This window comes from Chiloscyllium plagiosum, unplaced genomic scaffold (assembly GCF_037043375.1).
Source record: "Chiloscyllium plagiosum isolate Xiang-an unplaced genomic scaffold, Cpla_swu_hap1 HiC_scaffold_2, whole genome shotgun sequence".
NCBI classification, from domain to species: Eukaryota; Metazoa; Chordata; class Chondrichthyes; order Orectolobiformes; family Hemiscylliidae; genus Chiloscyllium; species Chiloscyllium plagiosum.
Window position 1 is genome coordinate 159,621,366 of NW_028270140.1, and position 259,584 is coordinate 159,880,949.

Sequence of the window (259,584 nt, forward strand, 5' to 3'; positions counted from 1 at the left end):
CACCAATACAACTGCTCCTCAGACCATGTCCACCCACACCAATAGAACTGCTGGTGAAACCTTGTCCACCCACACCAATACAACAGCTCCTGAAACCATGTTCACACAGACCAATACAACTGCTCCAGAGATCAGGTCCATACACACCAATACAATTGCTCGTGAAACCATGTCAACCCACACCATTACAACTGCTCCTCAGTCCATGTCCATCCACACCAATAGAACTGCTTCTAAAATCATGTCCATCCACACCAATAGAACTGCTCCTGAAACCATATTCACCCAGACCAATACAACAGCTTCTGAATTCAGGTCCACAAAAACCAATCAAACTGTTCCTGAAATCATGTTCATCCAGACCAATATAACTACCCCTGAAACTATGTCCAACCATGACATTATAACTGTTCGTGAAACCATGCCCAGACACATAGATTCAACAGCTCCTGAAATCAGATCCATCCCCACCAATACAAATATCCCTGAAACCATGACCATCCACACCAATACAACTGCTCCTCAAACTGTGTCCCCCCACATCAATATAACTGCCCCGGAAACCATGTCCATCCACATCAATACAACTGTTCCTGAAACCGTGTCCCCCCATGTCAATACAACTGCTCCTGAGAACACACACACCCAGACCAATAAAACAGGTCCTGAAACTATGTCCTCACACACCAATACAACTGCTCCTGAAACCATGTCCACACACACCTATACAACTGCTCCTGAGAACACACCCACCCAGACCAATAAAACAGGTCCTGAAACTATGTCCTCACACACTGATACAACTGCTCCTGAAACCATGTCCACCCACATCAATACAACTGCTCCTGAGAACACACCCACCCAGATCAATAAAACAGGTCCTGAAACTATGTCTTCACACACTAATACAACTGCTCCTGAAACCATGTCCATCCACATCAATACAACAGCACCTGAAACAATGTCCATCCACACCAATACAATGGCACCCAAAACTATATCCATCCACACCAATACAAGTGCTCCTGAAACCATGTCCATCCACACCAATACAACTGTTCCTGAATCCATGTCCACCCACACCAATACAACTGTTCCTGAGACTATGTCCACCTATACCAATACAACTGCTCCTGAGAACACATCCACCCAGACCAACAAAACAGGTCCTGAAACTATGTCCACACAAACCAATCCAACTGTTCCTGAATCCATGACCATCCACACCAATACAACTGCCCCTGAAACCATGTTAATCCACACCAATGTAACTGCTCCTGAAACCACGTTCACCCAGACCAATACAACAGCTCCTGAAATCAGGTCCTTATACACCAATACAACTGCTCGTGAAACTATGTCCACCCACATCAATACAACTGCTCTGGAAACCATGTCCATCCACACCAATACAACTGCTCCTGAAACCATGTCTACCCACACCAATACAACTGTTCCTGAATCCATTTCCATCCACACCAATACAACTGCTCCTGAAACCATGTTCACACAGACCAATGCAACAGCTCCGGAGATCAGGTCCATACACACCAATACAACTGCTCCTGAAACCATGTCCACCCAGAACAATATAACTATTCCTGAAAACATGTTCATCCACACCAATACAACTGCTCCTCAGACCATGTCCACCCATACCAATAGAACTGCTGGTGAAACCTTGTCCACCCACACCAATACAACTGCTCCTGAAACCATGTTCACACAGACCAATACAACTGCTCCAGCGATCAGGTCCATACACACCAATACAATTGCTCGTGAAATCATGTCCACCCACACCAATACAACTGCTCCTCAGTCTATGTCCATCCACACCAATAGAACTGCTCCTGAAACCATATTCACCCAGACCAATACAACAGCTTCTGAATTCAGGTCCACAAAAACCAATCAAACTGTTCCTGAAATCATGTTCATCCAGACCAATATAACTACCCCTGAAACTATGTCCAACCATGACATTATAACTGTTCATGAAACCATGCCCAGACACATAGATTCAACAGCTCCTGAAATCAGATCCATCCCCACCAATACAAATATCCCTGAAACCATGACCATTCACACCAATACAACTGCTCCTGAGAACACACCCACCCAGACCAATAAAACAGGTCCTGAAACTATGTCTTCACTCACTAATACAACTGCTCCTGACACCATGTCCACCCACACCAATACAACTGTTCCTGAAACCATGCCCATCCACACCAATAAAACTACTCCTGAAACTATGACCATCCACACCAATACAACTGCTCCTGAAACTATGTCCATCCACATCAATACAACGACACCTGAAACAATGTCCATCCACACCAATACAATGGCACCCGAAATTATATCCATCCACACCAATACAAATGCTCCTGAAACCATGACCATCCACACCAATACAACTGTTTCTGAATCCGTGTCCACCCACACCAATACAACTGTTCCTGAGACCATGTCCACCCACACCAATACAACTGCTCCTGAGAACACATCCAACCAGACCAACAAAACAGGTCCTGAAACTATGTCCACACAAACCAATCCAACTGTTCCTGAATCCATGACCATCCACACCAATACAACTGCTCCTGAAACCATGTCCACCCACATCAATACAATTGCTCCTGAAACCATGTCCATCCACACCAATACAACTGCCCCTGAAACCATGTTAATCCACACCAATGTAACTGCTCCTGAAACCACGTTCACCCAGACCAATACAACTGCTCCTGAAATCAGGTCCTTATACACCAATACAACTGCTCGTGAAACTATGTCCACCCACATCAATACAACTGCTCTGGAAACCATGTCCATCCACACCAATACAACTGCTCCTGAAACCATGTCTACCCACACCAATACAACTGTTCCTGAAACCATTTCCATCCACACCAATACAACTGCTCCTGAAACCATGTTCACACAGACCAATGCAACATCTCCGGAGAACAGGTCCATACACACCAATACAACTGCTCCTGAAACCATGTCCACCCAGAACAATATAACTATTCCTGAAAACATGTCCATCCACACCAATACAACTGCTCCTCAGACCATGTCCACCCACACCAATAGAACTGCTGGTGAAACCATGTCCACCCACACCAATACAACTGCTCCTCAGACCATGTCCATCCACACCAATAGAACTGCTCCTAAAATCATGTCCATCCACACCAATAGAACTGCTCCTGAAACTATATTCACCCAGACCAATACAACAGCTTCTGAATTCAGGTCCACAAAAACCAATCAAACTGTTCCTGAAATCATGTTCATCCAGACCAATATAACTACCCCTGAAACTATGTCCAACCATGACATTATAACTGTTCGTGAAACCATGCCCAGACACATAGATTCAACAGCTCCTGAAATCAGATCCATCCCCACCAATACAAATATCCCTGAAACCATGACCATCCACACCAATACAACTGCTCCTCAAACTGTGTCCCCCCACATCAATATAACTGCCCCGGAAACCATGTCCATCCACATCAATACAACTGTTCCTGAAACCGTGTCCCCCCATGTCAATACAACTGCTCCTGAGAACACACACACCCAGACCAATAAAACAGGTCCTGAAACTATGTCCTCACACACCAATACAACTGCTCCTGACACCATATCCACCCACACCAATACAACTGTTCCTGAAACCATGTCCACCCACATCAATACAACTGCTCCTGAGAACACACCCACCCAGACCAATAAAACAGCACCTGAAACTATGTTTTCACACACTAATACAACTGCTCCTGAAACCATGTCCATGCACACCAATACAACTGCTCCTGAAACCATGTCCATCCACATCAATACAACAGCACCTGAAACAATGTCCATCCACACCAATACAATGGCACCCGAAACTATATCCATCCACACCAATACAAGTGCTCCTGAAACCATGTCCATCCACACCAATACAACTGTTCCTGAATCCATGTCCACCCACACCAATACAACTGTTCCTGAGACCATGTCCACTCACATCAATACAACTGCTCCTGAAACCATGTCCATCTACACCAATAGAACTACTCCTGAAACCATGTTCACCCAGACTAATACAACAGCTGCTGAAATCAGGTCCTTACACACCAATACAAATGCTCATGAAACCATGCCCACCCACATCAATGCAACTGCTCCTGAAACCATGACCACCCACACCAATACAACTGCTCCTGAAACCATGACCATCCACACCAATACAACTGCTCCTGAAACCATGTCCACCCACACCAATGCAACTGCTCATGAAACCATGTCCACCCACATCAATGTAACTGCTCCTGAAACCATGTCCATCAACAGCAATACAACTGTTCTTGAAACCATGACCATCCACACCAATACAACTGCTCCTGAAACCATGTTCATCCACACCAATACAACTGCTCCTGAAACCATGTCTATCCTCAGCAATACAACTGCTCGTGAAACCATGTCCACCCAGAACAATACAACTGTTCCTGAAACCCTGTCCACCCACACCAATACAACTGCTCCTCAGACCATGTCCACCTACACCAATAGAACTGCTCCTGAAACCATATTCACCGAGACCAATACAACAGCTTCTGAATTCAGGACCACATACACCAATCAAACTGCTCCTGAAACCATGTTCATGCAGAACAATACAACTACTCCTGAAACGATGTCCAACCAAAACAGTACAACTGTTCGTGAAACCATGTCCACCCACATAGATTCAACAGCTCCTGAAATCAGATCCATCCCCACCAATACAAATATTATCGAAACCAAGACCATCCACACCAATACAACTCCTGAAACCATTTCCATCCACACCAATAGAACTGCTCCTGAAACCATATTCACCCAGACCAATACAACAGCTTCTGAATTCAAGTCCATATACACCAATCAAACTGCTCCTGAAACCATGTCCACCCAGAACATTATAACTGTACCGACCCGCATAGATTCAACAGCTCCTAAAATCAGATCCATCCCCACCAATACAATTATTCCTGAAGCTATGACCATCCACACCAACACAACTGCTCCTGAAACCATGTCCATCCACACCAATGCAATTGTTCCTGAAACCATGTCCACCCACACCAATACAACTTCTCCTGAAACCATGTCCATTCACACTAATGCAACTGCTCCAGAAACCATGTCCACCCAGAACAATATAACTGTTCCTGAAACCATGTCCGCCCACACTAGTACAACTGCTCCTCAGACCATGTCCACCAACATCAATGCAACTGCTCCTGAAACCATGTCCACCCAGACCAATGCAACTGCCCCTGAAACGATGTCCATCCACACCAATACAACTGCTCCTGAGAACACACCCACCCAGACCAATAAAACAGGTCCTGAAACTATGTCCTCACACACCAATACTACTGCTCCTGAAACCATGTCCACCCACATCAATACAACTGCTCCTGAAACCATGTCCATCCACACCAATACAACTGCCCCTGAAACCATGTTAATCCACACCAATGTAACTGCTCCTGAAACCATGTCCACTCACACCAATACAACTGCTCCTGAAATCATGCCCACCCACATCAATACAACTGCTCCTGAAACCATGTCCATCTACACCAATAGAACTGCTCCTGAAACCATGGTCACCCAGACTAATACAACAGCTGCTGAAATCAGGTCCTTACACACCAATACAAATGCTCATGAAACCATGTCCACCCACATCAATGCAACTGCTCCTGAAACCATGTCCATCCACACCAATAAAACTACTCCTGAAACCATGACCATCCACACCAATACAACTGCTCCTGAAACCATGACCATCCACACCAATACAACTTCTCCTGAAACCATGTCCACCCACACCAATACAACTGCTCGTGAAACCATGTCCACCCACATCAATATAACTGCTCCTGAAACCATGTCCACTCACACCAATAGAACTGCTCCTGAGACCATGTTCATCCACACCAATACAACTGCTCGTGAAACCATGTCCATCCACAGCAATACAACTGCTCCTAAAACCATGTCCATCCACAGCAATACAACTGCTCCTGAAACAATGTCCATCCACACCAATACAACTGCTCCTCAGACCATGTCCAACTACACCAATAGAACTGCTCCTGAAACCATATTGACCCAGACCAATACAACAGCTTCTGAATTCAGGACCACATACACCAATCAAACTGCTCCTGAAACCATGTTCATGCAGAACAATACAACTACTCCTGAAACGATGTCCAACCAAAACATTACAACTGTTCGTGAAACCATGTCCACCCACATAGATTCAACAGCTCCTGAAATCAGATCCATCCCCACCAATACAAATATTCCCGAAACCAAGACCATCCACACCAATACAACTCCTGAAACCATGTCCATCCACACCAATAGAACTGCTCCTGAGACCATGTCCACCCAGGCCAACACAACAGGTCCTGAAACCATGTCCACCCACACCAATACAACTGCACCTGAAACGATGTCCATCCACACCAATACAACTGCTCCTGAAACCATGTCCATCTACACCAATACAACTGCACCTGAGACCATGTCCACCCAGACCAATACATCTGCACCTGAAACCATGTCCACCCACACCAATACAACTGCACCTGAAACTATGTCCATCCACACCAATACAACTGCTCCTGAAACCATGTCCATCTACACCAATACAACTGCACCTGAGACCATGTCCACCCAGACCAATACAACTGCACCTGAAACGATGTCCATTCACACCAATACAACTGTTCCTGAAACCATGTCCATCTACATCAATACAACTGCACCTGAAACGATGTCCATCCACGCCAATACAACTGTTCCTGAAACCATGACCATCCACACCAATACAACTTCTCCTGAAACCATGGCCACTCACACCAATACAACTGCTCCTCAGATCATGTTCTTCCACACCAATAGAACTGCTCCTGAAACCATATTCACCCAGACCAATACAACAGCTTCTGAATTCAAGTCCACATACACCAATCCAACTGCTCCTGAAACTATGTCCACCCAGAACATTATAACTGTATCGACCCGCATAGATTCAACAGCTCCTGAAATCAGATCCATCCCCACCAATACAATTATTCCTGAACCTATGACCACCCACACCAATACAACTGTTCCTGAAACCATGTCCATCCACACCAATGCAATTGTTCCTGAAACCATGTCCACCCACACCAATACAAGTGCTCCTGAAACCATGTCCATCCACACCAACACAACTGTTCCTGAATCCGTGTCCACCCACACCAATACAACTGTTCCTGAGACCTTGTCCACCCAGACGAATGCAACAGGTCCTGAAACCATGTCCACCCACACCAATACAACAGCCCCTGAAACAATGTCCATCCACACCAATATAACTGTTCCTGAAACCATGTCCACCCACATCAATACAACGGCACCTGAAACGATGTCCATCCACACCAATACAATAGCACCCAAGACCATATCCATCCACACCAATACAAGTGCTCCTGAAACCATGTCCATCCACACCAATACAACTGTTCCTGAATCCATGTCCATCCACACCAATACAACTGCTCCTGAAACCATGTCCATCCACACCAATACAACTGCTCCTGAAACCATGTCCATCCACACCAATAGAATTGCTCCTGAAACCGTGTCCATACACACCAATCTAACTGCTCCTGAAACCATATCCATCCACACCAATGCAATTGCTCCTGAAACCGTGTCCATACACACCAATCTAACTGCTCCTGAAACCATGTCCATCCACACCAATACAATTGCTTCTGAAACCATGTTCCCACAGACCAATACAACTGCTCCTGAAACCATGTCCACCCAGAACAATATAACTGTTCCTGAAAACATGTCCATCCACACCAATACAACTGCTCCTCAGACCATGTCCATCCACACCAAAGCAACTGTTCCTGAAACCATGCTTACCCAGACTAATGCAACAGCTTTTGACGCCATGTCTGCCAACACCAATCCAACCGCTCCTGAAACCATGTTCATCCTGACTGGAACGACAGCTCCTGAAAGCATGTCGGCCAACACTGATAAAATGGCTCCTGAAATCAGGTCCACCCACAGCAATACAACAGCTCCTGAAGCCATGTCCACCCACACCAATACAACTACTCCTGAAAAGATGTCCACTAACACTGACGTAATGACTCCTGAAACCATGTCCACCCACACTAATACAACTGCTCCTGAAACCATGTCCACCCGCACTGATAACACTGCTCCTGAAACCATGTTCACTCATACCAGTACAAGTGCTCAGAAAAGCATGGCTTACGTCACCAAAACAATTGCTCTTGAGACTTTAAGCACCCTTTCAAAATCTGCACCCCATGAAACTGTCATCACCAACATCAATAGAACAGCTCCTGAAATTAGGGGCACTTCCACCAATTCAAGTATTTCAGGTGTTATTTCTGCCCACACAAATATAACAGTTCTTGAAACCATCACTAATTACTCAAACATAACCAGTTCTCAAACTATTAACAAGACAAATGCAACCACTTCAGGAACTACAGTCAATGATTCTATTCCTGACCCCCTTAAAAATTACACTGGTGTACCTTTGGTTGAGACTAATGAAAGCAGTACACAAACAAAGTCTCTAGGAACTATTGTTAATGAATCCAATATGAGCTCTGAAGTGATGATGGTCAGTAACAACGAATTAGTAATCCTTGAAACAAAAGAGCCAAATATTAGTATACCGAAGTCAGAATATACTGGAAAGACTGCAGATATAGCTGCTTCAGAAACAATATTCAACCTCAGCAATACAACCACCTTTGGCCATATAGGAAGCAACATCAGTGTGAGTATTTCCATAACCATGAACGATACTATCTATTCAAATATTCTTCAAACTAGAGGCACACATTTCAACATATCCACTTCTGAATTAATGGTTAATGTATCAGCTTCAAACCTTTCTGGAACTAGAGGCATAAACAATTCTACAGCTGCTCCTGAACATGTGAGCATTTATTCTAATATAGTTCCTACTGGAATTATGGACAATGACACTAGCAAAATGATTCGTGGAATTAGAAGCATCAAGAAAAATGCAACTACTGAGATTACAGATAACGACAGTGACTCAACCATTCATGAAACTAAAATCATTGAACCTGATTCAGCAATTCCAGAAACTCTAAACATTGACTCTAATAAGTCCACTCCTGAAACTATGGGTGCCACAATAAGTACAAGTGTTGTCAAGACTATGCCTGCAAGGACCCATGTAACCACAGATGAGATAAAGAGTATTATCACCAGTAGATTCAAACCTGACACAATGATCAACCAAACAAATACAGTCACTCTTCAGAATTGGGTCACCGAGACCAGTATAGCTGCTATGGAAATTATCGACACCAAAATCAATATTACCACATTACCCACTCTAACTAATGAAACCACTTATGACAGTATGATACCACACATCAATTCAGCTGCCCCTGGAACTATGGCTACTCAGGTCAATATAGCTGTTCCTGAAGATATGGTCATCCACACTAATGCAATCACACCTGAGACTATCAAAGCCCATACCAGTGCAACCATTCCTAAAGTTATGGTTTTCCATTCAAATATAACCACTTGGGCAACAATAGTCAATAACACCAATACAATCACTCAAATAATGGTCAACAACACAGATGCAAGCAGTCTTGAAATTAAAGAGACCAACACAAGTATAACCACCCCTGAAAATACTGACAAGGTGACCAATAGCAACATCAGTATAGGTGCTCCTGAGACAATGCCATCCCACATAAATAGGAATACCTCTGAAATTATGGCTACATTCATAAATACAACTGCCAATAAAAACATGGGTGATGACACAAAGGCTGTTGTTCCTGATGTTGTAGAGAATAATGTCAAAGCAACTATTAGTGAGGCTCTGGGCAATGACACTACTTTAACACCTTCTGAGAACCAGAACAATGATACTCATCTACCTGCTGCTGGAAATGCAGGCATTGACATCAACATAATGGTTTGGATTCCTGGGAACAACCACAGAGACATCAACACAAGTACAACTATCCTTGAAGCCATCAGCAGTGATATCAATACAACCATTCTTGAGAACAACTGTACAAATAGCAATAATTGCACTCTTGAACCTAGTGGCATAGACTCCAATACACTCACTCTTGAAACTGAGACAGACACTAAGTCAACCATTTCCAAGACTGTGAGAAATGATACCAACCCAACCAACCCAAAAGACTGGAAAGCTGAGAACAATACAACTGTTCAAAGCCAGGGGCGCAACACAAATATTACCATGATAAAAATAATGGATAATGACACCAATCCAATTCAAACTGAGCCTAGGAGCACCTACACCAATGCAACTACTGCTGATACTCAACTGACCAACAAGGACACAACTGCCCTTGAGGTAGTGGGCTCAACCAACAATGCAACAACAGCTGAAACCTTGGGCACCAAGACCAGTGTTGGCAATACAATCAGTCTTGAGACAGTGGGGAATGATACCAGCAAAATTGCAAATAAATTCATGAACAATATCAACAATAAGACTACAGCTATAATTACAGGCAATGACATTGACTCAGTCGCTCCAGAGACTATAGGTAAAAGTAGTAATATGAACATTTCTTATCCTGTGGTTATCAATACTAATGTAACTGTTCCTGAAACTAAGAGTAATGGCAATGGTTTACTTGCCCTTGAGACCGTGGACAACTCTACCACTCTAGAAACTATTGACATGGATTCATCTGCTCATCTATCTGGAGTCACAATGCTTGCTCCTGAAAGTGCAGTCACCAATACAACTCCAAAAGATGCCGGCATTAAATTAATCACAAGTGAGCATGCAAATGCCAACACTTCTGTCAATGAGACCCTTTCAAGTCCTGCAGTTCCTTCAAGCAATTCATCTATTTCAAGATTCTCTATTTTGTTTATAAGTGAAAGAAAACAAGGGGTTTCAAACATGGGAATATCTTCTGAGGGTCCAAATTCATCCAATGAATTGACTGGAGATGTAAGTCTGTGCTGGATGCACTTTGTGATCGTCATTACCATATTTTATTTACTTTATAGTAGTAATCTCAAAATATTGTAATTAGAGGCTTAGTTAATGTAAACTGAAATAGGATTTGTATTGTTGACTAAGTTACTAAGGATGTGGAATGTATATATGAGACTGAGGAGGAACTAAATATGTCCCTGCAGAAGATCAAATTTAAGGAAGTAATATGTATGTGAGTAAAAGTGTTCAAAATTATGAGGGGCGTGGAAGAGTAGATATGAAGACATTTTGTCACAGCCCATTTGGTAAAATGTACTAATAGTGCAGGCCCAGTACTCCCATATTAGTTACTAAAATTAAATATTTAATCAAATTACTCAAGTTCTGTAACTCACCTGACTGACAATCATGTTAATAGAAAACACTGACCAGGTTTCTGCACAGAACGAAAAAACTGCTCATTACAAATAACTCAGGTCTGAACACAGACAAACAAATGAAACTTATCATTTATGACTGTTTAACTTTTACTTGATACCTTCTAAAACCCTTGCATATAGGTACAGATAGATAGTCAAATAAAAAATAGGTGTTATAATTGGATAATAAAATATTGACAGAACACAATTCAAAAGCATCAGTCCACATAATGCCATGAGATATCACATAATCATCCAGCATTGAAACAGGCCCTTCAAACCACCATGTTTATTCCGACCAACAAAAATCAAACTACACTAATCCCTTGGTTCACAACGTACTATGCCTTGGCATTGTTAGTCCTTGTCCAGATGTTTCATAAATATTGTGAGAGTACCTGTCTCCACCACCCTCTCAGGCAGCAAGTTCCATATTTCTACCACCCTCTGGGGGAAAGTATTTTTCTCAGATCTCCTCTAAACCACTAACTCCCTATCTTGAACTATGCCCTCTGGCCTTAGATATATCTGCCATGGGGAAAACAGTGACATGATCTACTCTCAATATGCCTCTCATATTTTTATGTACCTCAATCAGATCTCCCCTTAGCATCCTCTGCTCTAGAGAAAACAAACCCAGCCTGCTCAGTCTCTTGTTGTAAATTAGATATTCCATTCCAGGCAACATCCTTGGTGAATCTCCTGTGCACCATCTCCAGTGCAATCTTCCAATAGTGTAGCAACCAGAACTGCACACAGTATTCCACCTATGGCTTAAACAATGATATATTAGGTTGTGACAAGACTTCCCTGCTCCTGCCTTTCTCTATGCCCTACCTAATTGCGCTGACACTTTGGACTCAAACACCATGGTCCCTTTGTTCCTCAGCACTCCCTAAGGACCTACCATTCATTGTGTACAACCGTTCTTTATTAGGCCTCCCAAATCATCTCACACTTATTAGGATTAAATTCCTTCTGCCATTGCTCTGTGCAATTTACCAGTTAATCAATATCAGACCATCCCTCTCACTATCAACATCATCTCCAATTTTCAAGTGCATCTGCAAACTTAGTAATTATACCTTCTATATTCACATCCTAGTCGTAAATGTACACAACAAACAGCAAGGGTCCCAGTACCAATCCCTGTTGTACACCACTGGTCACAAGCTTCCTTTTACAAAAACAACCTTCCTCTCTTTGTCTTGTGTTGGTAAGCTAATTTTGGATCCCATCTGCAAATTGTCTTGGATGCCAGAGGCTTTCATCTTGTGGACCAGCCTGTCATATGAGACCTTCTCAAATACCTTACTGAAATCCATGTAAACCACATCAACAGCACTATCGTCAGCAATATATTTAATCACCTTTTCAAAAAGCTCAATTAAATTTGCCAGACAGGATCTCTCTCCAACAAGCCTGTTCTGACTATCCCTGATCAACCCCTGCCTTTTAAAATGTTGCTTAATCTTACACCACAGAATACTTCCTCCTTATTAATCTTAACATGTTCCAAAACCTCACCACCCCAACTGAAATCCCCAGCTGTAATATCTTTCTGTGCTGTGACTACAGATTAGAAATATTCATTTAAGACCTCACCTATGACCTCTGCTTCCACACATACGTTTCCCTTTTGGTCTCTAATAGGGTCCACTCTTTCCCTGGTAATCCACTTACTCTTAATATACTTATAAAAAGCCTTTGAGTTTTCCTTAGTCCTATCTGGCACAGATATTTTGTGGCCCCTCTTTACGCTCCTAAGTTTTTTTTTAAACAACCTTTTACACTCTATTCTATTGAAGGACATCCCCTGTTTTTACTGCACTGTACCTGACATGTGCTTCTTTCTTTTTCTTTATCTAATATTTTATATCTCTTAATATCCAGAGTTCCTTAGACTTGCTTCCCTTGCCCTTCACTCTTAGAGGAACATGCTGCTCTGATTACTCACGATAATACTTTTAAAAGTCTCTCAGTTCTAAATGTTGATCTAGCTGCAAGTAACTGCTGCCAATCTATGTTTGCCAAATCTGGAGTGCCACAAGGATTGATGCTGGGTCCTCTACTTTTTATCATTTACATAAATGATTTGGATGTGAGCTTAAGAGGGACAGTTAGTAAGTTTGCAGATGACTCCACAATTGGAGGTGTAATGGACAGCGAAGATCTTACATCAGGATCTTGACCAGATGGGCCAATGGGCTGAGAAGTGGCAGATGGAGTTTAATTCAGATAAATGCGAGGTGCTGCATTTTGGGAAAGCAAATCTTAGCAGGACTTATACACTTAATGGTAAGGTCCTAGGGAGTGTTGCTGAACAAAGAGACCTTGGAGTGCAGGTTCATAGCTCCTTGAAAGTGGAGTCGCAGGTAGATAGGATAGTGAAGAAGGCGTTTGGTATGCTTTCCTTTATTGGTCAGAGTATTGAGTACAGGAGTTGGGAGGTCATGTTGCGGCTGTACAGGACATTGGTTAGGCCACTGTTGGAATATTGCGTGCAATTCTGGTCTCTTTCCTATCAGAAAGATGTTGTGAAGCTTGAAAGGGTTCAGAAAAGATTTACAAGGATGTTGCCAAGGTTGGAGGATTTGAGCTATAGGGAGAGGTTGAACAGGCTGGGGCTGTTTTCCCTGGAGCATCGGAGGCTGAGGGGTGACCTTATAGAGGTTTACAAAATTATGAGGGGCATGGATAGGATAAATAGGCAAAGTCTTTTCCCTGGGGTGGGGGAGTGCAGAACTAGAGGGCCCAGGTTTAGGGTGAGAGGGGAAAGATATAAAAGAGACCTGAGGGGCAACTTTTTCACACAGAAGGTGGTCACATGTGTGGAATGAGCTGCCAGAGGAAGTGGTGGAGGCTGGTACAATTGAAACATGCAAGAGGCATTTGGATGGGTATATGAATAGGAAGGGTTTGGAGGGATATGGGTCGGGTGCAGGCAGGTGGGACTAGATTGGGTTGGGATATCTGATCGGCATGGACGGGTTGGACCGAAGCATGTCCATGCTGTACATCTCAATGACTTTATGACTCTATGATATTGAAATTGACCTTGCCCAATTTAGACACTTAATTCTACACTATCCTTATCATTTTGCATAATGACTTTGAAACTTACACCATTATTCCCAAAATGCTTGCCCATTAACACTTCAACCACTTGACTGGCTTCATCCCCCAGGATTAGTTCTAGCACTCCTGTCATTCCTGATGAAGGGCTTATGCCTGAAACGTGATTCTTCTGCTCCTCGGATGTTGCCTGACCTGCTGTGCTTTTCCAGCACCACACTCTCAACTTAGCTCTAGCACTGCCCATCTCTGATAGGACTATCTTTGTAATGGCATAAAAAGATCTCCTGGATGCACTTTTAAAACTTCCACCCCAACTAATCCTTTTACATTAAGGCCATCCCAGTTAATGTTCATAAAGTTGAAATCTTCTATAACTCTATTCCTGTCACACTTCTCCGTGATTTGCCTACATCTGCTGCTCTGTCTCCCTCTGGCTGTTGGGAGGCCTGTAGTATAATTTCAGCAAAGTCATTACCCTTATTTTGTTACTAGGTTCTACCCAGATGGCCTCACTTGAAGAACCTTCTAAGAATTCCTCCCTCATTAATGCAGCAATGGTTTCTTTAATCAATAATGGAATGTCCCAATTCTGTTACATTCCCCCTCCTATCGTGCCTTAAGCTGCTATAGCCTGTATTGTTGAGCTGCTAGTTCTACCCTCCATGTCTCAGTTATTGCAACATTTTCAAATTCCCAACAACGCTCTAAATTCATCAATATTACCAGTCAGGCTTCTTGCATTAAAATACACACAATGTAGCTTTCCAACCCTCCCATGTGCCTTTTCATACTCATGCTGTACTGTCCTAATATTCCTTCTGAATCTGACTGAAACTTGCTGCTTTACATCTGCTCCATGCTCCACCACCTTGCCAAATTAGTTTAAACCTCCCTGACAGCACAAGAAATCCTCCCAGCAAGGATATTGGACCCATTCTGATTCAATTACAACTCATCCAGCTTGTACAGGTCCTATCTCCCCCAGAAACTGTCCCAATAATCCAAAAATCTAAAGTTGTCTCTCCTACACCACCCCTTTAACCATGTACTCATCTGACCTGCTTTCCTATTCCTATACAATAGCATGTGGTACTGGAAGGAATCAGAGATTACAACCTTAGTTGTCATCTTCTTTAATCTACTACCTGACTCTCTAAATTCCAGTTGCAGGACTTCATTTCTTTTTGTATCCCTGATGTTGTACCACGACTGCAGAATGCCCTGCAGTCGCTCTGACACATCCCAGAACAGGAAGACAACATACCATTCAAGAGTCTTGTTTACAGCCACACAACCCACTTGTCCGTTCCCCTTACAGTCAAGGCCCCAACTCTAAAGCTGTTCCAGAGAGAGAAGATGTTGTCTTTTTTCAGAGTCTGCAGGCTTTCCGCCACTGTATTATTTGCACACAGGCTGCTCACCTGCCTTGCAGCCATTCAGAGAATTGTCACGCATAGCACTTCTGACCCATACAGTTGGTCCTGGATTACAAACCAGCCAATAGGCTCTTTCTGGGCAAAACTACCTGTACTCCCAGCCACAGTGCCGAGGAGCCAAGAATCCTCTCCCACTGCTTGAACAAGGCAACAGTGTAAAAGAAACCTCACAATGCGTTTCAATAACTTGCATTAAAGCTGCAACATCTCCTTCTATATTTTCTTGGATAAAGCAGCATTCTTTTTCACACTTTGGTCCTCATGAAAATAAAGAAATTATTTTCAGAAAATAAAAACAAAAAAGATGTGATCTTCACAGGTCCCACTTTTAAAAGGCTGAAGAGAAAGAGAGCATAGGTTTTAAAGTAATGTGCAAAAGAAGAGTTTTTAAAAGTCATACAGAGAATGATTGAGATCTGGAATCCACTGTCTGACAGTTTGGTGGAGGTAAGTTCAACTGAAGCTTTCCAGAGGGAAATAGATGCCTCATATGTTCAGATTCAGATCAATTTCCTTTACCTAAAACAATCCTGGTTGAAGTCTAAATAGGACTAAATTCCTGGCCTCTCTAGCCTGAGCTGTTGTTCAAAAATATCAAAGCTAATTGATTGTGGCTTCAACTCAGCATTCCTGACAACTATTTACTCTCATGATAGTTAAGAATCTGTCTACCTCTGTCTTAAAAATTATCCTGTATATTCTGTTCATCGGAATTAGAGTTCCAAAGGATCACAGCTCCCTGAGAGGGAAAAATCCTTTTCATCTCTGTCTCAAATGGAATACCTTCATTTTTAAACTGTGTTTTAGTTCAAGTCTTTGGGAAACTTTTGGAGATGAATGGAAAAGCATGACCTAATTAGGGCCAGTCAGCAGGGCTTTGTGCAGGGCAGGTCATGTCATAATAACTTGATTGAATTTTTAGAGGAAGTGACAAAGATAATTGATGAAAATAGAGCAGTGGATTTTGCCCACAAGGATTTTAGTAAGGCTTTCTGTTGCCCAATTTTACTTTTTTCTTTTCTAACCTTCGTTCTTGTCTCTGCATTGTTTCCTTCTTCCTTTCTGCCTGGACTGCCATCCTCTTGGCATTTTAAACTACCCTTCCTCTCTCTGCTCACTGCATCATGGTAGGCATGAGATCTACTATGACTTGGCTGCGTGGATTGAGAATTGGCTTGCCCATAGAAGGCAGAGGGTACTGGTGAAAGGGTGTCTTTCAAGCTGGAGGTCTGTGACTAGTTGTGTTCCACAGGGATCCATACTGGGAACTCTGCTTTTTGTGATCCTTAGAAGGTTGTCAAAGGATACAGCAGGATATAGATCAGTTGCAGAAATGATATACAGTTAATGACAGGACCTTGCTCAACACTATCCCTTTAGTGATAACAATTGAATTGAGGTCCTCACCTCCTGTCGTATTCTTAACTTCATTTTTTGGCATGTTAGGCACACTTTCCACTGTGAAGACTGACATAAAATAGTTATACAAGCCCTCGGCTGTTTCAGCTTTACCCAATATTAATTCCCTTTTCTTATCCTGCAAGGGACCTATGTCCACTTTAGCCAATCTTTTCCATTTTATATATTTATAAAATCTTTTCCCGCCTGTTTTTATATTCTGTGCTAGTTTACATTCGTAATCTATCTTTTCTTTCTTTATTGCTTGTTTCCTGGTTCTTTGTTGCTTTTCAAAGTTTTTCCAATCTTCCTGTTTCCCACAGCTCTTGGCTTTTTTGTAAGCCTGAGCTTTTAATTGGATGACTTCCTTTATTTCCTTAGTTATCCAAGGCTGACTCTTCCTATCCTTGCTATCCTTGTTTTTGACTGGAATATACTTTGAAAAATCTCTTTGAAAGTTCACCACTGTTCTTCAACCATTCCACCATATAACTTGTGTCCCTAGTATAATTTAGCCAACTCCTTCATCCCATTATAATTCCCATTGTTTAAACATAATACCCTGGTTTTAGATGATGCTATTTCATTCTCCATTTCTATCTGAAATTCAATCATTCTGTGATCACTCTTTCCCAGAGGATCCTTAACTATGAGATCATTAATTTTATTTGTCTCATTACACAGGACCAGTTCTAAGATTGCACGCTATCTTTTAGGTTTGGTAACATGCTGTTCAAGAAAATGATCACAGATGTGTTCTATGAACTCCACTTCAAGACTGCCACTACCGACTTGAGTCGACCAATTAAAGTCCTCCATGACTACTGCCATTCCATTCTTACATGCGCCATGTAGCATTATTATTGAGTGGCCCATAGACTACTCCCACCAGTGAATTTTTCCCCTTACTATACCAGATTTTCACTCAAATGGGTTCAACATTTTGCTGCTTAGATCCTATATTGTCTCTCCCTACTGCCGTAATCTCATCCTTAATTCAGGGCACAAACCCGCATCCCTTAACTTCCTACCCCTCCTTCCTAATTACCTGATACCTTTGGATATTTAATTTCCAGTCATCACCATCCTGCAACCACTTTTCTGTAATGGTATCTAAATCATAACCCTTTGTACTGATTTGCACAAGTTCAGTGACTTTGTTTGAATGCTACAGACATTCAGTCAAAGTTCCGTTATACGTATTGCCCCTTTAGAATCTAGCAATCTCTTTGTCTTTTGATTCTGTTGCCCAATTTCACCTTTTTCTTTTCTAACCTTCGCTCTCGTCTCTGCATTGTTTCCTTCTTCCTTTCTGCTGGGACTGCCATCCTATTGGCATTTTAGACTACCCTTCCTCACAATCTCTCTGCTCACTGCATCAACCTTTACACAAACTGCTGCATTTTCTGACCTGACACTCTGGTCCCACCCCTCCTGCCAATCTAGTTTAAAGCTTCCCCAACAGCTATGGCAAACCTGTCTGCAAAGATATTGGTCCCCCTTGAGTTCAGGTGTAACCCATCCCTTTTGTGCAGGTTATACCTTCCCAAGAAGAGAACCCGATGATCCACAAATCTGAAACCCAGCCCCTTGCACCAACTTTTCAGCCATGCATTTGTCTACAGTGTCTTCCTATTCTTGACCTCACTAGTGTGTGGTACAGGCAGTAACCCAGAGATTACTACCCTTGAGGTCCTTCTTTTTAGCTTCCTTCCTAACTCCCTAAATTCACTTTTTCAAGGTCCTCATCCCTTTTCCTAGCTATGTCATTGGTACGACAACTTCTGGCTGCTCTCCCTCTCCCTTTAAGAATCTGTAGACTCAATCTGAGACATCCTTGTCCCTGGCATCCGGATGGCAACATCCCATCCGTGAGTCTCATTCTCAGCCACAGAATCTCCTGTCTGTTCCTCTAAGCATTGAATCTCCTATCACTATCGCCCTCCTATTCTCCCCCCTTTCCTTCTAAGGCACTGAGACAGGCTCAGTGCCAGACACCTGGCTGCTGTGGCTTTCCCTGGTGGGTAGGAAGCATCCAAAGTGGTATACTTATTATTGAGGGAAACGGCCACAGGGATTCCCTACACTGTCTACCTATTCCCCTTCCCTCTCCTGACGGTCACCCAGCTAAGCAAAGAGTATTGGGGTAGAGGGGGAACGTAGACTTCATTACACAAACAGAATAGTCGGTTACTTAATGAATAGCAGGGCAGGCTTGAGTGGCTGAAAAACCTACTTCCTAGTTCTAGTTTGCAGTTTTGAATGTTAAAATGAACCAAGACTTGATATTAAAACTATAAACAGTTGACAACAAGATCTCCCACCATAGAATCCCTACAGTGTGGAAGCAGGCCATTTGGCCCATTGATCCTCCGTAGAGATTCCCATCCAGCCTACCCTACCCCTGAACACAGCTCATCCCTCAACACTTTGGACAGATTAGCATGGCCAGTCCACCTGACCTGCACATCTTTAGACTGTGGGAGGAAACCGGAGCATCCGGAGGAGACCCACGCAGACACAGGGAGAATGTGCAAACTCCACACAGACAGTCGACCAAAGCTTGAATTGAACTCGAGTCTCTAGTGCTCTGAGGCAGCAGTGCTAACTACTGAGCCACCATGCCACCCAAAAGGATGACCAAAAGGTTATATGTACTGACTAAAGAAGTTGAATTTCTTGTCAAGAGGAAGAAGAAGGCTTATGTTAGGATAAGATGTGAAGGCTCAGTTAGGGCACTTGAGAGTTACACGTTAGCCAGGAAAGACCTAAAGAGAGAGCAAAGAAGAGCTAGAAGGGGACATGAGAAATCATTCACAGATAGGATCTTGGAAAACCCTAAAGCTTTCTATAGGTATATCAGGATCAAAAAAATGACTAGAGAAAGATTAGGGCCAGTCAAGGACAGTAGTGGGAAGTTGTGCAGGGAGTCCAAGGAGCTAGGGGAAGCACTAAGTCAGTATTCACACTGGAAAAAGACAATGTTGTGAGGAGAATACTGAGATACTAGACGGGATTGAGGTTCACCAGGAGGACATTTTAGCAATTCTGGAAAGTGTGAAAATAGGTAAGTCCATGGACTAGTTGGGATTTATCCTAGGACTCTCTGGGAAGCCAGGGAGGAGATTTCCGAAACTTTGGCTTTGATCGTTATGTCATCATTGTCGACAGGAATAGTGCCAGAAGACTGGAGGATAGCAAATGTTGTTCCGTTGTTCAAGAAGGGGAGTAGAGACAACCCTGGTAATTATAGACCAGTGAGCCTTACTTCGGTTATGGTAAAGTGTTGGAAAAGGTTATGAGAGTTAGGATTTCTAATCATCTAGAGAGGAATAAGTTGATTAGGGACAGTCAACATGATTTTTTGAAGTGAGGGTCATGCCTCACAAACCTTATTAAGTTCTTTGCGATGGTGACTAAAACGGGTGGATGAGGGTAAAGCGGTTCATGTGGTGTTTCAGGATTTCAGTAATATTACGACATGGTATAACCCTCCTACTTAATTTAAAACCAGCAACACAGAAAAGATTTATCCCGTGCAGTAATCTGTAAAGATTGAGTGGCCAAGAACTATTTAAAGTAAAAATTTACAATTTTATTTCTTAAAGCATAACAGAGAATAATTAACTAACCACTGTTTACAATTTCTTTCTCTAACCTATCTTTTAGCTTCCCTTCCATAATATTAGTCCGATAAAACTCCCAATTAAAATTTACAAAACAACACTTCTTATCTCAAAACCAGGAAGCTGTAGGTTCTTGTCTTTGGATCTTCCTGTGTCTTCTTTTCTCCTTGTTAGGAATTACTGCGTTATAGGTTACTGATCGAAAAGGGACTTTTAAGAGAGATTTCTTTCAAGCAATCGCTTACGTGCTTGGACGTGGCAGATCTCCCCTCAACTGTTCAATTTTCCCCAGTCTTATACTCCAGAGCATCGGAATGTGTCATTGGCTTTTAAGGTGGTCAATATACACAATTCAAACTTGATTGGAGTTTGTTATGTTTCGGGTATAATTTAAACTGATTGGCTGAATTCAAATTTGTTTTTGTCTCCAAGCAACAAACTAATCGAATTGTTTGAACCAGTGTTACATTGTTACCTTTTTGAGAACATTTAGTGTTGTGTCCAATAGTTCTGTTGCTTTTAACTCACTTAAAGGAATACCCACATCTTCATCTTAAGAAAAAAATGAACTATCATAATGAAAAGATAGCCTCATTTTTTTTCTACTTTTTAAACACGTTACCCTAAGATACAGATAACTTTCATATAAGTTCACTTTAACGTCTTCCCTTATACCTGTGTATACAGACATAAAACAGTAAATAAAGACAAAGCTCATCTAAACTCACCAGTTAAATCTGCAATAACATGTCTGTGATTCCATTCTTCTAATCCGCAATATGTACGATTTTAAAAATAAAAGTCTGTAACATAAGACTCCAATGGAATAGTCTCATATTCCTATCTTTAAAAAATTCTAAGAATTTAAGCGGATTGTGGTCAGTGTATACAATCGTCTCTGACACATTGTTCGTGATATACAAATTGAAATGCTGTAAGGCCAGTACCAAACTCGATAGCTCCTTTACGATTGTGAAGTATTTCCTCTGGGGGATGTTGATCTTCTTCGAAAAGTAACCAACTGGCAGCTCAATCCAATCCTCATCTTCCTGGAGGAGTACAACTCCAACTCCAATGTCACTAGCATTGATGGTGACTTTAAAAGGTTTGAAAAGTTTGGTGTACCTAAAACTGGTTTGTGGCTAGTATTGATTTCAAATGGTCGAATGCCTCCTGGCATGGTTCTGTCCATGGAAACTTTGTGTTCTTCTTCAGCAAATCAGTTAACGATGCCACTACACTGCTGAAGTTTGGAACAAAGTTCCGATAGAATCCACTGAGTCCTAATAATTGAAGCATCTCTTTCATAGAGTCATAAAGTCATAGAGATGTACAGCATGGAAACAGACCCTTTGGTCCAACCTGTCCATGCCGACCAGATATCCCAACCCAATCTAGTCCCACCTGCCAGCACCCGGCCCATATCCCTCCAAACCCTTCCTATTCATATACCCATCCAAATGCCTCTTAAATGTTGCAATTGTACCAGCCTCCACCACTTCCTCTGGCAGCTCATTCCATACACGTACCACCCTCTGCGTGAAAAAGTTGCCCCTTAGGTCTCTTTTATATCTTTCCCCTTTCACCCTAAATCTATGCCCTCTAGCTCTGGACTCCCCGACCTCAGGGAAAAGACTTTGTCTATTTACCCTATCCATGCCCCTCATAATTTTGTAAACCTCTATAAAGTCACCCCTCAGCCTCTGACGCTCCAGGGAAAACAGCCCCAGCCTGTTCAGCCTCTCCCTGTAGCTCAAATCCTCCAACCCTGGCAACATCCTTGTAAATCTTTTCTGAACTTTTTCAAGTTTCACAACATCTTTCCGATAGGAAGGAGACCAGAATTGCACGCAATATTCCTCATTATCCTATCTACCTGCGACTCCACTTTCAAGAAGCTATGAACCTGCACTCCAAGGTCTCTTTGTTCAGCAACACTCCCTAGGACCTTACCATTAAGTGTATAAGTCCTGCTAAGATTTGCTTTCCCAAAATGCGGCACCTCGCAATTATCTGAATTAAACTCAATCTGAGACTTCTCAACCCATTGGCCCGTCTGGTCCAGATCCTGTTGTAATCTGAGGTAACCTTCTTCGCTGTCCACTAAACCTCCAATTTTAGTGTCATCTGCAAACTTACTAACTGTACCTCTTATGCTCTCATCCAGATCATTTATGTAAATGACAAAAAGTAGAGGGCCCAGCACTGATCCTTGTGGCACTCCACTGGTCACAGGCCTGCAGTCTGGAAAACAACCCTCCACCACCACCCTCTGTCTTCTACCTTTGAGCCAGTTCTGTATCCAAATGGCTCGTTCTCCCTGTATTCTGTGAGAGGTTTGTCGTGGGAATTCCTCAATGACCTACGTCATTGCATTCCGTGGGGTCAACCTTCCATGACCAATGTTATGTCCCAAAAACGTCATCTCTGCTTTTGCAAATTCTGTATTATTTAACTTTATCACCAGTTTTGCTTTTCGTAGTTGTTCAAAGAGGTCTGACAAATGTGCCAAGTGATCTTTCCAGGATTTACTAAAGATCTCTATAATGTCCAAATAGACTGCATAGTTTGTTAACCCAGCCACACCTCTGTTCATGAGTCTTTGGAATGTGGTGGGTACATGCTTCATTCCAAAGACCATCACTTTAAACTGATATAGCCCATTTGGGGTTACAAACGCAGAAATTTATTTTGCCCTCTCTGCTAAAGGTACCTACCAATAACCATGCATTAAGTCCAACTTGGTGATGTAATGGGCTTGTCCAACTTTCTCGATACAGTCCTCCAATCTAGGAATTGGATATGAGTCCAATTTTGTAAAAGCGTTGACCTTCCGATAATCCACACAGAATCTAAGAACTAAGACAATTGGCAAAATCCACTCGCTCTGGCTTGGTTCGATGATGTGCTTGTTGACCATGGCCTGCACCTCCATGTGGACCTGTCCGGCTTTGAGAGGATTAAGCCGGTAGGGGTGGTGTTTTATTGGAGCAGTATTTCCTACGTCTAATTCATGAACAATAACATTAGTCCTCCTCATCTGATTCTTTCATATGTCCTTGTACTGTAATAACAAATCTTTCAACTCTGTTCCATGCTCCTGACACAGATAACTTACTAATCTATCCCACTCCTCAAGGACTTCTTCAATTTTTAATCTATTTTGAGGCACATCAAAATCCATATCATCTGGATTTGATTCCTCACTCTGCGAGGCAGTAACTAATACCTGTTACTTCAGAACTTTCTCACTAGTGTAATACGGTTTCAACATGTTCACATGATATACCCATTCTTTTTTCTCTATCTGGCACCTTTGCTAAATAGTTCACCTGACTCAACGTTTTTCTCAATTTGATAGGGACCACTAAACCTGGCTTTGAAGGGATCTCCTATCACTGATTCCCTTGGGTAAATATCCGAATCTCAGAGCTTTTAATCTGCCACCTGCTTCATTCTACACTTGCCCTCTTTAGGTGCTGTTTAGCTAAATCACCTACTCAATTTACTCTCTCCCTCACCTCTGATACATAATCTAATTGTGAGAGCTCCAACTTAGGTTCTGTCAATCTTTCTTTAATTAATTTCAAAGGGCCTCTCACTTCATGACCAAATATTAACTCAAAGGGAGTGAACTGAGTAGATTCATTTGGGACATCTCTAATGGCAAACAATATGAATGAGATACCTTTATCTCAATCACTTGGATAATCCTGACAGTACGCCCTTAACATGGTCTTCAAGGTCTGATGCAACCCTTCTAAAGCTCCCTGGGATTCAGGATGATATGCACTGGATTTAAAGTGCTGCATACCAAAGCTGTCCATAACCTCCTTAAACAGCCGAGCAGTATAATCTGACCCTTGGGCTGACTGGATCTCTCTGGGTAGCCCATACCATGTGAAGAAAGCTACTAACACCTCTACCACCCTTTTTGCCTTGATATTCTGTAATGGAATTGCCTCTGGAAATCTGGGAGACACATCCATTATGGTTAACATGTACTGGTTCCCATTTTTAGTTCTCGGGAGGGGACCTACACAATCAATTATAACCCACGTGAAGAGTTCTTCAAATGCAGGAATTGGCATCAAAGGTGCTGGCTTTATTACCACCTGTGGCTTACCTACCATTTGGCATGTATGACACGTACAGCAAAAGTTAACCACATCCTTATGCATTGCAAGCCAATAAAAATGTTTTTGTACCCTAGCCTGTGCCTTTTGTACCCCTAGGTGACCTCCTACAGGTAGTTCATGTGCTACCTGTAACACCTCCTGTCTGTGCGCTACCAACAACACAATCTGGTGCACATCGGCCCATTTCACCTCTGCACTAACCTGCCGTGGTCTCCATTTCTGTCTGAGGATTCAACCCTCCGGAATGTTCCCTGCCTCCTTTTCAGAGTGCGCATCCACATATATATCTTTTAATATCTTGTCTTGCTGTTGCAAGTCTCTTAGCCTTTCAGGCTTCTGTCTGACCCTCTGCCCGTTCAGGTTTTTCCTGCATCATTACATCAAACAAGGTATCTGCTAACTGAACCTCAACTTCTTCATTGTTCGCTTTACTTTTCACTTTGTGCTGTGATTTATGATAGTGGGATCTGGTTACCACACAGTCTAGGAAAATACCAGGATATTTCTGTCTTAACTCCTCAGTTTCTTGGTCTTCCTTGGGCTTCTCCACAACAAGGTGTGTCACTCCCACCTTGGATCCTGCCAAATCATTCCCAAGAATAAACTGAATTCCTAGAACTGACACTCTGTCAATCTCCCAGCTACCTCTCCCCAACCCCACCACCACCCCCTCCAATTAATTTCTCAGCCCCAACCCACAAGCCTCATTCCACAAGCCTTTTCCAGCACCACACTCTCACCTCTGTCAATCACTCCCACTGTAACTTCCACAGTCTTAAGTTGCCACTCCAACCTGATCTTACATAGGGCAATGCTAATTTTTTAGGTAAAAACAATAACTGCAGATGCTGGAAACCAGATTCTGGATTAGTGATGTTGGAAGAGCACAGCAGTTCAGGCAGCATCCGAGGAGCAGTAAAATCGACGTTTTGGGCAAAAGCCCTCATCAGGAATAAAGGAAATGCAAACTTTCTGTCCATCTATCCCACAAATTACCACTCTCTCAGGTAACAGATCAGAAAGAGTGCATATTCACTCATCCCTTGCTATCAGCGACTGGTTGGATTGTGTATCTCTTACAATTATAACTTCTTGTCCTTCTCCCCCTGTTCTTTCTGAGTAAACTTTACCCACAGAGACAAATTCTTTGTAGAGATCAGGTACTAACTCCATACCCAGCCCCTGCCTAACTGCACTCTCCTGCAGCTCCTCAGCTCTTCTTGGGGCCTTCTTTACTACATTCACTAAGGCCACTGGCTTAGCTTCTTTTACCACAACTTTTCCCACAACAGCTTTCTTTAATGACCAGCACTGTATCTTTACGTGCCCCACTTTCTGCCAGTGAAAACACCTTTTCCCAGTGCCCTTCTGAAAGCACTGGCACTGTAATTGTTTGTGTCCCACTCCATTACATTTCACCTCCTGTCCACCCTCTTGGGCTTCTTTAACCTGCGTAACATCTTCCCAGTGCACTCGATTCTTGGTTTCAGAGTGTTGGATCTCCCTTTCTCTCAATTTCTATCCCTCACAGGACGAAATTCTGGCCGGAAACTTGTCTTATGCACCAACATGTACTCATCTGCTAATTCTGCTGCCCTTTTCACTTCTTGAATTTTCTGTTCATCCATATGAATTCTTACCATCTCTGGAAGTGAGTTTTAAACTCCTCCAGCAGAATAATCTCTCTTAAAGCCTCAAATGTCCTATCTATTTCCAAAGCATGCATCAAATTGTCTATGCTTAATTCTTTCGAACTCAATGTAAGCCTGACTTAGTTCCTTCTTTATGTTTCTGAACCACTATCTATATACTCTGGTACCAATTCATAAAGACTTAAATAGCCTGTTAACCTCTTCATAATCTCTTGACACCTCATCTGACAGTGCAGCAAATACCTCACTAGCTCTGCCTACCAGTTTAGTCTAAACTAGCATTACCCATAAATCCTCAGACCACTCCATCTTCCTAACCAATTTTTCAAATGAAATAAAAAAAAGCTTCAACATTTTTCTCATCAAAATGTGGCAGAATTTTGACATTTTATATATATCACTAACTTCTTTTTTAATCTCCATCCTGTTAACTTGACTTTGCTGATTAAGTTTGCAACTTCTCAAGTATAAATTCTCTCTCTCTTTCTCTCTTCTCTCTGTTACTCCCTCCCTTTCTTCCCTCTTTCTCTTTCTCATCCCTTTCCTCTCCCTCTTTGCTCAGCCAAGAACCTTCTCTCTCTCTCTCTCTTTCGTCTCTCTCTCTCTTCTCTCTCTTTCCCTTTCTCTCTTCCATGTTTGCCTTCTAACTCCATTTTCCTCAACTGTAATTTAAGTTTTTCTACCTCGACTGCACTTGTCTCTTTCTCTGACACACCTAAGTGTTTGAGTAATTCCCTTACAATTTCAGCTTTACTTTTGTCCTTGGTTAAATCCAAATCTAACCTTTTTGCTAATTCTAAAGGTATGGCCTTTTTCTTTCCTTCTCAACTTTCTTGGCAAATTTGAGAATCATCTTCAAATCCCAGAACCTCTTCAGCAATTTAAAAGCCATTTCTCTCACTTTTAATTCAATCGACTACAAGTCACTGAAATTAAACAAATTGTCTCACCTACATTTTATTTAAAGATCTAGGACACTAACCTGCAAGTTTTTAAATCTGCTGGGATTTTTCGTACCCCAAATCTATTCAAGTCTCTCTAAACCAGTTCAGACCACAGACCCGAGCATCCAAACTGTTACGATATGGGATAAGCCCTCCTGCTTAATTTAAAACTAGCAACACAGAAAAGATTTGTCCCTTGCAGTAATCTGTAACAATCAAGTGGCCAATAGCTATTTAAAGTAAAAATTGACAACTTTATTTCTTAAAGTATAACAGAGAATAATTAACTAACCACTATTTACAGTTTCTTTCTCTAACCTATCTTTTAGCTTCCCTTCCATAATATTAGTCCGATAAAACTCCCAATTAAAATTTACTAGACAAGATTCCTTATCTCAAAACCAGGCAGCTGTAGGTTCTTGTCTTCGGATCTTCTTTTGTCTTCTTTTCTCCTTGTTGGGAATTTCTGCGTTACAGGTTACTGATCAAAAAGGGACTTTTAAGAGAGTTGTTTTTCAAGGCATCTCGTACATGCTAGGATGTGGCAGATCTCCCCTCAACTGTTCAATTTTGCCCGGTCTTATACTCCACAGCATCGGAATGTGTCATTGGCTTTTAAGGTGGTCAATATACTCTATTCAAAATTGTTGGAGTTTATTATGTCTCGGGTATAATTTAAACTGAAATCAAATTTGTTTTTGTCTCCAAGCAACGAACTAATTGAATTGTTGACCCAGTATTACATTGTTACCTTTTTGAGAACACTTAGTGCTGTGTCCAGTAGTTTTGCTGCTTTTAACTCACTTAAAGGTATACCCACATCTTCATAACAGTAAGGCATTTGATAAGGTTCCCCACTGTAGGCTATTGCACAAAATACAAGAGGCATGGGATTGAGAGTGATTTAGTGGTTTGGTTCAAAAATTGGTTACCTGAAAGAAGACACAGGGTGGGGTTGATGGGAAATGTTCATCCTGGAGTTCAGTTACTAGTGGTGTACTGCAACGATCTGTTTTAGGGTCACTGCTGTTTGTTATTTTTATAAATTACTTAGATGAGGGCATAGAAGGATGGGTTAGTAAATTTGCGGATGACACTAAGGTAGGTAGAGTTGTGGATAGTGCTGAAGGTTGTTGTGGGTTACAGAGACATGGATAAGCTGCAGAGCTGGGCTGAGAGGTGACAAATGGAGTTTAATGTGGAAAAGTGTGAGGTGATTCACTCTGGAAGGAGCAGCAGGAAAAAAGAGTATTGGGCTAAAGGTGCGATTTTTGGTAGTGTAGATGAGCAAAGAGATCTCAGTGTCCATGTGCACAGATCCCTGCAAGTTGCCGCCCAGGTTGATAGGGTTGTTAAGAAGGCATACGGTGTGTTAGTTTTTATTGGTACACAGACTGAGTTTCGGAGACATGAGGTCATGCTGCAGCTGTACAAAATTCTAGTGTGGCTGCAGTTCTGGTCGCCATGTTATAGGAAGGATGTGGAAGCTTTGGAAAGGGTTCAAAGGCAATTTACGAGGATGTTACCTGGGATGAAGGGAAGGTCTTATGAGGAAAGGCTGAGGGACTTGAGGCTGTTTTCATTAGAGAGGAGAAGATTGAGAAGTGACTGAATTTTCATTCCAACGTTTATTCCACCTTTTCTTTGGAATGCTTGGTGTTCATGTATTATCTTTTTATTTCCTCTTTTTAGCTTTCCTGTGATAAATCAAAATGTCCCTTTCCCCTGAAATGCAATAAACCTGAAGTCCTCATTCATTTACCGAATGTTGGTGATCCCTGTTGCACTGTTACAACCTGTCGTAAGTATTCACTTTCTGTCCCATGTAAATGTGTTGTTACTCAAAATGTTAATGAATCTAGAAGTCCTCCGTTGGAATCACTGAAACAAAAAGGTCATAATTGTGCTACATTTTATACAAAGCATTATGCAATAGTAGCTCAGTAGATTAAAGAATAGATGAGATTGTGAATTCTTTTATTGGTGATGATACGTAGTTATGGTTAATTCTCAATCACTGATGAATGAGAAATATCAATTCCATAATTTCCTTGCAGGACAGATGATATGATATTTGATGATGTTGGCATCATGCCGACCCCAGATTCCGTGTGCCTGGATCAGAAACAAATACTCATAAAGTACGAGAGAATTATCTCTGAAAGATTGATCACACACACAGTGCATCGAAAGTGTCAATCATTTGAGTGAATTTGGGTTTTTACTTTATTTGTCTTGAGCACTCTGAATGCTACCATAAACCGTACTAATGGAAAATAGTTGTGGTTGCTCAGCATTGTGTGATTTGCAGCATAAAGACTCTCCTCTCATTTTAATGGAGCATTAAGAGGGAAAACGGGCAGAAACGACTTGGAAGTAGGACTCAAAAATGCTTCCTTGCCTGCTTGTTTTCCCTGTCCTTCCCGTTCAGTATCTTAAAACCAGTTTTATCTCTGATGATCTAATCATCTCCGCATAGGTAGAGGTGGACAGTTTGACAGCTGTCTGAGAAGGGATCTCAGTAGTCTGTCATATTTCTGCTGAACTTGACAATGTGCCACGAGAAATAAGAATAAAAGTGCATAGTTGAACTGAAGCTTTGTACATCAGTAAGTCGTATTAGATACTATTCTCCATGTGATTTATGTACCACATACATGTTGTTTATTTGCATCGCTTTCATGTCTTGGCCACCTTTTCCTGCTTGTAAGATGAGACTTAAAGCCAAGCATTAGGTGACTGTGAAGGTTATGCATTTTTTTCCTTACATAAAATGTGAGCATTGCAAACAAGGCCAAAATTTGTTGATCATCCCTAATTCTTCCCTGGTGGTGGTGCGCTGCCTTCTTGAACCTCTGAAATCCTTTTGATACAGGTAAACCCAATGTACTGTTTGGAAGGAGTTTCCAGGATGTTGACCAATTGACAGTGAGACCACATCAACGTGCTGGTAAATATTTTTCTCTTTTCTGTTGAAAAGGCATTTGTTTAAATTAGGAGAAAGTGAGGACTGCAGATGCTGGGGATCAGAGTCGAGAGTGAGGCGCTGGAAAAGCACAGCAGGTCAGGCAGCATCTGAGGTGCAGGAGAATCGAGCTTTCGGGCATAAGCTGGAAACTCCTAAACACAAACCTCAATCCTGATAAAGGGCTTATGCCTGGAATGTCAATTCTCCTGCTCCTTGGATGCCTGACCTGCTGTGCTTTTCCAGCACCACACTCTCAACTATTTGTTTAAATTGGAAGCTGGGAAATTAAGGATTTAAATTGGGTTGCTACAGTGGTATGTGAATGTATTCACTTATACATAGTAGTAAAGTTTCAGAGCAGCACTAAGCTTTATTAGCAGTGCTGAAGATTATTATCTGATAGTAATGGAGGACTCCTTCAACCTTATATATGCAAAGCCCATGCTTAGTGCGAACTCCAGGATACTTTTTGTATAACCTGGGTAATCATTTGTACAGACACTGTTGTTCATGGTAGTAACCTGAATTCGCCTTTCAGAGCTCGAGAGCAACTTTCACTACCATGGTGTTTCTTCAAGCCTGAGAATGACATAGATCGCGCATTTATAGATGTGGTCACCCCACAGCTGCGAGGAAGGAAATGGATGACCATCAATAGCCAAAAAGGAACAGGGTGGTCCGTTCAGAGGTCCCCTGCATGCATCTCACTCTACAATCAGTGTTCAGATTTGAATACCCATGGGAGTGATGGCATATTTGATGTTGCCACTCAAAACCAAAGACAAGTCCATGTTATCAAGATGACTCAGTGTAGAAGGAAGGTACAAAAAAAGACTGGAAGAGAAACAGTGCCAAATATTCAATAGTTAAGGAAACAGAAAAGGAACTTTGTTAAACAACCAGTAATCATGGTGCATGTTGAAATGACCAACACATATTGTGGTCCTGCAGTCAGAATTAGGGGAGTAAGTGAAGAAATTGACAAGCAGGACCTCAAAAGTGAAAAGCTCCTGATTAAACCCACAGGCAATTCAGTAATTAACAGAAATTGAATGAGAAAACAAATGAATGCATTGATGGATGGTGATATGGGAGGGAAGCTTTACAACACAGGGACCAGCTTGGGAAAAGTAGAAATGTGAGGTGATAGAAACAAAGAAAATTGGCTCTTCAAGCCTGCTCTGCCATTCAATATGAACATGATTGATCATCCAACTCAGTCCCCTGTCTCTGCTTTCACTCCATAACCTTTGAGCCCTTTGGTTCTAAGAACTGTATCTCACGCCTTCTTGAAATCTTTCAGTGTTTTGGCCTCAGACATTTTCAGCTACAACAAATTCCAAAGGTTCACCACTCTCAGGGTGAAGAAATTTGTCCTCATCTTAGTTTTAAATGGCCTACCTGGTTATGCTTAGACTGTGATCCCTGGTTCTGGACTCTCCAGTCATTGGGAACATCAGTCCTGCGTTGACTCTGCCTAGTCCTTTTAGAATTTTAGAATCTCCTGTCATTCTTCTAAACATCAGTGAATATTCAGGCAGCACGGTGGCTGAGTGGTTAGCACTGCTGCCTCACAGCACCAGGGACCCAGGATCATTTCCAGCCTCAGGCAACTGTCTGTGTGCAGATTGCACATTCTCCCCGTGTCTGCGTGGGTTTCCTCCGGGTGCTCTGGTTTCCTATCCCAATCCAAAGATATGCAGGTCAGGTGAATTGACCATGATAAATTGCCCATAATGATAGGTACATTATTCAGGGGTAAATACAGTGTAGGGGAATGGGTCTGGGTGGGTTAATCTTCGGAGGGTCGGTGTGGACTTGTTGGGCGTGTTTCCAAACTGTAGGGAATCCAGTTGATCCAGTCTCTCTCAGTTATGCACTTCAACATGAAGAATAGAAGATCTAAAAGTTGGAGCACAGAAATATTTGGTTATAGTTATATTTGGCACATAGGAAGATGGTTGTGGTTGCTGGAGGTCAGTCATCTCAGCTCCAGGACATCTCTGCAGGGATTCCTCAGGGTAGTATTCTAGGCCCAACAGCTGCTTCAGCAATGATCTTCACTCCATCATAAGGTCAGAAGTAGGAATGTTCGCCAATGATTGTGCAATGTTCAGCACCATTCACAACTCCTCAGCTACTGAAGCAGTCCATGTTCAAATGCAGCAAGATCAAAACAATATCCTGACCTGGGCTGATAACGAGCATGTAACATCTGTGCCACACAAATGCCAGGCTATGACAATCTTCACCACCACCCCTTGACATTCAATGATGTTACCATCATTGAATCCCCCACTATCAACAACCTGGGGGTTACCACTAACAAGAAACTCAGCTGGACTTGCCAAGTAAACACAGTGGCTACAAGAACAGGTCAGAGGCTAGGAATAGTGCAGCGAGTGGCTCACCTGATTCCTGACTCCCCCAAGCCTACTCTCCACCTACAAGGCACAAGTCAGGAATGTGATGGAATACTCCCTGCTTGCCTGGATGGGTGCAGCTCTCGAAATATTCAAGAGTGTGACATCATCCAGGACAACTTGATTGGCACCACATCCACAAGCATCCATTCCATCCTCAAGCAACACTTAGTAGCAGCACAGAGTGTACGATCTACAAAATACATTGTAGAAGGTCACCAAAGATCCTGAGATAGCACCTTCCAAACCCATGACCACTTCCATCTAGAAGGTAAAGAGCAGAAGATACGTGAGAACGCCATCAAGTTCCTCTCCAAGCTACTCATCATCTGACTTGAGAATATATCACTGTTCCTTCATTGTTGATGGGTCAAAATCCTGGAATTCCCTCCCTAACAGCACTGTGGTTCTGTCCAGTCAATAAATACTGGCCAGCCCTGATGCCCTTGTCCCATGAATGAATAAAAAAAATTAGGAGCCCTTAGGTATTAAACAGAAAAAACTAGCATATAATATCAGCAGGTAACAGGAAAGGTAAATATAATGTTATAGAACATAGAACATAGAAGAATACAGCGCAGTACAGGCCCTTCGGCCCTCGATGTTGCGCCGATCCAAGCCCACCTAACCTACACTAGCCCACTATCCTCCATATGCCTATCCAATGCCCGCTTAAATGCCCATAATGAGGGAGAGTCCACCACTGCTACAGGCATGGCATTCCATGAACTCACGATTCGCTGAGTAAAGAACCTACCCCTAACATCTGTCCTATACATACCCCCCCTTAATTTAAAGCTATGCCCTCTTGTAATAGCTGACTCCATACGAGGAAAAAGATTCTCACTGTCGACCCTATCTAAACCCCTAATCATCTTATACACCTCTATCAAGTCACCCCTAAACCTTCTTTTCTCCAATGAAAACAACCCCAAGTGCCTCAGCCTTTCCTCATACGATCTTTCTACCATACCAGGCAACATCCCGGTAAACCTCCTCTGCACCCGTTCCAGTGCCTCCACATCCTTCCTATAGTATGGTGACCAAAACTGCACACAATACTCCAGATGCGGCCGCACCAGAGTCTTATACAACTGCAACATGACCTCAGTACTCCGGAACTCAATTACTCTACCAATAAAAGCCAGTACGCCATATGCCTTCTTCACCGCACTATTTACCTGGGTGGCAACTTTCAAAGATTTGTGTACATGGACACCAAGATCCCTCTGCTCATCCACACTACCAAGTATCCGACCGTTAGCCCAGTACCCCATCTTTTTATTACTCTTACCAAAGTGAATCACCTCACACTTAGCTACATTGAACTCCATTTGCCACCTTTCTGCCCAGTTCTGCAGCTTATCTATATCCCGCTGTAACCTGCCACATCCTTCATCACTGTCAACAACTCCACCGACTTTCGTATCATCCGCAAACTTGCTCACCCAGCCTTCTAACCCCTCCTCCAGGTCATTTATAAAAATGACAAACAGCAATGGTCCCAAAACAGATCCTTGCGGAACACCGCTAGTGACGGCACTCCAAGATGAACCTTTGCCATCAACTACTACCCTCTGTCTTCTTTCAGCCAGCCAACTCCTAATCCAAACCTCCAACTCACCCTCAATGCCATACCTCCGTATTTTTTGCAGTAGTCTACCATGGGGAACCTTATCAAACGCCTTACTAAAATCCATATACACCACATCTACTGCTTTCCCCTCGTCCACCTCCTTAGTCACCTTCTCAAAGAATTCAATAAGGTTTGTGAGGCACGACCTGCCCTTCACAAAACCATGCTGACTATCCTTGATCACATTATTCCTATCCAGATGTTCATAAATCCTATCCCTTACAATTCTCTCTAAGATTTTGCCCACAACAGAAGTGAGACTCACCGGCCTATAGTTACTAGGGTTATCCCTACTCCCCTTCTTGAACAAGGGAACCACATTTGCTAGCCTCCAATCTTCTGGCACTACTCCTGTAGACAACGAGGACATAAAAATCAAAGCCAATGGCTCTGCAATCTCCTCCCTTGCTTCCCAAAGAATCCTAGGATAAATGCCATCAGGCCCAGGGGACTTATCTATTTTCACCCTTTCCAGAATTTCCAACACCTCTTCTCTACATACCTCAAAGCCATCCATTCTACTTAATTGTGACTCAGTACTCACATTGACAACAATGTCCTGTTCCTGATTGAATACTGACAAAAAGTATTCATTCAGTGTCTCCCCAATCTCTTCCGCCTCCACACGCAACTTCCCACTACTATCCTTGACTGGACCTATTCCTACCCTAGTCATTCTTTTATTCCTGACATACCTATAGAAAGCCTTAGGGCTTTCCCTAATCCTACCAACTAAGGACCTTTCATGTCCCCTCCTTGCTGCTCTTAGCTCTCTCTTCAGGTCCTTCCTGGCTACCTTATAACTCTCAATCGCCCCAATTGAACCTTCACGCCTCATCTTTACATAGGCTGTCCTCTTCCATTTAACAAGGGATTCCAATTCCTTATTAAACCACGACTCCCTCACACGACCCTTTCCTCCCTGCCTGACGGGTACATACTTATCAAGGACACTCAATAGTTGCTCCTTGAACAAGCTCCACATATCAATTACACCCTTGCCTTGAAGCTTACTTTTCCAGGCCACACATCCTAAGTCATGCCTCACAGCATCATAATTTCCCTGCCCCCATCTATAACTCTTGCCCTGTAGTACACACTTATCCCTCTCCATCACTAAAGATTGGCCTTTATTTCAAAGGGGATGGAATATTAAAAATAGAGAAGTCTTGCTAAATCTGCAGAAGCCACTAGTTTCACCACACATAGATCACTGTGAACAGTTTTGGGCCTCTTATCTAAAGAAAGATATATTTGCATTGGAAACAGTGCAAGAAGGTTCACGACGTTGATTCCAGGTATGGAGGGATTTTCTTATCGGTTAATTATTCATTCACAGGATGAGGCTGTTGTTGGCTAGGCCAGCATTCATTACCCAGCCCTAAATGTCCAGAGAGCAGTTAAGAGTCACCCACATTGCTGTGGGTCTGCAGTCACATGTAGACCAGACCAGGTGAGGATGGCGGTTTCCTTCTCTGAAAGGCATTAGTGACCCAGATGGATTCTCCTGACAATCATGATCATCATTAGACTCTTAATTCCAGGTATTTATTGAATTCAAATTCCACCATCTACCGTAGCAGGATTTGAACATTACCTGGGTTAAGGGGTACTCTGGATTAACAGCCCAACGATAATACCACTCAGCCATTGACTTCCTCCGTACTCATTGAGCCTGTACTCTTTGGCATTTAGAAGAATGAACCTTATTGAAATATATAAGATTTTTAAGGGACTTGGCAGGATAGATGTGAAGAAATTTCTTCCCCTTTTGAAAAGTTGAGGATTATAGGGCTAAATCTCAGCATAAGGGGTCACTCATTTAAAACAAAGATGAAGAGGAATTTATTCTCTCAGAACATAGGGAATCTGTGGACTTCTTTACTAGAGAGGTATTTCTTTACAGCTATGAACGATCAATATATGGTTCTGCAAATTAAAACTCTAACCCCTTTTAACAACCCAACACAAAAACAAAGGGACAAAAAAAAAATCAATTTTATGAGTGGAGGGAAAATATTCTGGGAAATATACAGTTCACTAGCACCAGTCAACATGGTTCATTGTGATGTTCCTTTTGGCTTGTTCCTTTCTGTTTTCTGACCTCCTTTCTTCAGCTTCTTTTATTTCTTCTTAGGAGGCAAAGGGTGATATGTGCACTAACTACAAAGTATCTTAGTTACTGATTAAAGGCAACAGCTTACAGCAGCTGGTTGGAAAAAATCGCTGGCTTTCTTCAAGTTTAAGATTTTCTTTATGGCACAGAGAGAGAGAGAGACAGTCACATACTCGCGCACACACCCACACACAGACACATGCACACATACACAGACACACGCTCATCTAATAATCCAAATGATTGTTCCCATATTGTTCACACTCACAAGCTGTACAGCTACTCAAAACCAATCAAAGAGTTGTCATCGGGCTAATGTCTTTCTGTACCCATGTCTAGTTACAATACCCAAGTCAATCAACTATTTGGAGCCAACTAAATTTCATGCCTTTCTCACACCCCAGTGCTGTGGCATTTACAAACTTCCTCCCCCACTGCTTGAACAAAGCAGCGGTGTAAACAACACACATAGTGAGTTTCAATCGTTTTAAGAATGCAGCAATTTTTTTTCATAGACTTCAGTTTCATGTCTTATGTCTTAAAATAGCTATTTTTCATTTTTCCACAATCAAAAATGCAGATAAGAAAATGATAGTCTTTACACTAGCACCACAGTGAGGATTTAAACTAACTCAGTAGGAACCAAGAGACAATGTCAGAGAGGAAATAACGGGGGCATAGAACACTGGGGAAGTCCGATGCATCAGAATAGGAAATTGTAAGTACGTTGGTAGTTCAAAGTAAGAGAGAAAGTAATACTTGAAGTCTGGGTTACTCTCCATGTTTGCATGTGAATGGAATGTGGTAACTAAGATTGGAGAGATAAAGAAACAAATTGCTATGTTGAATCATAATTCTAAACAGAAATCAGATTCAAAGAAGGCAGGGTTGAGTATGAAATCCTCTTCGAGATAACATATCCAGGATAGACAAGAAAGCATGAAAAGTGAGTTGGGTTGCAGGAATGATTAATGAGAACTTTGCAGTGTGTTGGAGAGAGGATCTAGGAAGGCCAATGACAGAACTAATTCAGCTAAAGCTAAGGAGGAAAACAGGGATATTCAGATTGCTCAGTATAACCTTTAGGGAATGACATACAGCATAACATTTGGAAGGAAATTACAGAGATGTAAGAATTATAAAGATGTCAAAAAGTGACATTCTAGTTATTGAACATAGATTAGGATCACCAACGGCAGAGAGAGCTAGAAGATCCTTATGTGAGTTCAGGATGTTTTTCTTCAACATATGCTTCCAGCCCAATGAGAAAGGAGTTACTGATCCTTGGCAAGGAGTTTTCCTAGTTGTCCCTTGGGAATGTGGTGGTGCACTACAGTCCATGTGCTGTCGGTTGACCCACAATGCTGTCAGAGAGGGTATTCCAGCATTTTGACACAGCAACATAGAAGGAAAGGCGATATCTTTCCAGGATGGTGAGTGACTTGTAAGACAGCATGCTGGTTGTGGTGCTGCCATATATCTGCATCCCCTTGTCCTTCTAGATGGTTGTGGGTTTTGGAAGGTGCTGTCTAAGGAGCTTTGGTGAATTTCACCAGTGCATTTTGTAATTGTTACTCTGCTGCTACTGAGTGTTGGTACTGGAAATTCCAGAATAGCTATTTATTTTGGAACCGTCATGACAGCTACTGCAGACGAGATATCCCAAGGAGTGATATCATGCTCAGGTCACCATTCTGCTGTGACTTTTATACTTTAAGAAAAGCTCTAGTTTTCTTAAAGGAAAAATAGGCAGAAGATTCTGATCATAGATCTTGCAGGAAAGCAGAGCACTCTTTCCATCCCAACTCTCAGGTCATCATGCATGATATTCAGAAGGAGGAAAATCCCACCCCTTTTGTCACGGCAGGGATTGCTGTGTTCTGTGATCTAAATTTACAGCAGCACAGGCAGCCATTTTGACATCTCCTGTGAAAAGGTAAGTATGCAAAGTTAATGTGCAGTTAGACTGCCAGGTAAGCATGTTCCTATATGGATGGGGCACAAACATACAACATACAACATTACAGTACAGTACAGGCCCTTCGGCTCGCGATGTTGAAATTAACCTGTGAAATTAATCTGATATCCATCTAACCAACACCGTTTCATTACTGTCCATATGTGTGTCCAATGCCCTTAATGTCAGTGAGTCTGCTACTGTTTCAGGCAGACCGATCCACGTCCCTACTACTCGCTGAGTAACAAAACGACCCCTAATATCTGTCCTAAATCTATCATCCCTCAATTTAAAGCTATGTTCCCTTGTGTTAGCCTTCACCATCCGAGGAAAAAGGCTCTCAATGTCCCCACCCTATCTAATCCTCTGATTATCTTATATGTCTCAATTAAGCCACCTCTCAACCTTTTTCTCTCCAACGAAAACAGCCTCAGGTCCCTCAGCCTTTCCTCATAAGACCTTCCTTCCATACCAGGCAACATCCAAGTAAATCTCCTCTGAACCCTTTCCAAAGCTTCCACATTCTTTCTACAATGTGGTGACCAGAACTGCACGCAATACTCCAGGTGCGGCCACACCAGTGTCTTGTATAGTTGAAGCAAGACCTTGTGGCTCCAAAACTCAGCCCCCCTACCAATAAACGCCAATGCACCATATGCCTTCTTAACAACCCTGTCAACCTGTTGGGGGGACGACTTACCAGGGGAAAACAGTAGGGTACAGGGCTCTGGCACAGAGTCTGTCCTGCTGCTCAGAAGGGAAAGGGGAAGAGGGCAGAGCAGTAGTCATTGGGGACTCCATAGTTAGGGGGACAGATAGGAGATTCTGTGGGGACGAGACAAACTCACGGTTGGTGTGTTGCCTCCCAGGTGCCAGGGTTCGTGATGTCTCTGATCGTGTTTTTGGGATCCTTAAGGAGGAGGGGGAGCAGCCCCAAGTCGGGGTCCACATAGGCACCAATGACATAGGTAGGAAGAGAGATGGGGATTTAAGGCAGAAATTCAGGGAGCTAGGATGGAAGCTTAGAGCTAGGACAAACAGAGTTGTTGTCTCTGGTTTATTGCCCGTGCCACGTGCTAGTGAGGCAAGGAATAGGGAGAGGGAGGAGTTGAACACGTGGTTACAGAGATGGTGTAGGAGGGAGGGTTTTGGATTCTTGGATAATTGGGGCTCTTTCTGGGGAAGGTGGGACCTCTACAAGCAGGATGGTCTTCATCTGAACCAGTGGAATACCAATATCCTGGCGGGGGGGGGGGGGGGGGGGGGATATTCGCTAAGGCTATTGGGGTGGGTTTCAACTAATCCACTAGGTAAAAACAATGACTGCAGATGCTGGAAACCAGAGTCTAGATTAGAGTGGTGCTGGAAATGCACAGCAGTTCAGGCAGCATCCAAGGAGCAGTAAAATCGACGTTTCAGGCAAAAGCCCTTCATCAGGAATACAGGCAGAGAGCCTGAGAGAGAGGAGGAAACTCATCCAGCAGGGGGATGGGAACCTGAATTGTAGTTCAAGTATAGAAAAGGTTGAGAGTAGGGAGGTCCGAAATCAAGATTCAGGGATGCAAGATGGCACTGGCAAGCAAGAAGTTGGTTTGAAGTGTGTCTACTTCAACGCTAGGAGCATCCGGAATAAGGTGGGTGAACTTGCAGCATGGGTTGGTACCTGGGACTTTGATGCTGTGGCCATTTCGGAGACATGGATAGAGCAGGGACAGGAATGGTTGTTGCAGGTTCCAGGATTTAGATGTTTCAGTAAGAACAGAGAAGATGGTAAAAGAGGGGGAGGTGTGACATTGTTGGTCAAGGACAGTATTGCAGTTGCAGAAAGGATGTTTGGGGACTCGTCAACTGAGGTAGTATGGGCTGAGGTTAGAAACAGGAAACTCCTGTTGGGAGTTTTCTATAGGCCTCCGAATAGTTCCAGAGATGTAGAGGAAAGGATAGCAAAGATGATTTTGGATAGAAGAGAGAGACAGGGTAGTTATCATGGGGGACTTCAACTTTCCAAATATTGACTGGGAACACTATAGTACGAGTACGATAGATGGGTTAGTTTTTGTCCAGTGTGTGCAGGAGAGCTTCCTGACACAGTATGTAGACAGGCCAACAAGGGGCGAAGCCACATTAGATTTGGTACTGGGTAATGAGCCCGACCAGGTGTTAGACTTGGAAGTAGGTGAGCACTTTGGTGATAGTGATCACAATTCTGTTAAGTTTACTTTAGTGATGGAAAGGGATAGGTGTATATCACTGGGCAAGAGTTACAGCTGGGGGAAAGGCAATTACGATGCGATTAGGCAAGATTTAGGAAGCATAGGATGGGGAAGGAAACTGCAGGGGATGGACACATTAGAAATTTATCCTAGGATCCTCTGGGAAGCCAGGGAGGAGATTGCCGAGCCTTTGGCATTGATCTTTAAATCGTCATTGTCCACAGGAATAGTGCCAGAAGACTGGAGGGTGGCAAATGTGATTCCCCTGTTCAAGAAGGGGAGTAGAGACAACCCTGGGAATTATACACCAGTGAGCCTTACTTCAGTTGTTGGTAGAGTGTTGGAAAAGGTTATAAGAGATAGGATTTATTATCATCGAGAAAAGAATAATTTGATTAGGGATAGTCAGCACGGTTTTGTGAAGGGTAGGTCATGCCTCACAAATCTTATTGAGTTCTCTGAGAAGGTGACCAAGCAGGTAGATGAGAGTAAACTGGTTGATGTGGTGTATATGGATTTCAGCAAGGCGTTCGATAAGGTTCCCCACAGTAGGCTATTGTACAAAATGCGGAGGAATGGGTTTGTGGGAGATAGAGCAGTTTGGATCAGTAATTGGCTTGCTGAAAGAAGACAGAGGGTGGTGGTTGATGGGAAATGTTCATCCTGGAGTCCAGTTAACAATGGTGTACCGCAAGGGTCGGTGTTGGGTCCACTGCTGTTCGTCATTTTTATAAACGACCTGGATGAGGACGTAGAAGGGTGGGGTAGTAAATTTGCAGACGATACTAAGGTCGGTGGAGTTGTGGATAGTGACGAAGGATGTTGTAGGTTACAGAGAGACATAGATAAGCTGCAGAGCTGGGCTGAGAGGTGGCAAATGGAGTTTAATGCGGACAATTGTGAGGTGATTCACTTTGGTCGGAGTAACCGGAATGCAAAGTACTGGGCTAATGGTAAGATTCTTGGTAGTGTAGATGAGCAGAGAGATCTCGGTGTCCAGGTACACAGATCCTTGAAAGTTGCCATCCAGGTTGACAGGGTTGTTAAGAAGGCATACAGTGTTTTAGCTTTTATTCATAGAGGGATCGAGTTCCGGAACCATGAGGTTATGCTACAGTGTACAAAAAACTGGTGCAGCCGCACTTGGAGTATTGTGTACAGTTCTGGTCACCGCATTATAAGAAGGATGTGGAAGCTTTGGAAAGGGCGCAGAGGAGATTTACTAGGATGTTGCCTGGTATGGAGGGAAGGTCTTCCGAGGAAAAGCTGAAGGACTTGAGGCTGTTTTCGTTAGAGAGAAGAAGGTTGAGTGGTGACTTAATAGAGACATATAAGATAATCAGAGGGTTAGATAGGGTGGACAGGGAGAGCCTTTTTCCAAGAATGGTGACGGCGAGCACGAGGGGGCATAGCTTTAAATTGAGGGGTCATAGATATAGGACATAGAACATAGAACAGTACAGCACAGAACAGGCCCTTCAACCCACGATGTTGTGTCAACCATTGATCCTCATGTATGCACCCTCAAATTTCTGTGACCATATGCATGTCCAGGAGTCTCTTAAATGTCCCCAATGACCTTGCTTCCACAACTGCTGCTGGCAATGCATTCCATGCTCTCACAACTCTCTGTGTAAAGAACCCGCCTCTGACATTCCTCCAACCAGCTTAAAACTTTGAGCCCTCGTGTTAGCGATTTCTGCCCTCGGAAATAGTCTCTGGCTATCGACTCTATCTATGCCTCTCATTATCTTGTATACCTCAACTAGGTCCCCTCTCCTCCTCCTTTTCCCCAATGAAAAATGTCCGAGCTCAGTCAACCTCTCTTCATAAGATAAGCCCTCCAGTCCAGGCAGCATCCTGGTAAACCTCCTCTGAACCCTCTCCAAAGCATCCACATCTTTCCTATAATAGGGTGACCAGAACTGGACGCAGTATTCCAAGTGCAGTCTAACCAAAGTTTTATAGAGCTGCAACAAGATCTCACGACTCTTAAACTCAATCCCCCTGTTAATGAAAGCCAAAACACCATATGCTTTCTTAACAACCCTGTCCACTTGGGTGGCCATTTTAAAGGATCTATGTACCTGCACACCAAGATCCCTCTGTTCCTCCACACTGCCAAGAATCCTATCCTTAATCCTGTACTCCGCTTTCAAATTCGACCTTCCAAAATGCATCACCTCGCATTTATCCAGATCGAACTCCATCTGCCACCTCTCAGCCCATCTCTGCATCCTGTCAATGTCCCGCTGCAGCCTACAACAGCCCTCTATACTGTCAACGACACCTCCAACCTTTGTGTCGTCTGCAAACTTGCTGACCCATCCTTCAATCCCCTCATCCAAGTCATTAATAAAAATTACAAACAGTAGAGACCCAAAGACAGAACCCTGTGGAACACCACTCACCACAGACTTCCAGGCAGAATATTTTCCTTCTACTACCACTCGCTGTCTTCTGTTGGCCAGCCAATTCTGTATCCAGACAGCTAAGTTCCCCTGTATCCCATTCCTCCTGACCTTCTGAATGAGCCTACCATGGGGAACCTTATTAAATGCCTTGTTAAAGTCCATATACACCACATCCACAACTCGACCCTCATCAACTTTTCTTGTCACATCCTCAAAGAACTCGATAAGGTTTGTGAGGCATGACCTGCCCCTCACAAAGCCGTGTTGAGTGCATTTAATCAAGCCATGCTCTTCCAGATGGTCATAAATCCTATCCCTCAGAATCCTTTCTAACACCTTGCAGACGACAGACGTGAGCCTTACTGGTCTGTAATTGCCGGGGATTTCCCTATTTCCTTTCTTGAAGAGAGGAATTACATTTGCCTCTCTCCAGTCCCCAGGTACGACTCCAGTGGAGAGCGAGAATGCAAAGATCTTCGCAAGTGGCGAAGCAATCGCATTTCTCGTTTCCCAAAGCAGCCGAGGACAAATCTGGTCCAGGCCTGGCGACTTGTCAATCTTAATGTTTGACAAAATTTTCAGCACATCAGCTTCCTCTATCTCTATCCATTCCAGCATGCACACCTGCTCTTCAAAGGTTTCATTCACTACAAAGTTCGTTTCTTTCGTAAAGACAGAAACAAAATACTCATTTAGGGTTCCCCTACCTCCTCAGACTCCACAGACAAGTTCCCAATGCTATCCCTGATCGGGCCTACACTTTCTTTGACCATTCTCTTATTCCTCATTTAAGTGTAAAATGCCTTTGTGTTCTCCCTAATCCGTTCTGCCAAGCCTTTCTCGTGCTCCCTCCTGGCTCTCCTCAGATCATTTTTGAGCTCCTTCCTCGCCTGCCTGTAATCCTCTAGAGCTGAGCTTGACCCTAGCTACCTCTACCTTATGTAAGCTACCTTCTTCCTTTTGACGAGAAGCTCCACTGCTCTCGTCATCCAAGGTTCCTTTATCTTACCACTTCCTGCCTGTCTCAGAGGGACATATTTATTCATCACTCGCAACAACTATTCCTTAAACAGTCTCCACATGTCTATAGTGCCTTTACCATGGAACAATTGCTCCCAGTCCATGCTTCCTAACTCATGTCTAATCTCATTATAGTTTCCTCTTCCCCAATTAAATATCCTCCCATTTTGCCTAATCCTCTCCTTTTCCATAGCTATGTAGAATGTGAGGCAGTTGTGGTCACTATCACCAAAATGCTCTCCCACCACAAGATCTGATACCTGCCCCAGCTCGTTTCCGAGCACCAAGTCTAGAATGGCCTCTCCCCTCGTCGGCCTGTCAACGTACTGAGTTAGGAAACCCCCCTGAACACACCTTACAAAAACAGCTCCACTCAAATCTTCTGCTCGAAGGAGGATCCAATCAATATTGGGAAAGTTAAAGTCACCCATTACAACAACCCTACTACGTCCACACTTTTCCAAAATCTGCTGACCTATGCTTTCTTCCATCTCCCTGCTGCTATTGGGGGGCCTGTAGTAAACCCCTAAAGAGGTGACTGCTCCCTTGCTGTTCCTAATTTCCACCCATACTGACTCGGTAGGCAGATCTTCCTCGACAATGGAAGCTTCTGTAGCTGTGATACCCTCTCTGATTAGTAGTGCTACACCCCCTCCTCTTTTTCCCCCCTCCCTATTCTTTTTAAATGCTCTAAACCCTGGAACATCCAGCAACCATTCCTGCCCTTGAGAAACCCATGTCTCTGTTATGGCCACAACATCATAGCACCAGGTACTGATCCATATAGGACAGATGTCAGAGGTAGTTTCTTTACTCAGAGAGTAGTAAGGGTATAGAATGCTTCGCCTGCAACAGTAGTAGATTTGCCAACTTTAAGTACATTTGAGACATCATTGGACAAGTATATGGACATACATGGAATAGTGTAGGTTAGATGGGCTTCAGATTGGTATGACAGGTCGGCGCAACATCGAGGGCCGAAGGGACTGTACTGCGCTATAATGTTCTATGTTCTATTAACCTGGGTGGCAACTTTCAGGGATTTATGCACCTGAATACCAAGATCTCTCTGTTCATCTTCACTGCCAAGACTTTTACCATTAGCCCAGTACTCTGCATTCCGTTCTGAAGTGAACTACCTCACACTTTTCCATATTAAACTCAATTTGCCACTTCTCAGCCCAGCTCTGCATCTTATCTATGTCCCTCTGTAACCCTTCAGCACTATCCACAACTCTACCTACCTTAGTATCATCCGCAAATTTACTAACCCATCCTTCTATGCCCACCTCCAGATCATTTATAAAAATGACAAACAGCAGTGTCCCCAAAACAGATCTTTGCGGCACACCACTGGTAACTGAGCTCCAGGACGAACATTTCCCACCAACCACCACCCTCTATCTTCTTTCAGCTCGCCAGTTTCTGATCCAAACCGCTAAATCACCTTCAATCCCGAAACTCCGTATTTTGTGCAATAGCCTACCCTGTGGGACCTTGTCAAATGCCTTACTGAACTCCACATACACCACATCAACCGCCTTACATTCATCCACCTGTGTTATTACCTTCTTGAAGAACTCAGTAAACCTACCCTCAACAAAACCGTGTTGACTATCCCTAATCAATTTTTTTTTCAGGAAATTCGGATTCCAGTAATGTAGGATGCAAGAAATGTGTCCAGTTCTGACAGGAAGTAGGGTTGGGTTAGGGTGTTGTGGAGAGAGGAGTTTTAGATCCTAAGGTGCTGAGCCCCAGGGGAAGGTGTGTGCTGGGTTCGGAAGCAGCAGTGAGTATCAGGTCCCTAAGGGAGGAGGGATTTGGTTGGAGAAGGGGATTGGAGGATGTAAAGACACAGAAATGGACAGCACGGAAACAGACCCTTCGATTCAACCCATCCATGCCAACCAGATATGCTAAATTAATCTAGTCTCATTTGCCAGTATTCAGTCCATATCTCTCTAAACCTTTCAATTCATGTATCTAATCAGATGCCTTTTGAATGTTGCAATTGTACCAGTCTCTACCACTTCATTTGGCAGCTCATTCCATACACACACCACTCTCTGTGTGCAAAAGTTACACCTCAGGTCCCTTTTGAATCTTTTTCCCTCTCACCTTAAACCAATGCCCTCTAGTTTTGGACTCCTTCAGCCTGGGAAAAAGACCTTGGCTATTTACCTTATCCATGCCTCTCATGATTATATAAATCTCTATAAGGTCTCTAGAGTTTTGCGAAGAAAAGGTTTAGTGCATTTGTGTGTGTGCACACGCACTAGGAGGGGGCAGGTGAGGGTGAGTGAATTAACGGCAGAGACAGAGAGTGTGGGTTTTGCTCACAGAGCTGGAGATCACTGAAACCCCAAGCCCACCCCACACACAGTTTAAATGAGATGACCATGGGATTTAAGTGATCTGGAGTGGATTTCGCCAATGGATCTCCTGGAATGGCATGATATGACCTCCTCCTGACCTAGCACAAAAGGGCTTGACCCTGAGAGTCCAGTCTAGGTAATGCTTTATCCATGCATGCAATTACCAAGGAGCGCATAAAGAGAAGCATAAAAAGTGGAAATAGAGAGAGGTGCAGAAAGAGGGTATGTGTCTGTCTGGAGGGGGCTGCAGTCAAACTCTTCACAGACACAGACAGAAAGGTGAGCGAGATAATCAATTGGAAATTGGATTGAGTACAATGAGGAGGAGAGGACTACCCTGACCGACACCTGGTGTGTGTGTGTGTGTATGTGTAAGGGAGAGAGAGAGGGAGAGGGAGATCGGGACGGTCAATGCCACCGCCTTGAATGCCTCAGCATAGCCGGAGGCCGGCTTGTCAGCTCTGTTGGGCTTCCTGATCGTGGCCAACACCCTGGTATGATCACGGTGTTGACAAGCTGGGCTCTGTAGGCTCCCCAGAACCTGTTCCTGGTGGCCCTGGCCAGCGCGGACATCCTGATGGCTGCCTTGGTCATGCCTTTCTCACTGGCCATGGAGTTAATGGGCTACTGGTACCTCGGGGCGCTTTGGTGTGATGCCTACTTGTCTTTGGATGTCCTGTTCTGCACCTCGCCCATTGTGCATCTGTGTGCCATCAGCCTGGACAGGTATGGTCCATTGTCAAGGTGGTGGAGTACAGCCTGAAGAGGACTCCCGGCAGGATCAAAGGGGCCATTGTCACTGTCTGGCTCCCCGTGGCCATTATCTCCTTCCCTCCCCTCATCTCCACCTCCCGGGTGGTGGAGCAGGACCAGCTTTGGCCCGTCTACTGCATCAGCGACGACACCTGGTACATCCCTCTGTTGTGTGACGCCTCTTTCTTTGCACCCTGCCTCACCATGCTGCTGGTGCACCTCCGCATCTACCGGGTGGCCAAGCACCGGGCCCACAGCCTGTCGGTGAAGAGAAACGCCCAGAAGATTCCTCTCAGACTGAGAAGATGGCCGCCAGCAGAGCCACCTCCCTTAAGGAGCCAGGCAATGGAGGGAGCGCTGCTCCCGGCAGCGGGCTAGCAGCAGCAGCAGGAGGAGGGGGGTGCCAGAATGGCCACTACTGCTCAGTGGCAGAGCCTGAGGACAGCTCCACCTCCAAAAACCCCATCCAAAACAGAGAGCTCCAGAAAAGACTTGAGCCTGAGCCACCAAAGCCTCTCCTGCTCCAGCAGCTGCTCCTTTGATTTGTTCTCCACCCGGTGGAGGAGTAGGGGCAGCTGCATGTCTAGGAGCAAGGCCTCCCAGGCCCGAGAGAAACACTTCACCTTTGTGCTGGCCGTGGCCATGGAGCTGCTCATCCTGTTCTGGCTGCCTTTCTTTCTCAGTTACAGCCTGTACTGGATCTGCCAGAGCTCTGTGAGGTCCCCGAGACCCTCTTCAGATTCTTTTTTTGGATTGGTTACTGCAACAGCTCCCTCAACCCCATCATCTACACCATCTTCAACCAGAACTTCAGGAGGGTGTTTCGCAAAGTCCTCTTCAAACTCAAGAAAAGGACATTTTAATTCAACCTCCCAACATCCCCCCACCTCCCCCCATCCAAACCGGCCCATTCTTTGGTTTTCAACTGTCCTTGGGTCTGAAAATGTACATAATCTATATGCTGTACATATGGATATAGGAAAATGCATATGTATCATAAAGTTGATACCTCCATATCCTACCAGATCTCACGGCTGCTGTCTCATTTGAGAGAGACGACGGGGGGGTGGTATTCTTTCTCATTCTGCCCAGCAGGAACTCCACTCTGTACACTGGCTGTAGTCAGTCCCTAATCTGAGGAGATCTTCGGAATCCCCTGTTTATTTTTACTGGTATAAGCTGAGGGTCACCCTATCTCAGTTGAGGGAGAAGTTGAGAAGGACGATCCTTCCTGGTAACCTCAGCTGCTGTGAGAATCGAAGCCATCCATCACTCTGTATTACAAACTGTGTTTTTTACATATATAGACTGAGTACATTCTCTCTCCATATATATGTACAAATACTTATATATGATGATGGTTCGATTTTATATGTATCCAACCAGCCAAACATGAAAGAGTTAAATTCTAACTAACATTTAGAGTCATAGAGATGCACAGTATGGAAACAGACCCTTCAGTCCAACCCGCCCATGATGACCAGATATCCCAACCCAATCTAGTCCCACCTGCCAGCACCCGGCCCATATCCCTCCAAACCCTTCCTATTCATATACCCATCCAAATGCCTCTTAAATGTTGCAATTGTACCAGTCTCCATCACTTCCTCTGGCAGCTCATTCCATACACGTACCACCCTCTGTGTGAAAAAGTTGCCCCTTAGGTCTCTTTTATATTTTGCCCCCCTCACCCTAAACCTATGTCCTCTCGTTCTGGACTCCCCAACGTTCCGATATTTTCTTGTGCCAATATGTTTTGCAGTTACAATATGTAATATTTAGCTTTCTTCCTTCCCCTATTCAAATTCATACCTGGCAACATGACACTGTTTAAATTGTTTAATCACCAAATATGTGAATTGATTTCATTTTTATTGTTGATCGTCATCATTGCATTCTTTGTGCAAGGTTGCACCTTCAGTAACACCTGTCCATCTGATTTGAATTCAACAATCTGTATGGGATCTGCAGTGAAAGCAAAAACCTGCAATTAAAAAAAAGACAATTCTGAGGTTCCAAGTTTGCTGTGCAGTACAATGTTAACCCAGGGTTTCTGACTAAATCTGAACGCTTAATTTTATTAATTTTTCCTATCTGTACCTCATGAATCTAAAGTAATCCCTGTAGAGTTCTTTATATTTATGCAAAGTAAGACATGTCACCATGTTGTGTTGTAATCTCTTCCCAATGGCATTTCTTCATCTACAGTATTAGGCAACAGTTGTGAGAGAAATGCTCTGATACATTTTGCAGTTTCAGCTGATGCCTGCATATTTGGCCACCCTACTGTTAAATTTGTGTTGGAACAGGCACTGTGAGCCTTGGAGCTAACACTGAGTCTCTCATTTTTAAAGAATGTACTTTTTATTCTTTAAAAATGGATAACTTCATGTGGTCCCACATTATACTTAAGAGTCATAGAGTCATAGAGATGTACAGCATGGAAACAGACCCTTCGGTCCAACCCGTCCATGCCGACCAGATATCCCAATCCAAATGTGCCATATCTTTATCCACATTAACTTATCGACATCTTGCTCCTCAGATGCTATCTGGCCTGCTGTGCTTTTCCAGCACCACGCTCTCAACTCTGATCTCCAGCATCTGCAGTTGTCACTTTCTCCTACATCTTTTCATAACTTCCTTATATCCTTCTCACAACTTATTTTTCTATCTATCTTTCTGGTGTTAGCAGATTTATACCTTTCATTACATCTTCCCAAGTCATTTATATGAAGTAAGGTCCCAGTGTCAATCCCTGTGACACTAATTTGTTACACCATGGCAACCTGGAAGTATTGCATTTATGTCTACTTTCTGCTTCTTGTTAGCCAATCAAAATTCATACCAATATGCTGTCCCATGCTCCGTGAGCTTTCATTGTCCACAATAAATGTTGATGTGGCACCTTGTCAGTAGAGTATATCTGCCAGTTCCCTTTCATCATAAGAGTCATAGAGTCAATACAGCACAGAAACAGACCCTTTGGTTCAACCAGTCCATGCCGAACATTATCCCAAACTAAACTAGTCCCACCTGCATGCTCCCGGCCCATATCCTTCCAAATCTTTCCTACTCATGTATCCATCCAACTGTCTTTTAAATGTTGCAATTGTACCCACACCCACCAGTTCCTCAGACAGTTTATTCTACATGCAAACCATCCTCATGAAAAATAATTACCTTGTAATTCATTTTTAAATCTCTCAATTTAAAAATGTGTCCCCAGTCCTGAAATTCCCCATCTTAGGGAAAAGACAACTGCCATCAACTTTATCTATACCTCTTATTATTTTATAAACTTCTATCAGGTCACCTCTCAATCTCCTACACTGCAGTGAAAAAGAATTTTGATACATTTCTCAAACACTGCTCAATGATTTCCCTTTCACAAAACCATGTTGGCTGTGCCTGTTAACCTTCAACTGACCTAAATGTGCTGCTATAATGTCTTTAGTAATAATTTCTAGCATTTCTCCTAAGATGGATGCAAAGCTAATTGGCCTATAGTTTCCTGCTTTCTGTCTTCCTGCCTTTTGGAATGAAGGAGTTGCATTCATTATCTTGCAATCTAATGGGACCATTAAAGAAGTTTTGGAAGGTGAAAACCATCATTGTCTCAGTAGACATTTCTTTTACAACTCTAGGATGAAGTCCATTAGGACCCAGGCACTTGACAGTCTATAGCTCCAACAATTTAAACCATGTCACATCTCTGGTTATTATAATTTTCCCGAGTTCCTTCTTCTATTCCATTTCCTGATTTATTGCTGCATCTACGATGTTACTGCATTCTTCAGAGTAAAGACCAATAAAAACATCTCTTCAATTCATCTAATATTTGCCTATTTTTCATTTTAGCATCTCACATTCTATAGGACTAACACTCATTCTCATAGAATCCCTACAGTGTGGAAAAAGACCCTTTGGCCCCACAAGTCCACACCAACCCTCTGAAGAGTATCCCACCCAGACCATTCCCCTATCCTATTGCTCTACATTTCCCATGACTAATGATGCTAATCTACATATCCCTGAACGCTGTGGGCAATTTAGCATGGCCAATTCACCTAACCTGCAGATCTTTGGGCTGTGGGAGGAAACTGGAGCAAACCCACACAGGGAGAATGTGCAAATTCCACACAATCATCTGAAGCTGGGGTCGAATCTGGGTCCCTCGGGCTGTGAGGTAGCAGTGCTAATCACTGAGCCACTGTACCACCCTTCTTTAAATGTTTATAAAATTTCTTCTATTTTTACATTTTTGGCTCGCTCTCTTTTGTACTCTTATTTTTATAGATATTTTTATTAGAAATTTAACATTTTTACAAGTTTACAAAAATAAACAAAACTCTCAGATATAAATATTGATATACAATTAGCTCAAATATACAATAGCCAAAATTTAACAAAAAAAACAAAACAAAAAAAAACCGAAACAAAAAAAAACAAAACTCAACTATCTACTAATCTAACCTACAACTAACCAGAGTGTATATTTAAGTCTCTTACATGCTCGGAATGTGTCAGCATCAGATGTAATAAAACCCGTATTCATGCGGGATTCCTCCCCCGAGGGGCCCCGGACCAGCCAGATTTGTAATCTCAATTAAATAAAAGCCCTTGTTAGGATAGCCGAAATATCTGTATTTATGTAACTCAAGAAGGGCTGCCATATTTTATGAAATAATTCGGTCTTTCGGTGCACCATATTTGTAAGGAAGTCAAGGGGAATACATTCCATAATTAGTCTGTGCCAATTTGAAAGTCCAGGGGGGCCCTCAGCCGCCCAGTTCACCAAAATATTTTTCCTTGCACAGAAAGAAAGAATAGAAAATAGTCTCTTCCCGTACGTGTCCAGGGAGGGAAAGTTCGAAAAGCCCAAGAGGAGAGATACAAGGTCCACTTTAATTTCCGTTCCTAAAATTTCTGTCAGGGTACTTTCTACTTTAGTCCAATATCTACGGATCTTATGACAGGTCCATAAGCAATGTACAAGAGTGCCCACCTCTATTTTACATTTGGGACACATTGGAGATGCTCCTGCCTTAAATTTTGCCAATCAAACCGGTGCTATATGGGCCCTATGAGGTATCTTCAGATGGATAGCCTGGGTTCTGTTACAAATAGTAATTCTTCTAGCATTTTCCCAAATATCATTCCACGTTTCTGTAGAGATTTCTAGTCCCAAATCCTGATCCCATGTTTTAAGCAGATTATCCATATCTCCCGATACTTCATCATGTAGTAAATGATAAATAGTACTGACGGAAGATACCCCCACTGGTGGTAGGACACTACATTCTCTATCGGATTTATAAAGACTATCTAATAACGTAGTCTTCTTCTGTATATAATCTCGAATTTGGAAGTATCGAAAGAGGTCTCCATTGGGTAATCCGAATTTCTGACGCAGCTGTTCGAAAGACATCAGGACCCCGTCTTTAAATAGATCCCCTAAACATGAGATACCCCTGGATCTCCAGAGTTTAAAAGTGGCATCTGTTAACCCCAGTTGGAATCCCCATGCTCCCACTATCGGTGCATAGGGGGATGTTTTATGTGAATTGCCCTCATTTTGCCGCATTATATTCCAAGCCTTGATTGTATTTAGTATTATAGGGTTTTTACAGTGATCTGTAATGATTTTCCTCTTGTCTGAGAATAAAAGGTTAATAAGTGGGTATTTTACTTGAGAAGCCTCGATGTCCAACCTGATTGATTGTGGATCAGACAAGACCCAATCAGCTATGTAACTTAATAGGGAACTTAACTGATATTTCCTAAAGTCTGGGAAGTCCAATCCACCCCTTGCCTGTGGAAGCTGTAGCTTCTTCAGCTTAATGAGGGGCCGCCTATGATTCCAGATAAAGGAACCCAGCCAGCCATATAATTTACATAAAGCTGTCCTTGGCAGCATCACCGGAAGCATTCTCATAGGATATAGGAGACGGGGCAGGACATTCATTTTGATTAATGCTATTCTACCCAACCAGGAAATTGGAAGGTCTCCCCATCGCTGGAGGTCCTGCCTTATCCTTTCCAATAAATACACAAAATTAGCCTTATACAACTGACCAAATACTGGAGTAATAAAAATGCCTAAATATAAGAAGCCCTCCAGGGACCAGCGAAAGGGAAAAAGGGATCCGTCCGCTAAGCGGGGTATCATAGCAAGGCCACCCATTGGCATAGCCTCCGATTTTGAAAAATTAATTTTATAGCCTGAGAATGCACTAAATGTATTAATAACTTGGATTAAGCGAGGTATGGACATCAAAGGGTTACTGAGGAATAGAAGAACATCATCTGCATAAAGGGTAATTTTATGTTTACCTGTACCAATCCTTGGGGCCACTATATTCGGATCAGCCCGTATAGCTTCTGCTAGTGGTTCAATTATTAGTGTAAATAACAATGGCGAGGGAGGACATCCCTGATGGCAGCCCCTACCCACACTGAAGCTATCCAACCCTAATCCATTGTTAACCACAACTGCTTTGGGATCACTATACAATGTTGAGACCCATTTGGTAAACACCTTTCCAACGCCAAATCTTTCCAATGTGTAAAACAAACATGACCATTCAACCCTATCAAATGCCTTTTCCGCATCTAATGAAACTACTACTCCTGGTATCTTTCCCTGATGACAGGCTTGAATCATATTCAAAACCCTTCTAATATTATTGGATGATCTACGGCCCTTAATAAACCCCGTCTGATCCTCCTTTATAATATGTGGCAGTATCCTTTCTAGTCTCAATGCTAACGTTTTAGAGAGGATTTTAAAATCTACATTTAGCAAGGATATTGGTCTGTATGATGTACAATCTTCTGGGTCCTTTCCTTTTTTAAGGATAAGAGAGATATTTGCCTCTTTCAGCGAAGGCGGGAGACAGCCCTGACTATATGCATAGTTATACATGTCCATAAGTGGACCAGCCAGTATTTCTGTAAATTCTTTATAGAATTCAGCTTGAAAACTATCTGGGCCCGGTGCCTTACCATTCTGAAGTTGCCTAATTGCATCAAGTATTTCTTGGAGTGTAAGAGGAGCATTTAGGACCGATACTTGTTCCGGAGTTAGGCCTGGAAAAGTCAAATTTTTAAAAAATGACTGCATCCTCTTCGTCCTATCTTCACAATCCTGTGATTTATATAACTCAAAATAAAACTCTGTAAAGATTGCATTAATCTTTTTGTGATCATGTGTCAAAATACCTGTACTTTCCTTGATAGATGTAATAGTCTGAGGGGCTTTTTCTTCTTTGCAAGAAATCCTAAGTATCTACCCGGTTTGTCGCCATATTCATATAACCTTTGCTTTGCAAATAATATTTCCCTCTTAGCCGTTTGAGTAAGCGTAGTGTTTAGAGCTATCCTAAGGGCCGTAATCCTTTGCAATTTAATAATAGAAGGTCTATCAGTGTATGCTGTTTCAGCCGCTTTTAAGCGGGCTTCAAGCAGACCCTGTTGTTCTCCCTTTAATTTCTTCTGGGTCGCTGAGTAGGAGATGATCAAGCCTCGCGTGTAAGCTCTGATGGTCTCCCACATCATTGACGGGTTGCTAGCTGTACCTGAATTAATTTCTAAAAAAGTTTTAAATTCTTGAGAGAAGTACTTTACAAATTTACTATCTTTCATTAGGAAGGGGTCCATACGCCAATGCCGAGGGGATGTCCCATTGTTCCTCGCCTTAGTTTCCATATATACAGCAGCGTGGTCAGAAATTGCTATACTACCTATTTTACAGGATGATATGGAATTTAAAAAAATCGAGGGGGCAAAAAACATATCAATTCTGGTATGACATTTATGTGGATTAGAGTAGAAAGAAAAATCTCTGCCCTGTGGATGAAGACATCTCCATACATCTACTAGTCCTAATTCTTTGTTCAGATCCATCAATTGTCTAGATCTGGGAGATACTCCTGCAGTACTCTTGGGAATCCTATCTATTTCCGGATCCATAATACAATTAAAGTCTCCCCCTATAATTATATGACGGGCATCAAAAGCCATCAATTTTGAAAAGGCTTCCGTTATAAATTTAAAGGGGTGTGCCGGGGGGCAGTACAAATTTAAAATCCCATATTCCTCTCCATTTATGAGGGCTTTAATCAAGATATATCGTCCAGATTCGTCTTTTATCTGCTTTAGGATTTTGAAAGGGAAATTCTTCCGAACAAGAATAACAACTCCCCTGCTTTTTGAGCTAAAAGAAGAAAAAAAGGCCTGATCAAATCCGCCCTGTCGTAATTTCAAGTGTTCTTTATCCGACAGGTGTGTCTCCTGTAGGAGAGCTATATCAACTCTTTCCTTCTTAAGATTTGATAATATTTTCTTCCTTTTGACTGTCGAATTACTTCCCTTGACATTCCAGTTGCACCACTTAACCGACTGATCAACTATAATCCTCTGGGCCAATCCGAGACCCCTCGGGAGGGGGAACCTTATCCAGAACATCCCGAGCGTAGAGCATATAAAATTTACAAAAATAAAACCTCTTTAATACACCCACAACAATACAGTAAAAAACTATTTCTAAATAAAAAAATATAAAACGTATCTAAGTGGAGACTTTCCCCCTTGTTCCCAGGGGGTGTCACTTCCTCTCCAAAAGCCCATCATATCCTCTCCCAACCAATGCCCCACCCTTGACCCAGGCACTCCTCAATCAAATGAGGAGAATTCAAATATAATACAAAGCGAGAGTTAACAATGAGCACCCTACCCCCACCTATACCAACACCTGGGTATATTTGGTAATGTTAATACCATATATAAACATATAACTATAAAATTACCACCTCAACTAACAATAATTAAATATAATAATACAAAATAACAAGGGGAAAACAACCCCGCTCCTAGAGACAGAGGTAAAATTGAATAAGGTAACCACCTCCCCCCACCAACATTAACCAAAGCCCCCAGCTTTTATATATATATATATATATACACACACATATACATACATCCCTCATATATACATAAAATAATAACAGAAAACAACCCCAAGGGGGGGGAGAAAATCAAATCCCTCTCCCCGCCCCCCATGATAATATTAAACAGTAAGGTAAGAGAAAAAAAAAGGGGGGGATATAAACCAAAGCCGGGGGAAAGGCAGACCAACATTCATTATGTCTTACAGTTTATCTAAGAGAGTCCAAGAATTCCTTAGCCTTTTCTGGTGATCCAAAGTTATATACGGATCCTTCATGGTTAAAGCGTAACATCGCTGGGTAGCGTAAGGAGTACTGAATATTTAAGTCCCTTAAACACTTCTTCGCCTCATCGAATGCCTTCCTCTTTCGAACCAGAGCCGGGGAAAAGTCCTGAAATAGCATGATCTTGGATCCTTTATAGATCATAACTTGGGGGTCTTTTCCGAGATTTCTAGAGGCTTCTAGGAGTATCTGCCTCTCCTTGTAGCTCTGCAGTCGGAACAGGACCGGGCGTGGGCGCTGGTTCGAGCCGGGCCCACGTATTGCGACCCGATAGGCCCATTCCACCCTTACCTGGCCTGATCCAGCTTCCAGATTTAAAAGTTGTAGCAGCCACTGCTCCAGGAATGCTGTAAGCTGGCCTTCCTCTTCCCGTTCGGGAAGGCCCAGCAAACGAATATTTTTTCGACGACCTCGATTATCGAGGTCGTCAATATGATTTTCCAAGGTCCGGACTCGCTGCTCGGCATTCAATTTCTTAGATTTCTCGGTCGTGCTTCTGCAGCGCGGCCGAGAGCGAGTCCCAACGATTTCTGGATTCTGCAATAAAGGCATCGATCTTCGAATCCAGCTTGGAAATCATTTCTGCAAGGCTTGTTACTGTAGGTAAGTCCCCCGGGGCGGCTGTGGACGCCTCTGCTGCAGCTGGAGAGGGTGGGGGAGGGGTTCCTGCTTGCTGAGAGCTGCGGGCTCCCTTCCCTTTAGTCATTTTTACTTAGGATTAAATTGTTTAAATGTAATATTACACAACTAATTAAATTACACAACTATTATAAATGATTTGGTGAGCGTGGTAGGGAGTGGGTGACCCACTGTACCCAAGTCTTAGGAGGAGCACTATAGACTCAGTCTTGCTGGGTCGCCGCGATCTTGGATTCCCCCTCTTTTGTACTCTTAATTTATAACTCCTTATTAATTTTGGTAATTCCATGTGGCTTTTTAATTCTGTACAATCTACTGAAATCTATATCAAGTTCCATAATTTTAAGGCGTGAACACTTTCTTCCATGGACTTTGCTCACCTTACACCCCTACTTCTTGCTCAGGGCCTATCATAACACAGGCTTCTTTTCGCCTAGCCAAACTGCTTTCCTCTCTTAATGACCCCTTTATCATCTTTTCTTTCTTCCAGGTTTAACATTATCCATCCCTTTGTCTGCCCAAATGTTTATCTCTCCCCCACGCTCCACCTCTAACTACTGCATCACTTCTCCTCCGCCCCCACACCCACTTCTGCCTTCTCCCCAGAAGCCTTGATCTCTTGATCTCCTTGCTATTCAAGAATCTATCTGTCTCTGTTTTAAGTGCACTCAATGACATGGCCTACACAGCTACTACGGAAATGCACTCCAATCAATGAAGGAACCTTGGGTGTCAAGGGATGTAGAGCATCTAGACAAGAGGAAGAAGGAACCTTACATAAGGTTGGGGAGGCAAGGATCAGACAGGGCTCCGGAGGGTCCCAAGGTAGTGGGTAGGATAAGGAAAACCCTAAGGCATTCTACACTTATGGAAGGAACAAGACGATGGCCAGAGTGAGGGTAGGGCCAATCAGGTATAGTGGAGGGAACTTGTGCCTGGAGTTGGAGGAAGTATGGGAGGTCCTTAATGAATACTTTGTTTCAGTATTCACTACTGTGAATTGTTTGTGAGGATAGCATAAAGCACACTGATATGCTCGAACAGGTTAAGAATAGGATGTGCTGAAAATTTTGAAAAATAGAACGATAGATTATTCCCCTATGCCAGACAGGGTATACCAACAGTTACTACAGGAAGCGAGGGAAGAGATTGCTGCGCAATGATCTTTGCGTCCTCACTGTCCACTGGAGTAGTACCAGATGATAGAAGGGTGGCAAATGTTATTTCTTTGTCAAGAAAGGGAATAGGAATAATCATGAGAATTACAAGACCAGTTAGTCTTACGTGAGTGGTGGGAAAATCGTTGGAGAGGATTCTGAGAGACAGGATTTATGATTACTTGGAAAACTATAGTTTGATTAGAGATAGTCAACATGGCTTTGTGAGGGGCAGGTCATGCTTCGCAAGCCTTATTGAATTATTTGAGGATGTGACAAAACACATATATGAAGGTAAAGCAGTGGATGTGGTGTATATGGATTTTAGCAAGGCAAATGATAAAGCTCCCCATGGTAGGCTCATTCAGAAAGTAAGGAGGCATGGGATACAGGGAAACCTGTCTGTCTGGATACAGAATTGGCTGTCCCATAGAAGACAGAGAGTAGTGTTAGATGGAAAGTATTCAGCCTGGAGCTTGGTGACCAGTGGTGTTCTGCAGGGATTGGTTCTTGGACCTCTAATCTTCATGATTTTTATAAATGATTTGGATGCGGAAGTGGAAGGGTAGGTTAGTAAGTTTGCCGATGACACAAAGGTTGTGGAACTTTGGATAGTGTGGAGGGCTGTTGTAGGTTGTAACGGGACATTGACAATGCAGAAGATGTAGGATCAGTTCATTCCAAAAAGGAAGAAAGATCCTAAGAGGAGGCAGGGGTGGCCGTGGCTAACGAGGGAAGTTAAGAAACATATAAAGTTAAAAGAGAAAAAGTATAACATAGCAAAGATAAGTGGGAAAACGGAGGACTGGGAAGCTTTTAAAGAACAACAGAGGATTACTAAGAAGGAAATACGCAGAGAAAAAATGAGGTACGAAGGTAAACTGGCCAAAACTATAAAGGAGGATAGTAAAAGCTTTTTTAGGTTTGTGAAAGGGAAAAAATGGTTAAGACTAAAATTGGGCCTTTGAAGACAAAAACAGGTGAATATATTACAGGGAACAAAGAAATGGCAGAAGAATTGAATTGGTACTTCAGGTCTGTGTTCACTGGGGAAGACACAAGCAATCTCCCTGAGGTAACAGTGGCTGAAGGACCTGAACTGAAGGGAATTTATATTTGGCAGGAATTGGTGTTAGAGAGACTGTTAGGTCTGAATGTTGATAAGTCCCTGGGGCCTGATGGTCTACATCCCAGGGTACTGAAGGAAGTGGCTCGAGAAATCGTGGAAGCGTTGGTGATTATTTTCCAGAGTTCGATAGATTCAGGATCAGTTCCTGCGGATTGGAGGGTGGCTAATGTTGTACCACTTTTTAAGAAAGGTGGGAGAGAGAAAGCAGGAAATTATAGACCAGTTAGTCTGACCTCAGTGGTGGGAAAGATGCTAGAGTCTATTATAAAGGATGAAATTACGACACATCTGGATAGTAGTAACAGGATAGGTCAGAGTCAGCATGGATTTATGAAGGGGAAATCATGCTTGACTAATCTTCTGGAAATTTTTTGAGGATGTAACTCTGAAGATGGACAAGGGAGATCCAGTGGATGTAGTGTACCTGGACTTTCAGAAAGCCTTTGATAAAGTCCCACAAAGAAGGTTAGTGAGCAAAATTAGGGTGCATGGTATTGGGGGCAAAATACTGACTTGGATTGAAAATTGGTTGGCTGACAGGAAACAGAGAGTAGTGATAAACGGCTCCCTTTCGGAATGGCAGGGGGTGACCAGTGGGGTACCGCAGGGATCAGTGCTGGGACCGCAGCTTTTTACAATATACATTAATGATATAGATGATGGTATTAAAAGTAATATTAGCAAATTTGCTGATGATACAAAGCTGGGTGGCAGGGTGAAATGTGATGAGGATGTTAGGAGATTACAGGGTGACCTGGACAGGCTAGGTGAGTGGACAGATGCATGGCAGATGCAATTTAATGTGGATAAGTGTATGGTTATCCACTTTGGTGGCAAGAACAGGAAGGCAAATTACTACCTAAATGGAGTCAAGTTAGGTAAAGGGGCAGTACAGAGAGATCTGGGTGTTCTTGTACACCAGTCAATGAAGGTAAGCATGCAGGTACAGCAGGTAGTGAAGAAGGCTAATAGCATGCTGGCCTTCATAACAAGAGGGATTGAGTATAGAAGCAAAGAGGTTCTTCTGCAGCTGTACAGGGCCCTGGTGAGACTGCGCCTGGAATATTGTGTGCAGTTTTGGTCTCCAAATTTGAGGAAAGACATTCTAGCTATTGAGGGAGTGCAGCATAGGTTCACGAAGTCAATTCCTGGAATGGCGGGACTATCTTATGTTGAAATACTGGAGCAACTGGGCTTGTATACCCTTGAGTGTAGAAGACTGAGAGGGGATCTGATTGAGACGTATAAGATTATTAAAGGATTGGACACTCTGGGGGCAGGAAGCATGTTTCCGCTGATGGGTGAGTGCCGAACCAGAGGACACAGTTTAAAAATAAGGGGTAGGCCATTTAGAACAGAGTTGAGGAGAAACTTCTTCACCCAGAGAGTGGTGGGTGTGTGGAATGCTCTGCCCCAGAGGGCAGTGGAGGCCAAGTCTCTGGATACTTTCAAGAAAGAGTTGGATAGAGCTCTCAAGGATAGTGGAATCAAGGGTTATGGGGATAAGGCAGGAACAGGATACTGATTAAGGATGATCAGCCATGATCATAATGAATGGTGGTGCTGGCTCGAAGGGCAGAATGGCCTACTCCTGCACCTATTGTCTATTGTCTATTGACATGATGCAGAACTGGCTGGTATGTGGCAGATGGAGTTCAACCTGGAAAAGTGTGAAGTGATTCAGTTTGGAAGGTTGAATTTGAATGCAGAATACAGGGTTAAAGGCAGGATTCTTGGCAGTGAGGAGAAACAGATGGATCTTAGGGTCCATGTCCATAAATTCCTCAAAGTTGTCATCCAAATTGATAGGGTTGATAACAAGGCATATGGTGTGTTGGCTTTCGTTAGCAGGGGGTCTGAGTTTAAGAGCCATGATGTTATGCTGCAGCTCGATAGAGCCCTGGTTAGACCACACTTGGAATATTGTGTTCAGTTCTGATCGCTTCATTATAGGAAGGATGTGGAAGCTTTAGAGAGGGTGCAGAGGAGATTAACCAGAATGCTGCCTGGACTGGAGGGCATGGAGAGTTTTGAGAAGATTTGTAGCTCAGGTTGAGGTTCTGGATGTAGGTTTGCTCACTGAGCTGGAAGGTACGTTTTCATGGAGGGCATGTCTTAAGAAGAAAGCTTGAGGGAGCTAGGACTTTTCTCATTGGAGCAAAGAAGAATGAGAGGCGACTTGATGGAGGTGTACAATATGATGAGAGGCATAGATGGAGTGGATAGCCAGAGACTTCTTCCCAGGTCAGAAATGGCTATCACGAGGGGGAACAATTTTAGTATGATTGGGGGAAGGTTTAGGGGTGATGGCAGAGGTAGGTTCTTTACTCAGAGAGTGGTGGGTGTGTGGAATGCACTGCCAGCAGCGGTAGTGGAGTCAGATACATTAGGGACATTTAAGGGACTCTTGGACAGGCAAGCGGAGGATAGTAAAATGAAGGGTATGTTGGCTAGTTTGATCTTAGACTAGGAAAAATGGTCAGCACAGCATCAAGGGCTGAAGGGCTTGTACTGTGCTGTACTGTTCGATGTTCCATGTTCTGTGATGTTCTGAGAAACTATCCTGGATCCATTACTTATCTGATCAACTGGCCGGAGGTATGGCAGATGGAGTCTAATTGTGAAGTGTTTGGCAAGATAAAGCAGTGCAGCATTTATATACAGTTAGTGATAGGATCCCGGAATAAGTTTTCAAACAGAGAGATCTTGGAGTGCAGATGTATAATTCCTTGAAAGTGGTATCACAGGTAGATGGTGGTGAAGAAACTAAAAGAGAAAATGCTGGAAAATCTTAGCAGCATCTACAAGGAGAGAAAAGAGCTGACGTTTCGAGTCTAACTGATCCTTTGTCAAAGCTGTACAGTTCTGGTCACCCTGCTACAGGAAAGATGCAAGTAAACTGGAAAGATCATGAAAAGATTTCACAAGGATGTTACTGAGACTGAAGGGTTTGAGTTATAAGGGTAGGCTGAGACTTTTTTGCATCGAGCATAGGAGGCTGAGGAGTGACTTTATAGAGGTTTATAAAATGATGAGGGGCATAGATAAGGTGAGTAGCCAAGGTCTTTTCCCCAGGATAAGGGAGTCCAAAACTAGAAGGGATAGGTTTAAGGTGAGAGAGGAAAGATGTAAAAGGGACCTGAGGGGCAACTTTTTTATGCAGAGGGTGGTGTGTTTATGGAATGAGCTGCCAGAGGAGTGGTAGAGTAGTTATAACATTTAAAAGACTCTTGGACAGGTACATAAATAGGAAGAACTTAGAGGGTTGTGGGCCAAACACAGGCAAATGGGATGAGGTCAGATTGGGAAACCTGGCCAGCATAGACTGGTTGGGCTGAAGGGCCTGACTCTGTGCTGTAAACTTCAATGATTCTATGACTGTACTTTCTCTAAAATGTTCATCTGGACAATCCTTGCCTATCTACTGTATCCGCGGAGTAAGTATGTGGATTAAAATCTCCCGTGTCATATTTTATTTTTATTAGCACAAACTGAATAATTCCCTGACAGCATCTTGAATTCAAACCCAGAATTCTGATGTGAAAGTGCTGTGTACACATTTACTGCATTATGAAACTTCCAACACTGTATTACCAGCACAGAAAGCAGAATATTAAAGTATGTTTTTCCTCTTGCAGGTCGGGTATGTTCCTTCAATAACACTTCCCTACGCCCAGGTGAAAAGGTTAATCAGTTGCAAGGCAACATCTGTAAGACGTATACTTGCACCAGTAAGGGCAAGACACCACCGACAATAACAACCTCCACAAAGACCTGTAAAACAACTTGCAGCAAGGTAGTCTTCTGATTTTTAGGCAATACGTATGCTTATTTACACACCAAAGAAATAGAGGTGTCAAAATTATATGTTAAACCTTGGTCCCTGATCCTAGAACCTGAGAACATTAGGCAGCAAAACTCTAATAAGGCTGTATGTGGGTTGGATCCCAGGAAAGGGGTCAGAAAACAGCCTCCATTCTCTGCTCTGTTTGTGCTTTTACAAGTGATTCCAGTGAGGCCATGGGGAGTTCAGTAGATTTCACTTGCTGAGGGTTAACTTAGAACCGGAGGAATGATACAGCAGAAAAGGGGGCCATTTGGCCCATCTTTTTCCTGCTGACCCAATGACACCCAGAAGCCCTTTCTAATCCCATCTTCCTACACACGGCCCATATTCCTGCAGCTTGAAGTATTTACAGTGCAGACCCATGCACATTTTGAAAGAGTTTAGGTTCCCTGCCTCCACCACCAACTCAGGCAGTGAACTGCATTTTTTTTATAAATGACCTGGAGGAGGGGTTAGAAGGTTGGGTGAGCAAGTTTGCGGATGATACGAAAGTCGGAGGAGTTGTAGACAGTGAGGAAGGATGTGGCAGGTTACAGCGGGATATAGATAAGCTGCAGAGCTGGGCAGAAAGGTGGCAAATGGAGTTCAATGTAGCTAAGTGTGAGGTGATTCACTTTGGTAAGAGTAATAAAAAGATGGGGTACTGGGCTAACGGTCGGATACTTGGTAGTGTGGATGAGCAGAGGGATCTTGGTGTCCATGTACACAGATCTTTGAAAGTTGCCACCCAGGTAAATAGTGCGGTGAAGAAGGCATATGGCGTACTGGCTTTTATTGGTAGAGGAATTGAGTTCCGGAGTACTGAGGTCATGTTGCAGTTGTATAAGACTCTGGTGCGGCCGCATCTGGAGTATTGTGTGCAGTTTTGGTCGCCATACTATAGGAAGGATGTGGAGGCACTGGAACGGGTGTAGAGGAGGTTTACCAGGATGTTGCCTGGTATGGTAGGAAGATCGTATGAGGAAAGGCTGAGGCACTTGGGGTTGTTTTCATTGGAGAAAAGAAGGTTTAGGGGTGACTTGATAGAGGTGTACAAGATGATTAGGGGTTTAGATAGGATCGACAGTGAGAATCTTTTTCCACGTATGGAGTCAGCTATTACAAGGGGGCATAGCTTTAAATTAAGGGGGGGTAGGTATAGGACAGATGTTAGGGGTAGGTTCTTTACTCAGCGAGTCGTGAGTTCATGGAATGCCCTGCCAGTAGCAGTGGTGGACTCTCCCTCATTATGGGCATTTAAGCGGGCATTGGATAGGCATATGGAGGATAGTGGGCTAGTGTAGGTTAGGTGGGCTTGGATCGGTGCAACATCGAGGGCCGAAGGGCCTGTACTGCGCTGTATTCTTCTATGTTCTAACCCTCTGCATAAAAAATGCTTTTCCTCAAGTCCCTTCTAATCCTTCTGCCACTTAACTTGAATCTAAGATCCCTGGTTTTTGAACTCTCTGCTAATGGAGACAGCTCCCTTTGTCTACCCTCTTTCTGCCCCTTGTACATTTGTACACCTTGATCAAGTCACACACCCCCACCCCCTCAGCCTTCTCTGTTCTTAAAGATTAGAATTCCTACATGTGGAAACAGGTCCTTCGGCCCAACAAGTCCACACTGGGCTCCGGACAGTATCCCACCCACACCCATTCCCCTACCCTTTATTTACCCCTGACTAATCCACCTAATCTACATGTCCCCAAACACAATGGGCAATTTAGCGTGGCCAGTTCACTGAACCTGCACACCTTTGGATTGTGGGAGGAAACTGGAGCACCCAGAGGAAACCTACGCAGACACATGGAGAATGTGCAAGCTCCACACAGACAGTCATCCAAGGTTGGAATTGAACCCAGGTCCCTGGCACTGTGAGGCAACAGTGCTAGCCACTGAGCCATGGTGCCACCAACTGTGGGGCTGTGTTCAAAGGAAAACAGCCCCAATCTCCCCATGTAGCTACAATTCTTCAGCCATGGCAACATTCTGGGAAATCCTGTCTGCATTATCCTCATTATTATTTCCCCACTCTCATTCTCCATGGGGCCTGTGTTCACTTTGGCTTCTCTCTTCCTTTTTATACATTTAAAGAAGCTCCTGCTGTCCATGTTCATAATACCTGCAAGTTTTCACTCAAAGTTTATTTTCTTCCTCTTTATTGATGCTTTGATCAAATGAAATAATTTCAAGTTTGCTAATGACTGAAAACTGTGAGGAATTGTGAGTGGAGAGTAGGAAATAATGAGGCTTCAATATGATTCTAATAAATTGTATGAGAGGACAAATACTGTACATGAGATTCAGTCTAATGTGGGGTGAAGATATCCATTTGGACAACAGAATAGCAGAATATTATTTAAATAATGATAGATTGAAAAATGTTGATATAAAAGGGGTCCTGCAGGTGGAGCAACCATTTTCATTTTATTCATCTGCGGTCTGCCTACATCGCAAACTAGACCAGCATTTATTGCCCATCTTAAATTGTGGTTGGAAGTCAATCACATTGCTATGGGTCTGGAATCTCATAAGGTTGGACCAAGGATGACAGAAGTCTCCTTCTCTGAAGGACATTAGTGAATCAATTTCTTTTTGACATTTGGCAATGGTTTCATGTTCATTAGGGTCTTAATTCCAGATTTTTATTGAATTCAAATTTCACGATCTGCCATGGTGGGATTCAAACCTGGGTCCCCAGAACGTTATTACCCGAGTTTCTGACCAATGGTCTGTTGATAATGCCATTGCCTCCCCAGCATTTAGGAAGATAAATAGCATATTGACTTTTATTGACAGAACAGCTGAGAACAGGAATGAAAATGTCTTACTGTAGTTGCACAAGGCCTTGATCAGACAACGCCTGAAGCATTATGTACAGTTTTTAATAATGACCTCTGGGGTGAAGGGCTTATCGTATGAGGAGAGGTACAGTTAATTGGGCCACAACTTACTGGAGTAAAAGAAAGAACTGTGGATGCTGGAGATCTGAAACAAACAGAAAAAGAAATTGCTGGAAAAACTCAGTAGGTCTGACAGCATCTGTGAAGAGAAAACAGAGTTAATGTTTTGAGTCCAGTGACCATTCATTGGCTAGCATCCCATGAACCCAAGCCATCTTTAAAGCACCCGATGTACACCCAGGCGAGCATTCCCAGGCTGCTCTGCTCATTAAAGGACATGTGCACAACATGTAGGAGAAGGGGAAGATGTCACTGCAATTCTCCAACCTGGAGGTCTTGCACCACCATGCCTTGTTAGCCTGATCCCAGATTGTGGAAGAACAGCCAGCAATGCAGAAACTAGGTCAGTGTCTACTCTGCCTGACATCCAAATCCTTACCCATATAAGGGGAGAATTCTAACCCTTGAAGGACAAAACCAAGACCCCTCCTGCCACTCTGTATGGCACTGCCACACTCCCCTCAGTCCCATTATCGCACCCAATCTTTGTTTCTAACCAGTGACCGCCATGCCTTCTCTCTCTTTTTACTTGCAGGTTCCATAAGTCTTACCCATGACATCAGTGGGGAAATAATCAGGGATGGAGGAAGCATCCTCCTGAACCTCTGAGGAAAAGAATTCAGAGGTCTCAGAAAGAATATCAGCAAGGCTGCCTTCTGCACTGCCCAGATACTGACACCCTTGGGTTGTAGGGTTGGGAGGTGGCACCGCAGGCATAGAAAGTCTAGATACACAATATTGTGAGAGCCTCAGAGCAATAGTTCTGCAGTTGGCTAAGGTTGAAATGCCTTGGCCATTGGCAATCAGGCAACACAATGACCCTCATTGCCCAAGAGCTTCATTAGCGCAACAAGTCATGTGACCATCTGACTACCTCCATGGACAGGTTGGTGGCTGGCATGAAGGGCTCGGCCTAGCACCCTCAGTGCTGTCAGAGATGCACACAAACTTGTACCTCATTGCTCCAGCCATTGATTCTCAAACGTTATGGGGGCAAAGGGCTTGGTGATCCTGAACCCAAGTTTAGATGCACCTTCATCACAAAGAGACAGCAGGAGGCACCCATCCAAAGGAGGAACTATGCACAAGCTGAGGTGACTGGACCTTCCACCTCCACCCTACCTGCCCAACTTTAATCCTTGAAAGTCCAAAATGAAAAGAGACAACCTGCCCCTGACAGTAAGATCCTCCATATATCTGGTTTGTCCTGCATCCCAGCTGCAAAACCAGGGAGTGCTGTGAACCATAGTGGGAGAAAGAGAAAGAAGACATTTATTGAGGGTGCTTTGAAGATCCTGGGGAAGGACACTTTTTTATAAATAAAAGTACTGATAAATGAATGATGATGACTTTAATTTTCATGCATCTCTTTTGAGATTCTCTGTATAGGCATTGGGCACATATTCATACCAGCCAGCAGTAGTTCATGGCCACACACAAGAACTCAATGAATGAAGGTCTGCACTGATAGCCGACTACACCAAACCGGAGAGTGCTGGAGGAACTCTGTAGGTCTGGCAGTGTCTATAGAGAGAGAAACAGTTAATGTTTCAAATCCAGTATGGCTTTTCAGAACTCAGAACTCAATCATAATGCTGGATGTCAAAGGGAAGAAAGTGGCTGTGAGCTCAGTGAAAGTGGGCGGGCAGGTGACTCGAGGGAGCTGCAGCAACTACTGTTCATATGCTCCATGAAAGGTATAGCACACAGACATGTAAGTTCCTAATCCTTGGCCATCCAGTATTGACCATCTCTCTACGTTGAAACCCCCAAGGATTGTCACTCTGGAACAACTCTTTGGCAGCAAATACCTTTATGTACAGAGGGGCAAAAGACAGGAACAAAACCCAGTCCCATGCAAGCTGAAGCAACAACACTGCATGTTCTGCCAAGAGACCTTTTCATCTTCAGGACTCAACATTGAATTTAACAATTTCAGAATGGGATCACACTCTTCCATGTTTGCTGCACTCCCCCACACACTTCAGTTCCCTTTTGTAAGGGTTGCTCCCAGCACAGCCAATTACTGTTCTCAATCTACACAGCTTCTATCTCTCACAGCTTATCATCAGCAATTGCATTGTTTATCTATTCGTTTTGTCTCTCTCTCTCTCTCCCTCCCTCCCTCTCTCTCTCTCTCTCTCTCTCTCTCTCTCAATCTCCCTATCTATCTCTCTGGGCACTGTCTCCATAAACTCTATTCATTCTGCAACCCCCTTCCCCCCACATTACCCCCTCCCCCCCCACCCCAAAATCGTCTCGTAAATACCATTCTTTTCCAGCTATTTTCACTTCTGACAAAGGGTAACCATAGTCAAAACTTTTTTGTTCTCTCTTCATGTCTGCCAGGTTTGCTGAGTTCCTCCAGCACTTTCTGTTTTTATTTCAGATTTCCATCATCCACAGTGTTTCATTTTATTCTCTGAAGCTAAATTAGTGAGTGATAAGAGAGCCAGCATGCAACCCTGAAAGACAGCCTGGTCCAGTCTATGAGCTGAGTACCTGCCCCTGTACGCAAAATGTCCCCACCATTGCTGGTGCACTCTGTGTGCTTCCAGAGCACCCATCCAATGCCTGGTAGAAGTGCCAACCTGGTTGGGACAGATTGGCAGAAGAAGGATACAAATGTCCCTGAAGGAGGAATGCACTTGTCTGCTATCCAAGGATCATACGCTGAGATGTTGCGAGCCAGTGTCTGACGTGGAAGTTATTCAGAACAAATGACGAGCTGGTTCCACCAGTCATGTGTTCTGGTTTCCTTTCAGGTTTCCCCAATGTCTCAATTACCCTTTGAAATGGCTAATCACTGGCTCCAAGCACAGTTCGGGGTTGGGGGACAGCCAATGCTGGCCTATCCAATGATGCCCACATGCAAGGATACATAACAAGAAACTGTACCCAAAAGGAGGTGTAGGGGATCAGGAGCAGCAATCAAAAGATTTCATCATTTTTTGCCTCTGTAGTCATGACAGTGCTGACTGTTTCAATGTGATTACATTTACAAATTTCAGACCAGTGCATGAGCTGAAATTATGAATTCAAAATATTTAATTCAGTCTTCTGTGTTCTTTCCTAGGGCTTTGAGTTGAGAGACTCTCGTGATAAAAATGATTGTTGTCCAGAGTGTGTTCAAGTAAAATGTATTTACAATACTCCAACTTCTCCTGAGCCCATCCTGCTTGAGGTATGGATCTACCCTGAAGTTTTGAAATGAATAACATCAGAAATTCACAAACTGGAGTAGAAGTGTAAAAGGGCCTGTGGAACAAGATGGAAACTTTTAGAGGATGTCAATGACAGCTCTCAGTGTGGGGGGGATTTGTTTCTCTTTAGATAGCTACTCAATACCTTTCTGTGAATTCTATGATTAAATCTGCATCTATCACACTGATAAGCAGTGTATTCCAGATCATAATCATTCAATTGTTTTTATTTGTACATGTGATGTGGGTGTCAGTGGCTGGGCCAGCATTATTGCCCATCCCTAGCTGCCCTTGAGAAGGTGGGAGTGAGCTGCCTTCTTAAACCGCTGCTGTCCATATGGTGTAGGGACACACATGGTGCTGCTAGGGAGGAGGTTCCAGTAATTTGATGCAGCAACAGTAATCGAACCCCACTGACTCCCACAGTTACCTTTGACTATCCTTCCTCACTTGCTGCTTTCTGTAAAGATTCTCTTCCATTCTCTCATTCCTCCAGCTCCATTGCATCTGCTCCAATGATGCCAGATGTGATAAGGGAGTCTCCGAAATGTCCATCTTCTTCCTCAACGAAGGATTCCCCAGCACCTCGGTTAACAGGGCACACAGCTGTGTCTTACCCATCTCCTGCACTTTTGCCTTCATCCCCATTTCTTCCTTTCCACAACAGCAATAGGGTTCCCCTTGTCATTACCAACCATCCCACCAGCTTTCGCATCTAAAAGATCATTAGCCATCTTTTGTCACCTCCAGTGAGATGCCACAGCCAGACTCATATTCCCCTCCCTCCCTTGTCTCCACACCAGGTTAAACCTAATCTTCGCGGAACTGGGGGCAAAGGTAAAACGACATCAGGAATGCCAATGCTGGAGACAAGACACTTCCTTCAGGGGATGGGTTTGATGCTGAAACCATGGAGATGGGCCTGTATGGGTAAGAGGCATGGTCAATGTGAGGTCAGATCCCGTGATGTGCAAAGTTCACGTGGGTGAGGCAGTCCTGAATAAGCATGTTGACCACATGAAAGCTGCAAACGCACAAATGGGGCAGAAACAAAGTATAACCAGCTGCAAAAACCAGCCAGAAAGGCTGACAGAACCCTGGTGTTCTCCCCTCTATCTACTGTTGGAGAAACCTCAGAGACTGAGATGGCCACGACGAGTGTCATTACCTTGATGCTTTTATCACCTGAAGAAGAGGAATTTCTTCTGAGACGCTCAGGATGCAAGAGGCAGACGACAGTGTGGTCCACGCTGCCTGTATCTGAGGCTGATTTGGAGGAACTGGACCGAGTACAAAAATGCTCCTGGAGAGGCTATAAAAAAAAGAAAAGATTTATGTCCCAGGATCTTGAGGGGAAGGTTTTAGCGATTGTAATGAGATCATCCTGAGTGGGGCTGTTAATCAGGGTGCCCTGACTGGCAGATCTAAACAGGACTGTCAGAGGTTCTATTCATTCTAGAAGCTGGCTCTGAGGGAGCTGGATCAGTGCCATGTACTGTGCATGTGTAACTGAAGGATGACTTGGTGACAGGATGCTGGCTTCTGTGGAGTTATTTCAAGCACCTTCTTTCATATCCTTACCCCAACTCCCACATACAAGGCCTTGTCATCAAATGGGCTGCTATCACATACTACACATGGTCAGCCACTAATGGTCCCCATTAACAGCTATTCATTCTCCCAATCTGAACTTTACCCCTTCCTTTGTCTGCCTAACTGTTTTTATCCCTCACTAGGCTCCACCTCCATCTATCATTAACTCCGCCAACCACCATCCCCACCCACTAGCCCCCCCCCCAGCCCCCTCCCAGCCACCACACCCCATCTTCAGCATATACACCAACCATTTCCTTACTACAAACAGTCCTGACGACCTGTAAACGTTAACTCAGCTTTCTCTCGGTGGTGAGCAAGTTGTTGGAGGGAATCCTGAGGGACAGGATGTACATGCATTTGGAAAGGCAAGGACTGATTAGGGATAGTCAACATGGCTTTGTGCGTGGGAAATCATGTCTCACAAACTTGATTGAGTTTTTTGAAGAAGTAACAAAGAAGATTGATGAGGGCAGAGCAGTAGATGTGATCTATATGGACTTCAGTAAGGCATTCGACAAGGTTCCCCATAGGAGACTGATTAGCAAGGTTAGATCTCATGGAATACAGGGAGAACTAGCCATTTGGATACAGAACTGGCTCAAAGGTAGAAGACAGAGCGTGGTGTTGGAGGGTTGTTTTTCAGACTGGAGGCCTGTGACCAGTGGAGTGCCACAAGGATCGGTGCTGGGCCCTCTACTTTTTGTCATTTACATAAATAATTTGGATGCGAGCATAAGAGGTATAGTTCTGTTCGCCGAGCTGGAAGCTTTTGTTGCAAACGTTTCATCCCCTGGCTAGGCGACATCATCAGTGCTTGGGAGCCTCCTGCGAAGCGCTTCTTTGATGTTTCCTCCAGTGGTTATAGTGGTCTGTCCCTGCCGCTTCCGGTTGTCAGTTTCAGCTGTCCGCTGTAGTGGTTGGTATATTGGGTCCAGGTCGATGTGTTTGTTGATGGAGTTTGTGGATGAATGCCATGCCTCTAGGAATTCCCTGGCTGTTCTCTGTCTGGCTTGCCCTATGATAGTAGTGTTGTCCCAGTCGAATTCATGTTGCTTGTTGTCTGCGTGTGTGGCTACTAAGGATAGCTGGTCGTGTCTTTTCGTGGCTAGTTGATGTTCATGTATGCGGATTGTTAGCTGTCTTCCTGTTTGTCCTATATAGTGTTTAGTGTAGTCCTTGCATGGTATTTTGTAGTGGACGCAGGTCCACTTCCCAGTTACCTTCCCAGTTACCTTCCCCCCAGCTCTATCCCCTCCCTTCTATTTATCTCTTAGCCCCCTCCTGCCCCCACCTCCACATACCTGATGAAGGCCACGAATCTCGAACTCCCCGAATGCTGCCTAACCTGCAGTGCTTTTCCACACTTTTCGATTCATCCAGCACATGATCAAACTCTCTCCTTTTCCTGGCTTTTGGAGGGGTTAGAGTCATATCGTAATAGAGATGTATAGCACAGAAACAGACTCTTTGGTCCAACTTGACCATGCTGACTAGCTATCCTAACCTAATCTACTCCCATTTGTCAGCAACCGGCCCATATCCCTCTACACCCTTCCTATTCATATACCCATCCAGATGCCTTTTCAATGCTGCAATGGTACTAACCTCCATCACTTCCTCCGTCAGCTCATACCATACACATACCATCTTCTGTGTGAAACAATTGCCCCTTAGGTCCCTTTTATATCTTTCCCCTCTCACCCTAAATCTATGCTCTCTAGTTCTGGACTCCCTCACCCTAGGGAAAAGACATTGTCGATTTATCGCATCCATGCCCCTCATGATTTTATAAACCTCTATAAGGTTCTTTAAAACTGCAATATGGATCCTCAGTCTTTGCTCATTTACACATTTTGTGAGTGTATGTTATTATATAATGACTTATTATTGATGTTGTCCTCAATGGGTGTTGGTGCTGAATCCATTTTTAGAATTCTTACGAATAGTTCTACTAAGAATGGTAAATCTACTGTCTCGCCAAAGGTGCGAGTCTCCATCTCTTAGGTACTAATCTTCTGATCTTTTCAACTCCCTCACTAAAAGGCTACATTTAACTATCTTTTCCATAAGAACTATTATAAACCTTCCTGCACTCATGAGCTCAGCTCAGACATCTGCATAAAATGTATCATTTAAAAGAATGAGCTATATGTTCCTGGCATTTACCAGTGATGGAAATTTCAAAACAATGCGTTCCATTTTTTAAAAATGTTTTATACCAAATAATATGAGACCACACGATCAAATGACATAGGGGCAAAGTTTAAGTGAAAAACTGTGAAAATGTGCACATCCATAGGAAGACTCAGAAGGTGGACCATCGCAGTGGAATCGAGGTGTTCTCATGCATTAAACAGAAGGAACCAGTATTCTGAAGGCGCCTGCAAGTCATTAAAATGGCACATCGACTTTTGAGCTGTATTGTGAAGACCTTAGAGTTTCAAAATAAGGAAACTCATCACAGTTTTACAGAGCATTAGTGAGGCCACACTTGTGTACAAGTTTTGATCATAGTATGTTTAAAAAGTTATACTGGCATTGAAGGCATTTTAATAGAGATTCACTCAGCTGATTCCTAGGACCAAGGAGTTGACTTACCAAGAAGGGATAAACAGGTATGTCAAATTTCAGTAGAACTTCAGAGAATAAAGGAATATTTTCTTAAAATGTACAAGATTTTGAGGAGACAAATGGTCTACTGCAGCTTCTGTTTCTCTTGTTTTATATTGAAGTAGGGTTAGTTCAGTTTGGAATTAGTGGCTAATTGTTCAATGCTAACAAGCAGACTGAATATAAGCAGTCCTTAGAAATTTAGAATCATGTAATCTGATCTGAAAGAATGCCTGACATCTGATAGAATGAAAGAGCAGATGATGGAAATATTACGAAGAGTTAATTGATTTTAAATTAATTGCAGAAAGATGGGGATCTAGTAATGAGTGAAATCTGAGGTTTATGAAATATATCTGATGTGAGAGTGTTGACTTAAATTTGTTTTAAATACAGTGATCTTTTGGTATAAAAGTAGTAGCAGAGGTTGGCTGGGTCTGAAGGCAATACTTTGTAAGATGATTATTCGTTCCTGTTTTCTGAAAATGAACCTATAACCATTGAAAGAGTGGAGTTACAATGTGGACCTGAGTTACCTTTTTACCAAAGCCTTAGCATTTAGTTACAAATCACACAACACCAGGTTATTGTCCAACAGGTTTAATTGGAAGCACTAGCTTTCAGAGTGCTACTCCTTTATCAGGTGGCCACAACGACCTGATGAAAAAGCGTTGCTCCGAAAGCTAGTGCTTCCAATTAAACCTGTTGGACTATAACCTGGTGTTGTGGGATTTTTAACCTTCATTAGGTGGTTGTGGAGTATAAGATTATAGGACACAGAATTTATAGCCAAAGTTTACAGTATGATGTAACTGAAATTATACATTGAAAAATACCTTAATTATTTGTTAAGTCTCTCATCTGTTAGAATGACCATGATAGTTTCACTTCTTTCATATGTAAATTGCAAAACCTTTTTTAAAAGTTATACTCTCAAGTGAACTTTAACAATTGGTGTCAGCCCAGACAATGTATTGGGTATTAGCACACCTCTGTGCTGCTGTCTGTGCCATAATGTTTAGATTGATTCTAATCTAAAAAACAAATTAACATAATCTTAATGGATTCATGCAGTTTTTGAGCAAAGTACAATGTGACTGTGCAATTACAAATTCACCTCACAAACTTGTTTGTGTATGTGTGTGTGTATGTGGGGAAATAGGGTTGTGATTGCCTGTTAGGGTGAGTGCATGTGTGTGCGTGTGTGTGTGTCTATGCTTTCTTAACAGCCCTATCCACTTGGGTGGCAACTTTGAGGGATCTATGTACTTGCACACCCAGATCCCTCTGTTCCTCCACACTGCCAAGAATCCTGCCTTTAATCCTATATTCAGCATTCGAGTTCGACCTTCCAAAATGCATCACTTCGCATTTATCCAGTTTGAACTCCATCTGCCATTTCTCAGCCCAGCTCTGCATCCTGTCTATGTCACGTTGAAGCCTGCAATAGCCCTTGATACTATCAACGGCACCTCCAACCTTTGTGTCATCTGCAAATTTACTAACCCACCCCTCAACCTCCTCATCCAAGTCATTTATAGAAACTAGAAAAAGAGCAGAGGCCCAAGAACAGAGCCCTGCGGGACCCCACTCAACACTGTCCTCCAGGCAGAATACTGCCTTCTGTCAGCCAGCCAATTCTGAATCCAGATAGCCAAATCTCCCTGTATCCCATACTTCCTGACTTTATGAATGAGCCTACCATGGGGAACCCTATCAAATGCCTTGCTGAAGTCCAGATACACCACATCCACTGCTCAACCTTCGTCGAACTGTCTTGTCACTTCCTCAAAGGTCTCAATAAGATTTGTGAGGCATGACCTGCCCCTCACAAAGCCATGCTGACTGCCTTTAATCACACTATGCTTTGCCAAATAGTCATAAATCCTATCCCTCAGAATTCTTTCCAAAACTTTGCTGACCACAGATGTAAGACTGACTGGTCTGTAATTGCCAGCGATTTCCCTATTCCCCTTCTTGAAAAGAGGAACAACATTCAGCTCCTTTCAATCCTCCGATACAACTCCCGTGGAGAGTGAGGAGGCAAATATCCTTGCCAGCGGCTCAGCAACCTCCTTTCTCACTTCCCAGAGCAGCCTGGGATAAATCTGGTCTGGCCCTGGGGACTTATCAACCTTAATGTTTTCCAAAATTTCCAGCACATCAACTTCATCAATCTTGATCTGGTCAAGCCTGTATCCCAGCTCCTCAAAGTTTTCATTCACAACAAGGTCCCTTTCCTTGGTTGAAACTGAAGCAAAAAACTCATTTAGGGCTTCCCCTATCTGCTCAGACTCCACACATAGTTCTCTACACTATCCCTGATCGGCCCTACCTTCTCCCTGATCATTCTCTTATTCCTCACGTATGAGTAAAATGCCTTTGGGTTCTCCCTAAGCCTTCTTGCCAAACCTTTTTCGTGCCCCCTTTGTCTCTCCTCAGTCCATTTCTGAGCTCCTTTCTAGCAAGCCTGTAATCCTCTAAAGCTGTGCTAGATCCTTGCTTCCTCCACCTTACGTAAGCTGCCTTCTTCCTTTTGATGAGAAGCTCCTCTGTTCTCGTCATCCAAGGTTCCTTAATCTTACCCCTTCTTACCTGTCTCAGAGGAACACATCTGTGCATCACTCGCAAAATTGCTCCTTAAACAGTCCCCACATGTCTGCTGTGCCCTTTCTGTGGAACAATTGCTCCCAGTCTGTACTTCCCAACTCCTGTCTGATAGCGTCATAATTTCCTTTTCCCCAATTAAATATCTTCCCTCGGTAACTGCTCCTTTCCCTCTCCAAGGCTGTGGTAAACGTGAGGCAGTTGTGGTCACTGTCACCAAAGTGTTCTCCCACCGCGAGATCTGACACCTATCCTGGCTCATTGCCGAGCACCAAATCCAAAATGGCCTCTCCCCTCGTTGGCCTGTCTACATATTGAATAAGGAAATCCTCCTGAATATACCTGACAAAAGCAGCTCCATCCATAGAACATAGAACATAGAACATTACAGCGCAGTACAGGCCCTTCGGCCCTCGATATTGTCCCGCCCTGTCATACCAATCTGAAGCCCATCTAATCTACACTATTCCATGTACGTCCATATGCTTGTCCAATGACGACTTAAATGTACTTAAAGTTGGCAAATCTACTACCGTTGCAGGCAAAGCATTGCATACCCTTACTACTCTCTGAGTAAAGAAACTACCTCTGACATCTGTCCTATATCTATCACCCCTCAATTTAAAGCTATGCCCCCTCATACTCGCCGTCCCCATACTTGGAAAAAGGCTCTCCCTGTCCACCCTATCTAACCCTCTGATTATCTTATATGTCTCTATTAAGTCACCTCTCAACCTTCTTCTCTCTAAGGAAAACAGCCTCAAGTCCTTCAGCCTTTCCTCGGAAGACCTTCCCTCCATACCTGGCAACATCCTAGTAAATCTCCTCTGCACCCTTTCCAAAGCTTCCACATCCTTCTTATAATGCGGTGACCAGAACTGTACACAATACTCCAAGTGCGGCCACACCAGAGTTTTGTACAGCTGTAGCATAACCTCATGGTTCCGGAACTTGATCCCTCTATGAATAAAAGCTAAAACACTGTATGCCTTCTTAACAACCCTGTCAACCTGGGTGGCAACTTTCAAGGATCTGTGTACATGGACACCGAGATCTCTCTGCTCATCTACACTACCAAGAATCTTACCATTAGCCCAGTACTTTGCATTCCGGTTACTCCTTCCAAAGTGAATCACCTCACAATTGTCCGCATTAAACTCCATTTGCCACCTTTCAGCCCAGCTCTGCAGCTTATCTATGTCCCTCTGTAACCTACAACATCCTTCATCACTATCCACAACTCCACCGACCTTAGTGTCGTTTGCAAATTTACTAACCCACCCTTCTACGCCCTCATCCAGGTCGTTTATAAAAATGACAAACAGCAGTGGACCCAACACCGACCCTTGCGGTACACCACTGGTAACTGGACTCCAGGATGAACATTTCCCATCAACCACCACCCTCTGTCTTCTTTCAGCAAGCCAATTACTGATCCAAACTGCTATATCTCCCACAACCCCATTCCTCCGCATTTTGTACAATAGCCTACTGTGGGGAACCTTATCGAACGCCTTGCTGAAATCCATATACACCACATCAACCGGTTTACTCTCATCTACCTGCTTGGTCACCTTCTCAAAGAACTCAGTAAGGTTTGTGATGCACGATCTACCCTTCACAAAACCGTGCTGACTATCCCTAATCAAATTATTCTTTTCTAGATGATAATAAATCCTATCCCTTATCACCTTGTCCAACACTTTACCAACAACTGAAGTACCAACAGCAGTTCCGCACTGAGGAGGTTCCAGTCGATATTGGGAAAGTTGAAGTCACCCATAACAACCCTGCTACATCTGCATTTTTCCAGAATCTGCCCGCCTGTGAGATCTTCAATCTCCCTACTGCTATTAGGGGGTCTGTAGAAAACCCCCAATGAGGTGGCTGTTCCCTTGCTGTCCCTAACTCCCACCCACACTGACTCAGTAGACAAACCTTCCTCAACAACCTTTGTTTCTGTAACTATGATGCACTCTCTGATTAGCAATGCTACACCCCCTCTTTTTCCACCCTCCCTATTCTTTTTAAAAGTTCTAAACCCTGGAACATCAAACAATCATTCCTGCCCTTGTGAAACCCACGTAATGGCCACAACATCGTAGCCCCAAGTACTGATCCATGCTCTAAGTTCGTCACTCTTATTTCAGAACTCCTTGTGTTAAAGCAGACACACTTTAACCAATCCCTTTGCTTCATTGCGTGAGAAACCTTCCTGATCGATTCACTACATCCTGTCACTGTCCCGTCTGCAACTGACCCCCTTTCAGACATGTGACTCTGATTCCCACCCTCCCGCCAAACTATCTTAAACCCTCCCGAATCACACAAGCAAATCTCCCACCCAGGACATTTGTGCCCCTCCAGTTCAGGTGCAACCTGTCCTTCATGTACAGGTCCCACCTTCCCCAGAAGGTATCATGGTCTAGGTATCTGAAGCCCTCCCTCCTGCACCAGCCTCGCAGCCACGTGTTAAGCTATATTTGCTGCCTGTTCCTCACCTCACTATCTCGTGGCACCGGTAGCAATCCTGAGATCACTACTCTACTTGTCCTGCTCTCCAGCTTCCAACCTAGCTCTCTGTATTCACTTTTCAGATCCTCAATCCCTTTCTTGACTATACCGTTGGTGCCAGTATGTACCACGATTTCTGGCTGCTCACCACCCCCCTCAGAATCTTGTAAACCCGATTGGCGACATCCTGGACCCTGACACCAGGGAGGCAACATACCTTCCAGGAGTCCCGTTCCTGACCACAAAATCTCCTGTCCATCCATCCAACCAGCGCTAGAGACCTAACAACTACACACTGCTGCTACTGAACGTCAGTGGTGGAGGGAGTGGATGTTTTGGATTGCTGCCTGTCAAACGGGTTGCTTTGGCCTAGATGGCGTCAAACTTCTTGAGTGATGGTGGAGCTGCCATCATCCAGGCAAGTGGGGAATAGTCCATCACACTTGGACTTGTGTCTTGTAAATGGTGGACAGGCTTTGGGGTGACAGGAGGTGAATTATTCACCACAGTATTCTTAGCTTCTGACCTACTCTTGTAGCCACTGTGGTTATGTGGTGAATCCAGTTGAGTTTCTTGTCAATGGAAACCCGCAGGATGTTGATAATGGGGGATTCAGTGATGGTAACGCCATTGAGTGTCAAGGAGTGCTGGTTAGATTGTCTCTTATTGGTGATGGTCAAAGCCTGGCATTTGTGTAGTGCAAATGTTACTTGCCACTTGTTAGTCTAAATATTGTCCGGATTTTGTTGCATATGAACATGGACTGCTTCAGTATCTGAGGAGTTGCGAATGGTGCTGAACATTGTGCAATCATTGGGGAACATCCCCACTTCTGACCTTATGATGGAGGGAAGGTCATTCGTGAAGCAGCTGAAGATGGTTGGGCCTTGGATACTACCCTGAGGAACTCCTGCAGAGATGTCCTGGAGCTGAGATGACTGATTTCCAACAACCACAACCATCTTCCAATAGTTAGTGATGACTCCAACCAGTGGAAAGTTTTGCCCCTACACCCATTGACTCTAGTTTTTTTCTAGGTCTCCTTGATGCCGCACTCAGTTGAATGTAGCTTTGATGTCAAGGGCTGTCACTCTCCCATCTGGGATTCAGCTGTTTTGTCCATGTCTGAACCAAGGCTGTAATGAAATCAGGAGCTGAGTGGCCCTGGTGGAACCCAAATGGGATGTCAATGAGCAGGTTATTGCTGAGCAGGTGCTGCTTGATAGCTCTGTTGATGATACCTTCCAGCACTTTACTGATGATCGAGAGGAGACTGATCAAGGCAGAAATTGACGGGTTTGATTTGTTGAGCTTTTTATGTACAGGACATACCTGGGCAATTTTCCACATTGTCGATAGATGTCAATTTTGTAAGTGTACTGGAACAGCTTAGCTAGGGGAGCAGCAAGTTCTGGAACACATATCATCAGCATTATTGCTGGAATGTTGTCAGGGCCCATGGTCTTTGCAATATTCAGTGTCTCCAACAATTTCTTGATATCACATGGAGTGAATCAAATTGGCTGAAGACTGGTATCTGTAATGCTAGGGACCATTGAAGGAAGCTGAGATGGATCATCCACTCAGCACTGCTGACTGAAGATTGCTGCAAAAGCTTCAGCCTTATCTTTTGCCCTGATGTGCTGGGCGTTTCCGTCATTGAGGATGGGGTTATTTGTGGAGCCTCCTCCTCCATTGAGTTGTTTAATTGCCCACCAACATTCAAGGCTGGATGTGGCAGGACTGCAGAGCGTAGATCTGATCCGTTGGTTGTGGGATCGCTTAGCTCTGTCTATCACTTACTGTTTATGCCATTTGGCATGCAAGTAGTCCTGTTTGGTAGCTTCACCAGGCTGACACTTCATGTGTGGGAATGCCCGGTGCTGGTCCTGGCATGCCCTCCTGCACTCTCCACTGAACCAGGGTTGATCCCCTGGCTTGATGGTAATGGGTGAGTGGGGGATATGCCAGGCCATGAGGTTACAGATTGTGCTGGAGCACAGTTCTGCTGCTGTTGATGGCCCACAGCTCGATGAATGCCCAGCCTTCAGTTGCTATGGTATCTGAGGTTTGCCCCATTTAGCACAGTAATAGTGAGTGTGACGTCAAGGCTGTGTGACATAAAGGACCTCTTAAAAAACTGGAATCAATGGGAATCAGAGGGCACACTCTGGACTGGCTGGAGTCATAATTGGAACAAAGGAAGATGGTCATATTGGATGGAGGTCAGTCATCTCAGCTCCAGGACATCTCTGCAGGAGTTCCTCAGGGTGGTATCCAAGGCCCAACCATCTTCAGCTGCTTCATCAATGACCTTTCCTCCACCATAAGGTCAGAGGTTCACTGACAATTACCTGGAAAAGAATCAGGTTTTGCTGACAAATGTAGGCCATTTAAGATTGAGATAAGGAAACACTTCATCACTCACAAGGCAATCAACCTGAGGAATTCACAATAACAGAAGGCTGTGGAGGCTGCATTCAAGAAAGAGGTAGATAATGTTTTAGGTTTTCAAAACATCAAGGAGTGTAGAGAGAAAGCAGGAATCTGACATTGAGATACAGGATCAGCCCTGGTCATCTCTGAAGGTGTCGTCAGCTCAAAGGGATGAGCAATCTCCCCCTGAACCTACTTTCTCAGTTATTAAGTGTTTAATAGCATTTTTGCCACACAAGTACTGGGCAATGACCATCTCCAACTAGAGAGAATCTGACCATCATTCTTTGATAATCACTGGCATAATCACTGCTGAATTCCCCATTATAAGACCATGAGACTATAGGAAATAGGAACAACAGCCCCTTGAGCCTGCTCCATATTCAATAGGATCATGGCTGAGCTGACATTCCTCTCATCCATTTTCTGCCCTAACTCCTTAATCCTTGATTCCTGACTGATCGACAACCTGTATGCATATATATATTTTATATATACACACACAAGGACTCAGCCTCCACAGTTCTCTGTGACAAGAAGTTCCAAAGACTCTCAATCCTCTGAGAGAAGAAATTCCTCCTCACCTCAGTCTGAAATTGGCACCCCTTAATTGTGAGGCCGTGCCCTCTGGCCCTACAATCTCCCATGAGGGAAATGATCTTCTCAGTAGCAGAAATAGCTGGAAAAACTCAGTATACTAAAGATGGGGTGGGAGGGGGCAAGGAGAAAATGATCGGTGGAGGTAGAGCCCAGAAAAAGAGAAAAACAGTTGGGCAGACAAAAGAATGGGTAAATGTCAACCTTGGGGAATCAGCAGTTGCTAATGGAGATTCTTAGAGACTGATAATGGGTTGTTTATGATGCAAGCTGAAAATATGTTGCCGGAAAAGCGCAACAGGTCAGGCAGCATCCAAGGAGCAGGAGAATCGACCTTTCAGGCACATGCCAGAAACGTCGATTCTCCTGCTCCTTGGATGCTGCCTGACCTGCTGCGCTTTTCCAGCAACACATTTTCAGCTCTGATCTCCAGCATCTGCAGTCCTCACTTTCTCCTGTTTATGGTGCAATCCCATGTGATGATATGGTCTGGGGTGTTGGATTCAGGTAAGGATATAGGAGAAGGTACTCAAGCCTGTACATTATTGAACTCAATATTGAGTCATGATGTTTGCAGGGTTCCCAAGCAGAAAATGAGGCATTGTTTCTCAAACTTATTCTGAGTTCCATTACAGCACTCTAGCAAGCCTAAGATAGAAATATTGGTCAGGAAATACGAAGGTGTGTTGAAATAGCAGATCACCAGAAGCTCAGGGTCATTTTTGCAGACAGAATATAGGTATTCTGCAAAGCAATCATGCAATCTGTGCTTCAAAGAGATCACAGTGTGACCACCTATTTACCCTGATCACATCGCTCTCAGTATTTACCCTGTCAAGTGCCTTGTCTCAGTGAGATCACTCATGAGACTCCAATGCATAGAAACCCAATCTTTTGATCGAAAGACCACCCATACCAAGGATCATCTGAATGAACATTTGCTGAACTGTCTCCAATGAAATAATATCCTTCCTCAAATAAGGGACCAAAACTGCTTATAGTACTCCAGACATAGTCTCACTAGCACCTTATACAGTTGCTGCAGGTATATTCCAACCCCCCTGAAGTAAAAGCCAACGTTCCATTAGCCTTCCTGATTACCTGCTGCATCTGCTTCAAAAACAAACAACTTCACATTTTCCTACATTATACTGCATTTGCCAACTTTGTGTCCAATGACTTAAGTTAACAATACCTCTCTGTAAACTATTTGTATCCCTCTCACAATTTGCCTTCCCATCTATTTTCGTGTAATCTGCAAATTTCACAACAGTACATTCATTTTCTCCCCCCAACTCATTTATGTGTATTGTAAACAGTTGCAGATCTTTGTGGAACACAATTGGTCACAGGTTGCCAACCTGAAAAAAAATCCTGTATCTCCACTGACTATTTCCCACCCAATAACAGGGATGTAGTCTCACCTCAGGTACAGGAAAATGTAGATGGGTAACAGTCAGGGGACGGAAAGGGAACAGGCAGACAGTGCAGGGAGCCCCTGGAGCTGTTTCCCTCAATAGTAAGTATACTGTTTTGGATACTGTTGGGAAGGTGGTGGGTGGGTGGTGGGACACCTGCCAGGGGAAAGCCACACAGCCAGATCTCTGGCACTGAGTCTGACTCTGTAGCTCCGAAGGAAGGGGGGAGAATAGGAGTGTGATAGTGATAGGGGATTCAATGGTTAGAGGAACAGACAGGTGATCCTGTGGATGAGAATGAGGCTCGCAAATGGTATGATGCCTCCTGGGTGCCAGGGTCTGCGATGTCTCACATTGAATCGATAAGATTCTGAAGGGGGAGGGGAAGCAGCCAGAGGTCGTGGTGCACATTGGCATCAATGACATAGCTAGGAAAAGGGATGATCTAAAAAGTGATTTCAGAGAGTTAGGTTGGAAGCTAAAAAACAGGACGAGCAGAGTAGTAATCTCATTGAATAAATAAAAAATTGCCAATTATCGGAAAGACCTGTCCAGTTCACTCATGTCCTTGAAGGATGGAAATCTGACATCCTCACCTGCTTTGGCTTAAATGTGACTCCAGACTCACAACAATGTGGTTGAATCTTAACTGCCCTCTGAAATGGCCTCGCAACACATTCGTTCAAGGGCAGCTACGGATGGGCAATAAAAATGCTGGCCAACCAGCAATGCCCCGTTCTCAATAGTGGATAAAAAATGTGCAGCAATCACCAACCAATAAATGTTCATTGTTGTGTGATGTTTTCTTAGTGTTGTATTTTGCCTATGTTCTTTAGTTCTGACTTATCTTTCTAAAAGACTTACAAGCTAGGAGCCAAAAAACAAGCAAAAAGCACCTCTTCCACTCTACAGCAAATTCCCACACTGCCCCAAAATCCCTGAACTATATCTTCATTTGGCTGTGATTCACTATAGATGTGATCTCTCCTTCCTGACCATGCAAAGCTCATAGTTACCAACATCCTGGGGTTAGCATTATCCAGAAACTGATTTGGCTAGCCATTTCAATGATGTGGCTACAACAGCAGGTCAGAAACTAGGAACTCTGCCGTGAGTAACTCATTTCCTAACTTCCTGAAGCCTGTCTACTATCTATAAGACACAATGTAGGAGGGTGATAGAATATTCATCACTTGCCTGCATGGCTGCAGCTCCAGCAATATACAAGAAACTTGATATCAACAGGCCAGCTTGATTACCACCACCATAACCTTTTCCAATATTTACTGCCTTCACCACCAATGCATGGTGGTATCAATGTGTATTATTTACAAGGTGCATGACAGAAATCTACCAAAAATCCTCAGACAGCAGCTTCCAAACCCATGGCCACTTCCATCTAAAAGGACAAGAGCAGCAGGTACATGAAAACATCACCCCCTGCAAGTTCCTCTCCGAGCCACTCTCCATCCTGACTTGGAAATATATCACCGTTTCTTCAGTGTCGCTGGGTCAGAATCCTGGAATTTCCTCCCTAAGGGTATTGTGGGGCTACCTACAGCACATGGACTGCAGTGGTTCAAGAAGACAGCTCACCCCCACCTTCTCAAGGGCAACTAGGGGCGGGTAATATATGCTGGCTAGCCAGTGACACCCATATCCATGAATAAATTAAAAAATATGGTTCCAAGTCAGGATGATATGTGACTTGGTAGGAAGCTTTCAGATGATTATGCTATTAATGACCCTGCTGTTTTCAGCTCTGCTTTGTGGAGATCATGATACTTTTGAGCAGCACCAATGTAAATACTTTAAAGTAACTAAATTGTGAATTAAGTACAGTAAGTAACATTTGATTAGACCAGTAAGACTGCTTGTGACATTACTAATTCAGTTTCTGATTGGCATGAATGCAGATCTTAAAACTGACTCAATTTGGTATCAGTTTGAGAGTTTCTACCACACTGATGTAGTAAGAAGTGTGTCTTTAATGCTGGGTCAGAGGCAAATTATTGCTACAGGCAAAGGAAGCTTTACTCTGAAAAAATACGTAGCTGTGTTTGAGAAGTGTTAATGGAACAGTATAGAAGGTTCTTTACACAATAACTAATCCATTCTACCTTGATCAGAATATTGAAAAACGTTGCATTCCTTTGGATTTTTCCCTTCATTGAGAAATGAAACATTGCCACAAAATAACAGTTTACAAGTTTAATCTAAGCTGAGAGCTCTATCTTGTTATTTCAGGTAAACGAGATACGTAACATTGATGCGTGCAACCAAGTTTATTGTATTTCAATTGATGGGTATGTCGCAATGCAAGAGTCAGTAATATATTGCGCTGGGGATTTGCAGGCATGCCTTGAGGTAAGAAATATATTAATTCCATTTATAAGGTGGAAGAAGAGATGATTAAAACTAAAACAGAAATTGCTGGAGAAATTCAACAGGTCTGGCATCATCTGTGGAGAGAAAAACAGAATTCAAGTTATAGGTCCAGTGACCCTTCTTCAGAACAGATAACAGCTCAGAAAACGTTGGTGTACATTCTGAAGGTGGGGAATGGGGGGGAAGGTTTCAATGCAGAGAAAAGTTCAAGGTTTGGGGGAAAGACATGGAAGGAATGGTTCAGGTCCGAAAATTATTGAACTTGATGTTCTGTCCTGAAAGCCACAGAGTCCCCAAGAAGAAAATGAAGTGGTGTGTTTCCAGCTTGTGTTGAGCTTCACTGGAGCACTGCCGCAGCCTGAGACAGATGATAGTCAGGGAACAGGGTGGGGTGTTAAAGTGGCAGGCAGCTGGAACTCAGTCATTTTTGTGGGCAGAACATAGGTGAGGCTAGTGAAGCTCGGAACAGAGACCGAGATGAACACGTGGCTGCAGGGTTGGTGTAGGAGGGAGGACTTCAGATATGTGGATCATTGGGATACCTTCTTGGGAAGGTGGGACCTGTATGAAAATGACGGGTTGCACCTGAACTGGAGGAGCACCAATATCCTGGGCAGAAGATTTGCTAGAGTTCTTTGGGAAGGTTTAAACTAGTTTTGTGGGGGTTGGGAACCAGAGCTATGGATCAGAGGATGGGGTAGCTGATGAACAGGCAGACACAGTATGCAGAGAGTCTGTGAGGAGGGATACACTGTTGATAGGGCAAAGGTACAGTCAGTGTAATGGGTTGAAGTGTGTCTGTTTTAACTAGGGAAGGGTAATAAATGCTTGCTAAGCCAATGAAGCCCACTCCCCGAAAGATTAAACAAATAAGACAAGCTCAGACTAAAGTCAATGTCAGTAAACGAAGGAAGTGACCATTGAATTCAGGAAGCAGAGTGGAGGACTCATCCTGCCTGTATCATTGGTGCTGAGGTGGAAGTGGTTGAGAGCTTCACGTTTCTAGGAGTAAATATCACCAACAATCTGAACATTGGAGGCTGAGGGCTGACCTTACAGAGATTTATAAAGTCAAGAGGAGCATAAATAGATAAGGTCTTTTCCCTAGGGTGGAGGAGTCCACAACTAGAGGGCATAGGTTTAGGGTGAGAGGGGAAAGATAGAAAATGGACCTATGGGGCAACCTTTTCACACAGAGGGTGGGATGTGTATGGAATGAGCTGCCAGAGGAAGTGGTGGAGGCTGGTACAATTACAGCATTTAAAAGATATCTGGATGGGCATATGAATAGGAAGGGTTTCGAGGGATATGGGCTGGGTGCCAGCAGATGTGACTAGGTTGGGTTGGGATATCTGGCTGGCATGGACAAGTTGAACCTAAGGGTCTGTTTCCATGCTATACATCTCTATGACTTAGCGGGGGTGGGGAGGTGGTGGAAAGGGGGGGGGGGTTCTGTCCTTGTTGCAATTGGAGAGGTGGGGTTCAAGGGCAGAGGTGCGGGAAGTGGAGGAGATGCGCTGGAGGGCATCATTGACCAGGTGGCAGGGGAAATTGCGGTCTTTGAAGAAGGAGGCCATCCCAACCCTCCAACTCAACACCACACTCTTGACCTGTCCTACCTGTCCATCTTCCTTCTCACTTATCCTCTCCACCCTCCTCCCTGACCTATCACTTTCACCCCCAACTCCATCTAACTATCGCATTCCCAGCCCCCTTCCCAATTATCTCTCAGCCCCCTTAGCCCACAAGCCTCATTCCTAATGAAAGGCTCATGCCCAAAATGTCTACTCTCCTGGTCCTCGGATGTTCCCTGATCCTCTCCCCTTGAATTTGTGCCCTCTTGTAATTGAAACTTTCACCCTGGGAAAAAGCCTCGGACTATCTAGGGCTCTCATAATTTTGTAGACCACTATCAGGTCTTCTCTCAGCCGCTGTCTTCCCAGTGAAAACAATCCTAGTCATTTTAACTTTTCTTCATAGCCAATGCCCTCGAGACCAGACAATATCCTGACGAACCTCTCTGCACTCTCACCAAAGCTTTCATGCCTTTCTGGTAATGTACCAACCAGAACAGCACACATATATCCCAAATGTGGCCTAACGAGAGTTTTATATATCTGCAACATAGTTTGCCAACTCTTATACTCCATGCCCTGGCTGATGAAGACAAGCATGTCATATACCTTCTTAATCACCTAGGCCACCTGTGTGGCCACTTTTAGGGAACTGTGGTCCTGCATGCCCAGATCCATCCATATGTTAATGTTTCCAAGGGCTCTCCCATTTACAGTATAATTCACACCTCCAAAATGCATCACATTGCATTTGTCTAGATTCAACTCCATGTGCCATTTCTGTGCCCAAGTCACCAGTCTATCTCCATCCTGCTGTATCCTTTCACAATCATCAGCACAATCAAAATCAGCCAACATAATCCAAGATCCCTTCAATTCCAGTGATACTCTCTTCTACCCTTTTCCAGCGAGCAGGAGATAGAACAGTTTGAAAACATATACTAACAGTTTTAAGAACTGCTTCTTCCCTGCTGTTATCAGACTTATAAACATATATTAGAAATGATCTTTCTTTGCACCTTCTCTGTAACTGTAACACAATATTCTGCATTCTCTTCTGTTACCCTGATGTACTTATGTAAGGTATGATTTGCCTGGATAACACACAAAACAATACTTTTCACTGTATCTCAGTAAATGTGACAATCATAAATCAAATCAAAAGCAAGCTCACCTTGCTAAACAAGGTCAGATTGCTGCCATTACAACTGTCTTTACCCATATGCAGAATTAGTTGAGAGACTTCTGAAGAAGGGTCACTGGCCTCAAAGCATTAGCTTTGCTTTCTCTCCACAGATGCTGCCAGACCTGCTAATTTCTCCAGCAATTTCTGTTTTTGTTTCAGATTTCCAGCATCTGTGGTTCTTTGAGTTTTGTGTTCAGGCAGTGGAACTGTTGCTTAAATACCCCAATAGTCAATCACTTCATGACTTATTGTATGGCAGCATGGTTTTTGTAATATGCAGGCAGGTCACATTTGCATGGATCAGGCCATGAGTGACCATTACCATATTACAAAGTCTTTAGACCATAAGACCATAAGAAATAGGAGTGGAAGTAAGGCCATTCAGCCCATCAAGTCCACTCCACCATTCAATCATGGCCAATGGGCATTTCAGTGCCACTTACCCACACTCTCCCCGTATCCCTTAATTCCTTGCGAGATTAAGAATTTATCAATTTCTGCCTTGAAGACATTTAACGTCCCAGCCTCTACTGTGCACCATGGCAATGAATTCCACAGGCCCACCACTGTGTGGCTGCAGAAATGTCTCCTCATTTCCATTCTAAATTGACCCTCTCTAATTCTAAGGCTGTGCCCATGGGTCCTAGAATCCCCACCTTTTGGAAACAATTTCCCAGTGTCCACCCTTTCTAAGACATGAATTATCTTGTAACTTTCTATTAGATCTCCCTATAATCTTCTAAATTCTAATGAAGACAATCCCAGGATCCATAGCCATTCATCATATGTTAGGCCTACCATTCCAGGGATCCGTATGAATCCCCACTGGACATGCTCCAGTGCCAGTATGTCCTTTCTGAGGTGTGGGGGCCCATAATTGGACACAGTATTCTAAATGGGGCCTAACCAGAGCTTTATAAAGTCTCAGTAGCACATCACTGCTTTTACATTCCAACCCTCATCATTTGAGATAAATGACATTACATTTGCTTTCTGAACCATAGACTCAAACTGCAAGTCAACCTTTAGAGAATCCAGTACTAGCACTCCCAGATCGCTTTGTACTTTGACTTTATGGATTTTCTCACCGTTTAAACAATAGTCCAGGCCTGTGTTCTTTTTACCAAAGGGCAAGACCTCGCATTTGCTCACATTGAATTTCATCAGCCATTTCCTGGACCACTCTCCCAAACTGTCTAAATCTTTCTGCAGCCTCTCCACCTACTTCGTATCATTGACAAACTTCACCAGAATGCCCCCAGTCCCTTCATCCAAATCATTTATATATGAAGTGAACAGCTGCGCCCCAACACTGAACCCTGCGGGACAGCACTTGTCACCAGCTGCCATTCCGAAAAAGAACCTCTTATCCCAACTCTCTGCCTTCTGTCAGACAGCCAATCCCCAATCCATGCCAGTAGCTCACCTCGAATACCATGGGCCCTCACCTTACTCAGCACCCTCCAATGAGGCACCTTATCAAAAGCTTTTTGGAAGTCTAGTTGGATAACATCCACTGGGTTTCTCTGGTCTAACCTGCTTGTTACCTCTTCAAAGAATTAACTTTGCACCCTTTGGTTACTAAGACCACTGCCTAGAAGCACTCCTATTAATAGGAACATGTCACCCAGAAACAATATGATTAACTGCATTTATTTAATCACTGGACCTACAATTGCCCTCTTCAATCAGGCAGAAGATACAGAAGCCTGAACACATGCACCAGCAGGTTCAGGAACAGCTTCTTCCTGGCCGTCATTAGACTGCTATTAGCCTCAATAAGCAATGTAACCTGTATGCCTCAAAGTCTTTTTGATCTGTGCATCCTTGCTTACTATGATCTGCCTGTACTGCTCATAAACAAAGCTATTCATTGTACTTGGGTACACACGACAATAAATCAATCAATCAGGCAGTCAAAGCAATGTTTACTATTGGGTCTACCAAGTGTGCTTTGAGTGCACTGAGGACATTATGCCTAAAATGCAGTTAAACTCCTTTTAAGGCAATTATTTTTTTTCTCTAAAATGAACTAATCCGGGTATCAATCAATATTCAGCAACATTATAGCCCAACATTGTCCTTCCTCATTGTAAATCTTCACCCTTTATTGTTCTCTAGTCGTCTCTGATTCCATGTAAAGTGTAAGATTGTAAGTATTGAGAAAGATAACCACATTATTTTGTGTTTAACTCTCTGTGTTTTCCCTATCAGGCTGGAGGTATGGTTTTGTCATCTGAGGACGTTTGCTGTCGCCTGTGTGCAAGTAAGCTAAATCTTGATTTTCATTTATAGTACTTCCACTTTCAAAGCAAACAAAGACAGCATTGAATTCTTTTCAGAGAGTTTTCCAATTATTCCTACACATTTGTTCTTTCTCAATAGTCCTGCAAATCTTTTAAAGTATTTTTCCACTTCTTAATGTAAGTGTAACTCTTATGTTAATAGATGTGAAGCTGCAAAAGCACAGCAGGTTAGACAGCATCCGAGGAGAAGGAAATTCAATGTTATGGGCCAAAACCCTTCATGCTGTCTGACCTGCTATGCTTTTCCAGCTCCACATCTATTGACTCTAGCTTCCAGCATCTGCAGTCCTTACTGTCTCCAAGTATCTATGTTAATCAGATTCAGTTGATGGTGAGGGTCAGGAAAGTGTAACTAATGATTAGGTCAGTTGTCAAGATCCAGAAGTAGCTCGAAGGGTCTCAGACCTTGTACTTGTCCAACAGATTGAATGTACTTACAGCCTGTGTGGGTGAGAGCAGGGACTGCAGAGAAGATGAGCAAGCTGGCCATAGCACAATCTCACAGGGGCCTTGAAGTTGGGAAAGAAAAAGGAATGTAGTATTGTGAAAAGTATAGTTAAGGGAACAAATAAAGTTCTGTCCAGTTGAGAGCATGAATTGTGAAGCCTGTGTTGCCTGCTGATACCAGAACATTTCTGAGAGCTGGAGAGGAACTTGGAGTGGGAGGGGAGGGATCCAGTTGCCAATATTAATGAGGTAGCGACAATATCACAGAACCTGTTTCTTAGTTCTGCCAAAGGGAATATGGGCAATTAGGGATGAAATTAAAATTACTACTCGAGGCATGAGCAAACTGGCTTTGACCAAGTAAGATTAGGACTGTGTTTGTAGATTAAAATCTAGTGTAGAAGAATTGGGCTTCAATTTATTCAGCACTGGCACCAGTACAGAGGAAAGTGCAGCCATGGAGTGAGGCCTGGACTAGAATACAAAGAGAGGGATTTAAATTAAACAATGGGAGGGTGGGGGTGGGGGCATAGGTTTATACTGGGACAGACTTGGAAAATTATCGAGAAATGTCAAGGCAAAGTGCAGGGTAGTGACACCGGAAATGAAAACCAGAATGTGACAATCAGGGACATAAATTAAAAATTAAAGCAAAAAAGAATAATAGAAACATAGAGTTGAAAAAGAATAATAGAAAGAAAGTAGCATGACATTATAGCCACTGCTGATGGTTGCAAAGTGGTAAAGGCTGAGAACTGAATATGCATGGCTTTTCCACAACTTGGAAGTACAAGAAGAAAAGAAATGTTGCTGGGTTAGGTCTGTTAATAAAGCAAGAGGTCAGTATGGTGGTGAGAACTGATCTGGGATTGTAAGAGAAAGATAAAGGTTAGAGATAACAGGCAAAAGAAGTCACTCGTGGAAGTAATCTATTGGTGTCCAAACGAAAAGGATTTGGAGATGCTGGTGTTGGACTGGGGTTAAAAATCACAACACCAGGTTATAGTCCAAGAGGTTATTTGGAAGCACTAGCTTTCAGAGTGCTGCTCCTTCATCAGGTGGCTGTGGAGGACACAGTTGTAAGACACAGAATTTATAGCAAAAGTTTACAGTGTGATGTACCTGACCATGTTAGTTGCAGTTCTTTCATATGTAAATTGCAAAATGTTTTTTACAAGTTACATCTCAGGTGCACTTTAACAATTGGTGTCAGCCTAGATAATGTGTTGAAGGTGTTAGCCCCCTGTGTGCTGCTATCTGTTCCATAATGTTTAGACTGATTCTAATCTAAAAAATTAATTAACAGAATCTTACATGGATTCATGATTTGGAGATGCTGGTGTTGGATTGGGGTGTACAAAGTTAAAAATCACACGACACCAGGTTATAATCCAACAGGTTTAATTGGAAGCACACTAGCTTTCGGAGCGACGCTCCTTCATCAGGTGGTTGTCCTGATGAAGGAACAGCGCTTCGAAAGCTGGTGTGTTTCCAATTAAATCTGTTGGACTATAACCTGGTGTTGTGTGATTTTTGACAAACAAAAGAGGGATAGAGGGAAAATGGGGAATTACAGGCTGGTTAGTCTGACATTGGTGGTGGGGAAATGCTGGGAGTCAATTATTAAGGATGTAATAACTGAAAGTTGGAAAGTGATGATAGAATTGATTGATCCAAGTCAGCATGGATTCTCTAAAGGGAACTCGTGCCTGACAAATCTTCTGGAATTTTTTAAAGATGTGATCAGTCGCGTGGACAAAGCTGAATGAGTGGATGTTGTGTATCGAGACTTGCAAAAAGGTCCAAACAAAATACTAGTAAGGAAAATTAAAGTTCCGGATATTGGAGGTAATTTATTCACATGGCTAGGGAAACAGATAGTTGGAATAGTGGAAGTACTCCAGCAGAGTACTTCGGCGGGATGTTAGTCATGCCCCCCCTACACATTAACGGCACAGAGGTGGAACGAGTGGAGAGTGTGAAGATCCTGGGAGTGGTCATCCACAACAAGCTTTCTTGGACTCTTCATGTGGACGCACTGGTTACAAAGACTCAACAGCGTTCCTTCTTCCTCAGGCAGCTGAGGAAATTTAGCTTGATGGCGAATATCCTTGCCAACCTGTATAGGTGCGACACTGAGCATTCTGTCTGGATGTATCACTACCTGGTATGGCAACTGTACAATTTGAGATCGGAGACAGTTACAGAGAGTGGGAAACTCGGCCTGGATAATCACAAAAGCCAACCTCCCATCTATAGAATCCATCTACCAGGCCCGCTGTCAAGGAAAGGCCGCCAGCATTCTCAAAGATCCAACCCATCCTGAAAATGTTTTTCTACAACCACTACCATCGGGGAGAAGGTACAGAAGCCTGAACACACACCAGCCGGTTTCAAAACAGTTTCTACCCTACTGTCGCTAGAATACTGAATGGACTCACAAACTCTTAGCATTCGCCTGTACCTGTGTTTTTGGTTTTGCTGTTTACCTATTATTTACTATCTATGCTACTTAACTCTGTGAACTGCCTGTATTGCTCACAAGACAAAGCTTTTTAATGTGCCTCCGTATACATGACAATAAATTCAATTCAATTCAATTCAGAGGGTGACCAAGAGGAGAGGCATCACTTTGGTGCATAGATTTCATTTTGGCAGCAGTCACCTGCACTGAAGGACCAATCGTCACAGGCTTGGTATCAAGGAGTACTTAAGGCCCAAACACTATATCACTATAATGTTTCCTTGCTCCTCCTTCAACCAAGAAAAAAATAAAGAGGGGAGGCTAGAAAGACATGTGATCAGAAAATATTTTTGGTAGCAGAATAAGTAGTGGCTCAGCAAAACGTCCAGGTAAGCTCAAGTAAAGTCCTTTTAACTTTCCTGGTCGGTTTACATCAGTCAAGATGGCAGTTAACGCAGTTGCATGTTTCTCCTGCAGGATGTGGGACTCAGGGAGACTTCCATTGTCCCTGAAGGCTATACCTGTGAGAAGTGCACCCTAGCTCATGCAGCTCCTAGGAGACCGTGTTAGGGAACTGGAGCTGAAGCTGGATGCACGCAGGATTATCTGGGGTGTAGAGAACATCACAGCTGAGAGTTTTATTTTTACACCTAAAAGTGCAGGCAGAGAGTAGCTAGGTGACCACCAGGAAAGGCTAAGGGAGTAGGCAGAGAATGCAGGAATCCTCTGTGGCAATTCCCCTCGAAAACCAGTATACCGATTTGGATAGTGTTGGGGGGAATGATGTTCAGGGGAAAGCAGCAGTAACCAGGGTGGTGGCACTATGGCTCTGGGGCACGGCGGGAAAGGGCAAAGGTAAACTGGACCTTAGTGATAACAGACTCAATAGTTACAGGGACAGCAGGAGATTCTGTGGCCACAAACAGGAATCCAGGATGGTGTGTTGCCTCCCCGGTGCCAGGGTCTAGGGTGTCTCCGAGTGGCTGCAGAATTTTCTCAAGGAGGAGGCTGAGCAGCCAGAAGTCATTGTGCACATTGGCACAAATGACATAGAACATAGAACATTAGTACAATATAGCATAGAACAGGCCCTTTGGCCCACGATGTTGTGCCGAACATTTGTCCTAGCTCAAGCACCCATCCATGTACCTATCCAATTGCCGCTTAAAGGCCACCAATGATTCTGACTCTGCCACTCCCACAGGCAGCACATTCCATGCCCCCACCACTCTCTGGGTAAAGAACCTACCCCTGACATCCCCCCTATACCTTCCACCCTTCACCTTAAATTTATGTCCCCTTGTAACACTCTGTTGTACCCGGGGAAAAAGGCTCTGACTGTCTACTCTATCTATTCCCCTGATCATCTTATAAACCTCTATCAAGTCACCCCTCATCCTGCGCCCTTCCAATGAGAAAAGGCCTCGCACTCTCAACCTATCCTCGTACGACCTATTCTCCATTCCAGGCAACATTCTGGTAAATCTCCTCTGCAACTTCTCCAAAGCTTCCACATCTTTCCTAAAGTGAGGCGACCAGAACTGCACACAGTACTCCAAATGTGGCCTAACCAAGGTCCTGTACAGTTGCAACATCACCTCACGACATTTGAATTCAATCCCTCTGCTAATGAACGTTAATACACCATAGGCCTTCTTACAAGCTCTATCCACCTGAGTGGCAACTTTCAAAGATCTATGAACATAGACTCCAAGATCCCTCTGCTCCTCCATCTTACTAAGAACCCTACCGTTAATCCTGTATTCCGCATTCTTATTTGTCCTTCCAAAATGGACAACCTCACACTTGACAGGGTTGAACTCCATCTGCCACTCCTCAGCCCAGCTCTGCATTATATCCAAGTCCCTTTGCAGCCGACAACAGCCCTCCTCACTATCCACAACTCCACCAATCTTCGTATCATCTGCAAATTTACTGACCCACCCTTCGACTCCTTCTTCCAAGTCATTAATAAAAATTACAAACAGCAGAGGACCCAGAACTGATCCCTGCAGAACTCCACTTATAACTGGGCTCCAGGCTGAATATTTACCATCTACCACCACTCTCTGACTTCGTCCGGTTAGCCAGTTCTGTATCCAACTGGCCAAAGTTCCCACTATCCCATGCCTCCTGACTTTCCGCATAAGCCTACCATGGGGAACCTTATCAAATGCCTTACTAAAATCCATGTATACTACATCCACTGCTCTACCCTCATCCACATGCTTGGTCACCTCCTCAAAGAATTCAATAAGACTTGTAAGGCAAGACCGACCCCTCACAAATCCGTGTGGCTGTCCCTAATCAAGCAGTGCCTTTCCAGATACTCATAAATCCTATCCCTCAGTACCCTTTCCATTACTTTGCCTACCACCAAAGTAAGACTAAGTGGCCTGTAATTCGCGGGGTTATCCCTATTTCCTTTTTTCAACAGGGGTACAACATTCGCCACTCTCCAGTCCCCTGGTACCACCCCCGTTGACAGTGAAGACGAAAAGATCATTGCCAATGCCTCTGCAATTTCCTCTCTTGCTTCCCACATAATCCTAGGATATATCCCGTCAGGCCCAGGGGGTTTGTCTATCCTCAAGTTTTTCAAAATGCCCAACACATCTTCCTTCCTAACAAGTATCTCCTCTAGCTTACCAGTCCATTTCATACTCTCCTCTTCAATAATACGGTCCCTCTCATTTGTAAATACTGAAGAAAAGTACTCATTCAAGACCTCTCCTATCTTTTCCGACTCAATACACAGTCTCCCACTACTGTTCTTGATCGGACCTACCCTCGTTCTCGTCATTCTCATGTTTCTCACATACGCATAAAACGCCTTGGGGTTATCCTTGATCCTATCCGCCAAAGATTTTTCATGCCCTCTCTTAGCTCTCCTAATCCCTTTCTTCAGCTCCCTCCTGGCTATCCTGTATCCCTCCACTGCTCTGTCTGAACCCTGTTTCCTCAACCTTATGTAAGCCTCCTTCTTCCTCTTTACTAGACATTCAACCACCCTCGTCAACCAAGGTTCCCTCAAACGAACATCTCTTTCCTGCCTGACAGGTACATACATATCAACGACACGTCGTACCTGTTCCTTGAAAAAGTTCCACATTTTAACAACATCCTTCCCTGACTGCCTTTGCTCCTCAGATCCTGGCTTGCAGCATCGTATTTACCCTTCCCCCAATTGTAAAACCTACCCTATCTCTCTCCATAACCAAGGTGAAAGTCACAGAATTGTGGTCACCATCACCAAAATGTTCACCCACTAACAAGCCCATCACTTGTCCCGGTTCGTTACCAAGTACCAAATCCAATATGGCCTCCCCTCTGGTTAGACAATCTACATCCTGAGTTAGAAAAGCTTCCTGGACACACTGCACAAACACCGGCCCATCCAATCTACTTGATCTAAAGAGCTTCCAATCAATATTTGGGAAGTTGAAATCACTCATGACTACTACCCTGTGGCTTCTGCACCTTTCCAAAATCTGTTTCCCAATCTGTTTCTCCACATCTCTGCTGCTACTGGGGGGCCTATAGTAAACACCCAACAAGGTGACTGCTCCTTTCCTATTTCTGACTTCAGCCCATACTACCTCCAAAGGCAGATCCCCCTCGAACTGTCTTTTTGCAGCCGTTATACCATTTCTAATTAGCAACGCCACCCCCCCCTCCTTTTTTACCACCCTCCCTAATCTTACTGAAACATCTGTAACCAGGAACCTCCAACAACCATTCCTGTCCCTCTTCTATCCACGTTTCCGTGATGGCCACAACATCATAGTCCCAAGTACCGATCCACGCCTTAAGTTCACCCACCTTATTTCTGATACTCCTTGCGTTGAAGTATACACACTTGAACCCATCTCTGTGTCCGCAAGTATTCCCTGTCAGTGCTACCTTCTCCACAGCCTCCCTACATTCTTGGACATCCTGAAAAACAGCTAACCAACTTGCTGGACTACAAGTCCAGATCCCATCCCCCTGCCAAATTAGTTTAAACCCCCCCGAAGATAGCTAGCAAACCTACCCCCCAGGATATAGGTGCCCTTCTGGTTCAGGTGCAACCCGTCCTGTTTGTACAGGTCCCACCTTCCCCAGAATGCAGTCCAATTGTCCAAATACCTGAAGCCCTCCCTCCTACACCATCCTTGCAGCCACGTGTTCAACTGCACTCTCTCCCTATTCCTTGCCTCGCTGTCACGTGGCACCAGCACATGAGATGACCCAGAGGTGACGACTCTGTCTGTCCTAGCTTTTAGCTTTCAGCCTAACTCCCTGAGCTCTTGAATGACCTCCCCACCCCTCTTCCTACCTATGTCGTTGGTGCCAACGTGCACCACGACTTCTGGCTGCATACCCACCCCCTTAAGGATTCTGAAGACACGGTCCGAGACGTCTCAGACCCTGGCACCCGGGAAGCAACAAACCAACCGAGAGTCTCGCCCATGTCCACAGAACCGCCTGTCCGTCCCTCTAACTAGAGAGTCTCCTATTACTAGCGCTCTCCTCCTCTCCCCCTTTCCCTTCTGAGTCTCAGAGCCAGACCTCGCGCCACAGACCCGGTCACTGCAGCTTACCCCTGCTAGGCCATTCCCCACCAACAGTATCCAAAGCGGTATACTTATTGTTGAGGGGAACAACTACAGGGGATCCCTGCACTGCCTGCTTCCTCCCCTTCCCACCTCTAACTGTTACCCAGCTACCTCTGTTCTCTGATGTAACAATGTCCCTGGAGCTTCTATCACCCTGTCAGCCTCTCGAATAATCCTCAGTTCATCCAACTCTAGCTCCAGTTCCCTAAAGCAGTCTGTGAGGAGCTGGAGCTGACTGCATTTCCTGCAGACGAAGTCGGCAGGAGTATCGGTGGTCACCCCTACCTCAAACATCCTGCAGGAGGAACATTCCACTGCCTGCGCTGCCGTAACTCTACACTTAGTTTCCAAAACAAGCTTACCTGTTCAGCCGACTGAGTCCTTTTTTTTAGGTTAGAGGAGGAGGGAGGGTGGGAGACACTACACGTGTAGTGTCTTGGGTTCCTTCTCCACTCAAATAACAATCATTTACCTTCCCGACCAGCTCTGCACTCCGACTTCACTTCCGCCCAGCTCACGCCGCTCTCTGCTGCCTCATGCCGCTCTCTGCTGGTAGATATGGTAGAAGTAGGGACAAAGTCCTGCAGAATGATGATAGAGATTTAGGAAAATGTTAGAAACCAGGACCTCAATGGTAATAATCTCTGGATTACCTCCAGTGCCGTGTGCTAGTGAGGGTAAGAACAGGAGGATATGGCAGATGAATACATGGCTAAAGAATTGGTGCGGGGCCAGGGATGCAGATTCTTAGATCATTGGGACCTTTTCTAGGGCAGAGGTGACCTGTTCAAGAGGGACAGATTGCATCTGAGCTTGAGGGGACCAATATCTTGGCAGCCAGCTTTGCTAGTGCTGCAAGGGAGGGTTTAAACTAGATGAGCAGGGAGGTGGGATCCTCAACAGCAGGGAGGCAAGTGCGAGGCCGGATGGAGATAGAATAATCAGAAATGGTAAAGCAAAGAGACAGGTCTGGCTGGAACATGACAGGGAGTAAGGAATGCCTGCTGGATTCAATAGCGCATATTTCAATGCAAGAGGGCTGACAGGTAAGGCCGATGATCTCAGGGCATGGAGGGGTGTGTGGGACTGAGATATTATACCCATTACAGAAACCTGGCTAAGGGAGGGACAAGACTGGCAGCTTAATGTGCCAGAGTAAAGGTGCTTTAGGTGGGTCAGAGGCAGTGGAAGGAGGGGAGAGGGAGTTACAGTTTTGATTAGGATGAGTATCAAAGCAGTGATCAGAGACGAAATAACTGGAGCATCATCCAGTGAGGCTTTGTGGGTGGAGCTCAGAGATAATAAAAGGATGGTAATGTTGCTGGGGTTGTACTATAGGTCGAGGAGAAAGTGAGGGCTGCAGATGCTGGAGATCAGAGCTGAAAATGTGTTGCTGGAAAAACGCAGCAGGTCAAGCAGCATCCAGGGAACAGGAGAATCGACGTTTCGGGCATAAGCCCTCCTTCAGGAATTCCTGAAGAAGGGCTTATGCCCGAAATGTCAATTGTACTATAGGTCCCCAAATAGTCAACAGGAAGTAGAGGAACAAATGTGAAGGGAGATTGTGGAGACTTGCAGGAGCAATAGGGTTTTCACAGTAGGGGATTTTAACTTCCCTAATATAGACTGAGACTGCCACAGTGTTAAGGGCTCAGATGGGGTGGAATTTGTTAAAGGTGTTCAGGAACATTTCCTCAAGCAGTGCATAGAGGGTCCTACACAGGAAGGGACAAAGTTCAATCTACTCTTGAGAAATAGGGCAGGACAGGTGATGGAGGTGACAGTGGGGGAACACTTTGGGACCAGTGATCATAGTTCTATTAATGTTAAAATAGCTATGGAGAGGGACAAACCTGGACCACAGGATCAAGTTCTAAATTGGGGCAGGGTGACTATTGATGGAATTAGACAGGAGCTTGCGGGGGTTGATTGGAGCAGTTTGTTTGCAGACAATGGGACCTCCAGCAAGTAGGGGGCCTTTTAAAATGAGATAGCTCGAGTTTGAGATCTATATGGCGTGATGGTGATGGGCAAGATTGGCAAGAATAGGAAACACTGGATGAGAAGAGATATTGAGGCACTGACCAGAATAAAGACAGAAACATGGCTCACGTACAGGCAGCTGGGATCAAGGGAATCCTGGAGGTATATAGGGGATACAGGAGTTTACTGAAGAAGGAAATCAGGAGGGCAAAAAGAGGGCACAAGATAGCCTTGGCTAAGAAGATTAGGGTGAATCCAAAGAGGTTCTTCAAGTATATTAAAGGAAAAAGAATAATTAGACAAGACAATAAGACCCCTCAAAGATCAAAGTGGATATGTAGGTGTAGAACAGCAGGAGATGGGCGAGGTCCTCGATGAATATTTCTCCACTGTGTTTACCGTGGAGAAAAACATGAAGACTTGGGAACTTGAAGGAGTTAGTGGCGATATCTTGGGGACAGTCCATATCACAGTAGAAATGTTGGATGTATTAGAATATATGAAGGTGGATAAATCTCCTGGTACTGACCAGGTATATCCAAGAACACTGTGGGGGCCCTGGCTGCTATTTTTGCATCACTGTTAGCCATGAGTGAGGTCCTGGAAGACTGGAGGGTAGCGAATGCTGTGCCTTTATTCAAGAAGGGCTGCAAAGAAAATCCTGGGAACTATAGACAAGTAAGCCTAATGTCTCTGGTGGGTAAGTTACTTGAGACGATTCGGAGAGATAAGATATATACGCATTTGGAAAGACAGGGTTTGATTAGGAGTAGTCAGCATGGCTTTGTGAATGGGAGATCATGTCTCACAAATTTGTTAAGAGTTTTTTGATGAAGTGACCGGAAGGTTGACGAGGGCAGGGTGGTAGATGTAGTCTATATGGATTTCAATAAGGCCTTTAATAAGGTTCCATATGGTAGGCTGCTCTGGAAGGTTAGAACATATGGAAACCAGGGGGAGCTGGCAAATTGGATACACCATTGGCTTGATGGTAGGAAGCAGAGGGTAATAGAGGATAGGTGCTGGTTGGACTGGAGGCCAGTGACTAGTGGAGTGCCTCAGGGGTCGGTGCTGGGCCCATTGCTGTTTGTTATCTATATCAATGATTTGGATGAGAATGTACAAGACATGATTAGGAAGATGACACTAAAATCGGCGGTATCATGGACAGTGAGGAAGGTTATCAGAAATTGCAGCAGGACTATGATTAGCTGGAGAAGTGGGCTGAGAAATGGCAAATGGAGTTTAGACTAGATTAGATTCCCTACAGTGTGGAAAGAGGTCCTTCAGCCCAACAAGTCCATACCGACCCATTTTCCTCTGACTCATGCACGGAACATTATGGGCAATTTAGCATGGCCAATCCACCTGATCTGCACAGCTTTTTTGGATTGTGGGAGGAAACCCGCACAGACATGGGGAGAATGTGCAAACTCCACACAGACAATTTCCCGAGGCTGGAATCAAACCTAGGCCCCTGGCGCTGTGAGACTATAGTGCTAACCACTGAGCCACCATGCCGCCCCACGTTTAATGTAGATAAGTGTGAGATCTTGCATTTTGGAAATTCAAATCAAGGTAGGAGTTTCATAGTGAATGGTAGGGCCTTATGGAGTGCTGTGGAACAGAGAGATCTTGAGTTTAGATGCACTGTTCTCTGAATGTGTAGTCACAGGTAGACAGGGCAGTGAAGAAGGCATTTAGCACAGTGGCCTTCATCAATCAGGGCACTGGGTATAGCAGTTGGGAAGTTACATTGCAGTAGTACAGGACATTGGTGAGGCTGCACTTGGAGGATTGGGTTCAGTTTTGGTCACCTTGCTATAGGATGGATGTTATTAAAATGGAAAAAGTGCAGAAGAAATCTACAAGGGTGTTGCCAGGACTTAAAGGTCTGAGTTATAGGGAGAGGTTGGACAAGCTAGGACTGCTAGAGTGGAGAAGACTGAGGGGAGATTTTATTGAAGTGTATAAGATCATGAGAGGCATGGATATGGGGAGTGCACTCAGTCTTTTTCCCAGGGTTGGAGAGTTGATAACTGGAGGGCGTCAGTTTAAGGTTAGAGGGGAAAAAATAAAAGGGAACCTGAGGGGCAACGTTTTTACACAGAAGGTGGTACACATATGGAATAAGCTGCCAGTGGAAGTGGTTGAGATGGGTACATTAACAACATTTAAAAGGCTTTTGGGGGGGATTCAAGATGGCGGCGACCCAGCAGGTCTGTTTTGCTGAGCTCTGCACCAGAGCCCAGACAAAATGGGGCACTCACCCTCCCTTCACTGTCCAATTTGTTGAAAATAACTATTTCCTGACCCTTGGAACTACTTAGCACCAGTTCTGAATAGTTTGGTGCAGTTTAAAAGATGACTAAGGGGAAAGGAGCATGGGATCATATCAGGCAGGGACCCCCCCCACAGCAACAGACCCACCCGTGGCTGCGGCATTGGCCTCCACAGCCACCCCAGAGGACTCACCTGCAGAGTGGAGCCTGATCTCGGAGTTTGCAAAACTCCAAGAGAAGATCGACTTCTCGATGGAAGAGACCCGAGCCAGGCTGGAATCGATCTTGGTCATGCTGCAGAGGCATGGCCTGGAGATCCAGCATCTCAGGCAGTGTGTTGCGGTGGGGAGGTGGGGAGCAACGGGCCACGGATTCCAAGGCTGCAGCCGAATCCCCAGTGGGCTGGGTTCAGGCCTTGGAACAGCAAGTGCAGGCCTTGGAAGAGCAGGTCGACGACCTCAAAAATTGAGGTGGTTGGAAGAACATCTGGTTGCCGGGGCTTCCCAAATGGGAGGAAGAAGGCCAGCTTGTCAGCTTTCTGGAGCAATGGCTCCCACAGTTTCTAAGGCTGGAGGTTGAAGTAGGTTGGGTACGGGTCAAGCGGGTCCACCGAGTCGCAGTGTACAAGCCTGGATTGGACCAGTGCCTCCGCCTGGTCCTAGAGCAACTCCAGCATTATAGAGACAAACAAATGATGTTGGAAGCCTCTAGGGCACTGGGGATGATCCCCAGGCTATGGTATATAAAGGATCAGGAATCATGCTTTTCCCCAGTCGTGTTTCACAAGAGGAAGTTATTTGATGAGGTAAAAAGGCAGCTGAGGGACCTGAATATCCAGTATTTAGGGTGTAGGTTTGCTCGCTGAGCTGGAGGTTTGATATCCAGACGTTTCATTACCTGGCTAGGTAACATCATCAGTGGCGACCTCCAAGTGAAGCGAAGCTGTTGTCTCCTGCTTTCTATTTATATGTTTGTCCTGGATGGGGTTCCTGGGGTTTGTGGTGATGTCATTTCCTGTTCGTTTTCTGAGGGGTTGATAGATGGTATCTAGATCTATGTGTTTGTTTATGGCGTTGTGGTTGGAGTGCCAGGCCTCTAGGAATTCTCTGGCATGTCTTTGCTTAGCCTGTCTCGGGATAGATGTGTTGTCCCAGTCGAAATGGTGGGTTTAAAATTTTTTGAGATATCAATTCAGGCACGGCCAGCAACTCATCAGTGCTGTGGGAGACTGCCAAGGCCTACGCATGGGGTTTAATTAATTCTTACTCTGTGACCCGGAAACGACAGAGGGGAGAACAGCAATGTTTGCTCGAGACTCACCTGAAGGCGGCTGAGTCAGCATATTTTAATACACTGTCTATAACTAAATTACAGGGGATTACAGCCCTTAGGGCTACTTTGAATGCTGCACTTACCCAAACAACAAAGAGGGAAATCTCTTTTGCGAAACAGAGGTTATTTGAGTATGGTAATAAGCCGGTAGGTATCTAGCGTAGTTGGCCAGAAGAAGGAATGCCCCCCACAATCTATTACATCCATCAGAGAGAGTGCTGGTACTCTTGCTTGCAATGCCAAAAAGATTAATGCAGCATTTAGAAAGTTTTATTTTGAGCTGTATCAGTCGGAGAGCTGTGAGGACAGAATGATGAAGATGGAGTGTTTACCTAAGACCTTGAACCTTTCAAGTGTAACCTCAGAGCAGGCATCTTTTTTGAGTGCCCCCCTGACAATAGTACGGGAGGCGGTGAGGCTGCTCCAGAGCAGTAAAGGGCCTGGACCAGATGGATTTCAAAGTGAGTTTTATAAAAAGGTTATGGACAAGCTGGCCGGGCAACTCTTGGATGTGTACAGTTACTCATTCAGTCAGGGCTGCCTCCCATCTTCTTTGAGAGAAGCAAATATTTCTCTTATTCTTAAGGAAAGAAAAGCTCGAGCAGTTTGCATGTCGTACAGGCCCATATCGTTATTGAACGTGGATTTTAAAATCCTGTTGTTAAAGCTGGAGAGGGTATTGCCTTTTATTGTAAAGGAGAACCAGACGGGTTTTATTAAGGGTTGTAGGTCTACCAATAATATTAGAAAAATATTAAATATGGTCCAAATATGTCAGCGAAGAGCAATCCCGGGTTTGGTAGTCTCTGTGGTTGCAGACAAAGCATTTGATTAGGTGGAGTGGACGTATCTCTTTTATATCATGGAACGGTTTGGCCTTGGAGAGGTTTTTACCAAATGGGTGGCAGTGCTGTATAGTGATCCAAAAGCAGCGGTGCTTATAATGGTATAAGGTCCGATAGTTTTAGAGTTGGCAGGGGCTGCCATCAAGGGTGCCCTCTCTCCCCATTACTATTTACACTGGTGATCGAGCCACTGGTGGAAGCCATCTGGACAGACCCAATATAACTGCCCCGGAGGTAGGGTCTGGCAGGCATAAAATTACCGATCCAATGACATCTGTGCCCCACTTAATACAGATAATTAATCTATTTGGTTTGTTTTTAGGGTATAAAATTAATTTCATGAAATCAGAGGCCATGCCTATGGGGGGTCTTACCAATATGTCCAGCTTTGGGGGTGGAACCCGTTTCCCCTTTCGGTGGCTGCAGGGAGGTTTTCTGTATTTAGGCATTTTTATTACCCTGGTTTTCGATCAATTATTTAAAGCCAATTATGAGCAGCTGCTAGAGAAAATCAGGCAGGATCTTTGGCATTGGGAAGATCTTCCGATATATTGTTTGGGCAGGGTAGCTCTGGTCAAGATGAATGTTCTTCCTCACCTATTATTTCCCATGGGAATGCTCCTCTTGATGCTGCCAAGGCAAACATTGCTCAGGCTTTATAGCTGGCTTGGATCTTTTATTTGGCATCATCGACAGCCTGTTATTAAGCTGGATAAATTGCAGATTCCACAAAAGGGGGTGGGGGGGGTCTAAATTTTCCAGACTTTAGGAAGTACCAATTGAGTTTCTTGTTATCCTATATGGCTGAATGGGCCTGTCACGATCCACGATCAATTTGGCTAAGACACTGAGGCCTCCCAGAAAAAAATGCCCTCTCATTAATTTTTTGTTTATAGACAAGATGAGGACTGCTATGGATCACTGTAAAAACCCGATTGTCCTAAACACAGTTAAAGCATGAAGAATAATGTGATAGACTTCCCCTTTCACCCCCATAGTGGGAGTGTCAGGATTCCAGCCGGGTTCAATGGACTCTGGTTTTAAGCTCTAGGAGTCTAGAGGGATCTCCTGTTTGGGAGATCTATTTGATGGGGAGGTCATGATGTCCTTCGAACAGCTGAGACAGAAGTTCGCGCGGGCTAGGAAGGATCTCTTTCATTACTTCCAGGTTATAGACTTTGTACAAAAAAGACGACATTGATGGTTAATCCCTACAAATTGGACATGGAGAGGAGAGTGGTTAATGGGTGCCCTCTCGGTTAGCACTCTCTATCACTTGTTAGTAATGTTTCGAAGGACATTGAACGGCTATATAAAACCTGGACTCAAGAATCAGGGGTGGAAATCTCCTCAGAGATGTGGGAGGATATCTGGGAAAATGTTAGGAAGATCTCGATTTGTAATAGGACCCAGGCTATTCAACTGAAGGTACTCCATAGGGCTTACCTGGCACCAGAACGGGCTTGTGAAATTCAAGACAGGAGTGTCCCCAGTGTGCCCTAAGTGCAAAACAGACGTTGGTACTCTTACTCACTGCTTGTGGTCAGGCCACAAGATCCGCAGGTATTGGGATGTTTTGGTAAAGGTTTTGGGAACTGAGGTTAGCTTGGATCCGGTATCCCTCCTTTTGGGTCTCCCAAATCTTCCCTCCCTGGATGCGCATGGGAAGAAATTTTGTAATATCCTTTCCTTTTGAGCGAGGAAGAATATTCTAATGAGCTGGGTATCAGAGAATCCCCCAGGATTCTCGAGTTGGCACAGGATAGTCGTAGGAGACATCCCCCGCACATCCTTACAAATATGGTGCACCAGAAAACGGAACTGATTCACAGAACATGGCAGCCCTTTTTGAATGATATTGATGTAGATATATCGGCTATATTATTCAGGGCCTTTGTCTAACCGTGAGGACTGTGTCTGTTGATTTGGGGGCCTCTGGGAGAAAGAATCCTGAACAAATATGGATCTACACTATTGCCCCCAGTGGTGGGGAGCTGTGTTGAGATTGCACTGAGTACAGTAATTTAATTGAATATCATTGTTACCTTGTTATAACTTGGTTTAATTTTATTTCGTCTGTATTTATTTTTTCTTCTTTCTCCTTGGTTATTTATTGAACTGTAGTTTTTATAGGGTTATATTCTTCTTTTTCTGTTTCTGTGTATGGTTTTCTAATTTTGTAAAAAACTTAATAAATATTTTTATTGAAAAAAAGTTTTTTAAAAAAGGCATCTGGACAAATGGATGGAGAGGAAAGGTTAAGATGGATATGGGCCAAGTGCAGGGAAATGGGGTTAGCAGGAATAATAAGGGATGATAGTTTGGGCCAAAGGGCCTGTCTCCATGTTATAGGACTCTATGACTCTAAAAAATGGATTAGTTTCAGAGAGGCAGGCAGTGATGGGTGGGGTGCTGTCGGGTTTAGTGCTGGGACCCCAGCTGTTCACAATTTACATTAATGAGTTGGACAACGGAATTGAATGCAATATCTCCACATTTACAGATGACATTAAGTTGGGTGGCAGTGTGTGCTGTGAGGAGGATGCTAAGGGGCTGCAGGGTGACTTGAACAGACTGGCAGAGTGGGCAAATACTTGGCAAATGCAGAATAATGTGGATAAATGTGAGGTGATCTACTTGGTGGCAAAAACAGGAAGGCAGATTATTATCTGAATGGTGGCAGTTTAGAAAAAGGTGAGATGCGATGAGACCTGGGTGTCATGGTGGAACAGTCACTGAAGGTTGGCACGCAGGTGCAGCAGGCAGTGAGGAAAGCTATTGGCATGCTGGTCTTCGTAATGGCAGGATGGCAGGACTGACATGTGAGGAAAGACTGGATCGACTGGGCTTGTACTCACTGGAATTTAGAAGAATGAGGGGATCTCATAGAACCATATAAAACCCTGATGGGACTGACAGACTGGATGTGGGAAGAAAGTTCCTGATGTTGGGGAAGTCCAGAACTAGGGGTCACAGTCTGAGAATAGGGGATAAGTCATTCAGGATTGTGATGAGGAAGACTTTCTTCATTCAGAGCATTGTAAACCTGTAGAATTCTCTAATACAGGAAGCCATTGGGGCCAGTTTGTTAGATATGTTCAAGAGGGAACTGGATCTTGCCCTTGTAGCTAAAGAGAAGGCAGGGTCGGGATACTGAGGTTGTATGATGGGGACAGAGTTGACAAGAGCATAAAGTTATAAGAGGATACTGATAGATTAGGTGAATGGGCAAAGCTGAGTCAGATGGATTTTAATATAAGCAAGGGTGATGTTATCCATTTCAGACCGGACAAGGATAGATCAAGGTATCCTTAAAAAGGCACAGGGATAAATAAGTGAATATCCAACATGATTTGGGGGTTCAGGTGCATAGCTCTTTAAAATGCCACTAATAGATGCTGAAAATAGTCAAGCAAGTTAATGGAGTGCTGGCCTTCATATCTAAAGGGCTGGAGTATTGGAATGCAGAACTGAATCTGCAGTTATCTGAAACCCTGGTTCGATCCCACTTAGAGTACTGTGAGCAGATTAAGAATGAATGGTTTGGTCCTGGAGGGAGTTCAACACAGGCTTAAAAGGATTGTACCTGGATTTCAGGGGTTACATTATGAGGAGAGATTAGATAAATTAGGCCTTTATTCCCTAGAGTTTAGAATCTTAGAATCATTACAGTGTGGAGAGAGGTCATTTGGCCCATTGACTTGGCACTGAACCTTGAAAGTCTAGAGTGTGATGCTGGAAAAGCACAGCAGGTCAGGCAGCATCCGAGGAGCAGGAGAATCAATGTTTCAGGCCAGGGCTCTGTTCCTCGGATGCTGCCTGACCTGCTATGCTTTTCCAGCATCACACTCTTGACTCTGATCTTCAGCATCTGCAGACCTCACTTTCTCCTAGTTGACTGAACCTTGAAAGATCATCATGTCAAAACCCAGATGCAACCCTATCTCCATAACCCTGCATTTGCTATGGCCAATCCACGTAACCTATCACTGATGGACTCACCACTAACTGAGACACCGTGTCACCCTCTAGAAAGTTAAGGAGTGATTTTATTGCGGTTTTCAGGATGTTGCTGGTGTGGCACAGTGGCTCAGTGGTTAGCACTGCTGCCTCACAGTACCAGGGACTTAGGTTCAATTCTACCCTCAGGTAACTGGCTGTATGGAGTTTGCACATTCTCCCTGTGTTTGTGGTTCCTCCAGGTACTCCAGTTTCTTCCCTCAGTCCAAAGATGTGCAGGTTAGGTGGATTGGCTGTGCTAGATTGTCCCTAATGTCCAGGGATGTGTAGACTTCGTGGATTAGTCGTGATAAATGTGGGGTTATGGGGATAATGGAGGGGTCTGGCAGGGATGCTCTTCACAGGGTCAGTGCAGACTGGATAGGCCAAATGGCCCCTTTCTGTGGGGTTTCTATGATATTGACAGGTTGGATAAAATTAAACTGTTTACACTAGTTGAAGATTCTAGAATCGGGGCATGGTCTAATAATTAGGACCAAGCCATTCAGGAGAGATGTTAGAAAGCACTCCCATAAGCAAAGAGTAGTAAAGGTTTGGAATTCTCTTCCTCAAATAGCAGTGGCTGCTCACTCAAAAGTTAAACTTAAATCTAAGATAGACAAGTCTTTATTAAGCATGGGTTTCAAGGGATATGAGCCCAAGGCAGGCATATCAAGTTAGGCCATGTTTCAGCCATGATGTTATAGAATGGAGGAGCAGGCTTGAGAGGCTGAATGGGCCTCCTGAGGTTCCTATGTTCCTAGTACCATTGAAAGCTAAAATAATTCTTACAAGAGCAGAAATGTGAATGTAGATCGGATGTTTCTCCGAGCAGCTGAGTCTGGAACCAGGGTATATTGTCTCGAAAAAGAAGGTAGGCCATTTAAGGCTGAGATGACAAATTTCTTAACTCAGTGGGGCATCAGTCTTTGGGATTTGCTATATTGTGTTAATGCCACATGTTTCACCTCTTACAATACAAGAATTAATATTACATTTTGTGAATACTTATTTCTTAATCCTGAAAATCTCAATGTGAAAATTCCAATCATAGTTACTGAGTATCAGCTCCCCTCATCAGAGCTTCAGCTTTTGTTCAGCTATTGGATAAAATCCATTTGTTTATAAAATTGGCTGTAATTCTGTAAATAATAACTATTCTGTTTTTTTTCCCAGTTTCCAACACAATTAAAACGTGCAATGCAGGTGTGAAAAATGTCAAATTGACTGAAGGTAGCTGCTCTGGACAGGTAATGATGCATAATGTTTTTCCCTCTTCTTCCCCATAACCTCTGAGTTTTGGGAGCAGTTGGAGATAACAAGGTAATATGGTGGTAAATGTCAGCTGAATTAATCCAAACAAATGCTCGAAAGGCATGTGTTCAAATCCCAACTAAGTAATAAAAGGGAGGGGAGCATTTAATTACGTTACTAAATCTGAAATAAAATAAAACTAGTTTCAGTCATGATAGCAGTGTATGAAAGCAGAAACAAGAGTACACCCTTAGCTCTGCTCTGCCACGCAGTATACTTATGCTAGCTCTTCTTCCTCAATGGGAACCTGAATTGTATTTCCAGTGTACAGGAAGTTGAGGGTAGTGGGGTCAAGGATAGGTTTACAAGGTCATGAGAAGATGCTGGCAACCAGCATGTTGGTTTGAAATATATGTACTTCATTACCAGGAGCATCCGGAATAAGGCAGGTGAACTTGCAGCATGGGTTGGTACCTGGGATTTCGATGTTGTAGCCATTTCAGAGACATGGCTAGAGAAGCGACAGAAATGGTTGTTGCAGGTTCCAGCATTTAGATGTTTCAGCAAGAACAGAGAAGTTGGTAAAAGAGATGGGGATGTGGCATTTTTAGTCAAGGGTGGTATTACAGCAGCTGAGATAACATTTGAGGACTCATCCAGTGAGGTAGTTTGGGCTAAGGTTAGAAACAGGAAAGGAGAGGTCACGCCATTGGGAGTTTTCTATAGGCCTCCAATTTGTTCCATGGGTGTAGAGGAAAAGATAGCAAAGATGATTCTCGATAGGAGCGAGAGCAACAGAGTAGTTGTTATGGAGGACTTTAACTTCTCCAATATTGACTGGGAATACTAAAGTTCAAGCAGTTAAGATGGGTCAGTTTTTGTTCAATGTGTACAGAAGGGTTTTCTGAACAGTATGTGGAAAGACCAACAAAGGACGAGGCCACATTAGATTTGGTACTGGGGAATGAATCCAGCCAGGTGCTAGATTTGGAGGTAGGTGATTACTTTGGCTATAGGGACCATAATTCGGTTATGTTTACAATAGCAATAGGCAGGGATAGGTATATATGGCAGGCAAAGAGGTGTAACTGGGGGAAAGGCAATTGTGATGCTATTACGCAAGATTTTCGATGCATAGGATGACAAAGGAAACTGCAGGAGATGGACACTCTTGAAATGTGGAGCTTATTCAAGGAACAGCCACTGCGTGTCCTTGATAAGGATGTACCTAACAGGCAGGGAGGTAGTTGTCGAGAGAGGGAGCTATGGTTTACTAAAGAGGTTGAAGCTCTTGTCAAGATGATGAAGAAGGCTTATGTGAGGGTGAGGCATGAAGGCTCAGTTAGGGAGATTAAGAGTTATAAGTTAGCCAGGAAAGATCTAAAGAGAGGGCAAAGAGGAGCCAGAAGGGGACATGAAAAGTTGTTGATGGATAGGATCAAGGAAAATCCTAAGGCCTTCTATAGGTAAATCAGAAATAAAAAAATGACTGGAGTAAGATTTTGGCCAATCAAAGATAGTCGGGGAATGTTATGGAATCTGAGGACATAGGGGAAGCGCTTCATGAATATTTTTTGTTAGTATTCACATTGGAAAAGGGCAATGTTAATGAGAATACGGAGATACAGGCAACCAGATTAGATGGGACTGAGGTTGACAAAGATGAGGTTTTAGCTGAAAATGTGTTGCTGGAAAAGCACAGCAGGTCAGGCAGCATCCAAGGAGCAGGAGAATTGATGTTTTGGGCATAAGCCCTTCTTCAGGGGTTATACCCAAAACGTCGATTCACCTGCTCCTTGGATGCTGCCTGACCTGCTGCGCTTTTCCAGAAACACATTTTTCAGCTCTGATCTCCAGCATCTGCAGTCCTCACTTTCTCAAAGATGAGGTTTTAGCAATTTTGGAAGATCTGAAAATAAATAAAACCCTTGGGCCGGATGGGATTTATCCTCGGATTCTCTGGGAAACAAGGGAGGAGATTGCAGAGTCTTTGGCTTCGATCTCTATGTCATCGTTGTCAACAGGAGTAGTGCCAGAAGACTGGAGGATAGCAAATGTTGTTCCCTTGTTTAAGAAGGGGAGTCGGGACAATCCTGGTAATTATTTGCCAGTGAGCCTTACCTCGGTTGTGGGTAAGGGGTTGGAAAAAGTTATAAGAGATAGGATTTAAAATCATCTGGAAAGGAATACTTTGATTAGGGATAGTCACCATGGTTTTGTGAAAGGTAGGCCATGTGTCGCTAACCTTATTGAGTTCTTCCAGAAGGTGACAAAACAGGTGAATGAAGGCAAAGTAGTTGACATGGTGTACATGGACTTCAGTCAGGCGTTTCATAATGTCCCACTCGGTAGGCTACGGCACAAAATACGGAGTTTCGGGATTGAAGGTGATTTAGCGGTTTGGATCAGAAATTGGCTAGCTGAAAGAAGACAGAGGGAGGTGGCTGATGGGAAATGTTTATCCTGGAGCTCAGTTACCAGTGGTGTACCACAAGGATGTGTTTTGGGGCCACTACTGTTTGTCATTTTTATAAATGATCTGGATGTGGGCATAGAAGGATGGGTTAGTAAATTTGAACTTGACACTAAAGTAGGCAGAGTTGTGTGCAGAAAAATGTGAGGAAGTGCACTTCAGAAGTAGTAAGAGGAATGCAGAGTACTGGGCTAATGGTAAAATTCTTGGCAGTGTAGATGAACAAAGAGATCTTGGTGTCCAGGTGCATAAATCCCTGAAAGTTGTTACCCAGGTTAATAGGGTTGTTAAGAAGACATATGGTGTGTTGACGTTTATTGGTAGGGGGATTGAGTTTCGGGGCCATGAGGTCATACTTCAGCTGTACAAGACACTGGTAAGGTCGCACCTGAAGTATTGTGTGCAGTTCTGGTCACCGCATTATGGGAAGGATGTGGATGCTTTGGACAGGGTTCAGAGGAGATTTACCAGAATGTCACTCGGTATGGAAGGAAGATCTTGTGAAGAAAGGCTAAGGGAATTCAGGTTATTTTTGTTGGAGAGAAGAAGGTTGAGAGGTGACTTAATCAAGACATATAAGATAATCAGAGGATGAGATAGGGTGGAGAGTGAGAAACATTTTCCTCAGGTGGTGAAGGCTAACATGAGGGGCATAGCTTTAAAGTGAGGGGTGATGGATTCAGGACAGATAGAAGGAGTAGCTTCTTTACTCAGAGGGGCATGGAACGGCCTGCCTGCAACAGTAGTAGGCTCACCAATGTGAAGGGCATACATGTGGATAATAATGGAACAGTGTAGGTTAGATTGGCATCAGATTATTTCACAGGTCGGTGCAACATCAAGGACTGAAGGGCCTGTCCTGTGCTCTAACGTTTTATGTTCTCTGTTCTAATTTGACACTTTTGCCTGCTCCCCATTTATCTCAACTCCATGAATGAGCAAAGATTTATATGTCTCACCCTTAAATATTTTGAATGATGAAGCATTCAAAACACTCTAGAGTAGAAAATTGCAAATATTCACAACAGGCTGAGTGAAGAAATTTCTCCGTTATCTTGATTGTAAATAGTTGGCTGCTTATCTTGAGACTGTGCCCCTGGATCCTACCCAATCAAACCCTATCAGAATCTTTGATGTCTCGATGAGCTCATTCCGCATCTTCTAAACTCCAGACATATCGGTCCAATATACTCAACCTCTCTTTGTAAGACAACCCTCTCTTCCCAGGGGCCAATCAGGCGAACCACCCCAGTATTGCCTCCAAGGCAGGTATGGTCTTCCTGAGGTCTGGAGACAAAATCAGTGCATAGTAATCTGGCTTCCTCAGTGAGGAGAAAGATTTGGAATTCACTCCCAACGCTTCATTCACTGCTCAGTTAATCAAACAATAGATGGCCATTTGGTGTCCGTGCAGTGGTAAGGAGATAAATTAAGGTGTAAGGCAGGTAGGTGGTTGGTGAGTGGGCCTCTGCACCCCATTGGCACTGCAGCCCAGCACAACATGTGACAGAGAAGTATTATTGTGAATAAGAAGTCATTGCCAGCTGCGATTGTACAGGCCCCCTGCACTTAATCACTGTTTATTCTGTAATGAAGGCTCCAAGAGCTATTAAAAATGTAATTTTAAAAAATCCAAGAGGTACAGAATCCTAGCGGAATCTCCTGATAAATCCTATCATGGCCTAACAGCAAGCCTTTTCTTATATAACCACTTCAGTATTATTTCTTCACATTTACATGAATCTTATCCACTGGTGCTCTCTTACCATGAGGACGTGTCCCCTCTTCTTCCACCCCACATTGTTTTTAATTCACTCTTACCCTGCAACACTGATCAAACTTCTCTCTTTTAATTTTGAAACCTCCCTTCTCCTCAGCCATCTCACTCACTGAAAACTCTATCAACCGCCCAAGAGAGGCAAATTCAGCAGGATAATGATTCCAGAGTGACTTAATTTTTGTAATTCATTTATTGGATTTCAGAATCACTGGCTGGGCCAGCATTTATTGCCCATCTCTAGTTGCTCTAAAAAGGTAATCCTCAGCAGTCCTGCCACATCCAGTTGAGAATGGTGGTGTACAATTAAACAACTGACTGGAGAGGAGGCTTCAAATGCACCCGCACTGAAAATAATGGCAGAGTCCAGCATATCAATGTAAAGATAAGGCTGAAATATTTGCAATCATCATTAAATTGCAGTGCCAACTGGATGATCCATGTGAGCCTCCTCTGGAGGTCCCTACCACCACAGATTCTAATCTTTTGCCAATTTGATTCATAACATGTGAACCTATCCTTGCAACACAAGCACTTTCATCCCATTAAGCAGGTTGTGAACTTTCTGTGATCTTCCAGTGCAAGTGTAATCCTCCTTAACTGATGAGAGCAATTCTCATCAAATCCCTACAGTGTGGAAGTAGGCCATTTGGCCCATCAAGTCCACACTGACCCTCTGAAGAGCCACCTGCCCTATCTCTGTAACCCTGCATTCCCATGGCTAATCCAACTAGCCTGCATATCCTTGGACACTATGAACAATTTAGGATGGCCAATTCACCTAACTTGCAGACACAGACAGAATGTGCAAACTCCACACAGACAGTTGCCTGAGGGTGGAATCGAACCTGGGACCCTAGTGCTGTCAGGCAGCAGTGCTAACCACTAAGCCACTGTGGCCCAAATTCGGTGCACAGCATCTCAAATGGGGTGTCACCAAAAACCAAAGTAAAATTATAGCAAGAAATCACCACTTTTAAATCCATGCCCCTTATATTAAAGACCAAAATTCCATTTGCCTTCTTAATTAGTTGTTGTATCTGCATGCTGATTTGTGTGGTTCACATACAAGGACACCCAGGTTCCTCTGGACTGCAACATTCTGCACTCACTCTACATTTATATAGTACTTTGCTTTTCTGTGCTTCCTGACAAAATGTACAATTTTCCAAATTATACTCCGTCTGCAAATGTTTTATCCACGTACTTAAAATATCTGTACCTCTTTACAGAGCTTTTGTATCTTCCTCACAACTTCCTTTCCTATCTATCTTTGCACCATCAGCAAATTAACCCAAAACACACTATATTCAATGTAAATAGTAAATAGTTGAAGCCTCAGCTTTAGTCCTTTCAACACTACATTAGAACATAGAACATAGAACATAGAACATAGAAGAATACAGCGCAGTACAGGCCCTTCGGCCCTCGATGTTGCACCGATCCAAGCCCACCTAACCTACACTAGCCCACTATCCTCCATATGCCTATCCAATGCCCGTTTAAATGCCCATAATGAGGGAGAGTCCACCACTGCTACTGGCAGGGCATTCCATGAACTCACAACTCGCTGAGTTAAGAACCTACCCCTAACATCTGTCCTATACCTACCCCCCCCTTAATTTAAAGCTATGCCCCCTTGTAATAGCTGACTCCATACGTGGAAAAAGATTCTCACTGTCGACCCTATCTAAACCCCTAATCATCTTGTACACCTCTATCAAGTCACCCCTAAACCTTCTTTTCTCCAATGAAAACAACCCCAAAAGCCTCAGCCTTTCCTCATACGATCTTTCTACCATACCAGGCAACATCCTGGTAAACCTCCTCTGCACCCGTTCCAGTGCCTCCACATCCTTCCTATAGTATGGCGACCAAAACTGCACACAATACTCCAGATGTGGCCGCACCAGAGTCTTATACAACTGCAACATGACCTCAGTACTCCGGAACTCAATTCCTCTACCAATAAAAGCCAGTACGCCATATGCCTTCTTCACCGCACTATTTACCTGGGTGGCAACTTTCAAAGATTTGTGTACATGGACACCAAGATCCCTCTGCTCATCCACACTACCAAGTATCCGACCGTTAGCCCAGTACCCCATCTTTTTATTACACTTACCAAAGTGAATCACCTCACACTTAGCTACATTGAACTCCATTTGCCACCTTGCTGCCCAGTTCTGCAGCTTATCTATATCCCGCTGTAAGCTGCCACATCCTTCCTCACTGTCTACAACTCCTCCGACTTTTGTATCATCCGCAAACTTGCTCACCCAACCTTCTAACCCCTCCTCCAGGTCATTTATAAAAATGACAAACAGCAATGGTCCCAAAACAGATCCTTGCGGAACACCGCTAGTGACGGCACTCCAAGATGAACCTTTGCCATCAACTACTACCCTCTGTCTTCTTCCAGCCAACCAACTCCTAATCCAAACCTCCAACTCACCCTCAATGCCATACCTCCGTATTTTTTGCAGTAGTCTACCATGGGGAACCTTATCAAATGCCTTACTAAAATCCATATACACCACATCTACTGCTTTCCCCTCGTCCACCTCCTTAGTCACCTTCTCAAAGAATTCAATAAGGTTTGTGAGGCACGACCTGCCCTTCACAAAACCATGCTGACTATCCTTGATCACATTATTCCTATCCAGATGTTCATAAATCCTATCCCTTACAATTCTCTCTAAGACTTTGCCCACAACAGAAGTGAGACTCACCGGCCTATAGTTACTAGGGTTATCCCTACTCCCCTTCTTGAACAAGGGAACCACATTTGCTAGCCTCCAGTCTTCTGGCACTACTCCTGTAGACAAAGAGGACATAAAAATCAAGGCCAATGGCTCTGCAATCTCCTCCCTTGCTTCCCAGAGAATCCTAGGATAAATGCCATCAGGCCCAGGGGACTTATCTATTTTCACCCTTTCCAGAATTTCCAACACCTCTTCTCTACATACCTCAAAGCCATCCATTCTACTTAATTGTGACTCAGTACTCACATTGACAACAATGTCCTGTTCCTGATTGAATACTGATGAAAAGTATTCATTCAGTGTCTCCCCAATCTCTTCAGCCTCCACACGCAACTTCCCACTACTATCCTTGACTGGACCTATTCCTACCCTAGTCATTCTTTTATTCCTGACATACCTATAGAAAGCCTTAGGGTTTTCCCTAATCCTACCAACTAAGGACCTTTCATGTCCCCTCCTTGCTGCTCTTAGCTCTCTCTTCAGGTCCTTCCTGGCTACCTTATAACTCTCAATCGCCCCAATTGAACCTTCACGCCTCATCTTTACATAGGCCGTCCTCTTCCATTTAACAAGGGATTCCAATTCCTTATTAAACCACGGCTCCCTCACACGACCCTTTCCTCCCTGCCTGACGGGTACATACTTATCAAGGACACTCAATAGTTGCTCCTTGAACAAGCTCCACATATCAATTACACTCTTGCCTTGAAGCTTACTTTTCCAGGCCACACATCCTAAGTCATGCCTCACAGCATCATAATTTCCCTGCCCCCAGCTATAACTCTTGCCCTGTAGTGCACACTTATCCCTCTCCATCATTAGAGTAAAAGTTACCGAATTGTGGTCACTGTCCCCAAAGTGCTCACCTACCTCTAATTCTAACACCTGGCCTGGTTCGTTACCCAGAACCAAATCCAGTATGGCCTCACCTCTTGTTGGCCTATCTACATATTGTGTCAGGAAACCCTCCTGCACACATTGGACAAACACTGACCCATCTAACGAACTTGAGCTGTCGCTTTCCCAATCAATATCAGGAAAGTTAAAGTCCCCCATAACAACCACCCTATTACTTTCACTCTTCTCTTGAATCATCCTCGCAATCCTTTCTTCTACGTTTCTAGGACTATTAGGAGGCCTGTAAAAAACTCCTAACAGGGTGAGCTTACCTTTCCTATTCCTAACCTCAGCCCAAACTACCTCAGATGGCGAGTCTTCATCCATCGTCCTTTCCACAGCTGTAATACTATCTTTGACAAGCAATGCCACACCTCCCCCTCTTTTACCCCCACCTCTGACCCTACTAAAACATTTAAACCCTGGAACCTGCAACAGCCAATCCTGTCCCTGTTCTACCCATGTCTCCGTAATAGCCACCACATCGAAGTCCCAGGTACCAACCCACGCTGCAAGTTCACCTACCTTATTTCGTATACTTCTTGCATTGAAGTATACACACTTCAAACCACTTTCCTGTTTACAGGCACCCTCCTTTGAAATGGATGCCATGTTCCTAACCTCCCTACACTCCAGGTCCTGCACTCTAAAGCTACAGTCTGGGTTCCCATGCCCCTGCAGAGTTAGTTTAAACCCCCCCCCAAGAGCACTAGCAAACCTCCCACCAAGGATACTGGTGCCCCTCAGGTTCAGGTGCAGACCATCCTGTTTATAGAGGTCCCACCTTCCCCAGAAAGAACCCCAGTTATCCAAATACCGGAATCCCTCCCTCCTGCACCATCCCTGTAGCCACGCATTTAACTGTTCTCTCTCCCTATTCCTCGACTCTCTATCACGTGGCCCGGGTAACAAACCAGAGACAACAACTCTGTTTGTTCTAACTCCGAGCTTCCAACCTAGCTCCCTGAAAGCCTGCCTAACATCCTCAGCGCTCCTCCTACCTATGTCATTGGTGCCAATGTGGACCACGACTTCGGGCTGCTCCCCCTCCCCCTTAAGGACCCGGAAAACACGATCAGAGACATCACGTACCCTTGCACCTGGGAGGCAACATACCAAACGTGAGTCTCTCTCGTTCCCACAAAACCGCCTATCTGTGCCCCGAACTATCGAGTCCCCAATTACTATTGCTTTGCTCTTCTCCACCCTTCCCTTCTGAGTAACGGGGACAGGCTCCGTGCCAGAGGCCTGAGCCCCGTTACTTACCCCTGGTAAGTCCCCCCCCCCACAAGTATCCAAAACCGTATACTTGTTCTTGAGGGGAACGGCCGCAGGGGGTCCCTGCACTGGCTGCTTCCTCCCAGTCCCCCTCACTGTCACCCATCTATCTGCCATCTTTGGAGTTACTACTTTCCTAAAGCTCCGATCTATGACCCCCTCTGCCTCCCAAATGATCCTAAGTTCATCCAACTCCAGCTCCAGTTCCCTGACACGGTCTTGGAGGAGCTGGAGATGGGTGCACTTCCTGCAAGTGTAATCAGCAGGGACGTCCATGGCATCCCTCACCTTAAACATGTTGCAAGAGGAACATTGCACTGCCTTCACTGCCATCCCTCTGAAAGTAACCTTTTCTAAAAAATACAACAAGCAAAATGCAGCACTTACCTACTTACCACAACGGGTCTTATTATTTAGGTTAGAGGAGGAGGGTGGGTGGGAGACACTTCCTCTGTAGTGCCTCGGGTTCTTCTCCTGCGCGCTTTTAAAGGGAAAAAAACCTTCCCGGCTGCCCCTCTGGTCTTCGTCACTTCCCCCTGCTGCTCCCGCTCTTTCTGTGAAGAGAGAAAAAAACACCGCTGCCCGCTACCGGTAAGTAATTTTAAAACAAACTGTCTTACCTTAGCTGCTGCTGCTCGCACTCAGGTTGGTAAACTTAGTTACAGTTTACCAACCTGAAAATGACATATTTATCACAACTGTCTGTTTCCTGACAGTCAGCCACCCCTTTACCCATGCTCATATATCAGCCCCCAAAACAGATATACGTAACATTCGTGGTCTTTTATATGACACCTTATTGATTGCATTTTCAAACTCCAAATAGATTACGTTTACTGAGTCCCTTTTTCTACCCTACACGTTACATCCTCAAAAAAAATTAAGTTTTCAAAATCATTTTCCCATTTACAAAACCCTGTTGACTTTGCTTAATTGAATTATGGTTTTCTCAGTTTCCTGCTACTACCTTCTTAACAATGGATGTTCACATTTTCCCATCAGAGATGTTAGACTGACTGTTCTGTAGTTTCTTCACTGGTACTTTTTCAGATTAAATGGCATTTTGAAAGATTACAAACAATGCAACTGCTTAGTAGCCATTTATTTCAAGACCCGAGGATGCGGACCAGCAGGTCCTGGGACTTGTCAACATTAAGATCCAAATGTTTTCCTAATACTTTTTCTCTAGCAATCATGATTGTTTTTCTCTGTCCCTTAGTTGCACGGTCAAAGACTCAGCCATTTCCCATTACTCGCTCCCCAGTTCCATTCACAGATAGATCAATGCTCTTTTCCTACTTTAGCTACTTCTCTTTTCCTATATTAGGAGAACTTTTACTGTCCACTTTCAAACTTATAGAGTCATAGAAACAGACTCCTTGGTCCAACTCAGCTATGCCGACCAGATATCCCAAATTAATCTAGTTCATTTACCAGCATTTGGCCCATATGCCTCTAACCCCTTCCTATTCATATACCCATCCAGATACCCTTTAAATGTTGTAATTGTAACAACTTCCACCACTTCCTCTGGCAGCTCATTCCATACACACACCACCCTCTACCTAAAGTTGTCCCTTAGGTCCCTTTTAAACCTTTCTCCTTTCACCCTAACCTATGCCGTCTAGTTTAGGACTCTTACAGGTTTTTCCTTATGCTCTGATCTCTCCTTCTCTTACTCTTCTGTGCAATCAGTAAGATTACAGCATCGTACACTTTCTGTTTCACTTTGACACCATCAGACCATAAGATGCATAAATAAGCCATTCAGCCCATCAAGCAAACTCTGCTATTCAATTACATCATAACTGGGCAGGTACATGAATAGGAAAGGTTTAGAGGGAATGGGCCAAACACAAGCAATTGGGACTAGTTCACGTCAGGAAACCTGGCTGGCCTGGTCAAGCTGGACCAAAGGTTGTGTCCCTGTTTTGTATGACTCTGTGACTCTATAATCCACAACTCCATATTCCTGCCTATTTCCCATAATCCCTGACTCCATTAGTGATTAAAAATCTGTCTGTCTCAGCCTTTGCATATTTTAATGACCCAGCATCAACAGCCCTCTGTGATAAAGAGTCCCACAAATCCACAGCCCTCTGACGGAAGAAATTCCTCCTCATCTCAGTCTCCGATGATGCCATCTGCTACAGCCTCTCCCACCTGGAGAAACAGTCTTTTCACATTTATCCTGTCAAGTCCATGAAGAATCTTGTGCACTTTCAAGAAGGTCACCTCTCATTATTCAAAAGTCTAATGAGCACAGACCCAACCTACTCAACCTCTCCTCATCAGACAGTCCTTCTATGAGCAGTATCAGCACAGTGCAAGTTCTCTGGATTCCCTGTGCTGCCAGTACATCTTTCCTGGGCCTAAAGCTACTCACAGTATTCCAGTTGTGGCCTGACTAGTGTCTTGTATAGTTTCAGCAAAGCCATCTACTTTTATATTCCATTCCCTTTATTTTAAAGTTCAATATTCTGACTACTTGCTATATTAGTCGCTGAACCTGAATTCTTGGACAAAGACTCCCAAATTCTTCTGTGCTGTAGCTTGTCTCAGTCTTTCTCCATTTAAATATTATTCAGATCCTCTACAACCCCTGTCAAAGACCATAACCTCACATTTCCCCACATTATATTCTACCTGCCAAGTTTTCAGTCACTCTCTTAACTTGTCCAAATCCCTCAGCAGACTGGCTGTGTCATCCTCACCACTTGCCTTCCCAAATATTTTTGCATCAACAACAACTTTGCTATCGTGAATTCATTCACTTTCAGCATCTGGTTGTTAATGTAGATGGTAAATAATTGTGGCACAAGCACTGATCCTCGTGGCACTCCTTCATAACAACTCATGACAAATGTCATTCTGAAAATGACCCCTTATCCCACTCTCTACCTTCCATTGGTTTACCAATTATCTATCCATTCCTGATGATCTATTCCTGATGAAGGGCTTTTTCCTGAAACGTGGACTTTCCTGCTCCTTGGATGCTGCCTGACCTGCTGTGCTTTTCCAGCACCACTCGAATCCTCGATCCATGCGAATTCACTTCCCCAACACCATCAGTTCTGATTAAGTAACCTGATGTGTCATATCCTATCAAGTATATTCTGAAAGTCCAAATATATTACATGCACTGCTTTCCCTTTACCCATCCTGTTTATTACCTCTGCAACGAATTCTTGTAAACTGATTTCCCCTTCATGAACCCATGCTGACCCTGCATGATCAGAGGGAGCATTTCTAAATGTGCAGCAACTAAATGTAAAGTCAACAAAGTCCGAACAGACCATTGGCTGCTTTCTGATCAGAAAGAGAGAGAGAGAGAGACAGAGACATCAAGCAGCTGTTTAAACAACACGTGTACAGACGCCAGGCGAGGGGAGAGGTCAAGAAGAAATCCCTTCATTGTAACCTCAACCAGTGAGGCAGTTGGACTCATGCCTGTTGGTGTCACTTTGTATCACAAACCAGCCATGCAGCGAAATGGATGCTGGAACAACACAGCAAGCAATCAGCATCAGGAGGGAGAACACACACATAGCAAGGGATGCAGCATCAGGAGGGAGAGGGACACAGCAAGGGATGCAGCATCAGGAGGGAGAGGGACACAGCAAGGCAGGCAGCATCAGGAGGGAGAGGGACAAAGCAAGGCAGGCAGTATCAGGAGGGAGAGGGACACAGCAAGGCAGGCAGCATCAGGAGGGAGAGGGACAAAGCAAGGCAGGCAGCATCAGGAGGGAGAGGGACACAGCAAGGCAGGCAGCATCAGGAGGGAGAGGGACACAGCAAGGCAGGCAGCATCAGGAGGGAGAGGGACACAGCAAGGCAGGCAGCATCAGGAGGGAGAGGGACACAGCAAGGCAGGCAGCATCAGGAGGGAGAGGGACACAGCAAGGCAGGCAGCATCAGGAGGGAGAGGGACAGAGCAAGGCAGGCAGCATCAGGAGGGAGAGGGACAGAGCAAGGCAGGCAGTATCAGGAGGGAGAGGGATACAGCAAGGCAGGCAGCATCAGGAGGGAGAGGGACAGAGCAAGGCAGGCAGCATCAGGAGGGAGAGGGACACAGCAAGGCAGACAGCATCAGGAGGGAGAGGAACACAGCAAGGCAGGCAGCATCAGGAGGGAGAGGAACACAGCAAGGCAGGCAGCATCAGGAGGGAGAGGGACACAGCAAGGCAGGCAGCATCAGGAGGGAGAGGGACACAGCAAGGCAGGCAGCATCAGGAGGGAGAGGGACACAGCAAGGCAGGCAGCATCAGGAGGGAGAGGAACACAGCAAGGCAGGCAGCATCAGGAGGGAGAGGGACAGAGCAAGGCAGGCAGCATCAGGAGGGAGAGGGACAGAGCAAGGCAGGCAGTATCAGGAGGGAGAGGGATACAGCAAGGCAGGCAGCATCAGGAGGGAGAGGGACACAGCAAGGCAGGCAGCATCAGGAGGGAGAGGGACACAGCAAGGCAGACAGCATCAGGAGGGAGAGGGACACAGCAAGGCAGGCAGCATCAGGAGGGAGAGGGACAGAGCAAGGCAGGCAGCATCAGGAGGGAGAGGGACAGAGCAAGGCAGGCAGCATCAGGAGGGAGAGGGACACAGCAAGGCAGGCAGCATCAGGAGGGAGGGGAACACAGCAAGGCAGGCAGTATCAGGAGGGAGAGGGACACAGCAAGGCAGGCAGTATCAGGAGGGAGAGGGACACAGCAAGACAGGCAGCATCAGGAGGGAGAGGGACACAGCAAGGCAGGCAGTATCAGGAGGGAGAGGGACACAGCAAGGCAGGCAGCATCAGGAGGGAGGGGAACACAGCAAGGCAGGCAGCATCAGGAGGCTGGGGGAACACAGCAAGGCAGGCAGCATCAGGAGGGAGAGGGACACAGCAAGGCAGGCAGCATCAGGAGGGAGAGGGACACAGCAAGGCAGGCAGCATCAGGAGGCTGGGGGAACACAGCAAGGCAGGCAGTATCAGGAGGGAGAGGGACACAGCAAGGCAGGCAGTATCAGGAGGGAGGGGAACACAGCAAGGCAGGCAGCATCAGGAGGGAGAGGGACACAGCAAGGCAGGCAGCATCAGGAGGGAGAGGGACACAGCAAGGCAGGCAGTATCAGGAGGGAGAGGGACACAGCAAGGCAGGCAGCATCAGGAGGGAGGGGAACACAGCAAGGCAGGCAGCAGCAGGAGGCTGGGGGAACACAGCAAGGCAGGCAGCATCAGGAGGGAGAGGGACACAGCAAGGCAGGCAGCATCAGGAGGCTGGGGAAACACACAAGGCAGGCAGTATCAGGAGGGAGAGGGACACAGCAAGGCAGGCAGTATCAGGAGGGAGAGGGACACAGCAAGGCAGGCAGCATCAGGAGGGAGAGGGACACAGCAAGGCAGGCAGCATCAGGATGGAGAGGAACACAGCAAGGCAGGCAGCATCAGGAGGGAGAGGGACACAGCAAGGCAGGCAGCATCAGGAGGGAGAGTGACACAGCAAGGCAGGCAGCATCAGAAGGGAGAGGAACACAGCAAGGCAGGCAGCATCAGGAGGGAGAGGGACACAGCAAGGCAGGCAGTATCAGGAGGGAGAGGGACAAAGCAAGGCAGGCAGTATCAGGAGGGAGAGGGACACAGCAAGGCAGGCAGCATCAGGAGGGAGGGGAACACAGCAAGGCAGGCAGCATCAGGAGGCTGGGGGAACACAGCAAGGCAGGCAGCATCAGGAGGGAGAGGGACACAGCAAGGCAGGCAGTATCAGGAGATGGAGGGACAGAGCAAGGCAGGCAACATCAGGAGACTGGGGGAACACAGTAAGGCAGGCAGCATCAGGAGGGAGAGGAACACCATAGTTCAAGCAGCATCAGGAGGGAAAGGGACACAGCAAGGCAGGCAGCATCAGGAGGGAGAGGGACACAGCAAGGCAGGCAGCATCAGGAGGCTGGGGGAACACAGCAAGGCAGGCAGTATCAGGAGGGAGGGGGACACAGCAAGGCAGGCAGTATCAGGAGGGAGGGGAACACAGCAAGGCAGGCAGCATCAGGAGGCTGGGGGAACACAGCAAGGCAGGCAGCATCAGGAGGGAGAGGAACACAGCAAGGCAGGCAGCATCAGGAGTGAGAGGAACACAGCAAGGCAGGCAGCATCAGGAGGGAGAGGAACACAGTAAGGCAGGCAGCATCAGGAGGGAGAGGGACACAGCAAGGCAGGCAGTATCAGGAGGGAGAGGAACACAGCAAGGCAGGCAGCATCAGGAGGGAGAAGAACACAGCAAGGCAGGCAGTATCAGGAGGGAGGGGAACACAGCAAGGCAGGCAGCATCAGGAGGCTGGGGGAACACAGCAAGGCAGGCAGCATCAGGAGGGAGGGGGACACAGCAAGGCATGCAGCATCAGGAGGGAGAGGGACACAGCAAGGCAGGCTGCATCAGGAGGGAGAAGGACACAGCAAGGCAGGCAGCATCAGGAGGGAGAGGGACACAGCAAGGCAGGCAGTATCAGGAGGGAGAGGGACACAGCAAGGCAGGCAGCATCAGGAGGGAGGGGAACACAGCAAGGCAGGCAGTATCAGGAGGGAGAGGGACACAGCAAGGCAGGCAGCATCAGGAGGGAGAGGAACACAGCAAGGCAGGCAGCATCAGGAGGGAGAGTGACACAGCAAGGCAGGCAGCATCAGGAGGGAGAGGGACACAGCAAGGCAGGCAGCATTAGGAGGGAGAGGGACACAGCAAGGCAGGCTGCATCAGGAGGGAGAGGGAACACAGCAAGGCAGGCAGCATCAGGAGGGAGAGGAACACAGCAAGGCAGGCAGTATCAGGAGGGAGAGGGACACAGCAAGGCAGGCAGTATCAGGAGGGAGAGGGACACAGCAAGGCAGGCAGCATCAGGAGGGAGAGGAACACAGCAAGGCAGGCAGCATCAGGAGGGAGAGTGACACAGCAAGGCAGGCAGCATTAGGAGGGAGAGGGACACAGCAAGGCAGGCAGCATCAGGAGGGAGAGTGACACAGCAAGGCAGGCAGTATGAGGAGGGAGAGGAACACAGCAAGGCAGGCAGCATCAGGAGGGAGAGGGAAACAGCAAGGCAGGCAGCATCAGGAGGGAGAGGGACACAGCAAGGCAGGCAGCATCAGGAGGGAGAGGGACACAGCAAGGCAGGCAGCATCAGGAGGGAGAGGGACACAGCAAGGCAGGCAGTATCAGGAGGGAGAGGGAACACAGCAAGGCAGGCAGCATCAGGAGGGAGAGGGACACAGCAAGGCAGGCAGTATCAGGAGGGAGAGGGACACAGCAAGGCAGACAGTATCAGGAGGGAGAGGAACACAGCAAGGCAGGCAGCATCAGGAGGGAGAGGAACACAGCAAGGCAGGCAGTATCAGGAGGGAGAGGGACACAGCAAGGCAGGCAGCATCAGGTGGGAGAGGGACAGCAAGGCTGGCAGTATCTGGAGGGAGAAGGACACAGCAATGCAGGCAGCATCAGGAGGGAGAGGGACACAGCAAGGCAGGCAGCATCAGGAGGGAGAGGGACACAGCAAGGCAGGCAGTATGAGGAGGGAGAGGGACACAGCAAGGCAGGCAGCATCAGGAGGGAGAGGGACACAGCAAGGCAGGCAGTATCAGGAGGGAGAGGGACACAGCAAGGCAGGCAGTATCAGGAGGGAGAGGAACACAGCAAGGCAGGCAGCATCAGGAGGGAGGGGAACACAGCAAGGCAGGCAGCATCAGGAGGCTGGGGGAACACAGCAAGGCAGGCAGCATCAGGAGGGAGAGGGACACAGCAAGGCAGGCAGCATCAGGAGGCTGGGGAAACACACCAAGGCAGGCAGTATCAGGAGGGAGAGGGACACAGCAAGGCAGGCAGTATCAGGAGGGAGAGGGACACAGCAAGGCAGGCAGCATCAGGAGGGAGAGGAACACAGCAAGGCAGGCAGCATCAGGATGGAGAGGAACACAGCAAGGCAGGCAGCATCAGGAGGGAGAGGGACACAGCAAGGCAGGCAGTATCAGGAGGGAGAGGGACACAGCAAGGCAGGCAGTATCAGGAGGGAGAGGGACACAGCAAGGCAGGCAGCATCAGGAGGGAGAGGGACACAGCAAGGCAGGCAGCATCAGGAGGGAGAGTGACACCGCAAGGCAGGCAGCATCAGAAGGGAGAGGAACACAGCAAGGCAGGCAGTATCAGGAGGGAGAGGGACACAGCAAGGCAGGCAGCATCAGGAGGGAGAGGAACACAGCAAGGCAGGCAGTATCAGGAGGGAGAGGGACACAGCAAGGCAGGCTGCATCAGGAGGGAGAGGGACACAGCAAGGCAGGCAGCATCAGGAGGGAGAGTGACACCGCAAGGCAGGCAGCATCAGAAGGGAGAGGAACACAGCAAGGCAGGCAGCATCAGGAGGGAGAGGGACACAGCAAGGCAGGCAGTATCAGGAGGGAGAGGGACACAGCAAGGCAGGCAGCATCAGGAGGGAGGGGAACACAGCAAGGCAGGCAGCATCAGGAGGCTGGGGGAACACAGCAAGGCAGGCAGCATCAGGAGGGAGAGGGACACAGCAAGGCAGGCAGTATCAGGAGGGAGAGGGACAGAGCAAGGCAGGCAACATCAGGAGACTGGGGGAACACAGTAAGGCAGGCAGCATCAGGAGGGAGAGGAACACCATAATTCAAGCAGCATCAGGAGGGAGAGGGACACAGCAAGGCAAGCAGCATCAGGAGGGAGAGGGACACAGCAAGGCAGGCAGCATCAGGAGGCTGGGGGATCACAGCAAGGCAGGCAGTATCAGGAGGGAGGGGGACACAGCAAGGCAGGCAGTATCAGGAGGGAGGGGAACACAGCAAGGCAGGCAGCATCAGGAGGCTGGGGGAACACAGCAAGGCAGGCAGCATCAGGAGGGAGAGGAACACAGCAAGGCAGGCAGCATCAGGATGGAGAGGAACACAGCAAGGCAGGCAGCATCAGGAGGGAGAGGGACACAGCAAGGCAGGCAGTATCAGGAGGGAGAGGAACACAGCAAGGCAGGCAGCATCAGGAGGGAGAAGAACACAGCAAGGCAGGCAGTATCAGGAGGGAGGGGAACACAGCAAGGCAGGCAGCATCAGGAGGCTGGGGGAACACAGCAAGGCAGGCAGCATCAGGAGGGAGGGGGACACAGCAAGGCATGCAGCATCAGGAGGGAGAGGGACACAGCAAGGCAGGCTGCATCAGGAGGGAGAAGGACACAGCAAGGCAGGCAGCATCAGGAGGGAGAGGGACACAGCAAGGCAGGCAGTATCAGGAGGGAGAGGAACACAGCAAGGCAGGCAGCATCAGGAGGGAGGGGGACACAGAAAGGCAGGCAGCATCAGGAGGGAGAGGAACACAGCAAGGCAGGCAGCATCAGGAGGGAGGGGGACACAGCAAGGCAGGCAGCATCAGGAGGGAGAGGGACACAGCAAGGCAGGCTGCATCAGGACGGAGAGGGAACACAGCAAGGCAGGCAGCATCAGGAGGGAGAGGAACACAGCAAGGCAGGCAGTATCAGGAGGGAGAGGGACACAGCAAGGCAGGCAGCATCAGGAGGGTGAGGAACACAGCAAGGCAGGCAGCATCAGGAGGGAGAGTGACACAGCAAGGCAGGCAGTATCAGGAGGGAGAGGGACACAGCAAGGCAGGCAGCATCAGGAGGGAGAGTGACACAGCAAGGCAGGCAGTATGAGGAGGGAGAGGAACACAGCAAGGCAGGCAGTATGAGGAGGGAGAGGAACACAGCAAGGCAGGCAGCATCAGGAGGGAGAGGGACACAGCAAGGCAGGCAGCATCAGGAGGGAGAGGGACACAGCAAGGCAGGCAGCATCAGGAGGGAGAGGGACACAGCAAGGCAGGCAGTATCAGGAGGGAGAGGGACACAGCAAGGCAGACAGTATCAGGAGGGAGAGGAACACAGCAAGGCAGGCAGCATCAGGAGGGAGAGGAACACAGCAAGGCAGGCAGTATCAGGAGGGAGAGGGACACAGCAAGGCAGGCAGCATCAGGTGGGAGAGGGACAGCAAGGCAGGCCGTATCTGGAGGGAGAAGGACACAGCAAGGCAGGCAGCATCAGGAGGGAGAGGGACACAGCAAGGCAGGCAGCATCAGGAGGGAGAGGGACACAGCAAGGCAGACAGCATCAGGAGGGAGAGGGACACAGCAAGGCAGGTAGTATCAGGAAAGAGAGGAACACAGCAAGGCAGGCAGCATCAGGAGGGAGAGGGACAGAGCAAGGCAGGCAGCATCAGGAGGGAGAGGGACACAGCAAGGCAGGCAGCATCAGGAGGGAGAGGGACAGAGCAAGGCAGGCAGCATCAGGAGGGAGAGGGACACAGCAAGGCAGGCAGTATCAGGAGGGAGGGACACAGCAAGGCAGGCAGCATCAGGAGGGAGAGGGACACAGCAAGGCAGGCAGCATCAGGAGGGAGGGGAACACAGCAAGGCAGGCAGCATCAGGAGGAAGGGGGACACAGCAAGGCAGGCAGCATCAGGAGGGAGAGGGACAGAGCAAGGCAGGCAGCATCAGGAGGGAGAGGGACAGAGCAAGGCAGGCAGCATCAGGAGGGAGAGGGACAGAGCAAGGCAGGCAGCATCAGGAGGGAGAGGAACACAGCAAGGCAGGCAGTATCAGGAGGGAGGGACACAGCAAGGCAGGCAGCATCAGGAGGGAGAGGGACACAGCAAGGCAGGCAGCATCAGGAGGGAGGGGAACACAGCAAGGCAGGCAGTATCAGGAGGGAGAGGGACACAGCAAGGCAGGCAGCATCAGGGGGGAGAGGGACAGAGCAAGACAGGCAGCATCAGGAGGGAGAGGGACACAGCAAGGCAGGCAGTATCAGGAGGGAGAGGGACACAGCAAGGCAGGCAGCATCAGGAGGGAGGGGAACACAGCAAGGCAGGCAGCATCAGGAGGCTGGGGGAACACAGCAAGGCAGGCAGCATCAGGAGGGAGAGGGACACAGCAAGGCAGGCAGCATCAGGAGGGAGAGGGACACAGCAAGGCAGGCAGTATCAGGAGGGAGAGGGACACAGCAAGGCAGGCAGTATCAGGAGGGAGAGGTACACAGCAAGGCAGGCAGCATCAGGAGGCTGGGGGAACACAGCAAGGCAGGCAGCATCAGGAGGGAGGGGAACACAGCAAGGCAGGCAGCATCAGGAGGCTGGGGGAACACAGCAAGGCAGGCAGCATCAGGAGGGAGAGGGACACAGCAAGGCAGGCAGTATCAGGAGATGGAGGGACAGAGCAAGGCAGGCAACATCAGGAGACTGGGGGAACACAGTAAGGCAGGCAGCATCAGGAGGGAGAGGAACACCATAATTCAAGCAGCATCAGGAGGGAAAGGGACACAGCAAGGCAGGCAGCATCAGGAGGGAGAGGGACACAGCAAGGCAGGCAGCATCAGGAGGCTGGGGGAACACAGCAAGGCAGGCAGTATCAGGAGGGAGGGGGACACAGCAAGGCAGGCAGTATCAGGAGGGAGGGGAACACAGCAAGGCTGGCAGCATCAGGAGGCTGGGGGAACACAGCAAGGCAGGCAGCATCAGGAGGGAGAGGAACACAGCAAGGCAGGCAGCATCAGGAGGGAGAGGAACACAGTAAGGCAGGCAGCATCAGGAGGGAGAGGGACACAGCAAGGCAGGCAGTATCAGGAGGGAGAGGAACACAGCAAGGCAGGCAGCATCAGGAGGGAGAAGAACACAGCAAGGCAGGCAGTATCAGGAGGGAGGGGAACACAGCAAGGCAGGCAGCATCAGGAGGCTGGGGGAACACAGCAAGGCAGGCAGCATCAGGAGGGAGGGGGACACAGCAAGGCATGCAGCATCAGGAGGGAGAGGGACACAGCAAGGCAGGCAGCATCAGGAGGGAGAGGGACACAGCAAGGCAGGCAGTATCAGGAGGGAGAGGGACACAGCAAGGCAGGCAGTATCAGGAGGGAGAGGGACACAGCAAGGCAGGCAGCATCAGGAGGCTGGGGGAACACAGCAAGGCAGGCACCATCAGGAGGGAGAGTGACACAGCAAGGCAGGCAGCATCAGGAGGGAGAGGGACACAGCAAGGCAGGCTGCATCAGGAGGGAGAAGGACACAGCAAGGCAGGCAGCATCAGGAGGGAGAGGGACACAGCAAGGCAGGCAGTATCAGGAGGGAGAGGGACACAGCAAGGCAGGCTGCATCAGGAGGGAGAGGGAACACAGCAAGGCAGGCAGCATCAGGAGGGAGAGGAACACAGCAAGGCAGGCAGTATCAGGAGGGAGAGGGACACAGCAAGGCAGGCAGCATCAGGAGGGAGAGGGACACAGCAAGGCAGGCAGTATCAGGAGGGAGAGGGACACAGCAAGGCAGGCAGCATCAGGAGGGAGAGGGACACAGCAAGGCAGGCAGCATTAGGAGGGAGAGGGACACAGCAAGGCAGGCAGCATCAGGAGGGAGAGTGACACAGCAAGGCAGGCAGTATGAGGAGGGAGAGGGACACAGCAAGGCAGGCAGCATCAGGAGGGAGAGGAACACAGCAAGGCAGGCAGCATCAGGAGGGAGAGGGACACAGCAAGGCAGGCAGTATCAGGAGGGAGAGGGACACAGCAAGGCAGGCAGCATCAGGAGGGAGAGGGACACAGCAAGGCAGGCAGCATTAGGAGGGAGAGGAACACAGCAAGGCAGGCAGCATCAGGAGGGAGAGGGACACAGCAAGGCAGGCAGTATCAGGAGGGAGAGGGACACAGCAAGGCAGGCAGTATCAGGAGGGAGAGGAACACAGCAAGGCAGGCAGCATCAGGAGGGAGAGGGACACAGCAAGGCAGGCAGCATCAGGAGGGAGAGGGACACAGCAAGGCAGGCAGCATCAGGAGGGAGAGGGACACAGCAAGGCAGGCAGCATCAGGAGGGAGAGGGACACAGCAAGGCAGACAGTATCAGGAGGGAGAGGAACACAGCAAGGCAGGCAGCATCAGGAGGGAGAGGGACACAGCAAGGCAGGCAGCATCAGGAGGGAGAGGGACAGAGCAAGGCAGGCAGTATCAGGAGGGAGAGGGACACAGCAAGGCAGGCAGCATCTGGAGGGAGAGGGACACAGCAAGGCAGGCAGTATCAGGAGGGAGAGGGACACAGCAAGGCAGGCAGCATTAGGAGGGAGAGGGACACAGCAAGGCAGGCAGCATCAGGAGGGAGAGGGACACAGCAAGGCAGGCAGTATCAGGAGGGAGGGGAACACAGCAAGGCAGGCAGCATCAGGAGGGAGAGGAACACAGCAAGGCAGGCAGTATCAGGAGGGAGAGGGACACAGCAAGGCAGGCAGCATCAGGTGGGAGAGGGACAGCAAGGCTGGCAGTATCTGGAGGAAGAAGGACACAGCAAGGCAGGCAGCATCAGGAGGGAGAGGAACACAGCAAGGCAGGCAGTATCAGGAGGGAGAGGGACACAGCAAGGCAGACAGTATCAGGAGGGAGAGGAACACAGCAAGGCAGGCAGCATCAGGAGGGAGAGGGACAGAGCAAGGCAGGCAGCATCAGGAGGGAGAGGGACACAGCAAGGCAGGCAGTATCAGGAGGGAGGGGAACACAGCAAGGCAGGCAGCATCAGGAGGGAGAGGAACACAGCAAGGCAGGCAGTATCAGGAGGGAGAGGGACACAGCAAGCAGGCAGCATCAGGTGGGAGAGGGACAGCAAGGCTGGCAGTATCTGGAGGGAGAAGGACACAGCAAGGCAGGCAGCATCAGGAGGGAGAGGAACACAGCAAGGCAGGCAGTATCAGGAGGGAGAGGGACACAGCAAGGCAGGCAGCATCAGGTGGGAGAGGGACAGCAAGGCAGGCAGTATCAGGAGGGAGAGGGACACAGCAAGGCAGGCAGCATCAGGAGGGAGAGGGACACAGCAAGGCAGGCAGCATCAGGAGGCTGGGGAAACACACCAAGGCAGGCAGTATCAGGAGGGAGAGGGACACAGCAAGGCAGGCAGTATCAGGAGGGAGAGGGACACAGCAAGGCAGGCAGCATCAGGAGGGAGAGGAACACAGCAAGGCAGGCAGCATCAGGAGGGAGAGGAACACAGCAAGGCAGGCAGCATCAGGAGGGAGAGGAACACAGCAAGGCAGGCAGTATCAGGAGGGAGAGGGACACAGCAAGGCAGGCAGCATCAGGTGGGAGAGGGACAGCAAGGCTGGCAGTATCTGGAGGGAGAAGGACACAGCAAGGCAGGCAGCATCAGGAGGGAGAGGAACACAGCAAGGCAGGCAGTATCAGGAGGGAGAGGGACACAGCAAGGCAGGCAGTATCAGGAGGGAGAGGGACACAGCAAGGCAGGCAGCATCAGGAGGGAGGGGGACACAGCAAGGCAGGCAGCATCAGGTGGGAGAGGGACAGCAAGGCAGGCAGCATCAGGAGGGAGAGGAACACAGCAAGGCAGGCAGCATCAGGAGGGAGAGGAACACAGCAAGGCAGGCAGTATCAGGAGGGAGAGGGACACAGCAAGGCAGGCAGCATCAGGTGGGAGAGGGACAGCAAGGCTGGCAGTATCTGGAGGGAGAAGGACACAGCAAGGCAGGCAGCATCAGGAGGGAGAGGGACACAGCAAGGCAGGCAGCATCAGGAGGGAGAGGGACACAGCAAGGCAGGCAGTATCAGGAGGGAGAGGGACACAGCAAGGCAGGCAGCATCAGGATGGAGAGGAACACAGCAAGGCAGGCAGCATCAGGAGGGAGAGGAACACAGCAAGGCAGGCAGTATCAGGAGGGAGAGGGACACAGCAAGGCAGGCAGCATCAGGTGGGAGAGGGACAGCAAGGCTGGCAGTATCTGGAGGGAGAAGGACACAGCAAGGCAGGCAGCATCAGGAGGGAGAGGAACACAGCAAGGCAGGCAGTATCAGGAGGGAGAGGGACACAGCAAGGCAGGCAGCATCAGGTGGGAGAGGGACAGCAAGGCTGGCAGTATCTGGAGGGAGAAGGACACAGCAAGGCAGGCAGCATCAGGAGGGAGAGGGACACAGCAAGGCAGGCAGCATCAGGAGGGAGAGGGACACAGCAAGGCAGGCAGTATCAGGAGGGAGAGGGACACAGCAAGGCAGGCAGCATCAGGAGGGAGAGGGACACAGCAAGGCAGGCAGCATCAGGAGGCTGGGGAAACACACCAAGGCAGGCAGTATCAGGAGGGAGAGGGACACAGCAAGGCAGGCAGTATCAGGAGGGAGAGGGACACAGCAAGGCAGGCAGCATCAGGAGGGAGAGGAACACAGCAAGGCAGGCAGCATCAGGATGGAGAGGAACACAGCAAGGCAGGCAGCATCAGGAGGGAGAGGGACACAGCAAGGCAGGCAGTATCAGGAGGGAGAGGGACACAGCAAGGCAGGCAGCATCAGGAGGGAGAGGGACACAGCAAGGCAGGCAGCATCAGGAGGGAGAGGGACACAGCAAGGCAGGCAGTATCAGGAGGGAGAGGGACACAGCAAGGCAGGCAGCATCAGGAGGCTGGGGGAACACAGCAAGGCAGGCAGTATCAGGAGGGAGGGGGACACAGCAAGGCATGCAGCATCAGGAGGGAGAGGGACACAGCAAGGCAGGCTGCATCAGGAGGGAGAAGGACACAGCAAGGCAGGCAGCATCAGGAGGGAGAGGGACACAGCAAGGCAGGCAGTATCAGGAGGGAGAGGGACACAGCAAGGCAGGCTGCATCAGGAGGGAGAGGGAACACAGCAAGGCAGGCAGCATCAGGAGGGAGAGGAACACCATAATTCAAGCAGCATCAGGAGGGAGAGGGACACAGCAAGGCAGGCAGCATCAGGAGGGAGAGGGACACAGCAAGGCAGGCAGCATCAGGAGGCTGGGGGAACACAGCAAGGCAGGCAGTATCAGGAGGGAGGGGGACACAGCAAGGCAGGCAGTATCAGGAGGGAGGGGAACACAGCAAGGCAGGCAGCATCAGGAGGCTGGGGGAACACAGCAAGGCAGGCAGCATCAGGAGGGAGAGGAACACAGCAAGGCAGGCAGCATCAGGAGTGAGAGGAACACAGCAAGGCAGGCAGCATCAGGAGGGAGAGGAACACAGCAAGGCAGGCAGTATCAGGAGGGAGAGTGACACAGCAAGGCAGGCAGCATCAGGAGGGAGAAGAACACAGCAAGGCAGGCAGTATCAGGAGGGAGGGGAACACAGCAAGGCAGGCAGCATCAGGAGGCTGGGGGAACACAGCAAGGCAGGCAGCATCAGGAGGGAGGGGGACACAGCAAGGCATGCAGCATCAGGAGGGAGAGGGACACAGCAAGGCAGGCTGCATCAGGAGGGAGAGGGAACACAGCAAGGCAGGCAGCATCAGGAGGGAGAGGAACACAGCAAGGCAGGCAGTATCAGGAGGGAGAGGGACACAGCAAGGCAGGCAGCATCAGGAGGGTGAGGAACACAGCAAGGCAGGCAGCATCAGGAGGGAGAGGGACACAGCAAGGCAGGCAGTATCAGGAGGGAGAGGGACACAGCAAGGCAGGCTGCATCAGGAGGGAGAGGGAACACAGCAAGGCAGGCAGCATCAGGAGGGAGAGGAACACAGCAAGGCAGGCAGTATCAGGAGGGAGAGGGACACAGCAAGGCAGGCAGCATCAGCAGGGAGAGGGACACAGCAAGGCAGGCAGCATCAGGAGGCTGGGGGAACACAGCAAGGCAGGCAGTATCAGGAGGGAGGGGGACACAGCAAGGCAGGCAGTATCAGGAGGGAGGGGAACACAGCAAGGCAGGCAGCATCAGGAGGCTGGGGGAACACAGCAAGGCAGGCAGCATCAGGAGGGAGAGGAACACAGCAAGGCAGGCAGCATCAGGAGTGAGAGGAACACAGCAACGCAGGCAGCATCAGGAGGGAGAGGAACACAGCAAGGCAGGCAGCATTAGGAGGGAGAGGGACACAGCAAGGCAGGCAGTATCAGGAGGGAGAGGAACACAGCAAGGCAGGCAGCATCAGGAGGGAGAAGAACACAGCAAGGCAGGCTGTATCAGGAGGGAGGGGAACACAGCAAGGCAGGCAGCATCAGGAGGCTGGGGGAACACAGCAAGGCAGGCAGCATCAGGAGGGAGGCGGACACAGCAAGGCATGCAGCATCAGGAGGGAGAGGGACACAGCAAGGCAGGCTGCATCAGGAGGGAGAAGGACACAGCAAGGCAGGCTGCATCAGGAGGGAGAGGGAACACAGCAAGGCAGGCAGCATCAGGAGGGAGAGGAACACAGCAAGGCAGGCAGTATCAGGAGGGAGAGGGACACAGCAAGGCAGGCAGCATCAGGAGGGTGAGGAACACAGCAAGGCAGGCAGCATCAGGAGGGAGAGTGACACAGCAAGGCAGGCAGCATCAGGAGGGAGAGGGACACAGCAAGGCAGGCAGCATTAGGAGGGAGAGGGACACAGCAAGGCAGGCAGCATCAGGAGGGAGAGTGACACAGCAAGGCAGGCAGTATGAGGAGGGAGAGGAACACAGCAAGGCAGGCAGCATCAGGAGGGAGAGGGACACAGCAAGGCAGGCAGCATCAGGAGGGAGAGGGACACAGCAAGGCAGGCAGCATCAGGAGGGAGAGGGACACAGCAAGGCAGGCAGCATCAGGAGGGAGAGGGACACAGCAAGGCAGGCAGTATCAGGAGGGAGAGGGACACAGCAAGGCAGACAGTATCGGGAGGGAGAGGAACACAGCAAGGCAGGCAGCATCAGGAGGGAGAGGAACACAGCAAGGCAGGCAGCATCAGGTGGGAGAGGGACAGCAAGGCAGGCCGTATCTGGAGGGAGAAGGACACAGCAAGGCAGGCAGCATCAGGTGGGAGAGGGACAGCAAGGCAGGCCGTATCTGGAGGGAGAAGGACACAGCAAGGCAGGCAGCATCAGGAGGGAGAGGGACACAGCCAGGCAGGCAGCATCAGGAGGGAGAGGGACACAGCAAGGCAGGCAGTATCAGGAGGGAGAGGGACACAGCAAGGCAGGCAGCATCAGGAGGGAGAGGGACAGCAAGGCAGGCCGTATCTGGAGGGAGAAGGACACAGCAAGGCAGGCAGCATCAGGTGGGAGAGGGACAGCAAGGCAGGCCGTATCTGGAGGGAGAAGGACACAGCAAGGCAGGCAGCATCAGGAGGGAGAGGGACACAGCCAGGCAGGCAGCATCAGGAGGGAGAGGGACACAGCAAGGCAGGCAGTATCAGGAGGGAGAGGGACACAGCAAGGCAGGCAGCATCAGGAGGGAGAAGGACACAGCAAGGCAGGAAGCATCAGGAGGGAGAAGGACACAGCAAGGCAGGAAGCATCAGGAGGGAGAGGGACACCGCAAGGCAGGCAGCATCAGAAGGGAGAGGGACAGAGCAAGGCAGGCAGTATCAGGAGGGAGAGGGACACAGCAAGGCAGGCAGCATCAGGAGGGAGAAGGACACAGCAAGGCAGGAAGCATCAGGAGGGAGAGGGACGCAGCAAGGCAGGCAGCATCAGAAGGGAGAGGGACACAGCAAGGCAGGCAGCATCAGGAGGGAGAGGGACACAGCAAGGCAGGCAGTATCAGGAGGGAGAGGGACACAGCAAGGCAGGCAGTATCAGGAGGGAGAGGGACACCGCAAGGCAGGCAGCATCAGGAGGGAGAGGGACACAGCAAGGCAGGCAGCATCAGGAGGGAGAGGGACACCGCAAGGCAGGCAGCATCAGGAGGGAGAGAAGTTGACGTTTCGGGTGTAACTCTTCTTGTGGACTTGAGGGTGGGCTTAAGGAATGCTGCAGATAAAGGGGTGGAGGGTTGTGGAGGAGGGTTTTGGGTGGGGAGTAGGGCAGAGTGCTGAGGTAGTGTTCAATGCAGGTAGAGGGGACGACCTGGTTGGTCGATGGGAGGAATGAATCTGATTGGTAAGTGGAAGGAAGTGTCAATCAAAGGAATGGATTTGTTGTGCAGGGGCTGGGAAATGCGTCAGGGGGATGGGGAGGAAGGTTATCTGAACTTGGAGAACTCAATGTTGAGTCCTCCAGGCTGTTGGATGCCCAGGTGGAAGATGAGGTGTTGTCCCTCCAATTTGCAGTCTGGTTTGATGTGGCAACGGAGGAGGTAAAGGATGGTCATGTCGGAAAGGGAGTGGGAGGTCCAGTCGGCCCCTGCACAGGCCCTGGCTGTGATGATTTGTGAACTGTTTGGTCTCCCTGATGTAGAGAAGACCACATCGGGAGCATCTGATGCAGTACATAGAACATAGAACATTACAGCGCAGTACAGGCCCTTCGGCCCTCGATATTGTCCCGCCCTGTCATACCAATCTGAAGCCCATCTAACCTACACTATTCCATGTACGTCCATATGCTTGTCCAATGACGACTTAAATGTACTTAAATTTGGCAAATCCACTACGGTTGCAGGCAAAGCATTCCATACCCTTACTACTCTCTGAGTAAAGAAACTACCTCTGACATCTGTCCTATCTCTATCACCCCTCAATTTAAAGCTATGCCCCCTCATGCTCGCCATCACCATACTTGGAAAAAGGCTGTCCCTGTCCACCCTATCTAACCCTCTGATTATCTTATATGTCTCTATTAAGTTACCTCTCAACCTTCTTCTCTCTCACGAAAACAGCCTCAAGTCCCTTAGCCTTTCCACTAAGACCTTCCCTCCATACCAGGCAACATCCTGGTAAATCTCCTCTGCACCCTTTCCAAAGCTTCCACATCCTCCTTATAATGTGGTGACCAGAACTGTACACAATACTCCGTACCAGAGTTTTGTACAGCTCATGTAACCTCATGGTTCTGGAACTTGATCCCTCTATTAATAAAAGCTGAAACACTGTATGCCTTCTTAACAAACCTGTCAACCTGGGTGGCAACTTTCAAGGATCTGTGTACATGGACACCGAGATCTCTCTGCTCATCTACATTACCAAGAATCTTACCATTAGCCCAGTACTTTGCATTCCGGTTACTCCGACCAAAGTGAATCACCTCACACTTGTCCGCATTAAACTCCATTTGCCACCTCTCAGCCCAGCTCTGCAGCTTATCTATGTCTCTCTGTAACCTACAACATCCTTCGTCACTATCCACAACTCCACCGACCTTAGTGTCGTCTGCAAATTTACTAACCCATCCTTCTACGCCCTCATCCAGGTCATTTATAAAAATGACGAACAGCAGTGGACCCAACACCGACCCTTGCGGTACACCACTAGTAACTGGACTCCAGGATGAACATTTCCCATCAACCACCGCCCTCTGTCTTCTTTCAGCAAGCCAATTACTGATCCAAACTGCTCTATCTCCCACAATCCCATTCCTCCGCATTTTGTACAATAGCCTACTGTGGGGAACCTTATCGAATGCCTTGCTGAAATCCATGTACACCACATCAACCGGTTTACTCTCATCTATCCATTTGGTCACCTTCTCAAAGAATTCAATAAGGTTTGTGAGGCACGATCTACCCTTCACAAAACCGTGCTGACTATCCCTAATCAAATTATTCTTTTCTAGATGATTATAAATCCTATCTCTTATAACCTTTTCCAACACTTTACCAACAACTGAAGTAAGGCTCACTGGTCTATATTACCAGGGTTATCTCTACTCCCCTTCTTGAACAGGGGAACCACATTTGCTATCCTCCAGTCTTCTGGCACTATTCCTGTAGACAATGACGATTTAAAGATCAATGTCAAAGGCTCAGCAATCTCCTCCCTAGCTTCCCAGAGGATCCTGGGACAAATCCCATCCAGCCCAGGGGACTTATCTATTTTCACTCTCTGCAGGATTTCTAATACCTCTTCCTTGTGAACCTCAATCCCACCTAGTCTAGTAGCCTGTATCTCAGTATTCTTCTCGACCACATTGTCATTTTCTAGAGTGAATACTGTCGAAAAATATTTATTTAGTGCTTCCCCTATCTGCTCCGACTCCACACACAACTTCCCACTCCTCTCCTTCATTGGCCCTAATCTTACTCTCGTCATTCTTTTATTCCTTAAATACCTATAGAAAGCCTTAGGGTTTACCCTGATCCTATCGGCCAACAATTTCTCATGTCTCCTCCTGGCTCTTCTGAGCTTTCTCTTTAGGTCTTTCCTGGCTACCTTGTAATCCTCAAATGCCCTAACTGAGCCTTCACATCTCATCCTAACATAAGCCGCCTTCTTCCTCTTGACCAGAGATTCCACTTCCTTTGTAAACCATGGCTCCCACGCTCTACAGCTTCCTCCCTGCCTGACAGGTACATACTTATCTAGGACACACAGGAGCTTTTCCTTGAATAAGCTCCACATTTCTAGTGTGCCCATCCCTGCAGTTTCCTTCCCCATCCTATGCTTCCTAAATCTTGCCTAATCGCATTGTGATTGCCTTTCCCCCAGCTGTAACTCTTGCCCAGTGGTATACACCTATCCCTTTCTATCACTAAAGTAAACATAACAGAATTGTGAACGCTATCTCCAAAGTGCTCACCTACCTCCAAGTCTAACACCTAGCCGGGCTCATTACCCAGTACCAAATCTAATGTGGCTTCACCCCTTGTTGGCCTGTCGACATACTGTGTCAAGAAGCCCTCCTGCACACACTGGACAAAAACTGACCCATCTATAGTACTCATACTATAGTGTTCCCAGTCAATATTTGGAAAGTTGAAGTCCCCCATGACAACTACCCTGTCTCTCTCACCCCTATCCAGAATCATCTTTGCTATCCTTTCCTCTACATCTCTGGAACTATTCGGAGGCCTATAGAAAACTCCCAACAGGGTGACCTCTCCTTTCCTGTTTCTGACCTCAGCCCACACGACCTCAGTTGACGAGTCACCAAACATCCTTTCTGCAACTGTAATACTGTCCTTGACCAACAATGCCACACCTCCCCCTCTTTTACCATCTTCTCTGTTCTTACTGAAACATCTAAATCCTGGAACCTGCAATAACCAATCCTGTCCCTGCTCTATCCATGTCTCCGAAATGGCCACAACATCGAAGTCCCAGGTACCAACCCATGCTGCAAGTTCACCAACCTTATTCCAGATGCTCCTGGTGTTGAAGTAGACACACTTCAAACCAACTTCTTGCTTGCCAGTGCCATCTTGCATCCCTGAAATTTGATTTCGGACCTCCCTACTCTCAAACTGTTCTATACTCAAACTACAATTCAGGTTCCCATCCCCCTTCTGGATTAGTTTAAACCCACCCCAATAGCCTTAGCGAATATCCCTCCCAGGATATTGGTTCCCCTCAGGTTCAGATGAAGACCATCCTGCTTGTAGAGGTCCCACCTACCCCAGAAAGAGCCCCAATTATCCAAGAATCCAAAACCCTCCCTCCTGCACCATCCCTGTAGCCACGTGTTCAACTCCTCTCTCTCCCTATTCCTCGCCTCACTAGCACGTGGCACGGGCAACAAACCAGAGACAACAAATCTGTCCGTCATAGCTCTAAGCTTCCATCCTAGCTCCCTGAATTTCTGCCTTAAATCCCCATCTCTCTTCCTACCTATGTTGTTGGTGCCTATGTGGACCCCGACTTGGGGCAGCTCCCCCTCCCCCTTAAGGATCCCAAAAATATGATCAGAGACATCACGGACCCTGGCACCTGGGAGGCAACACACCAACCGTGAGTCTCTCTCGTCCCCACAGACCCTCCTATCCATCCCCCTAACTATGGAGTCCCCAGTGACTGCTGCTCTGCTCCTCTTCCCCCTTCCCTTCTGAGCAGCAGGGACAGACTCTGTGCCAGAGCCCGGTACCCCACAGCTTTTCCCTGGTAAGTCATCCCCCTCCCAACAGTATCCAAAACGGTATACTTGTTATTGAGGGGAACGGCCACAGGGGGTCCCTGCACTGTCTACCAGTTCCCTTTCCATCCACTGACTGTAACCCATTTGCCTTTTCTTGTACCTAAGGAGTGACTACCTCCCTGTAACTCCTCTCAATAACCCCCTCTGCCTCCCGAATGATCCGAAGTTCATCCAGTTCCAGCTCCAGTTCCCTCATGCGGTTTTCGAGGAGCTGGAGTTGGGTGCACTTCCTGCAGATGTAGTCAGCAGTAAACCAGGTTGGAAGAGAGGCAGGTGAACCTCTGTCTCACCTGGAAGGACTGTTTGAGGCCCTGGATGGAGGTGGGGGGGGGGGGGGGTGTGCCGGCAGGTTTTGCATCTTTTCCAGTTGCAGGGGAAGGTACCTGCGGGTGCAGGGGTGGGAGCATTGGTGGGGAGAGTGGCACAAACCAAGGACTGTCAAAGTGAATGGTCCTTATGGAAGGCAAAAAGGAGTGGGGAGGGGAAGATGTTCTTGGTGCTTGGGTCTAGTTGAAGTTGGCAGAAGTGTTTCAGGATGATGCGTTGGATGCAGAGGGTGGAATGGTAGGTGAGGACAAGGGAGACCCTTTATTTTAGGGAGGAGGTTTAGAGCAGTGGAGGGGGAGTGGAGGTGGTGCAGTGGAGTGCTATCTGGATGACAGAGGGAGAAAAAGCACATGGTTCAAAATAGGTGGAATCTGGGATGCTTGGGAATGGAATATTTTCTTGTCCGAGCAGATGCGATGGAGACGGAGGAACTGGGAGAATGGGATGGAGTTCTTGCAAGATACTGGGTGGGAGGAGGTGTAGTCCAGGTAGTTACAGGAGTCTATATGTTTATAGTAAACGTCCATGTGTAGACTGTCACTGGAGGTGGAAATGGTGAGATTAAGAAAGGGGAGGGAGCTGTCCAAGATGGAAAATTGAATTTGAAGTTGTGGACAAAGTTGATGAACTGTTCTGGTTCAGCCTGGGTGCAGGAAGCTGCACCGATGCAGTCATCGATGTAACGGAGGAAGAGTTGGGGCACAGCACCTGTGTAGGTACTGTTCGATATAGCCAACAAAAAGGCAGATATAGCTGGGGCCCATCCAGGTGCCCATGGCCAACCCCTGGATTTGGAGGAAATTTCTGTGTTTTCTGAACAAGTTTTTCCCAAGTCCTTTATGTTGTAGTTTTATGCAGATTTTCACATTTAAATAATATTCTGTTCATTTATTCTCACTTACAAAATGAACAACTTCACATTTTTCCACAACATACTTCTTTGCCAACTCTTTGCCCACTTACTTAATCTATCTCGCTGTAAGCTATGTGTATCCACTTTGAAGTTGCCTTTCCAACTATTCTCATGTCGCCTGAAAATTTAGCGTTAGTGTATTTTTTTTCCTGCCTCCAAGTGATTAAAGTCCTGGAGTCATAGAGATGTACAGAACAGAAACAGACCCTTCAGTCCAACTTATTCATGCTGGCCAGACAGACCAACCAGCAGTCAGCCCGTATCCCTCTAAACCCTTCCTATTCATATACCGATCCAGATGCCTTTTAAATGCTGTAATTGTACCAGCCTCTACCACTTCCTCTGGCAGCTCATTCCATACACACACCACCCTCTGCATGAAAAAGTTGCTCCTTCAGTCTCTTTTATATCTTTCCCCTCTGACCCTAAACCTATGCCCTCTAGTTCAGGACTCCCTCACCCCAGGGAACAGACTTTGTCTATTTATCCTATCTATGCCCCTCATGATTTTATAAACCTCTACAAGGTCACCCCTCAGCCTCCGACGCTCCAGGGAAAACAGCCCCAGCCTGTTCAGCCTCTCCCTGTAGCTCAGATCCTCCAACCCTGGCAACATCCTTGTAAATCTTTTCTGAACCCTTTCAAGTTTCACAACATCTTTCCAATAGGAAGGAGACCAGAATTGCACGCAATATTCCAACAGTGGCCTAACCAACGACCTGTACAGCCATAACATGACCTCCCAACTCTTGTACTGAGAATTAGATTAGATTACATTATAGTGTGGAAACAGGCCCTTCGGCCCAACAAGTCCACACCGACCCGCCGAAGCGTAACCCATCCATACCCCTACATTTACCCCTAACCTAACACTACGGGCAATTTAGCATGGCCAATTCACCTAATCTGCACATTTTTGGACTGTGGGAGGAAACCGGAGCACCCGAAGGAAACCCACGCAGACACAGGGAGAACGTGCAAACTCTACACAGTCAGTCGCCTGAGGAATTGAACCCGGGTCTCTGGCGCTGTGAGGCAGCAGTGCGAACCACTGTGCCACCATGCCGCCCACTCAATACTCTGACCAATAAAGGAAAGCATACCAAACACCTTATTCACTATCCTATCTACCTGCGACTCCATTTTCAAGGAGCTATGCACTCCAAGGTCTCTTTGTCCAGCAACACTCCCTCGGACCGTACCATTAAGTGTATAAGTCCTGCTAAGATTTGCTTTCCTAAAATGCAGCACCTTGCATTTATCTGAATTAAACTCCATCTGCCACTCCTCAGCCCATTGGCCCATCTGGTCAAGATCCCATGGTAATCTGAGGTAGCCTTCTTTGGTGTCCACTACCCCTTCAAATTTGGTGCCACCTGCAAACTTTATAACTATGTGGTTCCAGCACTGATTCTTGTGGAACCCCACATTGGTTAGAGCTTGCCAACTTGAAAAAGAACACCTTAACCACCACTTACTATTTCCTATCCATTAACCAATTCTCAATGCATACCAATATACTGTCTCAAACATCATGGGCTCTTATGACTTCACCTTTTGTGAGGTACCTTGCCAAACACCTTCCGGAAGTCCAAATACAACACATCTGCTGGTTTCCCCCTCTATCGACTCAGATTGAGATGTACCCCAAAAATTTTAATTATTTAGTCATACATGATTTCCCTTTCATGGAGCCATGCGGACCCTGCTTGCTTAGATAATGATTGTCCAATTGTACTGTTAACAGATCCTTAATAAATGATGCCAGTCTTTTTGCAACAACAGGCATAAAACGCCTGTATTTACGCACTTTTTGCCTCCCTTCTTTATTGAATAGGGGTGTCACATTAGCAGTTTCCCAATCATAGAGTCATAGAGGTCCAACTTGTCCATGCAGACCAGATAACCCAACTCAATCTAGTCCCACCTACCAGCACCCAGCCCATATGCCTCCAAACCCTTCCTATTAAATGTTGCAATTGTACTAGCCCAATCCTCCAGTACTTCTCCAAAATCCAAAGAACTTTGGAAAACTATAACCAATGCATCTATGATCTCTGTAGCTACCTCTATTAGGATTCTGGGGTGCAAGACATCAGGGCAGTGGACTTACCGTCACAGAGTCATTGAGTCATAGAGATGTACGGCACAGAAAGAGACCTTCCAACTCAGCCATCCCAATCAGATATCCTAACCTAATCTAAGCCCATTTACCAGCACCCTGCCCATATCCCTCTAAACCCTTCCTATTCATATACCCATCCAGATGCCTTTTAAATGTTTCAATTGTACCAGCCTCCACCACTTCCACTGGCACCTCATTCCTAAGCCATGAGCTAATTGGTACAGGGTCAATGAGATTGATCAGATAAATGCATGGCTCAAAGATTGGTGTGGGAGAAATGGGTTTGAATGCATGGCACATTGATACAAGTACTGGGGAAGGAGGGAGCTGTTCCGATGGAACGGTCTTCATCTGAACCATGCTGGGACTAGAGGCCTAGCGAATCACATGACTAGGGTGGTAGACAGGGCTTTAAACTATTGCCAAAGTGCTCACCTACTTCCAAATCTAACACCTAGCCGGATTCATCCCCCAGTACCAAATCTAATATGGCATCACCCCCTGTTGTCCTGTCTGCATACAGTGTCAGAAAACCCTCCTGCACGCATTAAACAAAAACTGATCCATCTAAACTATTTGAACTGTAGTATTCCCAGTCAATACTGGGGAAGTTAAAGACCCCCATAACAATTACCCTGTTACTCTCGTTCCTATTGAGAATCATCTTTGCTATTTTCTTGTCCACATCCCTGAAACTATTCGGAGGCCTGTAGAAAACTCCTAACAGGGTGACCTCTCCTTTCCTGTTTCTAACCTCAGCCCAAACTACCTCACTGGATGAGTCCTCAAACGTTATCTCAGCTGCTGTAATATTACTCCTGATTAACAACGCCACACCTCCCCCTGTTTTACCATCTTCTCTGTTTTTACTGAAGCATCCAAATCCCGGAACCTGTATTCCTGTCCCTCCTCTAGCCATGTCTCTGAAATGATCACAACATCAAAATCCCAGGTACCAACCCATGCTGCAAGTTCACCCGCCTTATTCCAGATGCTCCTGGTATTGAAGTACACACATTTCAAACCAACATGCTGGTTGTCATTGCCCTCTCGCGACCTTGTAAACCCATCCCTGACCTCACTACCCTCCTGTACACTACAATTCAGGTTCCCATCCCCCTGCTACATCAGTTTAACGACCCCCCCCCCCCCCCCCCTGAAAGGCATTAGCAAATGTCCCCCGGGATTTGGTACCCCTCTGGTTCAAGTGAAGACCATCCTGTGTGTAGAGGTTCCATCTTCCCCAGAAAAAGCTCCAACTATCCAAGAGTCCAAAACTTTCCCTCCTGCACTAGCCTACAGCCACATGTTCAGCTCCGCTCTCTCCCTGTTCCTCGCTTCACCAGCATGTGGCACGGGCAACAAACCAGAGATAACAACTCTGTTTGTTCGAGCTGTAAGCTTCCACCCTAGCTCCCTGAAATCCTGCCTTAGATTGCCACCTTTCTTCCTACCGATGTCGTTGGTGCTTATGTGGACCCTGACTTGGTGCTGCACCCCTTTCCCCTCCCCCTCAAGGATCCCGGAAACATGATCTGGAACATCATGAACCCTAGCACCTAGGAGGTAACACACCAATTGTGAGTCTAACCTCAATCATGGGTAAGATCCTGGAATCCATTTTGAAGGATGGGATTTCTGAATACTTGGAAGTTTGTGGTAAAATAGGGCAAAGTCAGCATGATTTCATCAAGGGGCGGTCATGCCTGACAAATCTGCTGGAATTCTTTGAGGAAGTAACAAGCAGGTTAGACCAAGGAGAGCCAATGGATGTTATCGCCCTGGACTTCAAGAAGGCCTTTGACAAGGTGCCGCACAGAAGGCTTCTGAGTAAGATAAGGGCCTATGGTGTTAGAGGCAAGGTGCTAGCCTGGATAGAAGCTGGGCTGTCTGGCAGAAAGCAGAGAGTGGGGATAAAACAGTTTTTCCTAGGATGGCAGCCGGTGACAAGTGGTGTTCCGTAAGGCTCAGTGTTGGGGCCACAACATTTCACTTTATACATTAACGATCTAGATGAAGGGACTGAGGGCATTCTGGCTAACTTTGCATATGATACAAAGATAGGTAGAGGGACAGGTAGCATTGAGGAGGCAGGGGGGCTGCAGAAGGATTTGGACAGATTAGGAGAGTAGGCAAAGAACTGGCAGATGGAATACAACATGGGAAAGTGTGAGGACATGCACTTTGGTAGTAGGAATAGAGGCATGGGTTATTTTGTAAATAGGGAGAAAATTCAGAACTCCAAAGTGCAAGGATTCTGTCAAGATAAACTTGCAGGTTGAGTCCATAGTTAGGAAAGCAAATGCAATGATGGCAGTTATTTCTGGAGACTTGAATATAGAAAAAGGGATGTACTTCTGAGGCTCTGTATGGCTCCAGTCTGACTATATTTGGAGAATTGTGTGCAGTTTTGGGCCTCATACCGCAGGAAAGATATATTGGCCCTGGAGCGTGTTCACTGGAGGTTCACGAGAATGGTCCCAGGAATGAAAAGCTTAACATATGAGGAACGTTTGAGGATTCTGGGTTTATACTCGATGGAGTTGAGAAGGATTAGGGGGGATCTAATTGAAACTTGCAGATTAGATTACTTACAGTGTGGAAACAGGCCCTTTGGCCCAACAAATCCACACCGACTCTCTGAAGAGCAACCCACCCAAACCCACTCCCCTACACCTAACACTACGGGCAATTTAGCATGGCCAATTCCTGCACAGTTTTGGACTGTGGGAGGAAACAGGAGCACCCGAAGGAAACCCGCGCAGACATGGGGAAAATGTGCAAACTCCACACAGACAGTTGCCAGGCGGGAATTGAACCCAGGTCTCTGGCGCTATGAGGCAGTAGTGCTAACCACTGTGCCATCGTGTCACCCAGAATACTGAATGAACACAGTCCGCCGATTTCTCAGCAACAAACTCAAACAAGCAGACAAAACACGTCCAGAAGCCCTAGCCACTCTCCCCTACATCAAAGACATCTCAGAAATGACTGCCAGACTACTCAGACCCCTTGGCATCATGGTAACCCACAAACCCACCGACACACTAAAACAGCAGCTAGTGAACTTGAAAGACCCTATACAGACAACAAGCAAAACTAATGTCATTTACAAAATACCGTGCAAGGACTGTAACAAACACTACATTGGACAAACAGGCAGAAAACTATCCACCAGGATACATGAACATCAACTAGCCACAAAAAGACATGACCCTCTCTCACTAGTATCCTCACATACGGACGAGGAAGGACACCACTTTGACTGGGACAACACATCCATCCTAGCACAAGCCAAACAGAGACATGCACAAGAATTCCTCAAAGCATGGCATTTCAACCGGAACTCTATCAACAAACACATCGAGTTAGACCCCATCTACCATCCCTTGAGAAAAGGAACAGGAAGTGACTTCATCACAGGGAATAACATCACCACAGGGAATGACATCACCAACCCAAAGAAACCCAAACATATAAATAGAAAGCAGAAATTTTCAGCAATGCTTCACATAAGGTCCACTGAAAATGTTACTGAGTAAGGTAACAAAACGTCTGGAAATGAACCTTTCAGCTCAGCGAGCAAACCATATCCAAAACCTCAACCTGAGCTACAAATCTTCTCAAAACTCATGAATACTGAATGGCCTGGACAGAGTAGATGTTGGGAAGATATTTCCATTAGTAGGAGAGGCTAGGACCCGAGGGCAAAGCCAGACAGTAAAGGGAAGACCCTTTAGAATGGGGATAGGGAGAAACTTTCTCAGCCAGAGAATGGTGAATCTATGGAATTCATTGCAACAGAAGGCTGTGGAAACCGGGTCATTGAGTAGATTTAAGATGGAGATAGATAGTTTCTTGAGCATCAAGGGAGAAAGTGGGTGAATGGGGTTGATAAACTTATCAGCCTGATTAAATGGTGGAGCAGACTTGATGGGCTGGACGGCCTAATTTCTGCTCCTATGTCTTATGGTCTTATGATCTCATAAACGCACCACCTTCTGTGTGAAAATGTTGCCCTTAGGTCCCTTTAAATGTTTCACCTCTCAGCATAAAGCTATGCCCTCTAGTTCTGGACTCCTCCACCCCAGGGAAAAGACCTTGTCTATTTACCCTATCCATGCTCCTCATGATTTTATAAACCTCTATAAAGTCACCCTTCAGCCTCTGATGCTCTGGGGGAAATAACCTCAGCTTATTCAACCTCTCCCTATAGCTCAAATCCTCCAACCCTGGCAACATCCTTGTAACATACTTTTCTGAACCCTTTCAAGTTTCACAACATCTTTCCTATAGGAAGGAGACCAGAATTGCACGCAATTTTCCAACAGTGGCCAAACCAATGTCCTGTACAGCCACAACATGACCTCCCAACTCCTGTACTCAATACTCTGACCAATAAAGGAAAGCATACCAAACACCTTCTTCACTATCCTATCTGCCTGCAACTCCACTTTCAAGGAGCTATGAACCTGCACTCCAAGGTCTCTTTGTTCAGCAACACTCCCTAGGACTTTACCATTAAGTATATAAGTCCTGCCGTGCTGTGCTTTTCCGAAATGCTGCACCTAACATTTATCTGAATTAAACTCCATCTGCCACTCGTCGGCCCATCAGCCCATCTGATCAAGATCCTGTTGTACTCTGAGATAACCTTCTTCGCTGTCCACAGTACCTCTAATTTTGGTGTCATCTGCCTTAACTGCCTTTCACCACATTTGTTTGTCTGTTACTGCTGATGAAGGTTCCTGAGGAAGGGCTTTTGCTTGGCCTGCTGTGTTTTTTCAGCACTCCACTCTCGATTCTGATCTCTAGCATCTGCAGTCCTCACTTTCTCCTGTCTAATATTATTTCCCTCGTAATGATAATAGTTCCTAATTCCTCCTCCATATTCTTTATTTTTAATGGAATGTTCAAAGTATCTTACACCTTAAAATGTACAAAATATCTGTTTAACTCTTCTGCCATTTCCTTGTTCCCCATAAACATCTTCTCAGATTCATTTTCTAAGGGGCCTAGATTCACTTTGACCTATCTCTTCTTTTATATACATATTCAACAAAGTTTTTATTGTCTGTATACGTATTCCTCATGAGCTTTCCCATGTAGTTTATTTTTTCCATCTTTTTTATCCTTTTATTCCTCCTTTGCTGCATTCTAAATTTATCCAGTTTTCAGGGCAATCAGTGAATTTTGTCTCCTTATATGCATTTTCTTTCAACTTAGTAATCTCCTTCACAGCCTTGCTTAGTTGTGGTTGGTTTATTCCCCTCTTAGAATTGTTCCTCCTTACTGGGAGATATTTTTACTGCGAATCATCAATGACCTCCTTAAATATCTGCCTCTGCTGGTTTACTGTCTTTCTTACAAATCCTTCTGGCCAGACCACTGTAGTTGACTCTGACCTCATTTCATTGTGATTCCCTTTTATTGAAGTTAACCACAGTTGTTTCCGAAGTAATTTTCTTATACTCAAACTGAATACGAAATTGTGCCATGTTATGATCACTACTTCACAGGGGATATTTACTCTGAAGTCATTTATTAAACTTGTCTCATTACCCAATAGCAGATCCAGGATCAGCTGCCCCATGATATTTTGCTCTAGGAAGCAATCCCTGATGCATTCTGTCAGCTCATTGGAACAGCTGCCCTTTCCAATTTGCTTGACAAAATCAACATGTAGATTAAAGTCACCCACAATTATTGCTCTATTCTTTTTACATACACTTAATATTTGGTGATTTATAACCTTACGTACAGTGCAGCTACTGTAGGGGGGCTATTCACTCCTCATACCAATGTCTTCTTTCACTTGCTGTTTCTTACCTCCACAAATCCCCTCAACATCATCCCAGCTCAGATCGTTTCTCACAAATGCCCTCAGTTTATTTCTTATTTACAGTGCTACCTCAACACTTCTTCTTCTTTCTAAAAGGTCGAATGTTTTTTGAATATTACGGACCCTGTTTTGATCTCTTGTAACCATGGGTCCATAATGGCCATGAGGTCATATCTATTCATCTCGATTTGCTTTGTCTGTTTGTCTACCTTTTTCCAAATGCTTTGTGCATTCACAGACCTAATTTCATAAGAACACAGGGATTAGGAGTGGGAGTGGGCAGTTCAGCCTTTGGAGCCCGCTTTACCGTTTAACATTGCTAAAAATGTCACAACGCCAGAGTCCAACAGGTTTATTTGGAAGTACTAATGTAAGTTGTGTGATTTTTAACTTAGTCCACCCCAGTCCAACACTGGCATCTCCACATCATTTAACATGAAGGATGAGCAAGTGAGGATTGCAGGTGCTGGAGATCACAGTCAAAAAGTGTGGTGTTGGAAAAGCACAGCTGGTCAGACAGCATCCAAGGAACAGGAGAGTCAACATTTCGAGCATAAGTTCTTCATCAGGAATGTGGGGGGCCCCAAGGGGGCTGAGAGATAGATGGTGGTGGGGGGGGGGGGTTAGGGCTGGGAGGAAGGTAGCTAGGAATGTGGTAGGTAGATGAATGTGAGGGGGGGGGGGTTATGGTGATAGGTCGGAGCAGAGGGTGGAGCAGAGAGACGGACAGGTGCGACAGTTCAAGGGGGCAGTGCCAAGTTGGAGGGTTGGCTCTGGGATAAGGTGGGGGCAGAGCAGATGAGGAAACTGGTGAAATTGGCATTGATCCCATGTAGTTGGAGGGTCCCAAAGTGGAAGATATTGTGTTCTTCCTCCAGTTGTCAGGTGGCTAGGATTTGGCGATGGAGGAGGCCACGGACTTTGATGATCAGCCGCAGGGTGGTGTGGTTGTTTAGTGCATCTGTTTAGAACATCTCTGGGGTCACATGCACTAAAGAATCCCACCGCCCTGGGCCAATCACTTCAACTCCCCCTCCCAATCCTCCAAGGGACATGCAAGTCCGTGGCCTCCTCCACCACCAAATCCTAGCCACCTGACGACTGGAGGAAGAACGCCTCATCTCCCATCTTGGGACCCTCCAACTTTTTGACCATTAACATGATCATGGCTAATCTTATCTTAGTCTCAACCCCACTTCCCTGCCTGCTACCCAGAATCCTTCATCCTGCTTTTCATCAAAACGTATCTATTTCTTTCTTGAATCGATTGATCGATTCTGCCCCCACTGTACTCTGGGGCAGTGAGTTCCACAGATTCCGCTGAGCGAAGTAATTGTGGACCTACCTTCTCTCACTCTGTATATATGACCTCTTGTTTAATACTGTCCCACAAGAGGGAGCATCTGTTCAATGACCACCTTATCAATCCCCTTCAGCATTTTAAATCCCTCAATCAGATCCATCCCCTCATTCTGCTGAACTCCAGTGAGTACAAGCCCAAGCTATTGAACCGCTCCTCATACGACAGCCCTTTCATCCCTGGGACCAACCTGGTGACCCTCCCTGAACTGTCTCCAGTGCCACCACATCCTTCCTCAGGTGAGGAGACAATGACTGGACCCAAAACTCCAGGTGTGGGTCTCACCAACACTGTACACAATTGGAACAACACTTCTTCACTTTCATAATCCAGTCCTTTTGCATTAAATGTCTAGATTCCATTTGCCTTTCTTATTATATGCTGCACCTCTCTGCACACCCACTTTCTGTGATTCATGCACAGAGACACCCAGATCCCTCTGCACTAACGTATTTTGAAACTGCTTCCCATTTAAATAATAATTTGCCTTTAATTTTTCCCTCACACTTACCGAGATTAAACTCCATCTGGCAGATTCTGGTCCATTCTCCCAACCTATCAATATCCATCTTTAAACTTTTTATCTCCTCATCACAGCCTGACACCCCACCTTGTTTATCATCTGCAAACTTTAGTACATTACACTCTGTCCCTCCCTTCAGAAAGTTTATACAGATTGTAAATAGATTGTAAGTAAATAGTAAATTTCATCCTAATTTTCCAATGTACCATGGCCCTATTTGTCTCCCCCATGGTTATGGGTATGTTTGCTGAACTGGGAAGTTGATTTGCAGATGTTTTGTCTTCTGTTTAACCCTATTTGTCTCTTGTCCTTGATAACCCTGTTTACCGATTTTGCATTTTACTGTTTTGTTTTTAATTGCTGTTCTTGTTTCTCTTTCCCTTGTCACCGCGCTAACATTCCCAGCCTCCTGCCATTCTAATTACAGCAACCATACTACATACAGCTCCCCTGAGAATATCAGTCCTGCTCCTGCCCAGGTGTAAATAGTCCAGTATGGTCTGGCCCCACTTTTCCCAGGATGGGGAGACAAGGTGGATTAGCGATGGGAAATGTGGGGTTACAGGATCTGGGTGGGGGGCTCTTCGAAGGGTCAGTGCAGACTCAGTGGGCTGAATGGCCTGCTTCCACACTGTAGGATTCTATGATTATTATTATGTATCCCACCTCCCAATGTCCTGGGAATCTGAAACCTTCCCCTTTAGATTAGATTAGATTAGATTAGATTATTTACAGTGTGGAAAAAGGCCCTTCAGCCCAACAAGTCCACACCGACCCGCCGAAGCGCAACCCACCCAGACCCATTCCCCTACATTTACCCCTGCACCTAACACTACGGGCAATTTAGCATGGCCATTTCACCTGACCTGCACAGTTTTGGATTGTGGGAGGAAACCGGAGCACCCAGAGGAAACCCACGCAGACACAGGGAGAAAGTGCAAACTCCACACAGTCGCCTGAGGTGGTAATTGAACCCGGGTCTCTGGCGCTGTGAGGCAGCAGTGCTAACCACTAAGCCACCGTGCTGCCCACCAGTTTTACACCAGTTTTCAGTCACTTATTCAACTGATATACTGTATCCTGCTATTTCTATTCTGACTAGCACTTGGCACTGGTAGTAATCCCGAGATCCCTACCTTTTGATGTCCTACTTTTCAGCTTGCTTTCTACCATCCCATATTCAGCTTTAAGGACCTCATCCCATTTTTTAAAGCCATGTTGGTGGTACCAGTGGGTATCATGACCACTGGCTGTCCACCCTCCCCTCCAGAACGTCCTGTCGACGCTCTGTGACCTCCTTAACCCTATCACTGGGGAGGCAACATACCATCCTGGAGTCTGATCTGTGGCCACAGAAAGCCTGGCTGTCCCTCTTACAACTGAATCTCCTGTAAGTATTGCAGTCATGCAGTTTCTCCCCTCTCCTGTACAGCAGAGCTAACTGTGGTGCAACACATTTGGCTGCTCCTGGTTTCCATGGAGAGAAATTCTCCCCAACAGTATCTAACATGGCGTATCCGTTTAACAGGGGAATCGCCACAGGGGGTTCCTGCCTAATCCTCTTATTCTGCCTGATGGTCACTCATTCCCTTTCTGTCTGAGTCTACAGTGTGACCACTTTTCAATATGTGCTATCAATGATTCTCTCAGCTTTGTGGATGCTCCCGGTGGGTTCCCAGTCATCACTCCAGCTCTGAAATGTTGGGTTTTCAGGACCCACGGCTGGAGACACTTACTGCACACGTGCTGGTGCCAGATATGAAAACATGCCACAGGCTTCTCACACAGAGTAGGAGGAGCACACCACAGTTTTCAGCTCATTTGCCATGACTTGCTCTAAAATCAAGTAGTATCAATTACTTTAGGGCCCTCTTCCCTCGATCTTGCTAAAACAGAATCTTACAAACTCTTAACCACAAAATAAAGACTTTGTAAACTGTACGCAATAACATTAGGGCAAATATTCATCGTTTGTACTCACCCAATCAGCAGCTTCCATTTGTCCTGTGTCACTGTCTCCAGGCTGAGTTCAGGTAATGCTGGGCTGGTCCTCTGAAAGTTTTCCTGCTACTCTGCTCAGCTGCTCCTTGTCAGCTTTGCTCATTCTCTGACCCTCTGGTACTCTGTGCTCTCAGGATTCCTTAAGGTCAATCTTTCCCCTTATGCTCCAAATTACCTAAGACCTTATTTTTATTATAAAGAGCAAAAGTATTCACCAATGAGAGAAAAGAAGGGACTCAACACCTCCTCCCTCTTTCACTAAACTCCACTTACACTCTAATGCAACAAGGCAGCACTCCAATGCAGGCCTCAATTTAAATTCCCTCAAATACTCCAGTGGATTTGAACCCAAGGTTCCAAAAACACTAATTACACTAATACCATTACCATTACCAATGTCATTACCATTACTGTGGTTCTGTTCGCCGAGCTGGAAGTTTTTGTTGCAGACGTTTCGTCCCCTGTCTAGGTGACATCCTCAGTGCTTGGGAGCCTCCTGTGAAGCGCTTCTGTGGTGTTTCTTCCGGCATTTATAGTGGCCTGTCCCTGCCGCTTCCGGTTGTCAGTTTCAGTTGTCCGCTGTAGTGGTCGGAATATTGGGTCCAGGTCGATGTGTTTGTTGATGGAGTTTGTGGATGAGTGCCAAGCTTCTAGGAATTCCCTGGCTGTTCTCTGTTATTACCATTACAATTACCATTACCATTACCAATATCATTACCATTACCATTGCCAATACTAATATCAATACCATTACCAATACCATTACCAATAACAATATCATTGCCACTGCCATTACCACTACCAATATCATTACCATTACTATTACCAATATCAATACCATTACCATTACTGATATCACTACCAATAGCACTACCATTACCATTACCATTGCCAATACCATTACCAATACCAATACCAATACCATTACCAATAACAATATCATTACCATTACTATTACCAATATCAATACCATTACCATTACTGATATCACTACCAATAGCACTACCATTACCATTACCATTACCATTGCCAATACTAATATCAATACCAGTACCACTACCAATATCATTACCATTACTATTACCAATATCAATACCATTACCATTACTGATATCACTACCAATAGCACTACCATTACCATTACCATTGCCAATACTAATATCAATACCATTACCAATAACAATATCATTGCCACTGCCATTACCACTACCAATATCATTACCATTACTATTACCAATATCAATACCATTACCATTACTGATATCACTACCAATAGCACTACCATTACCATTACCATTGCCAATACCATTACCAATACCAATACCATTACCATTACCAATACCATTACCAATACTAATATCATTGCCACTGCCATTACCACTACAAATATCATTACCATTACCAATACCACTACCAATAGCACTAGCATTACCGTTACCATTACCAATATCAATGTGCCATTGCCTTTCCAAGAACTAAAGCAAGCTTTTCACATTTCTTCACTCTGTATCATAAAAGTATAATATCCTCTTAGACCATAGACCATAGACCATTACAGCACAGTACAGGCCCTTCGGCCCTCGATATTGCACCGTCCTGTGAAACCAATCTGAAGCCCAATAACTTACACTATACCATTTATATCCCTATATCTATCCAATTACCATTAAAATGCCCTTAATGTTAGCAAGTCTACTACTGTTGCAGGCAGGCTGTTCCACACCCCCACTACTCTGAGTAGAGAAACTACCTCTGACATCTGTCCAATATCTATCACCCCTCAATTTACAGCTATGTCCCCTTGTGCTAGCCGTCACCACCTGAGGAGAAAGATTCTCACTGTCCATCCTATGTAAACCTCTGATTTTCTCATATGTCTCAATTAAGTCACCTCTCAACCTTTATTTGTAGAGTCAGTGAGTTCTTTCTTTTAAACTCCTTCTACTCTAAAAGGGCATACATTGTACATTGCTTAAATTTAAATCTTAACAACTCTTTTAGCTCGATGTTATTTTAACAATCAAAAATTCTGAACACAGGCTAAAACTATGTTGTATGTTGCTTGTTGTCTCTGTTCTGTTGAAAGATAATGTAAAAACATTTATGTGCACTTGCACACCTAGATAAACGTTTTAAAAGCATTTCCACTGCCTGAAAAGCAGATATGGGCGCATGCACACTCTTGTTTCAGAATCCAAACTATTTTAGAGATTCAGCCTCTAAGTTTGATTGTTGCTCACATTCACAGGTTAATGTCACTGTGTGTGAAGACAGGTGTTCCCCAATCACACAGAACAATCCAGACATGGACCGCAAGATAGTTGAGTGTGGCTACTGTGTGCCGAATAATACCAAATTTACCAATGTCACCTTGAGCTGTGATGATGGCAGCACCACCATCTACACAATTATTGAACCAGTTTCGTGTCAATGCAAGCTGAGTGACTGCAGGGAATCTGAACGAATCAACTGATTTACTTCTCAAAGTTCTGACCCAGTTACAAAAGACATAAAAATAAGTTTGAAAAGCTGGCCATTGTGGAGAAGGTGTTCCTTTGAAATGATTACTAAGATGTTTCTAGTTTGTCCATATTATTTGCATTTTACCAAAATCATTGATTCTAAATAAATTTGTTTTTCATTATCTCTATTTCTTAGTTCAGAGGCAGATTTTATGTTTTGAAAGTAATTTAGTGCTGAAAATATTCACCTTTTGTTAAATTCAGCTTTTCCATAAAATAAGTATTTTAAACATACTTTTTCAAAATGTGTTTTAAAGTATGTTGTCTAACACCACAGTGTGGTAAGACCCAGTCATATCGAAATCTAGATTAGAGTGGTGCTGGAAAAGCACAGCAGCTCCACAGATGCTGCCTGACCTGCTGTGCTTTTCCAGCACCACTCTAATCTGGACTCTGATCTCCAGCATCTGCAGTTCTCACTTTCACCCAGTCTTATCTAACACAGTTCGAAAGTAGTGCATACAGAGTACTACACCCCTTTCAGGATCGCACGACTAAACCAGGGTGGACAATTACATGGGCTGGAGGACCACGTAACAAGTTTTACTGAGCTGTTGAAGGTTGTATACATAAAATGCATTGTGTTAACATTTTCCATTAAAATGTGCTATGGCACTTATCATATGCAGAATCTTCGTAGCATTTCCACATTAAAGAGAAATTATACTGAGTAACACTGGAATGGACACTATATAGGTATTCTCCAGACTTACCAGAGTCATGGATATTATTATGCCTGTTACAGCTGTAACACTTGTAACTTGACAACTGCTGTAAATGTTTTTTTGAAAATAAGAACTTGAAACAGTTGTAAACACTCAGAAGATATTGTTTGACCAATCACGCATAAGAAACAAGTCACATACTAACAAACTCGTATTATGAAATATTTTTACATATCATAAATGTTTGTTGCCAAATCACAAAAATATTTCATAGGCACAGTAATTGGTAAATAACCTCATGCTACAATGCTCAATGGTACATTAAAACTTTTCTGTTAAAAATTAGCACCAAGTCAACTATTCAAAAGGCTGCTTGCATTATAACCTTGGTGCAGTTTACAATGTGTCCCTATGTGCCCACCCCTCTCTTACATCTGTCCTTGCAAAAGAATTAGCTAGCAGCTGGAACTCGGTGGCTTAGCTTGAATAATTTCATTGATTATTCTTTAAAGGTCACTGTAGTCTGCAGATAACTGCAAGTAATTTAAATTCCTTTCATAAAATCAAAATGCTATGGATGCTGGAAAATTGAAACGAACAGAGAAAATGCTTGAGAAACTCAGCAACTCTGACAGCATCTGAGGAGAGAAACAGCGTTAATGTTTTGAGTCAAGTGTGGCTTTTCTTCAGAACTGAATAATAAACAAATTAAATAATTGTTTAGCTGGAAAGCAGTTTGTCAACAATGAGAATTTGCATTGAGACTGAAGTGACATTGGGCTTCAATTTGTCTCCTCCTGATCAAGCAAACCATGACGTGCCTAATACAGCCACACACTGCAGTACATAACATTGGATAGTCTCTACAACATGTATTTCAAAAGCAAATTCATCAATTCATTTTAAAGTCAGTGATCCAATTTAAAATAACAGAAAACATTTGCATCTGCCTCTGCCCAAAATGAAAATTGTTTCTTTGGCTCAAATATAAAATGGGCACTCTTCAGTAGCACTGCAGAAATTCACCAAAGCTCCTTAGACAGTATCTTCCAAACTTACAGCCATTTCCATCTTGAAGGACAAGGGTAGCAGATACATGGGAACAGCGCCCCCTGCAAATTTCTCTCCAAGCTACTCCTCATCTTGGAAATATATCGCTGTTCCTTCACTGTCGCTGGGTCAGAATCCTGGAAATCCCTCCCTCAGGGCATTGTGGGTCACCCTACAGCACATGGACTGCAGCGGGTCAAGAAGGCAGCTCACCCCCACCTTCACAAGGGGCAACTAGGGATGGGCAATAAGTGCTGGCTCATGTCCCATGAGTGAATCTTAAGAAAAATGTCAATTAAACATCATCAGTGGTCCAGCCCACTCAGCCTCTGCCCCTAATTGGCAGAGTACACAAACAGGATATGAAACTTGAAAATATTATGAATGGGTTCCATGCTTGTCAGGATCTGTGTGAATATTGTGTACTTTTAAAGTCAAATTTGACTTTTCTTAATATAAAAGGGTCACTTTTGTAAAATCAAGGACTGCAATAGGGGATAAAGTGAGGTCTGCAGATGCTGGAAATCAGAGCTGGAAATGTGTTGCTGGAAAAGCGCAGCAGGTCAGGCAGCATCCAGGGAACAGGAGAATCGACGTTTCGGGATGCTGCCTGACCTGCTGCGCTTTTCCAGCAACACATTTCCAGCTCTGCATTAAGGGATGCCTTTTGTTCAATTTTATCATCTCATTTCTTGCAATAATTACAAAAGAAACAGAAAAATATTTGTACTTATTTGTTAATGCTAATTTTTTTTTCTTAATCTCTGATGACAGCTTCTATGTGTTTAATGATTAGGATCAGTCAGCCTTGGTAGGGAGAGGCAGATATCATTTGGGATTTCAAACCATATTCAAAAACGTACCCGAAAACTGAAGCTGTCAAAGAACTGTTTAAATGACAAAGCTGTCAAACAATTTAGAATAGAAATATTTGTTTTCATATTGTTTACCACTGACAAGAAGCACTGCAGCAACTCACCAAGGCTGCTTTAATACACTCTGCAAACCTGGAAGTTCTGCCGCCCAGCAGGAGAAGGACAGTAGATACATGGGAATACCACCCCCATAAACTCCCCAATGTAAATCACTGTTCCTTCACTGTCACATTGTAGAATTCTCTTCATAAAAACATCGTGGATCTACCTACTTGCCAGGAACTTGCATTGGCTCATGAATGTTGCTCACTACCACCTTCTCAAGGGCAATTATGGATAAGCAACCATGATAGAAAGCCAGCAGTAGGAACATCCCAGGATCAAATAATAATAAACTTCAAGCAACCAACCCATGTACGTGCTGATCAGGTTCAACAAACCTGCGATTGCATATCCACCATTGGACTGAATTCTGCTGGTGAGAACCATTCATTAAATAATCCGACTGTGCTAAGAGTTATGTTGGATGCTCATCAGCTAGGTTCACAGGGTATGTGATGGTGCATGCTAGAAGTTGCTCGCATAAATAGAAAAGATACATTTTATGTAGCAAAAGGAAAATATATATTCATTGCAATTTTTAAAAAAAATTGGTAATGGAGACAATCCAATTTCTACTGCACCCCCAGGGTGTTACCCAGCCCACTCAGATCTGCATGTGTAGGCAGAGAATGAAATGTGTTGGGTAACCTGTTTTTGCTGCATCACCATGTTAATCATGGCCCAAAAAATCAGCATGCTCTTCTCACCTGGAATAAAGCAGCTCCTCTGCTCTCACATCTGTTTCATGTGCCCTCCCTTTGATCAGTGTGATACAAAGAGCTTCAACTTCTCATCTCTTTTTAGCAATAGTTAAATATTCATAATCAATCAATATTTTCAAACATTGGTCAAGAAAGTAGCAGATGACTGAAAATTGACTGCGTTGTGGATAGCTACAGATTGCAAGAAGCTATTGTAATCATCTCAGCTGATGTAATTGCTGGATAGGTCAGATCCCAGGCTGAAACCTGGTTTAATAAGACCAGAAGAAATAGGAACAGGAGTAGACCAATAGCCCCCTCACCCTGCTTCCTATTCAATAGGATGATGACTGATGCAACATTCTCCACATGCACGTTTTTTGCCATTTCCCTGTAACCCTTGATTCCCTGACTGATCAAAATTCTATCCCTCTCAACTTTAAATATACAGAAGGAGTCTGCCCCCACAGATCTCTCTGTGACAAGGAGTTCCAAAGACTCACAACCCTCTGAGAGAAGGAATTACTCCTCATCTCAGTCTGACATTGGTGCCCTTTTATTCTCCAGTGAATAGAGTCCCAACCTGATTAACCTTTGCTCATAAGATAGTCCCTCTATACCAGGATCATCCTAGTGAACCTTTTCTGAACTGTCTCCAATAAAATGAGAGCTATCCTTAAATAAAATGACCAAAACTGCTCGCAGTACCCCAGATATGGTCTTACCAGCTATTATGAAGTTGAAGGTGTGGACTGTACCTTTAAGAGAGAGCAAATACTGTTTTGCACTGAGAGCTTACAAGCACCTGTCATAAGATAAACTAGCAGTCTCAGAATGTACTGGAAAATTGAAAATATGTAACATTTGTCTGTGAAATAGATACCTGAGTTGGTTGCTGTTTTGACACTAATTCAAATTTAACTAGTTTAAATTATGCCTCAGGATACTAAAACCCAATCAAATTTGAATTTATTGTTTTGCCAACATCAAACCAATGAGACGATCTGATGGGGGTATTAAAAAAGGCAGGCATTTTGCAAGTCAGACAGAGTAGCTGCCATTGAAACACAGATGGAGTTTAATTCAGATAAATGCGAGGTGCTGCATTTTGGGAAAGCAAATCTAAGCAGGACTTATACACTAAATGGTAAGGTCCTAGGGAGTGTTGCTTAACAAAGAGACCTTGGAGTGCAGGTTCATAGCTCCTTGAAAGTGGGGTTGCAGGTAGATAGGATAGTGAAGAAGGCGTTTGGTATACTTTCCTTTATTGGTCAGAGTATTGAGTACAGGTGTTGGGAGGTCATGTTGCGGTTGTACAGGGCATTGGTGAGGCCACTGTTGGAATATTGCATGCAATTCTGGTCTCCTTCCTATCAGAAAGATGTTGTGAAACTTGAAAGTGTTCAAAAAAGATTTACAAGGATGTTGTCAGGGTTGGAGGATTTGAGCTACAGGGAGAGGCTGAACAGGCAGGGGCTGTTTTCCCTGGAGCGTCGGAGGCTGAGGGGTGACCTTATAGAGGTTTACAAAATTATGAGGGGCGTGGATAGGATAAATAGGAAAAGTCTTTTCCCTGGGGTCAGGGAGTCCAGAACGAGAGGGCATAGGTTTAGGGTGAGAGCGGAAAGATATAAAAGAGACCTAAGGGGCAACTTTTTCACGCAGAGGGTGGTATATGTATGGAATGAGCTGCCGGAGGATGTGGTGGAGACTGGTACAATTGCAACATTTAAGAGGCATTTGGATGGGTATATGAATAGGAAGGGTTTTGAAGGAAATGGGCCGGGTGCTGGCAGGTGGGGCTAGACTGGGTTGAGATATCTGGTCGGCATGTACGGGTTGGACCGAAGGGTCTGTTTCCGTGCTGTACATCTCTATGACTCTAAAAAGAAAGAAGACGACCCAGAGAGATATTCAGCTGGAAAAAAAACACTGACAATGACAGCCACTGTATGGTTTTGAAATTAAGTTGATGTATTTTATTGGAACAACATGTTGTTATAGAATTGGAGGCAGTTAATAAACAGCTAAAAGAGGAGGAGCTGAGAGTTGTGAATAGTCATTGTTTAATTTTCACTTTCAGAGTTAAAATAAATTGTTATTTTCTTTAAAATAGTGGAATTTGGGAGTTCTCTGTCACTCATATTTTAACAGATTATGAGGCAAGGTGAGCTTTTCTGGGTGTATGGTTTAATTAACAGAGGGGTTCACTGCCATATCGTAACAGTTTGGAGCTCAGACAGTTGCAGTAAGACTTCCCTACTGTTACACTCCCAACAGTAAGTAAAAACTAACATTCCATTAGCCTTCCTGATTACTTGCTACCCACTGTGTGCTGGCTTTCTGTGTTTTGTGCACAAGTTCAGGTAAACTCAGGTAAAGTCCTTTTAACTTTCCAGTTTAGGTTGCATCAGTTAAGATGGCAGTTAGAATGGCTGCACGTTCACAGTGGGAGGCCTTTAAAAGTGAGATAGCTTGAGTTCAAGATCTATATGTTCCTATGAGGGAAGGGTTGGCAGGAAAAGGGAACCCTGGATGAGAAGAGATATTGAGGCTTTGACCAGAAAAAAAGGAGGAGGCATGACTCAGGTACAGGCAGCTGGGATCAAGGGAATCCCTGGAGGTAGACAGGGAATTCAGGAGTTTAACGAAGAAGGAAATCAGGAGGGTTTAAAGGGGTCACGAGATAGCCTTGGCTGAGAAGATTAGGGTGAATCCAAAGAGGTTCTTCAAGTATATTAAAGGTAAAAGAATAATTAGACAAGACAATAAGACCCCTCAAAGATCAAAGTGGATATGTAGGTGTAGAACAGCAGGAGATGGGCGAGGTCCTCGATGAATATTTCTCCACTGTGTTTACCGTGGAGAAAAACATGAAGACTTGGGAACTTGAAGGAGTTAGTGGCGATATCTTGGGGACAGTCCATATCACAGTAGAAATGTTGGATGTATTAGAATATATGAAGGTGGATAAATCTCCTGGTACTGACCAGGTATATCCAAGAACACTGTGGGGGCCCTGGCTGCTATTTTTGCATCACTGTTAGCCATGAGTGAGGTCCTGGAAGACTGGAGGGTAGCGAATGCTGTGCCTTTATTCAAGAAGGGCTGCAAAGAAAATCCTGGGAACTATAGACAAGTAAGCCTAATGTCTCTAGTGGGTAAGTTACTTGAGACGATTCGGAGAGATAAGATATATATGCAATTGGAAAGACAGGGTTTGATTAGGAGTAGTCAGCATGGCTTTGTGCATGGGAGATCATGTCTCACAAATTTGTTTGAGTACTCTGATGAAGTGACCGGAAGGTTGACGAGGGCAGGGTGGTAGATGTAGTCTATATGGATTTCAATAAGGCCTTTAATAAGGTTCCACATGGTAGGCTGTTCTGGAAGGTTAGATCATATGGAATCCAGGGGGAGCTGGCAAATTGGATACACCATTGGCTTGATGGTAGGAAGCAGAGGGTAATAGTGGAAGGATGCTTGCCGGACTGGAGGCCTGTGACTAGTGGAGTGCCTCAAGGGTCGGTGCTGGGCCTATTGCTATTATCTATATCAATAATTTGTATGAGAATGTACGAGGCATGGTTAGTAAGTTTGTAGATGACACTAAAATTGGCGGTATCATGGACAGTGAGGAAGGTTATCAGAAATTGCAGCAGGACTATGATTAGCTGGGGAAGTGGGCTGAGAAATGGCAAATGGAGTTTAGTATAGATAGGTGTGAAGTCTTACATTTTGGAAACTCAAATCAAGGCAGGAGTTTCATGGTGAATGGTAGGGCCTTAAGGAGTGTAGTGGAACAGAGAGATCTTGGAGTTCAGGTGCAGAGTTCTCTGAAGGTGGGGTCACAGATAGACAGAGTTACAAATCACACAACACCAAGTTATAGTCAAACAGGTTTATTTGGAAGTACAAGCTTTTGGAACATTGCTCCTTCATCAGGTAGCGAATAAGATGCAGACTTTAGAGTCAAAGAATAAAGTCTCATACAACTAATGTGATGTATTAAACAAACCTTGATTGCTGTTAAGTCTTTAATCACTTAGAATGGGTGCAGGTTTTGATTCATTAATGTGTAAATCCCAGAACTTCTTTCAAGTCACAGTCCTGAGGTAACTTAAGATTTTATAAATGTGACATCTCAACTCAGACAATGCACCACAGGTATATACTCTGTCATACTTGTGCACACGTACACATACACACTCACACACTATTTCCCTCTTTCCCACACACATACACTCTCATTCTCTCTCTCTCCTTCACGCGCGCACACACACACGTGCGTCCATGTTTATGAGGTTAATTTGCATTTGCAGAGTTATATTTGCAGATATGTTCTATTTTGTTTAAAAAACATAAAGTCTGTAGGCAGCCAGCCCATGTGATATTTTATAAATTCCTACTTTGGAAATAGAATCAGTCTGACTCAAGATGGGGATACAGACAGACTCCAACCTCACACTTTTAATGCATTGTCTGAGCTGAGATGTCACCCTTTTGTATAAACCCTTAAGTTATCTCAAGAATGTGACTTGAAAGAAGTTCTGGGATTTACGTATTAATGAACCGAAACCTGCACCCCAGTCTAAGTGACTTAACAGCAATCTAGCTTTGTTCAATACTTTGCATCAGTTGTATAACACTTTGATATGTTACTATCAATCTGTATCCTATGACCTTGCCCCACCAGATGAACGAGCAGCATTCTGAAAGCTTGTTTTTCCAAATAAACCTGTTGCATTCTAACCTAGTGTTGTGTGATTTTTAACTTTGTCCAACCCAGTCCAACACTGGCACCTCCACAGCATAGATAGACAGGACAGTGAGGAAGGCTTTTGACACACTGGCCTTCATCAGGCAGGGCACTGAGTATCGAAGGTGGGAAGTTATGTTGCAGTTATGCAGGACATTGGTGAGGCTGCACTTGGAGTATTGTGTTCAGGTTTGGTCATCTTGCTCTAGGAAGGATGTTAGTCAACTGGAAAGAGTGCAGAAGGAATTTGCAAGGATGTTGCCTGGACTCATGGGTCTGACTTATAGGAGATGTTGGACAAACTAGGACATTTTTCTTTAGATCAGGCAGTATCCGAGGAGCAGGAGAATCAATGTTTTGGACAAAAGCCCTTCATCAGTAATGGGGCTGTGAGCCAAGGGGGTGTAGAGGTTAGTAGATGGGGTGGGGGAGAAGGGGGGGCTGGGGGGAAAGTAGCTGCAAATGATATAGGTAGATGGAAGTGGGAGTGATGGTGATAGGTCAGAGAGGAGGGTGGAGCGGATAGTTGGGAAGGAAGATGGACAGGTCATGAGGGCGATGCTGAGCTGGAAGGTTGGAACTGGGGTAAGGTGGGGGGAGGGGAAATGAGGAAACTGGGAGTTGGTCACTCCTAAGGCTCAGGACAAGGTTAGATGGGTTACAGTTAGGGGGAGGAAAGGGGACAGTCAGACAGTGCAGAGATCCCCCGTGGACATTCCCCTCAGCAATAAGTATACCATTTTGGATACTGCTGGGGGGATGACCTACCAGAGGAAAGCCATAGCAGTCAGTTCTCTGGCACTGAGCCTGACACTGTGGCAAAGAAGGGGAGGGGGCAGAATAGAAAAGTACTCGTGGTAGGGGTCTCGATAGTTAGGGGAATCGACAGGAGATTTTGTGGTCAGGATCGGGATTCCCGGAAGGTATGTTACTCCCTGGTGCCAGGGTCCGGGACGTCTCCGATCGGGTGTATAAGGTTCTAAAAGGGGAGGGCGAACAGCCAGAAATCTTGTTACATATTGGCACTAATGATATAGCAGGAAAAGGATCGAGGATATAAAAAGTGATTTCAGGGAGTTAGGATGGAAGCTGCAAAGCAGGACGAACAGAATAGTGTTCTCTAGTTTACTACCGGTGCCACGAGATAGCGAGGCAAGGAACAGGGAGCGGGCGCAGCTTAATACGTGGCTGCGCGGCTGGTGTAGGAGGGAGGGCTTCAGATATGTAGATAATTGGGATACCTTCTGGGAAAGGTGGGACCTGTACAAGAAGGACATGTTGCATCTGAACTGGAAGGGGACCAATGTCCTGGGTGGAAGGTTTGCTCGAATGGTTCAGGAGGGTTTAAACTAGTATGGCAGGGGCGTGGGAACCTGAGCTGTATACCGGAGGTGAGAGTTGATGCAGATGAGGCAATAGCATGAGGTAGACCAGCTAGTGGGAAGGATTTTCCTGGGAAGGAACCAAGGGATCAGTTAAAGTGTGTTTGCTTTAATGCAAGGAGTATCAGGAATAAAAGTGATGAATTTAGAGCATGGATCAGTACCTGGTGCTATGATGTTGTGGCCGTAACCGATACATGGGTTTCTCAAGGGCAGGAATGGTTGCTGGATGTTCCAGGGTTTAGAGCATTTAAAAAGAATAGGGAGGGGGGAAAAAGAGGAGGGGGTGTAGCACTACTAATCAAAGAGGGTACCCTAGCTACAGAAGCTTCCATTGTCGAGGAAGATCTGCCTATCGAGTCAGTATGGGTGGAAATTAGGAACAGCAAGGGAGCAGTCACCTCGTTAGGGGTTTACTACAGGCCCCCCAATAGCAGCAGGGAGATGGAAGAAAGCATAGGTCAGCAGATTTTGGAAAAGTGTGGACATAGTAGGGTTGTTGTAATGGGTGACTTTAACTTTCCCAATATTGATTGGAACCTCCTTCGAGCAGAAGATTTGAATGGAGCTGTTTGTGTAAGGTGTGTTCAGGGGGGTTTCCTAACTCAGTACGTTGACAGGCCGACGAGGGGAGAGGCCATTCTAGACTTGGTGCTCGGAAACGAGCTGGGGCAAGTATCAGATCTTGTGGTGGGAGAGCATTTTGGTGATAGTGACCACAACTGCCTCACATTCTACATAGCTATGGAAAAGGAGAGGATTAGGCAAAATGGGAGGATATTTAATTGGGGAAGAGGAAACTATGATGAGATTAGACATGAGTTAGGAAGCATGGACTGGGAGCAATTGTTCCATTGTAAAGGCATTATAGACATGTGGAGACTGTTTAAGGAATAGTTGTTGCGAGTGATGAATAAATATGTCCCTCTGAGACAGGCAGGAAGGGGTAAGATAAAGGAACCTTGGATGACGAGAGCGGTGGAGCTTCTCGTCAAAAGGAAGAAGGTAGCTTACATAAGGTGGAGGAAGCTAGGGTCAAGCTCAGCTCTAGAGGATTACAGGCAGGCGAGGAAGGAGCTCAAAAATAGTCTGAGGAGAGCCAGGAGGGGACACGAGAAAGGCTTGGCAGAACGGATTAGGGAGAACACAAAGGCATTTTACACTGATGTGAGGAATAAGAGAATGGTCAAAGAAAGAGTAGGGCCGATCAGGGATAGCATTGGGAACTTGTCTGTGGAGTCTGAGGAGGTAGGGGAACCCTAAATGAGTATTTTGCTTCTGTCTTTACGAAAGGAACGAACTTAGTAGTGAATGAAACCTTTGAAGAGCAGGTGTGCATGCTAAAATGGATAGAAATAGAGGAAGCTGATGTGCTGAAAATTTTGTCAAACATTAAGATTGACAAGTCGCCAGGCCTGGACCAGATTTGTCCTCGGCTGCTTTGAGAAACGAGAAATGCGATTGCTTCGCCACTTGAGGAGATCTTTTCATCCTCGCTCTCCACTGGAGTTGTACCTGAGGACTGGAGAGAGGCAAATGTAATTCCTCTCTTCAAGAAAGGAAATAGGGAAATCCCCGGCAATTACAGACTAGTAAGTCTCACGTCTGTCGTCTGCAAGGTGTTAGAAAGGATTCTGAGGGAGAGGATTTATGACCATCTGGAAGAGCATGGCTTGATTAAATGCAGTCAACATGGTTTTGTAAGGGGCAGGTCATGCCTCACAAACCTTATCGAGTTCTTTGAGGATGTGACAAGAAAAGTTGATGAGGGTCGAGTTGTGGATGTGGTGTATATGGACTTTAACAAGGCATTTGATAAGGTTCCCCATGGTAGGCTCATTCAGAAGGTCAGGAGGAATGTGATTCAGGGGAACATAGCTGTCTGGATACAGAATTGGCTGGCCAACAGAAGACAGCGAGTGGTAGTAGAAGGAAAATATTCTGCCTGGAAGTCTGTGGTGAGTGGTGTTCCACAGGGCTCTGTCCTTGGGTCTCTATTGTTTGTAATTTTTATTAATGACTTGGATGAGGGGATTGAAGGATGGGTCAGCAAGTTTGCAGACGACACAAAGGTTGGAGGTATCGTTGACAGTATAGAGGGCTGTTGTAGGCTGCAGCGGGACATTGACAGGATGCAGAGATGGGCTGAGAGGTGGCAGATGGAGTTCAACCTGGATAAATGCAAGGTGATGCATTTTGGAAGGTCGAATTTGAAAGCTGAGTACAGGATTAAGGATAGGATTCTTGGTAGTGTAGAGGAACAGAGGGATCTTGGTGTGCAGGTACATAGATCCCTTAAAATGGACAGGGTTGTTAAGAAAGCATATGGTGTTTTGGCTTTCATTAACAGGGGGATTGCGTTTAAGAATCGTGAGATCTTGTTGCAGCTCTATAAAACTTTGGTTAGACCACACTTGGAATACTGCATCCAGTTCTGGTCGCCCTACTATAAGAAAGATGTGGATGCTTTGGAGAGGGTTCAGAGGAGGTTTACCAGGATGCTGCCTGGACTGGAGGGCTTATGAGGAGAGGTTGACTGAGCTCGGACTTTTTTCATTGGAGAAAAGGAGGAGAAGAGGGGACCTAATTGAGGTATACAAGGTAATGAGAGGCATAGATAGAGTCGATAGCCAGAGACTATTTCCAGGGCAGAAATGACTAACACGAGGGGTCATAGTTTTAAGCTGGTTGGAGGAAAGTATAGAGGGGATGTCAGAGGCGGGTTCTTTACACAGAGAGTTGTGAGAGCATGGAATGCGTTGCCAGCAGCAGTTGTGGAGGCAGGGTCACTGGGGACATTTAAGAGACTCCTCGACATACATATGGTCACAGAAATTTGAGGGTGCATACATGAGGATCAATGGTCGGCACAACATTGTGGGCTGAAGGGCCTGTTCTGTGCTGTACTGTTCTATGTTCTATGGTGAAATCCACATTGATGCCCTGGGGTTGAAGGGTCCCAAGGCAGAAGATGAGGTGTCCTTCCTCCAGGTATTGGGTGGTAAGGGAGTGATGAAGGAGGCCCACCAACCCACCCTCCCATCCTGGCACCTTCCCCTGCCACCGCAGGAACTGCAAAACCTGCCCCCACACCTCCTCCCTCTCCTCCATCCAAGGCCCCAAAGGAGCTGAAAATGTGTTGCTGGAGAAGCGCAGCAGGTCAGGCAGCATCCAGGGAACAGGAGAATCGAAGTTTCGGGCATAAGCCCTTCTTCAGGAACCCTCCACATCCATCAGTGTTTCACCTGCACATCCACCAATGTCATTTACTGTATCTGTTGCTGCCGGTGCGGTCTCCTTTACACTGGGGAGACTGGTCACCTACTCACAGAGGACTTCAGCGAACATCCCAGGACGACCGCACCAACTAACCCCACCGTCCCGTGGCTGAACACTGTAACTCCCCCTCCCACTCCACCAAGGACATGCAGGTCCTGGTCCTCCTGCATTGCCACTCCCTTACTAGCCAACGCCTGGAGGAAGGACACCTCATCTTCTGCCTTGGACCTTCCAACCCCAGGGCATCAATGTGGATTTCACCAGTTTCCTCATTACCCCTCCCCCCACCTTATCCCAGTTCCAACCTTCCAACTCGACACCATCCTCATGACCTATCCTTCCTGCCAATCTTCCTTCCCACCTATCCACTCCACCCCCCTCTCCAACCCATCACCTTTACCTCCACCTCCATCCACCTATCACATTCCCAGCTACCTTCCCCCAGCCCCACCCCCCTCCCATTTATCTCTCCACCCCCTTGGCTCACAGCCCCATTCCTGATAGAACATAGAACATTAGAACAATACAGCATAGAACAGGCCCTTCGGCCCACGATGTTGTGCCGAACATTTGTCCTAGCTTAAGCACCTATCCATGTACCTATCCAATTGCTGCTTAAAGGTCACCAATGATTCTGACTCTGCCACTCCCACAGGCAGCACATTCCATGCCCCCACCACTCTCTGGGTAAAGAACCTACCCCTGACACCCCTCCTATACCTTCCACCCTTCCCCTTAAATTTATGTCTCCTTGTAACACTCTGTTGTACCCGGGGAAAAAGGCTCTGACTGTCTACTCTATCTATTCCCCTGATCATCTTATAAACCTCTATCAAGTCAACCCTCATCCTGCGCCCTTCCAATGAGAAAAGGCCTAGCACTCTCAACCTATCCTCGTACGATGTATTCTCTATTCCAGGCAACATCCTGGTAAATCTTCTCTGCACCCTCTCCAAAGCTTGGTGAAGTTAATGAAGTTGAAGTTGATGAAGTTGATGAAGGGCATTTGCCCGAAACGTAGATTCTCCTGCTCCTCAGATGCTGTCTGACCTGCTGTGCGTTTCCAGCACCACACTCTCAACTCTGATCTCCAGCATCTGCCGTCCTCACATTTGCTTTTTTTTTTCTCTAGAGGGGAGGAGACTGAGGGGAGATTTTATAGGTGTATAATATCATGGGATGCATGGATAGGGTGAATACACTCAGTCTTTTTCCCAGGATTGGGGAATCGAGGACTAGAGAGCATCAGTTTAACATTAGAGGGGAAAGAATAAAAGGGAACCTGAGGGGCAGCGTTTTTACACAGAGGGTGGTACGCATATGGAATGAGCTGCCAGAGGAAGTGGTTGAGTTGGGCACATTAACAACATTTAAAAGGCTTTTGGTTAATTACATGGATAGGCAAGGATTAGAAGGATTTGGGCCAAGTGCAGGGAGATGGGGTTAGTGTGGGTGGACATTTGGTCGGCATTGACCAGTTTGGGCTGAAGGGCCTGTCTCCATGCTGTAGGACTCTCTGACTCTAAGTAACCCCCAAGTTTCTCTGTGTTGCAGCTTCTTCAGTTTTTCTCCATTTAAATAATATTCTGGTCTTTTGCTCTCCCTTCCAAAATGAACAATTCAACATTTTCCCACATTATTCTCCATTTGCCAACGTTTTGCCCACCAACTTAACCCATCGATATCTCTCTGTAAACTCAATGTATCCCTGCTCCCCATCTGCCTACCCATCGATTTTTATGTCATTTGCTAATTTGGTTACAGTACGTTTGCCTCCTTCCTCCAAGTGGTTAGTGTGTAATGGAGACAGTAATGGAGACAGCACAGATTCCCGTGGACCCCCACTGATTACAGGGCACCAACCTGAACAGGAAGCCTGTATCCCCACTCGCTGTTTCCTGCCCATTAACCGATGCTCTATCCACGTCGATATCCCACCTCCCACACCATGGGCTCTTATGCCTTCACCGTTTATGAGGTACCTTGACGAATGCCTTCTGGAAGTCCAAATATAACATCCACTGCTTTCCCCTCCCTCAAAAAACTCGAATGAATTAGACACAATTTCCTTTCATGAAGCTATGCTGCCTCTGCTTGATTATATAATGATTTTCCAAATTTGCTGCTATTTCTTCCTTAATAGTAGAATGCCACATTTTTCCAGCTGTAGATATTATACTATTTGGGCCATACTTACCAGTTTTCTACTTCCCTCTGTTTTTGATTAGGGGTTTCACAATGACAGTTTTCCGATGCTCTGATAATTCCCCAGAATCCAAGGATTTCTAGAAATTTGCAATCAATGTGTCTGCTACCTCTGTAGATAACTCTTTTATGACCATAGGCTACAAGCCATCAGGGCCAGGGGATCTTTCTCTCTTCAGTCTCATTAGTTTTTTAAACACTATCTCTCTCGTGATGGTGATTTTGTTTTAGATTAGATTACTTACAGTGTGGAAACAAGCCCTTCGGCCCAACAAGTCCACACCGACCTGCGGAAGCGCCACCAACCCAGACCCATTCCCTTACATTTCATCCCTTCACCTAACACTACGGGCAATGTAGCATGGCCAATTCACCTGACCCTGCACATCTTTGGACTGTGGGAGGAAACTGGAGCACCGAGAGGAAACCCACGCAGACACAGGGAGAATGTGCAAAGTCCACACAGACAGTCGCCTGAGGCAGGAATTGAACCCGGGTCTCTTGCGCTGTGAGGCAGCAGTGCTAACCACTGAGCCACCGTGCCACCCACGGTTCTTAGGTCCTGCCCCATATTCCTTAGAATTATTGGAATGTTCAAAGTATCTTTCACTAAACTATCTGTTTAACTTCTCTACCATTTCCTTGCTCCCCATAATAAAGTCCCAGATTCATTTTCTCACAGACTTATGTTCACTTTGACCTTTGTCTACCTTTTTATATATTTAAAGAAGCTCTTACTGTCAGTTTTTATGTTCCTTACTCATTTGCCCTCATAGTTTATTTTCTCTCTTTTTTTTTTAGCCCTCCTGCGCTGGATTGTAAATTTCTGAATTTATCCCAGTCTTCAGGGCTATCACTGAGTTTTCCCCTTTTTGTGTATTTCCTTTCAATTGAAGCTTAAAAAAACTCCCGATTGTGATAGAATTATCTACCTTGCTCGGTCGCAAAATCTTAAAGTAAATTAAAAATACATTGGGGTGTCAAAAAAGCCCTCACAAACTGTTTTGAAGACGGCATTATGAATGCAGAAATATCTACAGGTTAATTATTCATTAAAGCAGCCTGTAGTCTGGCTTCTTGAGATGCAGTGGTAATGTCCCAGTTCTGGACAAGGAGGTTCAGGTTCAAGTCCCACCTGCTCTAGAGAGCTGTCACAACATTTCTGCACAGGGTCAGGTAGAATATCAAGCACCTTGCAGACTTCTGTGGGTATTAAGAACTACCGAGATGAAAACCTCTTACACCTCAGTTGCCTCCATACCAAAGCTAAAATGGCCACCATAATCTACACTTCGACAATGCCTCCTGGTCCTTCCATGTCAATGTGACAGTTCAGAAGGCACAAAAATGGCTCTTCTTCCTCAAGAGGATTAGGAAATTTGGCATGTCTATAAGGACCCTCATCATCTTTTACAGACGTATCATTGAAACCATACTCTAGATTAGAATGGTGCTGGAAAAGCACAGCAGTTCAGGCAGTATCCGAGGAGCAGGACAATCAATGTTTCGGGCAAAAGCCCTTCATCAGGAATGAAACCATACTGTCCACTTGCATAACAGCCTGGTATGCCAACTGCTGTGCCCAGGACTGTAAGAAACTGCAGAGTGCGGTGTGTACAGCCCAGACCATCACGGAAACCAACCTCCCATCCATGGACTCCATTTACACAGCTCACTGCCACAGAAAGGCTGCCAACATCATCAAAGACCCCTCCCACCGTGGTAATGATCTCCTACAACCTCCTCCATCAGGCAGAAGGTAGAGAAACCAGAACACACACAGACACCAACAGGTTCAGGAACAGCTTCTTCGTGCTGTTATTAGACTGATGAGTGGACTCTCTAACTTTACACAAATGTTGATCTTGCTTTGTACACCTCCTGTGTAGTGTAACCCTGTATGTCTCACTCTACGCTCCCTATGATCTAGGTAAAAACAATGACTGCAGATGCTGGAAACCAGATTCTGGATCAGTGGTGCTGGAAGAGCACAGCAATTCAGGCAGCATCCGAGGAGCAGCAAAATTGACATTCCGGGCAAAAGCCCTTCATCAGGAATAAAGGCAGAGAGCCTGAAGCATGGAGAGATAAGCTAGAGGGGGGTGGGGGTGGGGAGAGAGTGGCATAGAGTACAATAGGTGAGTGGGGGAGGGGATGAAGGTGATAGGTCAGGGAGGAGAGGGTGGAGTGGATAGGTGGAAAAGGAGATAGGCAGGTAGGACAAGTCTGGACAAGTCATGGGGACAGTGCTGAGCTGGAAGTTTAGAACTAAGATCTGTAGGCTCTTGTTTGCAATGACCTGCCTGTACTGCTCGCAAAATAAAGCTTTTCACTGTACTTAGATAAGAGTGACAAAAATAAATCAAATGAAATCAAATCAAATCTACACTTCACTCTCAGACAGGAAGAGAAATGGTCCTGCTGCAATACCCATTCTACAGCAAATCTGTCTGACATTCCATTCTTTTCAATTCAGTTTATATAAGTGGCTCAACCTGCCCTTCAGGTTCACTGTCAGGGTGGTTATGTTCGGATTGTCAGTGTGATTTTTTGTTGTAAGCGGATTGGTTGGTGCTGTGGGTTCTCCAGATTGCATGATCACCACAGCTCTCTATATATGTATTTTAAAGCTATCATTGTACTTGCCAGACATTATCAGTGTCTACACTTTTTGAACTGGGGGGTAGGGTGCAGAAATCATGTTGGGACAGCATGGCACAATTCCAGTTTAGCAAATGCATGACAGGGCCCAGAGGCTGGCAGCTGACCAACCGAACTCAGCAGTTAGAAGGAGACCACCCACCACTTTTGTTCCTGTTTATGGTGCTGCTGTGTTCTTCTCTCCATTTCCAATTGTATTGACCAGTGGGTCAGAGGAGCTGCTAACCTTGGCTCAATTAAGGATAAGGATCTGCAAATAGGTAACCCTGGGGTTCAGGCGTCAGCTGTCAGTGATTTTATTGGAAATGTTGGGACAGAATGTTTGAGGCAGGCAAGGAATAAATTAGGCTCATCTTTTATAAAGCAAGACCTATATTTATTTTGCATTTTAATAACTGCCACATGCTTCCCTAGGAAACACGGCAGGTCGCTTGTACACAGCAGTTATAGAGTCATAGAGATGTACAACACGGAAACAGACCCTTCAGTCCAACCCGTCCATGCTGACCAGATATCCCAACCCAATCTAGTCCCACCTGCCAGCGCCCGGCCCATATCCCTCCAAACCCTTCCTATTCATATACCCATCCAAATGCCTCTTAAATGTTGCAATTGTACCAGCCTCCGCCACTTCCTCTGGCAGCTCATTCCATACACGTACCACCCTCTGTGTGAAAAAGTTGCCCCTTAGGTCTCTTTTATATCTTTCCCCTCACCCTAAACCTGTGCCCTCTAGTTCTGGACTCCCCGACACGAGGGAACAGACTTTGCCTATTTATTCTATCCATGCCCCTCATAATTTTTAAAACCTCTATATGGTCACCCCTCAGTCTCCGACGCTCCAGGGAAAACAGCCCCAGCCTGTTCAGCCTCTCCCTGTAGCTCAGATCCTCCAACCCTGGCAACATCCTTGTAAATCTTTTCTGAACCCTTTCAAGTTTCACAATATCTTTCCGATAGGAAGGAGACCAGAATTGCATGCAATATTCCAACAGTGGCCTAACCAATGTCCTGTACAGCCGCAACATGACCTCCCAACTCCTGGACTCAATACTCTGACCAATAAAGGAAAGCATACCAAACGCCTTCTTCACTATCCTATCTACCTGTGACTCCACTTTCAAGGAGCTATGAACCTGCACTCCAAGGTCTCTTTGTTCAGCAACACTCCCTAGGACCTTACCATTAAGTGTATAAGTCCTGCTGAGATTTGCATTCCCAAAATGTAGCATCTCGCATTTTTCTGAATTAAACTCCATCTGCCACATCTCAGCCCATTGGCCCATCTGGTACAGAGTCTGTTGTAATCTGAGGTAACCCTCTTCGCTGTCCACTACACCTCCAATTTTGGTGTCATCTGCAAACTTACTAACTGTACCTCTTACGCTCGCATCCAAATCATTTATGTAAATGACAAAAAGTAGAGGGCCCAGCACCGATCCTTGTGGCACTCCACTGGTCAGAGGCCTCCAGTCTGAAAAACAACCCCCCACCATCACCCTCTGTCTTCTACCTTTGAGCCAGTTCTGTATCCAAATGGCTAGTTCCCCCTGAATTCCATGAGATCTAACCTTGCTCACCAGTCTCCCATGGGGAACCTTGTCGAACGCCTTACTGAAGTCCATGTAGATCACATCTACTGCTCTGCCCTCATCAATCCTCTTTGTTACTTCTTCAAAAAACTTAATCAAGTTTGTGAGACATGATTTCCCACGCACAAAGCCATGTTGACTATCCCAAATCAGTCCTTGCCTTTCCAAATACATGTACATCCTGTCCCTCAGGATTCCCTCCGACAACTTGCCCACCACCGAGGTCAGGCTCACTGGTCTATAGTTCCCTGGCTTGTCCTTACCACCCTTCTTAAACAGGGGCACCACGTTTGCCAACCTCCAGTCTTCCAGCACCTCACCTGTGACTATCGATGATACAAATATCTCAGCAAGAGGCCCAGCAATCACTTCTCTAGCTTCCCACAGAATTCTTGGGTACACCTGATCAGGTCCTGGGGATTTATCCACCTTTAACCATTTCAAGACATCCAGCACTTCCTCCTCTGTAATCTGGACATTTTGCAAGATGTCACCATCTATTTCCCTACAGTCTATATCTTCCATATCCTTTTCCACAGTAAATACTGATGCAAAATATTCATTTAGTATCTCCCCCATTTTCTGTGGCTCCACACAAAGGCCGCCTTGCTGATCTTTGAGGGGCCCTATTCTCTCCCTAGTTACCCTTTTGTCCTTAATATATTTGTAAAACTCATTTGGATTCTCCTTAATTCTATTTGCCAAAGCTATCTCATGTCCCCTTTTTGCCCTCCTGATTTCCCTCTTAAATATACTCCTACTTTCTTTATACTCTTCTAAGGATTCACTTGATCTATCCTGTCTATACCTGACATATGCTTCCTTCTTTTTCTTAACCAAACCCTCAATTTCTTTAGTCATCCAGCATTCCCTATACCTACCAGCCTTCCCTTTCACCCTAACAGGAATATACTTTCTCTGGATTCTTGTTATCTCATTTCTGAAGGCTCCCCATTTTCCAGCTGTCCCTTTACCTGTGAACATCTGCCCCCAATCAGCTTTCAAAAGTTCTTGCCTAATACCGTCAAAATTGGCGTTTCTCCAATTTAGAACTTCAACATTTAGATCTGGTCTATCCTTTTCCATCACTATTTTAAAACGAATAGAATTATGGTCGCTGGCCCCAAAGTGCTCCCCCACTGACACCTCAGTCACCTGCCCTGCCTTATTTCCCAAAAGTAGGTCAAGTTTTGCACCTTCTCTAGTAGGTACATCCACAGACTGAATCAGAAAATTGTCTTGTACACACTTAACAAATTCCTCTCCATCTAAACCCTTAACACTATGGCAGTCCCAGTCGATGTTTGGAAAGTTAAAATCCCCTACCATAACCAGCCTATTATTCTTACAGATAACTGAGATCTCCTTACAAGTTTGTTTCTCAATTTCCCTCTGACTATTAGGGGGTCTATAATACAATCCCAGTAAGGTGATCATCCCTTTCTTATTTCTCAGTTCCACCCAAATAACTTCCCTGGATGTATTTCCAGGAATATCCTCCCTCAGCACAGCTGTAATGCTATCCCTTATCAAAAATGCCACTCCCCCTCCTCTCTTACCTCCCTTTCTGTCTTTCCTGTAACATTTGTATCCTGGAACATTAAGCTGCCAGTCCTGCCCATCCCTGAGCCATGTTTCTGTAATTGCTATGATATCCCAGTCCCATGTTCCTAACCATGCCCTGAGTTCATCTGCCTTCCCTGTTAGGCCCCTCGCATTGAAATAAATGCAGTTTAATTTATTAGTCCTACCTTGTCCCTGCCTGCCCTGACTGTTTGACTCACTTCTGTTCTCAGCTGTACCCATCTCAGATCGATCTCTTTCCTCACTATCTCCCTGGGTCCTACCCCCCCCACCTTACTAGTTTAAATCCTCCCAAGTAGTTCTAGCAAATTTCTCTGCCAGTATATTAGTCCCCTTCCAATTTAGGTGCAATCCGTCCTTCTTGTACAGGCCCCTAACACAATTGATCTCTTGGAAGCCGACGTACCCCTCGTTGTATTAGAGCCAGTCTCAATACCAGAAACTTGGCTGTTCGTGCTATGTTCCCCTGAGAATCCATCACCCCTACATTTTCCAAAACAGCATACCTGTTTGAAATGAGGATATCCACAAAAGACTCCTGTACTAGCTGCCTACCTCTCTTACCCTGCCTGGAGTTAACCCATCTATGTGACTGTATCTGAGACTGTATCTCCCCCTTCCTATAACTGCCATCCAGTTCAGTGATTTTGAAATGTAGGAAACACGGCAGGTTGTTTGTACGCAGCAGTTTCCTGCAAACTGCAATGTGATCATGGCCCCATAATCTGCTTTTTAATTCTGGATTGCGATAAATATTGGACAGAGTACTGAGAGTGATGCCCCTGCCAATCAATCTCATGCACAGGGATCAAACTCTTACATCTACCTGAGCATACCTCAGTTTAGGATTTCATCTGAAATATAGCGCCTTGAGCAGTGTAACTGTGGTTCAATCCAACGCTGGAATATCAGCTTTCACGTGGACGCTTCACAAAGACCCAACTGCATCTCCCCTTCCTCAGGCAGCTGAGGAAATTTGGCATGCAGGCGAATACCCTTTGCCAACTTTTATAGGTGCGCCATTGAGAGCATTCTGTCTGGATGTATCCCTACCTGGTATGGCAACAGTTACAGAGAGTGATGAACTTGGCCCAGACCATCACAAAGGCCAACCTCCCATCTATAGAATCCATCTACCAGGCCCATTGTCAAGGACAGGCCGCCAGCATTCTCAAAGATCCATCCCACTCTGGCAATGTTTTACTACAACCTCTACCATCGGGGAGAAGGTACAGAAGCCTGAACACACACACCAGCCGGTTTCGAAACAGTTTCTATCCTAATGTTGTTAGAATACTGAATGGTCTCACAGACTCTTAGCATTCGCCTGTACCTGTGCTTTTGTTTTTGCCGATATTTACCTATTATTTACCATCTATGCGACTTAACTCTGTGATCTACCAGCTTTTCACTGTGCCTCGGTACACGTGACAATAAATTCAATTCATTTAAATTTAGTTTTGTGCTCAGGATCTGGAGCGGGTGAGTGAGATGTGAGTCAACTGCTGTCAAATGGGACTAAATTAATTTTGGATATCCGAGTTGGATCGGAAGATCAATTTCTGTGCTGAACATTGCTATGAGCCTGTGACTATGACTATGACTCTGATATACACTATTGGGCGTTCTCTCCTTGGACCACCCTGTGATCTAATACCACCCTAATGCCGCACGGGGTAGCATCACATGTCAATACTAAGTCTCAGTTGGAATCATAGTGTGCCAATACCCTCAAGGATTCTTCACCTTCCCAGAAAGTTGGGTCTCGGCTACAGACCCTTTCACTGCTGACCTCTTTTTAAGAATTGATGCAGAAGTGGAAGCAAGTTTATGCATGAACTTTACATAAATATTCGCCAGCCCAAGGAAAGTGCTAAGGTCTGGTACAGATGTGGGAGCCAGGACACCTTTGATCTCCCTCACTGTATCTCCCGATGGGTGTGATCGGGTCTTGTCAACTCTCTCAACCAAGTTGGTCACATGGGGGATAGTGCCTGGTCACGTGGGGGATAGTGCCTGGTCACATGGGGGATAGTGCCTGGTCACGTGGGGGATAGTGCCTGGTCACGTGGGGGATAGTGTCTGGTCACGTGGGGAATAGTGCCTGGTCACGTGGGGGATAGTGCCTGGTCACGTGGGGGATAGTGCTTGGTCACATGAGGGATAGTGCCTGGTCACGTGGGGGATAGTGCCTGGTCACGTGGGGGAGTGCCTGGTCACGTGGGGGATAGTGCCTGGTCACGTGGGGGAGTGCCTGGTCACGTGGGGGATAGTGCCTGGTCACGTGAGGGATAGTGCCTGGTCACGTGGGGGATAGTGCCTGGTCACGTGGGGGATAGTGCCTGGTCACGTGGGGGATAGTGCCTGGTCACGTGAGGGATAGTGCCTGGTCACGTGGGGGATAGTGCCTGGTCACGTGGGGGATAGTGACTGGTCACGTGGGGGAGTGCCTGATCACGTGGGGGATAGTGCCTGGTCACGTGAGGGATAGTGCCTGGTCACGTGGGGGAGATGCCTGGTCACGTGGGGGATAGTGCCTGGTCACGTGGGGGATAGTGCCTGGTCACGTGGGGGATAGTGCCTGGTCACATGGGGGATAGTGTCTGGTCACATGGGGGATAGTGCCTGGTCACGTGGGGGATAGTGTCTGGTCACATGGGGGATAGTGCCTGGTCACGTGGGGGATAGTGCCTGGTCACGTGGGGGAGTGCCTGATCACGTGGGGGATAGTGCCTGGTCACGTGGGGGATAGTGCCTGGTCACATGGGGGATAGTGTCTGGTCACATGGGGGATAGTGCCTGGTCACATGGGGGATAGTGACTGGTCACGTGGGGGATAGTGCCTGGTCACGTGGGGGATAGTGCCTGGTCACGTGGGGGAGTGCCTGATCACGTGGGGGATAGTGCCTGGTCACGTGGGGGATAGTGCCTGGTCACATGGGGGATAGTGTCTGGTCACATGGGGGATAGTGCCTGGTCACATGGGGGATAGTGACTGGTCACGTGGGGGATAGTGACTGGTCACGTGGGGGAGTGCCTGATCACGTGGGGGATAGTGCCTGGTCACGTGGGGGATAGTGCCTGGTCACGTGGGGGATAGTGCCTGGTCATGTGGGGGGGATAGTGCCTGGTTACGTGGGGGTTAGTGCCTGGTCACGTGGGGGGGATAGTGCCTCGTCACGAAGGGGGGATAGTGCCTCGTCACGAGGGGGAGTGCCTGGTCACGTGGGGGATAGTGTCTGGTCACGTGGGGGATAGTGCCTGGTCACGTGGGGGAGTGCCTGGTCACGTGGGGGATAGTGCCTGGTCACGTGGGGGATAGTGCCTGGTCACGTGGGGGGGATAGTGCCTGGTCACGTGGGGGATAGTGCCTGGTCACGTGGGGGATAGTGCCTGGTCACTTGGGGGATAGTGCCTGGTCACGTGGGGGATAGTACCTGGTCATGTGGGGGAGTGCCTGGTCACGTGGGGGATAGTGCCTGGTCACGTGGGGGATAGTACCTGGTCACGTGGGGGAGTGCCTGGTCACATGGGGGATAGTGCCTGGTCACGTGGGGGATAGTGCCTGGTCACGTGGGGGATAGTGCCTGGTCACGTGGGGGAGTGCCTGGTCACGTGGGGGATAGTGCCTGGTCACGTGGGGGATAGTGCCTGGTCACGTGGGGGATAGTGCCTGGTCACGTGAGGGATAGTGCCTGGTCACGTGAGGGATAGTGCCTGGTCACGTGGGGGATAGTGCCTGGTCACGTGGGGGATAGTGCCTGGTCATGTGGGGGAGATGCCTGGTCACGTGGGGGATAGTGCCTGGTCACGTGGGGGAGATGCCTGGTCACGTGGGGGGGATAGTGCCTGGTCACGTGGGGGATAGTGCCTGGTCACGTGGGGGATAGTGCCTGGTCACGTGGGGGATAGTGCCTGGTCACGAGGGGGAGTGCCTAGTCACGTGGGGGATAGTGTCTGGTCACGTGGGGGAGTGCCTGGTCACGTGGGGGATAGTGCCTGGTCACGTGGGGGATAGTGCCTGGTCAGGTGGGGGGGATAGTGCCTGGTCACGTGGGGGATAGTGCCTGGTCACGTGGGGGATAGTGCCTGGTCACTTGGGGGATAGTGCCTGGTCACGTGGGGGATAGTGCCTGGTCACGTGGGGGGGATAGTGCCTGGTCACGTGGGGGATAGTACCTGGTCATGTGGGGGAGTGCCTGGTCACGTGGGGGATAGTACCTGGTCATGTGGGGGAGTGCCTGGTCACGTGGGGGATAGTGCCTGGTCACGTGGGGGATAGTGCCTGGTCACGTGGGGGATAGTGCCTGGTCACGTGGGGGAGATGCCTGGTCACGTGGGGGAGATGCCTGGTCACGTGGGGGAATGCCTGGTCACGTGGGGGATAGTGCCTGGTCACGTGGGGGATAGTGCCTGGTCACGTGGGGGATAGTGCCTGGTCACGTGAGGGATAGTGCCTGGTCACGTGAGGGATAGTGCCTGGTCACGTGGGGGATAGTGCCTGGTCACATGAGGGATAGTGCCTGGTCACGTGGGGGATAGTGCCTGGTCACGTGGGGGATAGTGCCTGGTCACATGAGGGATAGTGCCTGGTCACGTGGGGGATAGTGCCTGGTCACGTGGGGGATAGTGCCTGGTCACGTAGGGGATAGTGCCTGGTCACGTGGGGGAGTGCCTGGTCACGTGGGGGATAGTGCCTGGTCACGTGGGGGATAGTGCCTGGTCACGTGGAGGATAGTGCCTGGTCACATGAGGGATAGTGCCTGGTCACGTGGGGGATAGTGCCTGGTCACGTGGGGGATAGTGCCTGGTCACGTAGGGGATAGTGCCTGGTCACGTGGGGGAGTGCCTGGTCACGTGGGGGATAGTGCCTGGTCACGTGAGGGATAGTGCCTGGTCACGTGGGGGATAGTGCCTGGTCACGTGGGGGATAGTGCCTGGTCACGTGAGGGATAGTGCCTGGACACGTGGGGGATAGTGCCTGGTCACGTGGGGGATAGTGCCTGGTCACGTGGGGGATAGTGACTGGTCACGTGGGGGAGTGCCTGGTCACGTGGGGGATAGTGCCTGGTCACGTGAGGGATAGTGCCTGGTCACGTGGGGGAGATGCCTGGTCACGTGGGGGAGATGCCTGGTCACGTGGGGGAATGCCTGGTCACGTGGGGGATAGTGCCTGGTCACGTGAGGGATAGTGCCTGGTCACGTGGGGGATAGTGTCTGGTCACATGGGGGTTAGTGCCTGGTCACGTGGGGGATAGTGCCTGGTCACATGGGGGATAGTGCCTGGTCACGTGGGGGATAGTGCCTGGTCACGTGGGGGGGATAGTGCCTGGTCACGTGAGGGATAGTGCCTGGTCACGTGGGGGGGATAGTGCCTGGTCACGAGGGGGAGTGCCTGGTCACGTGGGGTATAGTGCTTGGTCACGTGTGGGATAGTGCCTGGTCACGTGGGGGAGTGCCTGGTCACGTGGGGGATAGTGCCTGGTCACGTGGGGGATAGTGCCTGGTCACGTGGGGGATAGTGCCTGGTCACGTGGGGGATAGTGCCTGATCACGTGGGGGATAGTACCTGGTCATGTGGGGGAGTGCCTGGTCACGTGGGGAATAGTGCCTGGTCACGTGGGGGATAGTGCCTGGTCACGTGGGGGATAGTGCCTGGTCACGTGGGGGAGTGCCTGGTCACGTGGGGGATAGTGCCTGGTCACGTGGGGGATAGTGCCTGGTCACGTGAGGGATAGTGCCTGGTCACGTGAGGGATAGTGCCTGGTCACGTGGGGGATAGTGCCTGGTCACGTGGGGGATAGTGCCTGGTCACATGAGGGATAGTGCCTGGTCACGTGGGGGATAGTGCCTGGCCATGTGGGGGATAGTGCCTGGTCACGTGGGGGATAGTGCCTGGTCACGTGGGGGGGATAGTGCCTCGTCATGTGGGGGAGTGCCTGGTCACGTGGGGGATAGTGTCTGGTCACGTGGGGGATAGTGCCTGATCACGTGGGGGAGTGCCTGGTCACGTGGGGGATAGTGCCTGGTCACGTGGGGGAGTGCCTGGTCACGTGGGGGATAGTGCCTGGTCACGTGGGGGATAGTGCCTGGAACACACATTTCGTTTCTATGTCAGGCACATGCCCACTGGGTGAAATGTCTAAGGACTGTGTCCAAATTCTCGGAGTGCTCCTTATCGACCTTCCCTGTTATGAGCATATTGTCTAATAAATGGTGACCTGGGGTAGCCCTTGTGTACATGTTCTCCATCGTCTGCTGAAAAATGGCACAGGCTGACGATACCCCAAATGGCCGTCTCCTTTATTGGACAAACCCTCATGGGGGGGGTATTATGGAAGTCCTCAGCTAACCACAATTGCAAGTACATATGGCTCACATTCAGCACCCCCTCCCCCTCGCCCTACCCACCCATCCAGCTTTGTGTAGGAATCCTCAGAGGGAGGGATTGGAGATTTAGCCAGCTGCTTCTCATACGAGGCCAGAACTGAAGTTGTCCCCTCAATCTGTGAAGATTTCCTGGTATACATTCTCAGTCTGGCCAAGATCTTACACAAACGTAAAAGTTGGAATCCTAGAGCAAATTTTGTTAAAGATAGATTGTGTTTTAACTGAAACGGCTGCTCTAGTATTGACTTCCATTCAAACTGGGCGACCGTTTGACCAGACATTTATTTTGATTGGCTCTGATTTGGATGTCTCTAAGCAACGTAACTGTTGTCAGCCAGATGTGGGTGGACTTTCCAGGGTGTACACTCCCCCTGGATACTGGCCTCTGAGTTCTCTTACTCAGTTTCGATCCACTGGGACTCTTTGCTGTCTGGACTCCACATACTGGCAGCAGCTACAATGGGGTGGCGGCCAGGAGCCTGAAGAAAATGTCAATGGTTTGAGGTTTTGCTACGGGCTGACCTCGAGTCCCTCTGTTCTGAGTGAGTCTACGCAATGGCCTTCGCTTAAATGGTGTTTCCTGAGCTCAGTTGGACTGGGAAGGGTGTCCACTTCCATCGACATACCCTGTAACCCATCTGCTCCTTTGGCTGCTTTTTCCAATGTTGTAGTGTCTGTTTGAAGTCCAGTTGAGCTTCAGCTAATGGGTGCTTTTACATGGTAACACCATTAATCCTATATACCAAAACACTGCTAAGCATCTCATTAAGTGTTAAAACAGAGTCACATTCCTCTGTCTTAACCTCGTCAAAAATCCCAACATGACTCCCCTGGTTCACAAATTGCCAAGTAAAATCAATAGCACCTCAGAATTAGAGGCAGCCTTGGGTCATAGTGTTCCATAACGAAAGCTAAATGCCCTTCATCTTCACAGTGCCTTTTGATCAGAAAAATAACTGATTCTTTCTCCACGCCGAGGCTAGCCCTCGCTGACAGGATCGAACAAGTCAAAGTTCCCAAGCAAAGGCAAGATCTAAGAAATGCTTATGCCAATTCACAGATAACTATTGTGAGTAAGTTTCTTAAGGAACGTGCTTTACTCTCATCACCATTGAATTAACTCGACCATGGGAGGTATCATGTCCCTAAGTCACCCTTTATTTACACTCAGAAAGCCCTTCACTGGCACAGTCTCCTCAGAGTCATCACCCAGAATGTCAGAATCTCTGATAATCCTCTTTTTTATCTGACAGCCAGGGCTCCCTGATTGGACCAGGTTAAGGGCCACGCTCAGGGAACTCAGATTGTGTAAGGTCCACCTGGCTGCCTTTGTTACAACCACTGCACCTTGTATAGTTTTAGCAAAAACTCCATCTTTTTATATTTCCTAATCTCTTTTAACTAAAGGCCAACATTTAATTTGCCTTCCCTGTGACCCCCTGAACTTGGAAGCTTGTTTTTTTTCCAGCGCGGAGACTCCCTAATCCCTCTGTCCTATAGCTTTCTACGCTCTTTCTCCATTTAAATAGCAGTCAGTTCCTTGATCTTCCTACCAAAAGGTATAACCTCGCATTTGTCAAAATTATATTTCATCTGCCAGATTGTTACCCACTGACTTATAGTTTCATAGTAATAGAAGCAGGAGTAGGCCATTTGGCCCATCGAGCCTGCTTAACCCATCTATATCCCTCTGCAGGTTGACTCTTTGATTCATCCTCACCACTTGCCTTCCGACTTACACGTGTGTCATCCCCAAACCTGGCTATAATATATCTACTTTCCTCATCCACATCATTAATGTATTTTGTAAATAACTGTAGGTCCAGGTCTGATCCCTGTGACAGATCACTAGTTACAAGATGCCATTCGGAAAATACCCATCTTTTAGATTACTTACAGTGTGGAAACAGGCCCTTCGGCCCAACAAGTCCACACCGCCCCGCCGAAGCGCAACCCACCCATACCCCTACATCTACCCCTTACCTAACACTACGGGCAATTTAGCATGGCCAATTCACCTGACCTGCACATCTTTGGACTGTGGGAGGAAACCGGAGCACCCGGAGGAAACCCACACAGACACGGGGAGAATGTGCAAACTCCATACAGTCAGTCGCCTGAGGTGGGAATTGAACCCAGGTCTCTGGCGCTGTGAGGCAGCAGTGCTAACCACTGTACCACCGTGCCGCCCAAATCTTGTCCCAACCTTCCCTCTTTTATCAGTTAGCCAATCCCCTGTGTATGCTAATTTACTGCCTCCAACACCATTGGCTCTTTTCTAATTAAATTACCTAATGTGTGGGACTTTATCAAACTTCTTCTGAAAATCTAAGTATGTTACATCCACTGCTTCCCCTTTATCTGTCTAACTTGTTCCGTCCTCAAAAAATCCCAGTAAATGCCTCAGGGGTAATTTCCCCTTTGTGAAGCCACATTGACCCTAATGCTATGATAGTCTGCATTTCTCAATGCTCTGCTGTCACAGCCTTTAGAATAGAATCCAACATTGTCCTGGTAACAGACAATAAGATAACTATCCTATAGATACTGTTATTCCCTTTTTAAATAAAAATGTTACAATGACAACTTTCCAATCCTCTTGGACATTTGCAGAATCTAAGGATTTTTTGGAAGATTACTCCCAGTGCATCCATTATCTCTGCAGCTATTTCCTTTAATATCCAAGGATGCATCCCATCAGGTTCTGGGAAAATGATTGGTCTGTTGGCCCCTTTATCTCTAACGATTGTATTTATTTCCTTTCCTCCTTTCGCCCCTCATTGTTTAGTCATTTTGGAATGCTCTTCGTGTCTCTCACTGTGAAGACTGATGCAAAATATTTATTCAACTCCTCTACCATTCCAGGTTCCTCATTATTAACTTTTCAGTTTCTTTAGCATTGTTGGCCTGATCTTCCTTATTATTTTTGTAAAGAAGCTATTACTGTTAATTTCAAATTACTTCCTAGTTCACCATGATAGTTTATTTTCTTTTTTTTGGTCGTCTTTTGTTGGCTTTTAAAACTTTCTCAATCCTCTGATTTTAATCCTCATCTCTGTAACAAAGTATGTTTTCTTTCCTTTCAATATTACACTGTCATAGATGTGATTTGATTTATTGTACTCACGTATACCTGAGGACAGTGAAAAGCTTTGTTTTGCCCATGTAACAGGCAGATCATAATCAACAAGCTCATACAGATCACAGAGAGCTCAGACACAGCGAGGGATACAAGGTTATGGCTGCACAGGAGGGGCACAAAACAAGATCAACATTAGCAAGATCAGCATTGTTTGAATGAGAGAGTCTGTTCAGCCGGCTGATAACAGTGGGGAAGAAGCTGTTCCTGAACCTGTTCAAGCTTCATTGTTTACAATGATTGGTTTGTCCAATTCTTAGAAACGTTTATCTTCCCTGGAATGTATGTTTGCAGTGAGCCGTGAACATTTTGTTTTAAATGTCTTCTACTAGAATTCCTTAACCATCTTTGCTGCTAATCTTCTTTCCCAAGCTCCTCCAGCCAGCTCTGCCCTCATTCAATTGTAAATAACCTTTTGGAGAGTTTAGCATTTGTTTAAGACCGAGGTGTTCCACTCTCAGACTGAATATTTTTAATTTAATCATGGCACATGGCTGTTGCTGGCTGGGACAACATATATAGGGGCAGCTCAGTGGCTCAGCATCAGAGACCCAGGTTCAATTCCAGCCTCGGGTGACTGACTGTGTGGAGTTTGCACATTCTCCCCGTGTCTGCGTGGGTTTCCTCTAGGTGCCCTGGTTTCCTCCCACAGTCCAGGTCAGGTGAATTGGCCATGCTAAATTGCCTGTAGTGTTAGGTGCATTAGTCAGAGGGGAATGGATCTGGGTGGGTTACTCTTCGGAGGGTCGGTGTGGACTTGTTGGGCCAAATGGCCTATTCCACACTGTAGAGAATCTAACGTAATCTAATCATATGGCTTGTCCCTGAGAGTTCCATGTGCTGTAGGTAGACCCACAATGCCTTGAGCGAGGGAATTCCAGGATTTTGAGTCAGCGACACTGAAGGAACGGTAATATATTTCCAAGTCAGGATGGGAAACAGATTGGAAGGGAACTTGCAGGGGGTGGTGTTCCCATGTATCTCCCCTTGTCCTTCTAGATGGAAGTGGTGATGGGTTTGGTGGCTGAGGGTCTTTGGTGGATTTCTGCAGTACATGGTAGCTGGTACACACTGCTGCTACTGAGTGTCGGTGGGGGAGGGAGGGGATGTTTGTGGATGTGGTCCCAATTAAGTAGGGGCTGCTTTGTCCTGGATGGTGTCAAGCTTCTTGAGTGTTGTTGGGGCTGCCCCCACCCAGGGCAAGTGGGGAGTATTCCATGACATTCCTTGGTGGATAGTGTTACGACCGGGGGGATCCCCGCCCCGGCTCATTTAAACCAGCAACACAGAAAAGATCTACCCTGTGCGATAATCTGTTAAAATTTGAGAGGACACCCTGATGCCCCTGTCCATCATTTCCCCTTGTTTTGTTTTAGGGTTGACAGACTCCTGATGCTCCTGGTGATTTCTTTTAAAAGAAAAAAATAAACAGGAGGGCCAGGGGTTCTGGGAAAAAAACTGGAGAGGCCAAAGGTCACTATTTAAAGTAAAAATTAACAACTTTTTTTTAAAAGTCTGACAGAGAATAATTAACTAACAACTATCTACAACTCCTTTCTCTAACCTATTGTTTACTTTGCCCTTGTATAACATTGGTCTGATAAAAATCCTGATTAAAAATGACAAAAAAGTTCAAATTTCAAAAGCAGCCAGCTGCCAAATCTTCCCTTTGTATCTTCCTGTGTAGACTTGCTCTCCAGGTCAGTGTTGGTGTGCAAACTCCTTCTCCATACAGGTCCCTCTCAGAGGGTTCTCACTAACAGCCTCCATCTGTCGGTCATCTGGCAGTTCTCCTCTAACTGTTAGATTTTTCCCAGGTGCTATACCCCAAAGCATTAGATTGTCGCATTGGGTTTTTTTATAGATATTTTTATTAGAAATTTAACATTTTTAAAAATTTACAAAAATAAACAAAACTCTCAAGTACAAACATTGATCTACAATTAAATCTTAAATATATAATAACCAAAATTTAACAAAAGAAAAATACCGAGAATAAAAAACAAAACTCAACTAACTACTAATCTAACCTACAACTAACCAGAGTGTATAATTAAGTCTCTTACATTATTCAAATAAAATAAAGAAAAAAAACAACAGATAACACAGAAATTGGATAGTGAAATACATGCTCGGAATGTGTTAACATCAAATGTAATAAAACCCGTATTCGTGCGGGATTCCTCCCCCGAGGGGCCCCGGACCAGCCAGGTTCGTAATCTCAATTAAATAAAAGCCCTTGTTAGGATAGCCGAAATATCTGTATTCATATAATTCAAGAAGGGCTGCCATATTTTATGAAATAATTCGGCCTTTCGGTGCACCATATTTGTAAGGAAGTCAAGGGGAATACATTCCATAATTAGTCTGTGCCAATTTGAAAGTCCAGGGGGGCCCTCAGCCACCCAGTTTACCAAAATAATTTTTCCTTGCACAGAAAGAAAGAATAGAAAATAGTCTCTTCCCGTACGTGTCCAGGGAGGGAAAGTTCGAAAAGCCCAAAAGGAGAGATACAGGGTCCACTTTAATTTCCGTTCCTAAAATTTCTGTCAGGGTACTTGCTACTTTAGTCCAGTATCTACGGATCTTATGACAGGTCCATAAGCAATGTACAAGAGTGCCCACCTCTATTTTACATTTGGGACACATTGGGGATGCCCCTGCCTTAAATTTTGCCAATCGATCCGGTGCTATATGAGCCCTATGAGGTATCTTCAGATGGATAGCCTGGGTTCTGTTACAGATGGTGATTCTTCTGGCGTTTTCCCAAATGTCATTCCACGTTTCTGTAGATATTTCTAGTCCCAATCCTGATCCCATGTTTTAAGCAGATTGTCCATATCTCCCAATACTTCATCATGTAGTAAATGATAAATAGTACTGACGGAAGATACCCCCATTGGCCGTAGGACACTACATTCTCTATCGGATTTATAAAGACTATCTAATAACATGGTCTTCTTCTGTATATAGTCTCGAATTTGGAAGTATCGAAAGAGATCTCCATTGGGTAATCCGAATTTCTGACGCAGCTGTTCAAAAGACATCAGGACCCCATCTTTAAATAGATCCCTTAGACATGAGATACCCCTGGATCTCCAGAGTTTAAAAGTGGCATCTGTTAACCCCGGTTGGAATCCCCATGCTCCCAGTATCGGTGCATAGGGGGATGTTTTATGTGAGTTGCCCTCATTTTGCCGCATTATATTCCAAGCTTTAATTGTGTTTAGCATTATAGGGTTTTTACAGTGATCCGTAATGATTTTCCTCTTGTCTGAGAATAAAAGGTTAATAAGTGGGTATTTTACTTGAGAAGCCTCGATGTCCAACCAGATTGATTGTGGATCAGACAAGACCCAATCAGCTATGTAACTTAATAGGGAACTTAACTGATATTTCCTAAAGTCTGGGAAGTCCAATCCTCCCCTTGCCTGTGAAAGCTGTAGCTTCTTCAGCTTAATGAGGGGCTGTCTATGATTCCACATAAAGGAACCCAACCAGCCATATCACTTACGTAGTGCCAGCCTCGACAGCATCACCGGAAGCATTCTCATAGGGTATAGGAGACGGGGCAGGACATTCATTTTAATTAGTGCTATTCTACCCAGCCAGGAAATTGGAAGGTCTCCCCATCGCTGGAGGTCCTGCCTTATCCTTTCCAATAAATACACAAAATTAGCCTTATACAACTGACCAAATACTGGAGTAATAAAAATGCCTAAATATAAGAAACCCTCCAGGGACCAGCGAAAGGGAAAAAGGGATCCGTCCGCTAAGCGGGGTATCATAGCAAGGCCACCCATTGGCATAGCTTCCGATTTTGAGACATTAATTTTATAGCTAAATGTATTAATAACTTGGATTAAACAAGGTATGGACCTCAGAGGATTACTGAGGAATAGAAGACTATTATCTGCATAAAGGGTAATTTTATGTTTACCTGTACCAATCCTCGGAACCGTTATATTAAGATCAGCCCGTATAGCTTCTGCTAGTGGTTCAATTATTAGCGTAAATAACAATGGCGAGAGGGGACATCCCTGACAGCAGCCCCTACCCACACTGAAGCTATCCAAACCTAATCCATTGGTAACCACAACTGCTTTGGGATCACTATACAATGTTGAGACCCATTTAGTAAACACCTTTCCAATGCCAAACCTTTCCAATGTGTAAAACAAATATGACCATTCAACCCTATCAAATGCCTTTTCCGCTTCTAATGAAACCACTACTCCTGGTATCTTTCCCTGATGACAGGCTTGAATCATATTCAAAACCCTTCTAATATTATTGGATGATCTATGGCCCTTAATAAACCCCGTCTGATCCTCCTTTATAATATGTGGCAGTACCCTTTCTAGTCTCAATGCTAACGTTTTAGAAAGGATTTTAAAATCTACATTTAGCAAGGATATTGGTCTGTATGATGTACAATCTTCTGGGTCCTTTCCTTTTTTAAGGATAAGAGAGATATTTGCCTCTTTCAGCGAAGGCGGGAGACAGCCCTGACTATATGCATAGTTATACATGTCCATAAGTGGACCAGCCAATATTTCTGTAAATTCTTTATAGAATTCAGCTTGAAAACCATCTGGGCCCGGCACCTTACCATTCTGAAGTTGCCTGATTGCATCAAGTATTTCTTGGACTGTTAGGGGAGCATTTAAGACCGAGACCTGTTCCGGAGTTAGGTCCGGAAGGTCAAATTTTTAAAAAATGATTGCATCCTCCTAGTCCTGTCTTCACAATCCTGCAATTTATATAAATCAGAATAACATTTTCTAAAGATTGCATTAATCCTTTTGTGATCATGAGTCAAAATACCCGTACATTCCTTGATAGATATAATAGTTTGAGGGGCCTTTTTTTTCTTTGCAAGAAATGCTAAGTATCTACCCAGTTTGTCGCCAAATTCATATAACCGTTGTTTTGCAAATAATATTTCCCTCTTAGCCGTTTGAGTAAGCGTAGTGTTTAGAGCTGTCCTAAGGGCCGTAATCCTTTGCAATTTAATAATAGAAGGTCTATCAGTGTATGCTGTTTCAGCCGCTTTTAAGCGGGCTTCAAGCAGACCCTGTTGTTCTCCCTTTAATTTTTTCTAGGTCGCTGAGTATGAGATGATCAAACCTCGCGTGTAAGCTTTGATAGAACATAGAACATAGAACATAGAACAATACAGCACAGAACAGGCCCTTCGGCCCACGATGTTGTGCCGAACTTCTAACCTAGATTAAGTACCCATCCATGTACCTATCCAAATGCCGCTTAAAGGTCGCCAATGATTCCGACTCTACCACACCCACGGGCAGCGCATTCCATGCCCCCACCACTCTCTGGGTAAAGAACCCACCCCTGACATCTCCCCTATACCTTCCACCCTTCACCTTAAATTTATGTCCCCTTGTAACACTCTGTTGTACCCGGGGAAAAAGTTTCTGACTGTCTACTCTATCTATTCCTCTGATCATCTTATAAACCTCTATCAAGTCACCCCTCATCCTTCACCGTTCCAACGAGAAAAGGCCGAGAACTCTCAACCTATCCTCGTACGACTTCCTCTCCATTCCAGGCAACATCCTGGTAAATCTTCTCTGCACCCTCTCCAAAGCTTCCACATCTTTCCTAAAGTGAGGTGACCAGAACTGCACACAGTACTCCAAATGTGGCCTAACCAAAGTCCTGTACAGCTGCAACATCACTTCACGACTCTTGAATTCAATCCCTCTGCTAATGAACGATAATACTCCATAGGCCTTCTTACAAACTCTATCCACCTGAGTGGCAACCTTCAAAGATCTATGTACATAGACCCCAAGATCCCTCTGTTCCTCCACCTGACTAAGAACCCGACCATTAACCCTGTATTCCGCATTCTTATTTGTTCTTCCAAAATGGACAACCTCACACTTGGCAGGGTTGAACTCCATCTGCCACTCCTCAGCCCAGCTCTGCATCATATCTAAGTCCCTCTGCAGCCGACAACAGCCCTCCTCACTGTCCACAACTCCACCTATCTTCGTATCATCTGCAAATTTACTGACCCACCCTTCGACTCCCTCATCTAAGTCATTAATAAAAATTACAAACAGCAGAGGACCCAGAACTGATCCCTGCGGAACTCCACTTGTAACTGGGCTCCAGGCTGAATATTTACCATCTACCACCACTCTCTGCCTTCGACCGGTTAGCCAGTTTTCTATCCAATTGGCCAAATTTCCCTCTATCCCATGCCTCCTGACTTTCCGCATAAGCCTACCATGGGGAACCTTATCAAATGCCTTACTAAAATCCATGTACACTACATCCACTGCTCTTCCCTCATCCACATGCTTGGTCACCTCCTCGAAGAATTCAATAAGACTTGTAAGGCAAGACCCACCCTTCACAAATCCGTGCTGGCTGTCCCTAATCAAGCAGTGTCTTTTCAGATACTCATAAATCCTATCCCTCAGTACCCTTTCCATTACTTTGCCTACCACAGAAGTAAGACTAACAGGCCTGTAATTCCCGGGGTTATCCCTATTCCCTTTTTTGAACAGGGGCACAACATTCGCTACTCTCCAGTCCCCTGGTACCACCCCCGTTGCCAGTGAAGACAAGAAGATCATTGCCAACGGTACTGCAATTTCCTCTCTTGCTTCCCACATAATCCTAGGATATATCCCGTCAGGCCCGGGGGACTTGTCTATCCTCAAGTTGTTCAAAATGTCCAACACATCTTCCATCCTAACAGGTATCTCTTCTAGCTTGCCAGTCCATTTCACACTCTCCTCTTCTACAATACGGTCCCTCTTGTTCGTAAATACTGAAGAGAAGTACTTGTTCAAGACCTCTCCTATCTCTTCCGACTCAATACACAGTCTCCCACTACTGTCCTTGATCGGACCTACCCTCGTTCTCGTCATTCTCAGGTTTCTCACATACGCATAAAATGCCTTGGGGTTATCCTTGATCCTATCCGCCAACGATTTTTCATGCCCTCTCTTAGCTCTCCTAATCCCTTTCTTCAGGTCCCTTCTGGCTATCCTGTATCCCTCCACTGCTCTGTCTGAATCCTGTTTCCTCAACCTTATGTAAGCCTCCTTCTTCCTCTTTACCAGACATTCAACCTCTCTCGTCAACCAAGGCTCCCTCACACGACCATTTCTTTCCTGCCTGATAGGTACATACATATCATGGACACGTCGTATCTGCTCTTTGAAAAAGTTCCACATTTCCACCACATCCTTCCCTGACAGCCTAAGCTCCCAACGTATGCTCCTCAAATCCTGCCTTACAGCATCGTAATTTCCCTTCCCCCAATTATAAAATCTACCTTGTTGTGCGCACCTATCTCTCTCCATAACCAAGGTGAAAGTCACAGAATTGTGGTCACCATCACCAAAATGTTCACCCACTAACAAGCCCACCACTTGTCCCGGTTCATTACCGAGTACCAAATCCAATATGGCCTCCCCTCTGGTTGGACAATCTACATACTGCGTTAGAAAAGCTTCCTGGACACACTGCACAAACACCGCCCCATCCAATCTACTTGATCTAAAGAGCTTCCAATCAATATTTGGGAAGTTGAAGTCGCCCATGACTACGACCCTGTGGCTTCTGCACCTTTCCAAAATCTGTTTCCCAATCTGTTTCTCCACATCTCTGCTGCTATTGGGGGGCCTATAGTAAACACCCAACAAGGTGACTGCACCTTTCCTATTCCTGACTTCAGCCCATACTACCTCCAGAGGCAGATCCCCCTCAAACTTCCTTTCTGCAGCCGTTATACCATTTCTAATTAGCAACGCCACCCCCCCTCCTTTTTTCCCACCCTCCCTAATCTTACTGAAACACCTGTAACCAGGAACCTCCAACAGCCATTCCTGTCCCACATCTATCCACGTTTCTGTGATGGCCACAACATCGTAGTCCCAGGTACCGATCCACGCCTTAAGTTCACCCACTTTATTTCTGATACTCCTTGCGTTGAAGTATACGCACTTGAGCCCGTCTCTGTGTCCGCAAGTAGTCCCTGTCAGTGCTACCTTCTCCACAGCCTCCCTACAGTCTTGGGCATCCTGAAAAACAGCTAACCTACTTGCTGGACTACAAGTCCGGATCCCATCCCCCTGCCAAATTAGTTTAAACCCCCCCGAAGAGTGCTAGCAAACCTACCCCCCAGGTCTCCCACATCATTGATGGGTTGCTAGCCGTACCTGAATTAATTTCTAAATTCTTGAGAGAAGTACTTTACAAATTTACTATCTTTCATTAGGAAGGGGTCCATACACCAATGCCGAGGGGATGTCCCATTGTTCCTCGCCTTAGTTTCCATATATACAGCAGTGTGGTCAGAAATTGCTATACTACCTATTTTACAGGATGATATGGAATTTAAAAAAATCAAGGGGGCAAAAAACATATCAATTCTGGTATGACATTTATGTGGATTAGAGTAGAAAGAAAAATCTCTGCCCTGTGGATGAAGACATCTCCATACATCTACTAGTCCTAATTCTTTGTTCAGATCCATCAATTGTCTAGATCTGGGAGATACTCCTGCAGTACTCTTGGGAATCCTATCTATTTCCGGATCCATAATACAATTAAAGTCTCCCCCTATAATTGTATGACAGGCATCAAAAGCCATCAATTTTGAAAAGGCTTCCGTTATAAATTTAAAGGGGTGTGCTGGGGGGCAGTACAAATTTAAAATCCCATATTCCTCTCCATTTATAAGGGCTTTAATCAGAATATAATGTCCAGATTCATCTTTTATCTGCTTTAGGATTTTGAAAGGGAAATTCTTCCGAACAAGAATAACAACTCCCCTGCTTTTTGAGCTAAAAGAAGAAAAAAGGCCTGATCAAATCCGCTCTGTCGTAATTTCAAGTGTTCTTTATCTGACAGGTGTGTCTCCTGTAGGAGAGCTATATCAACTCTTTCCTTCTTAAGATTTGATAATATTTTCTTCCTTTTGACTGTCGAATTACTTCCCTTGACATTCCAGGTGCACCATTTAACCGACTGATCAACCATAATCGTCCGGGCAAATCCGAGACCCCTCGGGAGGGGAAACCCTATCCAGAACATCCCGAGCATAGAGCATATAAAATTCATAAAAATAAAGGCTCTCTAATACACTCACAACAGTATAATAAAAAACTATTTCTAAATAATAAAAAAAATATTTAAATGGAGATTTTCCCCCTTTTTCCCAGGGGGAAAATATATATATTCTATATATATTATTCTATATATATATATAGAATAATAAAAAAAAAACAAGGGGGGGGAGAAAATCGTTAAGTAGAGAACAAATAAATAAATCCTTCTCCCCACCCCCCAAGATAATATTAAACAGTAAGGTTAAAAAAAAGGGGGATATAAACTGGAGTGGGGGGGAAGGCAAACCAACATCGATTGTCTCTTACAGTTTATCTAAGAGAGTCTAAAAATTCCTTAGCCTTTTCTGGCGATCCGAAGTTATACACGGATCCTTACACGGAAGTTATACGGTTAAAGCGTAGCGTCGCTGGGTAGCGTAAGGAATACTGAATATTTAAATCCCTTAAACACTTCTTCGCCTCATCGAATGCCTTCCTCTTTCGGACCAGAACTGGGGAAAAGTCCTGGAATAACATGATCTTGGATCCTTTATAGATCATGGCTTGGGAATCTTTTCCAAGATTTCTAGAGGCTTCTAGGAGTATCTGCCTCTCCCTGTAGCTCTGCAGTCGGAACAGGACCGGGCGTGGGCGCTGGTTCGAGCCGGGCCCGCGTATTGCGACCTGATAGGCCCATTCCACCCTTACCTGGCCTGATCCAGCTTCCAGATTTAAAAGCTGTGGCAGCCACTGCTCGAGAAACACTGTAAGCTGGCCTTCCTCTTCCCGTTCGGGAAGGCCCAGCAAACGAATATTTTTTCAATGACCTCGATTATCGAGGTCGTCAATGTAATTCTCTAAGGTCCGGACTCGCTGTTCGAGAGTCCGGACCTGATCCACGGCCGATTGCGCTGTAGTTTCGGAGGTCACGGCCTTTAGCTCCGCCCCTCCGACTCGGCGCTCAATTTCCTTAATGTCTCGGCCGTGCTTTTGCAGCGCGGACGACAGTGAGTCCCATCAACTTCGGGATTCTTCAATGAAAGCGTCGATCTTCGAATCCAGTTTGGAGATGATTTCCACGAGGTTTGCCACTGTAGGTAAGTCCCCCGGGGCGGCTGTGGATGCCTCTGCTGCAGCTGGAGAGGGTGGGGGAGGGGTTCCTACTTGCTGAGAGCTGCGGGCTCTCTTCCCTTTGGTCATTTTTACTAAAGATTAGATTGTTTATATTTAATACTAAGCAACTAATCAAATTAAACAGCTATTTTAAATAATTTGGTGAGTGTGGTGGGAGTGGGTGACCCACTTTGCCCAAGTCTTGGGAGGAGCACTATAGACTCAGACTTGCTGGGTCGCCGCCATCTTGGATCCCCCTGTTGCATTGGTTTTAATATTGTCAAAATACTAAATTCAAACTTGATTGGAATTTAGTATCTTGGGGCATAATTTAAACTGATTGACCAAATTTGTATTTGTTTTTGTCTCGTAGCAACCCAGGTACTGCTAGCTGCAGGACCACATGTTACATTGTAAATTCTCCAGCACTCTGTGTGCTTGCTAAGTCCTTCACTTCTCTTAAAGATACAGTACACCTCTGAACCTTCATAACAATAGGCTTTGGGGAGTCACTTGCAGCTGACCTGCTCTTGGAGCCATTGTGTTTATGTGGTAAGTCCAAATGATTTTCTGGCCAAAGATAACCCCCAGGATGTTGACAGTGGATGATTCAGCAATGTTGATGCAATTAAATATCAAGGGGTGATAGCTGGATTGTCTCTTATTGGATATGATTGTTGCTTTGCATTAATGTGATGTAATTGATACTTGCCACTTGTCAGCCCATGCCTGGATATTGTCCAGATCTTGTTACATTTGAACAGAGACTGCTTCAGTATCTGAGGAGTCACAAATGGTATTAAACATTCTGCATCATTGGTGAATATCCCCACTTCTGACCTAATGGTGGAGGAGGAAGATTATGTTCCTGTTAGAGTGAAGGGTTAGGCTGGTAAGATTAAGGAACAATGAGCGAATAAAGATATTGAGGTTCTAGTCAAAAATAAAAGAGAATCTTATTTGAGATAGAGATAACTTGGTTCAATTGAATGTCTTAATCAATACAAACAGTATAGGGCCACCCTTAAAAAAGAAATCCGGAAGGCCAAGTGGGGATAGGAGATAGCATTAGCAGGTAAGGTTAAGGACAGTCCAAAGAGATTCTACAAATACATTAAGAGCGAGAGAGTAACCAGAGAAAGGATAGGGCCTCTTAAAGTACAAGGAGGTCATCTTTGTTGAATACCAGGAATGGGAGAGCTACTAAATGAATATTTCATGTCAGTTTTTACTGTGGAGAAAGACATTGAGTCTAGAGAATGCAGCGAAATAAACTTTGATTCTTTAAAAACAGCTCATATTACACAAGAGGAAGTTCAGGAGGTCTTGAAGAATATAAGGGCGCATAAATCTCCAGGATCTGATCCAATGTAATCACAGAACATTGTGGGAAGAAAGGAGCAAATTGATGGAGTATTGTGCACAGCTTTGGGTCCCATACCTCAGGAAGGATGTACTGTCCCTGGAGCGGGTTCAGAGGAGATTCACGAGAATGGTCCCAGGAATGAAAAGTTTAACTTATGAGGAGCATTTGAGGACTCTGGGTTTATACTCGAAGGAGGTTAGAAGGATGAGGAGGGACTCTAATTGAAACAGACAGAATACTGAACAGCCTGGACAGAGTGGATGTTGGGAAGATGTTTCCATTGGTAGGAGAGACCAGGACCCGAGGGCACAGCCTTAGAGTAAAGGGTAGACCTTTTAGAATGGGAATAAGGAGAAATGTCTTCAGCCAGAGAGTGGGGAATCTGTGGAATTCACTGCCATGGAAGGCTGTGGAGGCCAGGTCACTGAGTATATTAAAGACTGAGATAGATAGATTCCTGAGTATCAAGGGGATCAAGGGCTACGGGGAGAATGGGGTTGAGAAACTTGTCAGCCATGATTGAATGGTGGAGCAGACTCGATGGGTCGAATGGCCGAATTTCAGCTCCTGTGTTTTATGACCTTATGGACCCCTTGCAGAAATATTTGCATTCTTTATAACAATGGAGGAGGTGCCTGATGACTGGAGGGTGGTTAATGTAGTACTTTTATATAAGGAAGGTTGCAATGAGAAATCAGGGAACTATATATCTGTGAGTCTGACTTCGGTTGTGGGTAAATTGCTGGTGGTGATTATAAAATATAGGATTACCGACATTTAGTGAGGCAGAAATTGATTAGGGATAGTCAGCGTGGTTTTGTGTAAGGAACATCATGTCTCACAAACTTGATTGAGTTTTTTGAGGCAGTTATCAAAAAGATTGGTGATGGCAGAGCAACAGACATTGTTTATTTGGATTTTAGTAAAGCCTTCGACAAGGTTCCACGTGGCGGAGTAATTAATAAAGTTGGTCACATGGGATTCAGGGTGAGCTTGCCCATTGGGTAAATAGAGTCGTGGATTCATAGAGATGTACAGCACAGAAACAGACCCTTCGGTCCAACCTGTCCATGCCGATCAGATATCCCAATCCAATCTAGTCCCACCTGCCAGCACCCGGCCCATATCCCTCCAAACCCTTCCTATTCATATACCCATCCAGATGCTTTTTAAATGCTGCGATTGTACCAGCCTCCACCACATCCTCTGGCAGCTCATTCCATACACATACCACCCTCTGTGTGAACAAGTTGCCCCTTAGGTCTCTTTTATATCTTTCCCCCCTCACCCTAAACCTATGCCCTATAGTTCTATAATTCCCAATCCAGGGAAATGTCTTTGTCTATTTATCTTATCCATGCCCCTCATGATTTTATTAACCTCTATATGGTCATCCTTCAGCGTCTGACACTCCAGGGAAAACAGCCCCAGCCTGTTCAACCTCTCCCTGTAGCTCAAATCCTCCAACTCTGGCAACATCCTTGTAAATCTTTTCTGAACCTTTTCAGGTTTTACAACATCTTTCCGATAGGAAGGAGACCAGAATTGCACGCAATATTCCAAAAGTAGTCCAACCAACATCCAGTAGAGCCGCAACATGACCTCCCAACTCCTGTACTCAATACTCTGAGCAATAAAGGAAAGCATACCAAACACCTTCTTCAGTATCCTATCTATCTGTGAATCTACTTTCAGGAGCTATGAACCTGCACTCCAAGGTCTCTTTATTCAACAACACTCCCCAGGACATTAAGTGTAGAAGTCCTGTTCTGACTTGCTTTGCTAAAATGCAGCACCTCGCATTTATCTGAATTAAACTCCCTCTTCCACTCCTCAATCCATTGGCCCATCTGATCAAGTTCCCGTTGTAATCTGAGGTAACCTTCTTTGCTGCCTTTCCAAATACATGTACACCCTGTCCCTCAGGATTCTCACCAACAACTTGCCCACCACCGAGGTCAGGCTCACCTGTCTATAGTTCCCTGGCTTGTCCTTATCACCTTTCTTAAACAGTGGCACCACGTTAGCCAACCTCCAGTCTTCAGGCACTTCACCTGTGACTATCGATGATATAAATATCTCAGCAAGGGGCCCAGCAGTCAATTCCTGAGCTTCCCACAGAGTTCTAGGGTACACCAGACCAGGACCGACAGGAGAGAGAGAGTAATGGTGGAGGGTTACTTTTCAGACTGGAGGCCTGTGACCAGCAGTGTTCCACAGGGATCGGTTCTGGGTCTACTGTTGTTAGTCATTTATATCAATGAGTTGGATGAGAATATGGAAGGCATGGTTAGTACATTTGCGGATGACACCAAAATTGGTGGCGTAGCGGACAGTGAGGAAGGTTTCCAAGATTGTAAAGGGATCTTGATCAAATGGGTCATTGGGCTGAAAAATGGCAGGTGGGATGCATTTAGTTTCGGATTATGCTTCGCATGGATTGGTTGGACTGAGGGGGTTTAGTTCCATGCTGTATGACTCTATGAAGCAGCTGAAGATGGTTGGGCCGAAGACACCACCCTGAGGGACTCCTGCAGAGATGTCCTGGAGCTGAGATGACTGACCAACAACAACCACAACCACCTTCCTCTGTGCCAGGTCTGACTCTAACCAACAGAGAGTTTGCCCCCGATACCCATTGATGCCACTTTTGTTTCAGTTCCTTGATGCCACACTCAGTTGAACGTGACCTTGAATTATTCTAACCTGTCCATTGGACCGTTTTTGTAAATAAGCAATTCAACTAATTTCATAAAATAATTTGCTTCTGTTATGAAGTTTACGGCATGTACTGTACCTTAAGAGAGAGAGAATGCTGTTCTGAACTGAGAGATTACAAAGCCCTGTGTATTTGACTAGATGGCAGTCCCAGAGCGTACTGGAAAATTGAAAATATATTACATTTTGCTGTGAAATGAATACCTGACAACAATTCAAATTTAACCAATCAGTTTAAATTATGCCCCCGGATACTAAAACCCAATTGAGTTTGAATTTATTGTTTTGCCAACATCGAACAAATGAGATGATCCAATGTTGGGGATATAAAAATGCAGGCATTTTGAAAATGGAGACAGAGCAACTGCCATTGAGAGAAACCCAAGAAATCTCTATCAAAGGGCACCTTTTCATATGAAACATACTCGCTGTAAAAATAAAGAAGATTAGCCAGGGAGATCTTCAGCTGGAAGAAGGAAGACACGGAAGGTGACAGCAGCTGTGTGGCTTTGAAACTAAGTTGATGCAACTTTAATAAGTGTCTAATTGGAACAGCATGTTATTATAGAGTTGGAGGCAGGTAGTAAGCAGTTAAGAGAATGGAGGGCTGAGAGTTATGGATAGTTGTTGCTTAATGTTGACTTTTAGAGTTAAAATAAATTGATGTTATTTTCTTTAAATAGTGGAGATTGGGAGTTCTCTGTCACTCACACACATTTTAACAGATTATGAGGCGAGGTGAGCTTTTCTGGGTGTTTGGTTTAAGTAACTAAAGGGTTCGCCTCTGTGTCGTAACAGATTGGGAGTTCGTGCCCGAGATTTGGACAGATTTAGGCAGATCCAGTCTGAGAATTGGACAGATTTAAACACATCTGGAGTACAAAAGGTACAAGGAGATTTAAACACTTGCCAATTAGTGTCATAGATCTTTAAATAAAACTTAGGTGAAATCATTTGTTTAATTTTGGTTACTTGGTTAAATTAAATGTGACAGAAATGGCTCTTAAGATTGCTAAAGAGGTTCTGGGGTTTGAAGATGATTCCCAAATTTGCCAAGAAAGTTTAGAAAGATAGAGGTGTATCAGAGAAACAGACAAGTGGAGTAGAGTTAGAAAAACTTCAATTGCAGTTGAGGCCAATGGAGTTAGAAGATAAAGAAAAGGGAAAGAAGGGCCATGTTAGAGGGAAAAGAGAGAGAGAAAAAGAAAGGCAGAGAAGGTTCTTAGCTAAGCAAACAGAGAGTGAAAGAGAGAGAGAGGAAAAAGAAAGGGAGAGAAGGTTCTTACTTGAGCAAAAAGAAAGAGAGAGAGAATTTGAACTTGAGAAGTTGCGAAAGTCATGAACGTCAAGTTAACAGGATGGAGATGAAGAGAGAAGGTAGTGATATATACAAATATGTTAAACATTGCCACATTTTGATGAGAAAAGATGTCGAAGCCTTCTTTATTTTGTTTGAAAAATTGGCTTGACAGATGGAGTGGTCAGAGAACTTGTGGGTAATGCTCGTTCAGACTAAGCTGGTGGGCAGACCTAGTGAGGTGTTTGCAGTGCTACCAGATGAGGGGTGAAGAGATTATGCAGATGTCAAACAGGCTATTTAAGTGTTTATGAATTGGTACCAGAAGCGTATAGACAGCGGTTCAGAAACATAAAGAAGGAACCAGGTCAGACTTATGTTGAGTTCAAAAGAATTAAACATAGTCACTTTGATTGATGGGTGCGGGTCTTATAAATAGATAAGACCAATGAGGCTGTAAGAGAGATTATTCTGCTGGAGGAGTTTAAAAACTCACTTCCAGAGATGATAAGAATTCATGTGGATGGGCAGAAAGTTCAGGAAGTGAGAAAGGGAGCAGAGATGGCAGATTGGTGCGTATGGTGAAGTTTAGCTTCCGACAGGATTTTCATCCTGTGAGAGACAGAAATTGGGAGTAGGGGAGATCCTACAGTACAAAACAAAGAGTAGAGCACATTGGGAACAGTTTACCACAGGTGAAAACAGAAACCCAAGGGAATGGAAAAGAGATGAAAGGCCTCAGGTGTTTTCACTGTAATGGAGTGGGACACAGAAACTCACTGTGCCGATGGTTTAAGAAGGGCACCGGGAAAAGGTGCCAGAAGATGGGACACGTAAAGTCACAGTGCTGGGGTTAAAGAAAGGCATTGTGGGAAAATATGTGGTAAGAGAGGCTTGGCCAATGGGATTAATGAAAGTAGTAAAGGAGACCCCAAGAAATGTAGAGGGACTGCAGGAGAGTGCACAGCCTCGGCAGGGACTGGGTATTGGGTTAGTGCCCGATCTCTACAAAGACTTCACCTCTGTCGGTAAAGTTTACTCAGTAAGAACAGGGGGGACAAGGGACACAATTTTGAGAGATACGGGAGATAATCAGTCTTTAATAGTAAGAGGTGAAAGTATTTGCACTCTTTCTGACATGTTACCTGAGAGAGTGGTAATTTGTGGAATAGACGGACAGAAATTTCCCTTGTGTAAGATCAGGTTGGAATGCCAAATCAAGACTGGGGAAGTAACAGTGGGAGCGAGTGACAGAGTGTCAGTTCCAGGAATTCAGTTTGTTCTTAGGAACAATTTAGCAGGATCCAAGGTGGGAGTGACGCCCCTTGTTGTGGAGAAGCCAAAGGAAGATCAGGGAACTTAGGAGTTAAAAGACAAATATCCTGGAGATTTTCCAGAATGTGTAGTAACAAGATCCCACTATCATAAATCACAGCAAGAAGCAAAACCTAAAGAGAAAGACGAAGGAGTTGAGGTTTAGTTAGTCGACACCCTGTTTGACGTAATACTGCAGGAAAAACCTGAACAGGCAGAGGGTCAGGCAGAAGTGTTTAGTCCTGAAAGGCTAATGTACTTACAACAGAAAGGCGAGACAATAAATGGTATATATATTGATGCATATTCAGAAAAGGAATCAGAATGTAGTGCCCAGGGTTATTGTTTTAAAGATAGAATCCTAAGAGGGAAATGGAGACCACGGCAGGTTAGTGGAGAGGAGAAATGGGCAGAAGTGCACCAGATTGTGTTGCTGGTAGCATACAGACAGGAAATATTACAGCTAGTACTTGAATTACCAGTAGGAGGACATCTAGGTGTGAGGAAGACTCAGACTGAGGTATAAAAGCATTTCTATTGGCCTGGACTGCACAAGAACGTGATTAAATTTGTTGTACATGTCATAGATGCCAAATGGTAGGTAAGCCACAGGCACTAATAAAACCAGCATTGCATTCAAGGAACCTTTCACGTGGGTTATAATTGATTGTGTAGGTCCTCTCCCGAGAACTAAAAATGGGAACCAGTACATGTTAACCATTGGATGTGTCTCCCAGATTTCCAGAGGCAATTCCATGACAGAGTATCAAGGCAAAAAGGGTGGTGGAGGTTTAGGGTGTAGGTTTGCTCGCTGAGCTGTAGGTTTGATATCCAGACGTTTCATTACCTGGCTAGGTAACATCATCAGTGGCGACCTCCAAGTGAAGCGAAGCTGTTGTCTCCTGCTTTCTATTTATATCTTTCTCCTGGATGGGGTTCCTAGGATTTGTGGAATTCTCTAGGAATTCTCTGGCATGTCTTTGCTTAGCCTGTCCCAGGATAGATGTATTATCCCAGTCGAAATGATGGCTTTTTTCATCCGTGTGTAGGGCTACGAGGGAGAGGGGGTTGTGTCTTTTTGTGGCTAGCTGGTGTTCACGTATCCTGGTGGCTAACTTTCTTGCTGTTTGTCCTACGTAGTGTTTGTGGCAGTCCTTGCATGGAATTTTGTAGATGACGTTGGTTTTGTCCATGGGTTGTACTGGGTCTTTTAAGTTTGTTAGTTTTTGTTTGAGAGTGTTGGTGGGTTTGTGTGCTACTAGGATTCCGAGGGGTCTCAGTAATCATTTCTGAAACTTCTTTGATTCCTCAAGGTAAGGTGGTTAGGGTTTCTGGCTGTGTTTGGTCTGCTTGTCGTGGTTTGTTCTTGAGGAATCTGCGCACTGTATTTTTTGAGGATCCGTTCTGCTTGAATACGTTGTACAGGTGGTTCTCCTCTGTTTTCCGAAGTTCGTCTGTGCTGCAGTGTGAGGTGGCTCGTTGGAATAGTGTTCTGATATAGCTTTGTTTGTGTGTGTTGGGATGGTTGCTGGTGTAGTTAAGTATTTGGTCAGTGCTTGTCGGTTTTCTGTATACACAGGTTTGTAGTTCTCTCCGTTGTCCTCTCTTTCGACTGTGATGTCCAGGAATGCGAGTTTGTTGTTGGTTTCTTCCTCCTTGGTGAACTTTATGCCTGTGAGGGTGTTGTTGATGATGTTAAATGTCTCTTCTATCTTGTTTCGTTTTGTGATGACAAAGATGTCATCTACGTAGCAGACCCAGATTTTTGGTTTGATGGTTGGTAGGGCTGTTTGTTCTAGTCTTTGCATTACTGCTTCTGCTATGAATCCTGAGAACGGAGATCCCTCATGGGTGTGCTGTTGGTTTGTTTGTAGACTATGTTGTGGAGAAGTTAGACTTTTTTTTACCCAGTTTGGGCTATCCAGAGAGATTCAGTCAGACCAAGGGTCTAATTGTACTGGCAGGCTGTTTAAGGAAGTCATGGATAACTCAGGCATAGAGGCCTTCAAACTAGGAGAGTACCGTCCTGAATCCCAGGGAGCTCTGGTAAGGTGGCATCAGACCCTGAAGACCATGTTAAGAGCGTACTGTCAGGATTACCCGAATGACTGGGGTAAAGGTATCTCATTCATATTGTTTGCCATTAGAGACGCCCCAAATGAATTGACTCAGTTTATTCCCTTTGAATTAATATTCGGCCATGAAGTGAGAGGCCGTTTGAAATTAAGTAAAGAGAAATTAACGGGACTGAAGTTGGAGATCTCACATTTGGATTATGTATCTGAGGTGAGGGAGAGTTTAAAGCAGGTAAGTGAGTTAGCTAAACCGCACCTGAAGAGGGCACAGTATAGAATGAAGAATTTGGCAGATTAAAAACTATAAAATTCAGGTGTTTTCCCAGGGGGATGACATATTAGTGTTGTTATGAGTGGTAGGAGATTGGTTCCAAGACAGGTTTAGTGGTCCCTATCAAATTGAGAAAGACTGTCTGGTAAAGATGGCGGATGGAAAGAAACCCTATCAGGTACGTCATGTGGATATGTTGAAACCTTAGAGACAGGGAACTGTAGAAACAGGTGTTAGTTACTGCCCCACAGAGTGAGAAATCAAATCCAGACGTCATGGAGTTTGATGTGCCTCAAAATACATTAAATAATGAGGACGTCTTTGAGGAGTGGGCTAGGTTAGTGAACTGTCTGTCTCAGGACCAAAGAACCCAGCTGAAAGGTTTGTTGCAGCAGTACAAGGACATATGCAGGAATAAGATGGGGAGGACTAATACTATTGTGCATGAGGTGGAAGGAGGGAATGCTGTTCCAATAAAACAACACTCCACAGATTTAGAATATTGAACATTCCAGCACAGTACAGGCCCTTCAGCCCTCGATGTTGCGCTGCCCTGTGGAACCAATCTGAAGCCTATCTAATCTACACTACTCCATTATCATCCATATGTTTATCCAATGACCATTTAAATCCTCTTAAAGTTGGTGAGTGCATTCTCTGAGTAAAGAAAATGCCTCTGACATTTGTCCTATATCTTGTCACCCCTCAATTTAAAGCTATGTCCCATGGTGCTAGCCATCCGAGGAAAAAGGCTCTCACTGTCCACCCCATCTAACACCTCTCAACCTTCTTCTCTCAAATGAAAATAGCCTCAAGTACCTCATCCTTTCCTTATAAGACCTTCCCTCCATACCAGTCAACATCCTGGTAAATCCCCTCTGCACCCTTTCCAAAGCTTTCACATTCTTCCTATAATGCGGTGATCAGAACTGTACGCAATACTCCAAGTGTGGCTGCACCAGAGTTTTGTACACCTGCAGCATGACCACATAGCTCTGAAACTCAAATCCCTCTAACAATAAAAGCTAACACATGGTATGCCTTCTTAACAACCCAATCAACCTGGGTGGCAACTTTCAGGGATCTATGTACATGGACACCGAGATCTCTCTGCTCATCTACACTATCAAGAATCTTACCATTAGCCCAGTACACTTCATTCCTGTTACTCCTTCCAAAGTGAATCACCTCACACTTTTCCGCATTAAACTCCATTTGCCACCTCTCAGACCAGCTCTGCAGCTTATCTATGTCCCTCTGTAACCTACAACATCCTTCAATATGATCCACAACTCCACTGACCTTCATGTCATCCGCAAATTTACTACCCCACCCTTCTACGCCCTCATCCAGGTCATTTATGAAAATGACAAACAGCAGTAGACCCAAAACAGATCCTTGCGGTACACCACTAGTAACTGAGCTCCAGGATGAACATTTCCCATCAACCACCACCCTCTGTCTTCTTTCAGCAAGCTAATTACCGATCCAAACTGCTATATCTCCCACAATCCCATTCCTCCGCATTTTGTACAATAGCCTACTGTGGGGAACCTTATCGAACACCTTGCTGAAATCCATATACACCACATCAACCGGTTTACTCTCATCTACCTGCTTGGTCACCTTCTCAAAGAACTCAGTAAGGTTTGTGAGGCACGACCTACCCTTCACAAAACTGTGCTGACTATCTCTAATCAACTGATTCCTCTGTCGATGATTATAAATCCTACCTCTTATAACCTTTTCCAACACTTTACCAACAACCGAAGGAAGGCTCACTGGTCTATAATTACCAGGGTTGGCTCTACTCCCCTTCTTGAACAGGGGAACCACATTTGCTATCCTCCAGTCTTCTGGCACTATTCCTGTAGACAACAACGACATAAGGATCAAAGCCAAAGGCTCGGCAATCTCCTCACTAGCTTCCCAGAGAATCCCAGGATAAATCCCATCCGGCCCAGGGGACTTATCTGTATTCACACTTTCTAGAATTGCTGACACCTCCTCCTTGTGAACCTCAATCCCATCCAATCAGGTGGCCAGTATCTCAGTATCCTCCTCGACCAAATTGTCTTTTTCCGTGTGAATAGATTAGATTACATTACAGTGTGGAAACAGGCCCTTTGACCCAACAAGTCCACACCGACCCGCCAAAGCGCAACCCACCCATACCCCTACATTTACCCCTTACCTAACACTACGAGCAATTTAGCATGGCCAATTCACCTGACCTGCACATCTTTGGACTGTGGGAGGAAACCGGAGCATCCGGAGGAAACCCACGCAGACACAGGGAGAACGTGCAAACTCCACACAGTCAGTCGCCAGAGGCGGGAATTGAACCCGGGTCTCTGGCGCTGTGAGGCAGCAGTGCTAACCACTGTGCCACCGTGCCGCCCAATGAATACTGATGAAAAGTATTCATTTAGCGCTTCTCCTCTCTCCTCTGGCTCCATGCACAACTTCCCACTACTGTCCTTGATTGGCCCTAATCTTACTCTTGTCATTCTTTTATTCCTGATATGCCTCTTAGGTTTTTCTTGATCATACCTGCCAACGACTTCTCATGTCCCCTCCTGTCTCTTCTTAGATCTCTCTTTAGGTCTTTCCAAACTAACTTGTAACTCTCAAGCGCCCTTCATCCTAACATAAACCTTCTTCTTCCTCTTGAAGAGGGATTCAACTTCCTTAGTAAACCATGGTTCCCTCACTGGACCACTTCCTCCCTGCCTGACAGGTACATACTTATCAAGGACACGCAGTATTTGTTCTTTGTATAAGCTCCATATTTCAATTGTGCCCACCCCCTACAGTCTCCTTCCCCATCCTATGCATCCTAAATCCTGCCTAATCACAATTGCCTTCCCCCTAGCTGTAACTCTTGCTCTGCAGTATATACCTATCCCTTTCCATCGATAAAGTAAACAGAACCGAATTGTGGTGCCTATCACCAAAGTGCTCACCAAAGCCCCCATAACAACTATCCTGTTACTTTCGCTCCTATCCAGAATCATCTGTGCAATCCTTTCCTCTATATCTCTGGAACTATTCGGAAACTCCCAATAGGGTGACCTCTCCTTCCCTGTTTCTAATCTTAGCCCAACTACCTCAGTAGACAAGTCCTCAAACATCCTTTCTGCCACCGTAATACTGTCAAAGAGTCATAGAGATGTACAGCATGGAAACAGTCCCTTCGGTCCAACCCGTCCATGCCAACCCAATCTAGTCCCACCTGCCAGCACCTGGCCCATATCCCTCCAAACCCTTCCTATTCATATATCCATCCAAATGCCTCTTAAATGTTGCAATTGTACCAGCCTCCACCACATCCTCTGGCAGCTCATTCCATACATGCACCACCCTCTGCGTGAAAACGTTGCCCCTTAGGTCTCTTTTATATCTTACCCCTCTCATCCTAAACCTATGCCCTCTAGTTCTGGACTCCCCAACCCCAGGGAAAAGACTTTGCCTATTTATTCTATTTATGCCCCTCATAATTTTGTAAACCTCTATAAGGTCACCCCTCAGCCTCCGACACTCCAGGGAAAACAGCCCCAGCCTGTTCAGCCTCTCCCTATAGCTCAGATCCTCCAACCCTGGCAACATCCTTGTAAATCTTTTCTGAACCCTTTCAAGTTTCACAACATCTTTCCGATAGATAGGAGACCAGAATTGCACGCAATAATCCAACAATGGCCTAACCAATGTCCTGTACAGCCGCAACATGCCCTCCCAACTCCTGTACTCAATACTCTGACCAATAAAGGAAAGCATACCAAACGCCTTCTTCACTATCCTATCTACCTGCGACTCCAAGGTCGCTTTGTTCAGCAACCCTCCCTAGGACCTTACCATTAAGTGTATAAGTCCTGCTAAGATTTGCTTTCCCAAAATTCAGCACCTCACATTTATCTGAATTAAACTCCATCTGCCACTTCTCAGCCCAAAGGCCCATCTGGTCCAGATCCTGTTGTAATCTGAGGTAACCCTCTTCGCTGTCCACTACACCTCCAATTTTGGTGTCATCTGCAAACATACTAACTGTACCTCTTATGCTCGCATCCAAATCATTTATGTAAAAGACAAAAAGTAGAGGACCCAGCACTGATCCTTGTGGCACTCCACTGGTCACAGGCCTCCAGTCTGAAAAACAACCCTCCACCACCACCCTCTGTCTTCTACCTTTGAGCCAGTTCTGTATCCAAATGGCTAGTTCTCCCTGTATTCCACGAGATCTAACCTTGTTAATCAGTCTCCCATGGGGAACCTTGTCGAACGCCTTACTGAAGTCCATATAGATCACATCTACTGCTCTGCCCTCATCAATCCTCTTTGTTACTTCATCAAAAAACTCAATCAAGTTTGTGAGACATGATTTCCCACTCACAAAGCCATGTTGACTATCCCAAATCAGTCCTTGCCTTTCCAAATACATCCTGTCCCTCAGGATTCCCTCCAACAACTTGCCTACCACTGAGGTCAGGCTCACCGGTCTGTAGTTCCCTGGCTTGTCTTTACTGCCCTCCTTAAACAATGGCACCACGTTTGCCAACCTCCAGTCTTCCGGCACCTCACCTGTGACTATCGATGATACAAATATCTCAGCAAGAGGCCCAACAATCACAGAGTTCTCGGGTACACCTGATCAGGTCCTGGGGATTTATCCACCTTTAACCATTTAAAGACATCCTCTGTCATAGCCACACGCTCCAGAAGGAAGTGGATGTGGTGCTGAATGAAGATATCATCGAACCGAGTCAGAGTTTGGCAATCATGTTCCTTCCTGAACCTGACGGGACTCAACAATTTTGTGTGGACTATCAGAAAGTCAACGCCGTAACAAACTCAGACTCCTGAGTGGGCAGCACTGTGGCTAGCACTGCTGCCTCACAGTGCCTATAGACCCGGGTTCAGTTCCCACCTCAGGCGACTGTCTGTGTGGAGTTTGCACGTTCTCCCAGTGTCTGCGTGGGTTTCCTCCGGGTGCTCCGGTTTCCTCCCACAGTCCAAAGATGTGCTGGTCAGGTGAATTGGACATGCTAAATTGCCCATAGTGTTAGGCAAGGGGTAAATGTAGGGGTATGGGTGTAGTGTTAGGTAAGGGGTAAATGTAGGGGTATGGGTGGGTTGCGCTTCGGCGGGTCGGTGTGGACTTGTTGGGCTGAAGGGCCTGTTTCCACACTGTAATGGAATGTAATCCTATCCAATACCGAGATTGGGAGACTGTATTGAGAAGGTTGGTCCAGCCACTTACATCACGAAGTTGCAGTTACTGCATGGTTACTGGCAGGTTCCTTTATTCGAGAAAGCGAAAGAAGCTTCTGTGTTTGTAACCCCAATGGGCTATATCAATTCAAAGAGATGCCCTTTGGAATGATGAACACACCAGCCACATTCCAAATACTCATGAACAGAGTTGTGGCTGGATGATGACCTTTGGCAAGTCATGGAAAGATCATATGGTACAGTTGGCAGAGCTCTTTGAACAATTACACGAAGCAAAACTGGGAATAAACTTAAAGAAAACAGAATTCGTGAAGGCAGAGGTGAGGTTCTTGGGACATAACATCGGTCATGGAAGGTTGACCTGAAGGAACTCAAAGACGAAGGCCATCGAGGAATTTCCACAACTATCCTCGAAGAAAGAGGTGCTTCAGTTTTTGGGACTACTTAGATTCTACTGGGAGTTTGTTCCAAGCTTCAGCAGCGTGGCAGCACTGCTAAAAGATTTACTAAAGACAAACACAGAGTTTCATTAGACAGAACAATGCCAGGAGGCATTTGAGAATTTAAAAGCAGTATTAACTACTGCACAGGTTTTAGCGTTTACTGTTTTGACAACATCAAACAAATGAGACGATCCGACGTTGGGGATATAAAGGTGCAGGCGTTTGAAAATCGGAGACAGAGCAACCACCAAGAGAGACCCAAGAAATTAGGGAATGCTCTCTATCAAAGGGCACCTTTTCACATGAAACATACTCGCTGTAAAAATAAAGAAGACGAGCCAGGGAGACCTTCAGCTGGAAGAAGGAAGACACAGAAGGTGACAGCAGCTGTGTGGCTTTGAAACTAAGTTGATACAATTTTAATAAGTGTCTAATTGGAACAGCATGTTATTATAGAGTTGGAGGCAGATAATAAGCAGTTAAGAGGAAGGGGGAGCTTAGAGTTGTGGATAGTTGCTTAATGTTCACTTTTAGAGCTAAAAAATAAATTGATGTTATTTTCTTTAAATAGTGGAATTTGCCAAGTTCCTAGCCACTCATATTGTAACAGATTATGAGTTGAGGTGAACTTTTCTGGGTGTTTGGGTTTTAGTAACAGAGGGGTACACCTCCGTGTTGTAACAATTCTCAGGTCAATTTATGCATTTCCCAGAAAACTTTCAAATTGTTCACCTCCCTAAATTGCAACGGAGTCAGGTATTACAATCCACTGAGTGTTCCCGGGTAAGGAATTCACCGTGGGTGGCACGGTGGCACAGTGGTTAGCACTGCTGCCTCACAGCGCCAGAGACCCGGGTTCAATTCCTGCCTCAGGCGACTGACTGTGTGGCGTTTGCACATTCTCCCCGTGTCTGCGTGGGTTTCCTCCGGGTGCTCCGGTTTCCTCCCACAGTCCAAAGATGTGCAGGTTAGGTGAATTGGCCATGTTAAATTGCCCGTAGTGTTAGGTAAGGGGTAAATGTAGGGGTAGGGGTGGGTTGCGCTTCGGCGGGTCGGTGTGGACTTGTTGGGCCGAAGGGCCTGTTTCCACACTGTAATGTAATCTAATCTAATCTAAGATGTAATCTAATTTCAATCAGCCATACCATAAAAATTAAACATAGTCCATTACAGTTCCTTACATGATCACAGTGCACGATAAAATACCATCAAAAAGAAATACAAATGTTGTTCCAAGATTCTGAACAATGTTCATTGGTCAGTGATCAAGTCACTTCAAGCTACTTTTGATTTCCCTCCACTGCGCAGACGGCCCACTGCAAACTTCAGCAACTTGATTACAATGTAAATCATCATCGAAACCATCACCAGGGAGAACAGAATGACATCCAGGAGGTAGCGTTGGTACCAGGGCTGCTGTAAGCCATACGTTCGAAGGTGACTCCCTCCATGCTCCACAATATATTCCACCCATCGCAGCAAGCGTTGGCGAGGGGGGAATGGGTGTGAGCGATGCAAATGACTTAGAGTCATTGCTGAAGCCTTGTACCTGATGGAAAGAAAAACATTATTCCATTTTCTTCCATTATTGAAACTAAAAAAAACTATCTATCTCTTTGTCTGTCTGTCTGTCTCTCTCTCTCTGTCTGTATGTCTCCCTCTGTGTGTCTCTCTGTCTGTCTTTCTCTCCCTCTGTGTGTCTTTCTCTGTCTCTCTCTCTCTTTTATAGGTGTGCCACCGAGAGCATTCTGTCTGGGTGTATCACTACCTGGTATGGCATTCCAGGTAGTGATCTTGTACCATTCAGGATCGGAGACGGTTACAGAGAGTGGTGAACTCGGCCCGGACAATCACAAAGGCCAACCTCCCATCTATAGAATCCATCTACCAGGCCCACTGTCAAGGAAAGGTCTCCAACATTCTCAAAGATCCATCCCACCCTGGCAATGTTTTTCTACAACCTCTACCCTTGGATATTGAATGGACTCACAAACTCTTAACATTTGCCTGTACCTGTGTTGTTGTTTTTGCTGCTGTTTACCTATTATTTACTATCTGTGCGACTTAACTCTGTGATCTACCTGTATTGCTCACAAGACAAAGCTTTTCACTGTGCCTCGGTACTCGTGACAATAAATTCAATTCAAATCATTCAATTCTGTCTCTCTCCCTGTCTTCCTCTCTCTGTCTCTCACACACACTCTCTCCCTGTCTCCCCCTCTCTCTCTCCCTCTGTCTGTCTCTCACACACACTCTCTCCCTGTCTCCCTCTCTCTCTCTGTCTCTCACACACACTCTCTCCCTGTCTCCCTCTCTCTCTCTCTCCCTCTGTCTGTCTCTCACACACTCTCTCTCTCTCTCTCTCTCTGTCCACCTGGGTCTATGGGACACTTGAAGCCTGAGAGAAAACCTCATCCATGGTCATTGCTGCTAAAGCCACATTCCCAGCTGGAGAGCAGTGATGACCAGCTCCTGAGGTACAGGATGCTGACTCGACTGATTAGAGGTAGAAGAGCGTCTGAAACACAGAACTAAACACTGCCCAAATTAATCAGCTCAAAATTTGGGCATTGGAAGAGCATCACTTGATCCACTGTGTCTAGGCTAGAAGGGATGAGTGATCCACCTTAATCTCCATGTCCCATAGTAAGCGAAGAACTGCCAGATGGAATTGTAGAGCTCAACAGCACAGAAACAGGCCCTTCGGCCCAACTAGCCCATGCTGCCCAGCTTTCACAATTAAATGCCTGCATTTGGTCCATACCCTCCATACCTATCCCATCCACGTCCCTAGCAGGGGGAAACAATGTCAGCCATTTACCTTCTTTATACCTCTAATGCTTTTCTGGACCTCTATGAGGTCACCCCTCAGTCTCCGACACTCCCAGCCTGCCCAACCTCTCCTTATAACTCAAACCTTCCAAGGAGCACCCTCATGGATGTGGAACTAAGTAACACAGAGAACACAATCCCAGAGCCTCTCTGGTTCACATTGCAGCTCTTTGGGCAGACAATTACAGGAGCGATGTACACATGAAGCTTCAACGCACTCTTACAAAGTGGTACGTACCTCTTGTCTCCGGTAACCGTTGCTATGGCATTGCTTAGTGCCTGCAGCTGGTTGACTTGGACGGTCAAACCAAAGCCCTTTGCTTCTACTCTCATCATGTTATCGAACTGATCTCCAAACAGTGGGATTCCAATCACTGGCACGCCATGGTAAACCGCTTCCATCAGACTGTTCAGGCCACCATGGGTCACCAAGAGACGAACCTTAGGGTGACCTAGCACACACAAAGACTGAACATCACATTGTTTGAAAGCAGTCCATTGTTACTGTATCACAAAGGGACTTTCCAACTCCATTGGCACATCTTTCATTCTCAACTCAATACTCACTAAGGGGCAGAACTGAAAACAAAATATGCTGGAGGTCAGAGCTGGTGGAATGTCATGTTAGCTCTGATGAACAGCCATCAGGAAACGTTAATTTGCTCTCTCTCCCCATGAAGCTGCCTGACTCAATGTGATCTCCAGAATTTGTTGTTTGCAGGACAGATTCCAGCATCTGCAGGAATTTGTTCCTACATTCGGAAGAATTCTGTTCACGGAGCTGGAGGATACTGGTAAAGTGGAAATAAATCCTTCACATCTGGCCTCCCTCATGGGGCAGGATATAGATTCGGACTTTGGGAAGACGGAATGTGCAGTTCTTGAGCAGTGGGACATCAGCAGTGAGGAGTTTTTGTGGGTTTAACAGCAGATAAATCCTCAGGTCTGGATGTGTGTATCCCAAGCAGCTGTGAGTGATGAGGGAAGAGGTTACAGGGACCCTGTCCCAAATGTTTAATTCCCCTCTGGCTGAAGGGGAGAAGCCAGAGGACTGGGGAATAGTTAATGTGGCTCCATTTTACAGAGAGGGTGGTGAGGATCAATCAAGGAATTACATAAAAATGTTAGGGAAACTGTTGGACAAATTTCTGAAGGAAAGAATTAATGTCCCTTTGGGGAGGTAAGGTTTGATCAGGGATAGTCAGTGTGGCTTTGTCAGAGGGAGGTCACGCCTGACAAATCTGGTGGAGTGTTTTGAGGAGGTGACCACGTGTGTAGGTGAGGGGAGGGCAGTTGATGTAGTTTATCTGGATCTCAGCAAGGCCTTTGACAAGGTCTCACACGGGAAACGGATACAGAAGGTAAAAGCTCATGGGATCCAGGGTCACTGGGCAAGATGGACCCAAAGCTGGCTTAGTGTCAGGAGACAGAGGGTGGTGGCAGGAGGCTGTTTGTGTGACTGGAGCCCGGGGTGCAGTGGTGTCCCACAGGGATCACTGCTGGGTCCCTTATTGTTTGTGATCTTCATAAACAATGGAGATGGGAATGTGGGAGGGATGGGAAGTAAGTTTGTGGATGACACGAAGATTGGCCGGGTGGTTGGCAGTGAGGAGGAAGGTGTTAGATTACAGGAGGATAGAAACGGATTGGTCAGGTAGGCAGATCAGAGGCAGATGGAATTAAACCCTGAGAAATGGGAGGGGATGCACTTTGGAAGAAGGAACAAGACAAGGGAGTACTCAGTGAATGACAGGACAGCAGGAAGCTCAGAGGAATAGAGGGATCTTGGGGTGTTTGTCCACAGACCCCTGAAGGTGGTTAAGCTTCCCTCCCTTCACCCTCAGCTCTGCAGTATGTCACCCAGAGGCGAGAGAGTGTCTCAGTCTTACTGGGTCCCAGCTCCAGTGCAGCCTGAGGTGATGAGCTGAATGTCACTCCAATTTGGGAGCGTTGTGTGTAAAATGCATCCTTTGACACATAGAATGGAGAATGGAGAGATGGTCATTATTGAGGATATTGATGAGTGATTCTGAGACTGTGTCTGTGATTGTCCAAGACCAACAGACATACAGAACATACAGTCACTGCATGACCACATCATCTAACAAAGGAGATACTGACAAAAAAAGTCCTTGAAAAGCCCTTCAAATACATCTTAAGAAACAACCATTAGAAGAAACGTTATTTTGCCATCTCCAAGCTTCCTGGATGCAATTTGTTCCCCAACCAAAACAACAATAATAATAACTTTTAGCCAAGAAGCCCTGTACGGACTGGACTCTGATTGCAATATCTCACCGAGCAGGTCATTCTGAGGCAGCCAATCCACCAGCTTGACATTAGGGGCAGGAAGGACTTCACTTGGCCAATGACTGTGTAGATGCCTCCAGATAACCAGCTGTGGGATCCGTGAGAAAGCAGCATTGAGCTCCTCCAGCACCACCTGCTGGGTGACAGAGGCAAGCATCGACCCGAAAGTCACCATCACAAAGCCTTCGTCACCCACTGTCGATATAATATCTTCCAGTTCCTAATGAGAGCAAAAGTCAACACAAAAAATGCCAAGTGAAAATCGAGCTTCATTAGTATGTTGTTTTATTCAGTTGTAGAATGTGGGCGTCACTGGCTGGGTGCAGTATTTATTGCCCGTCCCTAGTTGCCCCTTGAGAAGGTGGGGGGTGAGCTGACTTCTTGACCCGCTGCAGTCCATGTGCTGTAGGGTGACCCACAATGCCCTAAGGGAGGGAATTCCAGGATTCTGACCCAGTGACACTGAAGGAACGGTGATATATTTCCAAGTCAGGATGGTGAGGGGCTTGGAGGGGAACTTGCAGGGGGTGGTGTTCCCATGTACCTGCTGCCCTTGTCCTTCTAGATGGAAGTGGTGGTGGGTTTGGAAGGTGCTGTCTGAGGATCTTTGGTGAATTTCTGCAGTACATCTTGTAGATAGTACACACTGCTGCTACTGAGGGTCGGTGGGGGAGGGAGGGGATGTTTGTGGATGTGGTGCCAATCAAGAGCTGCCTTATCCTGGATGGTGTTGAGCTTCTTGAATGTTGTTGGAGCTGCCCCCATCCAGGGCAAGTGGGGAGTGTCCCAGCGCACTCCTGACTTGTGCCTTGTGGACAGGGTTTGGAGAGTCAGGAGGGGAGTTACTTGCCGCAGCATTCCCAGCCTCTGACCTGCTCTTGTAGCTGTTATGACAAATCCTGTTCAGTTTCTTGTCAATCGGGGTAGGTCCCTAGATGTTGATAGTTGGGGATTCAGGGATGATAAGACCATTGAATATCAAGGGACAGTGATTCAGACCAAGAGAAATAGGCCCATTCCACCCAGCAGCCAGTTCCACCATTCAACAGGATCATGGCTGGTCTGACATGTCTAGTTTGCTTAGTTAACAGGAGGTTCACCTGAATGATCCCTGGTATGGGGGAGACTGTCTGATGAGCAAAGGTTAAATAGATTGGGACTCTCCTTCCTGGAGGTTAGACGAATGAGAGGTGATCTCACTGAAACATCCAGGATTCCTAAGGGGTTTGTCAGAGTCAATGCTGAGAACATGTTTCTCCTTATGGGAGAGTCTAGGACCAGAGGGTACAGTCTCGGAATAAACAGGCACCAATTTCAGACTGAGATGGGGATGGATCCTTTCTCTCAGAGGGTATGAGTCTTTGTAACTCTTTGTCACAGAGAGCTGTGGGGGCAGAGTCCTTGTGTATATTTAAGGCTGGGTTTCTTGATCAGTCACAGGGTATCAGGGGAAAGGACAGGAAAGTGGATAAAACCATAATACATGGCAGAGATTTTGTGAGTCAGATTTGTACAGCTTTTTATGTACAGAACAAACCCGGACAAATTTCCACATTGTCAGGTGGATGTCAGTGTTGTAACTGTATTGGGACAGCTTCACTGGGGGAGGGATAGCTCTGGAGCAGAACTCTTCAGTACTATTGCCAGAATGTTCGCAGGGTCAGTCTTGAATGGTCGTTCAAAGCCTGTCCCGTTTAGTACAGCTCTAGAGTGAAGGCAGGAGATCTGTGTGTCCAATTTCATTCTTTGTTTGGACTCCACAGCGTTTGAAACAATGGTGTTTCACTCAGGCCATTTCAGAGTCACCCACATTGCTGTGGGTCTGGAGTCACATGTAGACCAGACCAGGTAAGGATGGCAGTTTCCTTCCCTAAAGAGCATGAGGGATAAATTTTATAACAAAACCAACGGTTTTAATGATTCATTTGACTTGGAATTGGAATTCTTTTTGAAATTGGTTCGAAATTCCGTCATCTGCCACAGTGGGATTTTAACACATGGCCAGGGAATTCCCTTGCTCTCTGGATTAACAATCTAGCAAAAGCACTACTTGCCTCCCCCATGGATTTCCCGAAGGTGTTTGGCACAGTGCCACCCAACAGGCTTGTGAGGAAAGTTCTAGATCATGGAGTAAAAGGGACAGCAGCAACGTGGATACAAAACTGGCCAAGTGAAAGGGAACAGAGAGGAATAGTCAATGGATATTGTTCAGGCTGGAGGAGGGTTTGTCCTGGAGTTCCCCAGGGGGTGGTATTGGGACCCTGGCTTTTCCTGATCAGTATTAATGATCGGGATCTTGCTGTGCAGGGGACAATCTCCATGTTTGTAGCTGACACTGAACCTGGGAGGATTGTAAACTGTGAGGGGGGGCAGTGTGGAACTCCCAAAGGACACTGACAAGTTGGTGGAGGGGGTGGGTAGGTGGCAGATGAGGGTCAATGCAGAGAAGTGTGAGGTGATGCTCTTTGGTTGGAAGAACACTGAAAGACAATATAAAAAAGGGGGTACAATTCTAAAGGGGGGGCAGGGGGAGCTGGGTGTGTATGTGCACAGATCATTGAAGGGGGCAGGACAGATGGAGACAGCAGGGAATAAAGCACAGTGTCCTCAGCTTTATTAATAGGGGCAGAGAGTACAAGAGCGAGGAGGTGATGGGGAACTTGTACAAGACCCTGTTTGACCCCAGCTGGAGGATTGGGGACAGTTGTGGGGGCCACGTTATAGGGAAGATGTGAGTGGTTCGGAGAAAGTGTGGGGGTGGTTTACAGGAATGGTTCCAGGAATGAGAAACTTCAGTGATGAGGATCGATTGAAGGAGTTGGGACTGTTCCCCTTGGAGAGAGGAGGCTGAGAGGGAGATTTGATGGAGGTTTTCAACATGATGACAGGGCTGGACAGAACAGATCGGGAGAAGCTGATTCCACTCAGAAAATGAGCAAGACCGAGATGGCACAGATTAAAGGTGATCTGCAAATGAAGCAAGGGTGAGTAAGAAAAAACGTTTTCTCGCAGCGAGGGGTTAGGGTCTGGGATGTACTGTCTGAGAGTGTGGGGGAGGCAGGTTCACTCGAGGGGTTAGGGTCTGGGGTGTACTGTCTGAGGGTGTGGGGGGGAGGGGTTAGGGTCTGGAGTGTACTGTCTGAGGGTGTGGGGGGGGGGGGGAGGTTCACCCGAGGGGTTAGGGTCTGGGATGTACTGTCTGAGAGTGTGGGGGGAGGGGGAGGTTCACTCGAGGGGTTAGGGTCTGGGATGTACTGTCTGAGAGTGTGGGGGGAGGGGGAGGTTCACTCGAGGGGTTAGGGTCTGGGATGTACTGTCTGAGAGTGTGGGGGAGGGGGAGGTTCACTCGAGGGGTTAGGGTCTGGGATGTACTGTCTGAGAGTGTGGGGGGAGGGGGAGGTTCACTCGAGGGGTTAGGGTCTGGGATGTACTGTCTGAGAGTGTGGGGGAGGGGGAGGTTCACTCGAGGGGTTAGGGTCTGGGATGTACTGTCTGAGAGTGTGGGGGGAGGGGGAGGTTCACTCGAGGGGTTAGGGTCTGGGATGTACTGTCTGAGAGTGTGGGGGGTGGGGAGGTTCACTCGAGGGGTTAGGGTCTGGGATGTACTGTCTGAGAGTGTGGGGGGTGGGGGAGGGTCACTCGAGGGGTTAGGGTCTGGGATGTACTGTCTGAGAGTGTGGGGGGTGGGGGAGGGTCACTCGAGGGGTTAGGGTCTGGGATGTACTGTCTGAGAGTGTGGGGGGTGGGGGAGGGTCACTCGAGGGGTTAGGGTCTGGGATGTACTGCCTGAGAGTGTGGGGGAGGGGGGAGGGTCACTCGAGGGGTTAGGGTCTGGGATGTACTGCCTGAGAGTGTGGGGGGGAGGGGAGGTTCACTCGAGGGGTGAGGGTCTGGGATGTACTGTCTGAGAGTGTGGGGGGTGGGGAGGTTCACTCGAGGGGTTAGGGTCTGGGATGTACTGTCTGAGAGTGTGGGGGGTGGGGGAGGTTCACTCGAGGGGTTAGGGTCTGGGATGTACTGTCTGAGAGTGTGGGGGGAGGGGGAGGTTCACTCGAGGGGTTAGGGTCTGGGATGTACTGCCTGAGAGTGTGGGGGGGGGAGGGGGTGGTTCACTCGAGGGGTTAGGGTCTGGAATGAACTGCCTGAGATTGTGGGGGGAGGGGGTGGTTCACTCGAGGGGTTAGGGTCTGGGATGTACTGTCTGAGAGTGTGGGGGGGGAGGGGGAGGTTCACTCGAGGGGTTAGGGTCTGGGATGTACTGCCTGAGAGTGTGGGGGGGGGAGGGGGTGGTTCACTCGAGGGGTTAGGGTCTGGAATGAACTGCCTGAGATTGTGGGGGGAGGGGGTGGTTCACTCGAGGGGTTAGGGTCTGGGATGTACTGTCTGAGAGTGTGGGGGGGAGGGGTTAGGGTCTGGGATGTACTGTCTGAGAGTGTGGGGGGGAGGGGTTAGGGTCTGGGATGTACTGTCTGAGAGTGTGGGGGGGAGGGGTTAGGGTCTGGGATGTACTGTCTGAGAGTGTGGGGGGGAGGGGTTAGGGTCTGGGATGTACTGTCTGAGAGTGTGGGGGGGAGGGGTTAGGGTCTGGGATGTACTGTCTGAGAGTGTGGGGGGGAGGGGTTAGGGTCTGGGATGTACTGTCTGAGAGTGTGGGGGAGGGGGTGGTTCACTCGAGGGGTTAGGGTCTGGGATGTACTGTCTGAGAGTGTGGGGGAGGGGGTGGTTCACTCGAGGGGTTAGGGTCTGGGATGTACTGTCTGAGAGTGTGGGGGAGGGGGTGGTTCACTCGAGGGGTTAGGGTCTGGGATGTACTGTCTGAGAGTGTGGGGGAGGGGGTGGTTCACTCGAGGGGTTAGGGTCTGGGATGTACTGTCTGAGAGTGTGGGGGAGGGGGAGGTTCACTCGAGGGGTTAGGGTCTGGGATGTACTGTCTGAGAGTGTGGGGGGAGGGGGAGGTTCACTCGAGGGGTTAGGGTCTGGGATGTACTGCCTGAGAGTGTGGGGGGGGGAGGGGGTGGTTCACTCGAGGGGTTAGGGTCTGGAATGAACTGCCTGAGATTGTGGGGGGAGGGGGTGGTTCACTCGAGGGGTTAGGGTCTGGGATGTACTGTCTGAGAGTGTGGGGGGGGAGGGGGAGGTTCACTCGAGGGGTTAGGGTCTGGGATGTACTGCCTGAGAGTGTGGGGGGGGGAGGGGGTGGTTCACTCGAGGGGTTAGGGTCTGGAATGAACTGCCTGAGATTGTGGGGGGAGGGGGTGGTTCACTCGAGGGGTTAGGGTCTGGGATGTACTGCCTCTGAGAGTGTGGGGGAGACAGAATTTCAAGAGGAAAGTAGACAGTTATTTGAAAAAGGAATAAATGCAGCCTTACAAGGACAATAATATTCAGTGAGAACCACCATAAGCATTATGGGCTGAATGGACTCTTGCTATGCTGTAAAATGCAGGAGAATAGACAGAGAGATTGGACAGAGAGAACAGGCAATGAGAGACCATCAATCAGAAAGAGAGTAATGGCCGCACCTACCTGGGGTAGTGGTTTAGCTGGTTTTGAAAGCAAACCTCCAACATACACCATATTCGGAAGCAGTGGCCTTGGGAAATCCAGGGTGAAATCAGTGTTATAGATTGATAGCTCAGCTTTCAGGTACAGCTCTGAGAGGGTGGGCTGTGATCCCACTGGGAAGCATGTCCTGATCACCTGATCAAACTGAGCAAACAGTATTCTCTCTGTGAGCCAAGCACCCAGGAACATGGCGGAATTCTTCACTCTCTCCCAGAATCCCATCTGATCAGTCAGCATGGAGCGTGACGCAGGAATGTACGACACAGGACTCGGGAGATCGGCCAGATACCAATTCGCAAAGTTGCCCCCGTGGACAGACACAAAGTGGACCTGGAGCTTTTCTGCCACCAGGAAGGAGCAGGGATTGAACGCGTCAATCAGCGCAAGGTCAAACTGCTCTGCCTTTAAGGAATCCATCAGGCTGGTGTCACTCAGGATCATCTCGCACTGCAGAGCAAAATGGCCCATAAGATCCCGAAATTCACGCAGAGATTCTCTGCAAGGGAACAGTGGGAGTTAATAGTTGCACTGACTGCAGAGAGGAGCAGTGACAACACCCCCTGGAAGAGGAACACACAACCCACAGTCTGCTCCCCAACATCTGCCAGCTCCACAGGCTCCACTTCTCTCAGGGTGCAGTGTGAATATTGCCACAGACACAACATCACAGGTTCAAGGCCCATATCGCCAACTTCAACACAGTCATCTCAGGTTAACACCCCACAGCAGTACAGAAAGACTGTCAGTGCTGAGGGAGTGCCACACTGTCGAAGGGTCAGTGCTGAGGGAGTGCCACACTGTCAGAGGGTCAGTGCTGAGGGAGTGCCGCACTGTCAGAGGGTCAGTGCTGAGGGAGTGCCACACTGTCAGAGGGTCAGTGCTGAGGGAGTGCCGCACTGTCGGAGGGTCAGTGCTGAGGGAGTGCCGCACTGTCGGAGGGTCAGTGCTGAGGGAGTGCCGCACTGTCAGAGGGTCAGTGCTGAGGGAGTGCCGCACTGTCGGAGGGTCAGTGCTGAGGGAGTGTCGTACTGTCAGAGGGTCAGTGCTGAGGGAGGGCCGCACTGTCGGAGGGTCAGTGCTGAGGGAGGGCCGCACTGTCGGAGGGTCAGTGCTGAGGGAGTGCCGCACTGTCAGAGGTCAGTGCAGAGGGAGTGCCGCACTGTCGGAGGGTCAGTGCTGAGGGAGTGCCGCACTGTCGGAGGGTCAGTGCTGAGGGAGTGCCGCACTGTCGGAGGGTCAGTGCTGAGGGAATGCCGCACTGTCGGAGGGTCAGTGCTGAGGGAGTGCCGCACTGTCGGAGGGTCAGTGTTGAGGGAGTGCCGCACTGTCGGAGGGTCAGTGCTGAGCGAGTGCCGCACTGTCCGAGGGTCAGTGCTGAGGGAGTGCCGCACTGTCGGAGGGTCAGTGCTGAGGGAGTGCCACACTGTCAGAGGGTCAGTGCTGAGGGAGTGCCGCACTGTCGGAGGGTCAGTGCTGAGGGAGTGCCGCACTGTCGGAGGGTCAGTGCTGAGGGAGTGCCGCAGTGTAGGAGGGTCAGTGCTGAGGGAGTGCCGCACTGTCAGAGGGTCAGTGCTGAGGGAGTGCCGCACTGTCGGAGAGTCAGTGCTGAGGGAGTGCCGCACTGTCGGAGGGTCAGTGCTGAGGGAGTGCCGCACTGTCGGAGGGTCAGTGCTGAGGGAGTGCCGCAGTGTAGGAGGGTCAGTGCTGAGGGAGTGCCGCACTGTCGGAGGGTCAGTGCTGAGGGAGTGCCGCACTGTCGGAGGATCAGTACTGAGGGAGTGCCGCAGTGTAGGAGGGTCAGTGCTGAGGGAGTGCCGCACTGTCAGAGGGTCAGTGCTGAGGGAGTGCCGCACTGTCGGAGAGTCAGTGCTGAGGGAGTGCCGCACTGTCGGAGGGTCAGTGCTGAGGGAGTGTCGTACTGTCAGAGGGTCAGTGCTGAGGGAGGGCCGCACTGTCGGAGGGTCAGTGCTGAGGGAGGGCCGCACTGTCGGAGGGTCAGTGCTGAGGGAGTGCCGCACTGTCAGAGGTCAGTGCTGAGGGAGTGCCGCACTGTCGGAGGGTCAGTGCTGAGGGAGTGCCGCACTGTCGGAGGGTCAGTGCTGAGGGAGTGCCGCACTGTCGGAGGGTCAGTGCTGAGGGAATGCCGCACTGTCGGAGGGTCAGTGCTGAGGGAGTGCCGCACTGTCGGAGGGTCAGTGTTGAGGGAGTGCCGCACTGTCGGAGGGTCAGTGCTGAGCGAGTGCCGCACTGTCCGAGGGTCAGTGCTGAGGGAGTGCCGCACTGTCGGAGGGTCAGTGCTGAGGGAGTGCCACACTGTCAGAGGGTCAGTGCTGAGGGAGTGCCGCACTGTCGGAGGGTCAGTGCTGAGGGAGTGCCGCACTGTCGGAGGGTCAGTGCTGAGGGAGTGCCGCAGTGTAGGAGGGTCAGTGCTGAGGGAGTGCCGCACTGTCGGAGGGTCAGTGCTGAGGGAGTGCCGCACTGTCGGAGGATCAGTACTGAGGGAGTGCCGCAGTGTAGGAGGGTCAGTGCTGAGGGAGTGCCGCACTGTCAGAGGGTCAGTGCTGAGGGAGTGCCGCACTGTCGGAGGGTCAGTGCTGAGGGGGTGCCGCACTGTCAGAGGGTCAGTGCTGAGGGAGTGCCGCACTGTCAGAGGGTCAGTGCTGAGGGAGGGCCGCACTGTCGGAGGGTCAGTGCTGAGGGAGTGCCGCACTGTCGGAGAGTCAGTGCTGAGGGAGTGCCGCATTGTCGGAGGATCAGTACTGAGGGAGTGCCGCAGTGTAGGAGGGTCAGTGCTGAGGGAGTGCCGCACTGTCGGAGGGTCAGTGCTGAGGGAGTGCCGCACTGTCGGAGGATCAGTACTGAGGGAGTGCCGCAGTGTAGGAGGGTCAGTGCTGAGGGAGTGCCACACTGTTGGAGGGTCAGTACTGAGGGAGTGCCGCACTGTCGGAGGATCAGTACTGAGGGAGTGCCGCAGTGTAGGAGGGTCAGTGCTGAGGGAGTGCCACACTGTCAGAGGGTCAGTGCTGAGGGAGTGCCGCACTGTCGGAGGGTCAGTGCTGAGGGAGTGCCGCACTGTCGGAGGGTCAGTGCTGAGGGAGTGCCGCACTGTCGGAAGATCAGTGCTGAGGGAATGTCGCACTGTCGGAGGGTTTAGTGCTGAGGGAGTGCCGCACTGTCAGAGGGTCAGTGCTGAGGGAATGTCGCACTGTCGGAGGGTCAGTGCTGAGGGAGTGTCGCAATGTCAGAGGGTCAGTGCTGAGGGAATGTCGCACTGTCGGAGGGTCAGTGCTGAGGGAGTGTCGCAATGTCAGAGGGTCAGTGCTGAGGGAATGTCGCAATGTCAGAGGGTCAGTGCTGAGGGAGTGTCGCAATGTCAGAGGGTCAGTGCTGAGGGAGTGCCGCACTGTCGGAGGGTCAGTGCTGAGGGAGTGTCGTACTGTCAGAGGGTCAGTGCTGAGGGAGGGCCGCACTGTCGGAGGGTCAGTGCTGAGGGAGGGCCGCACTGTCGGAGGGTCAGTGCTGAGGGAGTGCCGCACTGTCAGAGGTCAGTGCAGAGGGAGTGCCGCACTGTCGGAGGGTCAGTGCTGAGGGAGTGCCGCACTGTCGGAGGGTCAGTGCTGAGGGAGTGCCGCACTGTCGGAGGGTCAGTGCTGAGGGAATGCCGCACTGTCGGAGGGTCAGTGCTGAGGGAGTGCCGCACTGTCGGAGGGTCAGTGTTGAGGGAGTGCCGCACTGTCGGAGGGTCAGTGCTGAGCGAGTGCCGCACTGTCCGAGGGTCAGTGCTGAGGGAGTGCCGCACTGTCGGAGGGTCAGTGCTGAGGGAGTGCCACACTGTCAGAGGGTCAGTGCTGAGGGAGTGCCGCACTGTCGGAGGGTCAGTGCTGAGGGAGTGCCGCACTGTCGGAGGGTCAGTGCTGAGGGAGTGCCGCAGTGTAGGAGGGTCAGTGCTGAGGGAGTGCCGCACTGTCGGAGGGTCAGTGCTGAGGGAGTGCCGCACTGTCGGAGGATCAGTACTGAGGGAGTGCCGCAGTGTAGGAGGGTCAGTGCTGAGGGAGTGCCGCACTGTCAGAGGGTCAGTGCTGAGGGAGTGCCGCACTGTCGGAGAGTCAGTGCTGAGGGAGTGCCGCACTGTCGGAGGGTCAGTGCTGAGGGAGTGCCGCACTGTCGGAGGGTCAGTGCTGAGGGAGTGCCGCAGTGTAGGAGGGTCAGTGCTGAGGGAGTGCCGCACTGTCGGAGGGTCAGTGCTGAGGGAGTGCCGCACTGTCGGAGGATCAGTACTGAGGGAGTGCCGCAGTGTAGGAGGGTCAGTGCTGAGGGAGTGCCGCACTGTCAGAGGGTCAGTGCTGAGGGAGTGCCGCACTGTCGGAGAGTCAGTGCTGAGGGAGTGCCGCACTGTCGGAGGGTCAGTGCTGAGGGAGTGTCGTACTGTCAGAGGGTCAGTGCTGAGGGAGGGCCGCACTGTCGGAGGGTCAGTGCTGAGGGAGGGCCGCACTGTCGGAGGGTCAGTGCTGAGGGAGTGCCGCACTGTCAGAGGTCAGTGCTGAGGGAGTGCCGCACTGTCGGAGGGTCAGTGCTGAGGGAGTGCCGCACTGTCGGAGGGTCAGTGCTGAGGGAGTGCCGCACTGTCGGAGGGTCAGTGCTGAGGGAATGCCGCACTGTCGGAGGGTCAGTGCTGAGGGAGTGCCGCACTGTCGGAGGGTCAGTGTTGAGGGAGTGCCGCACTGTCGGAGGGTCAGTGCTGAGCGAGTGCCGCACTGTCCGAGGGTCAGTGCTGAGGGAGTGCCGCACTGTCGGAGGGTCAGTGCTGAGGGAGTGCCACACTGTCAGAGGGTCAGTGCTGAGGGAGTGCCGCACTGTCGGAGGGTCAGTGCTGAGGGAGTGCCGCACTGTCGGAGGGTCAGTGCTGAGGGAGTGCCGCAGTGTAGGAGGGTCAGTGCTGAGGGAGTGCCGCACTGTCGGAGGGTCAGTGCTGAGGGAGTGCCGCACTGTCGGAGGATCAGTACTGAGGGAGTGCCGCAGTGTAGGAAGGTCAGTGCTGAGGGAGTGCCGCACTGTCAGAGGGTCAGTGCTGAGGGAGTGCCGCACTGTCGGAGGGTCAGTGCTGAGGGGGTGCCGCACTGTCAGAGGGTCAGTGCTGAGGGAGTGCCGCACTGTCAGAGGGTCAGTGCTGAGGGAGGGCCGCACTGTCGGAGGGTCAGTGCTGAGGGAGTGCCGCACTGTCGGAGAGTCAGTGCTGAGGGAGTGCCGCATTGTCGGAGGATCAGTACTGAGGGAGTGCCGCAGTGTAGGAGGGTCAGTGCTGAGGGAGTGCCGCACTGTCGGAGGGTCAGTGCTGAGGGAGTGCCGCACTGTCGGAGGATCAGTACTGAGGGAGTGCCGCAGTGTAGGAGGGTCAGTGCTGAGGGAGTGCCACACTGTTGGAGGGTCAGTACTGAGGGAGTGCCGCACTGTCGGAGGATCAGTACTGAGGGAGTGCCGCAGTGTAGGAGGGTCAGTGCTGAGGGAGTGCCACACTGTCAGAGGGTCAGTGCTGAGGGAGTGCCGCACTGTCGGAGGGTCAGTGCTGAGGGAGTGCCGCACTGTCGGAGGGTCAGTGCTGAGGGAGTGCCGCACTGTCGGAAGATCAGTGCTGAGGGAATGTCGCACTGTCGGAGGGTTTAGTGCTGAGGGAGTGCCGCACTGTCAGAGGGTCAGTGCTGAGGGAATGTCGCACTGTCGGAGGGTCAGTGCTGAGGGAGTGTCGCAATGTCAGAGGGTCAGTGCTGAGGGAATGTCGCACTGTCGGAGGGTCAGTGCTGAGGGAGTGTCGCAATGTCAGAGGGTCAGTGCTGAGGGAATGTCGCAATGTCAGAGGGTCAGTGCTGAGGGAGTGTCGCAATGTCAGAGGGTCAGTGCTGAGGGAGTGTCGCAATGTCGGAGGGTCAGTACTGAGCGAGTGTCGCAATGTCGGAGGGTCAGTGCTGAGGGAGTGCCGCACTGTGGCAGCTCTCACTGTCATAATTGATAAATGCCAAAACTGATAAAAACAATTGCCCTGAATACCACCCTAATTATAGTATTGCCATGTCCTGCCACCTCCAGGGGTCTGTGGACAAACACCCCAAGATCCCTCTGTTCCTCTGAGCTTCCTGCTGTCCTGTCATTCACTGAGTACTCCCTTGTCTTGTTCCTTCTTCCAAAGTGCATCCCCTCCCATTTCTCAGGGTTTAATTCCACCTGCCTCTGATCTGCCTACCTGACCAATCCGTTTCTATCCTCCTGTAATCTAACACCTTCCTCCTCACTGCCAACCACCCGGCCAATCTTTGTGTCATCCACAAACTTACTTCCCATCCCTCCCACATTCCCATCTCCATTGTTTATGAAGATCACAAACAATAAGGGACCCAGCAGTGATCCCTGTGGGACCCCACTGCACCCCGGGCTCCAGTCACACAAACAGCCTCCTGCCACCACCCTCTGTCTCCTGACACTAAGCCAGCTTTGGGTCCATCTTGCCCAGTGACCCTGGATGCCCTGAGCTTTTACCTTCTGTATCCGTTTCCCGTGTGAGACCTGGTCAAAAGCCTTGCTGAGATCCAGAAAAACTACATCAACTGCCCTCCCCTCACCTACACACGTGGTCACCTCCTCAAAACACTCCTCCAGATTTGTCAGGCGAGACCTCCCTCTGACAAAGCCACACTGACTATCCCTGATCAAACCTTGCCTCTCTAATTGGAAGTTAATTCTCTCCTTTCGAATTTTCTCCAATAGTTTCCCTCCCAGCCACACTAGCCTCCTACCTGCTGATGCTGATGTGATTGGATTTCAGAGAGCAGGACAGCTCAGGCCTGTCAATCGTGTGGGCCTCCAGAGAAGGTGCTTGTTGGTGAACTGCAGTAAAAGGTATTCCAAGCCTGACGCTAGCTCAGTGTGCTTCCCCTTTTTAGTTGTTGTAAGCTATAATATTTCATTGCTAAGTCAGACTGTTCCAGTGGGCACCAGTCACCCTGGGCCTCCAACAAACAGGTGAAAATCTCTGGAGAAGGAAATCGAGAAGCAGTATTCTGATCTGCAGAAGAATCATCTTAATGGACCCTGTAAACAGGGATCACTGAACGGGCTTCTCTCTCCACATCAGCCCCTGATTTTATTATTTCTATATCTGTATGTGTGCACATGTATATCACGCAGTTTAAAATGGAATCAGTTTTAACTGGTTAGGTTACATACCAATAGAGTCATAGAGATGTCCAGCACAGAAACGGACCCTTCGGTCCAACTCGTCCATGTCGACCAGATATACCAACCTAATCTTGGCCCATATCCCTCCAAACCCTTCCTATTCATATACCCAGCCTGATGCCTCTTAAATGCTGCAATTGTACCAGCCTCCACCACATCCTCTGGCAGCTCATTCCATACATGTACCACCCTCTGTGTGAAAACATTGCCCCTTAGGTCTCTTTTATGTCTTTCCCCTCTCACCCTAAACCTATGCCCCTCTAGTTCTGGACTCCCCCACCCCAGGGAAAAGATTTTGTCTATTTATCCTATCCATGCCCCTCATAATTTTGTAAACCTCTATAAGGTCACCCCTCAGCCTCCGACACTCCAGGGAAAACAGCCCCAGCCTGTTCAGCCTCTCCCTGTAGCTCAGATCCTCCAACCCTGGCAACATCCTTGTAAATCTTTTCTGAACCCTTTCAAGTTTCACAACATCTTCCCGATAGGAAGGATACCAGAATTGCACGCAATATTCCAACAGTGGCCTCACCAATGTCCTGTACAGCCGCAGCATGACCTTTCAACTCCTGTACTTAATACTCTACCCATTAAAAGAAAGCATACCAAACGCCTTCTTCACTATCCTATCTACCTGCGACTCCACTTTCAAGGAGCTATGAACCTGCACTCCAAGGTCTCTTTGTTCAGCAGCACCCCCAGGACCTTACCATTAAGTGTATAAGTCCTGCTAAGATTTGCTTTCCCAAAATGCAGCACCTCGCATTTATCTGAATTAAACTCCATCTGGCTCTTCTCAGCCCATTGGCCCATCTGGTCCAGATCCTGTTGTAATCTGAGGTAACCCTCTTCGGTGTCCACGACACCTCCAATTTTGGTGTCATCTGCAAACTTATTAACTTTGATTATCAGCACAGTCTGTCAGTGAGGGGCACACTGGAACACTGACACTGAGATAACACAGAAAGACAACCAACCAGCAGGAATGTCCGAACATCCACGTCACACCGAGTGACAAAGATTCGTTATCATGCACAGAATACAGACCCTTTAGCCTATCATATCTGTGCTTACCAACAAGCATCTCAATTCCAGCACTTGCCTTTATACGACAGTGTATGAAGCGCTCATTCCGAGATACCTTCACAGTTTCTGCTTCAACCAAATTTTACACAATCGGTTCCAGATAGCCACCACCCTCTGGGGTAACCATTTATCCTCGAGTCCCTTCCACACCTCCATTTCCTTCTCTTAAAGTCCTGCTCCCTGGTTACTGGCGTCGCTGCGAAGGGGGGAGCATTTCTGTGTATTTACTCCATTTATGCTCCTCGGAACTTTGTAATATCTTGATCAGGTCCTCCCCAGCCTTATCTGCTCGAAAGAAACCAACCTGAGCTTCTCCAGCCTGTCTATATCACTAACCTGCTCCATCCCAGGCAGCATCCTGGTGAATCCCCTCTGTACTCCTTCCCAGTACAATCACATCCTTCCTATAGTGTGGGCACCAGAAACTGCACACAGTACTCTAACTGCTGCCTAATTAATATCATACACAGCTCCATCATAACCTCTCTGCTATTATATTCATCGAACAGCAGTCCCTGTGCATATTATATAAAATAACAGCTCTGTATGTTATAGATAATAGCATAGTCGCCCTGCATATACTATAAAGAATAACAGTCCCTGTTTTTACCATAGAGAATAGTCGTCCCTGTGTGTTTTATAGAGAATAGCAGGCCGTGTGTGTATTATAGAGAATAGCAGCCCCTGTGTATATTATAGAGAATAGCCGTCCCTGTGCATATTATAGAGAATAGCAGTCCCTGTGCATATTATAGAGAATAGCAGCCCCTGTGTATATTATAGAGAACAGCAGTCCCTGTGCATATTATAGAGAATAGCAGTCCCTGTGCATATTATAGAGAATAGCAGCCCCTGTGTATATTATAGAGAACAGCAGTCCCTGTGCATATTATAGAGAATAGCAGCCCCTGTGTATATTATAGAGAACAGAAGTCCCTGTGCATATTATAGAGAATAGCAGCCCCTGTGTATATTATAGAGAATAGCAGTCCCTGTGTATATTATAGAGAATAGCAGTCCCTGTGTATATTATAGAGCAGAGCAGTCCCTGTGTATATTATAGAGAACAGCAGTCCCTGTGCATATTATAGAGAATAGCAGCCCCTGTGTATATTATAGAGAATAGCAGTCCCTGTGTATATTATAGAGAACAGCAGTCCCTGTGCATATTATAGAGAATAGCAGCCCCTGTGTATATTATAGAGAACAGAAGTCCCTGTGCATATTATAGAGAATAGCAGCCCCTGTGTATATTATAGAGAATAGCAGTCCCTGTGCATATTATAGAGAACAGCAGCCCCTGTGTATATTATAGAGAATAGCAGCCCCTGTGTATATTATAGAGAATAGCAGCCCCTGTGTATATTATAGAGAATAGCAGTCCCTGTGCATATTATAGAGAATAGCAGTCCCTGTGCATATTATAGAGAATAGCAGCCCCTGTGTATATTATAGAGAATAGCAGTCCCTGTGTATATTATAGAGAACAGCAGTCCCTGTGCAAATTATAGAGAATAGCTTCCCCTGTGTATATTATAGAGAATAGCAGTCCCTGTGCATATTATAGAGAATAGCAGTCCCTGTGTATATTATAGAGAACAGCAGTCCCTGTGCAAATTATAGAGAATAGCTTCCCCTGTGTATATTATAGAGAATAGCCGTCCGTGTGCATATTATAGAGAATAGCAGTCCCTGTGTATATTATAGAGAACAGCAGTCCCTGTGTATATTATAGAGAATAGCAGTCCCTGTGCATATTATAGAGAATAGCAGCCCCTGTGTATATTATAGAGAATAGCAGTCCCTGTGTATATTATAGAGAATAGCAGTCCCTGTGTATACTATAGAGAATAGCAGTCCCTGTGTATATTATAGAGAACAGCAGACCCTGTGTATATTATAGAGAATAGCAGTCCCTGTGCATATTATAGAGAATAGCAGCCCCTGTGTGTATTATAGAGAATAGCAGTCCCTGTGTATATTATAGAGAACAGCAGTCCCTGTGTATATTATAGAGAATAGCAGTCCCTGTGCATATTATAGAGAATAGCAGTCCCTGTGTATATTATAGAGAATAGCAGTCCCTGTGCATATTATAGAGAATAGCAGTCCCTGTGTATATTATAGAGAATAGCAGTCCCTGTGCATATTATAGAGAATAGCAGACCCTGTGTATATTATAGAGAATAGCAGTCCCTGTGCATATTATAGAGAATAGCAGCCCCTGTGTGTATTATAGAGAATAGCAGTCCCTGTGTATATTATAGAGAACAGCAGTCCCTGTGTATATTATAGAGAATAGCAGTCCCTGTGTATATTATAGAGAACAGCAGTCCCTGTGTATATTATAGAGAATAGCAGTCCCTGTGCATATTATAGAGAATAGCAGTCCCTGTGTATATTATAGAGAACAGCAGTCCCTGTGTATATTATAGAGAATAGCAGTCCCTGTGCATATTATAGAGAATAGCAGTCCCTGCGTATATTATAGAGAACAGCAGTCCCTGCGTATATTATAGGGAATACCTGTCCCTGTGTATATTAGAGAGAATACCTGTCCCTGTGTATATTATAGAGAATAACAGTCCCTGTGTATATTATAGAGAATAGCAGTCCCTCTGTGTATTATAGAGAATAGCAGTCCCTGTGTGTATTATAGAGAATAGTGGTTCTTGTGTATATTATAGAGAATTGCAGTCTCTGTGCATCTCAGAGAGAATACCAGTCCCTGTGTGTATTATAGAGAATAGCAGTCCCTGTGTATATTATAGAGAATAGCCGTCCGTGTGCATATTATAGAGAATAGCAGTCCCTGTGTATATTATAGAGAATAGCAGTCCCTGTGCATATTATAGAGAATAGCAGTCCCTGTGTATATTATAGAGAATAGCAGTCCCTGTGTATATTATAGAGAATAGCAGTCCCTCTGTGTATTATAGAGAATAGCAGTCCCTGTGTGTATTATAGAGAATAGTGGTTCTTGTGTATATTATAGAGAATTGCAGTCTCTGTGCATCTCAGAGAGAATACCAGTCCCTGTGTGTATTATAGAGAATAGCAGTCCCTGTGTATATTATAGAGAATAGCAGCCCCTATGTGTATTATAGAGTACAGCAGTCCCTGTGTGTATCATAGAGAATAGCAGTCCCTGTGTGTATTATAGAGAATAGCAGTCCCTGTGTATATTATCGAGAATACCAGTCCCTGTGTATATTATCGAGAATACCAGTCCCTGTGTGTATTATAGAGAATAGCAGTCCCTGTGTATATTTTCAAGAACAGCAGTCCCTGTGTATATTATATAGAATAGCAGTCCCTGTGCTTATTATAGAGAATAGCAGTCCCTGTGTGTATTATAGAGAACAGCAGTCCCTGTGTGTATTATCGGGAATAGCAGTCCCTGTGTGTATTATAGAGAATAGCAGTCCCTGTGTGTATTATAGAGAATAACAGCCCCTATGTATATTATAGAGAATAGCAGTCCCTGTGTATATTATAGAGAATAACAGTCCGTATGTATATTATAGAGAATAGCAGTCCCTGTGCTTATTATAGAGAATAGCAGTCCCTGTGTGTATTATCGGGAATAGCAGTCCCTCTGTATCGTATATAGAATAGCAGTCCCTCTGTATATTATACAGATTAGCAGTTTTTATGTATAAATTACAAAAACAGCCATACTTCCCCTCAAAGAAGAGTTTCTGCTGTTCCAGGAACCAATTGTTGAAGCTGGAAATGTATTCCTCATTTCCTGACCAGGAGGTAACTCGGTAACTGTTGCTTCTGATTGTGTAGTTGATACCTGTTACAATGAAAACCCTGCCATTTACTTGTTACCGCTGGAATCCAGTGAGAGACACTCCCCAAGTGCCTGGTGCATCCACCTGCAAATACTTGAGGTTTAAGAGCATTCTGCAACACATCATCTGGCTGAGGAAGATGAGGTTACCTTGAATGGATGTCTTTGGGGGAAGAGTATGAGATACCACGCAACATAACATTGTAAGGACATAAAGGAGCAGCATGGTGGCTCAGTGGATAGCACTCTTGCCTCACAGCATCAATCTCACCTTCTCCCTGTATCTGTGGGGCTTTCCTCCAGGTGCTCCAGTGTCCTCCACCAGTCCAAAGATGTGCAGGTTAGGGTGGCTGGGCCATGCTAAGTTACCCATAGGGTTTAGGGTGGACTGGCAAACTAAATCATCCCACAGTGTCCAGGGATGTGTGGGTCAGCTATAGAGAATGCAGGGTTGCAGGGATAGGGCACAGCAGGTCATGCAGCATCCGAGGAGCAGGACAGTCAACATTTCGAGCATAAGCTCTTCATCAGCAATGAGCAGCGGGGGGAAAGGGGGCTGAGAGATGGGGGGAGGGGGGAGGGGAGTGGGGCTGGGGGATGCAAGGTAGCTGGGAAGGCAATAGGTAGATGAAGGTGAGGGCAGGGGGTGGAGGTCAGAGCAGAGCAGATAGGTGGGAAGGAAGATGGACAGGTCATGAGGACGGTGCTGAGTTGGAGGGTTGGATCTGGGATAAGGTGGGGGGAGCATCAGAGGAGCAGGGGAGTCAACATTTCAGGTCAGGATGCTGTTTGGAGGGGTGGCATGGACTCGATGGGCCAAATGGCCAGCTTCCACACTTTAGGGATTCTATTGTATTCATAAAAACCCTGGGCCAGTAAATACCCACACCATGGCCAATGAGGGAATGGACTGGATTTGGGTCAATGTCCAAACAGATGACAGCTGCATCATAGAATGTGACCTCACAGAAAGCAGCCTGACATGTCCAATCCCTGAATGACAGGCAGCAGAATCACAGGGAAAAGTACACACTGAGTGGATGGTAAGTGAATGAGATGTTGAAGCCTGATTTGGGCCTCAATAGATGATAATTACTATTGAAGGTTGACCAGTGAGTTACCTCAGCTCAAATTACTCAACCAGGTTCCTAGGTTACATCGTAGGCTGCTCTGGGAAGTGAGAAAGGAGGTTGCTAAGCAGCTGGTGAAGATCTTTACTTCCTCACTCTCCAGGGGAGTTGGACCGGCAGATTGGAGGGTAGAGAGTGTTGTTCCTCTTTTCAAGAAGAGTAATAGGGAAATCCCTGACAATTACAGACCAGCCAGTCTTACGTCTGTGGTCAGCAAGGTTTTGGAAAGAATTCAGAGAGTAGGATTTATGACAATTTGGAAAAGCATAATGTGATTAAGGGTAGTCAGCATGGCTTTGTGATGCCGCCAAAATCTTATTGAGTTCTTTGAGGAGGTGAGGAGACAGAGAGATGAAGGCCAAGCAGTGGATGTGGTGTATATGAACTTCAGCAAGGCATTTGATAGGCTGATTCATAATGTCAGGAGGTATGGGATACTGGGAGATTTGTCTGTGCGGATTCAGAATTGGTTGGCTGACACAAGGCAGAGAGTGGTTGTAGATGGAAAGTGTTCCGCCTGGAGGACAGTGGTGAGTGGGGCCCCGCAGGGCTCTGTTGTTGGGCCTCTTCAGTTTGTAGTTTTTAGCACTTGCAGTGGTTAGCACTGATGCATCACAGCGTCGGAGACCCGGGTTCAATTCCCACCTCAGGCGATTCTCTGTGTGGAGTTTGCAAATTCTCCCAGTGTCTGCGTGGGTTTCCTCCGGGTGCTCCGGTTTCCTCCCACAATCCAAAAAAATGTGCAGGTTAGGTGAATTGGCCATGCTAAATTGCCCGCAGTGTTAGGTGAAGGGGTAAATGTAGGGGAATGGGTCTGGGTGGGTTGCGCTTCAGTGGGTCGGTGTGGACTTGAGCCGAAGGGCCTGTTTTCACACTGTAAGTAATCTAATCTAATCTAAATGACTTGGATGAGGAGGTTGAGGGGTGGGTTAGTGAATTTGCAGATGACACAAAGATTGGGGGTGTCGTCAATAGTATCGAGGGCTACTACAGACTGCAGCGCGACATAGACAGGATGCAGAGCTGGGCTGAGAAATGGCAGATGGAGTTCAACCTGGATAAATGCGAAGTGATGCATTTTGGAAGGTCAAACTCAAATGCTGAATATAGGATTAAAGACAGGATTCTTGGCAATGTGGAGGAACAGAGGGATCTGAGTACATAGATCCCTCAAAGTTACCACCCAAGTGGATAGGGTTGTTAAGAAAGCATATGGTGTTTTGGCTTTCATTAACAGGGGGATTGAGTTTAAGAGCCGCGAGGTTTTGCTGCAGCTCTACAAGTCCCTGGTGAGACCACACTTGGAATATTGTGTCCAGTTCTGGTCGCCCTACTATAGGAAAGATACAAAGGCTTTGGAGAGGGTGCAAAGAAGGTTTACCAGGATGCTGCCTGGACTGGAGGGCTTAAAATCAACTAGGAGAAAGTGAGGACTGCAGATGCTGGGGATTAGAGCTGAAAAATGTGTTGCTGGAAAAGCGCAGCAAGTCAGGCAGCATTCAAGGAGAAGGAGAATCGACATTTCGTGCATAAGCCCTTCTTCAGGACTGGACTGGACTGGACGGCTTGCCTTACGAAGAGATGATTTAGAGATGCCGGTGTTGGACTGGGGTGTAAAAATCACACAACACCAGGTTATAGTCCAACAGGTTTAATTGGAAGCACACTAGCTTTCAGAGCGACTATCCTTCATCTGGCGCTCCTTTATCACCTGCTGAAGGAGCGTCGCTCCGAAAGCTAGTGTGCTTCCAATTAAACCTGTTGGACTATAACCTGGTGTTGTGTGAATTTTAACTTATAAAGAGAGGTTGACTAAGCTCAGACTTTTCTCTCTGGAGAGAAGGAGGAAGAGAGGTGACCTGATCGAGGTGTACAAGATAATTAGAGGCATGGATTGAGTTGATAGCCAGAAGCTTTTCCCCAGGGCAGGATTGACTGGTTAGAGAGGTCATAGTTTGAAGGTGCGAGGAGGAAGGTATTGGGGAGACGTCAGAGAGTTGTGAATGCGTGGAGTGCGTTGCCAGTGGTAGTGGTGGAAGCAGAGTCATTAGGGACATTTACGCGACTGCTGGACATGCACATGGATAGCATTGAATTGAGGGGTACGTAGGTTAGGTTATTTTATTTTAGATTAGGATTAATCCCTGGCACAATATCGTGGGCCGAACGACCTGTTCTATGCTGTTCTTTTCCATGTTCTATGTTCTAAACTGTGCATTGTCAAGAAGGAGAGATCTCATCTAGACTGAGGCACAGCCCAAGTGAGTATATAGTCTGGGGAGTTTGGAGGCAGCGTGGGAATTTGGGGAAGAGGTGCTTTTTGCTTGCCTTTTCGGTTCATTGTTTGAAAGGTCATTCAAGAGGATAACTGCTGTTCAGGGTCGGGGGCCAAACACAAAAGAGTGACATCACCAGAAAACCAAAACTTCTGATTCCTGATGAAGAGCTTACGCTCGAAACCTCAATTCTCCTGCTCCTCGGATGCTGCCTGACTGGCTGTGCTTTTCCAGCACCACACTCTTCGACTACAACAACACGTTGACAGGATGCAGAGCTGGGCTGATAAGTGGCAGATGGAGTTCAACCTGGATAAATGTGAAGTGATACATTTTGGAAGGTCGAATTTAAATGCAGAATACAGGATTAAAGGCAGGATTATTGTCAGTGTGGAGGAACAACAGGATCTTGGGGTCCATGTCCATAGATCCCTCAAAGTTACCACCCAAGTTGACAGGGTCACTTAGAAGGTGTATGGTGTGTTGGTTTTCATTAATGGGTGATTGAGTTTAAAAGCAGTGAGGTTATGCTGCAGCTCTATAAAACCCTGGTTAGACCACACTGGAACATTGTGCTCAGTCCTCATTATAAGAAGGATGTGGAACTTCAGAGAGGGTGCAGAGGAGATTTACCAGGATGCTGCCTGGACTGGAGGGCTTGTCTTATAAAGAGAGGATGAGTGAGCTCGGGCTTTTCACACAAGAAGGAAGAGAGGTGACCCGATCGAGGTGTACAAGGCAATGAGAGTCACAGATAGAGTGGATAGCCAGAGACTTTTCCCCAGGGCAGAAATGGCTGTCGAGGTGTCATAACTTTAAGGTGATTGGAGGAAGGTATAAGGGAGATGTCAGAGGTAGATTCTTTATGGAGAGAGTGGTGGGTGCGTGGAATGCACTGCCAGCGGTGGTGGTAGAGTCAGGGACATTAGGGACATTTAAGCAACTGCTGGACAAGCACGTGGATGGCAGTAAGTTGAGGGGGGTATAGGTTAGGTGGATCTTAGGTTAAGGTAAACGCTCGGTACAACATCGTGGGCTGAAGGGCCTGTACTGTGCTGTACTGTTCTATGTTCTAAAAGAGATGCTAGGCCATGTGATGTGGGAGCTGGTGGACCCCATCGTGGTTCAGAGTGAGCACATTCTACAGCATGTGTCGGTTACTTGGGGAACTCCAGCTCAGAGCTGATGAGCTGGATTCTGAGCTTCAAAATCTTCCATACATCAGGGAGGGTGAGAGTTACCTAGACGCTGTGCTCCCAAGCCAATCTAGTCCCACCTGCCAGCACCCGGCCCATATCCCTCCAAACCCTTCCTGTTCATATACCCATCCAGATGCCTTTTAAATGTTATAATTGTACCAGCCTCCACCACTTCCTCTGGCAGCTCATTCCATACACACCTAATTGCCCCTTATGTCTCTTTTATATCTTTCCCCTCTCACTGTAAACCTATGCCCTCTAGTTCTGGACTCCCCAACCCCAGGGAAAAGACTTTGTCGATTTATCCTATCCATGCCCCTCATGATTTTATAAATCTCTATAAGGTCACCTCTCAGCCTCCGACGCTCCAGGGAAAACAGCCCCAGCCTGTTCAGCCTCTCCCTGTAACTCAAATCCTTAAACCCTGGCAACATCCTTGTAAATCTTTTCTGAACCCTTTCAAGTTTCACAACATCTTTCCGATAGGAAGGAGACCAGAATTGCACGCAATATTCCAACAGTGGCCTAACCAATGTCATGTACAGCCGCAACATGACCTCCCAACTCCTGTACTCAATACTCTGACCAATATAGGAAAGCATACCAAACGCCTTCTTCACTATCCTATCTACCTAGGACTCTACTTTCAAGGAGCTATGAACCTGCACTCCAAAGTCTCTTTGTTCAGCAACACTCCCTAGGACCTTACCATTAAGTGTATAAGTCATGCTAAGATTTGCTTTCACGAAATGCAGCACCTCGCATTTATCTGAATTAAACTCCATCTGCCACTTCTCAGCCCATTGGCTCATCTGATCAAGGACAAGCTCACATCCAAATCATTTATATAAATGATGAAAAGTAGAGGGCCCAGCACCGATGCTTGTGGCACTCCACTGGTCACAGGCCTCCAGTCTGAAAAACAACCCTCCACCACCACCCTCTGTCTTCTATCTTTGAGCCAGTTCTGTATCCAAATGGCTAGTTCTCCCTATATTCCATGAGATCTAACCTTGCTACCTAGTCTCCCATGTCGAATACCTTACTGAAGTCCATATCGATCACATCTACTGCTCTGCCCTCATCAATCCTCTTTGTTACTTCTTCAAAAAAATCAATCGAGTTTGTGAGACATGATTTCCCACGTACAAAGCCATGTTGACTATCCATAATCAGTCTTTGCCTTTCCAAATACATGCTGAAAATGTGTTGCTGGAAAAGCGCAGCAGGTCAGGCAGCATCCAAGGAGCAGGAGAATCGACGTTTCGGGTATGAGCCCTTCTTCAGGAATGAGGAGAGTGTGCCAAGCAGGCTAAGATAAAAGGTAGGGAGGAGGGACTTGGGGGAGGGGCGTTGGGAATGCGATAGGTGGAAGGAGGTTAAGGTGAGGGTGATAAGGTGAGGGTGATAGTCCGGAGTGGGGTGGGGGCGGAGAGGTCAGGAAGAAGATTGCAGGTTAGGAAGGTGGTGCTGAGTTTGAAGGTTGGGACTGAGACAAGGTGGGGAGAGGGGAAATGAGGAAACTGGAGAAATCTGAGTTCATCCCTTGTGGTTGGAGGGTTCCTAGGCGGAAGATGAGGCACTCTTCCTCTAGCCGTCGTGTTGCTATGGTCTGGCGATGGAGGAGTCCTGCATGTCCTTGGTGGAGTGGGAGGGGGAGTTGAAGTGTTGAGCCACGGGGTGGTTGGGTTGGTTGGTCCGGGTGTCCCAACCAACTTCCGCCTAGGAACCCTCCAACCACAAGGGATGAACTCAGATTTGTCCAGTTTCCTCATTTCCCCTCCCCCCACCTTGTCTCAGTCCCAACCCTCGAACTCAGCACCACCTTCCTCACCTGCAATCTTCTTCCTGGCCTCTCCGCCCCCACACCCACTCCGGCCTATCACCCTCACCTTAACCTCCTTCCACCTATCGGATTTCCAACGCCCCTCCCCCAAGTCCCTCCTCCCTACCTTTTATCTTAGCCTGCTTGGCACACTCTCCTCATTCCTGAAGAAGGGCTCATACCCAAAACGTCGATTCTCCTGTTCCCTGGATGCTGCCTGACCTGCTGCGCTTTTCCAGCAGCACTTTTTCAGCTCTGATCTCCAGCATCCGCAGTCCTCACTCTCACCTTTCCAAATACATGTACATCCCGTCCCTCAGGATTCCCTCCAACAACTTGCCCACCACCGAGGTCAGGCTCACTGGTCTATCATTCCCTGGCTTGTCTTTACCGCCCTTCTTAAACAGTGGCACCACGTTTGCCAACCTCCAGTCTTCCGGCACCTCACCTGTGACTATCAATGATACAAATATCTCAGCAAGGGGCCCAGCAATTACTTCTCTAGCTTCCCACAGAGTTCTAGGGTACACCTGATCAGATCCTGGGGATTTATCCACTTTTATGCGTTTCAAGACATCCAGCACTTCCTCCTCTGTAATCTGGACATTTTTCAAGGTGTCCCAATCTATTTCCCTACAGTCTATATCTTCCATGTCCTTTGAAACATCTAAACCCTAGAACATCAAAACAATCATTCCCACCCGTATGATATCCAAGTCTCCGTAATGGCCACAACATCGTAGCTCCAAGTACTGATCCATGCTCTAAGTTCCTGATACTTCATGTGTTAAAATAGACAGACTTCAACCCATTACACTGATTGCAACTTGATGGGTAGAGAGATCTGGGAGTTCAGGTCCATTGTACCCTGAAAGTTGCTGCACAGGTGGGTAGAGTCATTAAGCAGGCATATGGTATGCTTGCCTTCATCGGACGGGGTATTGAGTATAAGAGCTGGCAGGTCATGTTAAAATTGTACACGACATTGGTTTGGCCACATTTAGAATACTGTGTACAGTTCTGGTCGCCACATTACCAAAGGGATGTGAAAACTTTGGAGAGGGTGCAGAGAAGGTTTACAAGGATGTTGCCTGGTATGGAAGGTGCTAGCTATGAAGAGAGGTTGAGCAGGTTAGGATTGTTTTCATTAGAGAAAAGGAAATTGAGGGGGCCCTGACTGAGGTTTACAAAATCATGAAGGGTATAGACTGGGTGGATAGAGACAAGCTATTTCCCAGGGTGAAGGATTCAATAACTAGAGTTCACGTGTTCAAAGTGAGCAGTGAAATGTTTAAGGGGGATACACGCGGCAAGTACTTTACACAGAGGGTGGTGGGTGTCTGGAACGCGTTGCCAGCAGAGGTAGTAGAGGCAGGCATGATAGATTCATTTAAGATGCGTCTGGACAGATGCAGGAGTAGGTGGGGAGCAGGGGGATACAGATTAGATTCCCTACAGTGTGGAAGCAGGCCCTTCGGCCCAACAAGTCCACAATGACCCTCCAAAGAGCACCCCACCCAGACCCATTCCCCTACATTCACCCCGACTAATGCACCTAACACTATGGGCAATTTAGCATGGCCAATTCACCTGACCTGCACATCTTTGGACCGTGGGAGGAAACCGGAGCACCCGGAGGAAACCCACACAGACACGGGGAGAACACATCATCGTAGCTCCAAGTACTGATCCATGCAAACTCCACACAGACAGTCACCTGAGGTGGGAATTGAACCCAGGTGCCTGGCGCTGTGAGGCAGCAGTGCTAACCACTGAGCCACCGTGTCACCCTAATGCTTAGGAATTGGGTGATAGGTTTAGACAGTGGATTTGGATCAGCTCAGGCTTGGAGGGCCGAAGGGCCTGTACTTTGGCTGTAAATTTTCTTTGTTCTTTGAGGTGCAACCCATCCTTCTTGTACAGGTCCCACCTTCCCCAGAAGGTATCCCAGTGATTCACATATCTGAAGCCCTCCCTCCTACACCAGCTCCTGCAGCCATGTGTTCATCTGCACTCGCTCTCTGTTCCTCATCTCACTAGCACGTGGCACTGGTCGTCCTGCCTTTTAGCTTCCAACCTAACTCCTTATATTCAGGTCCTCCTCCCATTCCCTGGCTATGTCATTGGTACTGATGTATACCATGACTACTGGCTGCCCACCCTCCCCCTGAAGAATCCAGAGGACTCGATCTGAGACATCCCTGACCCTGGCACCTGGGAGGCACCATCCCATCTGGGAGTCTCACTCACAACCACAGAATCTCCTGTCTGTTCCCCTAACCATTGAATCTCCTATCACTATTGCTCCCTTATTCTCCCCCCTTCCCTTCTGAGCCACATGCCAGAGACCTGGCCGCCGTGGCTTTCCCTGGTAAGCTGTCCCCGCCAACAGTATCCAAAGCTGTATAGTTATTATTGAGGGGAACAGCCACAGGGGATCCCTGCACTGTCTGTCTGTTCCCTGCTAGGACATTTTTCTTTAGAGCATATGAGACCGAGGGGGGACCTTATAGAGGTGTATAAGATCCTGAGAGGCATGGGTCAATGCACTCAGTCACCGGCAATCTTTTTCTACCATCGGGGAGAAGGTACAGAAGCCTGAACACACATACACCAGCCGGTTTCAAAACAGTTTCTACCCTACTGTCGCTAGAATACTGAATGGACTCACAAACTCTTAACATTCGCCTGTACCTGTGTTGTTGTTTTTGCCACTGTTTGCCTATTATTTACTATCTGTGCGACTTAACTCTGTGAGCTGCCTGTGTTGCTCACAAGACAAAGCTTTTCACTGAGCCTCGGTACACGTGACAATAAATTCTATTCAATTCTTTTTCCCAGGATTGGGGAATCGAGGACTAGAGAGCATCAGTTTAACGTTAGAGGGGAAAGAATAAAAGGGAACCTGAGGGGCAGCGTTTTTACACAGAGGGTGGTACGCATATGGAATGAGCTGCCAGAGGAAGTGGTTGAGTTGGGCACATTAACAACATTTAAAAGGCTTTTGGTTAAATACATGGATAGGAAAGGATTAGAAGGATATGGGCCAAGTGCAGGGAAATGGGGTTAGTGTGGGTGGGCATTTTGGTCAGCATGGACCAGTTTGGGCTGAAGGGCCTGTCTCCATGCTGTAGGACTCTCTGACTCTATTTTGGTGTAACGCGATATATTGTAAATCCACTCGTGGGAGATTGATAATAAAGTGGCACTTGTCAAATTGTATGTTACTGTGAAAAGGCACGTGGAGGGAGACAGAGCTACCTTTGATCCTGGGAATGCCGAGCTGCACCAACATGTTCACACTGTGCCCACTCTCATGAAGGATTTGGGAAATTTCGTCAAAGATCAGATAGTGGCTCCCCCCTGCAGGCAAAACATGGGAGGAATACAGAGAACACTTAATCAGACAGAGCCTTTACTCACATCCCCATACACAGTCTATTCCCAACTGAGCAAATCTCAATACTTCCCTTCCCTGACCCAAGTGACTCCATCCCTGGGGGCTACTATCCTGAGGTACACAGCTTTACCTGCAGCCCACACTCCCACGTTTGAATGGGCCCCCTCTTTATATCCTCCCCTGATAGGACAGTGAGTTGGAGCAGCAGCTTCTCGGGACCTTTCAAGGTAGCCCCTGGATTGCTGTGTCCTGAGGATGATGATTAATAATGCTAACTTCCTATTCCAGGATTTTATCTCCACAAATGCTGCGGGATCTGCTGAGTTTTTCCAGTGTTTGTTTCAGATTTCCAAAACCCACAGCTCTGTGCTTTGGTTTTGAATTAGAGAGGTTTGTTAAGGTGACAGGTGACTGAACTTACCGATCAGGATAACTGTCAGGATCTTGGCTGGTTCTGTCAAGGTCAGATGTACAGAGATAAAAGCCAACAGCAGAAGCTGCCCTCTCTGCACCATTGTTCAGTGACCCGAGCAGCTCAGACACCATCAATCCCACACGTTCCAGTCAATAACCTGCTGCCAGGATACAGCCGCAAAGATTGACAAAGAAGACAACAACTTCAGGCAACACACACCAACCTGGAGACAAGGGAGAACATCATGAAGGATGATTGAAACAAAACCAGCAGCAACTCAACAACATCCTCAATCCCCAACTCACAGCTCGCCTCCAACACCCAACCCCACCCCCACCCCCACCACCCAGCGCCCCCCACCCCCACCACCCAGCGCCCCCCACCCCACCCCACCCCCACCCTCACAACCCAGCTCCCCCCCCACCCCCACCACCCAGCGCCCCCCACCCCACCCCACCCCCACCCTCACAACCCAGCTCCCCCCCCACCCCCACCACTCAGCTCCCCCCCCACCCCCACCCTCACCACCCAGCTCCCCCCACCCCCCCACCACCCAGCGCCCCCCACGCCCACCACCCAGCTCCCCCCACCCTCACCACCCAGCTCCCCCACCGCCCCCACACCCCTACCACCCAGCTCCCCACACCCCACCCCCACCACCACCAGCTCCCCCCACCCCCACCACCAGCACCCCCAACCCTCACCACCAGCTCCCCCCATCCCACCCCCACCCTCACCACCAGCTCCCCCCATCCCACCCCCACCCAGCTCCCCCCACCCCACCCCTACCACCACCACCCAACTCCTCCCACTCCCACCCCCGCCACCAGCTCCCCCAACACCCAGCTCCCCCCACACCCACCCCCACCCCACCACCAGTTCCCACCACCCCCACCACCAGCTCCCCACCCCCACCCCCACCCCCACCCCCCAGCTACCCCACCCCACCCCCACCACCAGCTCCCCCCAACCCAACACCACCACCAGCTCCCCCCAACCCACCCCCACCACCATCTCACAACCTCCCCACCCCCACCACCAGCTCCCACCCCCACAACCCAACCCCACCCCCACAACCCAACCCAGCCCCACCCCGCTACCAGCTCCCCCCACCCCCACCACCAGCTCCCACCACCCAGCTCCCCCCATCCCTACCACCCAACCCCACCCCCATCCCCCAGGTCCCCCACCCCCAACCCCACCACCAGCTCCCCCCACACCCACTCCCCCACCACCTAGCTCCCTCACCACTCAGCTCCTCCCACCCAACCCCACCCCCACCACCCCCCACCACCCACCATCCAGCTCCCCCACCCCCACCACACAGCTCCCCCACCCCCCACCACCCAGCTCCCCCAAACCCCACCAGCCAGCTCCCCCACCTCCCACCACCCAGCTCATCCTACCCCACCACCACCCATCTCCCCCTACCCCCCACCACCCATCTCCCCTACCCCCCACCACCCATCTCCCCCTACCCCCCACCACCCAGCTCCCCCACCTCCCACCACCCATCTCCCCCTACCCCCCACCACCCAGCTCCTCCATCTCCCACCACACAGCTCCCCCTACCCCCAACCACCCAGCTCCCCCACCCCCCACCACACAGCTCCCCCTACCCACCCCCACCCAGCTCCCCCACCCCCCACCACCCAGCTCCCCTACCCCCCACCACCCAGCTCTCCCTACCCCCCACCACCCAGCTCTCCCTACCCCCCACCACCCATCTCCCCACCTCCTAACTTCCTGAATCCAATGCCCTCCCCACCCCGCCACCTCCAGCATCTGGTTTAACCCCCCCAGTTTGCTGTGGGTCTGGAGTCACGTGTAGGTCAGACTGGGTAAGGTTGGCAGTTTCCTTCCCTAAGGGACATTAGTGACCCAGATGGGTTTCTCTGGCAATTGGTAATAGATTGACGGTCATCATTAGACTCTTAAATTCAAATTCCACCATCTGCATTGGTGGGATCAAAACCCGAGGCCCCGGAACGTTCCCTGGGTCTCTGGATTAACAATCCAGTGATAATACCACCAGGCCAGATCCTCCATTATCCAATCCCAACGTAGGTCTCCTCTAGCCCTCTGACCCCAGTGGCCTGGTGGAAGTTCGTGGGGGGCTTTTGGGAGATGTGGGACATCAGTAATCTACAGAGGTAGAGAAATAATCTGGTAAGTCAGACCTTAAGGTGATATTGGGATGAGTGATATCTCAGCAATAAAGATGAGGGGGAAGGTCAATACTCACTGATGTGGTCAGACCAATCAATGTTAGCGTGAGCGAGAACTGACCTCACCCTCTCAGTTCCTACAGCCCTATTACATCCCAGTAAAAAAAACACTTCCAGAGAAACAGCAACAGCTCACAGGAGACATGATCTTACCTCAGTGTTCAAACCAATGCATTACACAGGCACTGCTGTCTGTCCACACCTCATCCCCATCTGCCCGAACCTCAAGCCAGTGATCTGCAGTGTCATGTTAACACCGAGTTCAACAATGTTTGGTGAAACGATTTGAATTATTTTCCTTGTATTGTGCACCACTTACACTTCAATTTCTCTGTACAGTGATATCCATCCAACTTGGGTTAAACTTCCCCACAATAACACTCCCACTGCACTGGGCCCAGCCTGTCAAGGTGAAGCTGGACCCTCTATCCCTCCTGTTCCTGACCCTCGATCCCTCTATCCTGCTGTTCCTGACCCTCTATCCTGCTGTTCCTGACCCTCTATCCCTCTATCCCTGCTGTTCCTGACCCTCTATCCCTGCTGTTCCCGACCCTCTATCCTACTGTTCCTGACCCTCTATCCCTCTATCCTGCTGTTCCTGACCCTCTATCCTGCTGTTCCTGACCCAGTATCCCTGCTGTTGCTGACCCTCTATCCCTCTATCCCTGCTGTTCCTGACCCTCTATCCCTGCTGTTCCTGACCCTCTATCCCTCTTTCCTACTGTTCCTGACCCTCTATCCCGCTGTTCCTGACCCTCTATCCCTCTATCCTGCTGTTCCTGACCTTCTATCCTGCTGTGCCTGACCCTCTATCCTACTGTTCCTGACCCTCTATCCCTCTATCCTGCTGTTCCTGACCCTCTATCCCTGCTGTTCCTGACCCTCTATCCCTGCTGTTCCTGACCCTGTATCCCTGCTGTTCCTGACCCTCTATCCCTGCTGTTCCTGACCCTCTATCCCTGCTGTTCCTGACCCTGTATCCCTGCTGTGCCTGACCCTCTATCCTACTGTTCCTGACCCTCTATCCCTGTATCCCTGCTGTGCCTGACCCTCTATCCTACTGTTCCTGACCCTCTATCCCTGTATCCCTGCTGTGCCTGACCCTCTATCCTACTGTTCCTGACCCTCTATCCCTGTATCCCTGCTGTGCCTGACCCTCTATCCTACTGTTCCTGACCCTCTATCCCTCTATCCCTGCTGTGCCTGACCGTCTATCCCTGCTGTTCCTGACCCTCTATCCCTGCTGTGCCTGACCCTGTATCCCTGCTGTGCCTGACCGTCTATCCCTGCTGTTCCTGACCCTCTATCCTACTGTTCCTGACCCTCTATCCCTGCTGTGCCTGACCGTCTATCCCTGCTGTGCCTGACCGTCTATCCCTGCTATTCCTGACCCTCTATCCTACTGTTCCTGACCCTCTATCCCTGCTGTGCCTGACCGTCTATCCCTGCTGTGCCTGACCCTCTATCCTACTGTTCCTGACCCTCTATCCCTGCTGTGCCTGACCCTCTATCCTACTGTTCCTGACCCTCTATCCCTCTATCCCTGCTGTGCCTGACCCTGTATCCGTGCTGTGCCTGACCCTCTATCCTACTGTTCCTGACCCTCTATCCCTCTATCCCTGCTGTGCCTGACCCTGTATCCCTGCTGTGCCTGACCCTCTATCCTACTGTTCCTGACCCTCTATCCCTCTATCCCTGCTGTGCCTGACCCTGTATCCCTGCCGTTTCTGACCCTCTATCCCTGTATCCCCGCTGTGCCTGACCCTCTCTCCCAGTTGCCCCAGCACCAGCTACAATGCTGACATACTTGAAGCTGTGTTCCCGTACCCTGCTTCACACTGGGCACTGACCTCCATTCTCTTCTATTTCCACTCTCAATGATGTTCTAAACCTTTACAAGGCACTAGTCAGGCCCCATTAGAGACACACACCTCCTCCCTCACCTCCATCCAAGGCCCTAAAGGAACCTTCCACATCCATCAAAGTTTTACCTGCACATCCACTAATATCATTTATTGTATCCGTTGCTCCCGATGCAGTCTCCTCTACATTGGGGAGACTGGGTGCCTCCTAGCAGAGCGCTTTAGGGAACATCTCCGGGACACCCGCACCAATCAACCACACCGCCCTGTGGCCCAACATTTCAACTCCCCCTCCCACTCTGCCGAGGACATGGAGGTCCTGGGCCTCCTTCACCGCCGCTCCCTCACCACCAGACGCCTGGAGGAAGAACGCCTCATCTTCCACCTCGGAACACTTCATCCCCAGGGCATCAATGTGGACTTCAACAGCTTCCTCATTTCCCCTTCCCCCACCTCATCCCAGTTCCAAACTTCCAGCTCAGCACTGTCCCCATGACTTGTCCAGACTTGTCCTACCTGCCTATCTCCTTTTCCACCTATCCACTCCACCCTCCTCTCTGACCTATCACCTTCATCCCCACCCCACTCACCTATTCTACTCTATGCTACCTTCTCCCCACCCCTACCCTCCCCTCATTTATCTCTCCACCCTTCAGGCTCTCTGCCTTTATTCCTGATGAAGGGCTTTTGCCCGAAACGTCAATTTTACTGCTCCTCGGATGCTACCTGAACTGCTGTGCTCTTCCAGCACCACTGATCCAGAATCTGGTTTCCAGCATCTGCAGTCATTGTTTTTACCCCATTAGAGACAAAACAAAATCTGCAGATGCTGGAATCCAAGGTAGACAGGCAAGAGGCTGGATGAACACAACAAGGCAGGCAGCATCAGGAGGGAGAGGGACACAGCAAGGCAGGCAGCATCAGGAGGGAGAGGGACACAGCAAGGCAGGCAGCATCAGGAGGCTGGGGGAACACAGCAAGGCAGGCAGCATCAGGAGGGAGAGGGACACAGCAAGGCAGGCAGCATCAGGAGGGAGAGGGACACAGCAAGGCAGGCAGCATCAGGAGGGAGAGGGACACAGCAAGGCAGGCAGCATCAGGAGGGAGAGGGACACAGCAAGGCAGGCAGTATCAGGAGGGTGGGGGACACAGCAAGGCAGGCAGCATCAGGAGGGAGAGGGACACAGCAAGGCAGGCAGTATCAGGAGGGAGGGGGACACAGCAAGGCAGGCAGCATCAGGAGGGAGAGGGACACAGCAAGGCAGGCAGTATCAGGAGGGAGGGGGACACAGCAAGGCAGGCAGCATCAGGAGGGAGAGGAACACAGCAAGGCAGGCAGCATCAGGAGGGAGGGGGACACAGCAAGGCAGGCAGTATCAGGAGGGAGGGGGACACAGCAAGGCAGGCAGTATCAGGAGGGAGGGGGACACAGCAAGGCAGGCAGTATCAGGAGGGAGGGGGACACAGCAAGGCAGGCAGTATCAGGAGGGAGGGGGACACAGCAAGGCAGGCAGTATCAGGAGGGAGAGGGACACAGCAAGGCAGGCAGCATCAGGAGGGTGAGGAACACAGCAAGGCAGGCAGCATCAGGAGGGAGAGGGACACAGCAAGGCAGGCAGCATCAGGAGGGAGGGGGACACAGCAAGGCAGGCAGTATCAGGAGGGAGGGGGACACAGCAAGGCAGGCAGTATCAGGAGGGAGGGGGACACAGCAAGGCAGGCAGTATCAGGAGGGAGGGGGACACAGCAAGGCAGGCAGTATCAGGAGGGAGAGGGACACAGCAAGGCAGGCAGCATCAGGAGGGAGAGGTACACAGCAAGGCAGGCAGCATCAGGAGGGAGAGGGACACAGCAAGGCAGGCAGCATCAGGAGGGAGAGGGCCACAGCAAGGCAGGCAGCATCAGGAGGGAGAGGGACACAGCAAGGCAGGCAGTATCAGGAGGGAGAGGGACACAGCAAGGCAGGCAGCATCAGGAGGGAGAGGTACACAGCAAGGCAGGCAGCATCAGGAGGGAGAGGGACACAGCAAGGCAGGCAGCATCAGGAGGGAGAGGAACACAGCAAGGCAGGCAGCATCAGGAGGGAGAGGGACACAGCAAGGCAGGCAGCATCAGGAGGGAGAGGAACACAGCAAGGCAGGCAGCATCAGGAGGGAGAGGAACACAGCAAGGCAGGCAGTATCAGGAGGGTGGGGAACACAACACGGCAGGCAGCATCAGGAGGGAGAGGGACACAGCAAGGCAGGCAGCATCAGGAGGGAGAGGGACACAGCAAGGCAGGCAGCATCAGGAGGGAGAGGGACACAGCACGGCAGGCAGCATCAGGAGGGAGAGGAACACAGCAAGGCAGGCAGTATCAGGAGGGAGAGGAACACAGCAAGGCAGGCAGCATCAGGAGGGAGAGGGACACAGCACGGCAGGCAGCATCAGGAGGGAGAGGAACACAGCAAGGCAGGCAGCATCAGGAGGGAGAGGGACACAGCAAGGCAGGCAGCATCAGGAGGGAGAGGGACACAGCAAGGCAGGCAGTATCAGGAGGGTGGGGAACACAGCAAGGCAGGCAGCATCAGGAGCGAGAGGGACAGAGCAAGGCAGGCAGCATCAGGAGGGAGAGGGACACAGCAAGGCAGGCAGCATCAGGAGGGAGAGGAACACAGCACGGCAGGCAGCATCAGGAGGGAGAGGAACACAGCAAGGCAGGCAGTATCAGGAGGGAGAGGAACACAGCAAGGCAGGCAGCATCAGGAGTGAGAGGGACACAGCAAGGCAGGCAGCATCAGGAGGGAGAGGGACACAGCAAGGCAGGCAGCATCAGGAGGGAGAGGGACACAGCAAGGCAGGCAGCATCAGGAGGGAGGGGAACACAGCAAGGCAGGCAGTATCAGGAGGGAGGGGAACACAGCAAGGCAGGCAGTATCAGGAGGGAGAGGGACACAGCAAGGCAGGCAGTATCAGGAGGGAGGGGAACACAGCAAGGCAGGCAGTATCAGGAGGGAGAGGGACACAGCAAGGCAGGCAGCATCAGGAGGGAGAGGGACACAGCAAGGCAGGCAGTATCAGGAGGGAGAGGGACACAGCAGGGCAGGCAGCATCAGGAGGGAGAGGGACACAGCAAGGCAGGCAGCATCAGGAGGGAGAGGGACACAGCAAGGCAGGCAGTATCAGGAGGGAGAGGGACACAGCAAGGCAGGAAGCATCAGGAGGGAGAGTGACACAGCAAGGCAGGAAGCATCAGGAGGGAGAGTGACACAGCAAGGCAGGCAGCATCAGGAGGGAGAGGGACAGAGCAAGGCAGGAAGCATCAGGAGGGAGAGGGACACAGCAAGGCAGGAAGCATCAGGAGGGAGAGTGACACAGCAAGGCAGGCAGCATCAGGAGGGAGAGGGACACAGCAAGGCAGGCAGCATCAGGAGGGAGAGGGACACAGCAAGGCAGGCAGCATCAGGAGGGAGAGGGACACAGCAAGGCAGGCAGTATCAGGAGGGAGAGGGACACAGCAAGGCAGGCAGTATCAGGAGGGAGAGGGACACAGCAAGGCAGGCAGCATCAGGAGGGAGAGGGACACATCAAGGCAGGCAGCATCAGGAGGTGGAGAAGTCAACGTTTCAGGTATTAACCACTCTCCAGTCCTGAAGGGGGGTTACACCCGAAACATCAACTTCTCCAACTCCTGATGCTGCCTGCCTTGCTGTGTCCCTCTCCCTCCTGATGCTGCCTGCCTCGCTGTGTCCCTCTCCCTCCTGATGCTGCCTGCCTCGCTCTGTCCCTCTCCCTCCTGATGCTGCCTGCCTCGCTGTGTTCCTCTCCCTCCCTCCTGATGCTGCCTGCCTCGCTGTGTTCCTCTCCCTCCCTCCTGATGCTGCCTGCCTCGCTGTGTTCCTCTCCCTCCCTCCTGATGCTGCCTGCCTCGCTGTGTTCCTCTCCCTCCCTCCTGATACTTCCTGCCTTGCTGTGCTCTTCCAGCCTCCTGCTTGTCTACACTAGTCAGATCCCAGCTGGTATACTGTCCTGGTCTCCTTATCTAAGATGTACCGGCGTTAGAGGCAGTCCAGAGAAGATTCACTTGGCTCATCCCACGTTTAGGGGACTGTACTGAGTTGAGATTGAGTAGGTTGGGCTATTGGAGGTTAGAAGAATGAAGGCGACATTACGAAAACATTCAAGATTCTGAGGGGGTTTGACAGGGGAGATGTGGAAATGCTATTTCCCCTGGGGGAAGAGTGTAGGAGCAGAGGGTGTCACCTCAGGAGTAGGGGCTGTCTGTCTAAGACAGGGATGTGGGGAAATTTCTTCTCCCATAGCAGAGTGGCTCTGTGGGAAATTCTTTACCCACATGCGGCTGTTGAAGTAGGATCATTGAGTATTTTCAAAGCTGACAGGGACAGATATTGCATTCGGGAGGAAAAGGCAGGAAGCTGGAGTCAGGAATGATTAGATCAGCTATGATCCCACTGAATGGCTGAGCAGACTGGATGGGCTGAATAGCCTACTCCTAAATCAGAACACCTCTGGGACACCCGGACCAACCAACCCAACCATCCCGTAGCCCAACACTTTAACTCCCCCTCCCACTCCACCAAGGACATGCAGGTCCTTGGACTCCTCCATCGCCAGACCATGGCAACACGACGGTTGGAGGAAGAGCGCCTCATCTTCCGCCTCGGAACCCTCCAACCACAAGGGATGAACTCAGATTTCTCCAATTTCCTCATTTCCCCTCCCCCCACCTTGTCTCAGTCAAATCCCTCGAACTCAGCACCACCTTCCTAACCTTCAATCTTCTTCCTGACCTCTTCGCCCCCACCCCACTCCGGCCTATCACCCTCACCTTTACCTCCCTCCACCTATCGCAATTCCAACGCCCCTCCCCCAAGTTCCTCCTCCCTACCTTTATCTTAGCCTGCTGGACACACTTTCCTCATTCCTGAAGAAGGGCTTATGCCCGAAACGTCGATTCTCCTGCTCCTTGGATGCTGCCTGACCTGCTGCGCTTTTCCAGCAACACATTTTCAGCTCCTAAATCTGACAGTGTGACCCCGAGGATAATGCAGGGATTACTCCTGGTCAGCTCTGATCATTCAATTCCTGCAGAAACTCAACATCTGCCTCTTTCTGTTACTGGTCACTACAACTTATGGCCCACTCCCTTCCTCCTGCCCAACATCTGCACTGTCTCCAAAATGTTCTCTTCGCCTGGCACTGGGCTGGCACTTCAGGCTGAGTCACTCAATCCCTCCTTCAATGGGGGAATTTCCTGGAATGGTGATGTTACTCTATCCTGTTCCAGCAGGTCCCAGTGGTGCCTTGGTTTCACCAGCAGTCCCTTCAGGTATTGTCTCTGCCATCTCTGTCTGATGCCAACTAGTCACTCAAACAGTCCAGTGTTTCCTGCCCGTTTCTGATGGCCTGTCACTGGCTGAGGTGATGACCCAGGAACGTGTTCAGGATCTGCAGGCAGCAGCTCTCAACCAGGATCTAGAAATGTCTCTAAAATAAAACTGCAAATGCTGGGGAATCAGAAACAAACACAGGGATTCCTGGGAGGTCTGGCAGTTTCTGCGGGAGACAGAAACAGTCCATATTGCCACTGTGGTGTGACTATCGTTCCGGAGAGGGTTAAAAATCACACAACACTAGGTTATAGTCCAACAGGTTTCTCTGGAAGTTCCAAAGAAGTCAGACCGAACTTTAAACTCTGCTTTTCTCTCTCCGCAGATGCTGCCAAAGGTGCTGAGTTCCTCCAGCATTTTCTGTTTCGTTCTAGAAATAGCTAAATTCCTCTCTAAGAATCTGGTTTCCCCAGTTTAAACAATTCACTTTAAGGACTGTCTTCAGGAGCTGCTGCTATTTCTATCCTGTTCGGGCTGAGAGGCTCTGTCGCTGGCTATTTGATCATTATTTAACCCTCCCATTATTTATTAACCAACACACCTCTCCGACCCCACCCCACCCCACCCTCGCACAATGCTAACACCGACCTTGGGCGGAATCCTCAGCTCGGTGTGTCTATATGAGTGTGCGACTGGCGGGGGTCTGAACTACAGCAGTGGCTGGAAAATCCACTCCTGTTTTCCTCATATTCCAGTATTCCCTTTTTGCACAAAAACACACACTCCCCTGGGATCTGAGCGGAACTTTGTCCAACTTTCTCCATTTAAAAAAAAAAATCACGACTCGTTTATCTGAGTTTGGGGAACTGGGGGTCGCAGGAAAATGAGTGAGGGATTGTTGCAAACGGGGAAAACGACCACACAAGCAGGAGGCGAGGAGAGAGAGAAACAAGGCTCTGCAAGGGCTCGGTACTTACTCAGAAACAGGACGCAGCTCAGCCCCAGGGGCAGGGAACTGCTGTGCTCAGCGACTTCCTCCGAGGAATTGTAAACAGAACCGGGTTACACGCGAAACCAAAACTTAACACCAGGAAATGGGAGACTGCTCCAGGAGCACAGCTCAGAATCCAAATCCCAAACAGTGATCAGTGATCCCAATGTCATGTTACACCAGATCCTACTGGCAAGGAGCAGGAGTCAGGTTCCCCCCACAGGGTCAGAAACAAGCCACTCAGCCCCACACAGTCTGCAATCCCAGGTTCACCAGCAGGAACTCTCTGAGTCACACTCTACAAATTTGTTCCTTTTCACGATTCGGAGATGCCGGTGTTGGACTGGGGTGGACAAAGTTACAAATCACACAGCACCAGGTTACTGTCCAACAGGTTTATTTATTTTTTTTCTTTTTTTTTCAAGCCATTATTTTTTTTTTCCTTTTTTTTTAAACCCCCACACTACCACCTAAGTGCGGTAGTGCTTCTGGATGGTTATTTTTTTTTGTCTTATTTTTTCTTTTTTCTTTCTTTTTTTTCTCCCAGGAGCAGAAATCTCCTGTTTATTTTTTTTCTTTTTTTTTCTTTTTCAGCACCAGCCGGGTGATTTTTTTTTTCTTTTTTTTTCCCCCACACTACCACCTAAGTGCGGTAGTGCTTCTGGATGGTTATTTTTTTTTTCTCTTTTTCTCCACACTCCCCTTTTTTCTTTTTAACCCCCACACTACCACCTAAGTGCGGTAGTGCTTATTTTATCCCCAGAACCCATGGTGTGTGTGTGCAGGTGTGAGACACAGTGAAAGACAAAGTGCACGAATCTTTATTCAATTTCCACCACCAAGAAGATAGGAAAACACCCGGGTGGCCAGTGACAAACACTGCCCTTGTCCAACAGGTTTACTTGGAATCTCTGAAAGCCAGTGCTTCCAATTAAACCTGTTGGACTGTAACCTGGTGCTGTGTGATTTGTAACTTTGTTCATTTTCACGTTATGGTCTGATGGCGTTCAGGCAGTCTCTTTTGACCCTCCCCCACCCCCACACTCTCAGACAGTACACCCCAGACCCTAACCCCTCGAGTGAACCTCCCCCTCCCCCCCACACTCTCAGACAGTACACCCCAGACCCTAACCCCTCGAGTGAACCTCCCCCTCCCCCACACTCTCAGACAGTACATCCCAGACCCTAACCCCTCGAGTGAACCTCCCCCTCCCCCACACTCTCAGATAGTACATCCCAGACCCTAACCCCTCGAGTGAACCTGCCTCCCCCACACTCTCAGACAGTACATCCCAGACCCTAACCCCTCGAGTGAACCTGCCTCCCCCCACACTCTCAGACAGTACATCCCAGACCCTAACCCCTCGAGTGAACCTCCCCCTCCCCCACACTCTCAGACAGTACATCCCAGACCCTAACCCCTCGAGTGAACCTCCCCCTCCCCCCACACTCTCAGACAGTACATCCCAGACCCTAACCCCTCGAGTGAACCACCCCCTCCCCCCACACTCTCAGACAGTACATCCCAGACCCTAACCCCTCGGGTGAACCTCCCCCTCCCCCCACACTCTCAGACAGTACATCCCAGACCCTAACCCCTCGAGTGAACCTCCCCCCCCCCACACTCATAGACAGTACATCCCAGACCCTAACCCCTCGAGTGAACCTCCCCCTCCCCCCACACTCTCAGACAGTACATCCCAGACCCTAACCCCTCGAGTGAACCTCCCCCCCCCCACACTCATAGACAGTACATCCCAGACCCTAACACCTCGAGTGAACCTCCCCCTCCCCCCACACTCTCAGACAGTACATCCCAGACCCTAACCCCTCGAGTGAACCTCCCCCCCCCACACTCATAGACAGTACATCCCAGACCCTAACACCTCGAGTGAACCTCCCCCCTCCCCCCACACTCTCAGACAGTACATCCCAGACCCTAACCCCTCGAGTGAACCTGCCTCCCCCACACTCTCAGACAGTACATCTCAGACCCTAACCCCTCGAGTGAACCTGCCTCCCCCCTCACTCTCAGACAGTACATCCCAGACCCTAACCCCTCGAGTGAACCACCCCCTCCCCCACACTCTCAGACAGTACATCCCAGACCCTAACCCCTCAGGTGACCCTCCCCCTCCCCCCACCCCCACACTCTCAGACAGTACATCTCAGACCCTAACCCCTCGAGTGAACCTGCCTCCCCCCACACTCTCAGACAGTACACCCCAGACCCTAACCCCTCGAGTGAACCCGCCTCCCCCCTCACTCTCAGACAGTACATCCCAGACCCTAACCCCTCGAGTGAACCACCCCCTCCCCCACACTCTCAGACAGTACATCCCAGACCCTAACCCCTCGAGTGAACCTGCCTCCCCCCACACTCTCAGACAGTACATCCCAGACCCTAACCCCTCGAGTGAACCACCCCCTCCCCCACACTCTCAGACAGTACATCCCAGACCCTAACCCCTCGAGTGAACCTGCCTCCCCCCACACTCTCAGACAGTACATCCCAGACCCTAACCCCTCGAGTGAACCTGCCTCCCCCCACACTCTCAGACAGTACATCCCAGACCCTAACCCCTCGAGTGAACCACCCCCTCCCCCACACCCTCAGACAGTACATCCCAGACCCTAACCCCTCGAGTGAACCACCCCCTCCCCCACACCCTCAGACAGTACACCCAGACCCTAACCCCTCGAGTGAACCTACCTCCCCCCCACACTCTCAGACAGTACACCCCAGACCCTAACCCCTCGAGTGAACCTCCCCACCCCCCACACTCTCAGACAGTACATCCCAGACCCTCACCCCTCGAGTGAACCTCCCCACCCCCCACACTCTCAGTCTCCCCCAGAGCAGTTTCTGAAGAAGCTGATCCTCAGTGATCCTTCCTTCTGGTTAGTGTTGTAGTTAGATCACTGGATCCACTGGGAATTACTATGATCTCTCAGTAGTTACAGTTATTAGTTAGCACGAGTTACCATGATCAGTCACTAGTTAGTGTGCTAGTTACAGTGTGA

At 46.8% G+C, this 259,584-nt stretch overlaps 2 protein-coding genes and 1 pseudogene across 2 annotated transcripts; 2 read left to right on the forward strand and 1 right to left on the reverse strand.

The window, feature by feature from the left end:
- The first annotated feature begins 4,825 nt into the window (after positions 1-4,825).
- Positions 4,826-158,041, forward strand: LOC122556516 (uncharacterized). Its single transcript, XM_043703248.2, has 9 exons — positions 4,826-11,107; positions 29,480-29,588; positions 30,663-30,737; positions 63,459-63,616; positions 69,689-69,796; positions 85,841-85,960; positions 90,956-91,007; positions 110,174-110,247; positions 157,507-158,041. The coding sequence occupies exons 1-9, from the start codon at positions 4,955-4,957 to the stop codon at positions 157,729-157,731; spliced, it is 7,074 nt and encodes a 2,357-aa protein (XP_043559183.2). The 5' UTR covers positions 4,826-4,954; the 3' UTR covers positions 157,732-158,041.
- LOC122556522 (alpha-2C adrenergic receptor-like) lies at positions 31,664-48,525 on the forward strand (annotated as a pseudogene).
- A 55,436-nt stretch (positions 158,042-213,477) lies between the features above and the next one.
- LOC122548109 (UDP-glycosyltransferase 3A1-like) lies at positions 213,478-256,906 on the reverse strand. Its single transcript, XM_087975259.1, has 8 exons — positions 256,547-256,906; positions 246,156-246,372; positions 245,596-245,697; positions 235,787-235,907; positions 223,754-224,288; positions 218,216-218,447; positions 216,156-216,369; positions 213,478-214,634 (listed from the first exon to the last, which is right to left on the reverse strand). The coding sequence occupies exons 2-8, from the start codon at positions 246,247-246,249 to the stop codon at positions 214,361-214,363; spliced, it is 1,572 nt and encodes a 523-aa protein (XP_087831385.1). The 5' UTR covers positions 246,250-246,372; positions 256,547-256,906; the 3' UTR covers positions 213,478-214,360.
- Positions 256,907-259,584: the final 2,678 nt, after the last annotated feature.

Bases quoted from the DNA above. Each gene is read 5' to 3' on its own strand.
- LOC122548109 (XM_087975259.1), bottom strand. From the start codon at position 246,249: ATGGTGCAGAGAGGGCAGCTTCTGCTGTTGGCTTTTATCTCTGTACAT. The intron at 245,698-246,155 runs GTAAGTTCAGTC...TTTTGCCTGCAG, and splicing joins CCTGACAGTTATCCTGATCG to GGGGGAGCCACTATCTGATC. The intron at 214,635-216,155 runs GTACGTACCACT...TCTTTCCATCAG, and splicing joins ACGGTTACCGGAGACAAGAG to GTACAAGGCTTCAGCAATGA.
- LOC122556516 (XM_043703248.2), top strand. From the start codon at position 4,955: ATGTCCACCCAGAACATTATAACTGTACCGACCCGCATAGATTCAACA. The intron at 29,589-30,662 runs GTAAGTATTCAC...CTTTTGATACAG, and splicing joins TTGCACTGTTACAACCTGTC to GTAAACCCAATGTACTGTTT. The intron at 63,617-69,688 runs GTAGTCTTCTGA...GTTCTTTCCTAG, and splicing joins GTAAAACAACTTGCAGCAAG to GGCTTTGAGTTGAGAGACTC.